The 287,751-nt window shown below is 37.4% G+C and overlaps 22 protein-coding genes, 4 long non-coding RNA genes, 4 other non-coding genes and 3 pseudogenes across 40 annotated transcripts in view; 14 read left to right on the forward strand and 19 right to left on the reverse strand.

Moving 5' to 3' along the window:
• The first annotated feature begins 16,991 nt into the window (after nt 1-16,991).
• Nucleotides 16,992-26,036, forward strand: LOC126589533 (gibberellin 2-beta-dioxygenase 8-like). 2 transcript variants are annotated; one of them, XM_050254851.1, is made up of 4 exons: nt 16,992-17,163; nt 18,329-18,803; nt 24,685-25,006; nt 25,568-26,036. In XM_050254851.1, the coding sequence occupies exons 2-4, from the start codon at nt 18,346-18,348 to the stop codon at nt 25,799-25,801; spliced, it is 1,014 nt and encodes a 337-aa protein (XP_050110808.1). In that variant the 5' UTR covers nt 16,992-17,163; nt 18,329-18,345; the 3' UTR covers nt 25,802-26,036. The 2 variants fall into 2 exon arrangements, with proteins under 2 accessions (XP_050110808.1, XP_050110809.1); XM_050254852.1 differs by having other exon boundaries at nt 17,029-17,163; nt 18,285-18,803.
• Nucleotides 26,037-27,143: 1,107 nt separating this feature from the next.
• On the reverse strand, nt 27,144-29,046 carry LOC126589534 (uncharacterized). The gene is made up of 4 exons (XR_007611853.1): nt 28,311-29,046; nt 27,979-28,202; nt 27,728-27,911; nt 27,144-27,640 (listed from the first exon to the last, which is right to left on the reverse strand). It is a non-coding gene; the product is annotated as an uncharacterized LOC126589534 (long non-coding RNA).
• A 24,149-nt stretch (nt 29,047-53,195) lies between these two features.
• LOC126589001 (uncharacterized) lies at nt 53,196-55,706 on the forward strand. 2 transcript variants are annotated; one of them, XM_050254174.1, is made up of 2 exons: nt 53,196-53,329; nt 55,365-55,706. In XM_050254174.1, the coding sequence occupies exon 2, from the start codon at nt 55,407-55,409 to the stop codon at nt 55,611-55,613; it is 207 nt and encodes a 68-aa protein (XP_050110131.1). In that variant the 5' UTR covers nt 53,196-53,329; nt 55,365-55,406; the 3' UTR covers nt 55,614-55,706. The 2 variants fall into 2 exon arrangements, with proteins under 2 accessions (XP_050110131.1, XP_050110132.1); XM_050254175.1 differs by having other exon boundaries at nt 53,284-53,329; nt 55,254-55,706.
• Nucleotides 55,707-55,847: 141 nt separating this feature from the next.
• Nucleotides 55,848-57,477, forward strand: LOC126589000 (protein NDR1-like). The gene has a single exon (XM_050254173.1). It carries the CDS (start codon nt 56,691-56,693, stop codon nt 57,333-57,335), a length of 645 nt encoding a protein of 214 aa, XP_050110130.1. The 5' UTR covers nt 55,848-56,690; the 3' UTR covers nt 57,336-57,477.
• Nucleotides 57,478-59,422: 1,945 nt separating this feature from the next.
• On the reverse strand, nt 59,423-79,163 carry LOC126590396 (putative multidrug resistance protein; annotated as a pseudogene).
• Nucleotides 79,164-79,743: 580 nt separating this feature from the next.
• Nucleotides 79,744-85,180, reverse strand: LOC126588999 (polyubiquitin). Of its 3 annotated transcripts, none has more exons than XM_050254169.1 (3): nt 85,030-85,179; nt 83,059-83,790; nt 79,744-80,031 (listed from the first exon to the last, which is right to left on the reverse strand). In XM_050254169.1, the coding sequence occupies exons 2-3, from the start codon at nt 83,788-83,790 to the stop codon at nt 79,831-79,833; spliced, it is 933 nt and encodes a 310-aa protein (XP_050110126.1). In that variant the 5' UTR covers nt 85,030-85,179; the 3' UTR covers nt 79,744-79,830. The 3 variants fall into 3 exon arrangements, with proteins under 3 accessions (XP_050110126.1, XP_050110127.1, XP_050110128.1); XM_050254170.1 differs by having other exon boundaries at nt 79,744-79,872; nt 82,903-83,790; XM_050254171.1 differs by lacking the exon at nt 79,744-80,031 and adding an exon at nt 80,059-80,453 and having other exon boundaries at nt 83,315-83,790; nt 85,030-85,180.
• LOC126591649 (small nucleolar RNA SNORD14) lies at nt 81,244-81,368 on the reverse strand. The gene has a single exon (XR_007612464.1). It is a non-coding gene; the product is annotated as a small nucleolar RNA SNORD14 (small nucleolar RNA).
• LOC126591650 (small nucleolar RNA SNORD14) lies at nt 84,113-84,237 on the reverse strand. Its single transcript, XR_007612465.1, has one exon. It is a non-coding gene; the product is annotated as a small nucleolar RNA SNORD14 (small nucleolar RNA).
• On the reverse strand, nt 84,588-84,712 carry LOC126591648 (small nucleolar RNA SNORD14). Its single transcript, XR_007612463.1, has one exon. It is a non-coding gene; the product is annotated as a small nucleolar RNA SNORD14 (small nucleolar RNA).
• A 7,043-nt stretch (nt 85,181-92,223) lies between the features above and the next one.
• LOC126588481 (uncharacterized) lies at nt 92,224-92,975 on the reverse strand. Its single transcript, XR_007611484.1, has 2 exons — nt 92,756-92,975; nt 92,224-92,509 (listed from the first exon to the last, which is right to left on the reverse strand). It is a non-coding gene; the product is annotated as an uncharacterized LOC126588481 (long non-coding RNA).
• Nucleotides 92,976-93,566: 591 nt separating this feature from the next.
• LOC126588482 (uncharacterized) lies at nt 93,567-97,663 on the reverse strand. Its single transcript, XR_007611485.1, has 4 exons — nt 97,392-97,663; nt 96,005-96,181; nt 95,417-95,472; nt 93,567-93,959 (listed from the first exon to the last, which is right to left on the reverse strand). It is a non-coding gene; the product is annotated as an uncharacterized LOC126588482 (long non-coding RNA).
• Nucleotides 97,664-99,863: 2,200 nt separating this feature from the next.
• On the forward strand, nt 99,864-103,509 carry LOC126590397 (uncharacterized). Its single transcript, XM_050255861.1, is given in 6 exon segments — nt 99,864-99,974; nt 99,977-100,012; nt 100,089-100,314; nt 101,504-101,727; nt 102,111-102,399; nt 103,490-103,509. Coding segments are annotated over 6 exon segments (906 nt in total).
• Nucleotides 103,510-107,663: 4,154 nt separating this feature from the next.
• Nucleotides 107,664-110,536, forward strand: LOC126590815 (protein ACCELERATED CELL DEATH 6-like). Its single transcript, XM_050256324.1, has 3 exons — nt 107,664-108,322; nt 108,481-109,013; nt 109,112-110,536. The coding sequence occupies exons 1-3, from the start codon at nt 107,728-107,730 to the stop codon at nt 109,706-109,708; spliced, it is 1,725 nt and encodes a 574-aa protein (XP_050112281.1). The 5' UTR covers nt 107,664-107,727; the 3' UTR covers nt 109,709-110,536.
• An 8,452-nt stretch (nt 110,537-118,988) lies between these two features.
• On the reverse strand, nt 118,989-120,110 carry LOC126591565 (umecyanin-like; annotated as a pseudogene).
• A 15,714-nt stretch (nt 120,111-135,824) lies between these two features.
• LOC126589493 (polycomb group protein FIE1) lies at nt 135,825-139,828 on the forward strand. The gene is made up of 13 exons (XM_050254799.1): nt 135,825-136,075; nt 136,533-136,598; nt 136,744-136,866; nt 137,043-137,123; nt 137,207-137,299; nt 137,459-137,534; nt 137,696-137,775; nt 137,850-137,921; nt 138,350-138,409; nt 138,807-138,903; nt 139,067-139,130; nt 139,227-139,286; nt 139,427-139,828. The coding sequence occupies exons 1-13, from the start codon at nt 135,896-135,898 to the stop codon at nt 139,488-139,490; spliced, it is 1,116 nt and encodes a 371-aa protein (XP_050110756.1). The 5' UTR covers nt 135,825-135,895; the 3' UTR covers nt 139,491-139,828.
• A 359-nt stretch (nt 139,829-140,187) lies between these two features.
• Nucleotides 140,188-150,253, reverse strand: LOC126589492 (uncharacterized). The gene is made up of 20 exons (XM_050254797.1): nt 149,735-150,253; nt 149,558-149,646; nt 149,121-149,227; nt 148,967-149,021; nt 148,208-148,296; nt 147,348-147,414; nt 147,196-147,258; nt 146,903-147,073; nt 146,663-146,756; nt 146,479-146,558; nt 146,294-146,369; nt 146,025-146,068; nt 145,672-145,739; nt 145,169-145,254; nt 144,885-145,042; nt 143,441-144,776; nt 143,007-143,293; nt 141,215-141,421; nt 140,979-141,135; nt 140,188-140,713 (listed from the first exon to the last, which is right to left on the reverse strand). Exons 1-20 carry the CDS (start codon nt 149,844-149,846, stop codon nt 140,412-140,414), a joined length of 3,648 nt encoding a protein of 1,215 aa, XP_050110754.1. The 5' UTR covers nt 149,847-150,253; the 3' UTR covers nt 140,188-140,411.
• Nucleotides 150,254-158,516: 8,263 nt separating this feature from the next.
• Nucleotides 158,517-166,150, forward strand: LOC126589732 (autophagy-related protein 18f-like). The gene is made up of 8 exons (XM_050255116.1): nt 158,517-159,426; nt 162,118-162,582; nt 162,669-163,100; nt 163,345-163,572; nt 163,677-164,495; nt 164,605-164,771; nt 164,927-165,295; nt 165,905-166,150. The coding sequence occupies exons 1-7, from the start codon at nt 159,148-159,150 to the stop codon at nt 165,291-165,293; spliced, it is 2,757 nt and encodes a 918-aa protein (XP_050111073.1). The 5' UTR covers nt 158,517-159,147; the 3' UTR covers nt 165,294-165,295; nt 165,905-166,150.
• A 3,172-nt stretch (nt 166,151-169,322) lies between these two features.
• Nucleotides 169,323-172,355, reverse strand: LOC126590398 (uncharacterized). Its single transcript, XM_050255862.1, has 3 exons — nt 171,846-172,355; nt 170,612-171,688; nt 169,323-169,930 (listed from the first exon to the last, which is right to left on the reverse strand). The coding sequence occupies exons 2-3, from the start codon at nt 171,684-171,686 to the stop codon at nt 169,323-169,325; spliced, it is 1,683 nt and encodes a 560-aa protein (XP_050111819.1). The 5' UTR covers nt 171,687-171,688; nt 171,846-172,355.
• Nucleotides 172,356-180,188: 7,833 nt separating this feature from the next.
• On the forward strand, nt 180,189-180,789 carry LOC126590666 (fruit protein pKIWI501-like). Its single transcript, XM_050256146.1, has one exon. It carries the CDS (start codon nt 180,255-180,257, stop codon nt 180,753-180,755), a length of 501 nt encoding a protein of 166 aa, XP_050112103.1. The 5' UTR covers nt 180,189-180,254; the 3' UTR covers nt 180,756-180,789.
• An 8,350-nt stretch (nt 180,790-189,139) lies between these two features.
• Nucleotides 189,140-192,910, reverse strand: LOC126588727 (disease resistance protein At4g27190-like). Its single transcript, XM_050253832.1, has 3 exons — nt 191,864-192,910; nt 189,580-191,729; nt 189,140-189,389 (listed from the first exon to the last, which is right to left on the reverse strand). Exons 1-2 carry the CDS (start codon nt 192,652-192,654, stop codon nt 189,584-189,586), a joined length of 2,937 nt encoding a protein of 978 aa, XP_050109789.1. The 5' UTR covers nt 192,655-192,910; the 3' UTR covers nt 189,140-189,389; nt 189,580-189,583.
• Nucleotides 192,911-198,859: 5,949 nt separating this feature from the next.
• On the forward strand, nt 198,860-203,393 carry LOC126590894 (probable galacturonosyltransferase 12). Its single transcript, XM_050256409.1, has 6 exons — nt 198,860-199,210; nt 201,208-201,260; nt 201,350-201,505; nt 201,675-202,265; nt 202,371-202,673; nt 202,786-203,393. Exons 1-6 carry the CDS (start codon nt 199,000-199,002, stop codon nt 203,068-203,070), a joined length of 1,599 nt encoding a protein of 532 aa, XP_050112366.1. The 5' UTR covers nt 198,860-198,999; the 3' UTR covers nt 203,071-203,393.
• Nucleotides 203,005-204,770, reverse strand: LOC126590895 (uncharacterized). 2 transcript variants are annotated; one of them, XM_050256411.1, is made up of 2 exons: nt 203,710-204,770; nt 203,005-203,294 (listed from the first exon to the last, which is right to left on the reverse strand). In XM_050256411.1, exons 1-2 carry the CDS (start codon nt 204,696-204,698, stop codon nt 203,219-203,221), a joined length of 1,065 nt encoding a protein of 354 aa, XP_050112368.1. In that variant the 5' UTR covers nt 204,699-204,770; the 3' UTR covers nt 203,005-203,218. The 2 variants fall into 2 exon arrangements, with proteins under 2 accessions (XP_050112368.1, XP_050112369.1); XM_050256412.1 differs by lacking the exon at nt 203,005-203,294 and having other exon boundaries at nt 203,596-204,768.
• Nucleotides 204,771-205,661: 891 nt separating this feature from the next.
• LOC126590864 (uncharacterized) lies at nt 205,662-208,175 on the reverse strand. 2 transcript variants are annotated; one of them, XM_050256379.1, is made up of 3 exons: nt 207,918-208,175; nt 205,877-206,160; nt 205,662-205,748 (listed from the first exon to the last, which is right to left on the reverse strand). In XM_050256379.1, exons 1-3 carry the CDS (start codon nt 207,937-207,939, stop codon nt 205,683-205,685), a joined length of 372 nt encoding a protein of 123 aa, XP_050112336.1. In that variant the 5' UTR covers nt 207,940-208,175; the 3' UTR covers nt 205,662-205,682. The 2 variants fall into 2 exon arrangements, with proteins under 2 accessions (XP_050112336.1, XP_050112335.1); XM_050256378.1 differs by having other exon boundaries at nt 205,877-206,064; nt 207,822-208,175.
• LOC126590865 (uncharacterized) lies at nt 206,832-207,752 on the reverse strand. Its single transcript, XR_007612178.1, has 2 exons — nt 207,634-207,752; nt 206,832-207,505 (listed from the first exon to the last, which is right to left on the reverse strand). It is a non-coding gene; the product is annotated as an uncharacterized LOC126590865 (long non-coding RNA).
• A 1,130-nt stretch (nt 208,176-209,305) lies between the features above and the next one.
• LOC126590757 (transcription factor ILR3-like) lies at nt 209,306-212,183 on the reverse strand. The gene is made up of 5 exons (XM_050256260.1): nt 211,931-212,183; nt 210,716-210,778; nt 210,172-210,249; nt 209,912-210,074; nt 209,306-209,805 (listed from the first exon to the last, which is right to left on the reverse strand). The coding sequence occupies exons 1-5, from the start codon at nt 212,047-212,049 to the stop codon at nt 209,539-209,541; spliced, it is 690 nt and encodes a 229-aa protein (XP_050112217.1). The 5' UTR covers nt 212,050-212,183; the 3' UTR covers nt 209,306-209,538.
• A 22,988-nt stretch (nt 212,184-235,171) lies between these two features.
• On the forward strand, nt 235,172-236,248 carry LOC126588813 (photosynthetic NDH subunit of lumenal location 3, chloroplastic-like). The gene is made up of 3 exons (XM_050253942.1): nt 235,172-235,545; nt 235,629-235,915; nt 235,994-236,248. The coding sequence occupies exons 1-3, from the start codon at nt 235,269-235,271 to the stop codon at nt 236,090-236,092; spliced, it is 663 nt and encodes a 220-aa protein (XP_050109899.1). The 5' UTR covers nt 235,172-235,268; the 3' UTR covers nt 236,093-236,248.
• Nucleotides 236,249-236,343: 95 nt separating this feature from the next.
• LOC126588802 (kinesin-like protein KIN-14N) lies at nt 236,344-241,700 on the reverse strand. Its single transcript, XM_050253926.1, has 16 exons — nt 240,936-241,700; nt 240,630-240,774; nt 240,443-240,552; nt 240,240-240,359; nt 239,949-240,131; nt 239,391-239,600; nt 239,228-239,302; nt 238,950-239,096; nt 238,742-238,880; nt 238,543-238,652; nt 237,886-238,047; nt 237,548-237,762; nt 237,222-237,303; nt 236,996-237,100; nt 236,809-236,913; nt 236,344-236,718 (listed from the first exon to the last, which is right to left on the reverse strand). The coding sequence occupies exons 1-16, from the start codon at nt 241,125-241,127 to the stop codon at nt 236,539-236,541; spliced, it is 2,280 nt and encodes a 759-aa protein (XP_050109883.1). The 5' UTR covers nt 241,128-241,700; the 3' UTR covers nt 236,344-236,538.
• Nucleotides 241,701-253,406: 11,706 nt separating this feature from the next.
• On the reverse strand, nt 253,407-253,479 carry TRNAA-AGC (transfer RNA alanine (anticodon AGC)). Its single transcript has one exon. It is a non-coding gene; the product is annotated as a tRNA-Ala (tRNA).
• Nucleotides 253,480-253,646: 167 nt separating this feature from the next.
• LOC126588814 (21.7 kDa class VI heat shock protein-like) lies at nt 253,647-256,299 on the reverse strand. The gene is made up of 2 exons (XM_050253943.1): nt 255,789-256,299; nt 253,647-254,085 (listed from the first exon to the last, which is right to left on the reverse strand). The coding sequence occupies exons 1-2, from the start codon at nt 256,111-256,113 to the stop codon at nt 253,790-253,792; spliced, it is 621 nt and encodes a 206-aa protein (XP_050109900.1). The 5' UTR covers nt 256,114-256,299; the 3' UTR covers nt 253,647-253,789.
• Nucleotides 256,300-261,576: 5,277 nt separating this feature from the next.
• On the forward strand, nt 261,577-269,197 carry LOC126588801 (formin-like protein 5). 4 transcript variants are annotated; one of them, XM_050253923.1, is made up of 9 exons: nt 261,577-261,795; nt 261,956-262,373; nt 262,937-263,657; nt 263,747-263,815; nt 263,911-264,448; nt 264,539-264,741; nt 266,081-266,316; nt 267,450-268,353; nt 268,500-269,197. In XM_050253923.1, exons 2-8 carry the CDS (start codon nt 262,224-262,226, stop codon nt 268,332-268,334), a joined length of 2,802 nt encoding a protein of 933 aa, XP_050109880.1. In that variant the 5' UTR covers nt 261,577-261,795; nt 261,956-262,223; the 3' UTR covers nt 268,335-268,353; nt 268,500-269,197. The 4 variants fall into 4 exon arrangements, with proteins under 4 accessions (XP_050109880.1, XP_050109881.1, XP_050109882.1 ...); XM_050253924.1 differs by having other exon boundaries at nt 261,992-262,373; XM_050253925.1 differs by having other exon boundaries at nt 262,014-262,373.
• Nucleotides 269,198-276,530: 7,333 nt separating this feature from the next.
• LOC126588817 (probable U3 small nucleolar RNA-associated protein 11) lies at nt 276,531-286,893 on the forward strand. Its single transcript, XM_050253948.1, has 7 exons — nt 276,531-276,677; nt 276,987-277,043; nt 277,147-277,237; nt 277,363-277,454; nt 277,538-277,631; nt 277,721-277,800; nt 286,809-286,893. The coding sequence occupies exons 2-7, from the start codon at nt 276,988-276,990 to the stop codon at nt 286,891-286,893; spliced, it is 498 nt and encodes a 165-aa protein (XP_050109905.1). The 5' UTR covers nt 276,531-276,677; nt 276,987.
• LOC126588812 (probable U3 small nucleolar RNA-associated protein 11) overlaps nt 276,537-287,751 on the forward strand; it is a 14,575-nt pseudogene continuing 3,360 nt past the window's right edge.
• The window catches only part of LOC126588810 (probable U3 small nucleolar RNA-associated protein 11), a 10,201-nt gene continuing 10,002 nt past the window's right edge, over nt 287,553-287,751 (forward strand). For both annotated transcript variants that reach the window (XM_050253937.1, XM_050253939.1), the window contains exon 1: nt 287,553-287,708. The gene's annotated coding sequence lies outside the window, so the exon portion shown is untranslated. The remainder of the gene's footprint in view (nt 287,709-287,751) is intronic.

Below are 287,751 nucleotides of genomic sequence, written 5' to 3' on the forward strand. Positions count from 1 at the left end.
ACAGCAACTCCAAAATTGGATGGCTACGAGAAACCGGATCTGAATGTCAGCCTCCACCATCGGGAAATTGGTCGGTCGTTTCAAGTTTAATTGATTCTAAATAGTTTTTGGATTGAATATTTCCTAAGTTATAGTATACAAGTATTTATAGGAAAGATTACCATAATTGATTCCTATAATTGGTACATATCTAGGTAATCATTCCACCATATTTGCTCAAAGCAACGCTGATTAGATGCTAATCCAAGGAAATATCTTGGATAATTGTTAACTTTCTCAACACTCCCCTTAAAGTTGGAGAGTGAATGTCATAAACGTCTAACTTGCCTAACAAAGAACAAAAGCGTTGCCTAATAACGCCTTAATAAAAAAAGTCTGCTAAATGCGATGTGGATGGAACGAAACCGGTAACAATCTTTCCTTCTATAATCTTATCTCAAACAAAATGGAAATCAATCTCATTGTGTCTTGTCCATTCATAAAACACGGGATTGGCAGTAATATGGAAGGCCGTTTGGTTATCACAAAAAGGGTGGCTAGCCCTTGATTTTAATCCGTAAATCATGACACAAACTTGGCAGCGATGCTATTTCACAACACGTTGCTGCCATAGACTGATACTCTGCTTCGGCTAATGATAGAGACACTGTTTTCTGGCATTTTCTCTTCCATGAGACAAGCTAGTTTTCTATAAACACACAATAACTTGTGGTGGATCGTCGAGTAGGACAACTTGGACTGAGATTAGTGCCCTTTGGCATGAGATATATGAATGTGAATTTTAAATTGAAACCAAATTTAAATATATCCATGCTAACTTGAATTGTACCCATGCCATGTTGAAATGTACCAATATTGACTGAAAACATACCGATGCCAAATTGATATATACCAATACTAATATGAAATGTACTCATGCCAACTTGAAATGTTCCAACATATCAACTAGAAATGTACTAAGCCAAATTAATAGGTACCGATGCTGATTTGAAATGTACTCATGCTAACTTGAAAAGTACCAACATATCGGCTAGAAACGTACCAATACTAAATTGAAACATACATAATACCATCTATCACTAAAATCTATTTTCCAAATGTACCATGGTACGAATACTTACATTCGTAAGAAATATGACTAACAAAGGAGGACAGAAGAGTATTGATTGACTGAGCAAAGAAATGACACAAGTATATATCACGTTAGAAGTTGAAATAGATCAATTTGATATGTTTTTATAATTTTTAAACAAACTTCTACTAGATTGTAGGAAATTTGGATAATTATATATATTTTTTAATTGGTACATCAGATAAAACTCCACATGTGTAAGTTTATCTTACATTGCCGGTCCCAAACCCGGATAAAGAAGGAGAGGGAAGGCGTTAGGTAATCAACAGCCGGCACTCATATCTTACGTTGAATCCTTATGATAATGAATCTTGAATGAAATTGTGCTAAAGTTAGGTCGTCACCCGTAAGTGGCACGCTATATGGCTCGAGCACAGTGATAAGTGAGCAAGGGTCGCTATATCTCCATTGACGCCTGAATGTAGTGTTAAATGAGCAAGGGGGCCATAAAAACTTCTTTTTGAACGACTCCACTCAAAGTTGTTTGGAAGCATATACTCCTATCAATTTTACACATGACACGCAAAAGAAGTACTTTGACCTTATTAGACGGGGGAGGGTAAAGAAGCTAGGACATGAGGGTAGAGTTTAAGAGAGTAGAATGTGTTTAGGAACGTGAAATATAGGAACCTTAACGGGAAAATCCATGGAAGTAGTGGAAGTTATGGTGAGGAGAATGATAAGCATTATGTGCCTACAAGAAACTAAGTGGGTTGGTTTTAAGGCAAAGGATCTCGAAAACTCAGGTTTTAAACATTGGTATTCAGGCACAAATAGAATGAGAAATGGTGTTGGCATCATCATGGACAAGACCTTGACACAAGATGTTGTAAATGTCAAGAGGGTAGGAGATAGAATTATGGAAATCAAGATTGTAATAGGACAAGAACTCATCAATGTGATTAGTGCGTACGCACCTCAAGTAGGGTTGGATACGAGTTTGAAGGAGAAATTTTAGGAAGACCTTGGAGACTAGGTGCAAGGAATAGCTCAGACGGAGAAGGTATTTATAGGAGGAGATTTAAATAGACATGTAGGCAAGGAGACATACAACTATAGAGGTTTTCATGGTGGCCATGGTTTTGGGGAGAGAAACGAGGATGGGGAAGCTATCTTGGATTTTGCAATGTCATACGATCTCTTCTTAGCCAACACCTTCTTTAAGAAGAGAGAAGAATATGTGATCACCTAGAAGAGTGGGTCGTCAAAAACACAAATAGATTTTCTTCTAATGAGGAAGAGGGATCGTATAACTTGTAAGGATTGCAAAGGTAGAGAGCTTGGCTAATCAACATCGTTGGTTGGTGATTGATATACCTATCAAAAGAGAGAGAAAACAAAACAAGACCGTGAAGTGCCCAAGGACTAGATGGTGGAATCTAAAAGGAGAAAAACAAGCCATCTTTAAAGAGAAAGTAATCACCCGATTCGTTTGGGATAGAGAGAGGGAAGCTAGCCAAATGTGGGATTCCATGGCTAGTTGTATTCGAAAAGAAGCAAAAGGGGTATTAAGAGAGTCCAAGGGCTTTGCTCCACACCAAAAGGAATCTTGGTGGTGGAAGGAGGAGGTACAGACAAAGGTTTAGGCTAAAAAGGAATATTGTAAAACCTTATACAAGGATAAGACCGATGAAACCGGTGAAAGGTATATAATAGCGAAGAAGGAGGCGAAGAAAGCTGTGAGAGAAGTTAAGCTAGCGGCTTTTGACAATATGTATAAGTGACTAGATACCAAAAAGGGAGAGTTGGATATCTATAAACTAGCTAGAGAAAGGGAAAATAAGACAAGGGACCTAAATCAAGTGAGGTGCATTAAGGATGAGAATGGAAAGGTTCTTGTTACAGAGAACACGGTAAATGACAGATGGATAAGTTATTTTCATTATCTTTTCAATGAAGGACATGAAAGGAGTACTTCTTTAGGGGAGTTGAGTAACTCAGAAGAGTGTAGAAACTACTCATTTTACCGCCGAATTAGGTGAAGGGAAATTTATGAGATTTCATGTGGGATTTCTAGTGACTAGCATGCATATACAATTCAAGATTTATATACGAAAGCAACGGAATCATGTTATCAAATAATATCAGAGCTCTAGTCATGCAAATCCCCTTCAAGATGCATAGGTTTATGTAAGATGCATAAAAAACAAATTCATATAAAAGAACAAAGTTTAGGAGTAGTTTTATACCTCTTGATCTAGATTTTAGACCAAGGATGGACCACCTCCAAGACCTTTGCTCCTTGAACTCCTTGAGCCTAGCCTCCTTCCTTGCCTCCTCCACTTTGTTTAGAATGAGTGCTCCTAGGTTCTCTTCAAGTTTCCAAAATTGAAAACCTCTAAAGATCCTCACCCACTAGTGTAGTGAGAAGGATGAAGGAATAACCAAAAAGGGTGAGAAAATGATTAGCTAAATCACCCTTATGGTGGCCGGCCTTGTGTGAGTTTTGAGAGAGAGAGATGGTTTCTTCTTTTTGAGAAAAACAACACACAAAACCCTAATGAACTTTTTCACTATAAAGTTCCTTTTATAACACAAAGAAACCTAGCCAACAACTTGACTTCCTATCTTTCCTTTTCACTCTATATGGCCGGCCCCCTTAGTGTTGTTTGGGCTTTTGGGCTTTTATTTATTTCAAGTCATCCAATGCTTGAATAAAAGCCCAATGGGTTTAGGCCCAATGGGCCCAATTAAACCCGAACGTTTCTTTAAGCCCAAAACGATCTTATATCGCTTTTATGATTTCTTTAGACTTTCTAATTAATCACAACACTTAATTAATCCAATTAATTATTTCCATCATCCATTAGTTACTCACTACAAGAGTGTATTGGTGAACAATCGTTTTAGGTTCTAATTAGCAAGGCAGTGAGGTGATTGGCACCAATCCAATTGATTATATTTAATCCAATCACTTAGTGAATTAAAACTTACTTTTAATTCACCTTCTTCTTTGATGACTACATTTAATCATCTAGAAGAACTCACAAGCCATGAGTGACATCTAACCATATATCATGGCTACCCAAGCTAATGTAGAAGTTGTTCGGAGAATCTATTCAGTTGGAATTACAATGCAATTCGATCATTCTCTAAAACAATACTCTCAATCACATCACCAGGGTATGGATATAATATGTCAAACCCCTAATGTGATTATTCCATGTTATATGATTTAATTGAGTCGTATAGGAACGCTTTCCTTTATTACGCTCGATACTTCGGCCGAAGATATCATATCTTAGAGTATTCATCCTCTCATAACGAGGATTAGAGATTCCTTGTTGAACATTCACTTGCCTTCATGACTAAGTGGCTTAACCCCGACTATGCCGTGGACACCCTCGGATGGAGTGACTTTGACATAATCAAAGATCAAATACTTAACCACAAGACAACGATGATGCCTCAGGTCAAATGACTACTTACACTATTCCAACCATTAGAGTTACTTGCTTGACATGTGAGTAAACCTCCATGTAAGTACTCTCGTTCGATTGTGTTCAGTGAATTCATTCCCTTAATGAGCACCTACATACTTGTCTTAGTGTCACTACACGAATGGGATAAGACTTTCCATCATTCTAATTGAAGGGGACATAGTATGTACCGGTATATGCATTGTCAGTATCCCTCCGACAATCTTATGACCAGGAACATTTTTGGACATGATGGTTATGTGAAGAAGGTCTCTGTAGTCTAACATCATTAGATTACTTCTTCCATCAATCCATTGTCCATGAATTCACTATTTATGACATATATCGTTTATATAGATAGTCCTAATTAGTATCTTTGCCATTTGATATATAAGAATCATCCATACATCCATTCATTGTCCTGAAAGGTTTCTTCAAAAGATTGACTTTCAGGGCATATCTCCAACAATCTCCCACTTGCACTAAAGTCAATCACTAGTATATCTTATATATGCTAGTTGAGTGAGCTTATGCTCGTAGGTTAACTTGGTTATGCATTAATCCTTTTAATTTATAAAAGGGATTTACTTATCAAATGTTTCTAAAACATTTGATGATGTCTCTTTCTTGTGTTCGAATACTTTGATGAGACCTTGATTCCATGGCTTGAGCTATCGCCCCATTATGTCGTAGTATCCTACTAACGACCTTATGGTTTGGATTCAATCATTGGTTCTAAAAGAACCCCTTCCATTCAAAACACATTTTGAAGCAGTTTCTAAAACAATATATCGACATATATTTCGTTTGTATACTTTATACAAACTTTGCTCCAAACTTGAGACCATTGTAGTACAATACTAACAATATATTCATATGATTAGTACTTCATCCATTATGAAGTTCCATTTGTTAAAATAGGTTATTTTCACTTTGGTTAATAACCTAAGTGAATGCACGCTTCCAGAGTCCCACTCTGATGTTCCTTTCTTAAAGGCAATAATACTCTATCAGTTGCTTTGGTTCTGATCCTGGGATATAGTAATATCTTAAAGTGACAACCCATGTGGTTTTTCACCTTTGGATATCATCTCACAAGTCCATACATGTGTCCCTTTTGTGATTTTATGACACATATCGTTATAAGGGTTATGAAAGTGATTTTCTATCATATAAGAAAATACTTTCTCAAATCTTCAACATTTGAGATTTAATTTCCCTATTAAACATTCTTGAGATAGCCTTGCTATATCAATAAGTCAAATTTCAAGTCTATATTTTAAAATTGACCGTGTCATGTTTTGTCAATTTTCAAGTAACATCTATGTTCTATCAAGTCTATCAAATAGACTTTATTCATATCTTGTTGCCCAAATTATGACATCACTCCCACTGGCCTTGTTGTAACTTAGCATTCATTCAAAAACTTAACGATTATATTTTCTTGATTTGAATGCATATTGCTCCCACTAACTTGTCTTGGATCTATTGACAATCATTGGGATCCATTAGCTTATTGATGATGTCTCAACAATTTTGAGACTATCAAGAACGCTAGCTAACACAAGTTATTTAAACGAACATACACAAAAGAATTCCTTCTAAAGTAACTCCATTTGAAATGTGTGACTTGCTTTATCAAGCTCATTCATTTAAATTATATGGTGTCATACACCATATTACAAGTTTTAGTCATACTAAGACCTTTAATGTAGTCATATAAGAATTATCTAAGTCTTTAGTGGAAGCATGGCTCCAACTAAGGATATAGAAACTCAACCATTCCTTCTAGGTGGTTGATATAATTCTTTATCAAAACTACATAGAGCGTTATAGTTACATAAGATGTTGAATTTGGATTGTCTTGTTGTTAAACTATATGTTGTGACTCATTTTGAAACTATTCCCTTTTGTTTCATCAAATTTGTCCATGGGCTTTGTTATTAGCTTGTTCTCATAAAAGAGAATGATGGACAACTCCCAACATATAACCATTTTATGTTAGGTTGACGAAACCAACATTCAAAGACTATTCTTTAAAATGTCACACAACATAGAATTTTAACGTTTTAAGGAGCTTGAGTCTTTTAACAATTAAAATTACAAACTCTTAATAATAGTCAAGTGCTATTATTCTTTAGACAATTATAAACCAATCATATTCAAGTTTATATCCATTTTCACACCTCCCACTATTTCTCATGACTTTAATGAGAAATCACTTCATACATTCAAAATGTATAAACGTGGAGTATACGGGTAGAAGGCATTGTGTAGTAGCTTTAAAACCTTTCAATCTTGTTTGTTTCAATCTTCACTAAGTTAATGTCTCGTTATTAAGTGACTAAAGTCTTTAAACATTTTATAGATTTAGACACTTTTTTCTTGGTTTAATCACTAACACAATTGACATTTTAAAAACAATTTAAAGAATGCCTAATTAGTTGTTCAAAACTACTAATTGAATCAAGAGTGATCTTGATTATTGTGGTTTAAGTGATAACCATATAAGAAACGTTTTTCTTATTACTTATATCATTATAATGTGATCTTCCTTTTCTTCAAGAAAGGAATCTCTAGACCTTTGTCAATTCATATAGAACTCATAGGTAGACAATTGGAACCAAATCTAAAGATTCATTGTATCATTCTATGTCTTACATGTGAGATCTATCCATAATTGATAAGTCTAAAGTTTGGTTATCACATTACAATAAGTGATATAAATCTTGTATCTCAACTAGGATACAACAAGACAATATTCAATTCATAACACTACTTTAAGGAAATAATATATTAAAAGGCATTCATCACATTACATTAATATGATAATTCAAACATTCATAATGTTTAACACAAAAAGTATTAGCTCTATACATTTAGAGACTAATTCAAATACGTTTATACATTTAGGCACTTATAGTGGTCTTCCATCATATGAAGCCACATAATAAGTTCTTAACAAAATAAGAAAGTTTGAAGACCATCTTTAAATGCCTAACAAACTTCCTAAGTAGTAAGCAAAAAACATAGTGGCCGAACCCTTCTCCACATTTTTCCTTGCTTGTTCCTCTTCTACTTGGCTCCTCCACCTATATACAATTATACAAGCGATTAGCCCTTTATATCAAATATAAATATTTAGAAGATCTAACAATTAGAATTGAAGATAAGAACATAAACCATACCTTGTGGCTTGTCCTTAAGAGTTGCAAGGTATAACCTGCAATTCCTCTTCCAATGCCTCTCCTTTCCACAGTGGTGGCGAGTCCCCTTGGGCTCCATTGCCTTCTTTTTCTTCACTCATCCTTTCGGCTTAGGAGTGGGTGACTTCTTCTCCTTCCCTTTGCCTTTGCCTTGCGGCTTGGCCTTGGAAAAGGATGGCTTGTTGTAGGCTACTGCAGCAGTCCCTACAACGTTCTCTTTCTTCATAGTCTTCTCGATAGTTACTAACATGTTTAGTAACTCAGAGAGAGTACTATCCATCTTATTCATATTGTAGTTCATTACGAACTGCGAGAATGAATCAGAAAGAGAAGCCAATATGAAGTCCTGGGCCAATTCCCCGTCAAGTGGAGTACCTAGGTTCTCCAATTGTTCAATGAGTCCTATCATCTTCAGTACATGTTGATGCACTGGAGCCCCCTTGACCATCTTGGTCTTCACAAATTCACTAACAGTGCTAAAGCGACGGTTGCGCGTCCCTTCACCATATAACTCCGTAAGATGGAGTATGATGGAAGATGCACTGTCCATGCCCTCGTGCTGTCTTTGTAGCTCCTCATTCATGGAAGCCAACAGTTAGCACTTGGCTTGTGTATCATCCTCAATGTGCTTGTCAAGGGGCCGAGAGGTATGTGAGGTGGGGCCTTGTCTAGCACGTAAACAATCTTCTCCAATGTTAGGAGAATCTTGACATTACGATACCATGATGGGAAATTGTGCCTCTCTAGGCAATGTTTGTCGAGTATTTTCGCGAGTGTGCTTCCAACCATATCTAAATACATAAACAATAAAATAATTAGTTTGATTGTTGATTAAGTCAAACGATTCGGGTCTTTAAACCGAATGACACCACCCACCATTTTTGGCAAATTCCATATCCCTCAAGATGGAATCCGGGAGATTTCAAAGAAAGCTCCTAGCGGGTTACGGGAGGCTCACTATTACCAAGCCCACCTCACGATGAAACGATGTCGGCTAGCAAAAATAATAATGAGAGGGTACAAGTACCCATTCACAACAACCTCTTGTGATTACCCATCTTTTTGGCCTCTAGAGAAAAATGCCTCACGATGATACGATGTTGGCACCTTTTCTCTTAGTTAAGTTTTGACCCACCATGCCGGTTTAGATAGGGGTTCAAGTATGACCTCACGATGATACGATGTTGGCCACACTCGTTGCTTACCTTCACCTCATCAAATGTTTTAAATAAACTCCTCCTAAGTATAAGCATGCACTTTGCACTCCCCCATGATAGGGTGAAGGCCGTGTACAAGTCATAAACGATTGGAGCCTACCATGGTGGAAGGCCACGAAAAAGTGTTCAAAGCACTCTTACGCTTTCAACTTAATATTGTATGTTGGTTGAGGGATTTTAAGGTCTCATAAATTTTTATTTATTTAATCATATTCAAATAAATTGTCCTATTATAACTATTAGTCCAAAGTTAATGAAATTAGTAGCGTATGATATCCCCACTATTTGTTTTCATAAAACAAATCAATATCAAAACATTTTTCAAAATATTGGAGATATATATAACTACTAATTGTATTCATTATAGTTTAGTAGCGTATGATACTCCCACTATTTGTTTTAAGAAAAACAAATCAATATCAAAAACGAATTTTTCAAATATTGGAAGTAACTACTACTACTACGGTTTTTGTATTCCTTTGAAATTGGACTTTATAGTTATCTTAGGCTCTTGGATGACCATGGACTTATTGGGTTATTGCAACAACAAGCCAACATTGTTGAATAAGAACTCGGGGAGGTTGTGTCAATTTAATTACGTGTTTTTCAATCCAATTAAAACATTTTCATTGAGCCATTAGAAATGAAAGACAATCATTCATTGCTAATTAGGGCGTTGGACCCATTTAATCTTTAATCTCATGTCAAAACCCTCTTTTAGTTATGTCTCCTTACCAATAGTTAAAGAAACTCTAGTCTAGCACTAGAGGGAATCAACTAACTAAAGGAGATTAAGAAGTAATAAGAATTACAAACCGATTTGCACAAATTCCTACAAATTACACATACTAAGAGGGAGAGATAGATTAATGTCCTAGGTGACAAGGTCCAATTGAAACAGTAATTAAAACACATTCCCAAGGTTCAAACAATTTGAGTTTAGCGCCTTATCTCATAGCTCAATTATCGTTTAAGGCATAAGTCCATAGTCATCCATTTTTCTAACTACTTAATCACATTAAATAATCATATGGAATGCAACATAAACAATTAGATTTAATGCATATGGGCATAATAATATTATGAGTTTAAACAACCAATAAAATTAAAATCAAATATTTTAACTTTTTATATGGATGGGGCCTATTATGCAAATATGAAAAGTTAGGGGTCAAACCGTAAATACTTAAAAGTAAATATCAACTTTTCAAAGATTACAAAATAACCCCACAAGTGGATAAATCCACTAGGGAGGCCGGCCACTTAATGGGGATGGGAGGTTTCTTACACAACATGCATTAATTCAACATTATGAAGAAAAAATTAAATTTTGCTTGTTACTTGGTTTTGCTTTAAGGACTTTAAGAAAAGGGTGATGGAAATTCACCTAGTCAAGTCTAGGGTTGAATTAAATTTTTTGGGAAGGCTATGAATGGTATGTGCATCATCCAAAACCTCAAAACAATGTATGAACACAAAACAAAACCATTTTCACCAAAACCAAAACCATGAACACCAAGAACAAAACCATGAACACAATTTCAAGATTTGTACATTCTTGATGATTTTTCAAACCCAAAAACAAAAGTGACAAGAACTCTTCTTTCTAGCTTTAAAAGGATGTGATAGTGGTTTACAATAAAACACAAACACAACCCAAAACCACCCCCAAAACCGTGCCCTCCCATTTGGAATAAAAACCCCAAATTTTAGTTCTAAACTCAATCTTCATTCATGCATCCAAAACACTTTTGCATGCATATCTTTTCAACTATATTTACATTTTTCAACCATTGAAAAACAAAAGATAAACATACTTTGAATGAAGCAATAATATGTCATACATAAAATTAAAACCCATATGCATAAAATCCAAAAGGACATATCTAACATAAACCTTTAGCTCTGATACCACTTGAAGGGAAATTTATGAGATTTCATGTGGGATTTCTAGTGACTAGCATGCATATACAATTCAAGATTTATATACGAAAGCAACGGAAACATGTTATCAAATAATATCAGAGCTCTAATCATGCAAATCCCCTTCAAGATGCATAGGTTTATGTAAGATGCATCAAAAATAAATTCATATAAAAGAACAAAGTTTAGGAGTAGTTTTATATCTCTTGATCTAGATCTTAGACCAAGGATGGACCACCTCCAAGACCTTTGCTCCTTGAACTCCTTGAGCCTAGCCTCCTTCCTTGCCTCCTCCACTTTGTTTAGAATGAGTGCTCCTAGGTTCTCTTCAAGTTTCCAAAATTGAAAACCTCTAAAGATCCTCACCCACTAGTGTAGTGAGAAGGATGAAGGAATAACCAAAAAGGGTGAGAAAATGATTAGCTAAATCACCCTTATGGTGGCCGGCCTTGTGTGAGTTTTGAGAGAGAGAGATGGTTTCTTCTTTTTGAGAAAAACAACACACAAAACCCTAATGAACTTTTTCACTATAAAGTTCCTTTTATAACACAAAGAAACCTAGCCAACAACTTGACTTCCTATCTCTCATTTTCACTCTATATGGCCGGCCCCTTTAGTGTTGTTTGGGCTTTTGGGCTTTTATTTATTTCAAGTCATCCAATGCTTGAATAAAAGCCCAATGGGTTTAGGCCCAATGGGCCCAATTAAACCCGAACGTTTCTTTAAGCCCAAAACGATCTTATATCGCTTTTATGATTTCTTTAGACTTTCTAATTAATCACAACACTTAATTAATCCAATTAATTATTTCCATCATCCATTAGTTACTCACTACAAGAGTGTATTGGTGAACAATCGTTTTAGGTTCTAATTAGCAAGGCAGTGAGGTGATTGGCACCAATCCAATTGATCATATTTAATCCAATCACTTAGTGAATTAAAACTTACTTTTAATTCACCTTCTTCTTTGATGGCTACATTTAATCATCTAGAAGAACTCACAAGCCATGAGTGACATCTAACCATATATCATGGCTACCCAAGCTAATGTAGAAGTTGTTCGGAGAACCTATTCAGTTGGAATTACAATGCAATTCGATCCTTCTCTAAAACAATACTCTCAATCACATCACTAGGGTATGGATATAATATGTCAAACCCCTAATGTGATTATTCCATGTTATATGATTCAATTGAGTCGTATAGGAACGCTTTCCTTTATTACGCTCGATACTTCGGCCGAAGATTCCCGAATCATATCTTAGAGTATTCATCCTCTCATAACGAGGATTAGAGATTCCTTGTTGAACATTCACTTACCTTCATGACTAAGTGGCTTAACCCCGACTATGCCGTGGATACCCTCGAATGGAGTGACTTTGACATAATCAAAGATCAAGTACTTAACCACAAGACAACGATGATGCCTTAGGTCAAAGGACTACTTACACTATTCCAACCATTAGAGTTACTTGCTTGACATGTGAGTAGACTTCCATGCAAGTACTCTCGTTCGATTGTGTTCAGTGAACTCATTCCCTTAATGAGCACCTACATACTTGTCTTAGTGTCACTACACGAATGGGATGAGACTTTCCATCCTTCTAATTGAAGGGGACATAGTATGTACCGGTCTATGTATTGTCAGTATCCCTCCAACAATCTTATGACCAGGAACCTTTTTGGACATGATGGTTATGTGAAGAAGGTCTCTATAGTCTAACATCATTAGATTACTTCTTCCATCAATCCATTGTCCATGGATTCACTATTTATGACATATATCGTTTATAGAGATAGTCCTAATTACTATCTTTGCCATTTGATGTATAAGAATCATCCATACATCCATTCATTGTCCTGAAAGGTTTCTTCAAAAGATTGACTTTCAGGGCATATCTCCAACATTAGGAAGAATAAGTGGTTGTAGCATTGAAAAAGATGAAGCATAGAAAAGTAGTGGACCCAAATGATATACTGATCGAAGTGTGGAAAGTCTTGTGAGAGACAAGAATAACATGGCTCACAAACTTTTTCAATAGGATTTTGAAAATGAAGAAGATGCCAAATGAGTGGCGAAATAGCACATAGGTGCTTATCTACAAGAATTAGGGCGACGTACAAAATTGCATGAACTATAGGGGTGCGTTTGTTGCACTAGACTATCTCAGACTGGACTAGCTTCAGATGCTAAGTTGGACTGGCTTAGACTAGACTAAGCTGGATTGACTTAGTGAAGCGTTTGGTGCAGTGTCGGACTAAAAAAAGGATAATAACAAATTCTAATATTATATTTTTTCATTCATATTTTATTAATATTTTCTATTATTTAATACATATTTAGTAATATTTTATTACAACCACTGTTTATTTCTTTTTTCATTCTGGAAACCTCCTATCTCCATTCCTAATTTTTTTTCCTCTGATCTTCCTTTTTCTTCCTAATTTTGCTTCGACCCTCTCCCTCTCTTCATCCTTTTCTTTTCCTTTCCACTCTCTCCTCCCTCAAAACAGCGTCATTCATCACCCCCCTTTTGTTCTTTTTTTTTCCCTTTCCTTTTCTTTGCTATTGTGATTCCTCTAAATTATTTATGGGACCACAAATTCTGATTTCCCAACTTCAAATCCCACGGAAAATTGAAATCGTATAGAGGCTCATTTCTGCAACGCCATGGATTTCACAACCACTCTGTTTCTCGCCCCTCCTCTGATTTTCTGGGAAAAATGAAGAATTTTTCAATTGAGTTTGTTGTTGTTATCGAATTGATTTTTTTTTTCTTCAAATTTTGGTGGTTGGATGTTGAGAATTAGGCGATGAGTGTGGTGGGTTTCAAATTTGGGTATAGGTGGCTAAAGTTGCAGAGAAGCAGACGACTTGTAGCGTGAGGACGATGCAGCGTGCAAACTTTGTACGCAGCTTTAGAGATGGGATTAGCAATCCTATATGTTTCGGGCCGCGTAACTAAGAACTGGTAGTGAAGGACTTAGTCGGCACGAGTCACACTTAGTCCCATTAAACTTAATCCTTGTTCCAACCAAACACGGATTAGAAATCCCAACTAAGCCAATCCAGTTCAGTGAAGCTTAGTGAGGGCAAACAAATACCCTCTAGGGGTATTAAGTTAATGAGTCATACAATAAAGCTCTAGGATAGAATAATTGAGCACAGACTGATGCAAGAGACACGGGTCTCAGACTACCAATTCGGGTTCATGCCAGAGCGCTTAACCATGGAAGCAATCTATCTCTTACAAAGATCGATGGAAAGATATAAAGATAGGAAAAAGGATTTGCACATGGTCTTTATAGATTTGGAAAAGGCGTATGATAGGGTCCCAAGAGACATTCTTTGGAGGATTTTAGAGAAGAAATGAGTATGAGTAGCATATATCCAAGCTATAAAGGATATGTATGATGGAACAAAAACTGTCATAAGAACTCACGAATGACAAACCGAAAGCTTCCCTATAACTGTAGGGTTACATCAAGGCTCATCTTTAAGTCCTTACCTTTTTGCATTGGTAATTGATGAGTTAACGAGACATATTCAAAATGATATTCCTTGGTGTATGCTTTTCGCAGACGATATAGTGTTGATAGATGAAACTCGGGAAGGAATAAATGCGAAGCTTAACCTTTGGAGAGAAGTGTTGGAATCTAAAGGTCTTCGCCTAAGTCGGTCAAAGATAGAGTATATGAAGTGCAAGTTCAGTGCAAACAGAGGCTCAAATGAGTTAGGGGTGAGAATTGGAGATCAGGAAGTGCCAAAGAACGACTAATTTCGTTACATAGGATCTATCTTGCAAAAGAACAAAGAGTTGGATGAAAACCTCAACCATAGAATACAAGCTGGATCGAAGAGTGCATTCGGTGTGTTGTGTGACCGTCGTAAGCTCAAGGGAAAATTTTATAGGACGGCAATGCTTTATGGCATGGAATGTTGGGTGGTGAAGTATTAACACGTACATAAAATGGGTGTAGCGGAGATGAGAATGCTTCGTTGGAGGTGTGGGCACACGAGAAAATATAAAATTAGGAATGAGGATATCTGAAGTAAAGTAGGAGTAGCCGAAATTAAAGGAAAGATGAGAGAAAATCAGTTACGATGGTTTGGACATGTGAAACGAAGGCCTACTGACGCATTTAAATCTAAACGCCCAAAATTCTTCAAAGGGAGACTTTGGATGCGGTCCCTAGTTATGAATAGTCTTTGACTGAAACCTTGTTGGTTTTCAATTTTTGATCCAAGTCCCTGAAATTAATTGATAATTTATTTCTATGTACGTTACTATATTTTTTAAATTAAAAATTAAAATTTATAGTTGTTTATAGTAATGAGATTTTAAATAAAAAACCATAATTTGTGGGATTAAAAATATTAAAATATAAATATACTATTGTGTGTGTGTGTGTAAACATGGGTACATTCATAAAAAATAACCAAAACATTATTGTATCAAAACATGGGTACATTCTTCAAAATGGGTACATTTAGCAAAAATAAAAATGGGTACAAATAAATAAAAAAATATGGGTACAATACAAATAAAACTTTAAAAAATATGGGCACAAAAAGAAATTAATATATGGGTACAAATTAAAACTGAAAGGAAAATTGGTACAAATTAAAAAAGGGTTGCAAATTAAAAATGGGTACAAACTAAAAATAAAAATATATGATAAAAAATTTAGCCACAAATATAAATATACTAATTGTAATATTTTTAATATTAAATTAATATATTTAGAAATAAAAAATATTTTATTATTGAAATAATTAATGATATTATTAATACAAAGGACCTTGATCAAAAATTGAAAAGTAATAAGGTTTTAATCAATAGAGTAGTAAAAATAAGGATGAAAACCTAATTACTCCTTCTTCAAATTATCTCATATCTCGAAACACTGTAGAAAAAACTGTTGCAGTATCGGACTCTTCTGCAACTGTTAATTAGAAACTGTTAAAAGGAAAAAAAGACAAACTGAAGTTGATATAAGGTGGGGGCCCTGACTAAGATGTTTGGATAAAAAGGCATGTTTGGATTCAATCAAGCTTTTCTAGTTCAGCTCCGATGTTAAATCACAACTACATTTGAGATATATAGAAAAGTATGGCTTGATAAATTAATGTGTTAGATTAAATTTGTAAATTATGTAATGTGTTACAATAAAAAATAAACACGTTAATTAAAATTTAAGTGATAATTCAACTCAACAACCGCATTTTATCATTTATAGAATATGATTTAAATAGATGATTTATTTAGCATTACCCTATTATAATATCAAAAGACGGATTTGTGGCATCTATTTTTTGTCAAGGAGATGGCTAAGAGATTGGCAAACCTTAATTATTTGGCCCCATTGTGACAGGTAGACTTGGATGGTTGGATTGCATTTGGATCTCGAATTTGTAGATTGTAAAATAAATTATTATTTGTCATTAGTAACTAACACTTAGCGTAAGTATTTTTTTATTTGTAAGTGAAAGTTTTGAATTTCGACTATTATAAATATTGAGTTCGATATGTAATTATAAAAATAACTTACATGTGATTTAGAACAAATTCTCAGCCTCCTATATACAGTTGTATAAAAAAAGTACTGAATGATCATTTTAATTTTATAATTTCCACTAGAAATTCCAGTTAACTAATTAAGAATGAGCCCTACCATTGTATGTGAGACCTACCTTCATATTTTTTATCAAGCAAAATAATTCTTAGACTAAGGGAGAGAAGGGTTTGAACTCAAACGAAATGAGTTAAAAATGAAAATCTTATCAACCAAGACAATGCACCACTTAACATATACACATGATATATATATATATATATATATATATATATATATATATATATATATATATATATATATTAGTGTTAGCTTTATGTGTCAAAACAAATAAAATTCTGAAAATTTGTTTTATAGAAAGAAAATAAAAACTCTGTAAAGTCACCAGATTCAAGGCTTAATTGCACTTTCAAAACATGATCATATTATCTATACATTTTGTATGTTAACATATTCAAACGCGTCTTATCCATTTCAGCCATAGATTCCTAATCAACACACTACTACTAATCACTCCACCTAAGCTGTTGTCAATTCTATTCCAAACTTCATGGCGTAGATCACTATATATTTCTCTTCGTAATGTCCTGGAATCCTAGAATTTTCTTTCATATTTAGTCAATTTCGAAGTATTACTTTTCAAGAATGATTTAATTTGGAGCTCTGAGGAGAACATCAGAAGGTTACAGGTAATCGGGTGCACTTATTGATCATAACGGTTCATTTAGTTATTGCACAAAAAGAATGATAAAAACAGGAAAAGTCCGCACACCTGTTTTCACTTTCTATGCATTCCTGTTTATCTTGGTCTCTTCAACCCTAGTCTTAGGGTTTCATCATCCATCTTCCTAAAATCGTCTGCAAGAGAAATGGAAACATGAAGATCATAGTTATGTGTAGCTAGTTGAATCTAATTTAGGTATTCTTTCAATGATCATTGTTGTAAAAACCACTCTAGTATGAAACCAATAAATCCCTCAATTAAATTGCTATCATTTTAATAAATAAGAATAAGCACGTTTATTAATGATTAAGTAATAAACCAATCATTAATATTCATGTCTTTTAGTTTTCAAAATTTTGTCTATAAATTTAGCCTCCCTAACCTTACCTCACATATTAATTTGTTATTCCTAAAAGTAGATGTCTTAGTGATTACAAATTTATCTTAATGGTTTTAAAGTATGTGTGTGTGTGTATACATATATATCGCCATGTGTGTGTATATCATATATATAGCCAACAAATGGCAATATGCAGGAGACTAGTGTTTAACAGTTTTTCGGGTATTTGATGAACGCACAAATGGTTATAGGCATAATTTGATATGAAAATTGGTGTGCTTATACACATAATTTGTCTGACCAATTTTGTTTCTATCTAGCTTGATAATCCTTGAAAGAACTAAATAAATTTTAACGTTTCCGATCATTAAATTGCATTGTGGAGTAACCTTATAACTGCAGCATTTGTTAAAAATAAAAAATAAATAAAAAAAATCCTTTATTCTTTTGGAAATTCAACTGTATAATGTTACGCTTTCCTATGTGATGGTATATATACTTGACGCTATATATTGTGAACACAAAGGTAATATAGGATTGTAAAAGTTGTGGATGGTGCTGCTTTTCTACGATACAAGCGATATCAGAAGACATAAGAAAGAGTGTGTGCTCTTAATATATAACTGAGCTATAAATCATTTGCTTGTGTTTCATATTAAATGTTAAGTTTGTGCATATGGCTTAATTTCATAATGTTTCTAATTTCGTGGGATATATTCAATTAATTACATCCTTCATATTCTTAGGGTTCAAATATTGCAAATTCTGAGGGTTTAAAAGCATGTTTCAGATTCCAAGGCAGTACTAATGGATTTCGAACCTCCATTCCAACAAACCTGGAAGGCAATACTCTTACAGAATTCCAGCCATGAAGCATTATTAAAAAGTCATGATTATGACAAGCTTTCTCTTGCTGAGGAATGTGAGCTGCCTCTGATAGATCTTAGCCATCTAAATTTGGGTCACCTAGAGAGAGACAAGTGTATGAATGATATCGCTCAAGCTGCAAACCAATGGGGTTTCTTCCAAGTTGTGAATCATGGAGTTTCACAAAAAGTTATAAAGAGCATGCAATATGAGCAAAAGAGGCTATTTCACATGCCCTTTGCAGAAAAGGTTGAAAAGAATTTCTTGAATTTATCCAGCAACTGTTACCGCTGGGGAAATCCACAAGCTACTTGTTTGAGGCAGTTCTTATGGTCAGAAGCATTTCATATATCACTCAACGAAATTCCAACAATGAATGATCTTCACAAGAGTCTCAAGTACGTACTTTTCCTATTTCACCTTTAAAATTTTCTTTTCACCTTAATACATTCTGAAAAGAAAAAGGAACAAAAATATATGATAATATATTTGTTAATTAATTAGCTAGGCTTATGACTACAAGAAACACAATAGCAGTGTAGATGCTTACTTAAATTTCCGAGAATGAAGATGACGTGGATAATGTAAGAATGGTACTTTGTTTAAGTATAGAATAAGCATATACCCTTGATAATGATATCTTGTTAAAATTAAGAAAGCAACTCATGCTTTTAAAATTGTCGACTAATATGCATTTAGTTACAAGAAGTTTCATACAAAGATTAACGTGTTGTAACTAAATAGTCACTTTCTAGTAGTCATCATACACTTTGAAGCTTGAACTATAAATCTTAAGTTTACTTCTGTGATTAAGGATTTTTATTAGGTCCCATGAGATTGTCACTTAAAAGGAGTCATTTGCAAATGCCTTTTACATATCTTTGCAATAATCATATAGTGCATTTCTTATCTCTCATATCCAATTAATGTTTTGTAGTACATTCTTTCTCGTTTGCCTCAAATCCCTTGAAATAAAAAATCACTCCCTTAAAATTAGTTTAAACGATTTAATATATATCATGTACGTATACATAAACGCTTTATAAAAACCAAGTAGACGATGTATATATTTAGATTCATATGCTTTTAGTAGGTATATTTATATTCATTTTTACAATGCTACATGTCGTAACAATTAACATGGGAAGTTTTGGATTAACCTATTGGAAAATATAGGACAGATGATCTTGGTTTTTATCAAGTAACAACCATACCGATTGAATTAAATTTTAATACGACATTATCGCAATGTTTTATTTATTGATATATTATAATATATGTGAAAGACATAATTGATATACCGTGAATGTAGAATATGAAATTAATAAATTGCTTATAACATGAGTCATTTGCTTAACATACCAGTGGAACTATTACACATAAAAACTCTTAGTCTTGAAGGACCTAAAAGCATACGCATTGCCAATTGGACCATATATTTTCATTAGTTAGTAAAATTAGTTATTTTTAGCAATATTATTGAACTCTAAACTAAACTTCTTGCGTGAGTATTTTTCTAAGATTTCATAATATCTACATTTGCAAGACACCAGTGACCAAGGAAAATTAGAAAAATCCCAACCCCTACTGCAGCATATCTACTGTTATGTTTGTGGTCTTTGTGGTGGATTTGTATCGTGGTGCTTGCACTATAGTATGGAGGTGCTTCTATTTGTGGTAATCTTGGGAGTTTAATTTTATGTATTTTTGTGTGAATTATCTTCAGATCAATGTATTGGTGTCATGCCCTGATCCTGACGTACGTCCAGGATCGACACTTAACGTCACCAAGTACCTGTATATCTAACATACCCCGCCTTTGGGATATGGACAAAGCACAACTCAAGATTCAAATTGCGTAGTAATTTTTTGTTTACTCTATGGTTGCATCTAACCTTTTTGTTAGACTGCCTACGTACCCTTCAATGGGATCAAGCCATTTGTAGTTCACCATTTGTTAAACTCTAAACTTTTTGTAAAACACTTCCTAGCAAAAAACGTAGAGTACCACACTACACATCAACCATAAGCCAAACAAGAGTTGTCATCTTGCCATTCAAACACACATACGCTTTCCAACACCATTCCACAATCACGTCAATTAATAACTCATACAATACACCAAAATGCAAGGCTAGAGCGATACAGTTCGGCTGAAGCCTACATCTATGAAGCTTTCTCAATTTATATCGAATCCAACGAATCAACGAAGTCAAGGATGTGATTTTGAACCACTCAACGAAATCCAACAACATCAAGTTTTAGACCACTCAACGAAACCAAAATACTAAGTGGGATTTCGGACCACTCAATGGAATTGCGGAGTAGAAGGGATTCCGGACTTCTCAACGGAATCCGAGTGGATACAATTCCTGACCACTTAACGGAATTGCGGAGTACAATGGATATTAGACCACTCAACGAAATTGCGGAGTACAATGGATATCAGACCACTCAACGAAATTCCAAAGCAGGATACGATTTTGGACCACTCAACGGAATCCAGACGGAGTAGGGAACCGGACCACTAAATGGAACCCAGTTTCGGACCACTCAATGGAATCGAGCAAAAGTCCAAGAAACATAAAAATTGCTCGAAGAGACAAGACATGAATCAAGTTACTCAATTCACGAAGGCTCAACGAAATGAAACAAGCACAAGTACTAAATTTAGAACGAATCAAAGAAGTAAGAAATGAAACGATATTGAAGCAATGAATCCCCATGACAATAGGTTAATGGTCCACTGATAGCCTTCACATTTAACAAACAATCCAACATGCATTTCAAATAACATTTCACAAATATTCCCAATGCGCAAGTCAAATCACATTTCATAATAATAGATCGATGGCTAATTATTAAAAATCACATTTTAATAGAAATCACATTTATAAAACCAAGTCATATCCACAAAGGATACTAAAATACAAAATCAGGGTAATAACCATATCACATATAGTAAAGTCACTCATCGAGATAGGTCCGCAAAGCCTCACTAAGTCTCTAGTAATACTAATTTTAGAACTTAAGGACGGTTACAAACATCTAGATCAAAGTCAACCCCAGTAATTCAATTCATCAAGATCTAAATGTTGGATTTCCGATCTGTCAGTTCCTAATGTCTTGAAATATTACGTACTATAATGTACTAAAGTTTTGTGTTGATCCAACGGTCGGATCGTCGATTTATATAATGATCAAGTGGTGTACCATAATGAAACTAGGAAATGCAATTTAACTTTAAAACATCGTCAGCCCACTGGCCACGCACTGCCGCATGTGCCAGTTTTCGACGAATGGAAACTCAATTTTCCAACAAACTCCAAAAATTATCAAATTTCACAGATTTGTAGAACACAACAAGGGGAAGAACTTTTTATACTTGGGCCGAAGTCCAATTCACCTAGAAAATAACTTAAATTGACCTCGATTCGTCAGAACCCTAGAAATGGGTGTTCTTGATTCGACTCCAAAACAAGCTTCGACGCCTCAACCAACTTATGAGCATTGTTCCTGAGGTTGAAATGAGTTGATTGATGGTCGTAATTGACTGTAATACTTTCAGGAATGGTGAATCACCGCCATAGACCTCTTGACGCCACCGACGCTATTCTTCGAGAAAATGAAGTCAATCCTTGTCGAGTTTGGGTGAAAATGGAAAAGGGATTGATTGGATTCGAAGTGACGATCAATATGGCACTGGTACGATCATCAACGATGGCCATAATAGGGAGATATGGTTAGGTTGAGTCGGCAGGTCGAAGGGGGTCTGGGTTTGGCTAGTTCCCCCTCCCCTCATTTCCCTCATTTCTCTCCTTTCTGATTTGCTAGTTTCTCCCCTTCTGTCCCTCCTTTCTCTTATCTTTTTCCCAACTTAGCAGTACATGTGGCACCTAGATTGCTGCTCTAGCAAATTTGGAGCCTTCTAGATTAGTGGTTAATTACTATTTTACCTCTGCATTTAACAACTAATATCTCCTTCGTTAAAACTCTGTTTCACGAACGGTTTTCGCCTACACACTTGTGAACTCGAGCTCTATCCAAATATGTAAATAAAAATGACAAAACATATAGGAATTAAATACATCCTTGAAAAGTCCGTTTAGTTCATTAAGGGCGTTTTCATCCTTTTACTTATCGAAAAAAAAAACTATATGCTGTAATTATAAACGCATCAAAACTAAGAATACGAAATATGTAATTTTAAATAGTGAAATCCAGGGAAGGGATTTCACAATTGGTCATTGGAGAATATATAGACTCATATGATATCATGTGAGAGGGCTAGAAAAAAAGAAGAATAGTATTTAGAAAATTACTAACCAAAATACCATAATATATATCCAAAGTAATTAAAAGTTAAAGTTAGCATCTCATCAACAATCTTATCTATTTAAAATAATCATAACTATTCTAGACGAGTTTTCATATTTTGAAACTATTCCATGATGTCATCTATACTATTGAAAGAATTAGTAAACTCATTAAGGATAATAAAAATTTACAAATCCTAGTACTCAAAGTAAGAGATAGAGCAGAGTAGAGTAGAAACATATAAAAGTTTATAGAAAATAATAGAGTTTTACCAACCTTATTGTTTGCTTATTCAATAGATTTAGAATTTGGAATGGTAAAATACATATGAAATTTCAAAAGAAGAGGGGGAATCGTTAGCAATGCAACATGAAAGAGATTAGATTGTGAAGGAAGAATTTTTTTTTTAAATTAAAACTGAATGATGGGTTTTAATTTATAGGTTATGAGTCCTGCTCTCTTAAGGTCCTCATTTGAGGACTTGTGAGGACTAAATGCGTAATAGCAACAAGATTATATTAGTTTAGATTCAATAGCTAAAAATATTTGGCAACTTAAAACAAAACAAAAAATTGATTTTTCCTTTGGTTCATAGATTTTAAGTTGGTTTTGGTTTATTAAGTTGTTAAATATTTCAAGCCTTTAAATTTAAACTAATATAATCTTGTGACTAATATGCATTTAGGCCTCACAAGTCTTCAAAATGAGAACTTTAGGAGAGCAGTACTGATAAAATATACTTAATTCTGCGATAGAAGGACAATGTGTTGGAATGAAAAAAGAGAGAACGCTTGAATTTGTTTGAAGCATTGCCTAATAAAAGGGTTTGCAAAGCAATAGAACTAGGTGTATACTAATCTTATTTTTTTTCAAATTCATGTTAGGTCTGGATCATCTTGGTCCCTTTATACCTCCGCCAGTGAAGAAACATATCATTAACTGGGAATGAGGACTTTTTGTTAGCTATATAGCCTATACGTGGATGGATAAAGTACGTTTTTTTTAGAATCCATCTGCATTATATGGATAGGGATTGTAGGGTAAAGAGCACCTGAATATGTCGCATTTCGTACTTGAAGGGAGACATGTTGTCATTTGTCAATCGAGCAGGGGGACGTCTAACCCTACTACGTTCTTGCAGGCAGGCACCATCCATTGCCTGGCCTGCCACATGCATGGATCAGTCGTTATCACGTGATTACCACATATGCATAACATGCATGAATGTCTTTGGCCCGACAGGCTTTGGGTAGATTTCAATAGAGGTCATTCACAAATTCGAATATTCATACTTTACTTAGCTTGAGAAATACAATATTTGTGGTAATTTTAATCGGGTATGCAAGCGAAGTAAAGTACGAATGTTTGTACTTTATGTTGCTTGCATAACCTATTTGCCATTCACAAATATTATAAACCCGTGTTTTTGTTACTGTGGTAATTTCATCCAAAAATATTTTAAATATGTGTTTGTTTTATTGATTGACATCATGGATTTTGTCAGTGTGATAGAGCTAGCGTCACCTGCTAAAAAAAATTCATATGTTTCTCAACCGTAACTATATCACATGAGCTAACAAAATCACGTGAAAATGCTGTGCTCCTACCCCAAGTATTTTGTCGCCACAATATGCTTATGATCATAGACTAGTAAATTATTTATGGTCCGTTTGATAATCATTTTAATTTTTATTTGAAAACATGTTTGGTAACTATTTTTAGTTTTTTTTAAGAGAAAATTGAAAATCAAAACCAAACTATATAAATTTTGAAAGCTCAAAAAAATATCTCTCAGTTTTTTGTTTCTGTTCATTGGAATAAAAATTGAAAACATTAACCAAAAGTTTTTGGTTTTTAGTTGTCAAAAAAGCAAAAAATGTAGATGAAATGGTTATCAAATGACCTTAGTTTATTATTTCCCCCCAATTTTTATTCCATGTTTGGTTAATTACCGTCTTATAGGTCAACAATTGAAGCATTCGTGAAGATGGTATCTGGTTTGGCTAAAAGCTTAGCTGAAATTCTGGCACAGCCTTTGGGTGTCAAATCGATTTACTTTGAAGAGAATTGCCCACCAAGAAGTAGTTATCTTAGACTGAATAGATACGCTCCACGTCCGTTTCCTTCGCAAGTGTTTGGCCTCGTCTCGCACACTGATACCGATTTCCTAACTATAGTTCACCAGGACCAAGTAGGAGGTCTGGAAATATTTAAAGATGGAAGATGGATGGCAGTTAAACCTAATCCTGAAGCTCTCATTGTCAACATTGGGGACTTGTTTGAGGTAATATTCATATATCTTTAAGTTATATTGTTCAAATTATACTTTGTATAACTTAAGAGGGGTAAACGTTTCAGTTTTAGTAGGGTTTTTACAAGGATGATTGTTGAAGGATATTAAAAACTAAATGATGTGGTTGTTGATAATTGAATTATTATTTAAATGTTGATTTTAACATGTTTATGTTTTATTGTTGGCACATCATTTAGTTTGCAAATTTAATTTAAAATTTTAGTTTCTCTAGCATTACCCTTACTTTTATTATTAAAAAAAAGAATATATAAGTGTATAATCGGATTTTAGATATTGGGATTAGGGTTTGACTCAAATTTTTTTTTTAAAGTTAAATAGGAACTTTGATATATATTAAAATTCAACATATCAAGATCTTGCTTTGCGCAAATTAGAATGTTTTTCGAATATATATATGGGTATTTCTCATACATATTGGGGAAATAGTATCATAAATAGGTACTACATATGTTCCAATTCCAGCTTCAAAAAATATCTCTTGGAAAACATATACCCTAATATATGTGTATTCGTATGTGTCATATAACGCAGGCCTTGAGCAATGGCATATACAAGAGCATCAAACACCGAGTGGTTACCGGACAAGAAGTTGAGAGGTTTTCTGTGGCATATTTCTACTGCCCCTCCTACGATGTAGTGGTCCGAAGCTGCGGTGATGAACCATCAACTTATAGGCAGTTCACTTTGAGGGAGTATAAACTCCAAACTCAAATTGATGTTCAGGAAACTGGTGAGAAAGTAGGGCTCCCAAGATTTCTCCTTTGAAAAACATATCTCAAAGCTGATGGTGATTAAAATTATATATATATATATATATATATATATATATATTATCTTTCTACTTGATATATGTAAAAGAGGACAATAATCATAAAATGACAAAGTATGGTATGTGATGTGAACCATTTTTTTCTTTCTTTTATCTTTTATATATAAAGCCAACAGCCCCTTTTGGGGATAGCTTCACCAAATATAACATAAAAAGGCCTATTAAATATTATTTTTTCTATTTTTAAACATGTTCAAAACATTTTAAAAAGCGCATAGCGCCGGTGATAAAAAGGCCTTTCGCGAGCGTACAATAATGTAATTCAATCAGTTGTTTGTTAAATATTATTTTCTCTATTTTTAATGTAAATTCAATAGAATGTAGATGGAAATTGAAAGACCGATTTTATTATGTGGATTCAGCTGCTTTGATTGGTTTATGAGAGGTTTCTTCTAGCATTGTCTAATATTATTCATTTAGTCCAAATATTTGACTTTCTTTTTATCATAAAAAAATAAAAATATTGAATCAATTCACGCATATAAATACATTTAAAATGTGTAAGTCGAGCGTAACACACAGTGATTCAAAAAATACTTTTGCACGCGCGTAAGCACGTGCATGAAGGCTAGTTCATTAAGAAATGTCAGCTGTCTTCCTGTTGAATTTGAAGATCTTCTCATCCTTCTCTAACAAAATGAAACTAATTAACTCAATGAATTTTCCTAGAGATAATCTTTTTTTTATTTTTATTTTATTATCATTCAAAGATCATTTCTAAGAAAATTCATTTGAGTTGAAGACTGTTTAGTCATCCATATGAATCAAAGAAATTAGTTCATTATGACGATGATACTTGTTACCGTAAATATCAATTTATTCGACACATATGAATGACCATTACAAAAAAAAAAACACATTAATTACCAGACGAAGAAAGTCGTCGGCTAAAATGAAAAATTCGTCGCCATAAATCTTAATCGACGGACATTTGTTGAAAAAGAGTAATCGGGTAAAACTCGTCGTGCGATGACTTAAACAACGGATGAACAAATTCGTCGATTAAGTGGTGGTTTAACCGACGAAATGCGCTGTTGGGCGATAGTGTGTTTAACCAACGAAATATATATACCTCGTCCACTAGAACATAATTTAATAATGGGGTGAGCTTATCCCGACGGAAGGGTCGTCAAGTAAAAGAAGGTTTTGAGCGATAACAGCTCCATTGGCCAAAAGTCTATAAAACTTGGAATAAATTTAAAAGAATAAAAAAAATTAATAAATACAAAAATAGAAAGAAAAAAATATATATATGAAATTATAATATTTAAAAAAATATTGTAAAAATGAAAAATATTATTTACAGCAAAAAAACAATTGTTCGTACAATTATAATATAGAAAAATTAAAAAAAGGAAATAGCAAACTAGTGTGCTAGGGGGTCCCGTGATTGCTGAGGCGGCTCTTAGGACGGCTCCTGATACTGCTGCTAGGGGGCTTCTGGTATGGCTGCACAAGCTCGGGTATCCCAGAAGTTGACTAAGACTGGGATATGGCAAGGAAGTATACAAGCACACTAATTCCTTTTGGCGCACCAGCTCCATATCCATATGCTGAAGTCTGGAATCAGTCTCGATCGATGGAGTAGAGCTGGATGAAGAAGAAGACCCGACTTCCCAAACCCGACATACTCCTAGGTTGCAAACTTTCTTGCCCTTCCTTCGTCCAACCTCGTCCATCAGCATCTGGAGAGACACCTCCGGCTCAAGTGTCAGCTCCTCTATAGGCATGTCTAGATGCTACTAGGAAAGGTTGGAAAGTTACTTGTCCTTCTTCTGTACCATATAAACAAGGGATATCAATATTAAGTTAAACCATAATTATTGTAATGAAAATTATAATTGAAAAATAAGAGTAAATACTTATATAAACTCCGTCTGTGACCTCGTTGCTATAATTCACATGCGTCTCCACCCAAACCACAACTTCTGGGAACTTCTCCCTAGTTTCCCGTCATTCCTCGACCCGGTAAGATAGGGGTCGAGAACTAGAGTGGTGATCTTACAACTTCTTGTCCTGATTTCCTTTATTTGTCGTCGATTTTTTCTGTTTATTACAAAAATATAGTTTAACTTAAGTAAAAAACAATATAAATTAAATTAAATTTGATTACCTGATACTTTTCACTCTCAAAATGAGTACACAGCCACTCCCACATGGCACCTTCTCCACAATCTCCTTGGGTAGTTTTGCCAGCGCTGCCTAAGGCGTTAGACAAGTCTTGTAGTACTTGTGCAGCTCATACTTGGATTCCTTGTACCAGCCGCTTCACTCATGTTTGATGTAATCGACACAACCTTTATCCTGCTTGTTCCAGTCGAAGTTGGATTGCAATTTCTAAAAAAAAAGTAAAATAAAATAAAATAAAAGAAAGGTAGTTTAAAACCACATAAAATAAATTAAAGAAAAAATAATATTAAATTAAGCAAGTAATAGTACACTTACCAAAACCTGGAGGTTTATCTCCTTACAAACCTCACCCCTAGGCTTAATCCATGATTCGGCGTCCATGGGGCATTTGTTGCAGATGAGGGGCACTGCAGTCATGAGTCAACAAACTGTTAACATTGGCACTCGCTCGACGGTGGTTAGGGATGTATACAATCCGAATCCTTTATTGCGTGGTCCGGGTGATTCGGTTCGTCTTCAAGCCCTAACAAATGCCTCGAGCCTTTTACTCCTCAGTACGTAGGGAGGTGTCCTTCCTCCTCCACTCCCTCCACGGGCATCGATTTGGTCTCTACCCTATCCTGGGAAGGGTGGAAAGTGACCAAGGCGGATGGTGGGGGCGGTTAGTGGCGACGACTGCTGTGGAGTTGCCTAGCAGTTTAGGCTACCTGGGCAATGTCACAGACGAAAGCACGTCGGCGGCTGACTCGGTAGTAGTGGCACTGGCGATTGACCGCTCACTCTGAGCAGAGGTGGAAGCAGAACAGCGACCATTGGTGACCATCAGTTCTGATGCATTGGATTCTCACTCTCATTTGGTACTTCATTGTCCTCTTTAAACTTGTGTTACTCAAATTCCCTTTTGGTGATTGGATTTGTAATTTGAAATATGTGAGGGATTGTTGGAATTTTAATTAGGTATTTCAAAATACAACTCCTCATTGATCATGTTAATAACTTAGTATCATTCTTAATGATTTCTTTTAATCTGAGTTTCAATTTTGTTTGCAAACCAAAACTGACGCGTTAAAAGGGTTATAATGTTAGGGCTTTAACTAAATTTTGTCTTTAAAGATGCCACTGATTAACTCATTATTGGGCAATTATATAGTAACATTTTCCTCATTCAAATTGTAATTATATGTCTAATATTTAATTACCCATTATCCTATATAAAATCCCCTTTACGTTGTGGCAAATATATAGACCATTTTTTTTATTTCTTATATTTGTTTTCATCTATTTCTCTTTCTTTAAAATTCTCTCATTTCCTGTCTATGGATTCCTCATTCTTTCAAATGTTGATATGTATTCAATTATTTTGTACCAATTGAGGAATCGAGTTCTTCACTCGACCCAAGTATTGCCAGTGTATGCTTACAAGAATTACATGTTGTTTTAACCTGGAGGGTACGGCGCCATAAGGGGTGAAATCTACTCTTAAGTGAAAATTATCAGTTAATGAGAGGAAATATTCATCGATACTTGATTAGAATAAGATTTTAGATATTGCAATCTAACATGTAATTATATGTAATTATATGTCTAATATTTAATATTTACAGGGACCAGTGTAAATTTTGAAAAGCTTTGAGTGAATATTTCCTCTCATTAACTGATAATTTTCCTTCTACAAACTACAAGTATAAATAGTTGTAAGACTATACAATCAACTCTTACAAACTAGCTAATTGATTTGCTATATTAAATGATAGGAAACAAAATACTTGCCCTATAATACTAATTGATAAGAGTATTTTCACATAATCTTTGACTTTCTCAACACTCCTCCTCAAGTTGGTGAGTGAATATTGTGAACACCCAACTTGCCGAGCAAAGAATGAAATATTTCCTTTCCAAGAGCCTTGGTGAACAAGTCGGCTAGTTGAGATATAGATGGAACAAATCCTGTTATAACCTTTCCTTCCATAATCTTATCACAAACAAAAATGGCAATCAATCTCAATATGTATTGTAGGTTCTTGAACTACTAGATTTGCTGTTATTTGAAGAACGGCTTGATTATCGCGAAACAAGATGGTTGGTCCTTTGTCTCGAATTTGTAAATCATGAAAAAGACTTTGTAACCATGTGATTTCACAACAAGCTGCTGCAATTGATCTATATTCAGCTTCGACAGAGGATCAGGATATCATTTTCTGACATTTGCTTTTCCATGAAATGAGACAATTTCCAAGGAAAACACAATAGCTAGTTGTTGAGCATCGTGTAGTAAGACAATCCGCCCAATCTGAATCATAATATGCCTTTAATTTTAATGAATTTTGAGATGGAAACATCATACCTTGCCCCGGTGTACCTTTCAAATACTACAAAATACATAAGGCTGCTTCGTAGTGAGGCTTTCAGGGAGAATGCATGAATCTACTTAATAAATGAATGAAATACATAATAATATCCGGTCATGTAATGGTAAGATAAATCAAATGGCCAACCAATCGTCGATACTTGGCTAGATCATCTAGTGCATCAACATCATCTAGAAGCAATTTAAGATTTTGCTCCATTGGAAAACTTACATGTTGTGAACACAAAAACCTCGCATCATTCAAAATGTCCAGTAGATATTTTCATTGCAAAATGAAAATACTGTGCTTTGATTGTGCCACTTCGATTCCCAAAACAATATTTTAAATTACCAAAATCTTTGATACGAAACTTGGTATTTAAAAAATCTTTGAGATCATTAATGGCTACCAAATCATTTCCTGTTATTAAAATGTCATCGACATAAATAAGAAGCACAATAAATGATTTTCCTTTTCGCTTAGTAAAAAGCGAGTAGTCTGCTTTGGACTGAACATACCTGGCGGACTGGATAGATTGTGAAAACTTGAAGAACCATTGTTGGGAAGCTTATTTCAATCCATAAAGTGACTTGTTGAGGCGACAAACTAGATCCTCCCCCTGTCGCCAAAGACCAGGCGGTGGTAGCATATACATTTCCTCCATGATACCACCATAAAGGAAAACGTTATGGACATCAAGCTGATGAAGAGACCATGAGTAAGCAACAAAAAGAGCAAGCAGCAGAAAGTAACAAGTTTGGCCATTGGGGAAAAAGTGTCATGGTAGTCAATACCTTCCAATTGACTGTAACCCTTAGCCACCAAATGAGCTTTGCAGCGCTCAATACTAACATCAAATTTTTGTTGTATCTTATAGACCCATTTACAATTAATAGGCACCTTGTCGAGAGCTAATGAAGACAGGGTCCAAGTGTCGTTGGCTTCAAGAGCTTGAATCTCCTCATGCATGGCTTGTCGCCATTGAGGATGTTTAATAGCTTCTCCATAACTGATAGGTTCCAAAGCGGAAGATAATTGTGCAATGAAAGATTGATATTGAGTTGAGAATCCTTTAGAAGATAAGTGATTGGAAAGGGGATACCTTGTACTAGGGTCGAAGGGCGAAGAAGTAGTTGGGGGTAACGTATTATTGGACCAAATGTAGTCTTGCAGTTTCGCTGGCAGCATTCTAATGCGACTAGAATGGCGCAAAGGTGCTGGAGAAAAATCAGCAGCATTGTTTTGATCATTTGTAGTAGTAAGATCAGCTGTAGTGCACTGATCAATGAAGGCAACAGGGCATTAATCAGGAGGGTCAGTGGAAAGGTCAGCAGGTGCAGCAGGCAGGGTTGACATTTGGAATGGTGTTGGGCTATTAAAGGTGCTAGGTGGAGCAATTATAGACATTGGCGCTGAATTAGGAAAATGATTTGGTTAGGTTGGTGTTTGAGCTAATGGAGGGGGTGTCTGGTTAAGGTTAGGTTTAGTGATAGGGAAAAATATGCTCATGAAACGTGACATCTGGACTTGTAAAAACTTGTTTGGAATTAAGATCATATAATTTATATGCTTATTATCCGAAAAGATAACCAATGAAAACACATTTTCTAGCCCAAACATTAAATTTGTGAGTAGGGTGAAGATTAGTAGCATAAGCTAAACACCCAAAAGTACGTAGATGTTTATATGAAGGACGATGTCCAAATAATTTCTCATGAGGCTAGGCCTGACAATAGTGGGGTAGGAATGCGATTTATAAGGTAAATAGCTATAAGAATACATTCATCCTAAAAGTGCAAAGGTATATAAGATTGAAAATGTAAAGCCCGTGCAGTTTGAAGAATATGTCGATACTTACGTTCCACAACCCCATTTTGTTGAGGAGTGAAAACACAAGAATGTTGAAAACTAATACCCTTATCGCTAAAAAAAGCATGCATGGAAACAAACTCACTCCCATTATCACTTCGAATTGTTTTAATTTGGTGGTGGAATTGTGTTTCAACATAGGCAATAAAAGACTTAAGTAATGTTTGGGTATCTAATTTATGATGCATAAGATAGACCTAAGTACAACGTGTAAAATCATCAACAATAGTAAGGAAATAACGATCACCAGAAATAGATGGAATTTTATGTGGCCCCTAAATGTCACAATGTATAAGTTCAAAAACATGCTTTGTATTAATACGACTTAATCCAAAGGATAATCGAGTTTGTTTTGCCAAAGGGAAAACATCACAAGGTTTATTTGATGAATGAGAAATTTATGGAAAACTCTTAGCTAACAATTGTGGTTGCAAAGATGAAGGGTGGCCAAGTCGGCGGTGCCAAGTAACTGAGAAGACCTTGGGTTGTGAGGTAGTTGGAGATGACGTGCGTCCTTTAGAATCCATCGTATAATAGAGCCCATTACGTTGTCGCCCCCAACCAATCATCTTCCTCGTCTCCAGATCCTATAAAATACAAAAATCAGGATAAAAGGTTATTGAACATCGTAGTGATCGGGTTATCCAACTAATGGAAATTAAATTGATAAAAAACGAAGCTATCACGAGAACATTGTAAAGTGGTATTTTGGATCCAAAATGATAAGTTCCAATAAAATTGAAAGGAACTTGAGTCTCATTAGGCAATGCCACTGGCGGCAAAGGCAGATTTGTGATGGTATGAGTCAACATGAGACAAGATACGTGGTCAATGACACCACTATCTATCACCCATTAAGGAGAACTTGTAAGAGACCCACCTGCAACATTGGCCTTAGCATCAACTCCTAATTTTTGACTCATCAGGGATAAAAGTTGTTGAAACCGACCTGTCGTGAGATTAGGCTTTCTGCCATTATTCTTTTCACGTCCTCCAAAACCTCCAGAACCATTTGATTCCCATGAAGGCGATGCTCCGATGGATAGCCGAGAAGTTTCCAGCATGTTTCGATGGTGTGGTGGTCACGATCAAATACAAACAGTACATTGGTTTCTTCTTAGAGGATTGGCTTTTCCTGCTATTGTTACCGTGTCCAGTTTGGACAACCTTGGTCGCGGGTTCGATGAGACTTAGCCCAGCAACAAGGCCAACCCTGAGGGGGTGCAAAGTGTGCAACCGCACAAGCTCCCCATTTTTTAAGGCCTTCAAATTCTAAAAACCAGCATATACTTGATAACAATGCTTTCTAGGCAGAGATGTCAAGCACCAATACTTTCATTTACTAGCGCACAAGTTCGAATCCTCACATGCTCATACTTATTAATTTTGATTTTTTTCTTCCAAATATGCTAGGTTTTCTTTCGAGGTATCATTTTGGGCCTTTTTAAGCTAGACTATCTGTTTCTTTTATTTTTATTTTTTATTTCTTTCATTGTTTATTAAAAAAAAACATTTCTTTGATTATATAACATAACTTTTGCTAATAAACCTGTAATTAGGAATATCATAATAAATTAAAATTCTTAAAAGTCTAAAAATATAATCTTTAAAAGCTCATTTTCTTATATGACATCATTTAATAAAATACATGTAATAATGAGAATCATTTATTCTTTTGGTCACCATTTAAAAGTTATCTAATTATAATTTTCATCCATTTGAAGACTTTAGTCATCCATACATGAAAAGAAAATTATAATATAACTTTACTCATACCTACTGTTAATTCCAACAAGATCCTCTCCAGATCCTTTTGGTGAGGATCATGGGGATCCGTAAATCGTGTTCGTTCATCGTACATCATGCAATCAGTTTTTGTCTGGTACCTGTTTGTATTTAATTTTAAATAAAAATATTTAAAATGATTCCTGACCGCACGATTTACGATGAATGGATATGATTTACGAATCTCCAGGATCCTTACAAAGAGGATCCTGATTCCCATTAGATTATTTGGTTTAATTGTTTAAGACACGAATCTCGAAATTTCAACTAATCTAATGGCAATCAACCGAGGGGGTGGTGAGCATAATCCTTGCTTTAGGGCGTGAGTAAAAATGCAATAAAAAATAACACTTCATTATAAGATGTTATCAATATAACCTGTGATTCATTTAACACAAATTTTTCATGAGATGAACTCTAGATGATAATAAAGAGCATTAATGGTTATCATTATGGTATTTGTACGGTGTTATGATAACTACATGACGATCACTCCATGCTTTTTGTATTTAAAAAGTAAGGAGTTTTGAACAAAAAAAATTATAGGAATGCAGATAGGTGAATACCACCACACTATGCTTCATGTTTTTTTTTTTTTTTTTTTTGCTTTTTGCTTTATATCAATTTATACATAATATAAAATATAAAAGAAAATTTAGCAATAAAAAATTTAAACCATGTAAGGCCCCTGTTTGAGTCTCGCATAGGGCCTCCAAAATTTCAGGACCGATCCTGCCCAGCAGCCATACCTCGTTGTTTCTCCTCCTACATGAGCATGGAATAAACAAACCTTATGGAAGAGGCATTAGCAATATTTGGCCACGAAACGCTAAATATGAATTGTGTAATTCCATCAAAATCTGCAACACCTTGGTTCTCTCAGCCTGCTCATGATTGGACTTGGTGGCGCCACAAGAACAATGCTCAAACGTTTGGTAGGAATCCATCTAATCCCACAAACTCTTAAGCTTGGTAAAACACACGTTGATGGGCTGTTGGTTTTGTAAAAGGCGTGCAAGGTCACACTGAATTTCAAAGAGACAATACACGTTTTGTTTTGAGAAAAACGCTCTCAGAGATCATCCCAAACCACCTTGGCTATCTTCATGTACACCACACTGGTGGCGAGGTCTCCGCAAAGCGCATTGTGAATCCACATAAAGATCATGTCGTTGCACCGTTGCCAAATAGCAGATCCTTTGGGCTTCTTCTCTGCGGATGGTTGTTCAACACTTCCATCAACAAACCCGAATTTTTTCTTCACACTGAGTGCAATAGACATAAAGCGGCACCAAGTGATCGGAATGATGAATGTAGAAAGGGCTAGCGGGATCACTAGAGGCTTGAACATCGTTAGTTTTTGTTCAACACTGGAAATGTCTTCAGACGTAGAATCCTTCCCATAGCCTTAAAAAAAATGAGAAGGAAACAAACTAAGAACCCAGGAGGGGCTTTGATGCCATGTAAATTTTGGAAAGCTTTGAGTGAATATTTCCTCATTAACTGATGATTTTCTTAATTTCTACAAACTACAAATATAAATAGTTGTAAGACTATACAATCAACTCCTATAGACTAGCTAATTGATTTGCTATATTACATGATAGGAAAGTAATCAATACAAAATACTTGCCCTATAATACTAATTAATACGAGTATCTTCATATAATCTTTGACTTTCTTGACAACCAGGTTTGTAATGGATTTGACGCACCAAAATAAGCTTCTAACTGTGGAGGCTCGATAGGAACAGAGAAGACAGTCTCTTCTGAACAGCTTCTGCGCATAAGATATTCAAACCCTATCTCTCATTGTAGAATCAAGCTTGTGGAAACGAAGAAAGCTGACATTTGCTTTCTTGGCATAAAGGAGCAAAAGAGAGCACCGGTTCAAAGTGAATTTGGTTATATTTTCGCGGGGAATACCATCCCCTAGAAATTCATGGGGCTTGACAACATTTGGCACATGAGTCGTGACTCTTTAATTATTCGAATTTCGTGGACTTTGCTTTACTTGCAAGGCAAGACGATTTACCTTGCGGGCAAATCAAATAATTAAATGGCTAGCCGATAGTGCAGATTTTTGCAGAGATTATTTAGTCCGTATTATGACTGTGAACACGGAAAATTTCCTGAAACGAAAGTGACAAGAACAACGTGCACAAACAAAATATTTGTATTTGATGATTTTGGGTTACAATCTCTCTCTATTTTGATCCTCTGATTCGATCTCCGTAAGGTATTGATTTGCGGATGTTTCGTTGATCCAAGAGCCGTCGAGGCTTGATCTTGGATGAACTGTTGGAAGTTTCTTCAAGGGGCGTGGGCTTGATCTTTGAAGGTGGATTTGAGTGGATCTTCAAGGAGCCGTTGGGGCTTAATCTTGAGGATGAGTGTTTCTTCAAGGGCTGTTGAGGCTTGATCTTGAATAACGGTGATGAACAGATCTTCAAGGGTTTTTGGGCTTGATCGTGAAGAATAGTGATGAACAGATCTTCAAGGGCTTTTGGGCTTGATCTTGAAGATGGATGATTATTGATCCAAGGGCCGTCGGGGCTTGATCTTGGAAGAACGATGAACGAAGAACGCTTTCTTCAAGGGCCGTCGAGGCTTGATCTTGGGATGAACAGTTGTGTGGATTTATTGATGTTGTTGATCCAAAAGGCCGTTGGGGCTTGATCTTAGGATGAACAGTTGTGTGGATTTGTTGATGTTGTTGATCCAAAGGGCCGTTAGGGCTTGATCTTAGGATGAACAGTTATGTGGATTTGGTGATGTTGTTGATTCAAAAGGGTCGTCGGGGCTTGATCTTAGGATGAACAGTTGTGTGGATTTGTTGATGTTATTGATCCAAAGGGCCGTTGGGGCTTAATCTTAGGATGAACAGTTATGTGGATTTGGTGATGTTGTTGATCCAAAAGGGCCGTCGGGGCTTGATCTTAGGATGAACAGTTGTGTGGATTTGTTGAACACTTTCTTCAAGGGCCGTCGATGCTTGATCTTGAATTGGTGGAAGTTCTTCAAGGGTCGTTGGGGCTTGATCTTGAAGGAGAAATTTCTTCAAGGGCCGTTAGGGCTTGATTTTGAAGGTGGATGATTTGACGAAGAACAAAGAGGACTTTCTTGATCCTTCGGGATTTGCTTGAATTTGGGAGGTTGGATGCTTGAAAGCTTTTGAGTTTCAAAGCTTCAAGGATTTTGGATGTGTGGGGAGTATTCTCTTCCATTTTGGGAGTAGAGAAATGTATTTGTGAATTGGTTCCTTGATTCTTTAATGGAGGAGCCTATTTATAGGCTTTGGGAACGAATCACCACCATCCATTTGTTTTGGTGGATGTTGTACGTGAATTTTGGTGGATGTTGTAGGTGAAACTTGGTGGATGTTTGTAGGTGAAACTTGGTGGATGTTGTAGGTGAACTTAGTGTATGATGTAGGTGAAGTGAATGAAGGTTGTAATTTTAATACAATGGTCAACATTTATTTCACCAAAATTTCAATGTTTACAAATGTAATCTTAATGCAATGGCTAACATTTATGCCACCGAAATTTCAATGTCTACAAATGCCCCCACTTCAAGGCGCGTTGTATACATGTGCTTGTTACATGTAGGAGATGCGTTTTGAAGTCCCTTAATGTAGTTGTCAATCCAAGGGCCATCGAGGCTCGATCTTGAATTGGACTGGAGATTTCTTCAAGGGCCGTTGAGGCTTGTTCTTGGACTTTGTTTGAAATTTCTTCAAGGGCCGTCGAGCCTTGATCTTGAAGGTTGAAATTGGACCACAAGGAGCTTTATGTGGTAGATGATCTTTGGCTTTGGTAGTGGATGAATCGGCACGTATTTGTTTTTGCGCTTTGTTGACTTTCCACAGCTTTGATCTTGAACTGGGTTGGAGGATTTTTTGGATTCCTCCAATTGTTGATTTTCCACAGCTTATTCTTGAACTGGATTTGATTCAAATATGTTGGACGCTTGATCTTGAATCGGACTTGTGATTTCCTCAAGGGCCGTCGAGGCTTGATCTTGAATTTGGCTGAAAACTTCTTCAAGGGCCGTTGATGCTTGATTCTTGAAGGTTGACTCGAACACATGTCAAGCAGGCACGAGGTGAAGGTGACGACTTGTTGCTTTGTTCAATCTTTCTAATTCACACCTGAGCAGTTTGGTCAACGGTATGATCTCCAAGATTGATGGGCTCTTATTCCAGTTGGTGACTTGATCTTTAAGGATTTGATTCAAGGGTGGTGAAACGGCACATGCAGCCCACAACGCCTAGCAAGTCGACCCAAGAATTTGAGGGTCAAAACGAGTCCTCCACCCAGAGTGATTGCGAACCTGATAATATGAGATACTTTTGATTTTGAAGAAGTAGCGGATGAATTGTCACGTGCTTTGTTGTGCTTGTCTCCACATGCTTCAATGTATCATTTTCCCTTGTCTTATCTATTCTTATGGTAGAATGTAGCATCTTCTCGAGTTCTTCAGCTCAGAATCCTTCTGCTGAGCTGACTGTGCAGGCTGCATTCTTCTCTGCTTGTTTCTTCAGGCAGATGTGGCAGCTTCTTGAGTTCCTCAGCTCGGACTCCTTCTGCTGAGCTGACTGTGAAGACTGCATTCTTCTCTGCTTGTTTCTTCTGCATGTTGTCTCCACATGCTGCAAGGTATCATTTTCACTTGCCTTATCTGTTCTCCAGGCAAATGTGGCATCCGAGTTTGAGTGGAGGTTTCGGCATATTGTTTTCTTTATCCTTGTCTTTGTAGGTAAGAACAAGGACAAAGGAAAGGACAGGGAGAACGCATGATATGAGATACTCTTGCTTTCTACCCTGGTGATATAAGATACTTTTGCTTTGGTGTCATTTGTTTGTAGAGGTACCCCAAGGAATAAGAAACACTGAGTGACTCGAGAGGCTTTGTTGGGAAGGCATTCTCGGAGATGAAGAAAGGTTCTCGGAGATGAAGAAAGGTTATGTATGTCTGCCTTGCTATGGAGGGTGAAGGTGGACAGTTATAGGAAATTCTTTAGTACCTGTAGAGGTACTATTCTTTTACTCGTGTCGGCAACCAATGCGTGATTGATCAGTATGGCTTCACGTGCTTTCTTCTTTATCAGAAATCTTCGACAAATTGTCCATAATTTTCGTCAAGCTGAGTGTGCATGTGACATGTGTTGACGAGGCTGAAAAAGACTAGCGCCTCTTCGATATCTGGGATCGGCGCTTCGACAAATTGCCAGTGATTTCCGCAAAGCTGAGTTTGCGCATGACGGGTGCTGACGAGGCTGAAAAAGACTGGCTCCTCTTCGATATCTGGGATTGGCGCTTTAACAAATTACCCGTGATTTCCGCAAAGCTGAGTTTGAGCATGACGGGTGCTAACGCGTCTGGAAAAGCAAGATGCTTCTCCGATTTCTGAGCTTGCCTATTTGATTTTTGAATTGGCCTATTCGAATTCTGAGCTCGCCTCTTCGATCTTTGAAATCCCGTCGAGTGTTGATCTTTATAGAGGCACGCAGTTCGTTTCAAAGCACACTTGAATTTTCGCTTGTAGAAACTCCCTTCTTGCACTTCTAAGATCTTGATTTGTCCGACCTCTTCTTTCTTTAACACCCTTGAAAATGTCTGGACCCTCCGACCATCGTTTTGATTTGAACCTTGATGAAGAGGTAGTCCTGTCTTCTCCAGATAACATATGGCGCCCATCCTTCATGTCCCCTACTGGTCCTCTTACCGTTGGGGATTCGGTGGTGAAGAATGATATGACCGCTGCGGTGGTGGCCCGAAACCTTGTCACTCCCAGAGATAACAGACTACTTTCCAAACGGTCTGATGAGTTGGCTGTTAAGGATTCTCTGGCTTTCAGTGTGCAGTGTGCAGGTTCTGTGTCTAATATGGCCCAACGCCTATTTGCTCGAACCCGTCAAGTTGAATCATTGGCGGCTGAAGTGATGAGTCTCAAACAGGAGATTAGAGGGCTCAAGCAGGAGAATAAACAGTTGCATAAGCTCGCACATAGCTATGCGACAAACATGAAGAGGAAGATTAACCAGATGCAGGAATCTGATGGTCAGATTTTACTTGATCATCAGAGGTTTGTGGGTTTGTTCCAGCAGCATTTGCCTTCGTCTTCTGGGGCTGTACCGCGTAATGAAGCTCCAAATGATCAACCTTTGGCTCCTCTTCTTCCTGAAGTTCCGCCGAGTGGTATGGCTTCAAACAGTCAACCTCCGGCGCCTCTCATTTCTGGAGCTCTGCCGAGTGGTGAGGCGGTACCTGATCGTCCTTGAAGATCCCCTCTTGTAAATTTGATTTGATTTTTTTTTAAGTATGTATAATGCAAATTTATGTAAAATTTCCAGAAAAAATAAATAAAAACGGACTTTATTTCTCTCAATGCATTTGTTTTGTTTTGTTTTTTTTTTTTTTGTAAATACATAATAACATATGTATTTATTTATTTATTCTTTTGTAATAAAATAGACTTTCTTTAATAAAACTTTTATATATTTTTTTTTATTTTGATATGACTGAACTCGAAATTGAATGTTCGAGCCGCCTACGTACCCTTCCAAAGAAGAGATCAAGCCATAACGTAGTTCAAATGAGTGATGAATTTAACAGTAATTTTGATGATGATTTTGCCGTACACAGTTTATGCTCTTGCGGGCCAGGAGCTTTGGTGTTGCCTTTTATGCTCGTGCAGACCAGGAGCGTTGATGTCACCTTTTATGCTCGTGCGGGTCAGGAGCGTTGATGTTGCCTTTTATGCTCGTGCAGACCAGGAGCTTTGTGTCATGCAGTTTAGACTCGTGCGGGCAAGGAGCTTTGGTTCGTGCAGTTTAGGCTCGTGCGAACAAGGAACATTGGTTCGTGCAGTTTAGGCTTGTGCGAACAAGGAGCATTGGTGTTGCCTTTTATGCTCGTGCAGACCAGGAGCTTTGTGCCATGCAGTTTAGACTCGTGCGGGCGAGGAGAATTGGTGTTATGTTTTATGCTCGTGCAGACCAGGAGCGTTGATGTCGCCTTTTATGCTCGTGCGGGTCAGGAGCGTTGATGTTGCCTTTTATGCTCGTGCAGACCAGGAGCTTTGTGCCATGCAGTTTAGACTCGTGCGGGTAAGGAGCTTTGGTTCGTGCAGTTTAGGCTCGTGCGAACAAGGAGCATTGGTTCGTGCAGTTTAGGCTCGTGCGAACAAGGAGCATTGGTGTTGCCTTTTATGCTCGTGCAGACCAGGAGCTTTGTGCCATGCAGTTTAGATTCGTGCGGGCGAGGAGAATTTGTGAATTTTGTCAAGCAATTTTGGAGAGGCGTTCCTCACAATCTTCATAGCAAGGAGCCTTGACCGAGTGATTGAAGAAGTCTTTGGGAAAGAAATCGCGCATCGTGATGGGGATGGACGATCTATGTGTCGAAATTTCATCATCTTCAACACGTTCACGTTGCTTTGAAGGTTGACAAGAGCTGCTTTGCCCCCTTTCCGATTGGCGGACTTGTGGAGGAGACGTATGCTTCTTGTGCAATTTCTTAGGAATGACTTGAGTCCATCCTTCAACTTTGCTTGTCTTGGAGGATGCCCCCTGAGGTTGAGGTAAAAATTTTGAGTCGGAAGAGCCAGAAGTGATGGTGGTATAGTTTGACTTCACCACATCGTCAAGATCTAGCTCGATGATTCCTTTCTGAGCCAGCTTCATGATGAGATTTTTCAGCACGAAGCACTTTTTTGTCGGATGACTGATGAAGCGGTGGAATTTACAGTACCTTGGACTGTCGGTGCGATTCATCTCTTCTGGCCGTCTGCACTCAGGCAAGCCGATCACCTTCTTTTCCAGCAAGTCTTCTAACATGGCAACCACATCAGAGTCGGGGAATTGATAAGTTTTCTCCTCAAGCTCCTTCAAAGTGCGTCTACGCATCTCTTGATCACGAAAAGCTTCAGCTTGAATCGCCTTGCCTCGTGTAGGGATTTTGACGGGAGATGTGTTGACTGTCATTGCTTCCTTGGTGGATTTCCATGTAGCCTTCTCCACCTTTGTCTCAAGAATTTTGTCGTTCTTGTAGTCGGCGATCGGTTCCTTCTTCCCATGATGGGCGATGCTCAACTCCATGTCATGGGCGCGGGTGGCCAATTCCTCGAAGGTCCGTGGTTTAATGCCTTGAAGGATGTATTGCAAACCCCATTGCATGCCTTGGATACACATCTCGATTGAAGAGGTTTTCGATAGCCTGTCTTTACAGTCGAGGCTTAGAGTGCGTCATCTGTTGATGTAGTCAATGACTGGCTCGTCCTTCCACTGCTTTGTGCTCGTTAGCTCTAGCATGCTCACAGAGCGGCGGGTGCTATAGAAGCGGTTGAGGAATTCCCGCTCTAGTTGCTCCCAGCTGTTGATGGACTCAGGCTCTAGGTCCGTGTACCACTCAAAGGTGTTTCCTTTCAGCGAGCGCACAAACTGCTTGGCAAGGTAGTCCCATTCGATCCCTGCGTTGTTGCAAGTTTCAACAAAGTGGGCGACGTGTTGTTTCGGGTTTCCTTTTCCATTAAATTGCATGAACTTTGGCGGTTGATAACCCATCGGCATCCTTAAGGCGTCGATCTTCTTTGAATACGGCTTCGAGTACAACCCGGAGGTATTTGAGCTCCCTTCGTACTGTGCCTTGACGGTGTTGGCAATCATCTCTTGCAACTGCTGGATAGAAAGAGATCCCATGAGTGCCGCTTCTTGGTCTGGCTCCGGCTTCACATCGATTCTCTCCGCCGTAGGCTCATCTTCTGGGTTAGGGTTCTCGCCGTCCTGTGGCTCCAGTCGACTGACGAGTGCAGCGATTTGCAAGTTTTTTTCTTCCACAGTTCGGGTTAGCCTTGCGATTGCTTCATTCATTTGAGCCAGTTGTTCTTCGATGGAGGTAACGCCGATGGTCATGACTTGTGCAACCAATAGACGTGACTTTCCTTTAGACATCTAAGATGCCGACGAAGAACGTCGTTGGTTGTTTTGGGATGTCATCTTGTGTACCTCAGCAGCATGCTTCGGTGCCCCCAACGAGGTCAGGTTGATGACAGACTCACACCTTTGATGCTCCCTTTGCTTTTTTAGCGGCACCAACTTTGAAGTGGCATGTTGAGGAGCGGTTGTGGCGCCAATGGATTGTCCATTTGCGGAAGAAGTGCTTAAGATCCTTCCCTCAGTGATTGCGAGAATGACTTGTCCCTTGCTTGATGCCATTGACTTTGAGGTGTGTTTGGATTCCTTGAACGGAGAAAGAGATGAGAGGTAGAGATGGTCCCACTGGGCGTGCCAATTTGTGAACACGAAAAATTTCCTGAAACGAAAGCGACAAGAACAACGTGCACAAACAAAATATTTGTATTTGATGATTTTGGGTTACAATCTCTCTCTATTTTGATCCTCTGATTTGATCTCCGTAAGGTATTGATTTGCGGATGTTTCGTTGATCCAAGGGCCGTCGAGGTTTGATCTTGGATGAACTGTTGAAAGTTTCTTCAAGGGGCCGTGGGCTTGATCTTTGAAGGTGGATTTGAGCGGATCTTCAATGAGCCGTTGGGGCTTAATCTTGAGGATGAGTGTTTCTTCAAGGGCTGTTGAGGCTTGATCTTGAATAACGGTGATGAACAGATCTTCAAGGGTTTTTGGGCTTGATCTTGAAGAACAGTGATGAATAGATCTTCAAGGGCTTTTGGGCTTGATCTTGAAGATGGATGATTATTGATCCAAGGGCCGTCGGGGCTTGATCTTGGGATGAACAGTTGTGTGGATTTATTGATGTTGTTGATCCAAAGGGCTGTTGGGGCTTGATCTTAGGATGAACAGTTGTGTGGATTTGTTGATGTTGTTGATCCAAAGGGTCGTTGGGGCTTGATCTTAGGATGAACAGTTATGTGGATTTGGTGATGTTGTTGATCCAAAAGGGTCGTCGGGGCTTGATCTTAGGATGAACAGTTGTGTGGATTTGTTGATGTTATTGATCCAAATAGTCGTTGGGGCTTGATCTTAGGATGAACAATTGTGTGGATTTGTTGATGTTGTTGATCCAAAGGGCCGTTGGGGCTTGATTTTAGGATGAACAGTTATGTGGATTTGGTGATGTTGTTGATCCAAAAGGGTCGTCGGGGCTTGATCTTAGGATGAACAGTTGTGTGGATTTGTTGAACACTTTCTTCAAGGGTCGTCGAGGCTTGATCTTGAATTGGTGGAAGTTCTTCAAGGGCCGTTGGGGCTTGATCTTGAAGGAGAAATTTCTTCAAGGGCCGTTAGGGCTTGATCTTGAAGGTTGATGATTTGACGAAGAACAAAGAGGACTTTCTTGATCCTTCGGGATTTGCTTGAATTTGGGAGGTTGGATGCTTGAAAGCTTTTGAGTTTCAAAGCTTCAAGGATTTTGGATGTGTGGGGAGTATTCTCTTCCATTTTGGGAGTAGAGAAATGTATTTGTGAATTGGTTCCTTGATTCTTTGATGGAGGAGCCTATTTATAGGCTTTGGGAACGAATCACCACCATCTATTTGTTTTGGTGGATGTTGTAGGTGAATTTTGGTGGATGTTGTAGGTGAAACTTGGTGGATGTTTGTAGGTGAAACTTGGTGGATGTTGTAGGTGAACTTAGTGTATGATGTAGGTGAAGTGAATGAAGGTTGTAATTTTAATACAATGGTCAACATTTATTTCACCAAAATTTCAATGTTTACAAATGTAATTTTAATGCAATGGCTAACATTTATGCCACCGAAATTTCAATGTCTACAATGACATTCCTTGACTTGGATGCCAAGAAAAAACTCTCCAAATATTTTATCACCTCTTTCTTTTTTGTTGGATTTCTTTCACGCCAAACAATCACAGAATACAAAAACAAACGACCTAAACAAGAACAGTAGAAAGACATTCTCACTACCTATCTCTCTCAATGACGGTCAATTTTACTTTCAAGTATGATGTCTCGCTTACTGGGATGTCTATTGTTGTTTTCAACGGGTTTAGCGTTTAGGGTTTTGAAGTATTCTTAGAAATCTTTCCTCTATTGGAAAATTTGGAACTTTGGCATCCAAAGGGAAGGTTCCAATCCTGATTTCCAAAATTAGGCAGATGATTGTTTTTTACTGAAAGTAACTTTCATTGGATGGTGTTGTACTGATGGAAAATAGAAAAACAGAACCATTATTTTTTGCATCAGACTTGTTGAAGATGTCATTTTTTCCTATTTTTCGTAAATTTACAGTTCCTAAATTCTGAATTTGGGTGGGAAACCATTTGAGCATGCATTTATTTTTTTGTTACAGAATTAACGTTTGTCTTTGATTTATAGTTGGTAGTAGTACATTTGTTTAGGGGTAAGCATCATATGATCATAATTTCAAAATATAAAATATAATACCAGTTGAGGCAAGTTACTTAATATAAGAACATACTTTTCGGATGTTATTTAGAGTTATGAAATTATGTGATCACATTTACCATACTTTGAGGGGCTTCCAAGTACCAACTCCCAGGAAATTTTGGATAAGTAAGGAAGAAATAGTCAACTAAAGTGATTAGAAATGCACTTCATGAACATTACAACTCATGTATATGAGATTGGTAAATGATGCATTCCATGCAATCATTTGCAAAATTCCTCTTATGTGTTTTTGTAGCGCTCAAGTGAAGAGCAAATTCTAAGTAGGAGTTTTATGTTTCCCTTAAGATGCATAACTTTAGTTGGACACATCTGTTGGAAAATTTCAAATATATCAGAAATATTGTTTGGAATGATTGTGTATTAGTGAGCAGTTATGAGTGAAAAAGTATATCCATCATCGAATGGGTGTATATGATTCTTAAGGGTTGCAATTAAATTATGAAATGATGCATCTTTTTACTCATATAACTGATTGGGCATAGAATTGGAGGGTTACAACTATTGATGAAACATCATCTAGAGTTCTATAAATACAACACGAATTCAACAATCATATTATCAACTACTTCTTTCTTTCTTGTCTCTAAATTTCAGATTATTTCTTAAGTTGTGCAAATCTTAAGAAATAATATCAAGTGAGTTTGAGTTCATAGTATCCTGGAGACAATTTGTGTTACAACTCTTTTTGTACTAAGAAAGAGCGACAAATTAGTCTTAAAGAAAGCGAATTCAATTCGTGCTTTGGCTCAAGGTTCTCATTTTCTTCTTCGTTACTACCATCATTAAATTCATATTATTTTTCTAACAATTTTAAGGGTTTTTTTTTTTGGTCAGTGGAGGCATTAGCAACTACTGTTCAATTAATTCATGTCATGAATCAAGATTTGGTTCGTCTTGATCACTTTAATGGTCAATTTTTCCAGCAATGGCAACAAAAGGTTTTGTTCTTCCTGACTACCTTGAAGTTGGCCTACATTATTCAAGATGATCTTCCAATAATTCCAGAAAAAGTTGTGGATGAGTCGACTGCTTTGAAGGATCAAAGGAACAAGAGGAAGGAAGATGATTTTTTATGCAAAGGACATATTCTCAATGCTTTGTCAACCGCTCTCTACAATGTGTATCGAAATGCTCCTTCGGCAAAAGAGCTTTGGACGCGATTGGAAAACAAGTACAAAACTGAAGAGGTTAGTGCACGTAAATTTCTTATTGATAATTATGTGCATTTCAAAATGGTAGATAATAAGCCTATCCTTCCCCAAGTTGAGAAACTACAACTCCTTATGGATGATATTGCCATTGGAGGAATAACGGTTGATGAGGAATTCCAAGTTAGTGTAATTATAGGAAAATTACCACCAAAATGGAACGATTATAAAAAGAAACTCAAACACCAAGAGAAGAAATTTACTCTAGAAGAGATAACACGACACCTTCGTATAGAAGAAGAATCTCGTAAGCGAGACGGCGAGTTAACTGAGATAACAAGTGATCTTTCTAGAGCAAATTTGGTTGAAGGAGAGTCAAGTGACAAAAACAAAAAATATATTATTCCTCCTAAGGGAAAGAGTTTTAAAAAGAAAGGGAAGAATACTAGTGATGTCAATAAAGGATGCTTCTTTTGTCAAAAAACTTGGTCATATTATGAAAAATTGTCAACATTACAAGAAACATCTTAAGTCACAAGTAAATATGATCGAAGAAAGTGATGATTTTATAGCCATGGTGACTAAAGTGAATCATATTGACTCTGATACTGGTTGGTGGCTTGATACTGGAGCATGTTGCAAAAGATCGAGAGGTTTTCTCAAATTATGAGAAAATCATAGATGGGCAAAATGTCAAGATGGCAAACAATCAAGCAGCAATTGTGATGGGAATTGGGTCAATTGAACTTAATTTCTGGAAAAATAGTCACTTTGAAGAATGTTCGTCATGTTCCCGAAATGAGGAAAAGTCTAGTTTCTGGTAATTTACTGAACAAGGCTGGCTTTAAACTAGTGTATGATTCAGATAAGTTTATCTTGTCTAAGAATGGGATATTTGTGGGAAAAGGTTATTCATGTAATGGTATGATTAAACTCAATATTAATAAAGTTATGAATTTTATTTATATACTTGAGTCATTTCATTTATGGCATGGTAGATTAAGACATGTAAATTTTCAATCTATCAAATGTATGAGTAATATATGATTAATTCCAAAATGTGATGGCAGTAGTATATCAAAATGTGAAATATGTGCACAACCAAAAATAGTGAGAAAACCATTCAAAAGGTTGAACGAACTTCTGAATTGCTTAGACTTGTCCATTCGGATCTATGTGATCTTAAGAGCTTTATAACTCGTAATGTTAAGAAATACTTTCTTACATTGATTGATCATTATTCAAGGTATACTTATGTATATTTATTGAATAGTAAAGATGAAACATTTGATAAGTTCAAGATTTATAAAGCAGAGGTGGAAAATCAACTTGGCAGAAAGATAAAAGTATTAAGAAGTGATAGAGGAGGTGAATACTTTCCGGAGCAATTCATAAAATTTTGTGAAACTCATGGAATTAGACATGAGGTTTCAGCACCCTACACTCCACAACAAAATGGACTTGCCGAAAGGAAAAATAGAACCTTAAAAGAAATGGTTAACTCATTATTAATAAGTTCAAGACTCCCAAATAATTTATGGGGAGAAGCTTTACTAACTTCGTGTTACATTATTAATAGAATACCACACAAGAAGTTCAACATGACTTCATATGAGTTATGGTTTAACAAGAAACCTAAATCGGATTATTTAAGAATACGGGGATGTCTTGCTTATGTAAGAATACTATATATTAAAAGATCCATATTAGGGCCTAAGACTTATAAATGTGCATTCATAAGATATGCAAAAAATAGTAAAGCTTATAGATTTCTTAATCTTGGAACAAACGTGGTTATAGAATCAAGAGATGTGGAATTCTTTGAGCATATATATGCTAAAGATAAACTGAAACAAAATGAGTTAAACTTTGATGAGCCATTTAGTTTGCATAATGATAGTACTAGTCTGCATGAAAACTCAACCAATAATGAATCTATTTCACAAGATGATAATTCTATTCTCAAAGAGCGAGAGTCATAAACTTCCTTTGATTCAGATTTTTATCTTTATCTTGTTGAAGGTAATAGAGAAAAAATAACAAAGGAAATAAATTTTGTGATGAATACGGAAGGAGATCTATCCTCTTTCCATGAAGCAATGGCTTCATCAGATGCTTTTTTCTGGACAGAAGCAATTGAGAATGAATTAGATTCTATTAAATCTAATGGGACTTGGAAGTTAGTGGATTTATCACAAGGCTCTAATTCAATAGGTTGTAAATGGGTATTTAAAAGAAAATTAAATACAGATGAGTCAATAAATAGATTTAAAGCTAGGTTGGTGGCCAAAGGCTTTAGACAAAAGGAAGGAATTGATTTCTTTGACACATAAGCCCCAGTGGCACGAATTAGTTCAATCCAATTACTAATTTCTCTTGCTTTAGTTCATAACCTAGTAATCCATCAAATGGATGTGAAAACAACCTTTCTGAATGGAGATCTAGACGAAGAAATTTATATGGAACAACCGGAAGGATATGTTAAACCGGGTTAAGAACATAAAGTTTGTAAACTTATTAAATCTTTATATGGCTTAAAGCAAGCACCCAAGCAATGGCATGAAAAATTTGATAGTGTCATTTTGTCGAATGGTTATAGTGTTAATAATGCAGACAAATGCATATATAGTAAATTTGACACCAATGGTGGACTTATCATTTGCTTATATGTAGACAACATGTTAATTTTTGGAACCAACTTAGAGTATGTAATGAAAGCCAAAAAGCTTTTATCCACTAGTTTTAACATGAAGGATATGGAGGAGGCAGATGTGATTTTGGGAATTAAAATCAAAAGAAACAATGCTTCAATAGCTCTAGTACAATCTCACTACCTTGAGAATATACTAAAGAAATTTGATTATTTTAATCAAAAACCAGTTTCAACCCCGTATAACTCTAGTGTTAAACTAGTAAAGAATAATGGCAGATGCATACATCAACTACAATATTCAAGGATTGTAGGTAGTCCTATGTATCTAATGCATTGTACAAGACCCGATATACTATTTGTCATTGGGATGTTGAGTAGATTCACTAGTAATCCAAGAAATAAGCATTGGGAAGGGATTTCTCGAGTATCAAGATACTTGAAATGAACGATTGATTATGGATTACATTATCATGGTATCCTTATGTTTTATAAGGATATAGTGATGCTAACTGGAACACTGATATAAAGTCCAAATCAACAAGTTGGTGGATATTTACTCTTGGTGGATGAGCAATCTCTTGGGGATCCAAGAAGCAAGTATGCATTTCACACTTGACAATGGAGTCTGAATTGATTGCATTGGGAGCAGCCTGTAAAGAAGGTGAATGGATTAGAGATTTGATGATGGAAATTCCTTTATGGAAGAAGCTAACTCCTTCAATTACTATCTATTGTGATAGTCAAGCAACTCTTGCTCATGCAACAAGCAAAACGTATAATGGAAAGTCTAGACATATTGGTCTAAGACACAATTATATAAAACAACTCCTTAGTTGTGGAGTAATAAGTTTGACATATGTTAAATCAATTGAGAATTTGGCGGATCCTTTGACAAAAGGGCTCACACGAGACATGGTTTATAAAACATCAAAAGTGATGGGACTAAGGTCTATTAAATGACAATCACTTCGACAGAAACCCAACCAAAGTCTTGAAATATAGACTTTGGTTCAACGGGTAATAACAAATTGAATGTGTGATTACGTAAGAATGCTAGACAATATTTGTAGTTCCATCTATTTATGTTATATTAAGTTCTAGCAACATAAGGACACTTATCTGGTGGAGGTTGAGTATGGTATTATACTCTTAGTAAATCTATAAGCAGATAGCAAGGATGTAAAGGTAAGGACATCCTAGATAGATTTACCTATATAAGTAAGGAGGTTTGGCTGCTTCCGAAAGAGATTAAATGACATTTCTCTAGGATTACTTATGAAATAGGGTATGCGCACGGCCATAAAGCGCGAATTAAAGAATTTTAGAGAGATCCATGATAAGTATGTTCAATATATCCGGCTTAGTCATATAAGGTCCTTGGTTCAAAGTTGCGAGTACCACAACACCTGACAAAACTTTGATATATTTGGACTAACTAGGGGTTCAAGTCTAAGGACACCTCATAGGCTATGTATTTATTTTGAAGTATCATAGAAGAAGTACATATATTTGAAATTTGGGGAGAATTGTTGGAAAATTTCAAATATATCATAAATATTGTTTGGAATGATTGTGTATTAGTGAGCAGTTATGAGTGAAAAGGTATATCCATCACCGAATGGGTGTACATGATTCTTAAGGGTTGCAATTAAATTATGAAATGATGCATCTTTTTACTCATATAACTAATTGGGCATAGAATTGGAGGGTTACAACTGTTGATGAAACATCATCTAGAGTTCTATAAATACAACATGAATTCAACAATCATATTATCAACTACTTCTTTCTTTCTTGTCTCTAAATTTCAGATTATTGCTTAAGTTGTGCAAATCTTAAGAAATAATATTAAGTGAGTTTGAGTCCATAGTATCCTGGAGACAATTTGTGTTACAACTCTTTTTTCACTAAGAAAGAGCGACAAATTAGTCTTAAAGAAAGCGAATTCAATTCGTGCTTTGGCTCAAGGTTCTCATTTTCTTCTTCGCTACTGCCATCATTAAATTCATATTATTTTTCTAACAACATCTGTTCATTCTTATTGTGTAGTGAAACATTGTGTTTTCTGCCATTTTTATTGGTTGTCTCTTTATGTTGTTTAAATTAGGAAGGAGTGAGAAAAAGAAGGCTGCTACCCACTTTTTCATCCAACTTCTCACAGAGGCTGGCACTGGATTTTACTATGTCAAGAAGAAGCTGAAGAGGGTGCAAGAGGCGCTTGAGTTCCGAAAATATGACCCTCGGGTAAATCGTCATGTTCTATTTAGAGAATAAAAAATAGACGCAAAACGATAAATACTCTTTCTACCTTTTTACACATTCATGTTTAATCCTGTCCGTTGTTTTCTTTTGATTTGTTCGATTGATTGCAATAAATAAAGATGGTGTGTGAGAAACTAGAAAAAGTGCATAAAAATCACATCCCAAAATGAAATGAGCAAGTTTCGAGTGCAATATTATTAATGTACTCGTTAATGTCCACCTTTCTTTTGATCCCTGTAAGCACTTGTTTAAAGGTATACCTAACTCCTAAGAGCTTGCAATAGTTATTGGTATTGATAGTTCCTGTGCCTTATTGTCTATTTTATCTTGATGATAGTTCCTGTGCTCTATTGTCTATTTTATCTTGATGATAGTTCATGCTCTTTGTCTAACTGAAATATATTAAGTTTCAACTTTGATGGCTATTCAATTAGTCTCGTGTTTGCTTTTGAGTTTTTTATTTTTATTTTTTATTTTTATTTTTAATTTTGTTTTATTTTTTATTTATTCTAGTGATCGAGAAAATCTGACAATACATGTGATCAGATATTCAACTAATACCTCCGATTGTACTAAAAAATCAACTCTAGTCACATGAGTTGGACCAAGTTAGTTTGTTGTTTGGTAATCAATGAAGTATAGGGGACTTGTAACTCAAGAAATACGGAGCATTTATCTCTTAAGATCCAATGTTTGTTATGTATTCTTAATTTCATTTGTTTTCCTATAGTTGGAAAACTCCAAACTGAAAGGGTACCTCTTGAATCTATTGAATGTGGTCATTTCTCATTCTCTCATTTCTCTCACTTCTCTCATTGGGCATTTTAACAGTGGAAGTTAAAGGCCTTCTTTCGATTCCATTTTCCCATGCATTTGTGTGGAGTAAAAATAGTGACTTAGTTTCATGTAAAATAAAACATAATAAGGTGTTGCAAATTATTACCTATAATTTCTTCAATTATTTAAACAATCTAGTAATATTCTTTGCCATTTATGAGTGTGACGTTCTATGTTCGATAAATATGACTGACTAGTTTGATAACAAATTATTATTTGTCCACAACATAGCTTAGCGCAATTCCTCATCCTTAGCAATAATATTTTTGTATAACAATAATATTTCGTCATAAAATGAAGTTTCATAAAGTTAAAGATTTTCATGATTATGGAACAAAAATTGCAACAAGCATGCATAGAAACTCCTTGAAGGTATTGAACATGGACGTTCCTACCTCAAATCCAATATGTTCAGAAAAATAGCTATTGTTATCTTTTTACATTTCTTATAAACAGATGCACGCGTCAGTGACTATAACGGTCTAATGATATTCTTGCTTACTTGTAAGTGAGATACCTTAAATTTAAATCTCGTGAGTGAAAAATTTGCAACCCATTTATTCTCCCACTACTTTGTGTAAATATATCGTTGTATAAAAACAGAACGCACTCGCGCAAACAGTAAAGTCCACCTTTTTATTTATTTATCAGACTAAATAATTATCGAAACCAAACAGTTAAGTCCAAACACTAATTAGCTTGAGAATTAAGTGACTGAGAAAGATTCTGATCTCCATTAACTAATCAAGGCAAAACCAGAGTGTAGAAAAGTATGAAACAACTCTTAATCATCGTGCTACTAGTCTGCTACATGATAGTTCTTTTTATCTTTTTCTAATTTTTGTTTGGGGATTTATTTTCTTGACAAAGCCCAAATGTAAGGAACTAAAACGGGTCCAAATAGAAACCGAAGATGAAAAGCCCAAATTCGAAATGGAATACCACACTATACAAAACCAAAGAACACAGCAGAAAAACACTCTCATTTCCTCTCTCCCCATCTCGGTCGATTTTACTTTCAGGTACTCTCTCTCTCTCTCTCTCTCTAGTTGTGTTGATTTCAAATTTTGGGTTTGAATCAATTTTGAAAATGGTGATCAATATTGTTAGAAATCTTTGCCTGTTTGTCTGAAAATTTGAAACGTTGGCATTAAAAGTGAAGGTTTCAATCCTCATTTGCAAAATTTGATTGCTTTTTACTGAAAGTAAATGTAATCATGGGCAAGTTGAATTCTTGTTGTTGTCATTAAGTCTTCGATTCTTGGGAGTTTATAGGAGTTGGGTTTGAAGTGCTTCTTCTATCTGTTCAAGTTGGATCAAACTGCATTTATGGACTTAGCAAACCATACAGGGTTTAAGCTTATAATTGTTCTTGCAGATAGAAGCTAGATGTTCGTTTCTTGTTATATAAATATAAGATTTCCTTTACTGTTTCCACAAAAGCACGAGTTAGGCAAATCGCAACTAGGTTTTGGAATTTGATAATGTAGGGTTTTCTTTTCTTGTTTTTTGAATGAGAATCCCGTTATTTTTTTTTCGGCAGAAACATGAGCTAAGAATGTCGCAAGAAGGTAGGTGGAATTTGAAAATTTAGGTGTTCTTGGTAGGTGTTTTTTTTTTACAAACTACTATCCTTTAAGCTTGTAGAAACTGAAAGAAAAGGGATATAAGTAGAAATATCTATGTCAAGTTCCACTCTGGTTATGCTTATGCTATAAGGATATCGCATTTTGTTCTTATGTTCTGTAAACATCGTAAACACAATAAAGGACTTGGGTAGAGATAGTCTGGCTTATATTAACAAGGCTATGAACGAACTTGCATATGATATTTTGTGTGTTTTTAAGTTTTGGTATGATTTTTAGCTGATACCTACTATCACTGCATGAAAACTAATAGTTAAGCTAGATTCCATGCTTTGTTTTGTGGTCTAAAGCTTCAAAAGAATGTTATTATTAGTGGATGAGGGAGCGACATGACTTCTGTTGGACAACTCCCTGCTGTTTACCTACGTGCATTCATTTTGTCTCATCAATAGATATAAATAGGAGATTTCCCCTCATTAGAGCTTTTGCACCGCCCTCCAAGAGTGATGGATTAACGTTCAATAATCCCAGGGGGTTTTCGACACATCTTTGCTAAAGAGCTCTGTGTTTCTTCATTCAAGTAAGATGCTAACTTGCTCATCTTCTATACACTACATTAGTAGGGTAGGAGTTGATCATTCTGTTGTCAACCCTATCTATTCTTTGTTCCTTAGCGCAAGCGCTAAGTAACCATGGCAAGAAGGCCATAGCAGCCTTTGGGGCAGTCAAATACTTGTTCCACCTGCTCCATCTTTTTCCAGTGGTATAGAAAGTGAAACATTCTTTCAGCAATTCATTTAGTGACTTCGCGGTTGCCTATTACCCTCCATGAACAGTCCATGAGCTCGGGGAAGAGAAGTAGGGCCTTCAGTTAACCAAGAGAGGTCCAGCCCTTCCTCAACCAGTTTCCTGAAGCGTTGGAAAACTGTGGAAGTCTAGGTTGAAAGTTGTTTAACTTTATGAGCTAAAGGATAGTTCAAAAGTTTTTTGGGTATTCTATCCCGTCTTTTGGTCACTTGGAATAAAGATTCTATCCCGTCTTTTGGATCATTGAGCATTGTGTTCGTAAAATCACTTTGACTCTCGAACATAGGCCTGGAAAGTTCATATCCATTAGATTCTTCATTACATTTTCCTTGCATTAATCATTCGAAAACTTATTTTCAGTGTGCTTGATATTGATCATTATTTGCGCCCCTTTAATCTTAATTTCTTGTTTTGGGTTTCTTATTAGCAATGGGGTATAAGGGATTAATTTGGGCTGCTATATGTAATGTTCCGAACTGTTTGATATTTGATGTGTCTATATTTTCTCTGCCCTTTCAATTGCTCGGCGGAATCATTCTTCCATACTTAACAGAAAAAGAACAGGGTACTGCGCTACGGTGTTTTCCTTAGCCTGAACAGCATATTTCTTTCAGAGGGCAGACAAATTTAGTTTAGTCTTCTCTTTCTCTCTTTGGATTTGCAGATGGAAGCATAAAGCAGAAGTTGATGCAGAATTTAGCTGTAAATGGCTGGGATTTCGGGATTTAGGAGCCTTGCACCTAAAACAAAGAATGCTATCGTTGCAGGGGGCTTGTCAGCTTTTGTTTTCGGAGTATATTTCTACACCATGAGAGCTGTTGGAGGCACAGATGAACTACAAGTGGCGATAAACAAATTTGAGGAGGAAAAAGTTCAGAAAGAGGCTGAAGCAAACGTGGCATCAAAGGTTTGATCTTTTATTTGTGCAATAATGTAGCCAAGGACAAGGTAACCCTTACTGTGAAAAACAATTTTCAATATTCATCGTGCATTATTTTCATCGTCAGTGCTCGTTTGGATTCTCTCCATAGAAACTAAACTCGATGCTTTTTAAGTCTCCAACAAATTAGACGGTTCATGTGAAACCTTAGAGAAGCTTCACAAAAAATGTTCATCGAGCGACTCACACCTTCCTATTCTTTATAATTAACACATTTTCTTTTTTTAGTTTATAGGAAATTTAGAGAATTGTTTTTAGTTTCAAATAAAATATCAAAAAATACTTGGGTGTTTTGGAGTGAATTAAAAATAGGATTAAAGGACTTCGGAAGAAAGGAAAAAAAAAAAAAAGATTAAAGGAAGGTTCCAAGAATTTTGGTGGAAGTAGCTATTTCCTTTAAATAATGGGAGATTGAGTAAACCGTCCAATAAATGAAGCAAATTGCCAAGTTTTTACCTTCAATGACTCAAGAATTCAAGTCAATGCTCTTTTGTATCAATTTCACTCGGATATTTTATCACACTCAAGAATTTAGATCAATGATTTGTTGTATCAATCTCACTTGTCTCTGTGACGAGTGAGATTGATTCAGAGCATGTACATCGAATATCACAGATGTTATCACACTCTAGATTCAAGTCAATGCTCTGTTGTGTCAATTTCACTCGTCTTTGGGACGAGTGAGATTGACACAAGAGCTTATACATCAGAAGTTGTAGATTCTATCGCTCACGGAAGACGAGTGAGATTGACATAAGAGCTTATACATCACAAGTTGTAGATTCTATCGCACTATTTCCGTGAGATCGACACAAGAGTGTGTATACTCAGGATTCAGGACGCAATAAGTTACAACATAGTGGAGAGTATTCTGAAGGCACCAACCACTCAAAGAAAAGCAAAAGCATCGAAAAACCCAAACAGTGCCAAAGACTTGAATTTATATTAAATAAGAACATCAATAATATCTTTTCCAATCATTTCCTTCACACTTTCTCACCCTAACCCTCTTCACATTTCTCTCTCTAAAAAATAGTGTGGAAATCAAACATGCCGGATCAATCAGGCGGGTGCTGCAGGTGCTGCTTCAGCTTCATATTCACCCTCGGCCTCACAGCCCTCTTCGTGTGGCTGAGCCTGCGCACCTCCAACCCCAAGTGCACCATCCGCTCGTTTTACCTTCCTGCCCTCAACCGGACCCTAAACGACACCAAAAACACCACCGTCTTCGTCACCCTCAGGCTCGGAAACACCAACAAGGACAAGGGCGTTTACTACGACGCCGTCAACCTCACCTTCCGGCTACATCCCAACGCCACCGGCATACCGGTGGCAACTTATGCGGTGCCCCGGTTCTACCAGGGGCACAAGAAGACGGCCACAAAGGAAGTGGCCGTGGGGCCCAAAGAAGGGCTCAACTGGACGGCGGTGTCCAGTGGGGTCTACGCCAATGGGAGTGCGATTTTTAGGGTGGATTTGGCCACTGCTGTGAGGTTCAAGATCATGTTTTGGAGGACCAAGAGGCATAGGCTGAATGTTGGGGCTGATGTGCTGGTCAATGACTCTGGTGGAAAAGTCAACAGGAAGGATATCAAGCTCTCTGCTGCACCAGATCATCACCTGATTGGATTCTTTTCTGGACAGGTGGGGGTTTTGTCCAATTTCTTGGTTTTGTTTTTCCTAATTTTTTTGTGATTTTTTCATATTTTCTTATTTTATAATTCCATATGTTGATTTGCATTTAGTGCTATTCTTTAACTTGGGAAGAAATTGGTGCTAACTTTTTGTGCCTAAAATATTTTCTACTTAAATTGGAATTTCAAATTTTTGGTGGCTATTTATATGGATTGCCTAAATTATTGGATATTCATTCTTGTTATTTGCATTTCAAATTTTTTGGCAGTTGTTTAGATAGACTGCAGACAATGTAATATTGGTCAAATCACAATCCCGCTCGCCTAAAGACCGGAAATTTTACATCATCGCGTTGTTTATTATTCAAACACACTGACTTGACTAATCGGCCTAACCCAAATCCTCGACCGCACTATCAAATTTGTCACTCTTTATATACCATTTATTTTAGATAGCTTTAACGGAAAAGTTATTGGTATTGTTCACTTTAACGAAAAATCATATTTTTACGTTAAAAAGTTAATTATGGTACTATTCATTTTATTCTTTATTTTGTTTTTATCGTTAAAATTCAAAGTTTTCAAATTATTTTCATTAGTTTTTCTTTTATTTTAAATTTTGGAGTTGATGAGTGGTGTGTGTGGGTGGGAAAATTAAACGGGTTGGAAATAATGATGCCAAGACGAAAAATACATCTTTGAAAAACTCCTGGTACAGTTTTGCAAAAGTAGGTAGTCCCACAAAAAAACGTGGTTGGATTTCAATTGGCGTCCAATTCTGATGCTTTCGGAGTCAGATTTCCATCGAGGCTGTAAAGGCTGTGACATGGAGCCATTGGACCACTTTATTACCCTGCAATACTTGAAATGGTACTATCAAGATTAGATTGGCATTAGACCATGAATTTATGTTCTTGTTAGTGGATCTGGCAAAATCATATATGACACTTCTAATATTTTTTATTTTATTTTTTATCACGAGACAACTTTCATTACAATAAAAACTAGTACAAGGTCCAAAAAGAACTGGGGAGAGCAACAACCCAACATACAAAGGGAGGCCCACAAAGTTAGGCCCGAAGGCGACATAAATATACAATAAAAAACCCTAATCTCCAGCCGCAAAGACCACATTGTCCTCGTCGTCATATCCTCAGAGGAAGCCAAACTTTGAACCGAGAAAGTAAACACTAGATCCAAGTTCCCTTCACGAACCCCTGCAAATATATACAAACAAAGTAACATATGGGAAGAGGATGAGGCTAAGGGGTATGTAAGATACCTAACACGGCCTCGATAGAGATCCGGCATGCCGATTGGGAGAGGGGAAATGAGGGATGAAAGTGGATTTGATATCCAATTTCTTATCAGAGCCTGCCGATCCAAGTACATGGTGGGATGGAGATGAAGTATCACAGCTAAGAGGAGGGAGGGAGGGAAATAAAAGATAGAAAAGCAGTAAAAGTAGGCGAAAAAACGCCGGATAAGAGGCAAGAAGCCCCGGAGAGTTGAGACTCAGCTCAAGGAAAACAAAGAATAAACTTAGGGGAGAACCAAGAATTAAAAAGGAAGGGAGAAAATTGGAAAGGATGAAGGAAGATGAGGAGGGAAGCAGGGATGGGGGAGGAGCAGAGGAGAAGAAGGGGGGAAGGAAAATAGGGAAAGTGCAAAGGAAGGAGAATCTGAGAAAACTCAGGAGGAAAAGAAGAAAGGAAGGAAGGGAGGGAGGAAAGGAGGATGCCTCCGACACCCAAGCCAAAGGCTAGGGCCGGGGGTGAAGTTGCTAGGAGGTTTTCACAAAGAGAAAATTAGAGAGAGAAAATGGGGGACTATTTAGAGAGAGTCCAACAAAAGCTGTTGGAGCGAATTTAGTTATGGTCACGTTTAATAATTTAATATGATACAAATACACCTGGAAAATTGTTTTGAGTTAAACGAGTCAATTTTGTGATGGGTTGACACGGTTCCGCACGATAGTCACATTTTTAAAATTTTTATTTTATTTTAATGAGGACGTTGAAGGATTAGGAGAGTCGAACTACCCATAAGGCTTGTCGAACTATAAAAGTAGGTTACTTACTTCCCACTCAGAGCGATTAGAAAGGGCTAGCTTCCCGATAGAACGACCCCCTTGTCCCCCATCTCTATGTTGTATATACTTCCAATTTTTTGGATGCATTTCTTTCGTGGAATATGTAAGGTTTTTATTTTATTTTATACTAAACTTGATATTATTTTGTTTAGTTGATAATAAAGAAAATGGTGAAACGAGACACAATGCTTTAAACTTGCAAATGAGTTTGTATTTACATATTTGAATACGATAAGTTAATGGGTCAGGTTTAAATTTAGTATAATTTCCCGTCACATAGATATACTAATTGCGATAGTATTTCTTATATCAAAGCCTATATATATTAATCTCCATCTGCCATGTTTAACCTTAAAATTTACAACCTACAATCAAATTCCTTCTCATATTTAACAAAAAATGAGGTAACGAATTCAAAGCAAATCTACATAATATCACAATGCAACATCCGTAAATATTATGTCACCATTTCTCTGGTTCACCTAGGAGGTGGGCTACCAGTTTGTAGTTTTATCAGATTGTAGTACGCTCCATTGCTCCCTAACGAAATCAATTCGTTATGTGAACCCTGTTCTGCAACCTTCCCGTTCTGGATCACGGCAATGGAGTTGGCCTTCTGTATTGTAGATAACCGGTGAGCAATGACGATGCATGTTCTGCTAGCCATCATCTTTTCAAGCGCTTCTTGAACTGCCTTTTCCGACACGCTGTCAAGCGCACTGGTAGCTTCGTCCAGTAGAAGGATTGACGGGTCCTTGAGTATTGCCCGAGCTATTGCAATCCTTTGTTTCTGACCTCCTGATAGCTGAACTCCTCTCTCTCCACAATACGTATCAAAACCATTGTCCATTCCACTGCAAAATATATGAAAAGAGAGAAATGTCAGCATATTATGAAACTGCAAAACGACACAATCTTTTTTCGTATGCAAATGTCAGCTGTAATTTCATACCTGATGAATTCATGAGCATTAGCCAGACTTGCAGCCCTCTTTATCTTAGATTATTTTGCATTCTGTTTACCGTATTCGATATTTTCGAGGACAGTTCCAGCGAAAAGAGTAGGCTCCTGACTGACCAATGCAATATGTGACCTCAATATCCTTAATTTATAGTTCTTGACATCCTGCTCATCTATGCATACCGTTCCCTTCATTGGATCGTAAAACCTCTCAATGAGTCCAATGATGGTGGATTTTCCAGAACCGATCCCCCCAACTAACGCCACTGTCTTGCCTGCGTCGATTCTGAGGGTCAATCCCTTAAGGATCATCTAGTCAGGTCTTGTTGGATACAAAAAGAAAACATTTCTGAACTCAGCCTGACCCTTTATCCTCCTCTTGATTTCCAAACCCCATTGGTTATTCGAATCAATCTCACTTTTCCTGTCTAACATTTCAAAAACTGATTGAATGGCACTGTTTCCTTTAGATAGATCAGAAGTCGTGCTTCCGGCATTTGCAATGATATAAGCGGTGAATAGCAGTATCAAACATGCCTGGAAAAGTTCCTTTGAAGTTATCAACTCGTCCACCAGTAGTCTCCCACCATACCAGTATGCTAAGAAAACGAGGGACAAGACTCTTGATTGTCACTTAATTTCAGATTTGTCCTGGAGGAAGTAGACTGATATAAGTGATCCAACACAGTAGGCGTTTATAGGTTGCACTGCCCCGGAATATATTGCACCCAAGCATCCGAGTAAGGCTTGTCCCCATTCTGGTGTATTCATTTTCAGCAGGCACCATTGGGACGGAGGAGTATAATTGGGGCACTTGGTGTCTTCATCGTCAATTTCGTCATCAGGATCGTATTGGACAGAGAATGAGTAGGGTGTTCCCATGGACATAGACATTGTTTTGGGGTTGAAGGCTGGAGAATGAGTAACTGATCTGAAACTAATGGGGCTTGGTGTAACACTCCTCCTACGGTGAGGCTTTTCTTATATTTGAGAACTGAAATCATCAGAAGCCTCGTTTTGGGCCGCCGTGTGCTGCATTTGTACCATCTTGAAGTATTCGCCTCCCTGTTCTCCCTTCTTTTGCATTAGCTGATTGTGTGAGCCTGACTCAACTACTTTCCCGGCTTGAATTACAAAATCAAGTCTGCTGTTCGGATTGTAGACAGGCGGTGGGCAATGATGATTGTTGTCCTCCCTTTTGATGCCTGATCAGTTGCCTCCTGCACTACTCTTTCGGACTGCGCATCCAGTGCACTAGTTGCCTCATCAAGAAGCAGGATTTTAGGATCCCTAAGCAGAGCACGCGCAATGGCAATTCGCTGCTTTTGCCCACCAGACAGTTGGAATCCAGATTGACCAGCCTGGGGAAACCATAAAATTGATGTTATGAGCAGTAATCATGTGACAAGATACTTTCAAAGAAGTTCATATCAGGTCAATTTGTACAGTTAAATTTTTTTTTTTATTACCATAACATTATTGAAATATAATTCAAGGCTTAAGAACTAAGCATGGAAACCAAAATAGATTCCAAGAATGGAAGATAGCATACTTGAGTTTCATATCTGTCTGGTAACTTATCGATGAAGTCATGTGCGTTTGCAGCTTTAGCTGCGATTATTACTTCTTCCATTGATGCCACTTCCTTTCCGAAAAGTATGTTCTCTTTCAAGAAAGTTGCAAACAGAACAGGTTCTTGATTAACTAGACCGACCTGAGATCTCAACCATTTTGCCTGAAGTCTTCAAATTTTGTGTCCATCCAGAAGAATTTCTCCTTCAATAGGGTCATAAAATCTTTCGAGCAATGCAATGGTGGTTGACTTTCCAGAACCACTGCCCCCAACTAGACCTGCACTTTTACCAGCCGAAATCTTAAGACTCAAGCCTTGTCAGACCGTGGTATCAGGTCTCAACGGGTAATTGAAATAAATGTCTTGGAATTCTGTTTCTCCTCTGACATGTGACAAAGCCTTCCGTTTTTTATCTTCAGTGTCAATACTAGGAACACGATCAATCATTTCAAGGATTCGAGTTGTAGCTGCTAATGCCTCGGTGATGGCAGTTAGGTTTGGGAGTGCACTTAAAATACTCCTGCCATAGCAAAGCTAGATTATAAGTTCAAGATCAAAAGTGAACTATTGAAATGAAATGCAGTGTTAAATTAACTCACATGCCTCCCATGAGGACATTGGAACCGGCTACAAAAACATGCCCGCCATCTTCGCCTTTCTGAGTAACCAAATAAGTCCCGACCCAAGCCTGAAAACCCCAACCGATATAGATGATTCCCATGCTTCCCATCAGCAATCCCTTTACCAAACCTACCTTTATTCCAAGTTCAGTAACTGTCTGAAGTGCAGTGCTGAACCTATTTAGTGTTTGGTTCTCTCCAACGTATGAGTACACGGTTCTTACTGAAGAAATTGCTTGTTCAGCAAGTCCCCCAGCTACTCCATAAGCTTCAATCCCTTTCATTACCAACCCGATCAGGATCTTTCCGAATACAAGTCCCGGAGCCATGATCATGACTGAAATCGGCATAGCTGCCAACGTCAGCCTCCATGACAGCTTGAAGGCAAAAATATGGCAGAAAAAGAAAGTTGACATGTAAGTCAAGCAGTCAGGTATCTGCATCAAAGAAAACATCAAACATTTAATTTATCGCCAGCGTCATGCGCATTTTCTTCAATTCAGTGCAGGAAAATGTTGTTTTCGTAGAGCTTTTCATTTTTAGTTGGATTTATGATGAAATTAACTCTTACCTTCTTGCACAAGGAAACTTGGACTGCAGTGGCATCGGAGGAGATGATTGAGATAACTTGGAATGTTGTTGAAGAACTAGCAGTCTGAGTGTCAAAGAAGGAAACTTCTCGTCTAAGAACAGATTTCAGATATTCAATTCCCATTTTAGAAGTCTGTCTCTCCGCTGTTCGTGTCCAACATAAAACTTCTGCAGACATAGTAATCACCACAAAAGGATTAGGTTCAATCTTTCATTCTTTCCTTCAAGCAAGAAAACTCAAGACAGATTATTGGAAAAAGTTGCAGATAACCCGAAAAGTAGTAATTACTAACTAACGTTCAAATTTATGTACCAACAAATGCTGCTAATCCAACTCCAATTGCAACATAGAATAACCTGAGTGCAAACTGGGAAAAAAGAGAAAGAAAAAAAAGAAAAAAAGAATCAAAAGTAGCAAGTGCTGCAAATATTCAACACAGCGAAATGTACTGCAAGAATTGCTGAGAAAATTTACCATGCTTAATTACCTTGTCCACATCTGCATTTGTCACCTGACTCTTGCCATAAGAATTAATAACCTCACTAAGAACATACATCATGAGAGGGTTCAGCAACCCGTCACCGATGCTGCCTAACGTCCCGAAGAACATCAACAACTTATTGGTGCCATCGGCGTATCGAAACATGCTTTTTTTGAGCCCCATTTTTGTTGCAGGATTTGAAACGTTACAACTTTCAAAGCTCTCGAGTTTTATACAGCTTCATCACCTATTTAACCACAGATATAAAGAAGAAAGATTTATAATGCGTAATATAATGTGTAATTTAATTTGGCAGCTTGTTATCTGTTATATTTTTTTTATTTTTTAAACAAGCCGGCAGTCCCATCCTGTACGTTGGTAAGCAATGAATGTTTGTTGGTATAGTTCCAATTAGTTTGTTTGTACCATACTTGATCAATTCCGAAACTACTGAGCACCGGTCAACGTTATACCGTCAAGGACCCAGAAGAGTTTCCTTCCAACCAGGAGGCCAATCACAGCGCGACATGTGTCGACATCAAAAGCCAATCATAGCGCGACACGTGTCAACATCAGAAGCCAATCACAACACGACACGTGTCAATGTCAGAATGAAACTAGAAACTCTCTTCTATAAATAGAGATCATTCTCTCACAATATTTCCTAATGTCATTTGTACTAAATCATTCACTAGTACTCACAAAAGGAGAGCTTGAACCTATGTACTTGTGTAAACCCTTTACAATTAATGAGAACTCCTCTACTCTGTGGACGCAGCCAATCTGGGTGAACCACGTACATCTTGTATTTGCTTCCTTGTCTCTGTCCATTTACATACTTATCCACAATAGTGACCAGAGCAATCTAGCGAAGGTCACAAACTTAACACTTTCTGTTGTACCAAAGTCCTCACTGATTTTGTGCATCAACATTTGGAGCATCTGTGGGAACGACACTTATTCCCACTCTCTTCAGCTTTGCCAAGTTGGTTTCCACCATTTGTACACTCTCATTTGACCAGACATCCTTTTCCAACATGGGGAGCAAAGGAAGCCACAACATACAAAATGACACCCCTCTTGCACCTAGTGCGAAGCAACGAAAGAATGAAGGAAAGAAGGTTGCTCTTCAAGCTAAAGTCGATGAGCTAGAAGCTCAGAACAATAAGATAGCAATGAAGAATAAGGTCCTCCAGGAGTAGTATGAGAAGTTTTTTGAGACGCTCCATGAAACTAGGCGTACGCAAACACGCGAGCTCGTTGCCCCTGTGGACATCAACCATCATCTGGGTGCCCCCTAACATGGAGGGTCACCTCCCTTCGACATGGGTATCCTTGATGAGGAGTGAGCTAATCATTAAAACATTGATCAACATGAGACTTCTCTCAACCCAGATGCTTCGACCCGAAGTAGAAGAAGTGAAGGAAGACACCCCATTGCAGAAGGGTTGGAAGGATCGAAAGCCGTTTATCGTGATTGCCAAGACTTCATAAAGCAAGGTCAAGAGAATCCCCTCCACATATGCTCGAAGATCAATGACCCAAGGGTTTCTAAAAGACTCGGTCCCCTCCCACGACCCAGGCCAGCTGCCAATCTAGGGAAGGAACTACAGGTCCCAGAGGAACATGAAGGTACAAGGGACTTTGAGGTATTCCGACAGACTCGCCCTAGACGTCAGTACGGCGAGTCCAAGAAAAAACCACACGTCCTTGCTCAAACTTTCCTACTTCCAAGAGGCGATGGAGACTTACGAAAGAAAATTCCAGTGGTACATGACTCCACTCAGAACCCCCTTGTCTAACAGCTCCTTGAGGAAATAAACAAGTTGAAGGCCGAACGTCAGGCCGAGATACTTGACTGGAACCAACCCAGGCTTGGCCCTCTCACAAGAAGAATCCTCGACACCCCCTTCAAGCGAAGACAAAACAAAGGCTTGGTTTACAACTCTATATTGGAAGGGATGACCCACTTGAACACCTTAACCTTTTTTAGTCCACCATGGCATATCAGATGCACACCGATGAAAAGCGATGTCTTTTCTTCCCTTCCAACCTCTCTGGCAAAGCTCTAAACTAGTATTGCCGTCTTCCACCTGAGACAGTAGACTCATTTGAGGAATTGAGGAAACTGTTTGTCTCTCAACACATCTTCAAGACCGATCACTTGCATTCTGCAGATGACTTATACATTATTCGCTAGAAACCGGACGAGTCACTACGAGAGTATGTCGGTCACTTCAGCCATGAGTATTCTCGCTGTGCTGAGGTAGATGACAAGACCACCTTCAAGGCCTTCACGGCAGGCTTACGTGATTGTTTCTTCAAGTACATGATCAATGCCAACACTTGGAAGACTTACTCTAAGGTGATGGCATAAGTTTACAACCACGCCTCCACCGAAGCAAGGACATACCAAGGGAACCCCCATATGGTTAACCCCTATCAACAAATGGGAAGTGGAAGTCAAGTTCTACCAAGCGAGGAGATATTGGCCATTCAGACACCCATTGCATCATTTCCTGCCTCATTTAGCCACTCGCTAAGTCACCAAACGTATCTGTCTCTTGGTAAGAGGAAGAATTTTTACTCTCAGCAAGCCTATTACAACAAGAGGGATAAAAGTTTGTATCAAGACTACCATGGATGAACGTACCGTCGACTATTATGACTATGGAGCCAAGCCTCACTCTTTCAAAGTGGAGGACTAGGTACTGAAGGAAATACTATTATAAGAAGGCATACACATTACAAATATTTTAACTCTCAACCGCTTAAGATCTTTTGTCACACAAGCCATTTGGCAAATATTTAAAGAAGAGGGAATTCAGACAACTTCTTCTGAGTCTTTTATGTTCCTAGCACTGGAACACTTGGTCTACGCTGACCTACCCTTATACACCAACTCAAAGCTTCAACATGTGTACTTTGACACAAAGTATGTGATACTAAGTGTTACAACCAACATGGTTCACATATCAAAAGCATGGATCTCTTCATGCATAGCAAAATATTCATAAACATCACTCATATCAATCAACATAAACATTATACATTTCAACACATTCATACATAAACATCATACATTCTAACACATTCATACATAAACATCATACATTCCAACACATCCATACATAAGCCAACTGTGCTTCGAAAGGGTTCAACATACTTTATGTCTTCGACACTTGCTACAATATGCCTCGACATCTTGCCCTTATTCTCACCAACCAGGTGATGAAATGTGAAAAAGGAACTCATATTCATGCCACCAACCAGGTAATGAAATGTACAACCCGTACTCTAATATCATTTGGCAACTTACCACTCATGCCACCAACCAGGTTAAGAAGGAACTCATCTTCATGCCACTAACCAGGTGATAAAATGTACAACCCGTACTCTCATTCATACCACCAACCAGGTGATGAAATGTACAACATGTACTCTAATATCATTTGGCAACTTGCCACTCATGCCACCAACCAGATGAAGAAGGAACTCATCTTCATGCCACCAACCAGGTGATGAAATGTAAAACTAGTACTCTAATACCATTTGGCAACTTGGCACTCATGCCACCAACCAAGTGAAGAAGGAACTCATCTTCATGCCACCAACCAGGTGATGAAATATACAACTCGTACTCTCCTTCATGCCACCAACCATGTGATGAAATGTACAACCCATACTCTAATATTATTTGGCAACTTGCCATTCATGCCACCAACCAGGTGAAGAAGGAACTCATCTTCATGCCACCAACCAGGTGATGAAATGTACAACCCGTACTCTAATATCATTTGGCAACTTGCCATTCATGCCACCAACCAGGTGAAGAAGGAACTTATCCTCGTGCTACCAATCAGGTGATGAAATGTGATGAAGGAACTCACCTTCGTACCACCAACCAAGTGATGAAAGCAACTCACCATTAATTTCACCTACCAGAAGACGAGTGGTACAACTTGTACATGTGAACTCCTAACATTCACAAATAATAAAAAACCCTCAAGCTTGACAACTCAACTAGGGGAGCACTTATGCCCAACAAGAGTTATAGTCACCAACAAAGTCCTATTGCAAGCCAACAACAACTTCAGTGCATGGCATACGAAGATCAAACTATTTAGCCCTCTTGCATCTACTTCAGACATTTCCCCTCTGTAACAATACAAACACTACAACTCGTAGAAAGCTTCATACTCTTGATCAAGACAGTGTGAAGTAAAACCAATTTATGGTGCCGACAAGAGCTTCATCAAAGGAGTTCAACCACAATTTTCAAAAGCTTCACACATTCTTGATCAAAACAATGTGAAACAAAACCAATTTATGGTGCCAACAAGAACTTTATCAATGGAGGGCAACCACAATTCTCAAAAACTTCACACACTCTTGATCAAGACAGTGTGAAGCAAAACCAATTTATGGTGTCAACAAGAGCTTCATCAAATGAGTTCAACCATAATTCTCAAAAGCTTCACACACTCTTGATCAAGACAGTGTGAAGCAAAACCAATTTATGGTGCCAACAAGAACTTCATCAATGGAGGGCAACCATAATTCTCAAAAGCTTCACACACTCTTGATCAAGACAGTGTGAAGCAAAACCAATTTATGGTGCCAACAAGAGCTTCATCAAATGAGTTCAACCACAATTCTCAAAAGCTTTACACATTCTTGATCAAGACAGTGTGAAGCAAAACCAATTTATGGTGCCAACAAAAGCTTCATCAATGGAGGGCAACCACAATTCTCAAAAGCTTCACACACTCTTAATCAAGACAGTGTGAAGCAAAACCAATTTATGGTGCCAACAAGAGCTTCATCAAAGGAGTTCAACCATAATTCTCAAAAGCTTCACACACTCTTGATCAAGACAATGTGAAGCAAAACCAATTTATGGTGCCAACAAGAGCTTCATCAATGGAGGACAACCACAATTCTCAAAAGCTTCACCCACTCTTGATCAAGATAGTGTGAAGCAAAACCAACAATGGTGCCAACAAAAGCTTCATCAAATGAGTTCAACCACAATTCTCAAAAGCTTCACACACTCTTGATTAAGACAGTGTGAAGCAAAACCAATTTATGGTGCCAACAAGAGCTTCATCAAAGGAGTTCAACCACAGTTCTCAAAAGCTTCACACACTCTTGATCAAGACAGTGTGAAGCAAAACCAATTTATGGTGCCAACAAGAGCTTCATCAATGGAGGACAACCACAATTCTCAAAAGCTTCACACACGCTTGATCAAGATAGTGTGAAGCAAAACCAACAATGGTGCCAACAAAAGCTTCATCAAATGAGTTCAACCACAATTCTCAAAAGCTTCACACACTCTTGATTAAGACAGTGTGAAGCAAAACCAATTTATGGTGCCAACAAAAGCTTCATCAATGGAGGGCAACTACAATTCTCAAACCTTCGAAGCAAATTCAAAACTGTTCGAAGCAAATTCAATTTATATGGTTCATTCAAACCTTCGACTACTACAAGGTGTGGCTTGCATCACAATCTCTTGCTCAACAGTGTGGAAGCAAAATTTGTATATGTTGTCTCTCCCACATTTTCAAATTTCTAGTTTCCAAAAAAAAAAAAAAGGGAAATTCAACAAAGCTTCATCAATGGAGGACAACTATAAATTCTCAAAAACTTCACACTATCTTGATCAAGATAGTGTGAAGCAAAATCAATTCGTGGTACCCAATAAAGCTTTACCAACAAAAGCTTCATCAATGGAGGACAACTACAAATTCTCAAAAGCTTCACACTATCTTGATCAAGATAGTGTGAAGCAAAATCAATTCATGGTACCCAACAAAAGTTTCAACTCCAAAGCTTCACCTGCAAAACTTCAACTCCAAAGCTTCACCTATAAAAGCTTCACCCACAAAAGCTTCACCCACCACAAAAGCTTCACCCACAAAAGCTTCCCGCACCACAAAAGCTTCACCCACCATAAAAGTTTTACCCACAAAAGCTTCCTCCACCACAAAAGCTTCACCCATAAAAGCTTCACCAACAAAAGCTTCACCCACCACAAAAGCTTCACCCACAAAAGCTTCACCCATAAAAGCTTCACCAACAAAAGCTTCAGCCACAAAAGTTTCAACACAAAAGCTTCACCTACAAAAGTTTCACACTATCGTGATCAAGATAGTGTGAAGCAAAATCAATTCATGGTACCCAACAAAGTTTCAACCTCAAAGCTTCACCTACAAAGCTCCAACACCAAAGCTTCACCTACAAAACTTTAAAAATATATATGTATATATGTATATATATTTCGGAAATTCAAAAATTCGAAAATTCAAAAATTCGAAAAATTTCAAAAAAAAAAAAATTGCCTAGGCCTCCTCTTCTTTGGGCCTAACAACTTTCATAACAAATATACATGAAGAAAGAGTTTTGGGCTACCACTTAGAAAGGAAATGCCTCATTCGTCAACTCCCTCAACCAGAGACTTGGGGGACTCCTATCATATGCTACTGCACCTTGATACTTGGAAGTCTCATAACCACTCAGTTACTTGGATTTTTCAAGTCTCCAAACGAGAAGTTTTCCTCAATCGGGAAATTAAGGGAGCACTACCTCAACCTACATGCTTCACTCATAAAGCTTCAATATACAAACTTCAACAAAAGGAAAAATTCAAAGAATTTAGTGAAGAAGGTCTTGGTGTATTTAACACAATACGTTAAAATGAAGCAAATCTTGTTTATTGATATCTTCGATAAGTTACAAATATGTACATATACATTAATCAAAATAAACAAACAAGAGGGAGCCTTCACAAAGGTTGCTCAGGAGAAGTCTCAGCAGTCGTTAGAGCCCCATAAAGAGAAGGCATTAGAGGGTGATTATTCGGAGCCTCAGTACTAGGAAGAACCCCATAAGGATGAGGCACCGAAGGTTTATCATTTGGAGCTTCATTACGCGGTACAGCCCCAGAAGACGAAGGCAATAAATGCCTTTGGAACAAACCCACAAACCTTTGATGATCAAGTAAAATCTGACCATCAGTTTCCTGCAGCTGGTCGAGCTTCTTCTTCATGTTTGTAGTATAGTCATGTGCGAGCCTGTGCAGCTGTTTATTCTCATGCTTGAGCCATCTGATCTCATGTTTGAGACTTATCACTTCAGCTGCCAATTATTCAACTTGGCGGGTTCGAGCAAATAGACGTTGGGCCATATTATACACAGAACCTGCACATTGAACACTGAGAGCCAGAGAATCCTTAACAGCCAACTCATCAGACCGTTTGGAAAGTAGTCTGTTATCTTTGGGAGTGAGAAGGTTCCTGGCCACCACCGCAACGGTCATATTATTCTTCATCACAGAGTCCCCAACGGTAAGATGACCACTAGGGGATAAGAAAGATTGGTGCCATATGTTGTCTTGAGAAGGCATGGCTGCCTCTTCACCAAAGTTCAAGTCAAAACGACGGTCGGATGAGCCAGACATTCTCAGAAATGATGAAGGAGAAATGAGGTGCAATAAATCTATGAAGTAAAGGGAAAATTCCTACAAGCAATAACTCTCTAAATGTACTTCTTGCACACAATTGGTGCCTTTATAAAAGAAATGGCAACATGGTCGTTGGTTCAAAAATCAAAGAGGCACCACTCTCCGGATTCCGAAGAGGCACCACTTTCGACACGCAACATCAGCTCCTTGGATACCACAGATAACTTTGCCAAAGATCTCTAACAAAGTTTAGACACATAAATTTTGAAGGTCCAGCTACCCTACTATTACCCACAAGGGTAAAGGAACAGCACTACTGTTTGATAATAAGAAAGTCCCAATTTGTGTCAACCTCCGTGCTCGGTGGCAAGGCAGACTGGCAAAAATGCCCAACCTTTACTCATATTCGAGAAAACACTCCCAACAAGATTGTTTGCTCAAAAATCGAAGAGGAACCACTTTCCGAATCTCAAGAGTCAGACTCCCAACAGGATTGCTTTCTCAAAAATCGAAGAGGCACCGTTCTCTGAATCTCGAGAGTCAGATCCCCGACAGGATTGCTTGTTCGAAAACCAAAGAGGCACCACTCTCCGAACTTTGAGAGCCAGATTTCCTTGGATAAAGCTTGTCTGCAATCTTCACACGCAACATCAGTTTTCCAGATACCACATACCACTTTTTCAAAGTGCTTTGACAAAGTTAAAACATGTGAAGCTTACAGCTCTCACTATATTGCTATGACCAAGAAGGGTAAAGGAATAACACTACTACTTGTTGTTAGAGAGACTCCTATATATATTGACATCCATCCTCCACAGCCAGGCAAACCTGCAAATAAAAAAAAATGCTCAACTTTTCTTCACATCCGAGAGGGCACTCTCAACAGAGTCTCTCAAAATACTCAGCTTCTTTTCCTCCCGATAATACCTCTGCAAACAAGCCACACCAGAGCAAGAGTATCTCATATCATCAGGGTTAAAAGCAAGAGTATCCTATATCATGCTTTTTCCCTGTCTTTTCCTTTGGCCTTGTTCTTACCTGCAAGACAAGGAGAAAGAAACCAATCAGTCAACACTTGGAATCAAGCTTCCAGTCAGGAACTGACTGCCTGAAACCCCTTGCCTAATTACTTACCTGGCATTGCTCTCGAGTACTCATCTTCAACATCTTATACTTCCAGAGAGGATACCACATCTGCCTGAGGAACAAATAGGGCAAGTGAGAAGGATACAAGGAAGCATGTGGAGACAAGCGTAACAGAACACGTGCCGACACATCCACTAATTTGTCAATAGCAAAAGTATCTCATATCATCAGGGTCGAACGTACTCTAGATTTGATGGATTTGTTTTGACCCTCAAATTCTTGAATCAGCCTTATACTCTGAAGGAAACCAGAAAACCCTCCAGCCCAGTTCAAGAATAAGCCTGTGGAAAGTTACTTCTTCAAAAGAAAAAGTATCTCATATCATCTCTTCTCCATTTGCTTCTCATTATCCTTGTTGCTGTTTACGTCACAGGGAGAAAGAGAACAATCAACCGGAAGCCGAAGTCGAACCTCCAATCCAGGTTGCTTGCTTGCTTGGAAGTCTGATTGCTTACCTTGTCTGTTACCTCATTCAGCAAATCTCTTAGCTCGGCGACTTAGGGGACTCCTACTATAGGGTTTGTATCGCACTTGACCAAGCCCGAAACTACAAGTAAGCTTCAAGTGAAATTGATACATTACCTTGTGCATCTTCATCGGTTAAAGATACCACCCATGGATGGAGGAAAAGTACTTCCAGAGAAGATGTCACATTTACATATGAGACAGATAAGGCAAGTGAAAATGATACCACACTTTGGTACTTAGAAGTTTCGTGATTACTCAATAGCTTGTATTTTGCAAGTCCCCAACCGAGGAGCTTCCCTCACTCGGGAACTTAGGGGAGCACTCTTTGTACCATACTTTTTCAATTCCGAAACTACTAAGTACCAGTCAACGTTATACCGTCAAGAACCCAGAAGAGTTTCCCTCCAACCAGGAGGCCAATCACAGTGCGACACTTGTCGACATCAGAAGCCAATCATAGAGCGACACATGTCAATATCAGAAGCCAATCACAACACGACACGTGTCAATGTCAGAATGAAACTAGAAACTCTCTTCTATAAATAGAGATCATTCTCTCACAATATTTCCTAATGTCATTTGTACTAAATCATTCACTAGTACTCACAAAAGGAAAGCTTGAACCTATGTACTTGTGTAAACCCTTCACAATTAATGAGAACTCCTTTACTCTGTGGACGTAGCCAATTTGGGTGAACCACGTACATCTTGTGTTTGCTTCCCTATCTCTATCCATTTACATACTTATCCACACTAGTGACCGGAGCAATCTAACGAAGGTCACAAACTTAACACTTTCTGTTGTACCAAAGTCCTCACTGATTTTATACATTAACATAGTTCATAATCCAAGGCTTAATTTGTCTTCATGCATTCATTCAACATGATAAGAAATATTCCACTTGAGAGTTGCTGAATTTGAAAATTACATATTAGACTTTTGTTCCCTGGAGTTTTAAATTTGACCAACTATGGCCCTATAGTCTACTTATTTTTGAAATTTTGGTTCTGTAGTTTGCTTACTTTACAATTTCGGTCCCAACCGTTAACTCCCTTAGAATCAACAACGAAAGTTGGATGTGACAAGATGTGTGTGTATTGTGTATGAGCATCTTTGACATTTTGGAATGCATCATGGAGAGGCTGAAATGCTTCCGTAAGTCTTCCCGACCTCCGGAAGGGATGGATAACCATAGCTTGCCACCAGTTGTCATCTTTTAAAAAAAAAAAAAAAACTTTGTGAGAACATGCTTGAATTGTCATTCCAGAACCCTAAAGCCCCATGTTATGAGCATGAAAATCTGTGTTTTCTAACGTGGAACAACACACTTGGGATGTTGAAAATGGTCACGCAGGTAGAACATCATATTTCTATCTTCAATTCTATTGGGGTAAGCCATTGGGGATCACAACTGTAAAAGTAAGCAAACTACATGATTAAATTTTCTAAAGTCGAAACCACAAGAACCAAAGTTAAAGATTCTCTAAACTACGAGGAGCAAAAGTTTAATTGGCCAACTTATGTATCTACATCACATCTAGTAACAAACCAATTAACAATAAGTGAGGATTTCGATCGTTGTTTTGTAACATTCTTTTGCCTTTTGCATTGTTTCAAATGGGTATAAAAGTCACACAATTCAATTCGGTTAACAACAATTATATGATTTGTTTTCTTTTTCAATTATTAGATACCAAAGCCTGCAATTTTCAAATTAATTAAGTCCAAATATTAAGATGAGAATTCTCTCCATCATAGAGATCCTCACATTCTATGTGTTTATTGTATATTGTGTGGTAAAAAATCATTAGGTACTGTTTGTATTTAATTTTAAATTTAAAAATTCAAAATGATTTATGACCGCACAATATACGATGAAGGGATAAGATGTAAAATTAAAAGGAATCCTCACAAAGAGAATCTGGATGGAATCCAAATCTCAAATATTAGGTTAAAGACGAGAAATTTTTTATTGTAACATGAACATGAGTGGTACACCACATGTTTTTATATGAGTGGTGAAAAATTGTATTTTTTAAGTTATTAACTTTTTAACATACATATTCAACTATTTCTATAATAATATATGGTGTATTACCCGGTATCCCGTTCACATTGAAAAAAATTCTCTCATTGACGAAGTCCATTCAATTTGTTTTCGACTTTAGATTCTTTTATTAATTGTAAGATTACCCTTTGTAAAAGCAACCCCATTATTATTAAAATAAATAATCTGCGATCTCATTGTTTTTCATTGTTTTGTTTTTTTCTCTGCTGTAATTCTCAAAGGTGGGTCCGACGAATGTTGCCCTTGTATCTACATCTGTGCTCGATAATGAGTCTTTACCATTCCTTTAACATGGCAAATGTCGATAAGGGAATGATTTACAGAACACCGATATGATAGCGTTATATCATAATAAAATATATTGATACAATGTTATATATATATTTATTTAATTAATACGGAATGTTATATGACAGTATACACGTTTATTATTAAAATTGTATTTTTTGGGGTGGAAGAATTTTACACTTAATAAAAGCTAGCATCTTTCCAATTTTAGAGTTTCTCTTTTGTTAAGGGAGCTGCCATTGGTGTCCTAAAAGGTCATCGTGCATTCTTTATGTGCAAAAATGAAAAGGAAACAAATTCAATTGAAGTGCAAGACGGCCTTTTTAGAGTCTCAATCATTATTTTCATGGTACATCTGTCGATGAGATCATTTTCCATCTTAAACCAACATTGTATTCTCCCACTCAAATGTGCCCCGGATAAGGGGCGAACCAACAATGGAGTCTATTTATGGAGATGAGAGAATTCCCAAGGTTTATTGATAATGACCAGATTAAGTCGAATTCAACCTCCAAAAGTTGTTTCAATACTCCCAAACATTAGCTCCATATATAATAAACAAAAATAAAATTCACAAAATACCTAAAATGTACTAAAAATCGTAACTAGCAAACGACAATAAAAACACCAAAAATGCAGCATTGCAACATCTTTACTCAACTCGACATTCTTTTTTAAACGACCTATTATCGCCCTAAATTGGAGACAAAGAATACCTACTCTAAAAAACTCAAATTAATTTGCTTTTTTTGGACTTGTGCTTGTGGAGCTGTTCTCTTCTTTCTATTTCTTTCAATAGTAATGTTAAGTAGACTAACTTTTTAAACCAAATTTACAAACTATGTGATGTCTCACCAACAGGAAATAAGCATGTTAATCAACAAATATGTTAATGTATACTTAGGTAATAATCCAATCACCAACAACACATCATATAGTTTACAAATTTGGTCTAAATAGTTGATCTCCCTAGCATTATCCTTCTTCCAATGGGTATGAGCTAGTATGGTGTCACTATGCCCATCACCTTACAGACTATGTCTCTTTATACGCCCTTGTAGATTTTTCATGACACAATCGCGCAACTATAGCGTTCTATGTAAATAATACTCTGCTTAGTTCCAACTTTTGAAACTCAAAAAACACTTGTTAAATTTTGAGTAAATTGCAGCTATGGTCCCTTAACTTTAACTTAATTGGAGCAATGGTCCCTCAACTAAAAATCCATTACCATTGGTCCTTCAACTCATCAAAACGTGCAGCTATGGTCCCTCAACTAAAAATCCATTACCATTGATCCCTCAACTTTAATTCAACTGGAGAAATGGTCCCTTAACTTTAACCCAATTGTAGCAATGATCCTTTCAACATAACTCGTTTTGACAAAAATTTTGACGTAGTTGACGAAAATGACCATAATTACACACTTCGATGAGTTGAGGGACCCTAATTGTATAAATGGTCATTCCAACATAACTTATTTTGACAAAATTTTGACAAAATTGTTGAAAATGACTATAGCTACACATTTTGATAAGTTGAGGGACCAATGGTAATGAATTTTTAGTTGAGGGACCATTGCTACAATTTACTCTTAAATTTTAGATCTTGAGCAAGTGTTTGGCAGGACTATTCTAAAATCTGGACTCAAAGTTAACTTAAAAGTTAGCCTGTTTAATAAATACATCAAAAGTGAATTTTTAAAATTTATGAACTCAAAGCCCACTATTTTTGCTGTCCTCTCAACTTGGAGCTATTTCTCTTCCAATCTCTCTTTTCCGATCCCCTCCGTTTAGATTTCTCTTTTAATCTCTCTTTCCTCCAATCTTGCAGGGTGAGGTTTTTTTCTTCTCTTTTAAATTGTTAAGATTATAATAAAATTTAAATCTCACACCAAGCAATTTTTTTAATTTAAAAAAAAAAAAAATCCTTGAGAAATGATGAACACTTTTGGATAGAATACCAAACATGCCTTTAAGTTTTCGTCTACTAAACTTGGTTATTTTTAATGAAATGTACAAGCAAACACCAAGGTCCAAGTAGAACAGCAGATGCCTGAAAGTATGTTAGCAAACAACTTGTGCAGATCCCAAATGAATCCATCTGCAGTCATGTAGGAAAAGTGAAGAGGTATCGACATCTTCAGTCCCGAACATCCAAACACAAGATCAAAGAGCAATACAAGGGCACGTAAATAGAAATTTCAACGCAAACGGAAACGGAAACCCAGCAGATGCATATCAAAGTACTTTAATTCATTAACTACATAGTATTAGGGTGACCCATCTATTGGTCAAAGTTGGAGTACGAAATCCAAAACCAAAGTTTAACCGTTCCCTGATCAGTGAAGGATGAGATCACAAGCATCACTCAGAATTCAGAAACCATCACGGAGGCGAAGGACAAGGTGAAGGGTAGACTCCTTTTGGATGTTGTAATCCGCAAGAGTCCTTCCGTCCTCCAGCTGCTTACCGGCAAAGATGAGTCTCTGCTGGTCCGGAGGAATGCCCTCCTTGTCCTGGATCTTTGCTTTCACATTATCAATGGTATCACAACTCTCTACCTCCAACGTTATCGTCTTCCCAGTCAATGTCTTCACAAAGATCTGCATTCCACCACGCAGAAGAATTACCAGGTGCAGGATGGACTCCTTTTGAATGTTGTAATCAGCAAGTGTCCTCCCATCCTCAAGCTGCTTACCTGCAAAGATCAACCGCTGCTGGTCTGGGGGAATTCCCTCAGAACTTTCAACTTCCAGAGTGATGGTCTTCCCGGTCAAGGTCTTCACGAAGATTTGCATACCACCACGCAGTTGGAGCACCAAGTGGAGAGTCGACTTCTTGTCCTGGATCTTTGCCTTCACATTATCAATGGTATCCGAGCTTTCAACTTCCAAGGTGATGGTCTTTCCGGTTAGCATCTTGGCAAAGATTTGCATGCCACCACGGAGACGAAGCACCAGGTGAAGAGTGGAGTCCTTCTGGATGTTGTAGTCAGCGAGTGTGCGGCCGTCTTCAAGCTGCTTGCCAGTAAAGATGAGCCTCCGCTAGTCTGGGGGAATGCCTTCCTTGTCTTGAATCTTGGCGTGATGGTCTTGCCTGTGAGGGTTTTCACAAAGATCTGCATCTGTTCACATAAAACATCCCTAGGGCAAGATTCTCGAATCACATTAGCTTTAGCTTCTTAATATAAATTATTTAAGACAGATTGAAGATTCTAAAGAGCTTTGTTCAACTTTGATACTAGTATACTAACAATTTCATCCGCTACTAAACAACTGAGTGAAAACACAGAGAAATAAAAGCAATCAAAAACACAATTTAATTCATAAAAAATAACAATAAAATCTCAAATCACAACAGATAATAATCAAAATCTTGACAAAATTGATCTAATTCCATCCAACATCGGTCGATAATCCGTAGTATTTCTTGGAATTCATACAAACAAATTTGGATTGCGGCAAATAATCAAATAAAAACATAAATAATTAAATCAAAGGATTCCGTACAGATATATGGATTCTCGGCACATTAAACAATTATTTCAAGCAGATTTCGGTTAACAGCATCCCTAAATCAGAACTTTCATCCCCAAATAGTATATCAACGGCAAAAAGAAAGGCGAAAAGGAATTCAAGATAACAGAATACGAACCTTGGATGCGAAGCGAAAAAGAATTCAAATCCCCCGTGCTGTCTCTAATGTTCTGAGTACTTAAAAGAGCCTAGCCAGCAACCATAATAACTACAAACGCAAGTTCCTAGCCCACTATAGCAGAGTAAATGATGATTACTAAATGGCAGCACAATTCCTAATTAAAACATCACTTTCAAGAAATCAAGTTATTAGGAAGTATTAAATCGAATTTAAACCAGCCACCAAGCTACATTGATGGCACTGCATCATGAACGGTGGAGGGTTTGAGGACGGGGGCAGTCGTGTTTGTATAAAGCGATTACCGATTTAATTAGGAAATAAAAATTTTATTTGAACCCATACATCATTTTTCTACATTAAACTTATTTTTTACACGCATATTACTTTTAATATTAAACTATCAATATCTCTTTAAGCCTAATTTTATTACCTAAACTACTCTCAAAAACTAATTTAATATAAGTGCTCTTCATTGTAGCCCAAGTTTTTCCTTTCAATATTGCAATTATGATTATTACTATTAATCACGGGAGAAGATCCTTGTGGAATTTACCACCGTTGCTGCAACTGCAACTGTTGACAATTCTTTATTTGCTAATTTTTCTTAATCTCATATAGATTATTTAAAAAAATGATTTTTTTTAATCTTATATATGTTTTTACTAGTAATAATGCTTTGAGATTTAAAAAATTTTAAACCTCATACCCAGCAATTTTTTAATTTAAAAAGAAAAAAAAAAAGGTTTCTTGAAAAATAATGAACGCTTTTGGATAGATACCAAACAGGCTTTTCTGTTTTCGTCTAGTAAACTAGGTTATTTTTAATGAAATGTACAGGCAAACACCAAGGTCCAAGTAGAACAACATATACTTGAAAGAATATTTGCAAACAACTTCTACAGATCCCAAATGAATCCACCTGCAGTCAGCGTAGGAAAAGTGAGGAGGTATCGACATCTTCAGTCCCGAACATCCAAACACAAAATCAAAGAGCAATACAAGGGCACGTAAAATAGAAATTTCAAATGCAAACGGAAACGGAAACCCAGCAGATGCATATGAAAGTACTTCTATTCAGTACGAAAATCCAAAACCAAAATTAAACTCTTCCCTGTTCAGTGCAGGATGAGATCACAAGCATCATTCAGAATTCAGAAACCCCCCACGGAGGCGAAGGACAAGGTGAAGGGTAGACTCCTTTTGGATGTTGTAATCCGCAAGAGTCCTTCCTTCCTCCAGCTGCTTACTGGCAAAGACGATGAGTCTCTGCTGGTCCGGAGGAATGCCCTCCTTGTCCTGGATCTTTGCTTTCACATTATCAATGGTATCGGAACTCTCTACCTCCAACGTTATCATCTTCCCAGTCAATTGCAAGTAAACAAATTACTTATATTACACTCACAAAATATTACAACTTAACAACAACTCTCAAGGACACAACTTAGAAGCTATGACACTCTTTCTATAGACAGACCACTCACACTCTTCACAAGACCACCCTCAATTCTAAGTTATTTTCTTGCTTCTCTTCTTGGCTACTTGGTTGTATTACAACACTCATGGCCATGATCATGCACACACCCTTCCACCGACTTAAGAAACAACCTTCCAGTCCTTTCGTTCTACAAAGGACTACTTAGCTTAGATAATTCTATATTTCATGTTTCTTCACGGACCACCTTCCATGCATATTTGAACTAGAAAAATCTAATTTAATTGTATCACAATTTTCAACTTCCAGAGTGATGGTCTTCCCGGTCAAGGTCTTCACGAAGATTTGCATACCACCACGCAGTCGAAGCACCAAGTGTAGAGTCGATTCCTTTTGAATGTTATAATCGGCAAGCGTGAGACCATCCCCAAGCTCAAGCTGCTTACAAGCGAAGATGAGCCTCTGCTGGTCTGGGGAAATACCCTCCTTGTCCTGGATCTTTGCCTTCACATTATCAATGGTATCCGAGCTTTCAACTTCCAAGGTGATGGTCTTTCCTGTAAGCATCCTGACAAAGATTTGCATGCCACCACGGAGACGAAGCACCAGGTGGAGAGTGGACTCCTTCTGGATGTTGTAGTCAGCGAGTGTGCGGCCGTCTTCAAGCTGCTTGCCAGCAAAGATGAGCCTCTGCTGGTCTGGGGGAATGCCTTCCTTGTCTTGAATCTTGGCTTTGACATTATCAATTGTGTCAGAGCTTTCAACCTCGAGCGTGATGGTCTTGCCTGTGAGGGTTTTCACAAAGATCTGCATCTGTTCACATAAAACATCCCTAGGGAATGCTTCAGAAGTTGAAGATTCTCAAATCACATCAGCTTTAGCTTCTTAATATAAATTATTTAAGACGGATTGAAGATTCTAAAGAGCTTTGTTCAACTTTGATACTAGTATACTAACAATTTGATCCACTACTAAACAACTGAGTGAAAACACAGAGACATAAAAGCAATCAAAAATACAAACCAAAACCAAAAATACCATCCGAGATATTTCTACATCTAAATCAACACAAAATCCAGGTGGTTGTAGAGTCAGAACAGATTAGCCTTAAATTTTAACAAAATCTCAGACATCCAAGGAAGGATAAAGCAGCACTAGCTCTCAAGCCCGGCGAAAGGCGAAAGCTCTTAGGCGGCCACTGCGAATTTTCTTGAGAAACAAGCCTTGGATTTCGCCATCATCGATAATATATATATGAAAAAACACAATTTAATTCAAGATAACAGAATACGAACCTTGGAAGCGAAATCGAGAGAGAAGTTTGAAGAGGTTGAAGGAATTGGCGTGCGTCTGATTTTTCTCTGAATTCTGAACGATGGAGAGGTTGAGGACCGGGGCAGTCGTGTTTTTATAGAGCGATTACCGACTGAGATTCCCAGAGTGTTTCAAGGGATTAATAATTTCAGGGTATTCAGCTAGAAATTTAAAAGATTTTATAAAAGTTTAAGTGTGTTTAATTGAGAATTATCAATACTTTTTAAAAGTCTCAAGAAATTAGGGAATCCTTTGAGGACTAATCGAATGGAACACCGCCACGTGTTGGGATAATTCTTGCACGCCAAGATTAGTCAAATAGTATCCCTTTACTTGGCAAAAGTAATTAACAAACAAAATAATTTACGTGAAAAGCAATAAAAATATTTTTTTTTTTACTTTTTCCTACTTTTGTTTTTATTTTGTTGTAAATATGGTGGATGTCCACTCAAAGGAATCAAGTAATCGTTGTCAATGAAACTGTTTTCAGTGCTTGACAGCCATTGGTCACCATGACTATCCAACTAGTTGGTATTTGCCTATAAAGTGGATTGTTGAAGATGAGAGCAAATGTGCACACAAAAACTCAAGCCACACGGCTGAGAAGAGAGAAAAGATAGAGAGGGAGAAGAGAGAAAAGATAGAGAGGAAGAGAGAGAAGCCACAAGGCTCACGACAGAGAGAAGAAAGAGAAATGAGATAATACAAAGAGTTATCTTTGTAATCTTATTATTTCATATTATAAATAAAAGCACCGATGCTGCCCCGAGGACAGACATACTCCAATCATATTGACTGTAGAAGAACTTCGTGGATTTTGTGCCTTGTTTATTTATTCCACTACACACCGTCGATTTTACAACATATTTTTTATTTTTGTAATTAGCTGTTAGCAAGGAGGAGAATTAGTGAAGATTAAATCCGTATCAAAATGCATAAACATAAGTACTTTCCGACACTACGAAAAGCGCCATCTCCGAGAATTTAATCTCTCTTTAAATTTTAGTCGGATAGATTTTTTAGTAATACACAACGTTTTCGTCTACTAAACTACGTTATTTTTAATGAAATGTACAAAGCAAACACCAAGGTCCAAGTAGAACAACAGACACTTGAAAGAATATTAGCAAACAGCTTCTGCAGATCCCAAATGAATCCATCTGCAGTCACGTAGGAAAAGTGAAGAGGTATCGACATCTTCAGTCCCGAACATCCAAACACAAGATCGAAGAGCAATACAAAGGCACGTAAAATAGAAATTTCAAATGCAAACGGAAACGGAAACCCAGCAGATGCATATAAAACTACTTTTATTCATTAACTACATAGTATTAGGGTGACCCATCCATTGGTCAAAGTTGGAGTACCAAAATCCAAAACCAAAATTAAACTCTTCCCTGTTCAGTGCAGGATCAGATCACAAGCATCATCAGAATTCAGAAACCACCTCGGAGGCGAAGGACAAGGTGAAGGGTAGACTCCTTTTGGATGTTGTAATCCGCAAGAGTCCTTCCGTCCTCCAGCTGCTTACCGGCAAAGATGAGTCTCTGCTGGTCCGGAGGAATGCCCTCCTTGTCCTGGATCTTTGCTTTCACATTATCAATGGTATCAGAACTCTCTACCTCCAACGTTATCGTCTTCCCAGTCAATGTCTTCACAAAGATCTGCATCCCACCACGCAGACGAAGTACCAGGTGCAGGGTGGACTCCTTTTGAATGTTGTAATCAGCAAGTGTCCTTCCATCCTCAAGCTGCTTACCTGCAAAGATCAACCGCTGCTGGTCTGGGGGAATGCCCTCCTTATCCTGGATTTTGGCCTTCACATTATCAATTGTATCAGAACTTTCAACTTCCAGAGTTATGGTCTTCCCGGTCAAGGTCTTCACGAAGATTTGCATACCACCACGCAGTCGGAGCACCAAGTGGAGAGTCGATTCCTTTTGAATGTTATAATCGGCAAGCGTGCGACCATCCTCAAGCTGCTTACCAGCGAAGATGAGCCTCTGCTGGTCTGGGGGAATACCCTCCTTGTCCTGGATCTTTGCCTTCACATTATCAATGGTATCTGAGCTTTCAACTTCCAAGGTGATGGTCTTTCCGGTAAGCGTCTTGACAAAGATTTGCATACCACCACGAAGACGAAGCACCAGGTGAAGAGTGGACTCCTTCTGGATGTTGTAGTCAGCGAGTGTGCGGCCATCTTCAAGCTGCTTGCCAGCAAAGATGAGCCTCTGCTGGTCTGGGGGAATGCCTTCCTTATCTTGAATCTTGGCTTTGACATTATCAATTGTGTCAGAGCTTTCAACCTCGAGGGTGATGGTCTTGCCTGTGAGGGTTTTCACAAAGATCTGCATCTGTTCACATAAAACATCCCTATCGATCAGTGTTCATTCTTGAAGCAAAACTGAATGTCCAAATATAACTGATTTAGTCACACAAATATTTAATCCAAAAAATAAAAATAATCATACAGATGTTGAAGATCCAAAAGAGTTCCTTTCAAATTTTGATGAATACCAGTACGCGAGCATCAAAAACTAAAGAATAAGCAAAACAATAGTAAATTGCAGAACACAAAATCAGAACTCAAAATTCCACACGGTATATTTTAATATCTAAATCAACAAAAATCGTCATACTAATAGACTCAAAACAGTTTAGCATTAAATTTTAAACAATCTCAGACATCCAAGGAAGAGTCAAGCAGCATTAGATCTCAAGCCTGGCGAAAGGCGAAAGCTCTTAGGCGGCCACCGCGAATGTTATTGAGTAACAAGCCTTAGATGTTGTCATCACAGATACAATATATGATTAACACAATTTGCTTCATCATAAATATCTCAAATGACATCCAGAAAATCCTAGGGAATGTTTCAGAAGTTGAAGATTCTCGAATCACATCAGCTTTAACTTCTTAATATAAATTATTTAAGACAGACTGAAGATTCTAAAGACTTTTGTTCAACTTTGATACTAGTATACTAACAATTTCATCCACTACTAAACAACTGAGTGAAAACACATAGACATAATAGCAATAAAAAACACAAACCAAAACAAAAAAATACCATCCGATACATTTCTACATCTAAATCAACACAAAATCCAGGTGGTAGTAGAGTCAGAACAGATTAGCCTTCAATTTTAACAAAATCTCAGACATCCAAGGAAGGATAAAGCAGCACTAGCTCTCAAGCCCGGCGAAAGGCGAAAGCTCTTAAGCGGCCACTGCGAATGTTCTTGAGAAACAAGCCTTAGATTTCGTCATCATCGATAATATATATGAAAAAACACAATTTAATTCATAAAAAATCGAAATAAAATCTCAAATCACAATAGAATAATCAAAACCTTAGGAAATCTTGACAAAATTGACCTAATTCCATCCAACATCGGTCGATAATCCGTAGTATTTCTTGGAATTCATACAAACAAATTTGGATTGCCGCAAATAATCAAATAAAAATAAAAATAATTAAATAATTAAATCAAAGGATTCCCTACAGACTTATGGATTCTCGGCAAATTAAACAATAATTTCAAGCATATTTCGGTTAATAGCGAAAAGGAATTCAAGATAACAGAATACGAACCTTGGAAGAGAATCGAGAGAGAAGTTTGAAGAGGTTGAAGGAATTGGCGTGCGTCTGATTTTTCTCTGAATTCGCAACGATGGAAAGTTTGAGGAATGGGGCAGTCGTGGTTTTATAGAGCGATTACCGACTTAATTAGGGAATCCTTCGAGGACTAATCCAATGGAACACCGCCACGTGTTGGGATTATTCTTGCACGCCAAGATTAGTCAAATAGTATGGAAAGAGATTCTCTCCTTCACCAAATCTTAGGGATCCGGACCTTTGAAATTTGATCCAGCAGTTACAATTATTATAACATTTAGAGGACCATCTGTTTGTAGCCATTAGATCAAATTTCAAGGAGACGGATCTTCGGATTTCTAGGATTTGGTGGGAGAGACCCGGAAGGGATCTCTTTTTCCCTTTACTTGGCAAAAGTAATTAACAAACAAAATATATTTACATAAAATGCAATTAAAATAAATATATTTTTACTTTTTTTCTAATTTTGCATTTGAGAATTTTATTTTGGGAATTTTAACGAAAAACACCCGGTACTGTTCACTTTAACGAAAAACCACATTTTTACACTAAAAAGTTAATCCTGGTACTATTCACTTTACCCTTTATTTTGTCTTTATCATTAAAACTCAAAGTTTTCAAGCCCTTTTCATTAGTTTTCCTTTTTATTTTTAGTAATTAGTTGTTAATGAGGAGGAGAATTAGTGGAGATTAAATCTGTAACAAGGTGCATAGACATAATTACTTTCTCACACTATGTAAGGTGCCATCTCCGAGAATTTAATCTTTCTTTAAATTTTAGTCGGATAATTTTTTCAATAATACACAACGTTTAACAATATGATAATTTTACTAAATTTATGTCAACTAAATGCAAAGAGATTCAACCCTTCAACATCGGTAAAATCCCTATCAATAATAGGCTGGAAGAGTAGGACAAGGCCTTTACTCTATTCCTTTCTATTTCATAAGTGCATAGAGTGGATCACACTGCTCTAACCAACTTAACTAAATCTATATTTGCTTCCAATAATACATTTGTTTTAAGAAAAGATACATTTATAGGTCAAACATGTATTGATTTACAATTTATTTGGAAATTGCCATGATAACGTACCTAGAATCCATGATAACATTGAACATTTTAATGATTTTTCTATTGCGCACACCATGCTTCTCTCCCTGCACACCTTGTTTGTAGCCTTTTGATAGATAAGCTAACGGAGAAATCAAAGGACAATAATAAACAAGAGTGTGCAGGAGGAGAAAAGGGACGTGCGGAACATTTATCTAATGAGATCGAATCATTAAGGCAGTGTTGGAACCAAGAAGTATGGACATTGAATATTGTATAATAAACTCAAGCACATGCAGCACGGGCAGCATGGAGATGGTTATGGAGTTGTTAGTATTATAAGTCCTCTCAGTTTTTTATCTCTTGTTCTGTCAGCTTTCTATCTCCACATCATGTGTGGTCTTCGACAAAGACAAGCACGGGCAGCATGGAGATGGTTATAGAGCTATTAGTATTATAAGTCCTCTCAGTTTTTTATCTTTGCGTGGTCCCAAGAGTTTTGTATAGGGATGGTTGGTTGTAACCGGTTCTTTACTACTCATATATATGAGTTAGTTGTTAACTCTTAAAACATACGAAATACATATATTTTTGAACATAAAATCTACATGGTATCAGAGCGGGTCCTTCTTTAACCTGTCTCTAGCCATTTCTTTCCGCTGCTTCTCTCTTTCAACCTTGAGCCATGGCTGAAGAAGATTCAGTAAATGTTGAGGATAAAACCTCCCGTAATTCTTGTTCAAATTTTTCAGACACTGAGGTTAACACCAATCAGCGTTTGTGTTCAGCCTTGCTGAATGAGTTCAACTACCTACCTTGGTCTCGTGCAGTTTCACTTGCTCTAGGAGGAAAAGGAAAAATTGGTTTTGTAAATGGAAGCATCGAAGCTCCTGATATCACCTCACCAACCTATGAGGCTTGGCTCTGCAAAGATCAATTCGTCATGTCCTTACTTCTCAATACTATGGAGAAGCATGTTGCAGAAATTTTTAGCTACTCAGAGTCCTCACAAGATTTGTGGAACTCGGTGAAGGACATGTATGGAAATCAAAACAATTATGCAAGGGTGTTCCAACTGAAGAAAGACATTGCATGCATTCAACAAAATGGGAAGTCCTTTGTACAACACCTTGGTAGGCTCAAAACCATGTGGAATGAACTGGATATGTATCTTCCACACACCACAGATGCAAATACGCTACTAAAGAGAGGGGAGGAAGATAAGATATACCAACTCTTGGGAAGCTTAAGTTCTGAGTACGAGGATCTCAGAAGCCATATACTTATGAGTCAAGAACTGCCAACATTCAAAAGTGTGTGTGGTATTGTCCAACGTGAAGAAGCTAGGAAGAAAGCCATGAATGGTGAGTCTAGCTCAAGGCCAACTGAAGCTCTAGCCTATGTTGCAAACCACAAAATATACAAAGGTAAGAATTCCCATCTCAAGTGTACCTACTGTAATGGTGTTGGTCACGTGGAAGAAAAGTGTTGGATCCTTCATCCCGAGTTAAAGCCCAAATTTACCAAAGATGGGAAGATGATTCCATCAAAACCTTCACAAACAAGCCATTTCAAGAGTCATCATGCAGCAAACGTCACCTCTGGGGTCTCTTTTGGATCCATGGACTTCACTACAAGTCCTGTGACTCTTATAAAAGAATTTGTTGCGTACTTGCAAACCAAGGATCATGGGAGTACTGCATCAAACTTACAAAAGGAGGATGGAGGACACGCTGCCATGCTGGGGCAGTTTGCAGGATTTCTTGCCAATAACAAATCTGCAGAACAAGGAGAGGTTTCAGGTATTCTCAATGCTTTCTCCACTGCATTACAAACAAGCACTGAATATGATTGTTGGATAATTGACTCAGGTGCCACTGATCACATGACAAACAAACTTTCAAATCTGCATAATTTTCAAGCATTCAAAAACCCCTCACTAGTGTCAGTTGCAAATGGAAAAAATGTGTCAGTTTTGGGTAAGAGAATAGCTAGTATACTCACAAACAATAATGAGTCATTAGCCCTATATGTTCCCTCATTTCCTTTTCAATTACTTTCAGTAGGAAAGATAACAAGCTCCCTAAACTGCCATGCCATTTTCTCACCAAACAACGTTGTTTTTCAGGATGTCATCACCAAGAAAGTGATTGGTGAAGGGTTCTTCCTTAATGGTCTCTACTACCTGTGCAAAAACTCAGTCATGCCTAAAGCTTTTCAAGCTGGAACCAAGTATTTTGAACATCAACAACTTTGGCACCAAAGACTTGCTCACCCATCTGAACTTGTTTTGTCAAAATTGTTTCCCGGTTTTTGTCAATCACCCCTTGAGTGTGAAACATGTCATTTTTCAAAGTCAGTCAGACTACCTTTTGTCACTTCTGTTTTTAAGACATGTAAACCATTCGAGTTAGTACACACGGATGTTTGGGGACCTACAATTGAATCAATGGATGGTTACAAATATTTTGTCATATTTGTTGATGATTTCACTCGTACTACCTTTCTATACCTTATGAAATCAAAAAGTGAGGTTTTCTGCATATTTAAAGATTTCCATAAACTTGTACAAACTCAATACAACTCAAACATTAAGGTGCTTAGGTCAGATAATGGCACTGAGTTTCTGTCCAATAACATGATTCAATACTTGAGTTCACAATGGATTGTTCACCAAACCAGTTGTGTAGGGACACCCCAACAAAATGGGGTCTCAGAAAGGAATAATAGAGATCTGCTTGAAAAAACTCGATCTCTAATGCTGCATATGAATGTTCCCAAAAGATATTGGTCACATGCTGTTCTCACTGCTACCTATATAATTAATAGACTTCCAAGTAAAGTATTGGGGTTCAAAACTCCACATGAAACTCTAAACAATAGGGTAGTCAACTTGGCGCATCTTAAAACGTTTGGTTGCAGCTGCTTTGTCCATGTGCAAGCACCTAATCGTGATAAATTGGAAGCTAGAGCAGTGAAGTGCATTTTTGTTGGGTACTCACCAACTCAGAAGGGATACAAATGTGTTGATCCTATCACAAAGAAATGTATTGTGTCAAGTGATGTTCGTTTTGATGAAACAATGCCCTACTATAAAAGCAATGAGACTCATATTAATGAGAATGAGACCTTGAGTGATTTGCTTCCCTTACCAAGAGTCACTGACCATGATACACTAGCAGAGGATCATATCTCAAATGGTCAAATCATTGAAGGAGTTCAAGATGACTTGATTCAGAGTGTGGGCCAACTACACTCTCAATCCATCAGTGAGCATACATGTGAAGTTCAGACAGGCCCAAGCCCCTCTCTACCAACAACACCACTTCTAGAAGCTAGGAGATATCCCATTCGAACAAGACAGCCACCAGCTAAGATGATGGACTATGTTACTTATGCCTCACGGCATCCTCACACTAAAACTCTCAATTACAACTGTTTCTCAAAGTCTCACATTGCATTTCTCACTGAAGTTGCAAATAATGTTGAACCTAGCACCTTTCAGGAGGCAAACCAATCATCTAAGTGGAGGAAGGCAATGTCAGAGGAATTACAAGCCTTGAGTGACAACAAAACCTGGAGTCTTGTTCATTTACCACCTGGAAAAAAGGCTGTTGGCAGCAGGTGGATCTTCAAGGTAAAATTCAAAGCTGACGGCTCAATTGAAAGGCACAAAGCCAGACTCGTTGCACGTGGATTCACTCAAACTTTTGGAGTGGATTACAAAGAAACCTTTGCACCAGTAGCCAAGATGAACACTGTCAGAGTTCTCTTGTCTGTGGCAGTTAATTCTGGTTGGTCCTTGTATCAAATGGATGTAAAAAATGCATTTCTCCATGGAGAATTACAAGAGGAAGTGTACATGCAACCTCCACCAGGTTATATTCAAGCCCAAAATGGTATGGTCTGCAAACTTCACAAGGCTATTTACGGTTTAAAGCAATCTCCAAGAGCTTGGTACGCCAAGCTCAGCTCCGTGTTGGAAAGGGCTGGTTTTCTTAGAAGCAATGCAGATTCCTCTCTATTTGTTCAAACAGGAATGAGAGGAAGATTGATGATTCTTATCTATGTGGATGATCTCATAATCACAGGTGAAAGTGAAACTGAGATTGCAGCCTTAAAGCAATCTCTACAAGAGACCTTTGCCATCAAAGACCTTGGGAGGCTTAAGTATTTTCTTGGCATAGAAATGGCTACCTCATCCAAAGGACTATTCCTAAATCAAAGAAAATATGTAACTGATATTCTCAAGGAGACAAATCTTCTTGATTGCAAACCTGCAACCTCTCCAATTGACAGCAAGCTCAAGCTTACTATGGATGGGGAAGCTCTTCATCATGTGAGTTATTATCAAAGACTGGTTGGTAAGTTAATTTACCTCACCATTACTCGTCCTGATATCACCTACGTAGTGGGCATAGTTAGTCAATTTATGCATTCTCCCACCGTTGATCATCTCAACATTGTCAAACGGATCCTTCGTTATCTTAAAGGGTCCATTGGACGAGGAATTCTCATGCAAAATAACCAATCCACAAGCATAAGTGGTTACACTGATGCTGATTGGGCAGGCAATGCCATTGATAGAAGGTCCACAACAGGCTATTGCACGTTTGTTGGAGGCAATATTGTAACTTGGAAAAGCAAGAAGCAACAGGTCATTGCTCGGTCTAGTGCAGAAGCTGAGTATCGTGCAATGGCAGCCACTGCATGTGAGCTTATTTGGCTCAAAAGTCTTCTATTTGATCTAGGGTTTCATTGTTCCAACTCCATACCACTTATGTGTGACAATCAAGCAGCCATGCACATTGCTGCTAATCTTGTCTTTCATGAAAGAACGAAGCATATAGAGGTGGATTGTCATTTTGTTCGATCTCAGGTTCAATCTCAGGTCATTCACACTGTGTTCACTCACAGTTATGATCAATTGGCTGACTTATTCACCAAAGCACTACCATCTGCTCAGTTTCATCGTCTTCTGGGCAAGCTTGGCTCAATAAATCCCCTTGATCCAGCTTGAGGGGGGTGTTGGAACCAAGAAGTATGGACATTGAATATTGTATAATAAACTCAAGCACATGCAGCACGGGCAGCATGGAGATGGTTATGGAGTTGTTAGTATTATAAGTCCTCTCAGTTTTTTATCTCTTGTTCTGTCAGCTTTCTATCTCCACATCATGTGTGGTCTTCGACAAAGACAAGCACGGGCAGCATGGAGATGGTTATGGAGCTGTTAGTATTATAAGTTCTCTCAGTTTTTTATCTTTGCGTGGTCCCAAGAGTTTTGTATAGGGATGGTTGGTTGTAACCGGTTCTTTACTATTCATATATATGAGTTAGTTGTTAACTCTTAAAACATACGAAATACATATATTTTTGAACATAAAATCTACAGGCAGAGAGATAGAGAGAAAGAACAAGATTTGGCCAAACGAAAGATAAATTGAGAGTGGAAAGGTGAGGAGCTGTTGGAAGGCAGATCAAATAAAATAGCAATAAGATCAAGAAGAAAACGCCCAGAGTTCGCCTCTTTCTCCTAAACCGAGCTCTGTTCAATATACGCTGTGAATGTGATCAAGAGGAAACATGCTAGGAAGTGCATTCAGATATTCAATGAGATTGTTGATGTGAAAACAGCAAGAGGAGGGTGAGCTTTTAGACAATGCAACAAAGGAGATGGAAATTTGGTACAACGGACTGGAAACCTCAAACCACTACAGGCAAGAAGCATTGATAGTACAGGCAAGAAGCATCGATGTGTAAAAGAAGAGTCTGTTTTCCGTAGAGTTCACGGGATCATAGAGAAACAAGTGAACTTGAATTCCTAGTAGTCGGTGCTAGAATGATGTATACTGTTATCATTGTGGGAAAGATTCTTGAAGAACAGCCTATGGCTCATGTAAAACTATCCTGTGAAACCAATGAACGAAATGTCAGATGCGAAGAATTCTTATTCGCCTGTAAGTCCTATCGAGTAGACAACATCTCACAGAGTGAATGCCCCCCAAAAAATGCTTGTCGGTAATGCAAACTGCAATGGGAAGACAGCAATCAAACACAAGGTAGAATTACAAGGGTAAGACAATAATGTTAAAACACTCAACACATCCAGGATATGCAACAAAAGAAATACATAAACCACTGTTACTCTACGAGTTCATACGGGATAATGTTAAAACGCTCAACATATCCAGGATATGCAACAAAAGAAATACATAAACAACTGTTACTCCTCGAGTACATAGCAGGGAAACTAAAATATCCAAAGTAAAAGAAACTTTTAAAACTGGAGAATAAGAGTCCCACCAGAAATGTTTTCAAACTGAAAAGAAACCCACCAGAGCAAGCATCATGCTTCTCGCTTTATTTCCATCCCCTCTTGATGAATGTAGAATCAGTTACCTGTTTAAGAAAAGTTCATAAGTAATAGATATCAAAAACTGCTTGGTTAATGCCAAGCCCAAGTTATCAAAATGGTTGCACTACAAGTAAATAGTTGGTTCAATTTAAGATAGGATTCTACTGGGTAAATATCGCAACTCAAAATACTTTTCGATGAACACCCACTAATTTAAAGCAGAAGAGACACAAAAATCAATGAATAACTATTCCAAAAACATATATATTGAAAGCAGTTAGAGTACTTACAAGGGAGAAGGCTTTTCTTGTATGGAAAGACAATAAAAAAAATCGCGTTCAACGAACTCAGCAAAATAAATTCGCTTCCAGGTAGTCTTGTCGGTGTTAAGAATGTAACAATAAATTGTAGTCATGAAAACAATTTCATTTTTCTAGCAGCTACAGAGTTGAGCAACTCATAATCATCTGCGAATGGAGTATAATCCCAGCACTTCAACTCCCAAACAGACTCATTTTCATCCTTTTAAATCCTTACCTTCATATACAGACGATCATTGCAGTTTACAACAACGAATGATAAGCAACCATCAAGATCAATTAGGAAGGACCAGTCAGTTGTATCATCTGGAAGTTCGATAGTTTTAAAATTCCCCTCCATATCCACTGAAAGAACGTCTTCAATGGTTTCGCGGTCTTCCTCTCCAGCCATAAACCAGTAAACTTTTCCATTGCAAAATATGTGATGTGGACCAAGAGGACTTTGCTGAACACGACATATGCCTTTGCAGGCTCCAGTGCTTGATGAAAAGATCTCACACTCAGGGTTGAGTTCTTCGCCGTTGTCGTCGGAGTTGGAGGAGAAAAAGCGAAATACTTTGTACTCACTGGCTCCTGGGCCAAAGGCAACCCCCATGCTTAGTTCCGCTTCTGATGGGCTACCTATTGGAAGTGCCCTAGTTTCTTGAGTAGCAGGATTGCAGATATAGATTTTCAGGTCTTCCTCTGATGCTTGAATCCTTCTCGAGTGAATATACCAGGGATAGTTGGTGAAACATGTCAACCCATTATAGGAACAAATCATTCTAAGAGATGACAGATTTTCAGAATGAGGAAGAGTTATTACTTCGGTGATTACCCCATTACCATGAATCAAATGCAAAGTTTTCACAGCATCCGTACAAGAATAAACTATATAGAGCACATCTTCTGCTGACCGGCTAAAATGCAATTCAGCGAATTGTGGACTGCGAATCAGTCCACATCAGTGTCTAGAAACAAACTTGGAACTTAAGAGGCACTGAACAGGAAGCCTTGACAGAATATCCCCAAACAATTCTTCCAGACATTCCACATGAGACCAAGCACTGCGATTTCTCGGCAGAACATTTGAGGTACGTTGTGCAACAGCTCTATCCATTTCAGTCTGCTCTCAGGGCTTTTGTTTCAAGAGTAACAAACTATACCACCTGGACAGTTTTCCAAATGAGCCCGCCTGCAGCATGAATAGGTCAATCTTTTGTTTCATATACTTCAGCTAAGTTATTTATTTGTCCAAACTTCTATTTCAAAAGCAATTGCAAAATCTGGACCAAAAAATAAACACACCATACATGGAGAGCATCTCAGAATTTTGATAGTAGTATCTCTTAACAAAAATTGTTAACAAACATTTGTCTGTTTACAGTAATATCAGTATTTACAAATGACAAAAATAATACCATATTTCATCTTGGGAAACCCGTTCCAATTCTCACTTACAAATTCACAGCAAAGGTCGTACCCAGTGCACAAGGCTCCCGCTTTACGCAGGGTCTGGGAGAGGTGAATGTCGGCTAGCCTCACCCCCATTTATGGAGATGCTGCTCCCAAGTCTCGAACCCGAGACCTACCGCTCATGAGCGAAGGCACTTGCCATCGCACCAAGTGCAACCTCTTCACTTACAAATTCACAGTAACAAATAATTATTTTAAACTATCAAATTGAGCAAGCCATAGTGCAGTGTAGAACTGCATCTTGCAAGTTATTCTCCTGGTTGTATATATCATTCTCAGAGTCAACAATTTTATCATATAATGTTTACCCAAACTTGGAATTCAGGAAATGACCATTGATTTGAAAAATGTAAAGCTAGGAAAAGTTGAAATAATTATCAAAACATCTACAAAAAATTAAAGAAAATAAGTGGAAAAACTTCTGAAACCATAACCAGCTGCTTCTGAAATCACTCTACAATGATTGCACAATCTCATTAAGCTATGGGATTGTTGTATCCAGATAATTGCAAGAATTGACAGACAAAAAAGGTCAAAAGAAAACAAAGTGACCGAGAACTCTATCACGAACGAAAAAAGGAAGGGTAAAAAACTAATACAAATGGACATAAACATCAAACGCTGAAATTTTCTTTACCAATGCGCCAAGAACATTCATGTGGTCAACCAGATCCAATTATAATCATACAACAATTCAGATATCTAGAAAATTTTAAAGTGATTAGATAAAGAATATGATTAATGAAACTGACAAGTTTATAATTCCGAGAGCTGGACAGTGTTTACGAAGAGATAGTTACATCAGAAACAAACATATGATACAAGCTCAAATCCCTCTTAAATTGGTGCAAGAAAAGGTATGACCTCATGCTGAAGTTTGGAAGATCACAGCACTCATAGGTAAAGGGGATCAACAACGAAATCAAAGTTCCCTCATTCCATACCAAAATCGAGTCTGATTGTAGCTTGCAATTATGCATTCTAATAAAAATGTGAAGGAATGGAAATAATTTTTCAGACGACACAATTTTGCAATTACATTATGAAATTTCTTGGAATTTTTCCCTCTTTCAGAATAAATCTTTTGTTCACTAGTAAGTAATAATCTTGCTTGCTGGATGAAGTGAAAATAATTAAAACAACGTAAAAGTAGTGATAGATCTAGAAAGAACTCACCGATAACAATAACCCTTCAGGCCACGTTTTGCAAAGAGACGGGAAAATTTGTTTTCCTGAGCAAGGGAGAAAGAAACAGATAACTTATAAAGCACACAACCAACAAAGTTTCTCACTACCTGGCAATCGAAGCTTTCATGCATTGCAACAAGTGGTAGGTGAAACGAGATTAGCTGATTAGGTAGCGAGAATCCTGAGAAAATAAAGGGTACCGATACATTTCCATATTACTCATTCATCCCACTCCCGTAATGAGCCAATCTTTCGGATTCTTTTCTTAACCTTGTTGTGCTACTTACACAGTAAACAACTTGTTACCCTTTGTGATAATAGTGACTAATATATCCAACAAATTACTCTAAATACGATGAATGCTATAACATTGTGCAGAAACAATTTTGTAATAGTTATTCATTCAAGTATTATGTATAAGAAATGCAATGCTTGTTTATACTGTGTAACTCATACTCATATCTTAGCATGGTTTTACCAATGCCAAGGTCGAGATAATTTCTGCCACGATATGAAATGCTTGTAAGCTATGTTCATTGCTAAATTAATTTTTTATTGACAAAGTTCTAACGTTACCATTCACTTCTGGTTGGACATGGGCTTATGCTGATGTTTTCACTTGAATTTCAACTTTTCTGTCGTCTTCATATTTAGTATTCTCACAAATCGCAGAGAGAAATTTTCTGTCATGATCATTGCCTTCATAAGCCATTGCAAGTCACATTCTTTAACTTTCTTTTATTTCCTTCATTTCTACAGAAATAAAACAAATTCAACAAACAAAATTATTCCACCATTGGCCTCACCTAACAAAAGACCACACACCACAAGGCCGAACATATCATTGAAAGGAATGTCCATATGCAATGACCTATAGAACAGATGAAATAAACATGGAGAGGTTGCCACCATTGAAAAATCTCTCTGTGAAAAATTTGGGGTAACAAAAAATTTCTCTACATCCTTGTAAAGAACAAAAGAAAAATGACCATTCATGTTAGTAACAGGCATATCTTTTGTAATGATGTACCGAAATTAAGTAATTAAACATGGATCAATTCTTATTCGCCTGCTATAAAAGACAGTGATCAGTTTTTCACAAACCCAAGAAACAAAATTGATGAAATAAATGATACTGTTCATGCATGGTTGCTTACAACAAATCAGCTGCTCATGATAAATATACGATTCACTTGGCATGAGCCAATTGAAGTCATAGTAGGAGAGGCATCAAATCATGACTATAAAGTAACGACGGGGTTTCTGCTAGTAGTAAGATTGACATCCATAGCTTATAACTCATAAACTCATCGACTCGTTACAGAAATCAACAGTAAGACTCATTCAAACGCAATTACATGTTACATCGCTACCGCATAGCCTTCCACAGTAAAGTGAATCCCATGGTTAGACTGGATGATAGATTATACAAAAGATAAGGACTTTGAATGTACATTTTCTTCAAAAAGGGAAGCTTGAATCGAATCCTTTAATTTTCATCCAACCTAACAAAAATCCATTTCTTTACTCTAAATTACTTTCTGTTTCATTTTCTGTATGTCTTATCAATTTAGGAACCAAATAACTAGCCTCTTAACTCAACCAAAACCGAAATCCTCTTATCCTGCAGAATTTAGGAAACAGACCCAACTGAAATAAGAAAAATGGGTATAATCCATCATATGAATTAAACACTGCCATTAAATTTAATAATGGTAAAAAAACTACTAAACTTTGTGGGTTCCCATTGTTCATATATTTGTTCTCTTTCCAATTTTCTGCATTGGATGATCATACAAGACCAATATACATTACAAAAAATACGAAATTCAAAAATATAAATCTAAATTGAGAAACAATATAATACTTAGACCTTCCCCGTTTCACAAAAGAGCAGAATTTTGCAGTAACTGAAGAAACGGCAGGTAAAAAAGGTAAAAATTAAATTGAATTTTGAATTTACCTGTGCAAAGAAAAGGTGAAAATTGTATCCCCTGGCCTGTGCAAAATTGCCATGGAGGGCACCACAGAGAATTTTGATAGGCATAGAACTGAAGCATTGAATTTACAGAAAAAAAGTGGAGAAGGAGACATATGTATGTATGTATGTATGTAAGTATGTTGTAATGTCAGTAGTTTGGAGGTAGCAGACAAATAGCAGTTTCTGCAGCTGCAGCTGCAGGAGGCTGAGGCTGCTGCTGCTGCCGCCGCCGCCGCCGCTGTCCATAAAAAATTGAAAACACCATTGGGTTGGGTTGGGTTGGGTTGGGTTCTCCCTCGGTCTGAACCCGGTCCTTTAGTTATTGTATCGGGTCAACCTGATTTTGGGTTAGTTTTAATTAGGACCACGCTTTGACCTATGTGTGAATTTTGTTCAGTAAAACACGATGATTAAAATAGATTTTAAGTAAAAAGTGATCCTTTTCCGTCCCGGTGCATTTAGTACGTGGGATGGAACGGACGTGTTCCTTTTCCTTAGGTATTGTTTGGTATGCAGACAGGACGGGACGGGACGAAACGGAATGTGACGGGACGAGATGGGACAGGATGGGATGGAATGGAGAGTGAGTAAAGATGCACTCGGATGAAAATAAGGAGGAAGAAGAAGGAGATAGAGAGGTTATAATTTTGTGTTCCACGGATGTGGAATGAGTCGTTCCAGGGGGTGAGGTGGAATAAAAATTCACCCAAAACTCATCATGTGGAACAGCGCGTTCCACCCGTTTTAGGCGCACCAAACGTAAGACGGAACGCCTCGTCCTACTCCGTTCCGTCTCATCCCACGTACCAAACGATACCTAAAATTATGTGGAACGCGTGTCCCACGGAACGAAAATGGGTTAAATTTTGATTATCCCTCCCCCCTGAAATAGGTTTTTCCATCCCGTGGAACACAAAAATCATAAAATTTAAGACAAAAATACCCCTTAACTTTTTCAATATTTACACCTAAATCATACAACAAACCCTATTCTTCCTCTTCATCTTCGCTGGCGCAAGTTCTACATCTTCCTCTTCTCTGCCTCAAGTTCTATCATCTTCCTCTTCTCTGCTGCTGAAGTTCTTCATCCATGCATCTCCCCTTCGCAACCTTCCTCCTCATCCTGTTCCGTGTGCCTCTACGTGAACTTCTATGCATCTCCGTTCCAAGTTCAATCTGTATTTAGAGGTATCTCTCTATCTGGATTCATTTTTTTCAGTGTTCAAGTTTCAATTTTTATGTGCTGAAATCTACAAATCTGATGTCTTTGGGTTCTATTGGATTGGATTATGTTTTGGATTTTCCTCTGTTGGATTTTTTTCAGTGTTCAAGTTTCGATTTTTATGTGCTGAAATCTACAAATCTGATGTCTTTGGGTTATGTTGGATTGGATTCTGTTGGATCGATCATGAGTAGCTGAATAAGTGTGTATATAAATGCTTAAGGAGGAAATAGAAGGAAAAATAAAAATTTAGATTGTGAAATTGTTAAGTTGGGGTTGGAAGCGTGTCATGCAGTACAATTATGAAACTTTTTAAGAACAAGTGAATAATACAAATTAATTACCTGGGCTCCCGTAAGAATGGCTAGGTCCTGCAAATTTGCCTTCCTGTTTTCTCCAAATCCAGGGACTTTAATAATTGCACAAACCTTCAAACCCACCAACAGAATCATATCAGGACAATGAAATAAAAGTCAGTTAACACTTTTTAACAGTGGAAACAGTTAGTATACAACAAAAATATAAACATCACCTTAATTCCAGCACGAAGCTTGTTTATAATAAGTGTTGCTAGAGAAGAGAATTAGGCCAACACAACAATGGAAGCGTGTCATGCAGTGCAATAAGCAACAACAATTCCAAATCTTTTTCATTCGTGTGGGTCACCAAACTATGTTTTTTATTTGCAATTTACTTATTTGCAATTTACTCTTTGTGGTTCACAATATATCATCCCAGGTTTTAGTTTGGACACTTTTATCATTATCAATTCCTATTAGGGTTCTTTCGATGTTTCTGAAAAATATAGTATCATATTTTGATTCATTCAATAATTGAATCCTACGTATCTTTTTTTTTCATGTGAAGGTTTGGACGAATATGAGACTCAATTCTTTCTTCTTTTGAACGTTTGGATTATAATGGCACAAGTCTTTAGTATGAATTGCCAATTGTTGAGGTATAGACAACAACAAAGGAGACAACAGGAAAGAGGTAGTTTAGAGCAAAGAACATTTGTTAGACTTCATATTAGGAGAGAGGAAATAAATCGTATTACGCAATTGAGTGATACTAACTGTTTGTGGGAGCTGCAAATGGATAGGAATGCATTTGCAGTTTTATGTGATTTACTACAAACTTGTGGTGGGTTGGTAGATGATGGTCATGTTACAATAGAGGAGCAAGTTGCTACTTTTGTTAACATATTAGCTCACCACAATAAAAACAGGTCAATGCAAGTTAGATTCATTAGGTCTGGTGAAACTATTAGTCGGTATATTCGCAGAGTATTGCGTGCGTTACTCAATTTGCAAGAAGTGTTGTTTGCAAAACCACCCATATCCCAGAGGATTGCACATAATCGAGATGGAAATGCTTTAAGGTAAGTATCATAGTAAAATCATTAATAACATAATTATTTGTAGTTGGTAATTAATATAGGTTTTTCTTTTGTCTAGGGTTGCTTAGGAGTGCTAGATGGAACATACATAGGGGTCACTGTGCCTGAGGTCGATAGACCAAGATATAGAACAACGAACGGTCATATAGCAACTAATGTGTTAGGCGTATGCACACATGACCTCAAATTCGTATATGTGTTATCCGGTTGCGAGAGATCAGCTACTGATTCGAGAGTTCTTGGTGATGTTGTTACTAGAGCTAATGGCCTCAAGGTCCTAACTGGTAAGATAGACAAGACTCAATATTCTTCCTTACCTTTGTTGGCAACAACTAAAATTTATTATAAACTAATGTAGGTACATACTATTTGGTTGATTCCGGATATACGAATGGTGAGGGTTTTCTGGCACCGTATAGAGGCACTAGATACCATTTGCAAGAGTGGGAAGGCAATGCACGTGCACCTATGAATCATGAAGAATATTTTAATATGAAACACTCATGTGCTAGGAATGTCATTGAGAGATGTTTTTGGCCTCCTCAAAAGACGTTGTGCTATCTTGCGAAGTCATTCCTACTATCCAATCAAGATTCAGGGACGAATGATTACTGCATGTAGTTTACTTCATAATTTTATTAGAATGTACATGGTGGTTAATCCTGAGGAAATGCAAGGCTTGCATTTGATGAATTGCCTATAGGGGAAGATTTACTAGAAGTATTAGCCTACATTGAAACTGTTGAGTCAAGCCAAACATGGATTCAATGGAGGGATGATCTTGCAAGAGAAATATATGATGAGTGGAGAGGAAGGAGGGCTTGAAAATGGGTTGACATAGTAGTTGTTGTAATTGTCTTTTATTGTTTGATGACATTTACTGAGATGTTTGTTGTAATTGGTTTTCATTGTTTGAAGACTATTGAGATGTTTATTAAGTGGATTTGTAATGTGGTAATTGAGAGTTATCTGGATGTTATGATTGATAAAGCCCGATGTTGTTATATGGTAGGAATTAGAAATACTGTTTAAAATTTTAAATTTGCTTAATTGCTTAGAAGTTAATCTGACCCTAGTACCTTATCTTTCTACAGCCAGGCTAGAAACAAACCACAAGAATGGATAATTTAGAATATACTTCTGCTTACTAAATATATTGTTGCTAACCAAAAACCTCACTTGGATAATATTGTTTTATTTCAGTCCTCATGATATGTGTGTTATCATCAGTTTACTGTTTAATATGCATTTTCTATGATCTTTAAAATTTTTGTTTGTAAGTGTATCCCTTGGTGTTGCCATGTAGCCTTGAGTACATGGATAATAAATTGATAATTGATTACCTTTTCCACTAGGAAGTAATTTAGCTTTGTAAAAAGCTGTAGGCAGATATTAACGTAATTGCATCATGTTTGCTCCACTAACAATATGTTTCTTTGTTTTTCATATGCAATATTATGGCTTATTTGATAGATTATATGGCCACCTCACGTAATTGGAATGATAATGAGGAGGATGTGCTGCTTACCATCCTCGAGGAGATGGTAGTTGATGGTGTTAGGTGTGAGACCGGCAGTTTTAAGGCTGGTACATTTGTAATGGTTGCCACCAAGATGAGGGAGATGATTCCGGGCATTAATATAGAGCCAAAGCATATACAAAACAAGCTGAAGCGTCTGAAAGAAAAGTATTCCTCTGTATATGACATGATGAATACCTCTGGATTTGGTTGGAATGACGAAAAAAAAATGTGTTGTTGTGGATAGTGACGATGTACTACAGATGTGGGTGAAGGTACATTTTGTTTCTTATTCTTTTTCAATTAGTTGCTTTAATAAGATTTTTCTTCATTTGTAGTTAAATACCAAATTATTATTAACTCATAGGCCTCTTCCCAATATATATAGCTGTCTCACCCTTCCTAATATATATAGTTGTCTCAAAAAACACAATCTTGCACAATTGCACGTGCACAATCTTGCACAGGTTCTACTAAGTTCAATTTTATTTTAAAATATTCAATTTCAATATTTGATTTCTTTGAAGTCATAACTTTGATTTCTTTGGGTTCTTATTGTAGAAACATCATAATGCATCTTTCAAACCAAATAAGCCATTTCCATTGTATCCACGCTTGTGTACAGTGTTTGGGAGAGACCGAGCCACGGGTAGTATGGCTGAATCAGCAACAGATGCAATGGAAAACATGGGAGTGGAAAATGAGGATTGCAATGAGACCTTCGAGATGCCTCCGACTTCACCTACCCCATCTCCTTTTGTTGGTACATCCAGTGCATCTCAACCTATTAGGAAGAGGAAAAGGAATAAGGATGATGCTGATGCAAATATTGTAGCTGTTATTCGTGAAGGTTAGGATAAAGCAGTTACTGAAATGAAGTATTTAGGGGAAAGTTTTACTTTAAGAGAAGCTAAAGCCAAGTTACCTTCTCAGCTGAAGGTCATGGGTATCCCATATGATTAGGTGCTGAAAATTTGAATGAAGTTAGTGAAAGATACTGGTATATTTAGTTTTTGGTGTACCCTGGATGACTCTGACAAGCCAGATTTCATTAAAATGTTTATGGATGGCATCTGAGCCTTAGGGGGTTTAGTATGATATGACCTATATCAAGGTATGAATCTCTGGCTCATTTCATTTCTGTTCATATTTATTTAATTTTTTGAATCATTACATTTATGTGGGGATTTCAGCTCTAATGTATTAGAAATTTTCTGTTTTGGATATGAATTTTCAATGGGCTATTTGAGTGGATTAATAAATTCATAACGTATTAAGTTATGGGTAAATTGGGGTTAATTCACTTAATTGTGAGATCTGCTAGTTAATGGTGTGAAGTACTAGTTACTACAGTTGTATTTGTTTGTAGTGATTTGGGTCCAATAAAGTTGACATTTAAACTTAAATCTTGAATGGGAGGTGTCAAACTGTTTTTATAGTGCCGGTTCTATATCGCTTTAATGATGTTGGGCATAGTAGTGGTCAAGTGCTCTTCACAACCTTGAATCATGGGATGTGTTCATTGCAGTTGCCTGAAGTTGGAATGATTTATAGTTTTGTTTGTAGTTTGAGATTTGTATATCTCAATGGCTGAAAATTGAATTAGAATGTGAGAAAGATCGAAAATGACTTGTAGAGAGGCGATGAATTCATTGTGCATCGTTTCCTGATCAACAATGAATTTGTTAATGTTCTCTATTTAGGGTAGATAGTGTTGCCTGTTAAGCATCCATGATTCTAGCCTTGTCTTCGTGTGTCCTATATAGTCGATGCATGTATGGTGATCATGTGGTTCAATGTCTTATTTCTGAGATATATTGCTTTTCTTTCATTTGTGACCTGATTAAGTAACTCGGGGATGCATATTTCTCTGTGCATCTCTGCTTCCTAGAGCCTTAGCATTAAGTTGTTCTGTTTTAATGCATGTTTGCTTATGGCAGGAAAGCTGGAGAAGGCCTAAGGATATTGATTCACGTGTCAGGTGAAAGTTCAAGGGATGTGCATTGATACCCAACATTGGCTATGCGTTAGAATTTTGGGAGAAATTTTATTCAAGATGCTACTTTTGTTTTCGATTTGGTACTATTGAATTTTATTCAGAATTTTACTAATCTAGTCATCTTAGACGACATGAAGTTCTACCAATTTGTTTGATTTTGCCATTTTACTGTAGTTCCTCGAGTAAATTTTCAGTTTTAATTACTCATTTTCACTTTTACTATCTAGTGTCGCTTTTGAAACAGCATATTCTGCCAAACAAAATGAATCCAATCGAATTATCTATGTTTTCCATTGCTGTATCCATGATTTATGCTATAATTTGGAACATGTTTAAGTTGGTTGTTCACCTCTCTTGGGACTGCATTTCTAGGAAGCAATTATGCGCATGCTTGCTTCTACTAGAACTGTAGAAATGCTTATCTCAATATAAGGTTAGTTCATGGGAGAAAAACAAATAATGAATAAGTATATATGTGTTCAAATATGAAAAACTTAAAAAAATTAAAAAATAAATAAAAAATTAAAAAAATAACTATCTCGTCCTGTAACACACATAAATGTTGTACCAAACAACAGATGGAACATGGATAATTTAGTCATTTACCTTTTGGTTCTGTTCCGTCCATGCGCTTACCAAACGCAGAACGAAACAACAATCTCATTCCGTCCTACGCATACCAAACATAACACGGAACATCTATTCCGCCCCGTCTCGTTCTATCCCGTCTCATCCCGTCCCGTTCCGTTCCGTCTCGTCTGCGTACCAAACAGTACCTTATCACAGTTGTGAAAATTTGGTGAGCCCTTGTATAACGGCGTAAGTTCAAATCCCATTGATGCTAATCTAATATCTAATCTAACAAAATCTATCGTTTAACCAAAAAAAAAAAGTTTTTAAGTATAAATACAACGATAAAAAAAATTTCAACCCAAACAAAAAAATTGAGCACGTCAACACACTAACCATATAGCTGACCAAATCCTAGCAAAAGAACAAAGTTGATGTCAAATAGTAAATTTCAAGGACTACATTGATTGATTTTGAAATTGAGAAACAAAAATGAGATTTTTGAACAATTTCAGAAACTATTTGTACTGAAAGGACTAGGTCATATCAGTCTTCTTTTGGGTTGAAAGCCCACTAGCTTGAGAATCACTACTTGGTTGAGGATCATGGCTTTTTAACTCGAGGTAATCCATTCTCGACCAAATTGTTAATTTAGATCCAAACAATTATTTCATCTTTCACTTTATTCATTCCAAATGCTAGAAAGACGGCTAAAAAAAATGTAAAAATCAACTCCCTTGATGTTATAACTTATATGCACGAAGTGAAGTGCACGCTTTGAATTCATAGGCTTTTGGTTACTCAATAATACACAAATCGTGGAGAATGAAAAGAAGCAGTCAAATAGAAATAGGAGCAGAACCAGAGTCAAAAAGGAGAAAAAATAACATTTAAAAGGGGAAAGATCTGCTTATTCCATAGAATCCGGCAGTCAAATAGAAATAGGAGAAGAACTAGAGTCAAAAAGGAGAAAAAATAACATTTAAAAGGGGAAAGATCTGCTTATTCCATTGAGCTTGTTCAACAATGTGCACTCTGGATCCGCGTGAAACGCTAAGGTAGCTTGCTTACTTAGTACTTGCGCTAAGGGCTAGGGTTGCTCTTTTGGTAACTCTAACTGTAGATTTTTTACCTTGACTCTTTCGGTATCGGTATGCCTTCGATGATTACTACTTTAATGAAGAATCCGGATTCTCTTTGTGAGGATTTCGGGAATCCGTGAATCATATATGTTCATCGTACATCATACAGTTAGAAATCATTTTAAATATTTTTATTTAAAATTAAATACAAACCGTACCTGATAAAAACTAACCGTACAATATACAATGAATAAACATAATTTAAGGATTCCTAAAGGATCCGGAAAGGATCTGTTGGTATTCAGGTTGGTTCGGTATTACTGTGATTTAAAAAAAAGCTGCTTCTGTTGTATTGTGAGAATAAACAGCTGTAAAATAAGGCAACAGAGTGTTTGATAAACATCTTTGTAAAAGTGTTTTTGAAAAAAAAAACAGTATTATAATGTTTGATAAACTTTTATGTAAAACAGATGTGAAAAAAAATCGGTTTTTCAAAGTTGGGTTTTGCAGCTTTGTGTTTTTGGTTTTTTTTCATCCAAAACTATGAAAAAAAGCTGAAACTGAATGTTTACCAAACACAAAAAAACCCCCAATTTTTTTTAATATTTATTTTTTTTTAAATTATCTCAGTACCAAATCAGATCTAAAAAAAAAAAAATGAGAAGCAGGCTTGGAAGTCGCAAGCTGACTACTGATGTGATAGAAGCAGAACAAACAGAGAGACTTTAAAACAAGAGCAACGTAGAAAAAGGAACATGAAAGACTCAAAATCATATTCACACATAAAATATAATGCTCATGTGTCTAATCGTATTACCCAATCACCGTCACGCTTTCAGAATACAAAAAGATTTCTTGATCACATAAACTATAAGAAACCCATTATTTTAATAGATCCATTTATCCTCAGTCGGATTATTATTATTTGATATTGTTGAATTTTGGATGTGTATTTCATATCAAAACAATTACAAGATGAAACATTATATAGGAAAAGAAAGTAGACATAAGCCTAACTTGCCTAACTTGCCTAATTTCCTAACTTGCCTAACTTGCCTAATTTACACAAGGAATGTTGACTAGCCTAACTTCAATAGTCATCCAACATGTTTATTTCATGCATGCATTTTAACAAAAGATAAGACTTGCATGCATTCCAACACTCCCCCTCAAGCTGGATCGAGGGGATTCCTTGAGCCAAGCTTGGACAGAATGCGCATGAACTGAACCGTAGGAAGAGGTTTAGTAAAAATAACGCTTTGCTTCTTGCTGCGCCATGTTACCAAATTCCCACTTGAAATGGCTTCGTGCCGCAAACAAACAGTAATGGCTTCGTGCCACAAACAAACAAACTTGAAATGGCTTCGTGCCGCAAACAAACAGTAATGGCTTCGTGCCGCAAACAAAGAATAATGGCTTCGTGCCACAAACTTGAACAACGTTAGGTAGAGCTAAAGCATCCATCGAGCTCTCAGCTTCATAATGTTCTCCAGCCATCTTGGCTTAGAGTAAATGTTCTCCAGCCATCTTGGCTTAGAGTAAAAGTTCTCCAGCCATCTTGGCTTAGAGTAAATGTTCTCCAGCCATATTGGCTTAGAGTAAAAGAAACTTAGCAGAAACGATCAACAGAGCATCCATCGAGCACTCAACTTCATAATGTTCTCCAGCCATCTTGGCTTAGAGTAAAAGAAACTTAGCGGAAACGATCAACAGAGCCAGGAATTTCGAGTTCCTGCTCTGATACCATGTTGAATTTTGATGTGTATTTCATGAAGAAACAATTACAAATGAAACATATATATAGGGAAAGAAAGTAGACATAAGCCTAACTTGCCTAACTTGCCTAATTTCCTAACTTGCCTAACTTGCCTAATTTACACAAGGAATGTTGACTAGCCTAACTTCAATAGTCATCCAACATGTTTATTTCATGCATGCATTTTAACAAAAGATAAGACTTGCATGCATTCCAACAGATATATACATTGCTGTTAATATAAATGTCGAGAAAAAAAAATATAAAACTTACAACTAAATTAAGACATGAATTTAGCCAGGTTAACTAAAACAATGTGTTCTCTTTTTCGCACACCTGTTCAAATCCTCATTCTCGTACTTATGAAGAATTTAGTTAGAATATAGCTTGTATCCAAAGAAATAAACAAAAATTACAATTACATCAAATAGTGATTATGATGAAGAAAATTGAGATTTCACCATAAAACCAATTTGCAAGGTTTATCCTTCCATCAATGTAAAATTCATTCTTAATGTATAATTGATGTTTTCCTTTCTTTGATGACTCCCACAAACACGTTGGCAATTCTGACTATTAACGTCACAAAGTTAATGCAGCTCATGACTTTGAAAGTTTGATTTTCCAAATGGATTGTGATGGTCAGATCGAGCAAGGCTTCTGCTGTAGTTCATATATATCGTCAACAAAGTTGAACCAATCAACTTTAGACCATAGTTACGTGATACATATTTACCACTACTAGCTTAAGCTAATTCCTGATAAACTTTCATGGATCCAAGGCTCTACAAATCTGCAAAATCCGGGGATGTTTACATCCTCAAGCGACTTCTTAACGATAATCGGAGCCTACTGTATCAACTTACACCCCGAGGAAACACAGCCCTCCATGTCGCAGTTCAGTTCGGACATAAAAATGTTGTCACTGAAATTTATAACAGATGCAGGTCCCTTCTCACACAGCCAAATTCGGATGGAGATACTCCTTTACATGTGGCTGCAAGGGTTGGTTCCTTCTCTATAGTGTATTATCTGGTTCGCGAAATTCAATTCATGTCACAGGAAGATTTCGTGAACACGAACATTGGCGTGTTTGAGACGCTGAGAATTGGAAACAAGGGGAACAACACGGTCTTACACGAAGCTGCAAGGAATGGTCATGCAAAAGTTGTTGAGTTCTTGCTCAAAGTTGATCCCAAATTGGCCTGTTTTGAGAATGACAATGGCGAGTCTCCATTGTACCTGGCTGCAAGAGGGGACGTGTTAGAGATCGTGGATCAAATTTTAAGATCAACGCCATCATCAGCTCATGGCGGACCAGAAGGCGAAACAGCTTTGCATGCTGCCGTAATTGAGAAGCATTTTGGTACGTCATACTTTGGCTCCCTTTATGTTTTAGCTTCGCTTTGCAATTAACGGTTTAATTATTCATCATCAAACAGTCAGTACTAGCATAATTCCTCTTTTATTTTAGTTGCTCAAGTTCAGTATTTTCTTATAAAAACTTAAATTTCGTTATTGTAGATATCGTGGAAGTACTCCTAAGGTTCAAACAGCAACTTGTCAAAGAAACTGACCACCAAGGCAGGACTCCTCTCCACTATGCAGCATCCCTTGGAGATCACAAAACAGTTCGACGATTACTAGAAATCGATACTTCTACTGCGTATGTTCTGGATAAAGAGGGCCAGTCACCAATTCATGTTGCAGCAAGGGAAGGGCGTGGCAGTGTCATTAGTGAAATTACTCAACATTGCCCTGATTCGGGTGAACTTGTTGACCCTTTTGGGCGAAACATTCTTCATATTGCCATCCAAGGTGGGCAAGTAAATGTTGTCAGGTATATACTGGAAACACCCGATCTGGAGGGGCTCATAAATCAGCCGGATGTTGATGGAAACACGCCTTTGCATCTCGCAACCATAGAGAGAAAAACATGGATTTTGTACTACTTGATGTGGGATGGAAGAGTAAATCAAAGATCTAAGAACAAATATGGCCAAACAGCATCTGATGTTGATAGATCAATCAAAGAATGCAGTCTTAGATTTCCCATGGTAAGTACCAAAAACATAGCTAATCTCCTTTATTTATGATTGATCTAAATGCTTAACTACAACAGTTCATCTGCCGTAAACTGCTAATGTACGTGCAGAATATAATCTGTACGCCGCATGCTTGGTTAGGCAACATCAAATTTTACCAAAGAGCAGAACGGGCAGAAGCCAGTGCAGTGCAAACTTACAGGGAAATGGGCCAGACCCTTTTGGTGGTTGCAACACTTATCACAACTGTAACATTTACAGCTGCATTCACAATGCCCGGAGGCTATAACAATGATGTCGGTCCACACCAAGGAGTGGCTCTTCTGCAGTCAAATGAAAATTTCAAGTGGTTCATAATCTCAGACACCATTGCAATGACTTGCTCAATAAATGCAGCTTGCCTTTTATTTGGGGGAGCTGTTAACGGCAATGAGTCGGTGTATATTTACTATTTAACAGGTGCTGCTGCTCTTACATATATTGCTCTGCAATCTACTGCAATAGCATTCACAACTGGGATTATGGCTGTCCTGCCCCATCAGCAATTTGCCCAAACCTTGGGACTGGTAGTTGGAATCACTTTTCATGTTAGTACCTTCATGTTTCTTTCACATTTGGTGAAAATATTTTCCAACCTCGAAGCCTGTAGATTATTGTTTTCGCATCTCTACAGGAAGCTCAAGTGCAAAATAAGGAACAAACATTGAAAAAAACTACAGTACTAAGTACTTGCATTCATTTGGGTGCCCATTGTCAACGTATGTCTTTTTTGTATTGATAAATAAGCGTTTAGTGTTGTATCAATTGTCGCGTGATCTCTTAACATGGTCAATCCGGTCTACCATAATAGAATCTGATCGTATCCAAATCCAAAACTTCTTCTTCCAACGAATGTTGATAGCAGCAGCAGTGTAGCAAAAAATACATACGACTGGTCCCCTCATACCGAAAACAAAATGTTTTCACTGCTGCATTATGTTTGCCAAAAAGGACTCCTACCAAATTACCGACCGAAATTCCAAAACCATGTCATGAAAGACATGAAAGCCCTTACTCTATGAACCAAGCAAAGATAATCATAGAAGTAATGCCAAGGATTAATATATGTAGCAGCAAGACATACCAAAAGTAAGAGAACTCTGACCTGGTGCTGGTAGTGATTTTACATCCCTAAAGTGGAACATATCAACCATGTCGAGAATTTTGGGTCAATAATTTAGGGATAAAGCTACCGAACTTGTAAGTTGCTCCAATTCGTCCCTCCTGCCTTTGATTTCATTGATTTCCTCAAGCGATTGGTAGTTTAGTTTTGAGATAGTACATCACAAAACTCGGGTTTAAATTCATATCCATTGGTTTAGAGATTGGGTTGGGTACAAATGTACTTTTTGGATCGATAATGTAAGGTTTGGAGTTGAGATAGAGTGAAAACATTCGATTTTGATCGGTTCGGCAGATGTCCCCCGAATGCCCATTGTTTCAGTAGGTTTCTGCCGAACGTTAATGCTGGGGTGGGAAAGATATTTATTGATCTAGTTTTTGTGATCCATTATTTACAATATTTACTTTCCGGTTTTAGTTTGGGTGATTAATTTCCTCTGATAAATCGGAATGTTATCTCCTAGTTGATTTCCTCTTACGGTTTCATTTCTTCTTTTTATGAATACTTCGATATATTCTTCTTTTTATGAATACATCAAAATATTTTTACATAAGGGGGTATGAGAGTTCGGCTAAGTCACACAATAAACAACAATTTGGTATCAAATTTGCATTCACGAGAATCAAACCTAAAACCTCTCATCAGGGCCGGTCCAGGGATTTTTGAGGCCTGGGGCGACGTCAAAAAAGGTGCCCTAACTTCATGTAAGAAAATTATTTATTTTCACACATAAGACGTTGAAAAAATTATACTTAGAAAAACACTTCAAACTCAATAATTTAGAAACACAGAAAGACTAATTTATTTTGTATTGAGAGAGGGAAACAAAATAACTTCGGGCTTACAAGTAGATAGATGACGAGTTTTGTTTTCCATCTGAACTTTGAATGTGTTTTTGAATAAATCATGAGATGTTTTTTTTTTTCTTATTTACTAACCTTGTCAATATGGGACTAAAAAATAATGATGTTTTCGAGTCTTCAATTGATATGTATTATTAATGAATGGACACTAAATTAAACATTTTGATGACACGTTATATAATTTGCAAATTTGGTCTACGTATTATTCTTTGTTGAAGATTAGACTTAAATTAAAACGAATATTTAAAAATAACAACCCACATAGCTACTAAATAGCAACTAAAAATAAATTAACAACCAAACAAAAAATTGTAAAAATTGAAAAAAATAAACATGCACATAGCATTTCGAACTTAGGACCTCTTGTTAATTTTAAACAACAAAAATCATTGTTTCTAATTAAACTTCTTGATCCTTTAACCAAATTTTATAAATTTATACTCTTATAAAAAGAAATTTGTAAAAAATCGAAAGTAAATAAGCACACATGGTGTTTTGAACCCAAGACCTCTCATTATTTTCAAATGACAAACCACCACTTCTAGTTAAATTTCTATGTCTTTGAACTAAATTTTATAAATTTATACTCTTATAAAAACATATATACATATATCACCCTAATAATTTTGGTGCCCCTAATTTTTTTGGACCCTGAACGGTCGTCCTGCCTGCACTGGGCCTGGGCCGGCACTGCCTCTCACTTTCAAGCGAAGATGAATATCATCTGAGTGTGTAGCTTTCTTCTTAAAAATATGTAGGCTAGTTTTCCCACAAGACACACAAACCAAACTCTCTTCCATCTCTTTGTACCGGATAGGGTTTAGGAGATCAGCTTCCAAGAGGCCAAGCCGGACCTAATTTCATTGACAATCTTCCTGACCCTTTACACGGTGACCCTGACCGGTTACTCGTTGAAATCCTTTGTCGTGTTCCTTGCAGAAAATTGATTGTTCAATGCAAGTGTGTTTCCAAGTGTTAAATTTCAAGTAGACAAGCCATAGGCCCACTCCAACAACACCAATACTGTCCCCACTTGGCCACCTGCTCAATCCGTCAGGTGTGGGGGGGTTTTAATACAAAAGGTCTCGGTGTAAGTTAAAGTGGGGTCATTCTATTTAAAGGGTTTGTTCTCAAGCCTTATGGCCGATGTGGGACAGAAGAATTCTAATACTCCATCGCATGTGAGACCCCATTTTATAGATCACACGTGAAGTTCCACACATCGGCAACCACATGGAGCTAAGCCGAGGCTCACCCATGGCCACCTACTCAATCCATCAGGTGTGGGGGGGTTTTAATACGAAAGGTCTCGGTGTAAGTTAGAGTGTGGTAATTCTATTTAAAGTGTTTGTTCTCAAGCCTTCTGGCCGATGTGAGACAGAAGAATTCTAACACTCCCTCACACGTGAGACCCCATTTTATGGGTTACACGTGAAGTTCCACACATTGGCAACCACGTGGAGCCAAGCCAAGGCTCACCCATTCGTGCGGGGCCAATGGGAACCCACTCATTCACGTGGCATCTCTTGGCCTACGTGGAGGCAAGTCGAGGCTCACCCGTTCGCGCGGGGTCAAAAGGGACCCACCCGTTCAAGTGGCAGTACAGGCCTGTCCTCTGGCTCTGATACCATGTTAAATTTCAAATCAATGGGCCAAGGGCCCACTCCAATAACACCGATACTGTCTCCACTTGGCCACCTGCTCAATTCGTCATGTGTGAGGTTTTAATACAAAAGACATCGGTGTAAGTTAGAGTGGGTTAATTCTATTTAAAGGGCTTGTTCTCAAGCCTTCTGGCCGATGCGGGACAGAGGAATTCTAACACCAAGTGTTCACTCCGAGTCATCGACGAACCTCATTTCATTGGCCGCTTTTTATCCATCCAACATAGTTGCCAAAATCCCATACCAAGAACTATGGTTATATATGTACCCTTATTATGGAGACGAAGTGTTTATGATGTCCAAGAATCCGGTGTTCAAAGAGCTAAGTGAGAAGAAGGAGAACAAAAACAAGAACAAGAACAAAAAGAAACATTGATCCGAGCAATTTGTCTCTAAGGTACATCCCTTTTATTCGATTCATGGTAGAAAAACTGTTGGTGGTAGGTGTGGTAACAAAATTCCGTTGTCTTTAGATTTGATGAAATTGTACCTGCAAAACAAAGAGACACCGTAGGTTAACGACCAAAGCCACTCATCCGGAGGTTGTACCATCCCAGAATACAAGGGAATATTAAAGTTTTGAGGTATGTTTGAGTTCGGAAGTAGTGAGTGCCTAACGCCGTGGCTCTCTAAGGCTTCATTTGGTATTTTTTTTAAATTAAAAACTGCTTCACTTTAAAATTAAGCAATAAAAAGTGTTTGGTAAAACTAAAATATCTTGCTTATTTTAAAAACAATGGTCTCCAGACATCATGTTGCTTTTAAAAGCTGCTTCATAAAAAGTGGAGTTGAGCCATTAATCCATTAATGAATAATTTTAATCATGTAATACCTTCATTAGTTTTTTAAGATGACATTATTTATTCTTTAACACGCATTTTATCCATTTGAGAGCAGAGTGACCGCAACTACTAACCACTACCTACCACTACAACCACTAATCTTACACCACCATCATTGGCATCATCGATGCCACCGTAGTCGTCACCACCGCAACTACCATAGCAACCACCACTGCCACAACCACAACTGTGACCACTGCCACCATAACAATCTCCACTACCATCATTGCTGCCAACCGCCACCACCGCAACCACAAACGCTACCACTACAACCATAACCACAAATGTTGATGTCACCACCCCTACCACCACTATTGGCACCCACTAAACTCCTACCATTGCTGCTGCTATCACAACAGTCGCCCCCACCACCTCCATCACGTCTGCCATATGTACCATCTACAACTGCAACCACCAACCTTATACTATTGAAGACATCACCACTATCAACGTTTCAACCGCCACCGCCAACAACACCTCTACCACTACCGCCACAAATGCAACCACTGCCACAACCACAACTATTCGTAGTCACCCCCCACTACCATGTCTATTTTTGTCATTTTATGTACAATAATATTACTAATCTTAGAATTTACCAAACGGTTTTGCACTTGTTTTCATACTCACAACACTTTTAAATTATAATTTAACAAAGGTTCTGTTTTAATTTACAATTGATTATTTTTAAATTAGCACAATAATCGCAAACAGCCCTTAAGATGACATTGATGTGGGCATGAGCACATACGCATATAATCATAATCCTCTTGCCACAGGTGTTATCCAAGAGCTGTCAATTGAATGGGTATGGATCTTCCCAAGTTCTATCGAGTCTCCAAAAGATCAGGCATGGTAAATTTGGTCAGTGCTTCATCCATCATTTCCTGCTCTCTTTAAGTTTACTTCCGGTATTTAGCCTTTCATTCCTATCGATCCATCGGTTTTCTGCTTCTATACTTTCGGGGTAACAATCTACTTCACATGAATCAATGACTCAAACCACTTGAATTCCGTTTTCGTGTTTTTCTTATTTCTCCCAAGAATAATTGTAGCACTCTTTTGGTTGCATCTTGCATGCATGTGTAACAGCTTCACGACAAGACCTATCTTTATTGCACGATCATGAAATAGTAATTTATAAATTCTTATACCAAGAGCTAAGAACTGACTTTAATTATCGAAGACGAAATTAATAGATCTAGTTGATTACATCAGTTCAATTTGAAACAAAAATTCATTTGACAAATAAAATGTGTACGATCCAAGTATTAAAATGTACATTAATTTTGATTTCTAGTTCACAGTCACACACTACATGTTGGAAATTTGAGTAGTTTGAGTAGAAATTTCCTTGTCCCACATTGGCCATTCCCAAAAGATTTTATCACTTTATAAGGTTTTGTCCTTTAAAGAAAGTGATTGGAGTAATAGGCCTGGAGACTAAAATTGGGCTCACCCTTGGGGTTGGGCTTTGGGGTGTAATAATTAATTGGTAATTAATATATAATTAATATATATTTAATTGTCAAAAGATGGGCCTTGGGGCTCTTGGGCTCTAATAATTAAATTATTTAATTAATTATTTTTCGGATTTACTTAATTATTTTTTAATTAAATTCGAATTTAATTAATTAATTATTTTTTATGAAAAGACTCATCCTTTCAGATGAAGTCTGAGAGTTCTTTCTGAACACAAAGCAAATCACCCTTCTGAAGAGATGTCTCCCAACAGTCACACATCATTCTCATACCTGTTGCAAACAGGCATCTATCTGCTATATATGCATACATCTGCATAGCATTTAGAACACAAAAATAATCAACTTCATCTTCTACATTCATAAACCTTCTTACTGAGAGAACCACACTAAATTCGCCAGAAGTTAAATTTTCCGGTGCTGGAATTTTAACTTGATCGTTGAATCCTGATGAAGCAGACGTCCGTAGAACTACAAGCATAGAGTAGGGACAAAATTTCTGTTTCAAGGACATTGCGGTACGCAAGCCTCGATCTTCAAGTTGTCTGTTTTATAATTCATATTCTAGTTTATATTCTATTAGTTTCTATAGCATTTATTATTTATTAGCATATATAAATTATCACAGATTGTTGACATATATCCAACAATCTTGAAACAGAAAATATGGATCAACAATCTATGAATGTGAATGGCGCTGTGCCAAAATACTCAGAAAAGCCTGAGAAGTTCAAAGGGTTGGACTTCAAGAGATGGCAACAGAAGATGTTGTTCTTCCTGACAACAATGAATCTCGCTCATTTTGTTAAAGAAGAAGCTCCAAAGTCTAATGAGAATCCAATGACGAGAGAGACTGTCATGGCAATTGAAGCTTGGAATCATTCCGAGTTTTGTTGCCGAAACTATATCCTGAATAGTTTGGATGGAACCATTGACAAGTTCAAGGCACGTTTAGTAGCCAAAGGTTATCGCCAAAAAGAAGGGTTGGATTATTTCGACATCTATTCTCCAGTTTCTCGCATAACGTCAATTAGGACGTTAATAGCGATTGCGGCTGTATACAACTTTGATATCCATCAAATGGATGTAAAAACAGCATTTTTAAAAGGAGAACTAGATGAAGAAATATACATGGAACAACCTGAAGGGTTTGTGCTTAAAGGACAAGAAAGCAAAGTGTGCAAATTAGTTAAGTAATTATATGGACTTAAACAAGCACCAAAACAATGGCACGAGAAGTTTGATCATACTTTGTTGACACATGGGTTCAAAATAAATGAATCTGATAAATGTGTCTACATTAAGGGTAATGATAAAACTTGTGTTATTGTTTGCTTGTATGTGGATGATATGCTCATAATGGGAAGCAATAAAGATGTAATAAACAAAACAAAGAAAATGTTGAATTCAAGTTTTGACATGAAAGACTTAGGTCAAGCCGATTTCATTTTAGGAATTCAAATTAAGAGAAATAGTGAAGGATATGTCCTTACACAATCCCATTATGCAGAAAAAATATTACGAAGGTTTGGTCAATTTGACTGCAAACCTGCTGCGACTCCTTTTGATGCTGGATGCAAGTTGGAGAAAAATAAAGGCGATGCCAAATCTCAACTTGAATATTCTCAAGTAATTGGAAGTCTAATGTACTTGATGAATTCAACTAGACCCGACTTAGCTTATGCAGTAAGTAGGCTTAGTAGATATACAAGTAATCCGACACAAGAGCATTGGGATGCTTTAGTAAGAGTGTTAAGGTATTTGAAAAATACACTTGACTACGGATTACACTACACAAAATATCCACCTGTTGTAGAAGGCTTCAATGATGCCAATTGGATTTCTGACACTACAGAATCCAAGTCGACAAGTGGATATGTTTTTACCTTTGGAGGTGCAGCAATATCTTGGAAATCCTCTAAACAGAAATGTATAGCTCGGTCCACCATGGAGTCCGAGTTTATAGCTTTAGACTGGCTGGCGAAGAAGCCGAGTGGCTCAAACATTTTCTGGAGGATATTCCAATGTGGCCAAAGCCGGTAACGGCTATATGTATATATTGTGATAGTATGGCCGCTCAATCAATGGCCAAAAGTCATGTATACAATGGGAAGTCACGTCACATCAAACGTCGACACAATACTCTTAAGAAGATGCTCTCCAATGGAATAATATCCATTGATTATGTGAAGTCCAAGGAAAATATAGTTGATCCTTTGGAAAAAGGCCTACCAAGAGAGCAAATATTATTTACATCGAGGGGAATGGGTCTTAAGCCAATTCAATGAATCGAACTGGGCGGAAACCTAACCTAGCTGATTGGAGATCCCATGGTCTAGGTTCAATAGGCAAACTGGTTGAGTTTGATTCAAAAGTTGAACACACAACTTACCCATTCTTATGATAAAATGTGTGTTGTCCGTTGACGTTTGAGGGGTTATGTTTTATACATTTAAGGACATTAATATCTTGTTATCAAGAGGAATATGGTAGACTATTCTTCATTAATGTCACCTATATAGGAGTAAATGGGGCCACATTTATGAGAATTGATATGGCTAAATTCTCTAAAGCTCCTACGAAATCCGGGATCTGTTCAGGGCTAAAATGAACACAACCGTATGAATTGACGTGTGGCAGCCATGATATGTGTGTAGCATATTGTCTCGGTTTACTACTGCGGTGAACAGTTCAAGATCTTCCACATCCACTGCGTCACCAAGTAAACCCGATATGTTTTCACTAGGGTAAGTTCAAGTCCAAAAGACATTTCACCCGATGCATATCATGACTATTCTCTCTCAGTTTTAGGCAGCCTAGTCATGCAGCCTAGTCACACATTTGCATTTACATTTGCATTCAAATGTGGGGTCATTGTTGGAGTTTGAATGAAATTTCAACTCAAATGTGGGGTATTGTTGGAAATTTGAGTAGTTTGAGTAGAAATTTCCTTGTCCCACATTGGCTATTCCCAAAAGATTTTATCACTTTATAAGGTTTTGTCCTTTAAAGAAAGTGATTGGAGTAATAGGCCTGGAGACTAAAATTGGGTTCACCCTTGGGGTTGGGCTTTGGGGTGTAATAATTAATTGGTAATTAATATATAATTAATTATAATTAATATATAATTAATATATATTTAATTGTCAAAAGATGGGCCTTGGGGCTCTTGGGCTCTAATAATTAAATTATTTAATTAATTATTTTTCGGATTTACTTAATTATTTTTAATTAAATTCGAATTTAATTAATTTTTTATTTTTTATGAAAAGACTCATCCTTTCAGATGAAGTCTGAGAGTTCTTTCTGAACACAGAGCAAAGCACCCTTCTGAAGAGATGTCTCCCAACAGTCACACCCCATTCTCATACCTGTTACAAACATGCATCTATCTGCTATATATACATACATCTGCATAGCATTTAGAACACAGAAATAATCAACTTCATCTTCTACATTCATAAACCTTCTTACTGAGAGAACCACACTAAATTTGACAGAAGTTAAATTTTCCGATGCTGGAATTTTAACTTGATCGTTGAATCCTGGTGAAGCAGACGTCCGTAGAACTACAAGCACAGAGTAGGGACGAAATTTCTGTTTCAAGGACATTGCGGTACGCAAGCCTCGATCTTCAAGTTGTATGTTTTATAATTCATATTCTAGTTTATATTCTGTTAGTTTCTATAGCATTTATTATTTATTAGCATATATAAATTATCACAGATTGTTGACATATATCCAACACTACGTACATGGTATTTATTTTTTTGTCAATAAACGAATCCTCATAAAGATACTGGCATGACATTGTAGAGTATCAATAAATGGCAGCTCAGCATTGGTTAGTTAGTGAGGCTGTCATGTCATACTAAAGTTGTTAGGTTGTTAAAAAAGGTTATAGTCTCTTAGAAGTGTAAGAATGAAGTTTTAAACTAGATATATGTGTATAAAAGCTTTGTAATTGTGAGGATCCAATTCATTTAGTCTGAAATACAATTCATACAGTTTACTCTTTCTCTCTTTCTATCTGTTGTTTCTCTCTCAATTTCTTTATTTTTCTCCATGCCTTATTGCTCTTTGATTCTTTCTCAATGTAGTTAATAGACATGTGCTAGGATCTTATGACGAAGCACAAGGAGAAACAAACTAGAAAACCAGCCCGGAGATCTGAGACACAAAATTGAGAGACTGCTGGAGGGGCTTTTTATCCGCACTTGGACTTGGACTTGGACTGGCTAGTGAAATGGTACTGGTGGTTGAAGAGGGAGCGATGTCAAAAGTCATCTTTTGCCCTTTGCTGCAGTGCCCGGCAAAAGTTGACGTTACATAATATGTGTCGGTTCCAAGAAATTTTATAGCGGTTGCATTCTCAAATACATGCAAGGGATCTGCGGTGTTACAAGTGCCCAAATCTTCCTTGGTTACGAATGCCAAGTCTTGTTCTCCTGCTGCAAACTTAAACACTGCAAAGCCAACACAACCATGTAGAAATCAGCACCTACCATAGAGTATAGATCAAAATCAAGCATTGGATTGTCTTTGCATTCAATGCGAATTCATCCTATAAATACAAATGCTAATGAAAGTTACAGGATGAAAATTAGGATACAGAAGAGAAAAAAGGGGAGTGGCTTTTCTACAATTTTTTCTTTTATGCTGAGAGAAATGATATTCTTATCTAAACTATGAGAAGGAGATTTCAAATTTGAGTGCATAAGGAAGAGCTCACTGCTTGAGGCAATATAGCTACATGCTTGTCTACACATAGTGACATCTCTACACTACTGTCGATAATATTTTCTTATGCATATGATCCATGAAATTCCAATACAAATTTTCGAACTACAATGAAAAGACAGAACGTCAAGTAAGAAAAATTTCACAGTAGTTGATTACCAAGAATGTCACCAACAACCAAGCTATGGTTAGAAGCCCATGCAGCATAAGTGGCAGCGCCATCCGGAGGGATAGTCCAGCCTAAGTCGTCTCCTACTACATATTATGCAGCTTCTGCGCTGCATAACGTCGCTTCTGTTGCTGCCACTGCGATGACGATTAGAAACATCACATTCATATCCATGCTTATACTCATTTTTCAACTCCCCTCTCTTAAATAATTGTGTTCTTCTTGTAAAGAAGGAGATTGATACAATATTGGGGGTCCTGAAATGTCTCAATTTATAGAACTAAATGTTTTTAGCATTGTGTACAAGATCCGGCAATTGTAAGCTTAATTTGTCTATATTAGTACTGGCGCAGATTATCATAGATACGTTGACATCGTCAAAACTAATTGATTATTTGCAGGCGCAGATTATCATATAGATACGTTGACATCGTCAACAGATTTTTTTTTTTGGACCATTGGATTTCCAATGGTCAAAAAAATTTTCAAACCTCTCCCAACGGCTAGATGACGTGGCACAATATCAACCGTTGGATTCCAGATCAACGGTTCACATTATTCGCCTTTAAAAATTAAAAAAAAAGGAAAAAATTCAGATATGTTACTGTGTGCCACGTGGCACAATCTAGAGGGTTGGATTTCAATTTTTTTTAATCCAACGGTAAAAATTAATTAAGTTAATAAAAAATGTAAAAAAATTTAAAAAAATGATTTTACTTTTCTATAAATACTTTCTCATTATCTTCTACCTTACACCACAATTTCATATTTTCTCAAATACTTTCAACCACATTCCAATCTTTCTCTCAAAGTTTCTATGTACTTTTGTTTCCAACAAAATGGTTAATGATGCAGGTACGAATTGGACGTTTATTGAAGATGTTACGTTGTGTTCTAGTTGGGTTGAAGTTACTCATGATCCGATTACGGGTAATGAGACGTAATTGTGAGAAATGTGGAGCAATATTCATACCCTTTTTCTTGAGAAAATTGGTGGGAAAAGAATGGAACAATCGTTCTCCAGTCATTGGAGAATATTCAGCCAATCATTTACTTATTGGAGAAATGTCTTGGCACAAGCTAGCAGTAATATTCAAAATGGGGAAAATTTCGCGGATCAGGTAACAATATATTATTTATTTGTTTGTACTTTACCCAAATTTACATTAGCTACTTTGATTATAATTATTTCTTCTCCCGCATTGTGTAGAAACTTCAAGCACAAGCTTGGTATAATGCCAAAAACAAAAACAAATCATTCACTCGGTGGGAATGTTGAAATATTGTCAAAGATTGTCCTAAAGTCAGAGTTGTGTCTGTCGGTCAATAAGTTGTCATGAACAGCACCCATCTACACTCTATGCCTGATCATGACTCGTATGTTCATAAAAGTGACACAGAACAAGTGCCGGAAGCGACCCTTGAACAAGGGTCGGGGTCAACCCGTTATCCAATTAGCTTCAAGGTAAGAAGGCTTCAAAAAGAAAAGGGAGTGCTTCCAAAAATGATTATGAAAAATATATGGAAGAACTTGCTCGCCAATGTGAATTGACTTTGGCGCGGAAATGGCTAAATTTAAGGCTGATAAGGCTAGAGATGAGGCAAAAGCTGCAGCTGCTGAGAGATTATTTCAAGCTCATGAGAGAGAAAGAGAGCTACTTAGGCAAGAAAGGGAAGAGCTTAAAGAAAAAAGAAGGGCTCAACAAGATCGTGACATTATGAAGGAGCCTGTAAAGGCGATGTCTCCGAATTCTAAATATTTTTGGAATTCGGAGAAAGCGGACCTGGTGTGAAAGAGGCGTGCAAGAGAAGTGAGAGCAAGAGGAGTCCTAGCACCACAAATTGGTTAGGTGATGATTTTCCATTCACGAGGGACTATGGAATTTGTTTCTAATCGGAGCCCATAATTTTCCAATCACTTTGGGTTGTAATTTCTTATTTATTGAATAGAGTACTTTACGTAATGTCCAATTTATTGAATTTAGTACTTTATTTAAACTAAGAGTATATTTATTTAATTTGGTACTTTATTTAAACTAAGAGAATTTTTATTCAAATGACATAAACACACCAAATAAAATTACAAACACACCAAATAAAAAAAACCCCACTAAATGAACTTAAAAAACACACCAAATAAAATTACATAAAGACACCAAATAAAAAAAATACACTAAATGAACTTAAGTTTATTGAGCTTGTTTCAATTCCCACTGGTGATATATCAAGTCAATTTGCCGGGCTTTGTGAATGTATGAGGATTGAACTGAAGTATATAATTGAATAAGCCTTTCATTGTAACGTTTATCCCTTTCTAATGACTCGTGTTGCACAGGTTCTAAAGTGGCGTCATGAGCACAATATATTTGTGTTCTGGAATTGTTCATCGTGTCTGGCTCATATTCATCAACGACATCATAATCATACTCATCTTCCACAATCATGTTGTGAAGAATGATACACATCATCATGATGGATCGAAGCGACTCCAAATCAAACAATCTAGCAGCATCCTTGACAATCGCCCAATGAGCTTGGAGGATACCAGCTCTCCACATTCTTTCTACACCCATCTTGATAGCTTGTGAAGTGTTTTTCCTTTTCACTTTGCAGACGTGGCACTGTTTTGACAAACGATGTCCACCTTGGGTAAATGTCGTCTGCTAGGTAGTATGGTCCGTGGTACTTATGTCTGTTGACCTAATACGTGACTCTTGGTGCTTTTTCTTGCAAGACATCGTTGAACACTGGGGATTAGGCAAGGACATTGAGGTCATTTTGAGCTCCCGGAACACCGAAAAAAGCATGCCAAATCCATTTATCAAATGATGCCACCGCCTCCAAAATGATATTTTTTGCTCATTTCCTGTCCCTATAAGCTCTTTGTCATGCACTTGGACAGTTTTTCCAGGTCCAGTGCATATAGTCGATGCTTCCAATCATACCAGGAAAACCTTGCATCTCTTCAAAAATCTTTGCAAGTCCATTGTTGTAGGTCTCCGGAGGTACTCTGTGGTGTAGATAGATTCAACTGCGAAGCAAAACCCCATCAGGGACTCAAGAATAGTTGATTTCCCCATTCTTGCTATCTCATCCACTTGATCTGCAGATACTCCATATGCAAGCATTCGCAAGGTAGCAGTAATTTTTTGCTCAGGAAAGAGACCCATAACACCAAAAACATCATTCTTTTGCACAAAGTAAGAATCATGGATGCAAACAGCAATCATGATTTTGTTGAACAAATGTCGTTCCATTCTAAAACGACATCTAAAGTACGTATCAGGGAATGCACTGTTACAAACAAAATAATCGTCCAAGAGATCTTACCTCGTCGTTGCCTACTTCTATCAATGTTTGCGGAACGGTTAGGCCTGGAGATCTTAGCCACATCTTGGATGACTCGACGGGAATGTGAGGCTCTTTGGCTTCTTACTTCATCATCTCTCCTTTTACGCCCCTCATCCTCATCCTCTTCCATCTTATTTTCGCCCCCCTGAAGATTGAACATTTCTTCCCTTTGCTTAAACAATTCTTTCTCTTGCTCATCAATTTCCCACAACATCCTTAAAGAAGACATTGTAAGAAGAAAACAAAAACTATGAATAAGGATAGAGATTTTGATTTTGGTGTGTGATTTCTTATGATGGATGGTGGGAAATATGGAGAGAGAGAAAAAAGATTAGGTTGTAGATAATGTCACGTGGCACGCCGTCATTCATTAAAAATCTGATCGAAATCTATCCTCAAAGATTGTAAACAGATTGTGACACGTGGCGCGACGGCATTGGATAAAAATCTTATCAAAATCTATCACCAAAAATTGTGTTTTCGGATAATGACATGTGGCGCAACGAGAACGATTAAAAATCTTATCCGAAATTACAAATAAAATTATTTTGTATTATTTTATAAAATAAAAATACTAATAAATTATTGCCTATTGCCATGGCTATTCAGTTAGGGGTGGAGATGCAAAAGGCAGTTACTGTTTATTAAAAGCAGTTACTATTCACTGGAGGGGATTCAATAGGCAGTTGCCCTAGGGGGCCTTCCTACACTGGAAGTGCTCTAAATCATACTAAGTGGCTTTAATTGCAGTATTAAGCCAAACATAGAGAAGGATTTTTATCATTTTTTTGGGTAATTCTCACTTTACTACCCCAACATTGAGAAATTTAAACTTTCGTACTTAAAGTTGAATTTTGTGACACTTTTTTGAAGAAGAAACAAATTTTTATTGAAAAGAAACAATAAAAATACAAAAGCGGACAAGAAGTTTGCAAAGGCACAAACAAAACAAGATAAAAAGCATCATCACCCAGACATTAAGAAACTCTAAAAACAACACATAACTAACTAATAGCCACATTGCCAAATTTTTGAAGAAAAAAAAAGAAGACAAATCTCTAAATTCTGTAGTAACTGAAGCCCACATAGATGACCATAACCAAACATTATCCCACATATCCTCCTCTCTACTGTCTTCGTTGTCCTAAAAAATCTTCTTAAATATTTCCATCCAAATGACCCAAAAATAGCTGAAACTATACATCCCCGACCTTGATTTTCTTCCCTTTTCCTGATAATTTATGTTCCTCTACCATAAGAGAATAACAATGCTTGGGTAAAACCCAACTGATACCGAACTCCTTAAACAACTTCAACCAGATATTTAAAGCCACCGAACAATGAAGAAATAGATGGTCAACAAACTCTAAACTTTTCTTGCATAAAATGCACCAATCAGGTTGTAGACATGAGCTAGGTCGCCATTTTTGGAGCATGTCACAAGTGTTAATTTTCCCATGAGCCACTAACCAGGTAAAGACTTTCACTTTATTAGGAACTTTAGATTTCCAAACCAGGCCATAAGCTTGAAATACCCTATCAACATAGCTTTTAAGAAGATAATCGCAGCAATATTAAACAGAGAAGCTTCTTGAAGAATCAAGTATTCAATTTCTTGCATCAACCCTTGATGGGTGTATGCAAACCTGATCTAAACTTGTCAAGAAAGATAACAATTCGTCTAATTCCACATCATGTAAATTCCTTCAAAACCCAAAGTCCCAATTCAAAGAATGTTCAACAATACTAGCAACACTAGAAATACTCTTGTTATGAAATTTGGATAACTTGAACAACCTAGGAAATGAGACTTGTAAAGATCTTTCGTCCAGCCAAATGTTTTCCAAAAATCTAATTCGATCTCCTTTACCAAGAACAAAACGTCAACACTCCAGAAAAGAACTATACCCTTTGGAAATATCCTTCCAAGGACTTCTACTTGTTCCAAACTGAACTATCTTGGAATCTCAACCATTGTCACTAAGACCATAATTGCTTCTAATCACTTTATGCTAGATGGAATCACTTTCGACGAAAACGTCATAACCATTTAGCTAACAAAGCTTTGTTTATTACCAATATATTGCCAATACCTAAACCTCATTCCTCTTTCGGTTTTGAAATTGTCTCCCAATTAATGAGTTGATCTTTCTTATCTTCACCAACACCAGCCCATAAGAATTTCCGTATTAAGCTTTCCAGATTCCTGACTACTCCTTTAGGAATCTTGAACAAAGATAGAAAATAAATTGGTAAACTTCCTAACACTGATTGAATTAAAGTTAATCTTCCCCTCTTGAAAGAAAGGCACATTTCTTGCTCTGCAATCTCTTTTCGACTTTTTCCACAATCGGGTTCCAGAAGGAGATAGCTCTGGGATTACCTCCTAAAGGAAGACCCAAATACTTGACAGGCCAAGAGCATACTTTGCATCCCCACAAACCAGCCAATATCTCTAATTTTTCTTCCTCTGCATTAATACCCATTAAAGAGCATTTACCCTTATTCAACTTCAATCCATAGATAGAACAAAAACAATCAATTGCTGATAAAAGATTAGTCTAACCTTGCTCACTGCCAAATAGAAAGAAAAAAAAGTGTCATCGACAAATTGCAAGTAACTTCCACACCCTCATTACCAACACACAACCCCTCAATCAAGCCATCCTCGATGGTTCTTCCCAGTAATGTACTGAGGATGTCTACTACAATATTAAACAATAAAGGCGAAAGAGAATCGCCTTGTCCAAGTCCTCTTGACTCTCCAAACTTTCCCCTTGGTCGGCCATTTATTATGATGGAAAAGTTGGTAGATTCCAAGCAGCCCAATATCCATTTTCTCCACCTATCACCAAACCCTTTTATTTCCAACACATTAACTAAGAAATCCCAATCAATGTGATCATAAGCTTTTTCAAAATCAATTTTGAACACAAGACCTTCCTTCTTTTTCACCCTTGTTTCCTTAACCACTTCGTTGGCCACTAGAATTGTACCAAGAATCTGCCTTCCTTTCATAAAAGCTCATTCAGCCTGTGAGATTGTGCCACTAATTACCTCCTTTAGTCTAGAGGCCAACACTTTTGACAAAATCTTGTATAAACTCGTTGTCAAGCTTATAGGCCTATAATCGGCAACACTAATTGAATTTTCTTTCTTTGGTATGAGACAGATGTATGTTTCATTTATGACTGCGTTGATGATTCCGCTACTATGAAATTCATTGAAAACCCTCACAGTATCTGATTTTACCACCTCCCAATGTTGTTGAAATAATTCCACAGTAAAACCATCAAGACTTGGTGATTTATCGCCCCCACAATCAAACGTTGCCTTTTTTATTTCCTCTTCTTCAAAAGCCATATCTAGCCATATTGCTTCCCCTTCCCTGATTGGACTCCAGTCAATGCCTTCTAAACCCCACCTCACCTTCAAATTTCTGGAATAAAGTTTTTCAAAGAATTGAATCAATTCTTGTTCGATGACTTCAATATCTTCCACAATTTCTCCCCCTTCCAGCTCCAAATTATCAATAAAATTCTTTTTCCTTCTCCCGTTTGCAATTTTGTGAAAGAAATTAGTGTTATTGTCTCATTTTTTAGCCCATTCAACTTTGGCTCTAATTCTCCAATGACTTTCCTCTTCAGGTAACAACTCATCAAATATTGCCCGTACCATCTCTTTCCAATTTCAAAAAGAGATCAAGACCCTTCCTCATCTCCGTTGCATCAAGCTCCAATAGTTTAGCCTCCATTTGCTTCTTTTCTTAGCCAACATTGCCAAAAACTTCCTTGCTCTACTCCTTTACTTTAGATTTCAACTCTTTAAGCTTCCTCATGAACTTGAACCCATCCCTAAAAGACGGATGGTCAAACCAAGAATTCTTGAATCTGAAAGGTGTAGGTCCCCACTTTACAAAACTTGTATCCAATTCAACTGGGCAATGATCTGAAGTTAACCGGGTAGTAGCTCTCTACGAGAGTTAGGAAAGCACGCTTCCCACTCATTTGTGAATAGAAACCTATCAAGCCTTTGACATGCCACATTTGCACTTTCTCTCATATTTGACATGTAAATTCTGCATTAAATAAATTAGGATCTCTAAGGTTTATTTCCAAAATAAAATTATTAAACACCCTCATACTTCTTATAAATCTACCGTTGTTGGATTTTTCTGACACAAACCATTCCACATTAAAGTCTCTTGTATGACAGCATCTAGGTCCAAATAAGCCAAACAATCCAGCCAGTTCTTTCCAGAAATTGTTTATTTCCCTCGCTTTGTTGGGGCCGTAAACCCCCGAAAGCCACCAATCTAAGCCATCGGAAGCCTTTATTTTGATTGAAATAGAAAACTAACCTACCATAGATTCCAAAACTGAGATACAATTGGAATTCCACAAAACAAGAATTCCCCCAGACCTTCCTAAAAGAAGGCAATGACAGCCATTCTATGCAACGAAACCTCCAGATGCTTCCAACAAGTCTTCTGCAAATTTTAGTTTTTTTTTTTCTTGTAGAACGACAATGTTTTGTCAGCCCCGCTATTTATAATCTGCTCTTTAACCACTCTTCTTTTATTTCTCCTCCCTAGCCCTCTGACATTCCAAGAAAATATCTTCATTTTAGAGGATTAACCCCCAAATCACTTCTAACTTTTTTCTTCTGGTATGTGATTAAGGTAGACCCACTTCCAGATTCCTTTTTCTTGTTAACAATTTTGCCTGTAATTTATTTTTATTTTTATTTTTGTAACAAGTTCATTTTCAAAGGAATTAGTGGTACATTTAGTTTCGACAAAAACTTCCTCATATGCTCCGAATTTTGCTTATAATCACCAATATCTGGTTTAGAACCTGACACGGAAGGCTTGAAAGTCACACTTAAATACTTTGGTCCCTTCTTGGCATCTGCTCCTAACACCTGAAAGCCCCGATCCCAATGTCCAAGAAACATTGGGATGGCCACGTGTTGACCGACACCCGAGGGTGACACAAGCCATTTAATGAATGCATATGTTGAGAACATGTGAAACATGCATGTAAATTTCGTGTGAACTACGCAATGTAATATTCCCACATAAACTTTATAAAATAATATAATAGTATTCAACTGCCAACAATGATAATGAAAGTGATGATGCATGACATGTTTAGAGCATACATCTTATTCAAAATACAAGCGGAAGGTGCGATTACAATGATGTCAAAGAAGAAAGGATGGCACGATGTCACTGGTAAGGGAATGCCTCGTAGCTCGGATCGTAAGCCTCATTCCTATGTCCTGAGGGGGCACAAAACAAATATGAGTGGACCAAGTTGATATATAAGTAGTACAAACATAGTTATTGAATAACGTACTAACTCCCAAATTTTATGAAAACTAATAGCATAATATGTGATAGGTTTTCCGAAAACCCTAGCATGCCATAAAACTTTCATAAAACATATATCGTATATAGTGTGCTAAATTGTGGTATCAGTATCGCTCAAAGGCATATAGAACACTTCATTTGCCCGAAGGCCTTCATTCAAAACACTTCACATATGAGTCAATCGTAGGCTCCTACAGCACCTACCCGAAGGCATATATAGTATCAATCGCTTGAAGGCTCCTACAACACCCACATATATAGTATTAATTGCCCGTAGGCTTCTACAGCACCCACCTGAAGACATATATAATATCAATTGCCCGTAGGCTCCTACAGCACCCACCCGAAGGCATATATGGTAACAATCGCTAGTAGGCTTCTACAGCACCCACCCGAAGGCATATATAGTAACCACTAGATAAGCCCAAAATCATTGAATATAATATTTCCAACATAAGTACATATATCTCAAAGCATCTTCATAGTATATAGTCGTCCATCATATATACTACAAAGAGTGTAAAAACATGTTCATAAATAGTATATAGTCATCCATCATATATACAACAAAGAACATAAATTTGATAAAGTATGGTATTCCAAAATATTCTCAGTAAAGCATGACAAATCATAAAGTGTAAATCTAATTTACTCATAAAACGTAACCATTAAATCATGCTTTTCATGTATGCATTTCTACTATTAAAACATGCATTTTAGAAGGGGTCCACTCATAAATACTCCTCCTCGATGAACCGTGCGAAATAGGAATGACGAAATCGTTGCTGATAGTCGCACCTAAGCACATAAAGAGTCCAATTAATAAAACTCTATCATAATGATTGAATTTCAGGAAACGGACGTCATAAATGGGTTCAGGACGTTTAAAAACATTAAAGGGGACATCGGGTACCCCCATGCGCCGCCGCAAGGTGGCGGCTCTGGCGGCCATGAGCCGCCGTGGGTGGCTGGAAAGTTGCCTGGAAAAGTTATCGGCAGGGCGTGTGCTCCACGCATCGCCATCGGCAACCTCTGACGTGTGCCCACGCGCAGGCCCACGTGCGGCTGGGTTCGTGGGTTCTCTAGGTTGGGCCGGATTAGGCCGAGGCAATTAGGCCTGGGCTCCATGACTGGGCCAGGTTCTATGGCCAAAAGGCTTGGGCTGGGTTTGGAATGGATTTGGAGTTTGGGCTTTGGGGTTTTGGGTTGAGTCCAATGGGTCACAGATATGGGTTTCAAGGTTTCAGGGTTTTGGGTTTGGGGTTTAACAAGCTAAAGGCCCGTGGTTACACGGCCCAAGGACCTTAGTTCAAAAAGGCTTTGGGCTTGAAAGCTTGGCCCGATGCTCTGGGCTAAAGGACCCGGTTAGGGCTTTGGGTCAGGTATGGCCCATTTTCACCGAATAGGGAGACCGAAGCTTCCCGAGCCTCGATCGACGCCAATTCACAACCCTAGGGTACAATCTAACTACCAAAATGAAGATAGAGACTAGAGAGAGTTTCATACCTTCGTGGTCTCTCCTTGTGGCTGGAAAGTTGGTTTGAAGCCGTCAGACTTGCGAAGATAGTGGGGTGGCCTTTGGGTGTCTCAGTGCTCCACAGAGGAAAATGGAGATATATAGAGAGATAGATAGAAGGTTCACTCAATGGTGGTGGTGGGGTCGTGGTCCTTTGGGTGTGCAGGTGAGTGTATGTGTCGCTGGGAAGGAGAAAGGGGATAAGAGTTTAAGAGAGAGAGTTGAGAGAGAGAATGTCTCGGGGAAATAAGAGAAAGGGAGATAGGAGACTGCCACGTGGCAGGCAGAAAGAGGATGGGAATTTGGAGGAAATCCAAAAAGGGAAACCTGATTGGGTAAGTGATAAGGACAAAATGGTCATTTCATACTTCTGTAAATACTACAAAATACACAATTCGGGATGGGGTTTTACAACACCAACATTTTTCCCTTCTTAGAAATCCCCCTAGAACCCCTTTTATCTGAGACAATCATCCTCTCAGTCTTCTCTTCAGGAATAAGCTTACCATCTACACAAGGATTGCATAAGGCAGAAATATCGGCAATCTCATTAAGAGAAGCATCCTCTTCGTTAAAAAGACTCATCACAGAACCTTCCAACCAATCATCCCTTTTAACAATATTTTCAGCATCACAAGAAAAATACGATTCCTCATCTTCTTCTGACTTCATAGACTCAGAATGTTCAATATGAGCCCGAACCCGGTCAAAATCCTCATTCTTATTCTCAACCTCCAAAGGAAGATTTTGTAACATCTCATCCCCAAAATCAAACTCCTCTTTTGTGACATTCAAATCATTTGAAACCTTAATGGGATCAACTAGACCCATCTCTCATTTTTCTCATGTAGAAGCTTTTTTTTTCATATAAAACGTGCAAATCTTCAGCCAGCTCCTTAACATCTTAAAACAATGATGAAGCACCACGTTGAGAAACATTATAATCTATTTGCTTTTTTAATCTTATCTTTTGCAGAGACCCAAATTAAGAAGGACTCACAAAATTGAATCTCTCTGCAGACAATTTTGATGGCCCAAATCTCTTAAAAAAATCGGATAAAGAAGTCCAATTAGAGTATGCTTCTTTAATAAAAGCAGGCCCATTGTCACTCTGACGAGAAGGCATAGAAGTTGGCAAGAAAATACCTTATTGATGAATAAAGGAGTGCAAAGGCCCAACGGGAAAAGGCCCAACTAACTCTTTGTGAGATTCAGCCCTCTCTCTCCCAATCCCACCAGAAGTTTCATTAATATCAACCTCATTAAAAAGAGATCCACTTACCACCAAAGACTTATCACTTTCCAAAGACTTTAAAAACCCATTTTTTGTAGAAGACTTAAGACTGACCTTTTCTGTATGCTTGGAATTCTCCCCAATTAATCATTCTCAAGAAATTTCCCCATCCACCAAAGGCTCATTCTCCAATAGCACCCATTCCTTTCTTCGAGAATCTATAATAATTTGATGATCAAGCTCCCTATTTTGAGAATAGTCAGATATCCGTATATTCCATGCTGACTTTTGAACTGTCTCTTTGGCTGGACTTGCCGGAGAAATGTGTCCAATCACCCTCTGCAAATTTCGATCATCATTCTCAGGCCTTCGGAAATACTTAGAATTCAAAGATTCTCCACGCTTGAAAACCAGAGGTTTAGGTCTTCTTGTTGGCGAGAGTTGTCTGATTTTAACTCTAAAAGTGGGATTTCCATCAACAACATTAACAAACTCTAGTATGAGACCAGTAAAATTATGTTGAATTTTTAACCTTGCTTCAAACAGATAAACCAAATTTTGCAGTTCTACGATCAACTTCCATCATACCACCGCAAGTTTCACCAATCTTTTGAAACCAAAAGTTATTTCCGAGATGAGGCAGTAATCCCTCAACAACAATCCAGCCACCATAACTCATTGCATTTCGATCATCCGCTTTGAGGCCTTGCCACCATCCAAACAACAACACATATGGATACTCACTCATAGTAAAAAAAAACCCAATTCTGCGATCTTCATTGCTTCATCTGAATTCTGGTAAACAAATAAAGCTTTATGGCATTGAAAATGAGATAAACGAATCTCCATTCCAAGCAAATTCAGAAGTGTTTTCTCCACCTATTTCCAAGGCTGATGCACCAGTTGTCTCTCGCAAACAAACACGCACCCCCATTTAAATCTTCCAGAGGATTGCTTCTCTTATTCTAGTTGTTCTCTACCCATAATTTCTCTGTCTCGTTCAAATTAAGATAAATTCAGTTGAAAGTTTTCCCCTTAGAGTTGCATCTTTAAATGAAATCTGAGGGACAACTCTCGACTTACTTCTTTGTGGTTCCCTTGACACCTCCAACAAATTCATATTCACCTAAGAAGAACTACAACAAAATTTCTCCACTTTCTTTCCCCTGCACTTAATTTCAGATAAAAATTCAACCAACCTCTTCCAGCCGAAAAAATTAATCCTTTTGGGAACAATAATGTTCCTTACAAAACCATCCGGCTCATTTTTGGAAATACTTAAGAAGTCCCCATTTTTGTTGTTGAAACTTTCCACCCAAAACTGTAACTGTGCCTTCTGTACTATCTAAAAAACCTATGACCCTTTGATTCTAACGCTGCCTTCAACTGGATTATGAGCCAAGAAACACAACTCAAGTCAAAAGAAATCTGGTAACCCTTGAGTCTGGTCCTCTCTGTTAGTCTCACCTTTTCTCCAAAGGATTCATCTTTCACTTGTAGAATAAAAACCTTTTGTTCAACGTTGAAATCTTAAGATAAGTATCTATATCTCTTTCTCCCACCGAAAAATCTTGCTTTGGTTCACTCTTTCTCACCCTTCTATGTCTCATCTCTAACTTTCTCTCTCTCAACATTATTATTCTAAAAGGATCTTGCTTTGTTTTTGTGACATTTTCATACTTCCATTAATTTTTCCGTCAGGAGTTCAATTAACTTAACTGCTGATGTGACTCATTGATTGAATGATGATTGTGCATCTACATGGCATTATGGCTGCAAATTGACAATTTAAAAAAAAAATAAACAACATAAAAAATTAAAAAATTAAAAATATTTTTCGCACAGGCTTGGCTGCCATTCCAGCCCTGCCCACCTTATCTTTATACAATTGCTTGAGCAGGGCAACTCCCTCAATACCATATTCCACCAACTTTCTTAAGTCGGCCCTACACAAGGAATCACCAACAAGTCCGGGCTTTCGGCCGACAAACCACCGTCCATAGAATCCTTTGTCCCCGACTTAACCTATTCAGTTTTTCCTCCCCCGAACCTTTTTTCAGGGTTTTCACCAACACCACTGCCCAAACCCTCAAAACCTTCCTCTAAAACCTTACAAACCCGCCATGGCAAAAGTTGCACTTGCCAGCGCTGAGCCACCGCAGCCAGAAAAAGATGCAATTGCAGTAGCGTGCATTCTTGGAGGTTTTGTTGGTACATGATATTACAGAGACGGGTTTCAAGCCCATGAGCCTATAACCATATGTTGTGATAATCAAGTAGCATGTGAGGTAGCCAATAATCCACTACAATATAAGCGGATTAAACATGTTGAAGTGGATCGACATTTTATCAAGGAGAAGCTGGATGTTCAGTTAGTAGACATTCATATCGTGGGGTAGAACATAAGCATATGTTTTAATACATGTCCGCCAAAGTGTTTTTTGACTCACTTGACAAGTTGGGCTTAGGAGGGATCTATGCACCAACTTGCAGGTAAGTGTTGGCATGAGTCAATGTACCATAAGGATTTGATGTATGTTGGCGCAAGGATTTAATGTATGTTGGCGCCAGTCAATGTATCATAGGGACTCAATATATGCTAGCTTGAGTCAATGTACCTAAAATAAAGATTCAATGTTCTCATAATATGGATTCAATGTATCAGACATTCTTGTACTTATATATATATATAATTGCTTGAGCTGGGCAACTCCCCCAATACCTATTTCTACCAACATTCTCAAGTTAGCCCCACGCCAGGAATCACTAACAAGTTCGAGCTTCTGGCCAACAAACCACTGTCCATAGAACCCCTTGTTCCTGACTCAACCTATTCGGCTTCTCCTCCCTCGAATCCTTTTTCAGGGCTTTCACCAACACCACCACCCAAACCTTTAAAACTTGGCAATCATCCACAACAAAAGTTGTAGTTGCCAGGGCAGAGCCGCCACCGCTGGGAAAAGTCGTTGCAACATCGTGCATTCTTGGAGGTTTATTGGGACATGGTATGACGGAGATAGGTTTCAAGCCCAATGAGCCTATGCTTTTATGTTGTGATAATCAAGCAGCAAGAGAGATAGCCAATAATCTGGTACAATATGATCGGAATAAACATGTTGAAGTGGATCTTCATTTTATGAAGGAGAGGTTGGATATTCAGTTAGCAAACATTCCATACATAAGGACAGAACAACAACATATGTTTTAATACATGTGTTGTCCACAAAAGTGTTTCATGACTCACTTGACAAGTTAGGCTTAGGAGACATCTACAGACCAGCTTGAGGGTGAGTGTTGGCATAAGTTAATGTATGTTGGCGCGAGTCAATGTACAATAGGGACTGATGTATGCTAACTTGAGTCAATGTTCCTAGAATAGAGATTCAATGTTCTCATAAATAGTAAAGGGACATTGTGTTGCAGTGCTTGAATCCAAATGCAAAAATCATGAGTTACACGAGGTGTGAAGCATATGAGGCGTGTAAGTGATAAAAAAAATTGAACCAGAAAACAAACACTGCAACAAAGCGTCTAAATTCGATAAAACCAAAATCAGAAAACAGGCATTGCAATGCAATGTCTGAATCCATATTGACCTATTCCAAAATATATAAAAAATATGAGAAGGGGTGTCATTTAAAGTGGGTGTCAGCTATAATGATAGATTTTGTAATTTTTGTTTATCTTAAATTCATTTAAGTATCCCAATACATAATTGACATATTTACAATTAATATAAATATTATTGATATATTATTAATATTGTAACTTTTTATTGATTCTTTACCAAATCACCCTTTAAATCTACATAAAATGTTTTTTTCTTTCTAAACAAATAGTATTATTTACAGGTGATGGAGTGGCTAAACCTCACAATGTGCTAACAATAATGTGGATTCGAACTTAAGATCTCTCATTTACTAAATGACACATAAAATAACTATTAATTTATTCAATTTGACGGTACTTGGAAATTCAGAAATTACTTTACACTATGTTTGGATGAAGAAATTTAAGATTACCAAAGAATTTTAAAATGATAATAATTGAAATAACGAGATTTTATTTTCTAGAATTTGTGAATTTTCTTGTTTGGTTAACCTAAAAGAACAATAGAATTAAATATGAAATTTGTTATTTTTAAATTCTCAATCATAGAAATTGAGAAATGACACATATTTACATGGAATTTAAACTTGGGAATTGGAGGTCCCAAATTCCAAGTTTTTTTCTATGCAAAAATTCTAAATTTCTATGTTTATGAAGGCAAGCAAATGAATTGGTGCATGTCAATTTGTAAATTCTGACTTTTATCCAAATTTCAAATTTATTTTCCTCGTCCAAACATAGTATTAAATCACTTTTCTTTTTATAATTATTAACTTTTTGGTAAATAATTAAAGCTAGAACTATTACACGATGTAGTCTTTGTCCTGTTTAAACAGAAATTCCGTTGTTTGGGAAGAGGTTAGGTCTCTCGGTATCCTGCGCCGCAGACATGGCGGCAAAGTTCGCTTTAGGGTCGGAACCGGTGGTGGGTTCGCTCGCACCCTCAAAGAAGAAAGAGTACAGAGTCACCAACAGGCTCCAAGAGGGCAAGCGGCCCCTATACGCCATCGTTTTCAACTTCATCGACTCTCGCTACTTCAACGTCTTCGCCACAGTCGGTGGCAATCGGGTTCGTTACTCTTCCGTTCTAATTCCGGGATTGTTAGTTGGATTTTCCTGCGTTTTCTCTGCAACCAAACATGGGTTTTATACTTTTATGGCTGAAAATTTAGTAAATTTTTGAGTTTCTTGTAATTTGGTTTACTGGGTTTTGTTAGATTGAGTGGATTAGTAATTTATTTGTACATGATCGTTAAGTTAGTGTTCTGGGAATCCGAGTAAAACAAAACAAGGCATCATCTTTAACGTTAACAGCATTGGATTACAATGCGGCTGGGTAGTGGTGAGTTATGGTTGTTCTGAGCTGGTAGTGTGTAGTTCTCCGTTTTCAAATAAACAACGTGAATTTGTTCCCCAAAGTGTTCATTTGCGTAAAAAAAATTATCCGAGAGAGACAAAATGCAAGGTTCTCTTTCCACTATTTGTTTTGAAGTGTTGTGATTGTTATATTGTTCTTTTTGTTTCAGGTGACTGTATACCAATGCCTAGAAGGGGGTGTGATCGCTGTGTTGCAGTCCTACATTGATGAAGATGTAAGTAAAGACAGCCATCATTCCATCATTGATCAAATGGATTAGTGTTCTTTTCTCCGTCATTTATCAAACAGTTAAGCATCCATTTGTTAATGTTTAGAACTTTTTGCGGATATGTGATTTTCATGTGCTTTGTATAGATCAGAAGGATGAGTCTTTTTACACTGTGAGCTGGGCATGCAATAGTGATGGATCCCCATTGCTTGTGGCTGGAGGAATTAATGGTATAATGCGTGTCATCGATTGTGGCAGTGAGAAGATAGACAAGGTATCTTAGTACTCCTGTACATTATAATGGTGCTTTTAACTATACTTAGCATACAATTAGGATGAAAGTGTACATCTGAAATCTTTGAAATTTTAAAAGTGCTTGAGTGGCCATGAAAATAGAGGATTTTCTTTCTTTGCATCTTTTTTCTCCCTAAAGTACTCATCTATGTGCAGAGTTTTGTTGGCCATGGGGACTCAATAAATGAGATCAGGACGCAACCGTTGAAGTCATCACTTGTGGTGTCAGCAAGCAAAGTGAACACGATAACCTTTTCCTTTTATTTTCTTTTAAGATGTTGTTTGTTGTTTATTTTATTAGTAATCTTAGAAATTTCCAGGATGAGTCAGTTCGGCTATGGAATGTTCAGACTGGAATATGCATTTTGATATTTGCTGGAGCAGGGGGTCACCGCAATGAAGTCCTAAGTGTGGTAAGCATATCAGACGGGGAGTTATATCCCGCCACCTTTCCATGAAATCTTTTAAAATATAAATTTATTGTTTTCTTTTTTCTTTTTGTTGTGAAGTTTTGACAAATGAAAACGACGGAGAGCTAATCATGTTTACCGTGTTCTTCATGGTTTTGATAGGACTTTCATCCTTCTGACATATATCGTATTGCGAGTTGTGGCATGGACAACACTGTTAAGATCTGGTCAATGAAAGGTAGGACTTCATGGTTTTGCTCCATATGACAATTTACATAATTTGATTTGGTAAACCATAGTTATGTAACTATATGGCATGGATCACAATGGTTAGTTCTAATTTCTTATGAAAACGAGTGTTATTTCTAATTTATTTTCTTATACATTGCTTTGTTTTAGAGTTCTGGACATATGTAGAGAAATCTTTCACATGGACAGATCTTCCGTCAAAATTTCCTACAAAATATGTGCAATTTCCTGTAAGTACCTGTTCTTTGTGTTACAGATTAGCATTTTCATTCTCCTGTTATCTGAGATTACTTTAACCTTTCAGGTATTCATAGCTTCCATTCATACAAACTATGTTGACTGTAATAGGTGGCTTGGTGATTTTCTCCTCTCAAAGGTGAATAACAATTTCATCCCTATTTTCATTCTTTTCCGTATAAAATCTGAAGGTTATTTGGGAATGGAAAATGTAAACATTGTATAGGATGCAAAATCTTTATATGTCAAATCGTTTGTTTCGTTTACTAATTGGCAAAAACTTAAATCAGCACAATCAGCTGGTTCGAATGAGTTAATGAGAAACACATCAATTCTGGAAAAGTTGATTTATCTGTTTGTGGCATCAACCTCTGCATAGCTTATTGGATCACCTAAAAGCAAGATTTAGTTTAATAGCTGTTTAGAATAACATGCATGGAGTGATAAATTGTGTCTATATATTAATATTAACAAATAAATTTCAAATATGAGTAGCTTGAATTGCTTTTAGATGCCTGTTGTAGCTGAATTCCTTAGATTCTCTAATGATTACATTAATATTTCCAGAGTGTTGACAATGAAATTGTGCTGTGGGAACCGAAAATGAAGGAACAGTCTCCTGGGGAGGTTAGAACTTCTTGCTCCTCTTGTTTTTAAATGTTAAGGGCCAATTGGTAACATTTTTGTTTTCTGTGTTTTCCTTTTAATTAAAGAAATGGAGGAAATGTATAGAAGACAGAGAGGAGGTCAGAAAGGTGAGGAAGAAATGAGGTGGAATATATAAAACTAACACTAAACACTAAAGCATTCTAAAACGAAATAGTCTTTTCTTCACCTCTATCATCTGGCTACTCACTTTCCTTTATTTTTCTAATTAAAAACAAAAAAGTTACCAAGAAATCCCCACTTTTCTTAGTCTTTTTTGTCTGTTCCATGAATTATTGCTGATTTTAGTTGACTCTGTAGAATTCCAGTTATTTACTTTATGGTGGCCGAAAATGTTATTTGGCTGCTTTCTGGTTAGGGTACTGTTGACATCCTTCAAAAATATCCGGTTCCGGAGTGTGATATTTGGTTCATCAAGTTTTCCTGTGATTTCCACTACAATGCAGCTGCTATAGGTACTGCAAACTGCACAAGGAATTTCTTAAACAGTTGTAATTGTACCGGTTGATATAATTCTTCATTCTTTCAAAATCTAAGGGACCATGTAACTTTAGATGTTCCAACTGTTGCACAACTATATGTCGACTTCTTAGCGCTCTATTGTTTTCCGTCTTGCAGGGAATAGAGAGGGAAAGATTTTCATTTGGGAACTACAATCCAGCCCTCCTGTTCTTATTGCAAAGTTAGTTCGGGTTTCTGTTTACCAAAACTACATGCTGAAGAAAGTTGTAACTTTGAAATGTAAACCACTAATGATAACCCTGCACCGTATTTTCAGGTTGTTACATCCTCAATCAAAATCTCCGATTAGGCAAACTGCTACGTCTTTTGATGGAAGGTAATTCATGCATAGTTTATTTCTCATTGTTTTAACTTTGTACTATCTTTTATTTGACATTATTCTTTATATGATCTTGTAATTGCCATATCCCGCGATAATGAGAAAGTGTTTCCTCGTTGCATTATTCTATATTGCAGCACCATTCTAAGCTGCTGTGAGGACGGAACTATTTGGCGTTGGGATGCTATGGAAAGTTGTTAAAGCTCATCCAAGTTGGTTTGTTGCCACTACTCCAGAAAAATGCTTATCGCAGTTCGATTGGGATTAGCTTTGGTTGATTGTGGTAATGCATTTGGTGGCATTCATGATAGAGCAACGCTAGTGATATGTAATATGTGACCGAAATTTAGAGCACGAACAAGCATACTTTGACGAACCTTTACTCTAGCATAGTTGTTGTGTAACTTATGCGAGGTAAGACAAATGTTTACAAGGTGTTTGTAACTCGAGTGGCTAAGAATATTTAATGCTGAAGACAAGTTCGAGTCATTGCCAAACAATATGGCTTTTATCAATGGAAAAACACATATCGGACCAAATTAACTTGAAAGTTTTAACGAAAAGTCTATGGTATTATTCACTTTAACAAAAAATTATATTTTTACACTACAAAGTCAAACTTGATACTGTTAATTTTACCATTTATTTTGTCCATATCGTTAAAACTCAAAATTTTCAAGCCCCTTTCATTAGTTTTCCTTAACTTAAATCCACCACAATTTCACGCTGGATTTTGAGTCGCGTTAAAAATTGTCACCCCTACTTAGGCTTGTAAGAAGCTTATAGACAAGGGAATCACCCTTAGCTGTCCCAGTTATTTTATCAACCGCTTGTTAATCTGATGTACGCTTGTAGAACATGAAATCGAGTACCAATATCATCGGTTTGCCAACTACGATAGCTAACAAGACGGGTATATTTCTTTAGAAATTTAAATCGATACATATGTAGGGACCTTAGATACAAAACTGCTATACCAGACTTAGAATACATGCATAATCTCTGCAGCAACTGTTTCCCCTTTATATACAGATAAAGAATGGGTAAACTAGACAGATTGGGATCATTTTCATCCCAAGGTATTACAGGGGAGGGGGCAAAAGAATAGCAAACAATGACCTACTATATCTGCGACCGTAATTGCGTCAATAAACTCTGCATACTCTGAAGTTTCTCATTGAGTTGTTTAACAGTTGCAAGATGCTGTGCGGCTTGTTCTGAACTATCTAGGTCGGCAAGAAGAGCAGTGCACTTGGCCTGGGATTCTGTAAATGCCACCTCGAGTGAAGCCACTGTCGATTCCAAGGTGGCGGTTGTACTTGGGGTTTCATTAACCAAGTTTGATTGAGAGAGCCCAGTACTGGAAAAGCTGCCACCCCTGGTGAGCCTTCCAGGGGAGAATATATTGTCAATGCCCTCTGTTCCTGAAAGTCATATTCAGATCCAAACTACATAAGGCCCAAAAATAATAAATAGATAATCTTCCAGTGGTATCCCAATAACATATACCAGATAAATCTTGTTGGCTAAATTCTTTTTAAAAACGTACAAATGAATTGAGTAAAACATCGGTGTCAATTGATTAACTTTTTTAGCATTGTAAGGACTTGGAAGAAAATAACAGCTCAACTCTGATCAGAATTAATGGAGAGATGCATTCATAGGCTGACAAAATGTTTAGTAACGTACTGAGGTTGCTCAGTTGTTCCATTGCAGCCTCGCCAATGGAACCCTCCAGCTTGAGTAGCCTCAGAATTCCAGCAGTGACTCGACCCATTGATTCAACTTCCGACTTGCACAGAAAAGTAAGATGTTGCAACTCATCCTTCGTTACAACTGCCTCAATCTATGGAGACAAAAGTGTCATAATGCAGAACAGTTTTTAGAAGATAAAATACAGTTGTTAACTTGAAAAAATGCATTACCGGTTGCTTAACAGAGAATTTCACATTTTCCACAGCCCATACCACCATTTCATGATCGACTGGGTCCTCTGGTATCACCATGCGAATTTCAAGATCTATACCTCCAGATGTCTGTGTAGTTTCCTTGATCCCATTCGCAGGTAAGATAGTAGCATTGTTAGACTTCTGAGCATGGGGCTTTAGCATCTGCAAGCCTTGCACACCAACCTGGAACCATATTTAAATGCATGAGATGATGAATTCGATATCTGTGATTAAAATGAAGGTGCATAAATGACGAAATTGAAATGAATCACACAGTTGCACATATTTGCATTCGATAATATTCTAATAGAAGCAAACTATATCTATTGTGTCAGAACATTTGATCTTGAATGCAGCACAGGCACAACCAACCAAGTTCTACCAAAGTATATGCTTAGTATCATAAGCTCACTAGAATTTTGAAAATTTAAAATTTGAAAAAAAAAAGGGGGAAAACAAACAAAAGAACAAAATCCTTGCATGAATGTACTTTGCTCATTTTGCCTAAATCTCAAACTAATCCTTGCTAGACATTGACTCGGTTGTACTTAACATAAAGCCTTACCAATTGTTAGGTCTCTATTACTATTAGATATCTGCAATTTGAATCCCAACCGTGAGATAGTTCTGAGTGCATGAGCAAGACAACTAGTTCTGAGTGCATGAGCAAGACAACTTCTCACCCTACTACAAGGACCCACTTATGGTAAACCCCAGAATAATCATACTTCACTACTACTTAACCACAGCAACAGCAACAACAACAACAACAACAACAAGAAAGCCTTATCCCACTAAGTGGTGTCGCCTGTATGAATCCTAGAATGCCACTTCGCTCGATTTGCGCCAAGTCTTTCGTTATCTCCAAGTATCCATGTCTTTTTTTAAAGTCTCTTCCCTAGGTCTTCCTCTGCCCCTTTTGGCCTGAGCCTCAATCTCATAATTTCAATTTCTAACCAGAACATCTATAAGTCTTCATTTCACATGTCCAAACCACCTTAACCGATTTTCTCTCAACTTATCTTCAATTGCAGCCACTCCTACTCTACCTCGGATATCCTCGTTCTTAACTCCGTCTTTTCTCGTGTGCTCACACATCCAACAAAGCATTCTCATCTCCACTGCACTCATTTTTTGCACGTGTTGATGCTTGACCACCTAACATTTTGTGCCATAAAGCATTGCTAGCCTTATTGACGTCCTATAAAATTTTCTCTTAAGCTTTAGTGGCATACAACGATCGCACAAAACACACAGTGCACTTTTCCACTTCATCCATCCAGCTTGTATTCTATGGTTGAAATCTTCATTCAAATCTCCGTTCATTTGCAAGATAGGATGGAGATCTCAACCATAGAATACAAGCTGGATGGATGAAGTGGAAGAGTGCATCGGGTGTGTTCTGTGACTGTCTCATGAGTGTTACTGTTGTTATGACCATAGAGATCAAGTATAATAGAGTGAACCAACACCATAACAGGGACATCATCTCAGCAATACATGCAACTTACAAATTTTAAAATACCTAAGATATCACCTAGGAAGACCATAATTTACTTGTTTCCCCCAAGAAAAGACCAAAAAATAAAATGACAAAATGCTTCAATGATGCTGGCTTATTCATGTAAAGCTGACCCTTTTCAAAAAATGTCACCTTTAATAATCAATATGCATGTATGCTTCATCCAACATGCCTTTAGCAGGCTCAAGTAGCACATTAAAACCTTAAAAAGGGAGAGCCGCAATGGAAAGAGAGAGAAATCCTTACTGTAACCAATTCCACAGGATATTTTTTGGTCCTGTATGACTTTCCATTGCCACTCAGCCTATGCTTTGGACTACTTTTTGCTTTTACATGCAGACTATGGAACGTTGTGTGCCAACACCTCTCTTCTCTTTGCACATCCTCATGATTATCAAACCACCATCTTTCTGCAATCTCCCGTTCACCTTCAAGAGCAAATAACCAATTTTTGAACTCTATGGACACGTCGACATCATCTGGCTTTCCCAAGTGCAAGACCCCACTTTCTTTCCCGTCTCGTGAACTTCCATCTGGAAAAAGATGGAATATTAGAGCGATTTGTATAACAGTGAATAAAATCAGTACTGATAGCAAATGACAAGGGAAAAAAGAACAGGATAAACAGACTTTGCGTGTATATAACTAAACAAAATTACCAAAATCATATTGTCCCATACCCTCTTTCAGATCAATAATGAGATGCGACGGTTTGAAAAGTTTCGACAGTGGTCCAGCTTGCAATTTTTCTAACTCCTTAGAGAGCCCCTTTCCAGGACCACCATCAGGGCCAAGTACTCCAAAGCGATGCAGCAAGGATTCAGCATAGTTCATTCCCCCACCTAGGCGTATGCCAGAGATACACGCACACACATTCAGACTATGACACTCTGCATCACGTTCATTTAAAGGAATTACGTGTACCATACTTATGTCCAGAAATGGATCCACAAAAGCTTTGCCATTTGATTGATGTTTTGTTTGGTTATGTATCCAAAATACAGGTCTTAGCTGAGGGTACCCATTTCCACTCGTTGAAAGACCATTTTCAATGTAAGTTAAACCTGAGCCGTTCTCACGTCCCAAGTTTCCCTCAGTGTCTACACAGTCCACCTCAACACTATCCCAATGAATAGTGGATGAAACAGCAATTGCACCACCAAGAGTTCTGTGAGTAACTTTTATGAAGAGATCATCACCAATAAACTGAACCAGAGGCATTCCTTCAATATTCATGGAAGATGACTCCAGAAATTTAATCTGGAGATTTTTGACTGCCAAGCTTACCGCTGTATCATTGGGAACCTTGTCAATCAGCTTTAATTCAACAGAATGATCCCTCTTCTTCTTTTTTCCAGTATTTTTTCCAACAAGAACAATCTTTTCACTAACTCTGCCAAAGTACGAATAAAGATCCAAAACAAAAAATAACTGTTCAACAGATGTGTTGGAGAGATAGTTTTGACAAGCTACCCCCACCCTGACAATACCACCGGGAGGAGGAACATTTGTTAATGGGCTCCCATCAGCAGTTACCATAGCTACTTCAACACAAGCATCTTTCAGCTCAACACATCTCCACATGCCTGAATTCCAATCAATAGAACTCTGAAAGCCAGCTGACTTGGTGCACTTTTCTAATGACAAACTAATGTGTGATGCTCTAGCACTCCATTTCTTCTGGCTGGCATCAATTGGTTGACCTTCCCAAAGACAAAAGCAAGCAGGGTCCTTCTCCAGATTCAGTAACCTTAGTTTTAGTGATGGTGACTCTGAAATTAACAAGTTCTTGATATGAAGCCTTGCTCCAGAAAAGGCACTCTGGTAGATATTGTCCTTGTTGTTAGCAGTGTCACACAACTTATCTATGTCCAAAGGAACAGTCACATCTAACTCCTTGAGGGTGAAAATCAAGGAATTTACTGAGGAATCTGGTACAACAGCACCAGGATTGACCACAATTCCATCAGCCAGGAAGGAAGCGATCCTCAAACAGGATCCTTCTTGGAGATCAATCTAGAATTTAAACCAAAAACAAACGGGAAAAAAATGAAAAATGATACTTAAAGATTCAGAAAGGAAAACATATAAAAGATGGAACAAATAAAAGAAGTCAACACATACCATTAAGGGTTGACAATTAATTACTGTTTGTGAAGCAAAAGATGGAGGGACTGGGGATGGCTTGATCTGAAGAGAGTGGAGGCACAAAAAAGGGACACCTTTAATGAATTGCCACTCCTGATCTCCCAAAGGATATATGGGAGGGCAAAAATTCTTACCTGTCCAAACAATAATACAAAACTGATAAGAGAATAATTTCAAACTACAGATACCCAACATCCAGCACACGGCCACTGGGTTAAATTTTGTTTTCTCTAGTCTACATAAATAAATTTATCCCGTACCGAAGTCAGGAACATGCAGAGGTTCTTCAGAAACTGCATGCATTGATGGTTGAACCAAAGTGCATGGAGGCCGTGAATAGGTATCCCTACATTCCAGCCACCAACATAAATTATAACTTAGCCATAGGACTGAATATATATCGAATTGAAAGGGGAAGGCATTTCTCCCACATGGAGCTATGTACAAAATCATACTTATCTTTAATAACTACATCCATAATTCATCGTGGCTTCGACAAAAAATAGAAATGCAATAGGTCTAGTCACAAAATCACTGCAGATACAATGCAGGTATGAACAAACAATCTATGGTTAACACATAATCCTTGTCAATTGTAGAGTTATATGTGAACTTCTACATAAGAAATCAGGAATAGAAATGCACAAATGCAGAAACAACACCCTAAAGCTAGTCAAAGACCAACTGAGCTCCAGGAGAATGATGGGAAAACGTGCTTACCACCACCAAAAGTCTTGCAATATCCTAAATTAACAATATTTACCTTAAAAACAGTCCACCAATCATAACCCTCGACAAGTTGTTGTCAATTTCTCCATCTGAAACACTGGCCTGGAAAAGTGGATCCCCATATAAGATTCTGGACTCCTAATTGAGTCAAATAGAAATAAATTGCACAGATTTCAAATGCCAAATATTTTTAATTTTGATTGTGACAAATTTGGGAAGTATAATATATTTTTCTTACAGGACCCTCCTTGGATCATAAGCACTCTAAACTGAATCTCATTTCAGTAACATGTAAACCCAAGAGTCAAATACGTATTAGTTTGATCGAAGACTGAGATGATGATAAAGAAAAGTTTAATCACATATGTAAGAGTCATGGGACAGTACCCGTGAGAAGAAGAGTGATTGCATTAAAAGTTCGAGCTTGAACTCTGCAAGTAAATCCAACACTTCTAAGAATGCTTCAATTTAAAAAACAAAAATAACAAAAGAAATCATTTGAATGAATGTAACATGCAACCTTGTAGATACCAACAAATTGGGTTCCCTGGCCCATTTTTCTTTGTCAATAAATTGGGTTGCATAAAATACATCCTGTCTTTTCAATGTACACAAGTATTAAGTCGCTATAACATTTGTAAAGGAAAATCACAAACCAGCATCTTTAATGCAGAGAAATATGTGGTCCACAACAATTGAGACTATAGAACGTCCTGCTGCTTCTGTGGATCGCTGCAAAAAATTCCATGAGAGATGTAGAGAGAGAGAGAGAGAACAGCAAGAGAATCATAAAATGTTAGCCAAAAAATAGATTGAGAATGAAGTAAAGCCAACAGCATACCTGCTGAGTATTTGAATCAACATCTCCTCTATTCAGACAGACATACAATCCTGTCATAAAGCGGAGAAGAGCACGTAGTCCTGTGCCACATGATTACATATTAGCACCAAGCTATATGTATACAATGTCTTATTATAATTATAGAACCAGTGAAACAGGTGATCAAATATAATTCACTTGTTACCTGGTTCACTTATAGCAGGACAAATGGCCTCTGTGATATGTAACTGAACCTCAAGTCCAAGTGGACTGTTTAATTCGGTCCTTTGCACTGTGATCTGGTCATAGTCACAAAGTGAAGAAAGATTCCATGAAAAAAAAAGCACAGAAACACAGAAAACACTGGACACTCTCTAGATTCACACTGATATGGAGTAAAAATAAATCCATCAATAATTAACTAAAAAGTTTAGAACTGCATTACATAAGCTTGTCCTGAAATTCCTTCTATAAAGCGCTCCCCACCAAAGAAAACTCGCTTTGCACCATCATCGTCTCTCTGGTTTCTTCCATCTTCAGTACGTGCTATGTCAGCATCCATGAACATATCAGGGTGGGGAAGGAGATCAATAGACAAAGATTCCCACTCAAGTTTCTGGTAAGAAAGAATTCGACATCATTTAATACTAATTCAAAATTGAGAAGTCTAACACTGCTAGACAGAGAACAATATGGAACACACAATAGTGATCTGATGCACAAAGATTAGCATATTACTTTGAACAAATATATGAAATTTTTGTCGCTGGAGAATTCCCGTGCCTCCTTAAGATTTACAACCTGTAACAGGACATTTAGTTCAAATAAGCCGGTGAAGTTACAGACCTGGTAAAAAAATGTTTGTATGACCAGAGCAACTAACACATTACCTGCCAATTTTCATTGGTAGTATACAGCAAAAGGTTGTGTATAGTTATAGAGGCCAGAGGTGATGCCCTGTGGGACAAATAAAAAAATGAGAGAAGAATGAGCATATGCACTAACCTATACGACTTCATATTTCAAATGTCAAAGAAATCCTAGAGTCTGTCTGTCCCATACTGTTTTTGCCAAAAAGCCTGAACTTGTCCGTCCTGCACTTTTTTATCTAAATATTCTAAACTATCGTCCTGAATCCTTAAGATATAAACCCACCCCCCCCCCACCCCCAAAAAATAAAAAAACCTCCAGCAAGCAAAACCTTCGACTTCCTGCTACTTTTGGACATCAATATCTACTACCTTTCTGTTATTTTCCTAAAGTATACTTCCTCCTCTTACAGACCCAGAACTTAAACATTTAAATTCTCACAAACCATGATTACCATATGAGTGATCACAACAGGCTAATTCCTACTCTGTCCTCCTATGTCAACAAAAAGATCATTTTAGCAAATATTACAGGCCCATATGATAAGTTAGAACTATGTCATTTCAAGCGGTAAAAGATCTACTTGTTGATTGGTATAAACTCAATTCCTTGTTTGGAGCCCAAAAGTTCTTAATCATAAACTAAATTCCCACAAAAGGGATCCATAAATAGGAACATCATGATTGCACATGGTAAATATGACTTCACATATTGAAGAATTTCCGCCAGATATATCTATATTTAACTTCAATCTAAGGTTATAAAACCTACAATAGTTATCAAGTATTCTTCAAAGGCCAGTTCATTGCGGATAAGAGCATTTCTGGCCATATTCGTGTACGAAAAGATATAACTAGAGAACTGGGCCTTTGGAAATTACCAACTAGCGCCTCCTTGGCTTCGACCACCCCCACGAGTCTCAAGTAGAAGATTAACTGTGAGAATCTCCAAAGTCATTCCATCAGCAATCTGATAGTTTTTTAAAAGATCAATAACGTAACTTCCAGAATAAATGTTCAAATCTCTATGCATGCTCAAGAAAACCAAAGAAGACACTTGTCAGTAAGGAAGCTTGCATAAAACTTTACAGGTCTGGATTCTCAACTGATTTGAGCTACTAATGATATCATTGAAAAAGTCAGTATGAGGTGAACTTTTTTTTTTAAGAAACAAAATTTATTGAACAATTAAAATTGTGCAAAAATACAAGAGCAGAGGACCAGAAATTCTAGTTCACAGAACAACAAAGAACGTAAAATAGATGAAATGTTGGAATGAAAGTTTACAAAAAGCATGAGAGCAAGGGAGGAATTGAATGAATGAAAGGTCGGAACCTAACCAAACACATACAATCTGCCATACTTCGGTGATAATTAGGTAGACACACTAAATAAGACTGGAGCTTTATATTGTAACTTGACAAATTTCATCTTGTTAACAAGCTATAATCGCCATTCCGCACCAAGAATTCAAGATACAATATAAAGCTCTAGTGCATTGGGCAACAATCTCTCCCTTTACCAGTCTTAGCTAATTTTTTTTATTCTGTCTGAGATTCCAAGTTCCATTAGTCAGAAAGAATGACAAGATTATTTGCATTCTGTATAGAAAACACATAACTGTACTGACTGAACCTCACCTTATCAGCAAATCCATAACCGCTACCCTTTGCTGAGCTAGAGGATGATGGGGAACTGCATGCAAGAATTTATTTGCTCAGTAAATCCATGACTGCACTACAAAACTTGTTTCAATCTGTAAAATAAAGCAATATATGCAGTTGGGCTTTTTACCTTCTTGGACTCCTCTCATCCAAATCTGACTTCTCCTCCAAAACCAAATCAAGCCTATCAATTTGTACAACAATCGGCTCTAATTGCACATTACTCACAGATGGGAGCTATCAAATCACACAAAGAAGAGTCATTTACTTAACTCATATCTGAAAAATGAATTGAGAAAAATGCATATAAAGAAAACCATCTGGAATATACATCTACCCTAACCTCTCACCAGAGCATCACATCTTGTGCAACGATACACTCAACTAAATTTGAGATTACTGTAACAATTAAGAGACCATGCACGAAAAGGAAACACATTTTAACTTCTCATTTCCTTTTCTAATCCATTTAACTTCCGATTTCCGATTCGACACAACATCAATCAAAACCAATTGAATTATATCGAATACACACGATTAAAGAATGCAGAATTAACAGTCACCAACCACTATCTCCAATTTTCCAACTTTGGCCGTGGCTACATTCAGTGCCGGTGGCAATCCCATGCTCGCGTGCAAAGCATCGCCATTGATATCTGCCAAATCCAAAAACAAATCAATGAAACTCTAACTACAACGAATCGACCAAATCAAAACTAAAGCAAATAAATCCCTGAAATTTACCCAAATTAGAAAGCTGAACTGTCCGTCCCTGCAACTTGAACTGGTCTCTGGAGAAGGATTTCAACCAGTACTTGAGAGTGTACTCCAGCGCCCGAGCCAATATCGACTCCATCGCTGAAGAAAACTTGCAGAACCTGAACTTCTAGAACCCCGTCGAGAATTCAGAGAACTCGTCGATGGAAGCTTCTCGCCGAAGCTCCGCGGATCTGCGCCGATGCGAAATGCGGAAAACCCTAATCGAGTTCGGATCGGGGGTTGCGAGTGGCGGGTGGAACATGCATTTGGTGTCACAAAACCGAGTGGGAATTTGTTTCCCTTTCCGCTTTTGCTTTTTCTCTTGCTCTTGCTGCAGGAGGGAATCTCATAAGAGAGGCGGTGATGGGGAGGCACGTGAGAAAGGGAGGGGAACGTACGATTGACACGTGAGGGAGAGGGTGGATTGGGGTGCATTGGATCTGGGGTTTTCTGGGGTGTCAGAAATTCGGAATCGGGGGACCGAGGAAGAGTGGTGGATGTCGGCATGGCTTCGTGTTTGGGGAAAGTGATTCCTAAAGCGGTAATTGGAGTGCGATTTTTCTTTTACCAATTTTTATCATGTAACGCATTGCAATTTGTAAATACAAAATGCTATGACCATTTTCATTTTTGGACCTTCCGTTGATGCTCATTATCATTTTGCAATGTTATACGATAGATTTTTATAATTTTTTTTTAGTACTTTTTATTTTATTTTTTTAGTACTTTGAGTGTATCGATATTTTTATATTAAAAAAATAGAGAGTTAAGCTAAATTACATAATAAGCAGCCTAATTTGGTATCAAATTCGACATCTACGAGATTCGAACCTAATTTGGTAACAATTTATTTTCTTAATTGACGTTTTGAGAATTATATTCACAAAAAATAAAGTTAATTAAATTTAAAATTGATTAAAATTGTTTAATCATTTAGTACTACGTCTAGTGTTGTTCATCTTCACTTATAAGTGAAAATTCTTAGGTTTGATTCACACCAAAGGCGAATTTAAATTACATTATTACCAGCCCATTATGAAATTTAGCCCACACCTCCACCCCCACTTTTAATGTAGATAATATTTTTGTTAAAAAAATTTAAAAAATAAAAAAAAGCTATAAGTAATTCTCGTTTCATATTTTATTCCAAGCTCAACTACATATTAAACAATTAGAAAAAGTGTTTTTTTTTAATAATAAAAAGAAAAAAGAGGGGTGATAAACCAATATTATAAGTCTTATTTAATGGAGAGATGATGCGTATAATGATTATGCATCTCTAATCTTACAGTTGATAATACAAAGGTGGGTTTCCGTATACAATTAAGGCATCTTTATGAATGAATTTATTAGTTTAAGAAGTGTCAAAGAAGATGTATGAAAGTAAAGCTTGTATAATTAAGTTTAGAAATATAGTTAGAATTGAGATTTTGTATATATTTAGAGATAGATATACATAGAGAGGGATGGTCGTTACATGACATTTTGGAGGATGAGAAAAAAAGCTAGAATGTCCTCCACCTCTAGGGACTCTTCGAATGTCTAGTACGGTCCATACGGGACTTTTTAGTATTCACTAAGTGTTTGGTGAGATAGGCATTTTATATGTCTAGATAGCACTCAGATAAGACGCGTCAACAACCCTCGGTTGGATGTGTCAACATCATGCAGCAAGGGGGTCTTGAAAACACTCGGCAAATGTCAACATTTGTCAGCATGCAGTGCTACATGGCTCAACATAGGATGACAAACACATTAAATGTTTGATGAAATATCTAATTGAAAAATAAATATATTATTTTACACTAGGATCCGCCGAAATTATAATTCTAAATCTGCCACTATCTATATTGAACCGACCACAATATGTGAAATTGAATATATGCCTTGTTTGTGCCAAGACTCAGTTGGTTCTTTGCTTTCTCCGTTGCTTTGCGAACTCAAATGATTAATTAATAATAATCTCTGCAATTTTGCTTGACAACAATGCTAAGTGAACTGGTATTAGCTGGACTCTTACTAATATTTAGCCCAAAAATTGTGGGATTTGATTGAGATGGCTTTTGGTATTAGTTCCTAAAAATTAAAAATGATTTGGTATTTTAGTGGCAAGGCAAATTTTTTGGCATCAGCATTGTGACTCTTAATTTTCGAACAAAAAAAAAGGCAATGTAACTCTTAAAAACATCTTTAATAAGAGACAAGACAATTAACTAGTACTAAAGTAATTATTTTCACTTATAAGTGAGAAGTTTCAGATTCAACTCATATAAATGATGATGGGCCGTTGGCATATTATTTTGTATCCATTTCGATATCTAGTTAGTAACTGACCCATTGTGTGGTCTACCTTAGCTGTCCACCCCTCCCCTGGATATAAAATGTAGTTGTATAAGAAAACAGGGGACAAGGCCAAATTTTACAACAAACTGTATATAACTCTCAATGTATATATCAATTTTCAAAGGCAAAACAGCTAAAACAATTTCATTTGTTATCATCTTATCATTGTTATCTTTGATGAAGGAGAATTACTTACATAGAACGGGTTTACCGTCACTTGACGTTCTTTGTCCAGTAATGCATTGTCATATGCAAGTTTTTTTTTCACATGACAATGCGTTATTAAATCTGGATGTCATGTGACAGAAAATCCGTTTCATTTAAGTTTCTTTTGATGAGGACCCGATACATGTAACTTATTTGTTGGGTCACAATATATTTAGGTTATCTTTTAGATAGACAAATGCCTGATAAAGATAACTGTAACTCAAGGCCTACTCAAGATTTTTATATGATACAATATGTGAGTACACACACACATATATATATATATATATATATATGTTGCCAATTAATCTCTTTCTTGTGTCCCACTCAACAAGCTGTATTAATCCCATAAAAAAATTTAAATCATGCTTTCACCTTTGTTCTTCTTTTCTCCCCTAATGACGTCCAACTAAATGACCATCAGTATCACTTTTGATGTAGATGGGCCACAGGTCGCGGTCGCGGGCTCCCTCAATTTGGTCCTGAAGCGTCGGAGCCGGTCTCATTCATCCGAGTTTTTCGGGTTGAATCTTGAGTTTGGGAAATTCACGTCCACGTTCTAAAAATCGGTTATATTCAATTTGGTCCTGAAATGTCAGAGTTGGTCCTATTCATCAAAATTTGAGGAAATCGGCGTTCCCGTTCTAACAATCGTAATTCCTAAACCAGTGTCCTCAAGTCAAATTCTGACCGACTTCGTGGCCTTGGGGTCCGAGGTCTACTGGACCCAAATCCTGGGTGCTATGTTTTGAATGAACAATAATGTGATTGAAGCAGTTAGATTAATTATCCCAATAGAGTCTTTACACTTTAATATTTACGTCACTTAGTACTGTGAGCTTATGTGATATATTTCTTTGAATTTGTAAGCGAGATACCTTAAGTTTAAATATTTCTTATCAATCTCGTGAATGATAAATTTAATATCAATATATTGTGTGACTTAACAAAAGTCATATGAACAGTGTTTGGTTACTCAATAATATGTATGGACTCATACTCAAAACTTTTTTCGTTCGAATCATAGAGTATTGTGTTTATGATCAGAACCGTTCATATTATTATGAATAACGTTGTAAAGATCATATATACAAAAAAATGAATTAAAAGTAAGGTTGTTTAGTCAATCTATTGTAGCGAATATATAGAAGGTTTGTATTTGTTTTTAGACAATTAGATGAATAAACTACCTTAGTTTTAATTGATTTTTTGCAGATGTGGTCTTTATGGAGTTATTAATATGGACGGTACCGATTAAGTGTTTAAGGCTTTTTAGGATTGTAAAAGCTTACCGAAATTTAGTACAATTAGGAATATATATAGGGGAGAGGGCTAACCATGGTGTTAGGGTTTTTCCTTACACATGGCAGAATCTTATTGGCCAAGGTTTATGGAGAAATATTATGAAGATATTAAATAAGAAATAATATCTTGAAAAAATAGAGTAAATATCCCTCATTAATTTAAATAGGGATTACTTACTTGAATGAAATCAATATTCAATTCGGAATGTATTAAAGGTAAGATCTCTTTGGTAATTAATCCTTATCTTTAATGTTTTGACTTTTCCTTGCTAATGACAGAGGAGCTATGGGTAGTCATATTCAGATGTATAGACCTTCATGAGTGTGAGGAGTATCTAAGGAGCATGCTCATTCAATGAGGGTTATCTTGTCTTTCTTAAGCAAAAGTCAACGTGTCGCCTCTAGAATTTTGGGAATTATTTTAGGCTCCACAACAAACACCAAGTTTTATGCATTGGTAACGAATCGTTTGAGTAAAAACTCCTAATTATCTTTTGAGTAGTCAAGTATTGTCATATAACAAGCCGGATCCTCATCGGATCATTTTAAATATTTTTATTTAAAATTAAACACAAAAATTACCTCATAAAAATTGATCACACGATGTACGATGGACAGACACTATTCACAAATCTCCAGAATTCTCACAAAAATATCCGGAGAGGATCTTGTTGGGTCATGTAACTCCTCTTCACATCAATATCGTTTCAAAAATAAATAATGAAATAAAAAAAAAAACTAACGAAAAGTTCAATAAAATTTTTATTTTAATAAAAAATAATAAATAAAGATATAATGAATATTATTAAGCAAAAATAAAAACATGATTTTTCATAAAAAATAAAAAATACCTTTTACGTTAAAATTTCCAATAAAAAAAGCCAGTAGTTTTCATTGATAATTTGGATGACAACCAAACGTCACCGTACTGTCTTTTCTTAACTTTTTCGCAGTCTGAGACACTCTCTGATTTGGAATTGAAATTAAATGAATACATACCATCAGCAAAACTGCCTAGCTGTGTATATTAATATTATAAATTAAATTTATCCCCTCCCCTGTTTATTTATTGCAGATTACATCATCATCATCTTGTCCTTGAGTCACTAGTTTCCACCACCACCACATGCAGGTTTTATTAGGGCATATGATTGTCTTCTACCAATTGACATCAGCATCATGCAGATCAACACATTTACACGCCATTCATGCAAAAGGTGATTTCACCATTTCACACAATTTTTTTAAAGAGAAATGTTCGGGGATTCTCTCAGACTTTGTCATCTCATATTTTACGTATAATATGTATAATATTAGAATGAAAATTAATGTTAAATTGTGAGGTGATATAGAATATAGAGAGTCTTACTTTGAGAGAGTCTTCTTAATATTTTTTTATTTTTATTATTAATCTAGAGAAGTGCTAAGGAGACTTATCAAAGTGGACTCTTTGCTATCTCATAATTTCACGTTAATTCTTATACCAACATTATAAAATATTGTGCCAAAAACATAATGTAGTATAGAGTCTGTGGAGAATCCATAAAGAGTCCCATCTTGAGAAATCAAAGAAAGCACAACTATTTGGTAATCATATGGCCCATATATTTTCCCTTCAAATTATATATGGTCATGATTTGTATGATTGCATGGGAAGCCTTGAGGAAGCCAAATTAAGCTTCTCTTGATATTGCAAGTTGGGAAAAATGCAGTCAAATTGCAGGGCAACTTCCTACTTGTTGGCTTTGCAACTTGCAAAGTTTGATTAGCAGGCAAAAAGTTCAATGAAAATAATTGGATGTAACTTCTGCTAGGCAAGTTGGCCAAAGATCAAATTTATATGTTTCCTTCTGTGCACATTTTATTTATTTTTGTCGCTTAATTTACTTTGAGTTATAATTTTTTTAAAGAATAAAATAACTTACAACGAGAATCCTTACGTATCTGATTTTCGAACTTATCAAGAAAATTAATCTATGAACTATTGCTTGAGAAAAATTTTCAAACCAAATACAAGATATTGACTATAGATATGTTGCCAAATTAGCAAAACCATCGGTAGTCATATTTTTTCTTCTTCCAAACAATAGAGAATTCATTAAACTCAAATGGAAACGTTTACATCAGACGTCAAAGTATTAAACAATTGCTTTGACTCAAAACCAATCCCATCTATATATGAAGGCCACCTTTCCTGAAACAAAAGAACCCACTAGATGTGCTGCCCTATTAAAACATGCGGAGCAAAAATAACTTCTACTGATCTCAAATGCTTTTGTAAACACTCACTTCTTTAAAAATAAGATTAATAGTGTAAAATTACTTTGATTGTTTTTTATCCAAAATATAGAGATGTAAGTATGCAGAAAAAAAAATATTAGGGGGGGGGTTAATTGGTAAAAGATGTGAAAAGAATATTGTTGGGGGAGAGAGAGAGAGAGAGAGAGAGAGAGTTTGAACTGGTATATTATGCTTGACCTCCAAGTAAAAGAATTGATCCACGCCTATTTTATGCTTGACCTCCAAGAAAATGAAATACAAACGGGTCATTCCCTTCCTAAAATGTCTTGCTCGCTTATTAATGTCTCCTCCGTTGGATCACGTCAACTTCCAATTGAGGATACGTTCCTTCTACGTTTACCGGAACATAAAAATTAAAAGTATTAATTAGTTAACATATTAGTTTATGGTAGGGGTTAAAAGTATTAATTAGTTAACATATTAGTTTATGATAGGGGAAAAAATGAGGAAACTAATGAAAATGATTTAAAAACTTTGAGTTTTAATGATAAAGACAAAATAAAGTGTAAAGTAAATAGTACCATGATTGACCTTTTAATGTAAAAATGTGGTTTTTCGTTAAAGTGAAAGTACCGAGAGCTTTTTGTTAAAGTTCCCATAAAAATAATGTGAGATGTCAATATGTTATTTCAGTAGTTTTCTCCCCCTAGAACTTCATTAGTTCACGTAAGAGAGAATATACAAAGAACAATACTTCGCTACGTACTCACAGGATGAGTATGAGTTTCTACTTAAAATTGTACCTTGCCGATTCATAAAACTACGTGTTTATAATCAAAATTGTTCAACTACTTCGCTACACTTATTCATGTTTTTCGTGATATTTAAAAAAATGTAGAATAAATAAATTGGCTCACAATTTCCATGGAGTCCAGACTCCAAAGGCTGCTAACAAAACATATACATATTCTTCATGATACATTTCCTTTGTTCCCTGAACACAAGAAAAGAAGGGAACGAAAGTTAAAAAATAAATACCGAATTGTTTGCAGATTAATAAGTATTTTAATGATGTCTTTATTATGATTGAGTGTGTCACACGCGCATGCATGGAATTTTTACTTATTTAACATGGAAACCACGATCACAATGTGATAGCATCTAATCTAACATTTAATTTAACAAAATTTATTGTTTGAACCTTTACACGATGATGTGAGTTTAAACTTCGTTAATGATTAATCTAACATTTAATCTAATAAAATATATCGTTAGACAATATGAGCAACTCAAGTTTCAACTCCATGATAAAGATGAGGTCAATCAATGTCCCCTTGGAGTATGCAAGGCACCTTCTCTGCAAACAAGGTGATCAATATCTTAAAAATAAATAAATGCTTAAGGAATCTTTTAACAAAAGGATTTCCATTTTTAAAAACAAATGAGAACACTCTTTTGACTTTTGGATTTGACTTTAATGAAATTGTGTGGCTTATGATTTAATCTTAACCACACAATTTCATTAAAGTCAATCCAACAGTTAAGAGGATGTCCCCAATTTTTTTAGAAAAATGGGGATCCCTCTTGTTAAAGGGTCTGAAATGCTTAATGTGTAGGACTAATCTTTCAATGGGATTTGAAGAGGCTAAAGATATTTCAGCCACCTCTGGCCATAATCAAATGGCACATGTCCTTCTAAAGTTTTCAATTAGAACATTACTCGTGTTTTTACCTGCTTCGTGCCTCGAACTCAAGGCTTTTTTTTTTCATTGAATAATGTATTTATATCGGTTTTTTTTCTTCCCTAAAACATCAATATTTCAACTTAAAGGAATTTGGGTTAAGCCATAGACACAATGCTATGTATGTGATTCAAAACCTTACACACGAGGGAAATTACCAACACGTAGACACAATGCTAGTTCAATGTACTTTTATTGGTTGAAAAAAAAAATAAATCCAACTAATGGGGAAGTTTAACAAAGTGATTTAAACCAGTAATATTTAAAATAACAGATTTATACGTTCATCCCTTTCATATACTCCAATAACATCTAGATACACTTAAAGCCACGAGTATTGTAGCCACACCGCTAACTAACATAGTTTCAAGCAAATGAACATTATATGTCATCACAATTCCACAATTAACTCACAAAACTGAAAAGAAATCCTACAAAAAAACGCAAAACAAAAATGAGCAGTCTCATTCTCTTGAAACTAAGTGACCATTTAAGTTCGAAAATAGGTGAAAACCGTTTGACCAGAGTTATAAGGTTCGTTTGGAAGTGCTTGTAAAATGACTTAAAACGTTTTTGTTAAAATTAATTTTGGGTTCCAAAAGCACTATAAATGTTTTTTTTTTTTCTTAAGAAGCATCATATATGTACTTTTTGCAAGAAATACTTAAAGTGTTTTTCCAGAATTTACTCGAATTTTTATTAAGAATTGATTTAAAATACATCTTCACCAAAACAATTCCAATCATTTTAAAAAGCTTTCAAACGGGAGAGAGGGGGGGGGGGGGGGGGGGGGTTTAACTTGTAGAGGAGGTTGAAGTTGTTTTGGTTCAACTAATCTAAAACCCAACTTTGAAATGCCTTGCATGGATAGAGTCGTAAACGAATAGTCTCTTATTTTTATTATTTTATTTCCGAAAAAATGTAAAACAAAATAAAAAAAATACACACAAAAAAACATTGCCATTATCCAATCTCTTTCTCTCTCAACACCTTTCTCTCTCCTCAGACCTCCCCTGGTTTTCTGGCGATTTCTCGGCGGATTTCCCCTCAAAAACCCTAAAAATCCCTCCTTTAATCCTCTGTACAAATTCTTTCCATTCCAATTCCACCCATTCTTTTCTTCTTCTTTTTTTATCAAATTTCAAATTAAAAAAAGCCCATAAATTTTTTTTATTTTTTCATTGTAGGAGTATAAAGAACCCCTCATTCTTCAGCAAAATTGTACATTTTTCCCAGTTTATTTTTTTTCAAATTTCAGCTTCTGGGTATTGAAGATAAAGTCCGTTCGGGTTTCTTTGTTTGTATTTGAAAGCTGTTACATAAGAGTTTCTTTGTCTTTTTATTGAGGAGACGACGTGGAATCAGAGGCGAAGGCCCTGTGTCTGGGTGTTTCCAATTTGGTTTGATTTGGGGTTTTATAATTTTGGGTTTTTGTGAAAATTTGGATGCTTTTTGGTGTAAGGAGGAGATGGAGACACTTGGGACCTAAAGCTTGTGAATTTGGGGCTGTTTCTTATTTGGGTTTTGCCTTATAAGTTCGAAGGGAAACAGCTCTGGGGTTATGATTAAGGCAGTTTTCGAAGAATCATCGGTTTTCGTGATTTGGGTATTGACTAGTTTGATCTCTCTGGTTCTGGGGATGAGGAATGATGGCGGTCAGAAGCAGCAGCAGGGTGGTGTTCCTCGCCCCGCTCGGTCCAACAGCTTCATTCCCAACTCTTTTCGGGCCATTTCGAGCTACTTGAAGATCGTTTCGTCCGGTGCTTCTACCGTTGCGAGGTCCGCAGCTTCGGTGGCTTCCTCGATTGTGGAGAGGGATGATGATACCAACCATGATCAGGTATGAGTTGCTGAATCTTTGGTTTCTTAATTTGAAATTGTAGCACTCCGGTTGAAAATTAGTTCAGAAGTGTAGAATTCAGTTCATTTGTTGTGTATATGTACAAGTATCTGTTCATATGATGGTGTAATCTACTTTAGATGTTGCTACCTTTTATGGATAGATAAATTAAACTTGTTATGAAAATCTGGGAATAAAGTCTGGATTTAGTGTAAATTGGTTATTTTATTTTTATGAATACAAACTTTGAAATGCAGATTGAACTTGAAAAAATATGTGCAGTACTTAAGTTGCCAAAATTGTTAGCTGTGAATACTTAGTTTCAATATGTTGCATCTGAAGTTTTGAACCCGAAGGAGAATGCAAAATAGGTCTGTGAATGATGAAAATTGTTTATGGAGGTGATGATTATTTCCTCAAATAATCGAAGGGATGAAAATTGTTTAAGAAAGCTTGATTTGGAAGCTGATTGAATTAGGACGGTATTAGTGTTTATACTAGTTGTGGAGCAGTTGCAATTCATTAGGAGGGTGATTGTGGTGGTCGAGGTTGTTATGCATGCATTGCAAGATTTGATTCTTGTTGACGCAATTTTTTTAAGGGTTTATCGTTTTCATGTCGGGATACTGGATAACCTAGTAGATTATTTTGTAAACGTATCGCAAGATTTGATTCTTGTTGACGCAATATTTTTAATGAATATTGTCGTTTTGGTGTCGGCATACTGGATAATCTAGTAGATTATTTTTGTAAAAAAAAGATCCACGCGTATTCAAGATAGTGGCAGTTTGGGTTCATAGGTAGTTCAGATGCGGTGTTCGCAACAAGCTAATGTGATTTGTCGCTTGTTTAATGTCGGATAGCATTTGTGTGTTAGTTGGTTCAGTTGCGTAATGAGGCTCTAGACGTGTATGTTTTGATATACATGAGCCTTATGGGAGGTATGGTGGGTACCTTTTGTCGGATTTGTGCTACATATTCCACGTGTTTGATTTCAAATGACATTAATTTTCTATTTGTTTAAGCTCTTTTCTTTGCAATTAATTATATTAATTTGGAAATATTTGGTTAAATTTTGAGTTTTGATTGCATCACTTCAATTAGATCATGTTTTTTGTGACAAAAGTTTGTGAATCAGGTCAGATGTAAAGGAAACTTTGTTGAGTAAGTCTGTTACAAGTGCACATCCTAATTTCCAGATTCAATAGAAAAACATTTAGTGAAGCATTTTTGTTTATTCATTGTTAGATTATTAGGATTAGTAGGTTTCCATATCACGTTTGACTTGATGCTACAGGAACTATACATTCCGGTTAACAACTTGAGTTTATCCTTCAAATTATTATATAAAGGAGTTGCTACAAAATTACTTCAGGCATGGTAAACGCTTTGGTTGAATGTTATCCGTTGGCATATCCAGAATACAGTCATAACTAATCTGTTCAATATATGGAGTGTGGGTTTGTGCGACTTAAGTGGTGTTACATTATAGTTGTCTTGGAGTTTTTTAAAAGATATTTTGCAACTAGCAATAATGTTTAGTGATTGGTGTAGTGAATTCGTGATAAGGATGGTTAATTTTATTTTATTGTAAACTAGATTTCATAATTCAGTTGACGTAGTGGCAAATTATTTCAGTAGAAATGGAAATGCATCTGAAGTGATCATTCTTTTAAAGTAAAATTGATCAGGAAAACGTCATTTTAAGGTAGTGATAATTGCAGCCAAACAGAGCCTCTATTTATCCTTTTGAAGTAAATGATTTGTTTACAAAAATTAAGCCTTCTGATGAGTATAGATTTTATGATTTTTTTTTTGGGAACATTATGATGAAGATGACATGCATATTTTTTACAAGGTGTAATAGTGATTCACTGATGGAGGAGTTTTGAACATTATACTTACATCTACTGTATTGAATCCAGAAAACATTATACTAACGGATTTTTGCTCGTTATGTTTGTGCAATGCTACTCTGGAAACAACAAAGCATTTGCATAATGAAAATATTTGATGCAAATTGCAGTGCCTTTTTGAGCATTTGACACCCAATTAAATAGTTATTTCACATCAAACATGCCTGTGCACTAGAACTTGGAAGGAGCAATTGAGGTGCATTTGTTGTTAAAGAAGTTTCGTGATTCTATCGTCTATATAACAATTTAGAAAGTTTAATGTTTGTATAAAATACATGAACAAAACATGAATCTCTGAATGGAGGTATGTAATTGATTGGAAATTTTAGCTTTTTGTTTATATGTTAGAAGTGGTAAAATGATATTTTGTTGGCACTTTAACCATTACATGTTTCCCATTCAACAGGGATACACATGATCCTATTTTTTATTCTTGAATTCGATGTTACTCCATCAAGGTCTTTCTTTCTCTTTCAACATTTTTTCCGCCAAGGGTTATTTAAAAAGAAAATTATACAAGGCCTAAGAGTTGGTGTTAATTGTGCACTTTCAGGTTGATGACTCTTTATCTTGTTTTCTATAAATTTTCTCCGTTTGTTTTAAACTTGGTTTTGTTACATTTTTCCTGTATTTGATTTTTTCATTGAAAATTAGGATACTACATTCTTTCTTATGTTGATATGGGCATGACTTTAAGATGTACTTTTCCCTTCTGGAGTCTTCAAAGTAGTAGAGAATGGAGTTGACTTTTCATATATCTTTTGAATAAATAAAGGTGAACTGGGCTGGCTTTGACAAGTTAGAAGGTGAGGGGAATGACACTCGTCAAGTTCTCCTTCTGGGTTACCGTTCTGGATTCCAGGTTTGGGATGTTGAAGAAGCAGATAATGTCCGGGACCTGGTTTCCAGATATGATGGTCCTGCCTCATTCATGCAAATGCTACCTAAACCAATAGCATCAAAGAGATCAGAAGACAAATTTGAAGAAAGCCGTCCATTGCTGGTAGTTTGTGCCGATGGGTCCATTTCTGTTGGTAATATCATACAGGATGGCACCGCCACTCCTCACAATGGTGTTACTGCATATAGCCATGACACAGCGAACAGCAGTTTTGTGCCTACTGTTGTTCGGTTTTATTCTTTGAAATCTCAATCTTATGTTCATGTTCTAAAGTTCAGATCAGTTGTTTATTCAGTAAAGTGCAGTTCTCGAGTTGTTGCTATTTCTCTAGCAGCTCAGGTAGATACCTGTTTATGCAAAGTTTCTCCATTATTTCTTATCTTCTGCTTAACCAGTATTTGAGTATCTAGTCTCATGTATTGCAGATTCACTGTTTTGATTCCATGTCATTGGAGAGAGAATATACTATTCTTACCAATCCGATAGTTACGGGATTCCCTGGTTCTGGAGGTATAGGTTGTGGACCTCTTGCATTAGGCAATAGATGGCTGGCTTATAGTGGAAGTCCTGTTGCTGTATCCAATTCCGGGCGTGTCAGTCCACAGCATCTGGAACCTTCTGCAAGTTTTTCTGGTTTTCCTTCAAATGGAAGCCTGGTTGCTCACTATGCAAAAGAGTCAAGCAAGCAACTAGCTGCTGGGATTGTAACCCTGGGAGACATGGGATATAAGAAGCTGTCCCGGTACTGCTCTGAGCTTATACCTGATAGTAATACTTCTCTTCAATCAGCGAATCCTGTCTGGAAAGTCAATGGTACTGTCAATGGCCAGTCCACAGACACTGATAATGTTGGAATGGTATGGTACATATTGTTGACCTCAATTCTGTTTTCACTTGTAGTTGTAAGTTCACTTTTTCCTTTTTAGACTTTGACTGGAGTTCATATATTTAGTGAGTCACCTTTCTAACTTTGCATGAGTAAATGCATGCGCATGCTTTGTTATATTGTATTTTTTTACCAAATCAAGTTTGTTATAAGGGTAAGTGATACTGTTGAGTTATTTGGGTCCCCTGTGCTTATCATGTTCTTTGGTTTGTCAGGTAATTGTCAGAGATATTGTCAGTAAGGCTGTTATTGCCCAGTTTAGGGCGCACACGAGTCCTATTTCTGCATTACGCTTTGATCCTAGTGGCACCCTTTTAGTGACTGCATCAACTCAGGGGCATAAAATCAATGTTTTTAAGTTAATGCCTGGAATCTCTTCTTTAACTGATGGTGGTGCATCATATGTACATCTTTACAGGCTGCAACGTGGATTAACAAATGCAGTAGGAGCCATTCTCTTGTTTCAGAATTCCTTGTTGGGTATGCCATTTGTTTCAACAATCACGTGTTTGATATTAATTTCCTCTTTTTCATTTTTCAATTCCAGATCATACAGGACATCAGTTTTAGTGCTGACAGCAACTGGATCATGGTTAGTTCCTCTAGGGGGACAAGCCATCTGTTTGCTATAAATCCTTGGGGAGGATTAGTAAATCTCCCAACTACTGATGCTGGTTTTACCACCAAAAGTACAGGATTGGGTGTTACAACTAGATCGTCAGTTCGTTGGCCAGGTTTGCAAACACCTAATCAGCGAAGCCTTTGCTCAGCTGGTCCCCCAGTTACACTTTCTGTTGTTAGTAGAATAAGAAATGGAAATAATAGTTGGAGAGGCACTGTAAGTGGTGCTGCAGCAGCTGCAACAGGCAAGATGACTACCCTTTCTGGGGCAGTTGCTTCTTCATTCCACAATTGCAAAGGCAATGCTCATTATGTGGATCGCAACTCTTCGAAGGCTAAGTACCACCTCTTGGTTTTTTCTCCTTCTGGTTCCATGATACAATACGCATTGCGAATATCAAATGATCTAGATTCGACAGCTGTGGCTGGATTGAACACTGCTTATGAGTCAGGCCTGGAGGATGATGCAAGATTAGTAGTTGAAGCTATCCAGAAATGGAATATATGTCAAAAGCAAAACCGAAGGGAGCGTGAGGATACTTCTGACATATATGGTGAGAATGGAAATTTCGACAACAATAAGATATGTCGCGAAGGGAAGAAGAAGGGAAACACCATTTACCCTGAAGCTTGCAGTACTGTTACAAAAGCAAAGATCAGCCCTGAGGAAAAACATCAGTTGTATATTTCAGAATCTGAACTGCAGATGCATGAAGCTCAAAGTCCAGTGTGGGCAAAACCTGAGGTATTTTGAGAGTTGGAAAATGCAAAATTGTGGTTATGCTTTCTTTTCATATAAATTCTGTGTTTGTGATGTTCGACATGCTCTTTGCTTTTGTAAAATTGTTTGCCAGCTATACTTTCAGTCGATAGTAGTGGAAGGTGTCAAAATGGATGATGAAACTGCTTCAGTAGGGGAAATTGAGATCGAGAGAATTCCAACTCGCATGATTGAAGCAAGATCAAAGGATTTGGTCCCAGTTTTTGAATATCTTCAAACTCCCATATTTCAACAAACAAGGTGAGCTGAGGGTCTATGCATCCATTTATTATCAGCGCCTGGTCATGTCATTGTTGCTTATATTCACATGCTCTCTGCATATATTATGTATGCTTCATCATGTACAACATAGTGCTAATAATACTCTGTATGAATTACCGTCTTTTCTTAAGCAGGGTTGCTTCTGTAGATAGCAATTTTAGCGGGCAACTTTCACATCAGAGATCTCGTGTATCTGAAAATAGCGGGCTTTCGTGCAGAAACAGTTCAAGCTCTCTTGACACCATGACTGAAAGTGGTGCTGGAGTGGCGCAACTTGCTAATGGGATTGAAGAAACTGGACGGGGTGGTTCTCAGACGCCCATAGAAAGAAAGGGCTTTGTAAATAACAATTACAGCCCGAAGACAGAGACTCAGCTTGAGACTGTAAATAATAGAGAGAGCAGCTTAAACTCGGAGGCCCAACTTAAGTTTGTAAATAATGACATAGAAGGCCTGGGATTGGGGAATCTGTTTGGAGGCGAAGGCGATGAGTTTGGTTAGAGGTATGTTCCTCTTACCGTTGTAGATTTGTTTGGTGAATATATTAGTAAGATTACTGAGTTCGGGATAGTGATTTAGCTTGGGTGATCTTCTGCAAATGTCTTCATTGACTGAAGTGAGAATGATATAGTCAGTGAGGTGTCGTGATTTGAAAATAACGACCTGGTACAAGCATGATATTCTAGGCATGACATTCATTCTCTCCCACTTGGTTTTCAGTTTTTTTTTTTTTTTTCTCCTTAAATTTCAAATCTTCTACGAAAATGGTTTACATATATTCTCAGTGCGTCACAAATTCTCCTACTCAAAGGAAAAAACTATCCATCACGGTTTGTCATATCCTTAAACACACTGCACACTTCGTACATAAAGGCGAGCGAGGCACTTGCCTACTTATGTACGCAGGCATTTACCGTGGCAATGCTGAGCTGTTGAATTACTGTTGGCTTTTGTAAAAATGAATTGTTTAACAAGCAAATTATATGCAGAGAAGCATGATTTTCACTCCTTCCCTCGCAACTTCTCACTTTTCTCCTTGGTCTATGGGTTTTTCATCGGTACCTTTCTGTGTGCTATTTTTCAGTCTGTCTTTGTTTCTTTTATGTTTTCAGGTGTGCAGATTTTCTTTACTTCTACTGGGAGATTAACACTGTTTATATAATGGGGGGTGGCCTGTAGAGAAGCATGAGCAACAGGGGCTTTTTACCGATGCTGAATTGTGGATACTCTGTTGCGGTTTCATCTTATGTTGACGTTGTAAATAAGTGACGGTATGGATATATATTTCCATAATCAGTCATAATATGTAAATAACAGCGTTAAGTTGGTATGTTCATTTCAATCTCGCCTTTTATTCAGCTAGTTTTACACTTTCCTACGGCTATTATTCTTGCTTGTTCTTGTGTTTTGCACTTGCAGGGCCCAATTTGTTAACTTAGGACAATAGATTGGAACTCAATGCCTAACCAATCCCTTCCAATCCAATCCTATCCCTGACGTCAAATTCCATCCAGCTCACCAAACGAGTCCTTGGGGTATGGGCATTGGTCTGGCCAGCTAAGGCTTGTTAGGTTTTCAAAGAGGCCAGGACCAACTCTGTATCCTCAAATGGTTTGGAAGGTTGTCAAGTCCTTGATAGGGGATCACTTAAAGTAAAAGCTTTGAAGAATGCTTAATACAACCTTTGTTAGCTTCCAAGATTTCTTTAAGGAAAACCCTTGTGGTGTTGGCCGCCCCTTGGAAATTCTCTCGCCTGAACAAGAGAATGTGCCCTGCTCATGCGGAGTTGGGGGTGTGCAAAAGGTGTAGTGGTACATGCCCTGAATTTCAGAGGGCTCCTAAAATTTTTCATCCTCCTATATATGACATGAGTATAAATATATTGTAAAAAGATTGTTAAAAGAAATTGGAGATAATTCAATTATTAAGAGTGAAAGCTTGATTTCAATTAAATTTGAATATTGATTGTTGAATTTTGTATTAATATATCGTTAAAAAATTGTTGAAATCTGTATGAATATATTGCTAAAAAAATTATAATTTTTTAAACAAGGAAAGCCTTTTTATTAAATTCGCACAAGATTTTTAAAATGTCAGAGACGGTGGTGATTTAGGATTGGGAGCTTGAGTTTTTGTAAACGAAATAAAACAACTTGTGATCGAGACAGTATTATTTTCAAGTGCTACGCCTGCCTAGGTGGTTGGTCGAGGTAAATGACCACTGCCGCTATGGCAAGCGAATAGGTTGCCTCCCTTAGGCCGGTTGTGGCACTTGATCCGATCCCTCTCTCGACTCACAAGCAAAACCACCCTTCCCTTTTAGCCTCGGCCAAGCAACAAGGACTCGATCATACTATCCTTGTAACGAATCGGTGAATCAAGCTATCCTTACCTCTCAACCAAACAACCCACCTTGAGTCCTCTTCTGCAGCGGCTACCTTGATGCCTACACTCAGTTTTTTTTGTTTTGTTTTGTTTTTTTTTCACGGAAGGAAATACAACAACAAAGCCTTTTCTCATTAAGTGGGGTCGGCTATATGAATTCTAGAACGCCATTGCGCTTGATTCTGTGTTATGTCCTCCGTTAGATCCAAGTACTCTTAAGTATTTTCTTAGAATCTATTCCAAAGTTTTCCTAGGTCTTCCTCTACCTCTTCGACCCTGGACCTTTGTCTCGTAGTCGCATCTTCTAACCGGAGCATCAGTAGGCCTTCTTTGCACATGTCCAAACCACCGTAACTGATTTTCTCTCATCTTTCTTTCAATTTCGGCTACTCCTACTTTACCTCGGATACCCTCATTTCTAATCTTATCATTTCTTGTGTGCCCACACATCCAACGAAGCATCCTCATCTCCGCTACACCCATTTTATGTATGTGTTGATGGTTCACTGCCCAACATTTTGTGCCATACATCATCGCCGGCCTATAAAATTTTCCCTTGAGCTTCAGTGGCATACGACAGTCACATAACATGCCGGATACACTCTTTCACTTCATCTATCCAGCTTGTATTCTATGGTTGAGGTCTCCATCTAATTCTTCGTTCTTTGCAAGATATATTCTAGGTAGCAAAATCGATTGCTCTTTGGTACTTCCTGATCTTCGATCCTCACCCCTAACTTATTTTGATCTCCATTTGCACTGAACTTGCACTCCATATATTCTGTCTTTGATCGGCTTAGACGAAGACCTTTAGATTCCAACACTTCTCTCCAAGGGTTAAGCTTTGCATTTACCTTTTTTTGAGTTTCATCTATTAACACTATATCGTCTGCGAAAAGCATACACCAAGGAATATCATCTTGAATATGTCCCGTTAACTCATCCATTACCAATGTAAAAAGGTAAGGACTTAAGGATGAGCCTTGATGTAACCCAACAGTTATGGAGAAGTTTTCGGTTTATCCTTAATGAGTTCTTACGGCAGTCTTTGCTCCATCATACATATCCTTTATAGCTTGGATATATGCTACTCGTACGCCTTTTTTCTCTAAAATCCTTAAAAGAATGTCTCTTGGGACCCTATCATACGCTTTTTCCACTTAAGGAAATAATCCATGAAAATCTTCCGATATCCGTGCTGTAGCTGAGAAGCAACGCAAGTACGAAGAAGAAGAATAAAAAGCCATGCAGAAACAACAGGTGAAGGCGGGCGTACAACGACATGGATATTCTTGCCATGATTGGAAAGCAAAACAAAAGATTGGTAACGACACTTGTAAGAACTTAAGAAGAAGAAAAACAAAAGACATTTAGAAACAACTCTACATGTACATATTGTTCTACATGTTTACGAATTAGATAGTACAAAGTAACATGTTTCTGTAAATCTGCATCGTTATCAATTTAGAAAGTTGATGCTTCTTAATTAAGCGTGAGCAAAATTTATCATATCTGTTGAGCTTTTGAAATCTACATTCTTCACTTTTTCTGTCCATCTTTAGCTTCTGGGAAACTCATTGCCTTACTTTGCAGGATTTCGATCTCCCTGAGCAATCTCGTCGCTTCTCCAGCGGCCTTACACTGCTTACCGCAATTACGAAAACACCCACAAAATTTCTTCTTGTTATTGTTCATCACAACCACTCTTGCTTGCAACAAACCTACTTTATGCTCAAGCAGTTCTACTTCTCCAAACCACACTTCTCGTTCTGCAACAAGTACCTTTCCATCTTTCTCCATTTCTGATATGACCATCTCTTGCCGGAAATTGTTCCTAAGATCCTTAAGATGTTTCATCTCCTTCTCTAACTCGTCAAGGTTCTTTCGGAATCTGGCAGTGCCTATGCCGGCAGAACATAGACAGCCGCATAATGTCGAGACAATTTCCCCCACAAAAGCACCCAAAACATCACCCACAATTTCCATGGCAGATGCTTAATAAAGTTCAGTTGACAAGAACATGAGAAAATGATGCTTTGGATTTAAGAAATCTCAGCCAAAATTATATAAATACACAGTGGCGGAGCCAGGAATTTAAGATAATGGGGTCAAAAAATAACTTTCAAAAATCGATCATACTTTCATTCATAATTGTCCACGACGTGTTCTCATATTTTGGAAACATCGTATTACAACATCATTACTAATAGAATCATATACATCTTTCTCAATGTACACAACCAAACTATCATTCAACCATTGATCACCCATCCTATTACGATGTGGATTCTTCACAATTTTCATCACCGAAAAAGCTCTTTCAACTGAAGCAGTCGCAACAGGTAAAATCAATGCTAATTTCACTAGCAAGTACACCAGGGGATACTGTCTATCCCTCTTTGTCTCCACCAACTTTTGTGCAAGGTTATTAATTCCTTTCAAAGTAGAAAATTCATTATGCAAACGCATATCAAATATATAATTCTTCAGTTCATCTTCAAGAAGTGTGAGCTCCATATCAGAAAAATCCTTTGGATAAAATTTAGCAAGTCGAACTAACTTTTCAATGTCAAAAGCTGAGAATGAGTCATCTGGGCTTAAGCATGCAACACAAAGAAGCAACTCTGTACTTGTCTCATTAAAACGATTGTTCAACTCTTGAAGTTGCTTATCAATAACATCAATAAAGAGATCAACATGGTAGTGATGAAGGTTTGTCAATTTTTCAACTCTACGTCGTGACCTCCCTCGAGCTACAAAGATGTCATTCATATCAGGAATATCAATATCATGCTTGCCACAAAAAGAAGAAACTTTATCGAGCCAAGCATCCCATCCATTATCCCTCATCGCTTGTAGTTGTTGCTTACATGCTTTGACTAAAGCCATAGCACTCACTATATCGAGATCTTTCTTTTGCAATGCATGTGACAACACATTTGTGATTCCCAATATTTCTTTCATCAAAAAGAGACTAGAGACAAAATCAAAAGATTGCAAAAGATTCAACAAAATATCCGCTTCACCTCTTTGATCAAGACTTACACCATCATCTACAATCATCTCAAGCACCTCAATTACAGAAGAAAACATATTAACCAAGCTTACCAAGGTACCATAGTGTGAGCCCCAACGTGTATCACTTGCACGTTTAAGACTAGTTTCTTGGTTCAAGCCTTGCCCACTTAGAAGCTCATAATCTTGAATAGCTTCCATAACTTTGGTTTGTTGTCTTTCTCTAACCATGTCTCGACGTTTACATGATGCTCCGACAATAGTAACGACATTATTAACCAAGCAGAAAAAAGAGCCAATTTGAATATGATTTTTCGCCACGGCTACAAGAGCAAGTTGAAGTTGATGTGCAAAGCAATGAATATAAAATGCACTTTCATTTTCTTTCAAAATAAGTGTCTTAAGGCCATTAAACTCACCTTGCATATTGCTAGCCCCATCATAACCTTGTCCACGCAATCTAGATATGCTTAATCCGTTTATAGAGAAGAATTGATCAATTGCCTCTTTAAGTGAAATAGCAGTGGTATTAGGAACATGCTTTATGCCCACAAATCTTTCAACTACTTGTCCGTTGGTATTCACATAGCGAAGTACAACTACCATTTGCTCCTTGACTGATATATCACGCGATTCATCAACCAAAACAGAAAAGAAAGCATCATCACCAATATCAAACATGATAGTATTAGTGGTTTCACATGCTGCTGCATACACAAGATCTTTTTGAATATCAGGTGATGTTAACTTGAGATTTTCAGGAGCATTTTTAAACACCACATCTTTAATACCCTCATTATGATCTGCGAGAAACTTCAAAAGCTCAAGAAAATTACTCTTATTGCTTGAATCTTCACTTTCATCATGACCGCGAAAAGCAAGACCTTGTCGCAATAAAAAGCGAATGCAATCAAGTGATGCATTCAAACGAGTGCGATAATCAATACGTGCTTGATCCGACTGCTTGTGAACAATTGTTTGAATATGTTGATTCTGATTCATTAAAGCTTCACAATGAAGTAAAGCTTGGTTGTGAGCACTATTAGGGCCTCCAACATGAACTCGAAGTCGACATTTTTTCTTCCAATTATGAAAACCCTTACTAGTAAAATTGTCATTACCTGCTTGGTCTGGAATCTCTAGCTTGAAGAGATAACAACTTCGACAAAAAACAACATTTTTGGATATGCTATACTCCAACCAAGTAGGAAAGTCATCGAACCATTTCGGATTGAAACAGCGTTGTACTCCTGCAAATGAAGTATATGGAAATTGATGGGTTCGAGGTTGAACCAATTCCCTTTGTAAATAAGCTCTTCGAACTTGATCTCTAATATTTGGATCATATTCTGATATCCGGAGTCGAAGCCCAGGATCTCCTGGAAGATTTGCCAGTATACTTTCTATGTTATTTTCATTTGAACTTTCAGGAATATCCGTTGTAGAGGGTGAGATGTTATCTTCGGTTGATTTTCTCTTAAAATACCTCTCCATAACTGTTTTAAATAAAACCAAAAAGACTTTCAACAACATAATATAACTAACTTCGGGATTTCCGAAATATTTTGTGTATTTCGGGATTTCCCGAAACCGAACCTGCATTAAAAATTTAAAATCAGAGACTGGTGAATCGATCAAAATTGAAACCCTAACCTTGATTTATCGGAGTCTGATTGTGAGAGGATGGGTGGGTCTTTGACTTCGAGAGGAGAGACAGAAAGAGTCTGATGGGAGAGAGTGAGATGGGAGAGAGTCTCTTCTTCTCGGAACCTCGATCATTTCCATCCGAGAGACACTTTGTCCAAGGAGTGAGTCTTTAGACACATTTCTGCAACTTTCCTTATTTTAATGTTATATAATAATCAAAGTTTGCAATTTGCTTGATTGTAATTTAGACAACACACAAAAGTCATGTGCTTTTCTGCACACTTTGATTATTTTAGTAATATATAATTGATATTGCAGTTTGCTTTTCTGCACATTTTGATTATTTTAGTAATATATAATTGATATTGCAGTTTGCTTTTCTGCACATTCGCTGGAGCTGCTGCAAAGCTGTTGTTGCAGTGCTATTAAAGGGGTCAAATTTTTATTTAAAGGGACAAATTACAGATCCATTGGGGTCAAGGGAGCCCAATGCCCCCGCATTGGCTCCGCTACTGTAAATACATATCCAAAGTCGCCATATCTTCACCTAAACCACGGGAATAGAAATTCGTGCAGAAGAAACAAACCGCTCTAATCAACTTGACTAAGCCACTTGCCGTTTTCCATTTGAAGTTTGACTATTCATGCAATTTGTTTTGTCATTTTTGGAGCAAGGACTTTACCATATGGCACTTGTTCATGCTGCATGAGATTTCTTTTTCTTGGATGTTCAAGTTCATTATTACTAGAGAAGGATTCACCTTTGAACCGGAATCTCTGTAAAGTATGAGTGGACCAGTCTTTTTTCAATTTGACTAGAAGGTACTTGAAGTTGAAGTTTCTTACCTTCTTGTGTTGTATGTGATAAATTTTGTAGGCCCAACTTAGTCTGTCAATAGCATTACTTTAATTGTGCTAACTTAATCATAAATTACTAGGTGTTAAAGTTTATTACAAAAGAACTCGACTATACTATGGGTGGAATACCCCAGTATAGACTATGAAGGTGATCTTAGGTCTGGACCGGTTTAGTTCAGTTTGGTTAATAAGATCAATTATTTATTCTTTAAAAACTTAACCGCAAAATTTGGTCAAATTCGGTAAATTTCTTTAGTTCAAAGGTTTTTGACATTTAGATGGAAAAACCTTTTTTTATTTTTTTGGAATAAAGAAGGTATGCCACCACGTGTTGATAACTAAGTAATCTCCATCTACAATAGGGCCGGTCCTGAGTTTTTGGGTGCCCAGTGCGAAAGCTCAAAGTGTGCCCTTTTTTAATACGGAAACATATGTTAAAAAAAAAAAATTAACGAGGGCTGGAACCCAGTCGAAGCTGGGGGGCTAGGCCCTTATGCCCAAATTATATTACTTAAGAAAATATACAACCGGGAGGGGGGGATATAGTACCTACACCCCGACAATAAAAAATACAATCATATACAACCATTCCTAGCAAAGCTCCTTAAAATTTCAACCTTTAAGAAATTGTCTTCTGGCATTTTTTGAAGCAAAATCATCAATTATATTATCATACTCCAAGTCTTCAATCTCATCATTTTCAATGCATAAGATTGCTAATCCATTTAGCCTATCTTGAGTCATAGTGGTCCGCAAGTAAGATTTTAATAATTTCAATTTTGAAAAACTTCTTTCTGCAGATACCACAATCACATGTACAACCAACAGTACACGATAAGCAATCAAGACATTAGGACACATGTCAGTTTCTTGTACAAAGTTTGCTATTTCCATGGATGTCCAAGGGTTATTAGAGAGAAATGCTTCTTCAGGTAACCTTATTTGCAACACCTGTAATTCGGAACATAAGTCGGCTCCATCTACATCCATGGTATTTCCATGTTTCAAATGTGTCTTTTAGCTATTGATCATCCAATGAAATTAACTTCGGTGCATCAAACAAGAAGCCAAAAATAGATTCAAAAGCATTTAACTGTTCAAACCTGTGTTTCAGTTGAGAAAGAGCAATATCTAATATAATAAGAAAACAATCTGTTCTAAATGATTCTTCAGCAAACTGTTGTTCCCTCTCATTACCATCAACTTCATCATGATGTCTTTTTCTAGGTCTATGACATTTAGTTTGAAAAACAAGGTCAATTTTGCAATTTCTTTAGCATCACGCATGACAGAAGCATAACCAGTTTCTCTGTAGTTTTCAAAAAAGGTAACAAGTGCTTCCTATGCCTTTACAGCAACATCAAGACACATGTCTTCAGATTGTAATTTTTTGCTCACCATGTTAATCTTCAACAAAATGTCATACCAAATAACCAAACTTAATACAAATCAAAACTGGAAAGTTCTTCTGATGCTAAGCATTCTGCATCCCTACTCAATTGGGGATTCTCAGAAATTTCCACCAACGTAAACAAAACACTTCTAACTTAGGCTACTTGGGATTTAATTGCTTTAACACTTTCAATGTGACTTTCCCATCGAGTAATTGACAATGACTTCAAAGTTAAACCATCAATATGTTCAAACAAAATATTTCAACGCTTTGTAGAGTTGGAAAACACCGTATATATGTATTGACATGCTCCAAAATTTTTTTTTGCTTTAAGACATGAACTTGCCATATCACAAACTATTAAATTAAGACAATGAGAACCACATGGCATGTAAAAGGCTTTGGGATTTATGTCTAGCAATCTTTTCTGGACACCTTGGTGCTTCTCTCTCATGTTAGATCTATTATTATAACCTTATCCCCTCACATTATCAATATCAAGATTAAGAGACTTTAGGACATTTTGCAACTCATTATAAAGTCCTTGTCCTGATGTATCTTCCATACTTAAAAACTCCATGAAATACTCCCTTATATTTATTGACCTACTTGACAAGTCAACACATCTCAAAATTAAAGTCATTTGTTCCAGATGACTTGCATCAGGAGTACAATCAAGAATGACAGAAAAAAATTTGGCTTATTTTACTTTTTTAATGATTGCTGTTTTGACTTTTGAAGCTAAAGTAGCTATCAACTCATTTTGGATTTTATGGCTCAAATAGTGGTGATGAATCTCTTTATTCTCAATGAGTCGAAAATGCTTTTGCATTATTGGATCAAACTCCACAATCATTTCAAGTAAACCTAAGAAGTTGCCATTAGAGTCTTCATAAGGTCTTTCATTTGTTCCACGAAATGCTAAATTACGTATGGCAAGACATTTCACAACAGCAATAATTCTAAGTATCACTTGTTTCCAATGATTTGCTCTTTCTTGATTCGCATTTGAAATTCTTTATCAATTGTCTGATTTGTTGTCAATCTACTTTTCAACTCAACCCAAGTTCTCGAATTAGTGAGATGCTCTTTACTCTTTTCATGTTGGTCAAGCTTCACACCAAGATGTCTCCAATCACTAATTCCATCTTTTGCTAACTCACTTTTTGAGGCAATTGTTTTAAACAATTTATAACAAAAGCAAAATACTTTATCCAACTCTTTTGAGTACATGAGCCATTTCCTATCATAAATTTCACTCGTTGGTAATTTTCAATCATAGTAGTGTGAGGAAAATTTTCTAGAGAGTTTGTCCTTAGGATAAGTGAGATTAGTTTCTCGATTTGGCCCATTTTCTACAAGTAAGTATCTCATTTCTGCATTAAGACCATCCAAAACTCTTGGATCATAAATGTTTAAATGGAAAATAGATTCAGGAGATTCAATATTTTCCTCTACACCAATATGATCATCATCAACATTTAAATCCACATCACCACCATTTTCATGGTCTTGAGACTCATCACCAACATTTTCTTCTAAATCATTACCATTTTCATGATCATGAGACTCCTCAACAACATTTTGTGGCTCTTCACCAACATCATTTTCTCGCAAATTTTCAATTGACTCATTCTTTGTAGAGAAAAATTTATTAAGAGATCCTCTTAAATTTTCGGCAATTTCGTTATCCTTTGCCTTGTTTTTTCCTTTTCATATTACCAGAGAGTTGTTTCCTAAAAGACATGGCTTCGATAATTTGTTTGTAAAAATTACCTACACATGATATAACAAAAATTTCCTATCAAAATTATCATTCCAACATATTATGTATTATAAAAACACTAACACATAGTCTAACATATTATAAAAATTGAACCTAAAAATTGGGTTTGAAATGAAATCAAATAATTCAATTAGTCAAGAATTCAATTCATCAACAACAACAATTCTGTACATCAATTATCAATTTATCATATAATTCTATGTCACTTGCATTGCAAAATTTTATATTAAATTATAAATTGATAATTCAAATTTAAAAAATTAGTTTACCTCCAAATTCAAAAGTGTTGGTGGTGAGTGAATGCACTTGCAGCCAATGCCAATGGTGAATGACCTAGCACTGAGCTGAGGAGTGTGGAGGATTGCCTTGCGACCCTGCCTGTCTAGCTGCGTGCAGGAACTTGCATTTGCAGTTGAGAGTTGACTTGAGTTGCTAACTCAAGAGGAAACACCAAAACAATAAAGCTTGCAACAACCAATGAATTGTGAGAAAGAAAAATGAGAGTCAGGGGACGGTAGGAGGGAAGTGGGGGAAGTAGGGAACAAAAGGGGGGGGGGGGGGTGGGGAATCGGGAAAGGGTTGTAAGTATTAGGGATTAGGGTTAATTGGGACCGAGTGGTCCCTGTTATGTTTTGTTGTCTTTTTTTTTTTGTTTTGTTTTTTGTTTTATAATCAGCAGCTGGGCCTTTTTGTGCTCTTGCCCTCAAGCCCCTATTTGGGCTGTGAACATTTTATTTTTTATTTATTTTTTATATTTAGTTATTTGGGGTTTTTTTTTATTATTTTGGTGCCCCCTTCATTTTGGGGCCCTGGACAGCTGCCCATGTGGCAATGGGCCTGGGCCGGGCCTGCTCTACATGCAGACTTGATACCACAGGAGGTGATATCATACTTTAGTTTTTTTTTTCTTTGATGTTTCAAGTTGAATTATTCAGCGAGCAACTCTGACCCAGCAACTAGATTAGTACACGAGTCAACATGGACTTTTCTTTTCTGTTTTTGACAAAAAAATGGACCTTGAAGTTGAAATTTCTTAATTTTAGTGTTCGGGCATGAAATCTCGCGGGGAGGGGTCCCTGACTCGAGCACACAGCTCCTCGAGGAGTTGACACTTTGGTTGATTGTCGGGCTCCGGCTTGCCGAAATGCTGCAAAAGAAGGACAAAATTAGTTATGAAATGTGCATTTGTGGGGCCTTAGGTGTTGGCCTTGAGGCTCGCAATCAAAACTAAGTGCTAAGACATGCCACTGCCATCTTTGTATGGCAGATGTAGAACAAGTGTATTTAAGCCGATTACTTGCGCCCTTAGTTATTCTGATTTCTTGTTATCAAAGGATTATCGTAGATGAGTTAAATTTACTTTAAGTTATTTTCTATGCCTTGAGATCAAGGACTTTTAGTTCATTATCTTGCATGTTTAAAGAGTGGAGGTCCAGATTTGATCAAGTCATCAACTTTAATTCACTTTTAATCTTCTTATGACAATAAAACTACTAAGTGAACCTGATCTAAGAACTGATGGAACTATGAATCATTGAAAGACTAGAAATGACTTGAATATATAATGGGGAATACATTATAACACCAGATCTATTAATTGAAAGACGAAACGAAGAGAGGCGGGTAAGATTTCACCTTGTTGGGCAAGGTTGAACGTCTTGTGGTTTCTTCTTTGTTGTAGTTACAAAGGGTTGGGTACTAAAAGAGGGATGAATGGTAAATGAATTTACACAAGAGAATCAATACTACAACATTTAGAGAAGGTACCAGAGCTTTTACATAGACAAAAGATGTCTTTCTAAAGGAAGTATAAAGCTAAAAGGTTGCAGAATTTGGACAAAACACAGCTTTCTAGATATTTGCTTGACTGGGAGGCAAGTTGTATATTTGTTTGTTTGATTGGTTGAGTGTCCTTGTTTCTGGGCCCTCTTCCTCCTTTTATAGGCGAATTAACCCGAATGTACTCTTTTTTGCTTTTACCCGAAAGTAACTGAAGGGTAGTGAGTCATCAACATTTTTACATGTTCTGCCATTCAGAAAGTGCTTTTAGGCCGAGAGTAGGTGGATTTCCATCGGTTGTCCCTTCTCTTATAAGTACCTAGCCTTTACATTAAATGGGGAGCCGTTATATTGTCTCGAGATGGGTATCTGGGCTTGACTTTGGGCTTCTGGCAAAATCTCCTTTATTGTGCTCTTTTGGGTTTTCATTCCCTTAAGTCCAAAGTTAAATATTAACCCAAACATTTAGCATCCCTTGCAAAAAAAAATCTAAAAGAAGTTCATGCTGCTGCCGCATTATTAGTGTTTTTCTCGTCATGTAATATGTTATGTGATGAAAAAGATAATGAAGAATATACAAAGCAGTTATATGCTAAAATCTCTCCACCACAACATAAAGGACCAATATTAAAAAGGGACATACTACGTGCTCCCTGCTTCCCGGATTAAGTTATGAACTCGAGTGCCTTTCACAGTCTCGTTATGGATATGTTGGAGTTGCAACATAAAACCTACAAGGTTACTCTTCCATCTCCGCCCCTCCCTGTTTCTTCATTTTTATCACCTTTACTTTTTTTTTTAAATTATGACAAATAAAGCTTTACGACTTGTTTGATAATCATTTTGTCTTAGTATTTAGTTTTTAATTTTTATTTTGAGACAAAATGATAGTGAGTTTAATGTAATATTACTAATGGATACAAACTTTAACTAGGACATTATGGATAAAATCCAATAGGTTCAGTCCAAAGAAACTTCAACAAAACATAAAACGCCAACTAGGCCAATCTAGTTGCCCAAGAATAAGCAAAGGAAATCATCTAAGTCTTGAAAGCATCCATACCCAAACGTAGTAGATTGAGATGACACTCAAAAGCTAAATGAACTCTATTCCCAGTGAAAGAGTCAAATAGTTCGGGTTTTGGAACTTCATAAATTATGTGCAAAAAAATTGCAATATAACGAACATGAGGGCACTATTTGACAACAAGTAGAGCCAACTTCAAAGAGGAACTGACAAGGAACCAACTAATATCCAAACCAACATAAATTTTGATGGTGAATACCATAAGCAAAATCACCAGAAACAACGAAATAGACCCAAGAAGAGCTGATAAGACACAAACACAAAAATAAAATAGTCACTAGGATATACTCACAAAAATCCTCACCAAGGAGGTACTTATAAAAATACTAAAACTAAAAAACAAAATCGAGGCATTCATGAGAAGAGGAAGGATGAGGGCTAATAAAACGGGAGAAAGGCTGCCACGTGCTTCAAGTCGAAGCAAGGGGCCGGCGACTACGAATGTAGGATTTTGGTATGGAAAGGAAACAACGGCTGTTAGGGTTTTTTGATGAGTAGTTCAACCACATTATTGAGGTTTCATTTTTGTTTTTGTGTTTAAGATAAAAGGGAAATACGTAGGAGAAATGAGGGGTATAAAAAGTGGAAGAAGAATGATAGAGAGATGTGTTTATTACTTAAGGCCTCCGTATTTAGACCTCGTATAAATACTCGGGGGACTTAAATATAATTATGTAATAAAGGAAAGGGCAAATATGTAATAAGTGGGGAACCCTTATTCTATAAAAGGACTCCTCACCCTCACAATTAGGAGAGCCTCATTCTCACCTTCAGAGGCCAACTCTTAGGCCAATTCCTAGGCCCTCTCACCCCCTCTCAATGCTATCACTCTCAGAGCTCTCTCTCCTTAAAATAAATACAATCAGTGTGGACGTAGCCCAAACCTTGGGGTGAACCACGATACATCTTGTGTTATTTACATTTCTGCATATTCACGGTCGGATTTACGTTGTTCCAAGACCTCCGGTTTTGTGCATCAACAGACACAAAAAGCTATGTCGGTTATCTTTCATTTTTTCATCTCACCACCGTGAGACCTCACTACACTCCACCTTGAATCTGCAAAATCTGCAAAAAAAAAAACCCAACAACCCATAGCTTTTCCAGAAAACTTTCGCAGACCTCCAACCATCTCTTTCTCCTCTCTCAGTTAGTCACACACGGAAACCAAAAAAAAAAAAAAAAACTTTCCCATCTCTGTAACCAAACACAAATCGATGCTTTAAACCCGTGACCAAACAGTCTTCCTCATATCCAACAAGTCTACGTAGACCTTCATAGCCGGTCATGGCGACCTTGTTGGCTCCGCCATCATATTCCAGATACAAGCCATTGATTTCACTTCACCAATCTTATCCTCAGCCATGCCGAGCTTGATCTCACTCGCCAAGATGAAGTCGGGTCATTCACCAGCCTTGCTGCCGACAAACCCACTAGCAATTAAGCACCCTTCATTCTTCCCATCTTTCCAAGTACTTTTTTTTTGTTCAGTACTTTTCATTTGCTCTAGCAATGGCCAATGTTAAGGTTGCACCAGCAGCAGCATTGCAAGAGAATGAGCCAAAGACAATCGAGGTGATCAAGACCAAGGAGGCAACCGTGGAAGAACCCGTGGCTGCAGCACCAGTTTCAACAGAGTTTGAGGCTACAACCACCGAAGAGCCAAAGGAAACAACACCACCAGTAGAAGCAGAAATCGAGAAACCAGCTGCTCCCGAAGCCGAGGCTTCAGTTCCGGTTGAAGTTGAGACTAAGGAGGAGGTAGCAGAAGAACCAAAGGCGGCCGAGGCAGCTGAGGTGGATGAGCCAACAGTAGAAACGGAGACAACAGAAGCAAAAGAGCCTAAAGAGGTCGTAACAGCAAAGCTTGTTGCCGTGGAAGAGAAGACCAAAGAAGAGACCATTGAAATTGAGGCACCAACAGCTGCTCCAGTTGAGGAAGAGAAAACAGTTGAAGCAGCAACAGCAGAGGAAGCTACCACAGAAGTTCCAGTCGCGAAGACTGAAGAGTAGAGGATGATATAGAAGTTTAAGGAGTCGTTTTTCTAGGTTTACTGGAAAGATCGTCGACAAGGCGGACAACCATACTAGTGACTGTCAGATCTCCACATCGCTGCTGCCACACACTCTCCATCCTTTGAGTTGTTCTTTCTCTCGGATTAGACACCCTCCTGGAAAAGTCTTGGGTCTTCAGCTTTCTTGCTGAAAAAATGAAGAAGCATGGATGGCAACGTCTTCCAATCCAAAAACGAAAGGAGAAAAGAAAAAGCAAAAGCAGAGATAGAGACAGAGAGAGAGACAGAGAGATGCTCAGTGCAAAGAGAAAAGAAAAAGCAAAAGGATGCCTGGAAATGCAGTGGGAAACAAAAGCGAAAGCAAAGCAGAAAAAATCGAGAAAAAGCAGAAGAGAGGCTTTCCTTTGCGAGAGCACATGGGGACACTGCAAAAGCAAGGAATAAACACCCACACTGCAAAAGCAAGGAATAAACACCCCACTAGAATGATGTGATTTACTTTTCTTGTTTTTGAATGGTGTAATTTATTTTTCTTATCTTTCGGAGACATCTGTATAAACCCCATCAGAGGGTAATAATAAAAAATAAAATATAAAAAATATAAAAAAAAGGGCAAGCCCAAAATAATGGGCTGGAATGTTGTGTGGAGGGCCAAGGCCCATATGCCCAAAAGAGCCAGGCCCTATGGCTCCAAAATTATTCGGCAACCTACCACTATTACCACCAACCAGGTGATTAAAAGTACGCCCAAGTACTCCAAAATTATTCGGCAGCCTGCCGTTATTATCACCAACTAGATGATCATAAGTACGTCCAGTACTCAAAAATTATACATGAGCATCACTCATGTCAATCATATGTCAATCATACATAAACATTCATGACCATCATTCATGTCAACATTCATGTTAACATTCATGAGCATCACTCATGTCAACATCCATGAGCATCACTCATGTCAATCAACATAAACATTCATGAGCATCACTCATGTCAATCTAGCTTTGAAAGCTTCATTTACAGAGCTCTAGCTTCGAAAGCTTCATTTACAAAAGCTCTAGCTTCAAAAGCTTCATTTACAGAGCTCCAGCTTCAAAAGCTTCATTTACAAAAGCTCCAGCTTCAAAAGCTTCATTTACAAAAGCTCCAGCTTCAAAAGCTTCACTTGCAAAGCTTCACTTACAAAGCTTCAGTGCAGGGTATACAAATACCGCCTCCGAACAACCACCACTTCGGCCCATACATGGATTCAATTTGAAGTCTCCAGCCAATAGACTCTATTGATCGAAGACTTAGGGGACTACACTATATACCATATATTGAGCCTCATAAAAAATACTTGGGGGACTTAGCCTATTATTTATATATTGAGGAACAGACCCTTATTTTATAAAAGGGACTCCCTCACTATCATTAGAGAGCATCGCCGCCTGCTGAGCAACCGCCTCACCGTGAGCATCACTCTTAACCCATTATTCATGTACTGAGGAGCGAGCCCTTATTTTATAAAAGGGACTCCCTCACCATCATTAGAGAGCATCGCTGCCTGCTGAGCAACCACCTCGCCGCAAGCATCAACTCTAGCCTATCATTCATGTATTGAGGAGCGATCCCTTATTCTATAAAAGGGACTCCCTCACTTTCAACGCCACAAGCCAAGCCAACCAAGGCAACATAAGGCACAAGCAGAGTAGCCTCGCAACATGTGCTACTTCTAGTTAAGCATCATTTCAGATTGGGCACCGCCTCATATAGAGTATCAGTTCTAGACGACATCTAGTTACTTCGGCCCACACATGGACTGAATTTCAAGCCTCCAGCCAAAAGACTCTCTTGACTGAAGACTTGGGGGACTACTGTTTGTATCATACTTAGGGCCTCCGTATTTAGATCTCGTATAAATACTCGGGGGACTTAAAATGTAAGTATGTAATGAAGGAAGGGGCAAATATTTAAAAAGGGGAGGAGCCCTTATTCTATAAAAGGTTCTTCTCACCCTCACAATCCAAAAGCCTCCTCACATCCCCTAAGCTATAAGCTCTCTCATGCTCTCACCCTCACAATCAAGCTCTTACAGAGAAATACAATCAGTGTGGACGTAGCCCAAACATTGGGGTGAACCACGATACATCTTGTGTTATTTACTTTCTTGCAGATTCACGGTCGGATTTACGTTGTTCCAAGACCCCTCCGGTTTTGTGCATCAACATAATGCATAGATAAAAAAATCGTCATATGCTGGTGGGATCTCACTATTTAAGACGCCGACAACTTTGGCTGGTTGGGTTGTTCCGTAATGCGGACAAATTGAAAGTGAATATAACATAACATAGTCAGCAAAAAGAAAACAAAACATTTTTTGGTTTTAAGTTTTCTTTTTGTATCTTTTTCCTTGTACATTTCTTTTACATCTTGTTGATGCACAAAACCGGAGGTATTGGAACAACGTAAATCCAACCGTGAATTTGCAGAAATGTAAATAACACAAGACGTATCGTGGTTCACCCCAAGGTTTGGGCTACGTCCACACTGATTGTATTTATTTGAGGGAGAGAGAGCTCTGAGAGTGAAAGCGTTGAGAGGGGGTGAGAGGGCCTAGGAATTGGCCTAAGAGTTGGCCTCTGAGGGTGAGAATGAGGCTCTCCTAATTATGAGGGTGAGGAGTCCTTTTATAGAATAAGGGCTCCTCACTTATTACATATTTGCCCCTTCCTTTATTACATAATTACATTTAAGTCCCCCGAGTATTTATATTAGGTCTAAATACGGAGGCTCTAAGTATGGTATAAACAGTAGTCTCCCAAGTCTTCAGTCAAGAGAGTCTTTTGGCTGGAGACTTGAAATTCAGTCCATGTGTGGGCCGAAGTAACTAGATGTTGTCTTGAACTGATGCTCGTGGCGAGGCGGTTGCTCAACAGGCGGGGATGTTCTCTAATGATGGTGAAGAAGTCCCTTTTATAGAATAAGGGCTCGCTCCTCAATACATAAGTGATGGGTTAGGAGTGATGCTCGCGGCGAGGCGGTTGCTCAGCTGGCGGCGTTGCTCTCTAATGAAGGTGAGGGAGTCCCTTTTATAGAATAAGGGCTTGCTCCTCAGTACATAAGTGATGGGCTAGGAGTGATGCTCGCGGCGAGGCGGTTGCTCAGCTGGCGGCGTTGCTCTTTAATGAAGGTGAGGGAGTCCCTTTTATAAAATAAGGGCTCGCTCCTCAGTACATGAATAATGGGTGATCTCTAATGAAAGTGAGGGAGTCATTTTTATAGAATAAGGGTTCGCTCCTCAATACATAAATAATGGGCTAAGTCCCCCAAGTATTTTTCATGAGGCCCAGTTGAGGCCCAATATATGGTACATAATGTAGTCCCCCAAGTCTTTGGTCAATAGAGTCTGTTGGCTGGAGACTTTAAATTGAATCCATGTATGGGCCGAAGTGGCGGTTGTTCGGATGTGGTATTTGTATACCCTGCACTGAAGCTTTGTAGGTGAAGCTTTGCAAGTGAAGCTTTGAAGTTGGAGCTTTGTAAATGAAGCTTTTGAAGTTAGAGTTTTTGCAAGTGAAGCTTTGAAGCTAGAGTTTTTGTAAATGAAGCTTTTGAAGCTAGAGCTCTGTAAATGAAGCTTTTGAAGCTAGAGCTTTGTAAATGAAGCTTTTGAAGCTGATTGACATGAGTGATGCTCATGAATGTTTATGTTGATTGACATGAGTGATGCTCATGGATGTTGTCATGGATGTTGTCATGAGTGATGCTCATGAATATGTTAACATGAGTGATGCTCATAAATGTTGACATGAATGATGGTCATGAATGTTTATGTATGATTGTCATGAGTGATGCTCATGAATGTTTATGTATGAATGACATGAGTAATGCTCATGTATAATTTGGAGTACTAGGCGTACTTTTGATCACCTGGTTGGTAGCATGAAGGAGAGTACGGGTTGTACATTTCATCACCTGGTTGGTGGCATGAATGGCTAGTTGCCAAATTAGAGTACGGGTTGTACATTTCATCACCTGGTTGGTGGCATGAATGGCTAGTTGCCAAATGATATTAGAGTACGGGTTGTACATTTAATCACCTGGTTGGTGGTAATAGCGGCGGGTTGCCGAATAATTTTTGGAGTACTGAGTGTACTTTTGGTCATCTGGTTGATGGTAATAGCGGCGGGTTACCGAATAATTGTGGAGTACTGGACGTACTTTTGATGACCTGGTTGGTGCTATTTTGGGCTTATGGGCCTTCGCTTTCCACACAATATTCTAGCCCATTTATTTTGGGCTTTGCCCTTTATTTTATTTTATTTTTTTATTTTTTAGTATTATTACCCTCTGATAGGGTTTATACAGATGTCTCTGAAAGCTAAGAAAAATAAATCACATCATACAAAAACAAGAAAAGTAAATTACATCATTCTGGTGGGATGTTTATTCCTTGCTTTTGCAGTATGAGTGTTTATTCCTTGCTTTTGCTTTTCTCTTTTCCACCGCTCATTTCTTTTGCTTTGGTGGCAGCTTGCACCTCCCTCTTTTGCTTTTGTGGTTCTTTTGTCCACCACGCCTTTCTTTTGCTTTGGTGACAGCTTGCATCTCCCTCTTTTGCTTTTTTCGTTCTTTTGTTCACCGCACCTTTCTCTTTTACTTTGGTTTACAGGTGGTCTCAGCAAGCTACATGATGTCTTGTTGGGTGTTTTCATCTCAAAGAATGTGCCGGTAATTGTGAGGACCCCGACCATGCAGACTGCAGAAATAAGGTTTTCGATTGTCCTAATGGTTGCCCAGTATTTCTGATTCCAACTCATCCCGCAGTTCCTTGGCTTGAACTTCCAACGTCTACCTTTCACCGAACACTTGGTGTGCAACCATTTTAATCTCATTCTCTATTGTAACAATTATGCCTAGCTTCCCATCACTCACCATGGCATCGACCCCATTAACTATTTTGCTAAAAGACAGCCAAAACTGAAGGCTCTTGCTTCCAAACTTGCAACTGACTTAGGAATAGAACCTGAAAGCGGATTGGAGACCATCATGCTCCTCACGCACCTGCTTACGCCGAAGGTCATTTGATAGCCTTTAGAGAAGTTCCGAGCTCTGATTAGCTTCTTGTTGCAGAGAGTAGCAGCAAAATCGGGGGCAAATTAGCACCGGCCGCGCCACTTGGTCAGGATCTCGGGCATTCTGGTGTCGTTTGAAGCTCCTGGAATCAGGCCAGATTCCGGTGTCGAGAACTCCGATGATAACATCATTGGATGCTTGTTTATGCTGATGGAGAAAACGACGCACGTAATCAAACACAATTTGAGAATCTGCAGCCGATCTGGAGCGGCACAAGTAGACATTATCAGTGAGCTGAGTGATCTTGTCGGATGTTCGATTTGCAACATAAACACCAGTGCTGGTATGAGAACCGACGCCGAAGACGACGTTTTTCTTGGCGTGGAACGCTAAGTGCACCACGAAAATGATTGTCGGAACCACCAGAACGGTGTCGTACCAGATAGCATGGCACTCTGGCAAGCTGACGATGGAAAAACTCTGATCTTGACCGTCGATTATAGCTGGGAGGCTCGGGATCAACGAGTTGACCGACGTGTTGAAGTGTTCCTGAAGGTCCGTCGCCATTACTGTGGGGACATATTGAATTCAGGGACAAAACCTTGAAATGGACGACTCAAATTCGAATTGGTGAGCTCGCATTTTGAGATGAAACGACAATCGAAATTTTAGAGGGAGAGAGTTCGTTGTTTTTAGTCGTTGCAGGGAAGAAAGCACTTGGATTTTGGTGGTTATGTCTATGATTATGAGAGAGACGGAGGACGAATGATGGATGAGCTTCTGTTTTTTTGCGGAAGGAATCGTCCATGATGGTGAGTTCTGGGTCCAAAGCTACATTCATGACGTGGCCCACGTACAGCCTACCATTAATCGGTAACTACCATTCTTTCGAAACCCGCGAACTAAGTCAGGTCATGAGTAACAGAGACGGAGAGAGAGGAGAGAGATGGGACTGGGATTTTGGTTTGGTGTTTCTGCAGATTCACGGTGGAGGTGAAAAATTGAGAAAGAACCGACATAGTTTTTTTGTGTCGATTCCCACAGACGGCGCCAAATGTTGATGCACAAAACCGGAGGTCTTGGAACAATGTAAATCCGACCATGAATCCGCAGAAATGTAAATAACACAAGATGTATCGTGGTTCACCCCAAGGTTTGGGCTACGTCTACACTGATTGTATTTATTTGAGGGAGAGAGAGCTCTGAGAGTGAGAGCGCTGAGAGGGGGTGAGAGGGCCTAGGAATTGGCCTAAGAGTTGGCATCTGAGGGTGAGAATGAGGCTTTCCTAATTGTGAGGGTGATGAGTCATTTTATAGAATAAGGGCTCTTCACTTATTACATATTTGCCCCTTCCTTTATTACATAATTACATTTAAGTCCCCCGAGTATTTATACGAGGTCTAAATATGAAGGCCCTAAGTATGGTATAAACAGTGTCGATTCCCACAGAAGGCGCCAAATGTTGATGCACAAAACCGGAGGGGTCTTGGAACAACGTAAATCCGACCATGAATCTGCAAGAAAGTAAATAACACAAGATGTATTGTGGTTCACCCCAATGTTTGGGCTACGTCCACATTGATTGTATTTCTCTGTAAGAGCTTGATTGTGAGGGTGAGAGCATGAGAGAGCTAAGAACTTAGGGGATGTGAGGAGGCTTTTGGATTGTGAGGGTGAGGAGACCCTTTTATAGAATAAGGGCTCTTCCCCTTTTTACATATTTTCCCCTTCCTTCATTACATAATTACATTTAAGTCCCCTGAGTATTTATACGAGATCTAAATACGGAGACCTTAAGTATGGTACAAACACATTACATTGCAAGCAACTAACAGACTACTGCTACAAACAAGGAGATGAAACCGATGAACTGTTTCTGGAACTTATTCTTGGACTTGCTCACCACTTTGTATGCGTCCTCACATCTTCATGCCAACAAACAAGAACATTTTCGATTACGTTGAGAGAATCCAACAGAAAATACATTTACTATACAGCAACTTGTGCACATGAATATCATTGCTATTATAAAAGAAAATGGATGGTTGGATTCATAGATGAAAACTACGTACACTCGAAAATGAAAAAAAAAAACTACAAGAGTTGATGCTATGAGACAAAATTGCAATATAATAAACATGAGGACACCGTCTGACAACGAACAGTGTTCCGAAGAGGAATTAACAAGGAACCAACTAGTGGCCAAACCAACATGAATTTTGTGCTCAACACCATTAGCGAAACCACTAGAAACAACAAAGTAAACCATGAGGAGCTGATAACATGTGACAAAAAATTAAAATAATCACTAGAATATACTCACAAATATCCTCACTAAGGAGGCACATATAAATGAAAAATACTAAAGATGAAAACAAAATTGCCCAATCCATGAGAAGGGGAATGAGGAGGACTAGGAAAACGAGAGAAAGGCTACCATTGGCCTCAAGTCGAAACAAGGGACTAGCAACCATGGAGTTTTTTGATATAGGGTTTTGGTATGGAAGGGAAAGATCGTCTTAGGTTTTTTTTAATGAGTAGTTCAACCACATTATTTAGTTTTTAGTTTTCCTTGTTGTGTTTAAGATAAAAGGGAAAACATAGGAGAAATGAGGGAAATAAACTTTGAAGGAAGAATGGTCAGAGAAATTAGAAGAAATGTATAAGAAAAGAGATAAAAAGAAAACTTAAAACCAAAATTATTTTAATTTATTTTTGCTAACTATGTTAATTTATATATATATTCACTTTCAAGATTTTGTTTTCATCACTTCTTGTTTGTTTGTTTCCTTCATTTCTTCCATTACCCTTTTCCATTCTTCATTTTCCTCATACACTCATATCTTAAGCACAAAAAGTGAAGAAAAAAAAATGATTACCAAATGTGCCATTGACCAACTAATTAGCTAAGCCAACTTCTCTAGTATCATGCTGATAATAACCTTTAAATTCCTTAAGGGGTTGTTTGTTGTACTGAATAGGCTTGGCTTTCGTCTTATTTAAGGCTCACATTTTAAATGGCTTAGAATAAGACCTGCTAGCAAAGGTGTAAAGCTAGTTAATCTAGTTCTTAATTAACTTCATATGTGGTTTAGGTTGAAACTGGAGTTAAATAGCCTAATCTTAGTCTTAGTTTGGTCAATTAAACACCACCTAAAATGTCTTAATCTATGCGTGAGACAAGAGTAAAGCTACATATGTGAATTAAGCTAGTTGGTAGAATAGTGCTTGCTCCTTTTGCAATAAAGTTAAAATTCTCGATTCTCATATATTTAAAGTAATTTAAAATATTTTCTTGTCAACAAAACAAAAATGTAACATAATTTTTTTTCCTTTAATAAAAACGCACACTTTATTTATCATCTCAAAAAGTACAAACTATGGAGTCCACACCAGTATTACAGAACAAGTTTACCAGCCAAGGTCGGCGTCTTAAATAGTGAAATCCTACAAGCAGACAACGGTGTTGTTGTCTATGTATTACATTGCAAGCAATAACAGACTGCAGCTACAAACAAGGAGATGAAACCCGTGAACTGTTTCTGGGACTTATGCATCCTCCCATCTTCATGCCTACAAACAAGAACATTTTCGATTACATAAAGAATCCAACAGAAAATACATTTACTATACAGCAATTTGTGCACATGAATATCATTGCTATTATAAAAGAAAATGGATGGTTGGATTCATAGATGAAAACTACGTAAACTCGTAAATGAAAAAACCTACAAGAGATGAGGCTATGAGACAATTTCTTTACCTATTTAATCCTCCATCGGCGGCACTGCGGTGTCTGCGTACGCTTGGAATCGTTGCTGAAGACTGATCTTATCTTCACGATTTTGCCATTTAAGACCTGTCCACCAGTTTAAATCTCCTCTGATCTCTTTAATAGTCAATGCATCACGGGCTGTGAAGGGAAGCTTCACCACCCTGGGGCAGTTGCTCACCACAATCCTCTCTAGAGCTGACAGTTCCGCTCCCCTTGAACAGATAGTACTTAAGCTTTCCATATCCCTGACTTCTATGGTTTTCAACTTTGGAATCTTTTCATAGAAATCTTTTGCGATAACCTGCTTCATCCTCCTGCAGTGACTCACCTTGATTTCTTCGAGGTTTGAAACCAGTCGAAGTAAAGAAAAAGATATGAGGTTCTTTAGAAGTCGACATCCCTCCACCTTGATGGTCTTTAAATTTCCAAGGGATCTTCTGGGGACTATATTGTCCAACAAGGTTGCTAAGTTATCCAGATGACTCAGAGTTAAGTGCTCCAAATTTGGCAATGTGCTCCGAAGAGTTGTTTCGCCGACTAACAATGTAGTTATGCAGTCACAATTTGATATGGTGAGCGACTTCAAATTTGGCAGGCCACACACACTCTTGTTAGTAATTATATCAGATAAACTACTTATACCTCCACATGTGAACAGGTCCAGGGCACTTGCTGTGTACAATAGCCCCTCTAAGCCTCGTTGCAGGAGGTCAACCCCTCGAAGGATGACTCTTTTCTCATGCTGAGTCGGTAGATAGATTGAATTTGGACCAATCTGTATGGTGTACTTCTTCAACCTTCCAAACCATGGACCGGCAGAGTCTAAGGCAACGCAATCAACTGTGTTTAGCCTTATGTGAACAACAGAAAGTCGCCGCAAGGATAATAACTCATCAAATGCTGCTCCTCTTCCTGCATTACGCTTCACATCCCACTTATAACCACTGAAAGACATGTCTAAGACTTCAAGACTAATTAATCCCAACATGCTTCCATATGCGATGACTTCTAAAAAGCGAGTGTGTGACAAATTGAGATCTCTCAGGTGAATCAGCTTTCCCATGTCTTTCGGAAGCTTTTTTATTCGAGTTCCATAGAGATCGAGCACTTGAAGTTTATAAAGAGCTCCGAGTGGGGGTAGGATTTTTAGAGCATGACAGTCTCTTAAGAGAAGAGTATGTAGCTCCCTTAGCTGAAGAATAGAAGAAGGCAGGGAAGTTATTAGAGTGCAACTTAAATTCAAGAATCTTAGCACTCTATGTTCTAGAAAGAAACCATCAGGGATTCTATTTAAAGGATTACAATGCAGGAACAACACAATTAGGTCGGATCCCCCAAGCAATTGAGCTGGCAAACTCTTGATGGAATTGCTCATAAACGAAGCTCTTCTGACCGATTTTTTCAGCTTTAGCATTCCTTGCACTGGGCTGCTGAAAAACCCGGTTTCTTTCTCATTAGATGATATCCAAATGGCAACCTCCCTCAATATACTGTGCATCTTTACGGTGCCAATGCCTTCACCCTGTTCTAACATGCAACAATCCTTCAAATATTCAAGTTTAGCATGCCCATCATTAATGGACTCCTCTAAAGTTTGACGTTCCCCAATAATTCCATCAGATAACCACAACAATATTAGTTCCCTTATCTGAATTGAGAAATTTTCTGGGAACAGCGAACAAGATAAGAAGCACGACTTATAAATCTTACTTGGCAGTGCATTGTAGCTCAATTGCAACCGCAGATACACCTTGTCCAAGCTCCCGAAGTGTGGTTCGGAAAGCTTCAGTTGGCAGAGTGCATTCCTCCATAGCTGTATCATTGTTTTGTCTCTCATGGACTTCCCCATAGTCTCGATAGCCAGAGGCAAACCACCACATTCCCTAGCAATTTCTTTAGCTAGAGGATTTATGTCTTCTAACTCCACCACATTTCCTGCATTCTGAGCAAATAAAGTCCAGGACTCTTCGTCGGTCAGAAGTTCCATCTTTAGTGCTTTATCGGTCATCATTTCCCTACACACGTCAAGATTTCGCGTTGTCAAAACGATCTTACAATTTGCTTGCCCATCGCCTTGTGGTATCCCCACGCTGTGCAAATCAATTTTCTCCCAAACGTCATCCAGAATGAACAGGAACCTGTAGTATATAAACATGATTTAGCTTTGCCATCATGAATTAGGAAACCAAATTCTGTAACTAACATTAACAGGAACATAATCTTAAAGTGAATATATAATCAAGACCAGAAATGAAGTTAACATTAACCTTACCTCTTTCCGGACTTCAATACTTGCTGCAGTTTGCTAGCTCTACGCTCGGTGCTCTCTTCTGCATACAGTGCTAAATTCAACCTCTCAGCAATTCGTGATTGAACCTTTTTCATATCCAGGTCATTTGACACAGGGACCCAAATGACCATATCAAATAACTCCCTGCCACAAGATTCAAGCTGATTATTCAAGGTTTTCACTAGCGTAGTCTTTCCAGAACCGCCCATTCCATAAACAGAAATCCTTGTGATCTCTTTAACTGCCAAAAGTTCCATAAGCTGCTTTAGGATCTCTGGTGCTTTCTGACCAACAAGAGATGGCGCCAGAATATGCTCAACCGCTATATCACTTGGCTTCCTATCTTCCATTGGTGGAAGATTGCAGGACTCCTCAGTAAGTTTTCTCACCTCATCACGCTTCTTTGCTGCAGCTTTGCTAAGTTGGTACTTGCGGCGCATGTTAGAGTCAAGCATACACCCCAGGCCACAGGGAGCATCAACGGGATCTGCCTCCAAAAGTAGCCTGGATTCATGTTCAATCCCTTCCACCTCACGTTCGATCTTCTCCACCCTTTCAAGCCAATCCATAACTTGCCAAGGGGGGTGCTTCCCTTCTAATCTTGATAAATTGACCTCTTCTATTTTTCCGTACTTGCAGCGAGAGAGCTTCTGCCGCTCATACTTCAAAGTCTGGATGTTTTTCTGGAACTTTCTCAGGGTGGAAAGCAGGGAAAACGTGAAGTTGCCGACACGCCTACCAACTTCAATGATAGCACCCACGATTTCCTGCATGGTTTCACAATACTAGTACTTGGTTTTGTTTTTTCCCTTTGGTTTTTCGGGGTTCCAAAGGGACGAAAGGACAATAGAGGGCGAGTAGATACACTATTGGAGTTTTGGGAGTAAATACTGTATTGGAGTTATGGGAGCTCAGTAGTTGGTTTGAGATTAGGATATAATCGTTGTCAAGCATATGGTTTTATAGCAGTGTTTCTTTGGCCGTAGTGTATTAGAGTCTCAGAAACCTAGAATAAGCAACACAAAGAGAAATGAAAATCATCGAGGGACGATAGGAAGCAAGGGAAAGAGAAGGACACACGAACAAGAAAAATACTTGTTTTCTATGACATCTGATATAAAGTTCAAACTGAGGAAAGTGTGATTAAACTTCCTGCTCGGCTTTATTCACTTCCTTAGTTTACAACAATGTGAAGCATGTCTTTGTTTTACCCGGCTCCCCAATATTCAAACAAGGACAATGTCGAGTATGTATGCCAGGTTCCTAAGGCAACAGACAAATATGTTCTCCATCTCCTAGTGGAAATCATGAAATTTGTCCATATTACTTCCCGTCCATACTGTGGGAGATATGGAATGGTGTCCCGAGACTACGACAGAATCATCGGCAGTGCATATAAATCGTAAAACTAAGTAACCATAAGCCAAAATTTTCCAGGTTTCTTGGATGACTGAGCCATCATATTTCTGGTTGTTGAAATGATTGTAGCTACACAGCACCAAAGAGACACTAGTGTAAGGACATGCATCTTGGACCTGTCTCATGCAAAACAAGGATTAGATGTAGTTCCCCAAACAACAAGAGCAGCTTAAATATCATACATAGAAGAAAACAAACCCTCACATATAGTTCAATGAGTGCATAGTTGCTCAGTGGTGGTGAAAATCGCCACCATAACTAATTTCTATTAGATCAGTTTAAATTCCAAACTTGTGTAGCAGATAGATTAAATCATACTCATCTAATGACTACATATTGGTGAGCAAAAATGCACTCCAGAACAATTGGTCCTGATTAAGTTTCTTCTTCGAAATGGGGTTTTAAGTGTTTTGACTATGAAAGGAATTCTTAGGGGTTTATTAATAACCATAGGTTCAAGTTCAACCCTAATATAAACTCCGAAGTCCACAACTCATTTATCAGCAAACTACTTTTACCACTTAGTTGAAACCTGAATTATGTCCTAAGTGTTAAGAATGAGTCCTGCATTGAGGGGAGGAAGGACCTTGCATGGGCTTATAAGAGGTTGAGCTATTCCTCATATTGCCAATTGGTTTTATGGTGGAACCTCAACTTTCTTCATGGTATCAGAGCATGTTGTCCCACGTGTGCAGTTAAACTGCCACACATGCTCCACGTCACCCCATTGTGTTGTCAACATGTTAGGCTTGAAAATTCGCCACACATGAGGGGGCGTGTTAAGAATGAGTCTCACATTGATGGAAGGAAGGACCTTATATGGGCTTATAAGAGGTTGGGTTACTCTCTATATTGCCAATTGGTTTTATGATGGAACCTCAACTTTCTTCACTAAGAAGTTACCCTCCCATTTTTTGTTGGAGGAGGATTCTCTCCCATTTTTTTATAGAGATAATAAGATAAAAAGCAATATGTGAGAGTAGGGGAGTGAAGGGGATAGGAATAAAAGGGGAGAGAAACTTACTCCTTTTTTGTTAGACTTACTGCTGCAACTACCAAGGACACCCAACTACAAATAAATACACCCAACAAACAAGATTTTTGTTATTATTTTTAAGGTTTGAGATTTTCTAGTATGCACCAAATATATAGTTGTACACCTCCGCATCCTTAACTGTTGGATAATTTTTTTATGAGTGGAACATTTGATAATCATTTCATTTTTAATCTTTATTTTTTTTATTACAAACAATAATTTAACTTATAGGATGAGGGGAGGGTTTGAACCGGGATGCAAGGAAAACCCTAACCTCCATACCAATCCACCACTTGCTTCAGTTTCATTTTTTAGTTCACTTTGTGGTCATTTGTTGGAAAATGTAAACTGAAAATCTTTGCCAAATGAGTTTTCATTTCTTTTTCTACAAGTAAAAAGCGAAAACAAAATGGGTATCAAACAGACCATAAATCTTACTGCACATTAAACCATACATTAATCCGATACATACCATACACGATAGAATAAAAATAGAATTCATTATGACCCCTATAGAATGTTAAAAATTTGCAAATTAGAACAATACAAAGCGAAAGAAGATAATACATCTGAACCGGGTCAGTCAACAATGACTTGAAACCGGGATAGTCATAGTCATACCAGAGAACATGTGCAGAAATGTAAAGTAACATCCCAATGCCGTACATAGAATCCCAATGTCGGGACTTGTCCTTTGCAATCAAACACGCCAGCAGCTAGCAGTTTGGATCATGGATGGACCCATTTTGTTCTGAGGAATGTACCTAGGGGTGTAAATAGGGAGATAATATTATTCGTGCTCAAGTTCGAAACCTCATGCTTAAGATCGGCTTCGATGATAATTCAAGCTCGAGCTCGGCTTGACTCATTTGTAAACTAAACATGAGCTTTTGATTGGCTTTTCTCTACTCATTCTTTAAACAAGCTCGAGCTTATGTTTAGTTCGACTTAATTTTCATAAACACTTAATAAATAAATTAGTAACAAAGTGTTGGTATTAATATTGCAAGTGTATGTGCACAAAATAATAAGATAACTACTTAAAAGTGATTGCATATCTAAGAGCTCTTGATTGGCTTTTCTCAGCTCATTCTTTAAATAAGTTCAAGCTTAAGTTTAGTTAACTGCTGATATTAGTATTACAAGGATATGTGCACAAATAATAAGTTGAATTGCATATCCAACAAAAGTATATACGAGTTAGTAGCTTGTAACTTACTTGTTTAAAAGCATTCATTTTTGCATTTGAGGTTCCATGTTCGAATCCCCCTTCCCGTAGTTTAAATGTATTTAGTGTAGATTATCTTATCGTTTGTTAAAACAAATCACATAAAAAGATACGAGTTGTTCATGAGTTTTGTGAGCTGAACGTACCAACATACCAAAGCTTAAGCTGTTGAAGATGTGCCCTAAAGGTTAATCAAGAGATAAGATTTTATAGGCATTTCACATATTAAATTAATTAGTTTGATCTAAGAGCAAAGGTTATTGTCATCTCATTAAATGTTATACGCTTAAATAATAAGTTTAAGGAATATGTAATAGAGAGGATAGATTCACGAGACCTTTCTTTCTCATACACATATTCTAAATGTTCCTATTTATAGGATTGTCAATTAGGCATTGATAATCTAGTTAGATCACTACATACTACATCTTCTCTCTTCAGAGAGCGAGTGATCTCGAGTCATTGGTGTAAAAGATAATAAGGCAAGTATGTAGGTGTTTAATATAGAGTGATTTCACTGAACACGATCAAACATAAGTTCTTGTACTCATGTGATATGAGGACTCACTAGTTAGGATAATGCAAAATTGTCCTTTGACTTGAGACACCACAGTTGTCTTGTTGATATATCTTTGGTCATTTGATGATGCGTCATAAGCCCGGGGTTTGCTTAGGGCATTGTTGGGATACTGATTTGTCCACAAAGGCATGTGAGTGTACAACAAGAGATCTCTAACCTTCAACCATTCAACAAGAATATTCTATGATATGATTCAAGAGTCTCTGACCATAGCACATGAATATGATTTAGGAAGTATATTCCAAATCAGATTCATGAGAATCATAAATAAGAAAATCACATTGAATAGTAGATATAAATAAACTATCAACCGAACAATGTGATCAAGAATATTGATTTAGAGAATGACCGTATTGCATTGTAATTTCAACTGAATAGGTTCTCAGCTTCTTATGCTTATTTGGGATAGTCATGACATACTGCTAGGCGTCATTCATGACTTGTGGAAGTCCTGAAGATTAGAAATCACTAATCTTCATTAAAGGGAGAATAGAAAGAAAGATAATTTTCAATTCACAATCGATTAGTAAGAGTTCTAATCGCTAACTACCTCGCTAATTAGAACCTAATAAACTATACAATGTGTAAGGTAGAGATTGAAGAGTACAATAGAATTAAGTAAGTACAATTAAATGATTTAACTGTTTATTGCTAGGATTAATTAATAAGTTAATTAATCAAACGAATAAGTTCGTATTAGACCTTGAGTTAGTTTAGGCATTGAACCGTCAAGCTTATTAACTTAAGTTGTATGACAAACTGAAACTTAAAAGGCATAAAGGCCCAATGACCGAATATAGAAAGAGGGGGTTAGGTTTCTCATTTAGTCACTCAAGTTTGAGGGACTATAGAAGGGGAGTTATAACCTTAACCTCACTACAGAGTTTTGTTAGGCATAATTGTGAAACATTTCTCTCTCATTCTCTCTACAAGGCCGGCTTCGAGGAGAAGATTCACTAGCATCAATCTTCCTTCTAGGTTACTTATCTCCTCTTCTCATCTCTCCTTAGTATGGAGAAATTAGAGGTTTCCTCACTTGGAAAGTTCGGAGATTCTATTCATCATGAATCCATGGAGAAGGAAGTAAAGGAATGAAAGCTCTCTCTTGGACAATTAGCATTTACGTATGCAAAGAGAAATCTACAAACGTATAATGGATTTTCAACTCTTTCTTGTAAATTTGAGTTGAGTCATTGTTTACCACACTACTAGTCTTTGAATTTTACGGTTAAAATTTGTTTTGAGTGCATATGAACATGTTTCCGCCTTTTAATTGTTAATAACTCTATTTATGTTGTTCAAATGATCTTAATTTTGTCAAATGTTCCCCTTCAAAAGCTCAACTCATTTTTTCTAACAACCGTAATATTTTGTTCAAGCTCAACTCGTTCAACTTAAGAACTGAGCTTGAACGAGCTAAACATGAGTCGAGCTCAAATTGTTCGAGCAAATTTACAACCCTATTATGTTACTGACTACATTGTTGATTGCTTTGCATGCATAGGTAGTGTCAACCTCTATTCCAGAAGTAGGCAGAAAGATATTCACAAGTATTAGAATTATTAGATAATTTGTTTCGTTTTCTCCCATAGTGGCATTTGTATTTGCTTTTATCATCCCTTTGCTTTTTTCATGGGACCAATATACATTAATTTGCTATCATATTTGGCTTATCATGAATATCTCCCGGAAGTTTTGATATATTTTTGATGATTTATATGTGGATATTTAACGACGAAATAAATAATTTTTTTTTATTGACGAATATGGATATAACCATTAACATATAGGGAATCTGTTACTCGGTGGATATAGTTATAAATAATCCTCGATGGTTAATTTGTAGTTATGGATATGATTAGTTTTCTTGGTTATGAGGATGAATATAGTATTTCCGTCTCTAAACCAAATCATTACCATCCCTAATGACTAGAGATTACATCCAAAGTCTCCCTAAACAAAATTACCTTGCCCAAAAGTGTGCATACTATGTGAAAGGAAAAGATAAAAATAAATACCATCTATGAGTTTTGCAATAAAAGGTCCTATTTCCCTTTTCTGTTTTCAATATGTCGGGTGCAACTACAAATACTCTTAACCAAGACTGTTGCAGTTGGTAGTCAAAGGTTCCAACAATGACAAATAGGAAAACTAGGAATGAGGCAATTACAAATTTTTACAAATTACAATTGCTTGAAAATAAATATATATGAGAATCAAATGTTCCTGCAATTTCACTCCAACAACCAAAGCCCATAGAGAGAGAGGAAGAGTCATTTTCCATGTAGAAGCCCAGTTCTGTCAAACACTCTCTTTCTCACAGTCCAAGCTCTTTGAAACAAGAACCTCATGTGGAGGCAAAGCCAAGCAAACACCAAACCAAACACAGAATACGTTAATATATTGTATTACACAAACACACACACACACACACACACACATATATATATATATATTTTTTATTTTGTTATCTTTTATAATTATAATTATAATTTTGTTCTCTCTCATCTCCCTCAACTTCCCTCCTTCAAAACAAAGCCGAACCCCCAAAACCAGAAAAGCAAACACGACCAGTCCCATGTCTCTGTCTCTTTAACAACCCTCTCCTCATATGTTTCTCAACATGTATAATAATACTATAGCCCAAAAACTAAGCAAGGTTAGGTAACAGATAGCTACCTTAACACCCCCTTCCCCCATCAAAACCCTTCCTTTTACACGACATTGCTTCTTGCAATTCTACTCTGTCCTTGTTTGCCTGATCAGACTGGAATTTGCCATTTCTCACCCCAAAATTACAACATTTTGGGTGTGTATGTATTAGTTTTGTCGGTGTCCTGAGCAAAACAACAAAAATGCAGCTTCACATATCACCCAGCCTGAGGCATGTCACAGTGTTTCCGGGGAAAGGAGTGAGGGAGTTCATCAAGGTGAAAGTCGGGTCGAGGCGGCTTTCATACCGGATGCTCTTCTACTCCATTCTGTTCTTCACTTTTCTTCTCAGGTTTGTGTTTGTGATGACTGCTGTGGATACCATTGACGGAGAAAGCAAGTGCTCTTCAATAGGTATGTGCATGTCCATTCAAACCTAATATTATTCTAGCAACTTTGGTTTCAGGGTTTCCGATTATCAACCTAAATAATTTCGATTATCAACCTAAATAATTTATTAGCGAATTCGTGTTTAAATGTGCAATTCATGTTTAAAATTTAGCAACATAACATGTCGAAATTAAATACAATCTTGTAGATAAGAAAATACTTCCTATACAAAAGGTAAAGAACAAAGTACATAGATAAGATATACATGGGAGACTTATCTTAGGGTGTTCAAAATATTAGTTATTATCTAGGTTTCATATACAAGGATGTCTTTTTCTGTCTTGAAAAAATCAATTGCAGGCAAATAATAATACAATAATAAACTTTGGTGATCGACAATTGGCTTGTTTAATTTATTAAGCCTTTGGCAACAAACAATGACCTGCTAGGAAAAAATTATTCGGATGACAAATCACTATATCAACAAGCGGAACTTATAACATTTACCTTTTTATTTTCTTTTAGAGATACTTGGAGTATTAGTTTTTTAATTTTAGTTTAATTGGAGCTTCGGTTTCTAAAATAAAAGTTATGAGTATTGGTTTTTATACTGGTTAAAGCATAAATCAATAGTCTTTTAAGTAACTGCGTTACAATTTTTGTAAAAAAAACAAAGGATTAACGTAGAAAATAAGGGATAAAAATTCTAACAAAATTATCCAAAAAAAAATCATTACTTAAAGATGTGACAAGTGTTAAGCTCCATTAGTCTAAAGTTTCAAGAACAATGCTACAATTTTCTCTTTCCTTTGGTCATGTGCTACCCAATCTACTGAACTATGCCCAATTAATTAAAAGTAGGGAGTTTTACTTATAGAAACAAAAATACAAAATACATTTCATAGATCTCCACTAGTTTTGAATTATTTCCAGGAGATAAAATCCCAAACCTCAACAAATCCATCCGAAAAATTAAAATTCCATGACATCAATTATCACATAGATATTGCTCCTCTCAAAAAAAAAAAAAGAAAAAAAACAGACAGTAGTGTTTCTCGAAAATATAGTCCTATAATTTGTATATACGAGCAATTGTACCTTAAAAGTATCTCTAATTATTTTAAATGGGACTGTTATATGCAAAGGCTCAAGGCTCCATTCAGAATGTGATAAATGTGCTGCTTTCAACCGTTGTCTCTGCAGCATAATAATCTATCCCAACACTAATTTTCATTTTTTTAGGATTCTCTCCCCTCTTTTTTTCCCTCCCCTTCCCTCCTCTTCTATTTGAACGATCACGATTAAGCCACGTCAAAATAGAGAATGTGAAAGGAGAGGATGAAAAGAGGAGGGAGAGGAGGGGAGAGAATCCTAGTCCTAAATTTCGAGCCATCAAATGAATAGCAGAAGACAACAACACGCACTCCCTTTTATTTTATTTTATTTTGTTTATAATTAGGTATATCCTTAGTAATTTTCTAATTAAGTTTGTTGAACAACTGAAAATTTCGTATGATCTTGATAGTCAAGTATAAATGTGGATTGACAGACATGAATCTCATTTTCTTTATATACAAAAATTAATATAATCTCTTATTATATTTATTTATTTTTAAATAAATGTTTAAAGCTAACTTGGTTGATCGACGTAGGCTTGCTCCTCTTATTTTAATTTTTCTCCTCTTATTTAATTTTTCTTAAAATTAACAAATTCTTATTTGTTTTGAAGTGTCTTTTCTCTGTATTTTATTACAATAATAATGATTTGAAGCCATCACTGTACGCTTGATCTTTTAAAAATGTTAATTTTCTTCATCATTTCACTTTTTTTTTAATATTATTAACTAGTTAGTGTTTGAACGTTCATATACAATTTTTTTTTAATTAAACACATTAATCCAATAAAAGATCTCTCATTTATAAGTAAAGAACAATACCAATATACTGTAGTTTTAAATGGTAATTAAACACATTATTATTTATATTTATTTTGTAAGTCATAATTTTTGTTTTAATGATAGGTTGCTTGGGGAAAAGACTAGGACCAAAGATTTTGGGAAGAACAGAATCAATGGTAATTTCGTAATCCCAACTTCTGGTTGAAGAGATATTGTATTACTTGATTTTATTTTTGTCTGTAACAATGTAATTAATTTCTGAAAGGTCCCAGAAGTAATATACCAAATATTAGAAGAACCCATCGGCAAGCATGAATTACAAGGAAGATCTGATATTCCTCAAACCTTAGACGAATTTATGGTTGAAATAAAGAACGGAAAATCAGACGCAATGACCTTCGCTGTCAAGCTCCGAGAAATGGTACTTCTTTTCCCAATGTTTTAGTTTTCTGAAAAGTAATCAATAACACATTTATGTAATCGGCAATAAAAATCCGATAACTCTAGGGTCGCCAAATTCCGACCAAATGATGTCTCATGTACTTGGTGCAAGAGTATCTTGGGTTAATAAGACAGTGCAAAATTTTCAGGTCACACTTCTTGAGCAAAGAACCCGAAATGCCAAAATCCAAGAGTACTTGTACCGGCATGTAGCGTCAAGCAGCATACCTAAACAGCTTCACTGCCTAGCCCTGAGGTTGGCCAACGAGCACGCCTCCAATGCAGCTGCTCGCCTGCAGCTCCCTTCTGCTGAGCTCGTCCCTGCCCTCGTTGACAACTCCTACTACCACTTTGTCCTTGCTTCCGACAATGTGCTTGCCACCTCCGTTGTAGCCACGTCCCTTGTCCGCAACTCATTGCGCCCTCACAAAGTTGTCCTCCACATTATCACAGACAGGAAGACATATTACCCAATGCAAGCGTGGTTTTCTCTGCATCCGTTGTCACCTGCCATAATTGAGGTCAAGGCGTTGCACCATTTCGATTGGTTTACAAAGGGGAAGGTGCCGGTTTTGGAAGCAATGGAGAAAGACCAAAGGGTGAGGTCGCAGTTTAGAGGCGGGTCATCGGCCATTGTGGCGAATAATACTGAGAAGCCTAATGTTATTGCAGCAAAGCTGCAAGCACTTAGTCCCAAGTACAACTCGCTGATGAATCATATCAGAATACATCTACCCGAGGTACCATGTTAACTACGGTTTAGTAGTGTTTACGACAGCTTATAATGCTTCTATAAGCTTATTTTGCCTACAATTTATGCTAATCTACACTAAATTTCGAAGCAGTTGTTTCCTGGTCTTGATAAGATAGTGTTCTTGGACGATGACATAGTAGTTCAAACTGATCTTTCACCGCTATGGGATATCGAAATGAACGGAAAGGTCAATGGAGCAGTTGAGACATGCAACGGAGAAGATAACTTTGTGATGTCAAAGCGGTATAGGAGTTATCTGAACTTCTCTCATCCTTTGATATCGAAGAATTTCGATCCCAATGCATGTGCCTGGGCTTATGGCATGAACATCTTCGACCTAGATGCTTGGAGAAAAACCAACATAAGCTTTACGTACCACCATTGGCTTGAACAGGTGAGCGAAGTTTCAACTTTATAGCTTTCAAATTTTTGCGAGAAGAATTAATCGAGGTAATGCGTTACTATCTTCTAAATCATCCTATCTTATGATTGGTATCTTTATGCAGAACTTGAAATCAGACCTGAGCCTTTGGCAGCTAGGAACGTTGCCCCCCGGCCTAATAGCATTCCACGGTCATGTCCAAGTTATTGATCCGTTCTGGCACATGTTGGGACTGGGATATCAGGAAAACACAAGTTATGCTGATGTAAAGAGTGCCGGTGTCATCCATTACAACGGGAGAGCAAAGCCCTGGCTAGAAATTGCATTTCCAAAACTTCGGCCATTTTGGGCAAAATATGTCGATTTCTCAGATAAATTCATCAAGAGCTGTCATATCATGGCAACCTAAGTTGGGTTTTCAGAGGAATATGTCGAAAATGTTGATGATAAAGAGTGTATTGTATATGAGGCAAAGGAAAATGAGAGAGAGTTCTTCCCCGATTCACGGCGTTCAATACTTCTTGATGCAAGATGAAAAAACAGCACCGGGCTTCTGATCAGCAGGACTCTCTTCCCTCAGTGCACATTCCTTCACCTATCACTCTGTATTCCTCTTTCCTTTTTCCCCTTACGCTGTAATTACAACTTCCGGTCATAAAGTTTTGTCTAACGACAAGATGTTAGATGTACAACATGCAATAAAGTGCAAGACAACGTACTTCTAAGACTCAATGAGAAGTGCAACCTGACAAATGATAGGATACGTGAGACAACGAGAGGGAATTGGACAGTCCATAAGACACTAATGATATGTCGGATTTCTTGACAACATCGAGAGATCAGATCCTTATAACTACATCGAACTATGAATTGCTTAACTACGTAAGCAACAAAAAAGGTGCCGCGAGCTCAGCACATGTAACAGACGCACAAGTGAGTAAGATTGCAATTGCAATTGCATTTATTCAGACAATTCAACAAACACCTTCTACACCTTCAAAACTTATCAATCGGAGATTATACAAAACAGTCACTGGAGAAAACTTACTTCTTTCCGGTCACATTCGACACCAAATCCCTGAAAAACTTCACTGATTTCGTCACGGGTGAATTAATGGCCATCAGATTATACAAAACGTTCTCAACTTCACCGATTGAAGGCCGCGATTTAAACGTCGAAACCATCTTCAATTCCCCTCCTTCCTCAACAAAAACAGCCCATTTCTCACCACTCACAACCCCATCTCTCACGCACCTGAAAACCACTCCACTCCTGCTGCTCAAAAGCCCCTTCACCTCCAAACCCATGAACGAAAAAATCACCTCAAACGAATCCACGAACCCGCCGAGCTCGCCCAACTCCGCCTCCTCCTCGAACGCCCACCTGGGGTTGAAAATCACCACCGGCCTCGGGAACAGCAAATCAGTAACCGTTTTTATAACCGCCAGTTGGGTTCCCTCTGGCGCCAAAAACACCACCACGTCAGCAGAATTCAAATTATCGGTATTACCATTGGCGATGGAGGAAATGTCCGAATGCTCAACCGGGCTCCATGGGGAAGCCCCGAAGGCTTTCACTGCGGATTCTGCGAAGACAGCGTTTGACCATATAATCAAGACGTTGACCTTGGAGGATCTTCGTTTGATGGGAAGGTCTTGGAAGAGCTGGATGGCGAGGTTGGAGAGGGATTCCGGGGAGTCGTCGGCGACGGGGATTTCGAGTCGGAATCGGGGTTGTTTGGGCTTCTTGAGCTTGGTGGTGAGGCGGAGGTTGTTGAGGGGCTTGGAGAGGGTGGCGGAGAGGCAGGTTTTGGCCTGTTGGATGGCGGCTTCTTTGGAAGTTGGTGGGGTGGGGGAGGAGGATAAGGAGGAGCAGAGTGGGGATAGGGGGGTAATTTTGGGTTTGTGGTGGAGGGTTGAGGGGAAGGAGATGTGAGAGTTTTGGTGGTGTTTGGGAAATGGGAATGGGTGGGTTGGTGGTGGGGGGTTTGGGGTTTTGATGGTTTGCGTGTGGATTTTGAGAAGGTTGGTAGCCATTTGCGTTTTGACAGAGTAGGGGAAGAAAGCTCAAAGAGAAATAGGTACTTCGCCAGAAGCACTTCAAGATAAGGTTGTAAAAGCACTTCCACCTTTTGTTTCTTTAAACTTTTTTGTGCGATGGTTTGTTAGGTCATCTCTAACCGAGGGCTGGGCAGAGGCTCGTTTGAGCCCTCTGATCCTCCAAAATTCCCCAAGATATTAATATTTTAATGAACAGTACATGGTCATATTTGCCTCCGTCTCCAACCGAGGGCCAGAGGGCCAAAGGGCTCGTTTTAGCCCTATCACAAAAAACCGTCTCCAACCGAGGGCCAAAGGGCCATAGGGCCAAATATAATTTATTATTTAAATTTAAAAACTACAACAACTTAAATTTAAAAACAACAAGTTATATTTAAACTCTACAAATTAAATTTAAAAACCACAAATTAAATTTAAAAACAACATTAACTTAAATTTAAAAATTACAACGACTTAAATTTAATATCTATAATCAATATCATCTTCATCATCCGCCATTGTAGGAGTATAGTCAGAGGTAAACAATTGCCGCCGAGACATAATTTCTTTTTTTTTCCTATCAAAATAGGCCTTACTCATTGGAGTGTAATTCGAAGTGTTCCTTTCCATATTCTTATCATCCATCTCTTCTTGTATTTGTTTGGCTCGTTCTTCATGTCTACACTTCCTTTCTTCCGCCTCAAGGGCATTTTGCTCCGCCAGTAATCAAAATGAGGCCGCCACTTCATGTTGAGCGGCGTAATCAGAATTTGCCTTGCCCTTTTCCCTCAACCTTCGGGCCTTGTTTCGTCCCATAGCCCTAGGTAAAGAACTTTCGGACGGAGTCGGATTTTCTACCCTTGTTTGTTGAATGGTAGGAGATCCATCTTCATTCATATCTACAGATGGGGATGCAGCTTCCAAAGAATCCACTCTATGTTGAGGTGGATCTTCAAATAACACCCACCCTTTATAAATTTCCTAACAACCGTGAAACTGAAAGGGTTTTGAGCTGCCCTCCATATACAATTCCTCCGCTTGGCGTACCTAAAAAATATAATTAAAAAAATTTTAGGAAATTAATTCACGAAATTAAATGTAATATAATGACATATAATTACAAAAATTAAATGTAATATAATTAAACATTTAAAATAAACTGTAAAAACACTAACTTCGTCATAGTAATTGGCGCCGCTTTCATGTCTACTTGCTGCTGCTAATAGTGCTTGATGCCATTTATTCAAACTTGGATGAAGATGTTTCTTCCATCTTGAAGAACAACTTTCGTGGTTTCGGGTATTCGGTGGAATGGTGCCTTCGTAGAACTCTAAGTATTTTTTGGACACACGAGTCCAAACACCTTTACTTGTTTGAGAAATCCCCCTCACACTATCTTCTGAGATCCATCTATAAGCCTTGCAAAGAGCTTCATCTTCTTTTCGAGTCCAAGCCCTACCTTTCATTGCAGATGAGGCCGTTTTTTTTGAAAAAAAATGAAGGAAATATTGAAGGAAATATTGCAAATGAAGTGAAGAAATATTATAGATGAAGGAAATATTGAAAAATTGAAACAAATATTATAGATGAAGGAAATATTGGAAAATATATTGAAGGAAATATTGAAGGAAATATTGAGAAATATATTGAAGGAAATATTGAAAAATATTGAAGAAGGAAATATTGCAAATGAAGTGAAGAATTGAAAGAACTTCACCATATTTATAGAAGAAAAGAAATGTTTAAAATAAAATAAAATAAAATAAAAAATAAAAAAAAACCCAACGGCTAGCTGCAACGGCTAACTGACTCAGCTAGCCGTTATATTCAAAAAAATTTCAAACTATTAAAAAAAAAAGAATCTCTTTAATGCTGTCGGTTATAAGGCCATCTCTAACCGAGGGCTGGCCAGAGGGCTCGTTTGAGCCCTCTGGCCCTCCAAGATTCCCAAGATATTAATATTTTAATGAACAGTACAGGGCCATATTTGCCTCCATCTCCAACCGAGGGCCAGAGGGCCAAAGGGCTCGTTTTAGCCCTGTCACAAAAAACCGTCTCCAACCGAGGGCCAAAGGGCCATAGGGCCAAACATAATTTATTATTTAAATTTAAAAACTACAACAACTTAAATTTAAAAACAACAACTTATATTTAAACACTACAAATTAAATTTAAAAACTACAAATTAAATTTAAAAACAACATTAACTTAAATTTAAAAATTACAATGACTTAAATTTAATATCCATAATCAATATCATCTTCATCATCCGCCATTGTAGGAGTATAGTCAGAGGTAAACAATTGCCGCCGAGACATAATTTCTTTTTTTTTCCTATCAAAATAGGCCTTACTCATTGGAGTGTAATTCGAAGTGTTCCTTTCCATATTCTTATCATCCATCTCTTCTTGTATTTGTTTGGCTCGTTCTTCATGTCTACACTTCCTTTCTTCCGCCTCAAGGGCATTTTGCTCCGCCAGTAATCGAAATGAGGCCGCCACTTCATGTTGAGCGGCGTAATCAGCATTTGCCTTGCCCTTTTCCCTCAACCTTCGGGCTTTGTTTCATCCCATAGCCCTAGGTAAAGAACTTTCGGACGGAGTCGGATTTTCTACCCTTGTTTGTTGAATGGTAGGAGATCCATCTTCATTCATATCTACAGATGGGGATGCAGCTTCCAAAGGATCCACTCTATGTTGAGGTGGATCTTCAAATAACACCCACCCTTTACAAATTTCCCAACAACCGTGAAACTGAAAGGGTTTTGAGCTGCCCTCCATATACAATTCCTCCGCTTGGCGTACCTAGAAAATATAATTAAAAAAAATTTAGGAAACTAATTCACGAAATTAAATGTAATATAATGACATATAATTACAAAAATTAAATGTAATATAATTAAACATTTAAAATAAACTGAAAAAACACTAACTTCGTCATAGTAATTGGCGCCGCTTTCATGTCTACTTGCTGCTGCTAATAGTGCTTGATGCCATTTATTCAAACTTGGATGAAGATGTTTCTTCCATCTTGAAGAACAACTTTCGTGGTTTCGGGTATTCCTTGGAATGGTGCCTTCGTAGAACTCTAAGTATTTTTTGGACACACGAGTCCAAACACCTTCACTTGTTTGAGAAATCCCCCTCACACTATCTTCTGAGATCCATCTATAAGCCTTGCAAAAAGCTTCATCTTCTTTTCGGGTCCAAGCCCTACCTTTCATTGCAGATGAGGCCATTTTTTTTGAAAAAAAATGAAGGAAATATTGAAGGAAATATTGCAAATGAAGTGAAGAAATATTATAGATGAATGAAATATTGAAAAATTGAAACAAATATTATAGATGAAGGAAATATTGGAAAATATATTGAAGGAAATATTGAGAAATATATTGAAGGAAATATTGAAAAATATTGAAGAAGGAAATATTGCAAATGAAGTGAAGAATTGAAAGAACTTCACCATATTTATAGAAGAAAAGAAATGTTTAAAATTAAAAAAAAATAAATAAAAAAAAAAAAAACCAAACGGCTAGCTGACTCAGCTAGCCGTTATATTCAAAAAAATTTCAAACTATTATTGTCGGTTATAACCGACACTAATAGTAAAACTATTAAAAAAAAAGAATCTCTTTAATGATGTCGGTTATAACCGACATCAATAGGAAAACATTAAAAAAAAAATAGCCAGCCCGGGGCTGGCTGGCTGGCCGAAAGCAGCCAACCCTCCAGCCCTTCAGCCCTCTCCGATCCCGTGGGGCCCTCCCAGATTCCAGAGCCCTCTGGCCTAGCCCTCGGTTGGAGACAGTTTTAGGGCTATTTTCGGCCCTTTGGCCCTCTGGACCCTTCGGTTAGAGATGGCCTAACCGACAGCAATAGGAAAACATTAAAAAAAAAAAAAGCCAGCCCTTTAGCCCTCCAGCCCTCCAGCCCTCTCCAATCCCGTGGGGCCCTCCCAGATTCCAGAGCCCTCTGGCCTAGCCCTCGGTTGGAGACGGTTTTAGAGCTATTTTCGGCCCTCTGGCCCTCTGGACCCTTCGGTTAGAGATGACCTTAGTTCACCTTTCTAGTTTCTACCGCAGCTGTAATATGATTTCCAAATCCTAGTTTTCTCGGAGAACTTCGATGTAATTGGATGCCAAATCAACAGTATTTCAGATCAATTATGCATTGTTATGTTAAAGGTACATGATAACATGTAATCGACTTGTGATGCTACCATCGTCGCACCACCGGTGAAAGTAGCCCTTTATTTGGAGACGAGCAATCTAACTCTTATCTACGTATGAGATCTGCTAGTGGGCATAGGACTACAAAAATTGGGATGGAGTTGTCCGGAGAGAAGCCTATCTTTCGAGAGCAACTTGCATGAAATAGATTCACTACCACGTACTATCACGTGGTGCCTCAATTTCTGTATTATTGGATCAAAACGCCACAATAGCAATGAATCCGTTCCACGTAGGTCCTCATCCAATCCCCGAGTCGATGCATAACATCATGAGCATCCTAATTTAAACTCTGCTTGGTGCTGGAAAATTATATAAAGTAAACCCATTTTGCAGATCCGCATAACTATAATACCTAAAAATTGGTAACGAGAAGTTGCCAGAATAACTTATTAGTTCATACGATTTACACGTAAATATTAGCAGCATATTAATACATAAAAAGTAGCCAGGTTTGGTTTGCAATTGCAGTTGCAAATACAGTCAAGTCACCCACCAAAGTCGGTTAGTAGACAGTTAAACAAAAATACACGACCAATGACATGATAATACACTAGTTTGGGACAATGTTATCCCAAATCACCCCAACCAATTTTAGATGTTACTAACTTAAGCAACCGGTGGGCGGAGTACATGATCCTGCGAAGTATCCACCGCGGCAGGTGGCATGAACTGCCACATGGCGACCCCAGGGTAGCCAATGAAAGGCACCATCTTGTTTCCACGAGCTTGGCCTTGAGCAGCAAATGCAGCAGGAATTGCAGGAGGGGGAGGTAAAAAGCCGGGCTGAATATTCATGGATTTAAGTTGCTGTTCCAACTTCTCTTTCTCCGATTTCAGCCTCTGCTTCTCATCGCGAAGTTCATTCTTCTCTGCCTGCACAAGGGAAAAAAAAAGGTTTTGCACATTGTCACATCAGCAGTTTTTTTTTTAATTTTATGTAAGTCGGTAAGTCCTATCAACTGCTAACACAAAGGCTTACCTTCAATTCCTTGATCTTCTCCTGGAGGCCTGAATTTGTGTCCTTCAACTTTTGGGCTTCACCACGTAATTGATTCACCATTCGTACAGCATCAACCAAAATAGCAGCCTTGTCCGTCTTGGGGGGCCTTCCAGGCTCCAAAATAGAGCCCAATTCCACAAACCTATTTTCAGTACGTGTCAAGCGATAAGACAAGCCTGCCCCAAAAGAGAGGGGACAGAAGGGGAGACAAATAAACAGCGGAGAAGAAAAGAGAGTACTTGTCATTTAGCCTATCCCTTCGCAACTTCTCCCTGCATGCCTTGGAGCTTGTTCCACTGCATGATTCAGTTCTGACCCTGCAAGGAGAAAAATGCAACAGACAGAGGAAGACGGCTGGAATAAGATGAATTTGAAATGAACTTACTAGCTTTGATCAACTCACTTGTAATACTAAAATGTAACTTCTAGGCAGTGATTTCCAAGACATGATAATTTGTCAAGATGTGACATGAGGTGTTTTAACACGAAATTGAAAGAAATTAATCATCAGCGATTGAAAAACTGTTCATAGATGATCCAGACAACACTAAGAAATAAGCATGCTTATTAGTGATTGAAGAGCTGATTACAAAATTTCATATAGAATCCTCGACTAAGGCTGCAGTAACACAGATTTATAATCTCTTCCAAGCAGCACAGGCATTCAAAAAAAGGGTCAAATGTGAGAAGGTATAAAGCACAGAACAGAGTCAATGAGAACAATTTTTTTTGAAGTGGTTACACATTCTGATTTCTTTGATGAGAAAAAGTCAAAGTGTGTACCTCTTTTTCGAGCCAGATTCCTTAAGTCCCTCTGCATCCCCCAATGACCCATCAAGTTCAACACTACAGAATAGATAAAGTCGCCACAGAATAATAAATGAGCAACCATAAACACAACCCAATCTAAAAATGAATGAACATTACGCAATAGAAAAAAAGATCATGATACAAACATCCAAAACATTTCTGAACTCTATCACCTCCAACCGACCAAAAAATACATACAATTAAACCAAACCTTTCTGAGCTCATCAACGTAATAGATGCTCAAATAATGAATCCACAATGTAAACCAAGCCCATGAAGCCTTCTGTAAACAGTCGTTCAAAAAATGGTCCAGCAGTACATGTAAAGGTCATTGCTTAACTGTAACTGTAAAACCTTTATACGGAAATGCAAGAATATACGCATACATGTGTACCACTTTTCAACAGGAACCCTCACTGCAAGAAGAACTGAATGTTACCCCTAAAGTGCAAATCCCCACCACTGAAGTCATCCTCGTCTCTCAGTAGAAAATACCCGAAGACCCCCACAACTCCAACCAACACTAGTACTCAGCAAATGTAATACACTAAAGCTACAATTCATAGAAAAAGATTTCAACCGACATGTTATCTCTCTCACAGTAACTTCCAAGAAAACTTCAAGTTAGTGGACAAGTACTGTTCGTCCCACAAATGTCTCGCTCAAATCCTATAGCACAAGCAGTTGGTCCGTCAAAGCTAGAGATCCCTAAATTGTTGGAGAAGTCACTTCTTTGTTCTTACAAAAGCTGCTTTTTCTTTCTATTCAGCCAAACACCTTAAATTCGATATTTTTTTTTCCCACCAACATAGAACACAGTACAATCTCAAGTCATTCAATCAGTAACCAGCTTGAATCTAAGCCTCTCTCTACACACACTTCCCAGTCCTAACCAGACCCAATTAACCAAACACTCAAAACCACAAGCAAACCAAACAACAGATTGGGAATAAGACAAAACAAAAGTATCTTGAAATTAGCAATTTCCAGCCACTCAGTCCCAACCCATTGACCAAAAAGCACGCAATTTCAGAGATTATCCAGAAACCCAAAAAATAAAAGCAGAATTGAAAACCCAAAAAATAAAAACCCTAATTCGTCTCGGTCAGATTAATTGCACAAAGCAGGAATTAATCAATAATTAGTAAGAAAAGAAAAAAAAAAAAAAAACAGAAAAAATGAAAGTACCTGGCACTGGATGAACCGGCGATGGGCTGAACTGGCCAAGCGAAGTTCCCATCCAGGACAGGGGTATCGTCAATGAGCCCGTAATCGAAGAGCCAATTGGTGTTTTCCGGGGAGGCCATGTTTGGAGGCCGCCGGAAAAAAAATGTTGGTTTTCCGGCTGGGGACTAGTCTATCCTCGAAACGAAAACCGGGGGCGGAGAAGAATCTGTGTGCTGATGATGATGTGGGGATTGATGGCACAGCACAGGTAGAGTGGGTTGCGTGCTGGGTGTGTTTCGTCATTGTCATTGACCCAACATCTCACTCACGCTTCGTGCTGGGTTGCTGGGTTTGGGCCTCCATAATAATGTCGTGGGCTTGGGCTTATTTCACCATGCTTTTATTTATTTTGTGTAAAACGAAGCTAAGTTTGAAACCCTAGCTAGGGCTGCAAAGTCCTCCATGCACATAAAGATGAGTGAATTCCTTTAGAAGCTAGAGCAAAGAATTCCTATTAAGATTGAGCAAAGTTCTGTTCAAATCCCTTGTTGGAATTTAGTTTGGAATTTAGGTTGTTATCTTGCGGGCCAAGGATTAGTTACTTGCCCATTAAGTATTTGAGTTTGTTTAGGATTTGGTTTAGGGTTTTAGTCTAGGGTTTGCTTTGGTCTTTCTCTATATAAAGACCTCTTTGTTTTGTTTCTGATTAATTCATTCAATAAAAGCTATGTTTTTCGGTATATTGTTCAATATGGTATCAAGAGCGGGTTAGCTGGACCTATCTCGGTGCCGTTTGTCTGAGTGATTCATGAACTCGTGAGTCTACCCCCAGCACCGGATCACCTTGCACCACTGGACGCTTCCGACTGCAACCTGCTACACCGACTGGAATTTATCTGACTGCAACCTGCTGCACCGACTTGAATTTGCATCTGCTCAGATCGCTGCAATCATCACAGCCAACTGGACCACCGCCACACCGCACCCACCATTTGCCGCACTGCTTCAATTTGCATCTTTACATCTGCATCAGTTTGCATCAGTCGCATCTGCACCTTTGATCTGCATTTGCACCAGGTATCGTGCTCCTTGTTCCTCAGTATTGTCATGGCATCTGCAAAGGATGATTTCTTACAAGCTATTGGTGTGAAATTGAATGGAAATAATTATGTGTATTGGGCATATGTGATGAAGAATTTTTTGATTGGAAAAGGTTTGTGGGGCTATGTTTCTGGAATGATTTCTATTCCAAATAACCCTAAAGATGAGAAACATGTTGAATTGGTTGCTGCATGGGAGATGAATAATTCAAAGATTATTACGTGGATTAATAATTCTGTTGATTTGGCTATTGGAATGCAACTGGCTAAGTTCTCAACGTCTAAGGAAGTTTGGGATCACTTGGCAAAGTTGTATACCAAGGCCAATTTTGCTAAGAGGTATCAATTGGAAATGGAGATTCGTACAATCCAGCAAGGTGATAAGAGTATTCAAGTGTTTTACAATGAACTGACTAATCTTTGGGATCAACTTGCATTAACTGAGCCTGAAGAACTCGGCATTGTCAAGCTCTATTGTAAATATAGAGAAGAACAACGTCTTGTTCAGTTTCTAATGCCTCTTCGGGATGAGTTTGAGACACTCCGTAGCTCCATCCTTCATCGAACTCCTCTTCCATCTGTTGATTCTGTTCTTAATGAGTTACAAGCAGAAGAAGTTCGTGTGCAGTCGCATAGGCTCTCTTCATCGTCGTCAAATACTTCAGCATTTGCTGCGGCAAGGTCTCGTAGGGTTGCTATGGATGAGTGTTCTTATTGTAAAGGGAAAGGGCATTGGAAATCCCAATGTCCTAAGTTGTCTCAGCAACATGAACTTCCACAGAAAGGAGGAGCAGCTGCTGTTTTGCATATTGGAACTGATTCAAAATCTGAATCTAGGAAGGATGATTGGACATGGTAGTTTGAAGTTGGCATCGGCATTGACATGGTAGTTTGAAATTGGCATCAGCATTAACATGGTTGTGTTTTGAAGTTGGCATCGGCATTAGCATGGTTGTGTTTTTCGCATTGGCATTAGCACTAGAATTTGGAGTCTTGTATCCACATCTACCTTGCAAACTCATGACTGTGTTTCGCCATGAGTTTGACGGGGGGTGTTGGAATTTAGTTTGGAATTTAGGTTGTTATCTTGCAGGCCAAGGATTAGCTACTTGCCCATTAAGTATTTGAGTTTGTTTAGGATTTGGTTTAGGGTTTTAGTCTAGGGTTTGCTTTGGTCTTTCTCTATATAAAGACCTCTTTGTTTTGTTTCTGATTAATTAATTCAATAAAAGCTATGTTTTTCGGTATATTGTTCAATATCTCTCCTCGTAGACAAGTTCAAATCCCTCATCGTAGACAAATTTGAATCCCCCGTTGAAGTTCAGTTGAATTTAGTAATGAATATTACTAGTATCAAGAAAAGTATACTCTATTATGGCTCGAATATGGTATGAACTTCCAATTGATATATTAAACAAGGTAGTTGAACATCTCTCACATCTTGATCTTTGTCACATTTCTGCGGTGTGCAGGAGTTGGCGGGCTGTTCCGGAATGGGTTCAACTGAGTGCAAACAGGCAATCATCACCATGCCTACATAGTGTGTCACCTTGGTGCAAGAAGGTAGATGGTAAAATCGTGAAGGCGTTAGAGCTATTTGATCTGTCATATAAACGAACTTATATATTGGAAGCACGCATCTGATAGGAGAAGAAGGGGGAGGGCTCATTGCCAATGCTCGACTTCATTCTTCAAAACACGGTTACTTTTCTCAAAAGTCGAAAATTCGTCCAATAGCAGGAGGACAACATTCTTTTACTTTAATCCCTTCTGCAATCAGGTTCTGGAAATACCTCCGTTAGATTTGTACACGGATGAAAAGGTTTACAACCACTCCAACTTCTCCTGATTGTTTCATCGTTGTCCTAGGGGAAAACATAAGATATCATCAAGGATATCGCTTTATAAGCACATATAACTCGACAGAGAAGAGTTGGAGTTGTATACGTGGAAATTATGATTTTGATCAAACTGAATCTAGTAGCATATGTGGATGGAATTTTATATTATGTCTATGGTGTGGCGATACTTTTTTTTTCATTTACCTTGGGTGCCTTCGATGTTTCACTTCAAGCCTAGAAACATTTAACATTGTATAACCTACGTGCCAAGACATCATTTTCTCTATAATCCAGTGGAACATATTATTTGGCTGAGTCTGATGGGGAGCTCTTATTGGCGTTTTATTGTGTCGAAAATTATCATCCGATTAGGTTTTGGTATGTTTTCCAGTTTGATTCATCTCCAAAATTTTTGGAGTTGAGTGAGTTGAAAGTTTGGGAAATTGAGTAGTGTTTATATTATGCTGGCCTAACCTATTCAAAACATCGAAAGCAATTGTGAATCCAGCAGTGGGGGAGGCTACTGAATTTGCAAACGTGATAGTTTATCGTAGCTTGGAGGATCGGTACGAGTCTTATACTACAAAGGGGAAGGCAGGTGGGCATTTCATCAAAAGTACTAGAGAGAAGGCTTGGTTTCAATTCAACCCCTTAGATATATGGTCAGGCTCAATTGTCTATCTAAATTTTATTCACCTATATATTATGTCGTATTACGGACATTATTTTCTTCTAATGAGGAAAGGGGATCGTATAACTTGTAAGGATTGCAAAGTTATACCGGGAGAGAGCTTGGCTAATCAACATCGCTTGTTGGTGATGGATGTACATATCAAAAGAGAGAAAAAAGAACAAGACTTGGAAGTGCCCAAGGACTAGATGGTGGAATCTAAAAGGAGAAAAACAAGCCATTTTCAAAGAGAAAGTAATCACCTAGTGTGGGTGGGATAGAGAGGGGGAAGCTAGCCAAAGGTGGGATTCCATGGCTAGTTGTATCCAAAAAGTAGCAAAAGAGGTATTAGGAGAGTCCAAGGGTTTTGCCCCATACCAAAAGGAATCTTGGTGGTCGAATGAGGAGGTACAAACAAAAGTGAAGGCTAAGAAGGAATGTTGTAAAGCCTTATACAAGGACATGACCGATGAAAATGGTGAAAGGTATAGAAGAGCGAAGCAAGAGGAGAAGAAAGCTATGAGAGAAGCTAAGTTAGCGGCTTATGACGACATGTATAAGTGACTAGATACCAATGAAGGAGAGTTGGATATCTATAAACTAGCTAGAGCAAGGGAAAAGAAGACAAGAGACCTAAACCAAGTGAGGTGCATCAACGATGAGGATGGAAAGGTTCTTGCTACAAAGAATGCGGTCAAAGACAGATGGAGAGGTTATTTTCATAATCTTTTCAATGAAGGACATGAAAGGAGTACTTCTTTAGGGGAGTTGAGTAACTCAGAAGAGTGTAGAAACTACTCATTTTATCGTCGAATCAGGAAGGAATAAGTGGTTGTAGCTTTGAAAAAGATTAAGCATAGAAAAGCAGTGGGCCCAGACGATATACCGATCGAAGTGTGGAAAGTCTTGGGAGAGACAGGTATAGCATGGCTCACTGACCTTTTCAATAGGATTTTGAAAACGAAGAAGATGCCAACTGAGTGGCGAAAGAGCACTTTGGTGCCTATCTACAAGAATAAGGGCGACGTACAAAATTGCATGAACTATAGGGGTATTAAGCTAATGAGCCATACAATGAAGCTCTGAGAGAGAGAGTCATTGAGCATAGATTGAGGCAAGAGACACGGGTTTCGGACAACCAATTCGGGTTCATACCAGGGCGCTCAACCATGGAGGCAATCTATCTCTTACGAAGATTGATGGAAAGATATAGAGATGGGAAAAAGGATTTACACATGGTCTTTATAGATTTGGAAAAAACGTATGATAGGGTCCCAAAAGACATTCTTTGGAGGATTTTAGAGAAGAAAGGAGTACGAGTAGCATATATCCAAGCTATAAAGGATATGTATGAAGGAGCAAAGACTGCCGTAAGAACTCATGAAGGACAAACCGAAAGCTTCCCCATAACTGTAGGATTACATCAAGGCTCATCCTTAAGTCCTTACCTTTTTGCGTTGGTAATGGATGAGTTAACATGACATATTCAAGATGATATTCCTTGGTGTATGCTTTTCGCAAATGATATAGTGTTGATAGATGAAACTCAGGAATGGGTAAATGCGAAGCTTAACCTTTGGAGAAAAGTGTTGGAATCTAAAGGTCTTCGCCTAAGCCGATCAAAGACAGAATATATGGAGTGCAAGTTCAATGCAAATGAAGGCCAAAATGAGTTAGGGGTGAGGATCGGAGATCAGGAAATACCAAAGAGCGATCGTTTTCGGTACTTAGGATCTATCTTGCAAAAGAACGGAGAATTATATGGAGATCTCAACCATAGAATACAAGTTGGATGGATGAAGTGGAAGAGTGCATCCGGCGTGTTGTGTGACCGCCGTATGCCACTGAAGCTCAAGGAAAAATTTTATAGGACGACAATAAGGTCGGCGATGTTGTATGGCACAAAATGTTGGGCGGTGAAGCATCAACACGTACACAAAATGGGTGTAGCGGAGATGATGATGCTTCGTTAGATGTGTGGGCACACGAGAAAAGATAAGATTAGGAATGAAGATATCCGAGGTAAAGTAGGAGTAGCCGAAATTGTAGGAAAATTGAGAGAAAATCGGTTACGGTGGTTTGGACATGTGCAAAGAAGGCTTACTGACGCTCCGGTTAGAAGATGCGACTACGGGACAGAGGTTCAGGGCCGGAGGGGTAGAGGAAGACCTAGGAAAACTTTGGAAGAGACTCTAAGAAAAGACTTAGAGTATTTGGATCTAACGGAGGACATGACACAGGACCGAGCACAATGACGTTCTAAGATTCATATAGCCGACCCCACTCAGTGAAGAAGGCTTTGGTGTATTTAACACAATACGTTGAAATGAAGCAAAGCTTATTTATTGATATCTTCGATAAGTTACAAATATGTACATATACATGAGTCAAAATAAACAAACAAGAGGGAGCCTTCACAAAGGTTGCTTAGGAGAAGTCTCAGCAGTCGGTAGAGCCCCAGAAAGAGAAGGCACCGAAGGGGGATCATTCGGAGCCTCAGTACTGGACAGAACCCTAGAAGGATGAGGCATCGAAGGTTGATCATTTGGAGCTTCATTACGCGGTACAGCCCCAGAAGACGAATGCAATAAATACCTTTGGAACAAACCCACAAACCGCTGATGATCAAGTAAAACCTGACCATCAGATTCCTTCATCTGGTCAAGCTTCCTCTTCATGTTTGTAGCATAGTCATGTGCGAGCCGGTGCAACTGTTTATTCTCATGCTTGAGCCCTTTAATCTCCTGTTTGAGACTCATCACTTCAGCCGCCAATGATTCAACTTGGCGGGTTCGAGCAAATAGGCGCTGGGCCATATTAGACACAGAACCTGCACACTGAACACTTAGAGCCAGAGAATCCTTAACAGCCAACTCATCAGACCGTTTAGAAAATAGTCTGTTATCTTTGGGAGTGAGAAGGTTCATGGCCGCCACCGCACTTCTACTGGTGAAGATTCAAGTGTGCTTTGGAACTTAATGTCAGCCTCTATAAAAATCTGCACTCGACGGAGCTTCAGAAATCGAAAAGGCGCCTGCCCAGAAATTGAAGAGGCATTTGCTTTCTCAAAAGCTGGGCTGCTCAGAAACCACGAGAGTCGATCTTAGAAATCGAAGAGGCATTTACTTTCTTAAAAGCTGGGCTGCTCAAAGACCACGAATGCCGATCTCAGAAATCGAAGAGGCGCTTGCTTTCTCAAAAGCTGGGTTGCTCAAAGACCACGAGGGCTGATCTCAGAAATCAAAGAGGCACCTGCTTTTTTCAGCCTTGTCAGCACCTGTCACATGCACACTCAGCTTTGCTAAAATTACGGGCATTCTGTTGAAGATTTCTGGTGAAGTAGAAAGCACGTGAATCTTACTGTTCAATCATCCACTTTCCACACGCACCATCAGCTCATGGGTACCACAGATAACTTTGCCAAAGATCTCTGACAAAATTTAGACATGTGAAGCTTGCAGCTCCCACTACATCGCTATGACCAAGAAGGGTAAAAGAATAGCAAAGAAACAGCACTAACAAAGTTTAGACACATAAATTTTGAAGGTCTAGCTACCATATTATTACCTATAAGGGTAAAGGAACAGCACCGCTGCTGGATAATTGGAAAGTCCTTGTGTGTCAACCTCTGTGCTCTGTGGCAAGGTAGACTAGCAAACATGCCCAACCTTTACTTACATTCGAGAAAACACTCCCAACAATATTGCTTGCTCCAAAATCGAAGAGACACCGTCCTTCGAATCTCGAGAGCCAGACTCCTAACATGATTACTTTCTAAAAAATCGAAGAGACACCGCTCTCCGAATCTCAAGAGCTAGACTCCCAGCAGGATTGCTCTCTCAAAAATCGAAGAGGCACTGTTTTCCGAATCTCAAGAGCCAGATCCCCCTACAGGATTGCTTGTACGAAAACCGAAGAGGCACCGCTTTCTCAACTTCAATAGCCAAATCTCCTTGGATAAAGCTTGTTTGTAATCTTCACATGCAACATCAGCTTTCCAGATACCACAGACCACTTTTTCAAAGTGCTCTGACACACGTGAAGCTGGCAGCTCCCACTACCGTGCTATGACCAAGCAGGGTAAAGGAATATCATTATTACTTGTTGTTAGGGAAACTCCTATATATGTCGACCTCCATCCTCAACGGACAGGCAGACCTGTAAAAATGCTCAACCCTTCCTCATATCTGAGAGGGCATTCCCAACGAAGCCTTTCGAAATACTCAGCTTTCTTTCCCCTCGATAATACCTCTGCAAACAAGCTACACCAGAGCAAAAATATCTCATATCATCAGGGTTAAAAGCAAGAGTATCCTATATCATGCTTTTTCCCTGTCTTTTCCTTTGGCCTTGTTCTTACCTGCAAGACAAGGAGAAAGAGAGCAATCAGTCAGCACTTGGAATCAAGCTTCCAGTCAGGAACTGACTGCCTGTAACCCCTTACCTGATTACTTACCTAGCATTGCTCTCGAGTACCCATCTTCAACATCTTATGCTTCCAGAAAAGATACCACATCTGCCTGAGGAACAGATAGGGAAAGTGAGAAGGATACAAGGAATCATGTGGAGACAAGCGTAACAGAACACGTGCCGATACATCCACTACTTTGTCAACAGCAAAAGTATCACATATCAGCAGGGTCGAACGTACTCTAGATTTAATGGAGATATTTTGACCCTCAAATTCTTCAGTCGGCCTTATACTCTAGAGGAAACCAGAAAATCCTCCAGCCCAGTTCAAGAATAAGCATGTGGAAAGTTACTTCTTCAAAAGCAAAAGTATCTCATATCATCTATTCTCTTTTTCTTCTCTTTATCCTTCATGCTGCCTGCAAGATAGGGAGAATGAGAACAATCAGCCAGAACTCGAAATCAAACTTCTGATCTGGGACTGATTGCTTAGAGCTCTGATTGCTTACCTTGTTTGTCACCTCTTTCAGCAGATCCCCTAGCTCGGCGACTTGGGGGACTCCTACTACATGGTTTGTATCGCGCTTGACCAAGCCTGAAACTACAAGTAAGCTTCAAGTGAAATTGATACATTACCTTGTGCATCTCCACCAGTTAAAGATACCACCCCTGGATGGAGGAAGCGTACTTCCAGAGAAGATGCCACATCTACCTATGAGACAGTTAAGGCAAGTGAAGACGAGAGCTTACACCTATGTCATTTGTACTAAATCATTCACTTGTACTCACTAAAGGAGAGCTTGAACCTATGTACTTGCGTAAACCCTTAACAATTAATGAGAACTCCTCTACTCCGTGGACGTAGCCAATCTGGGTGAACCACGTACATCTTGTGTTTGCTTTCCTGTCTCTATCCATTTACATACTTATCCACACTAATGACCAGAGCAATCTAGCGAATATCACAAACTTAATACTTTCTGTTGTACCAAAGTCCTCACTGATTTTGTGCATCAACAATCCTTAAGTCCTTACCTTTTTGCGTTGGTAATGGATGAGTTAACAGGACATATTCAAGATTATATTCCTTGGTGTATGCTTTTCGCACACGATATAGTGTTGATAGATGAAACTTATGAGGGGTAAATGCGAAGCTTAACTTTTGGAGAGAAGTGTTGGAATCTAAAGGTTTTCGCCTAAGTCGATCAAAGACAGAATATATGGAGTGCAAGTTCATTGCAAATGGAGGCCAAAATGAGTTAGGGGTGAGGATCGGAGATCAGGAAATACCAAAGAGCGACCGTTTTCGCTACCTAGGATCTATCTTGCAAAAGAACGGAGAATTAGATGGAGATCTCAACCATAGAATACAAGCTGGATGGATGAAGTGGAAGAGTGCTTCCGGCGTGTTGTGTGACTGTCGTAGGCCACTAAAGCTCAAGGGAAAATTTTATAGAACGGTAATAAGGCCGGCGATGCTATATGGCATAGAATGTTGGGCGGTGAAGCATCAACACGTACACAAAATGGGTTTGGACATGTACAAAGAAGGCCTACTGACGCTCCGATTCGAAGATGTGACTACGGGATAGAGGTTCAGGGCCGAAGAGGTAGAGGTAGACCTAGGAAAACTTTGGAAGAGACCCTAAGAAAAGACTTAGAGTACTTGGATCTAACGGAGGATATGACACAAAACCACGCGCAATGACGTTCTAGGATTCATATAGCCGACCCCATTTAGTGGGAAAAGGCTTTGTTGTTGTTGTTGCACGGACATTATTTTAACCTCTTCTTCTTCTCTTTTCGAGAACTTTTAGGAGTTTATAATTCTTCTTCTTCTTCTTCTTCTTCTTCTTCTTCTTTTCGAGAACTTTTCAGAGTTTATAACTTTGAATGATACACAATTTTGAAACATTTGATTGAGGTTTGGGCATATATTCTTCTTCTTCTTCTTCTTCTTCTTCTTCTTTTCGAGAACTTTTAGGAGTTTATAACATTGAATGATACACAATTTTGAAACATTTGATTGAGGTTTGGGTATATATTAGAATTTGACTTCATTTAGGTAATGTTACTTGTCTGTAATATATTTGACTGGCATGTACATGTGTTTGAAAGCTCAAATTGGCGTGTCTATCTCATACTTCGCGTTCGCATAAAAGAACACAAAGAGAGCATGCGAGCAGACCAGCGATAGCCAGCAAATCTCATACAGCCATAGACGCCTCTCTCACTTTTCTTTACTTCAAAATTTCAAGTGTCAACTGGACTTGCCAATGAAGAAAATGATATTGTCTTTGTTTTAGATGGAGAAGATTTGGAATGAATGATTTCTCTTCGTATGTTTGTGAGTGGTTTGTGACTTGTGCACTTTTGAATGATCTTTAAGATCATTATGGTGGTTGCTTGAGATTCGTACCTTGGATTTTAATTTGATTTGGGATGGTCTTGACTATTAGTTGAATTATATGTTTGTTTTGTGCTTAATTGTTTGAATGACAATGAATATTTGTCTTACAAGGTTTATATTTCATATATATATATATATATATATATATATTATAATAACTTTAGGTACATGAGGCTATCGTCTCATGCCTCGAGGTTATTATCTAGGCAAGACTATCAATGAAATGTCTGGAGAAAAAACGGATAAAAACTCGCAAACAATGAATAATTACAGATCTGTAGATTCCTGGGGCATGGCTCATGGTCAGGACATGGATGCTAATTATTAAGGTTTCTTGAAATTTTTTAAGAAGTCGCCACACTACAAATACAAAGTATCCCCTCTCTCTCTCTCTCTCTCTTCCCCCACAATTAACACCACCTTGTAGTCCTTGCATTTTGCTCATTGGCATATTAATATATTATGTAATCCGCTAGTTCAACAGTTTTCTGTTTGGAAATTATGAACTTGGACTTCGTATTAGTCTTTCACCACACCATATTTGGGGTAGTGACAAACAATGTTAATTGTAGAAGGAGTTTATGTTGCTTTTTTTTTTTTTTTTTTTGTAAATTGAGATGAAATGGTAAATCATTTAGAAATTTTGGGTTTCCCCACTTGAAACTCATTTTCTCTCACCTTTAACCCGTGATGCTTATCTTTCTAGTTTTAAAAGTTAAAACCCATTAACTAGAATCCAACTAATTAAGCAAATTTCCTTAACAAGAGTTGATGTTTACTCCTGCGCTCCAAGTGCATATACGCAAGAGTTATACCCTTGTAAATGCAAGAGATAATATTAATTTACTCTTGCAGTCAAAGTCTTATGCTCGAATTCCTATTGTTCAATATTGTTATATTTAATGATATTTAGGCTCCTTGTAGCTAGTAGTGATTAAATCCTTTCAAAGCCTCAGAGTAACAAAGTGCACAATTAAACTTTGTTGTTCACTTTATAATAAGACCTAGAACCTAGAAATGATATTTGAGGAGAATGTGATACTATCAAGCATTCTTCAGCCCACCCAGGATATAATATAAAAGTAGTTAAACCAGTAAGCGAGAGATAGTAGATGAATTTTTCTTATATTACAATAAATAATTTTTTATTTCCTTCTTATTTAATCCATGAAAGAGACATACAAGAAGATATAGAACAAGTACATTTAGCAAGAAAAAGTGCATGAGCAAGATAACGGACTCGACTCGCCGGGGACATTTAGGCACGTTACGCCCGCGGTGGGATTATTTGAGTATTTGGTATTACATCTATCTAAGGACGCTTGGCCGAACCCTACGTCTGTGCATGTGATATCTTCTTGCACCTCTGTGCAAAAGCCATTACCTTTGTTAACCACCTTGGCCTCCATTGTTGTTGCTACATAAATGACAATTGAAAATCGTAAGAATAATTGGCCTCCATTGTTGTTGCATCAATTCATCCACATTAACTCACAAAAAACTAAAAGGAATAGCTATAGGCCAGTTTCATATTTTCTATTCAATTTATCCTCTACAAAATTGGTCATTCCTTTCCATCACTACTATATTATAGTTTACCTTGTGGAATTTTAAGTTTGTTTGAATGTATTTTTCATGTATTGATTGAAAGAACAAGAGGGGGTATATAATAAGGTAGAAGGTTACAAGCAACCTTCCCTTGATAGATCCTACTAACCCAATAAACCCTAAAGTTGTCATCCCTTAAATTGAGGGACTATAGCAAACAACTAACACACAAATATCAACAAGTCAACTAGCTGTCAATCTTCCTCAAATTAAGAGATTAGGCTTAATACTAAATCCCATGGAAAGAGGAAGACTGAGGACTGTCAGCATGGGTACCAAACATCTCATGTTGCAGACCATATCATCCAATACTCCCCCTCAAGCTGGATTGAGGAGATTGATCGAGCCAAACTTGTCAAGGTGACGTTGAAAAGAAGCTGAAGGGAAAGCTTTGGTGAACACATCTGCCAATTGATCATGGCTACGAGTATAGATGGTTTGAATAACTTGGGATTGAACTTGTGCCTTAATGTAGTGACAGTCCACCTCAATGTGTTTGGTCCTTTCATGGAACACCGGATTAGTAGCGATATGCATGGCTGCTTAATTGTCACACATTAGTGACATTTGAGTAAAGCTAAAGAATCCCAAGTCTGAAAGTAACCCTTTGAGCCAAATTAATTCACATGATGTCGATGCCACTGCACGATACTTAGCCTCTGCGCTAGAACGTGCAATAACTTTTTGTTTTTTGCTTTTCCATGTGATGAGGTTTCCTCTGACAAACGTACAATATCCAGTGGTGGACTTCCTATCAATTGCATTCCCAACCCAGTCTGCATCAGTGTAACCACATATTTGAGTAAAGTGGTTGTTCTTCATAAGAATACCTCTACCAACAGAGCCTTTTAGGTAGAGTAGGATTCTTTGACAATAAGAAGATGTTTCATAGATGGTGCATCCGTGAATTGACTAACTAGGCTCATAGCATAGGTAATATCTGGTCTGGTTATGGTAAGTTATATAAGTTTTCCAACCAACCTTTGGTAGTGACTCACATCAATGAGAGGCTCTCCATCTGCATCAAGCTTTAGTTTGTTGTCAAGATGAGTGACAGCAGGCTTGCAATCAAGTAATTCAGCCTCAGTGAGAAGGTCCACAACATACTTGCGCTAGTTTAGAAACAAACCCTTTTGAGACGTTGCCATTTCAATGCCAAGGAAATAATTTAATTTCCCTAGGTCTTTAATGGCAAAGGTGTGATTGAGAGATTTCTTGAAAGTTTCTATTTCAACTTCATTTTCACTTGTGATGATGATATCGTCGACATAGATGAGAACCACCAATATACCAGATGCTCCTTTACGAGTGAACAAGGATGAGTCTGCATTACTTCGAGCAAAGCTAGCTGCTTCAAACACTGAACTCAACTTGGCAAACCATGCACGTGGAGATTGTTTCAACCCATAGATTGCTTTATGCAATCGACAAACCATACCATTTTTGCTTTGAGAATAACCTGGTGGAAGTTGCATGTATACTTCCTCTTGTAATTCCCCATGGAGGAATGCATTTTTTACGTCCATTTGATACAATGGCCAACCGCAATTCACAGCTATTGAAAGTAAAACCCTAACAGAGTTCATTTTGGCTATTGGAGCAAATGTCTCCTTGTAGTCTACTCCAAATGTTTAAGTAAAACCACGAGCAACCAATTTGGCCTTGTGAGGTTCAATTAATCCATCTGCCTTGAACTTTATTTTGTAGATCCATCTACTCCCAACAGCTTTCTTCCCTGGTGGTAACTTCACAATGCTCCATGTTTGATTGTCCTCCAAGGCATGAAGTTCATCCTTTATAACATTTCTCCACTCAGGAATTAGTTGAGCTTCTTGAAAGGTACATGGTTTAATGTGATTGGAAATTTTAGCCATAAATGTAGCATAATTGGAAGAGACATGATTATAGTTCAGTACCTCAGTGATGGGGTGTTTAAAAGCAAATGTGACCTAGTCTCAAAGCCTTGCTGGAGGTTGTCGAGCACACACAGGATTACGCCTTGTAGGAGGTAAATTGGAAAACTCCTCGTGAATTTCATCTTGAATAAGCTCAGTGTCTCCCTTCAGATTGTTAGATTGAGTAGAGTCATCCACAATCTCTTCTGGTCCATGGTTGCCAGTGGCGTCAGGATCCAAGTGCACTGAGTGATCAATGCATGCAGGCAAAGGAAATAAATCAATCATTAGCTCCCCCTCTCTGGAGTAAGCCACCTTCTTAGAGAAATATAGAATAGTTTCCTCAAATTTTACATCCTTAGACACAAACATCTTGTTAGTGATAGGATTAAAACATTTGTAACCTTTTTGAGTGGATGAATACCCCATGAAGACACACTTTGCAACCCTAACATCCAGTTTATCACGGTGCAATGCTTGAATATGAACAAAGCAACTGCAGCCAAATACCTTCAAATGTGAAAGAGTTATAAGCCTTCCCTTAAGAGTTTCGTAAGGAGAATTAAACTCTAAAACACGACTATGTAATCGATTGATTAAATAAGTTGCAGTAAGAATGGCTTGTGACCAAAAAAATTTTGGTACATTCATAAGCAACATCAATGCATGAGTCTTCTTAAGTAAATTCATGTTCTTCCTTTCTGAGATCCCATTTTGTTGTGGAGTTCCCACACAACTTGTTTGGTGGATAATACCATGAGAACTCAAGTATTGATTCATATTATTGGATAAGAACTCAGTGCCATTATCGGTTCTTAGATTCTTAATTGTTGACTGAAATTGAGTTATGACAAGTTGATGAAAGTCTTTGAACATAGTGACCTCATTTTTAGATTTCAAGAGATATTGCCATGTTGTTCTAGTAAAATCATCCACAAAGATAACAAAATATTTATATCCATCAAAAGATTCAATAGTTAGACCCCAAATATTGGAGTGTACAAGTTCAAAAGGTTTGCTAGCCCTAGACATTGAGGAACAAAAAATGAGTCTAGTAAACTTCAAGAACTGACATGTATCACACATTGTAGATGATTGATACATTTTGGGAAAAAGTTTAAGCAAAACGGCCTCGGATGGATGGGCTAACCTTTGATGCCAAATTTGTTGGTCATTGGGAGAGATTGAATCAACATGCAAGGCTTTGACAAGATGAGGTTTCTTGCATAGATAGTAAAGACCATTTAGAAAAAAACTTTCACCAATCGTCTTCTTGGTGAGAGAATCCTGAAACACAACACTGTTTGGTGAGAAGGTGACAAGACAATTTAGAGTTCTAGTGATCTTTCCTATGGACAAAAGTTGAAAAGGAAAGGTAGGAACAAACAGTGCTGTAGACTCAAGATTGTTTGAAAGATTTTTTTTTCCACTCCTAAAACCATGGCATTTTTTCCATTTGCAACTGACACATAAAAGGGTTTTGACAAGATTTGAAAACTGTGTAAGTTGGAGGCTTTGTTTGTCATGTGGTCAGTGGTTCCTGAGTCTATAATCTAACAATCATGTTCAATACCAGTGTGTAAGGTAGTTGAGAAAGCACTAAAAATACATGGGGCATTGCTTCTTAATATGTTCTCATTTTCAGCAAGGAAGCATGCGAACTATCCTTGTAGTGCAGTGGGATTTTCAGTTGTACCCCTTGAGCTTTCTGCAACTTTTCTATGTCCCTTGGTTTGCATGTATATTGCAAAGTCATTTATGAGTGAGACATGATTTGAAAAGAAGTCATGTATGCTCTCAGGGAACGAGGTATAGCTGTGATTTGCTGCATGCTGAGGTTTGTATGAGCCAGTGTGGAGCTACCTTGAAGGAATCATTTTATGATCCTTGTTGAACTTAGGTTTCAGTTCGGGGTGCAGAATCCATCACCTTTCTTCCACGTGACATATAACATCACAGTAACTGCATTTCAAGTGCGGATTTTTACCCTTGTAAGGCCTGATGTCTGAGGGTTTATGTTAGACTCTTGACTCAGAAATCTTGGAATTCTTCTCCAAGTTCATCACCTTTCTTCGAGCTTCCTCATGTTGAACAGTGGCACACACCGCTTTGAAGGAAGGAAGTTCGACATTCATCAAGATGTGACTTCTGAGATCCTCATAGTTAGAGTTCAAACTCGCAAGCAACTGATATATCTTGTCTTTTTCAACCCTTTTCAGAAGAACAGCAGCATCAATGGTGTGAGGTAGATAAACATCTAACTCATTCCATATAGTCTTGAGACTTCCTAAGTGATTACAAAGTTTTTTTCATCTTGTTGAAGATTGGCAATGCCCCTCTTCAGCTGAAACACACGTGCATAATTATTTTGATTCCCGTTCATGTCCTTCACATAATTCCACAGATCGTGCGAGGGCTCAGAATAGCTGAAGATTTCAGCAATATGTTTCTTCATTGGGGTGCTCTAACTCCTTAATTGATGAACCCTAACTTTCCTCTTCCACCAAGAGCAAGAAACATTGCTCTAGACCACGGGAGATAGTTGAATTCATTCAACAAAACATAGCATATACGCTGATTCGTATTTATCTCAGTATCTGGAACAAAAAAATGAGAACTTTGTGAGTTTTTTCCTCCACGGTTTATTGAGCTTTCTTCAGCCATAACTATAGCTTGAAGATGAACAACAGCGGAAAAAAAAAATCGGCAGAGACAGGTCAAGAATGACACTGCTCTGATACCATGTAGAATTTTAAGTTTGTTTGAATGTATTTTTCATGTATTGATTGAAAGAACAAGATGGGGTATATAATAAGGTAGAAGGTTACAAGCAACCTTCCCTTAACAGATCCTACTAACTCGATAAACCTTAAAGTTGTCATCTCTTAAATTGAGGGACTGCAGCAAACAACTAACACACAAATATCAACAAGTCAACTAGTTGTCAATCTTCCTCAAATTAAGGGATTAGGCTTAATACTAAGCCCTAGTTTGGTACTGAGGTGATTCTAAAAAAAAAAAGTGGCTATCAAAAAAAGCTGGGAGCTTTTTTTATGTTTGGTAAACATTCTGCTTCAGCTTTTTTTCACAGTTTTTGGTGAAAAAAAAAGCCAAAAACACAAAGCTGCAAAACCCAGCTTTGAAAAACCAGCTTTTTTCATATCTGTTTTACATAAAAGTTTATCAAACACTATAATACTGCTTTTTTTTTTCAAAAGCACTTTTACAAAAAAATTTACCAAACACTCTGCTGCTTATTCTCATAGCACAGCAAAATGAGTTTTTTTTTCAAAGCACAGCAATATCAAACCAGCCTTAAATCCCATGGAAACAAGAAGATTGAGAACCGTCACCATGGGTACCAGACATCTCATGTCGCAGACCATATCTTCCAATATACCCCTATATATTATCATACTTTCTACTCCATTAACTACAAGTCCAATGACTGCTAATTTTTACGTGTTTGGTCTACTCAATTTTTACAAGTTTGGGCTTTCATCAACAGTTGAGCATCCAAATTTTAATTTAAGGACCGAAAATTAAATAGAAAAAATTTAAGGATTAAATGAAGAAAAAAGTATTCATACATGAGATTTTTAATAATTCCTTCAAATAAAAATCAAGCCCATAAACTTGTGGAGTTTGACAATTTGTATTCTTCTGTAAAAATTCTGAACAATACAAAACTCTGAGTTCGATTCCCTCCTCTCCCAATTCACTTGTATCAAAATTTGGGTTTTAGAAATAGCAAAGGAGCAGCCACTTGCAATCAGAGGAAGAATGATACGAAATAAATTAATTAGTCAATGAGTTTTCATGGATTTTTAATCATCCATGATAGTGCATTCATGGAGTTTTGTTACAGTCTCCATGCATAGTGTTTTAATTCGCAAGATGTAATAAAACTTGTTTCGTTTTCTTGTACACACAACTCCAATCTATGTCATTCCTTTGAACGAAAAAAAAATTGTGGATTATGTGAGCTGTTGGGTTCTCACACTCAACTATTTGATTGCAGGGGTTATCATACTTTTGATCTTTTGTTTAGGAGAAAGATGATTTAGTTATTTATTTACCTTTTCTTTTGAGAAGGGATGATGTTGTGGGCTTACCTGAGGTGATGACAAGTTTATTGGACCCGTACAATGAGGAGAAATGATACATGAACATTGGTTTTCAACTTTTGGATACCCTTTTATTTTTTTTGGCGATTGAATTGAACAAATTAAATAAAAATATAACTAGCTAGAATTCGAAAGGTATGCAAAAGGTGAAAAGTGATTAGTCAAGGAAAATAGTCAAATTTTATTTGTAATGTTAATCTTGCACACAACTGCCAAATGTAAAGGAAAAAGAGTTCGGGTTTTAGCAAAGGAATTATGATAAAAACCACATATTTTAATTCCATAATCCATTTGAAAATATTTTTCTTCTTTTGCAGAGAGTTGGACATCAATCACGCCAAGAATTTGTGGAACTATATATGGGGTTTTGCTTGCAAATAGTTGAAAAACGATCACGCGCTAGCTTTTGGGAGTACAGACTACAGTGTAAATAAATAAACAAGTATCATGATTTCAGTGACTTATGCAGTGTAGCAGATGTGAATTCTATGACCAATTTGCGAAAACTTCCAACGTATGTTCATGAAAAACATTGCACAATTTGCATTTCTTAATAATATACAAAGTATGACGTAAATGTTATTTCTAAACTTTCTAAGCAATTTTGTTACTTATTTTAATTAGGACCCTTATTTTATATTACCGTTTTCAATGATTATTTTGAACAACAATATACAAACCACGATATCTATCTTAAAGGATTCTTATTTCACTTTCTTCACACAAAATTACCAAAATTTTAGATGTAAATATTGTGTGAATGAAACAAAAACAATTATTGCAGACACAAAAGCTAATCCAAAACTTAATTGCTAAAAAAGATGTAATGTTAATCTTGCACACAATTTTTCGCTAAAGTGATGGCTACACACAAAAATAAAACAAAAAAATGACACCATAATAATCAGCAAGCAAAAAAATGTGGAATGGTTAGTGTGCAATTCATAAATTTCGTTTTTTTGTACAATGGGTGGGTGCAAAAAGGCTAAGTTAGATTATTGAAAATAATAAGAAATTATTGTGATGGACACACACCCACAATTTATAAAATAATCACTTAAGAAATATAAAAATATCTAAAACAACACATCTTTGGGACGCGTAGCGCCTGTGATGTAAAAATGAATTAATGACTTGAAACCACCCACTAACGTGGGAGGTTTTGTTTTTGTTTTTGTTTTTTCTATAATTTTAAATATTAAATTCATTCAAAATAAAAATATGGTTAAATACTTCATATTCTTTTGGTTCAATTGTAATTTATGAAATTCTTAAAAGACAATTTATGGTATTTTGAATGTTTCACCATTTTAGGGTGCTCACTTTATATATATATAAGATAAGGGGGGGAAGGCAGTGACATTTTCATAAATAAGTTGAACTTTCGTGACACTTACTGTTTATACACGATTACACGATTAGATCAACTTCAACTAGTTTATTCATGATTTGGTGGCTTATGTGTAAATAGTTTATTTGTGGACTACGAGTCGATGCCAATTTATTTTTCTGCTCTAAGTGTAAATATTTCTTTGTAAAAATAAAAAATAAAAAACTTGCGTTTGGGCCTGGGCTTCATGAGCAATTAGTTTATTTTCACTAAAAAAAACCCTAATTACAATGAGCCCCTAGGGCAACAACCTATGGCTACATATATGATAAATCCAAGCATTCCTTTCGTAGGCGTTTACGGCCTCCAAGTACAAAAAGTCTTTTCATAGTGGTTGAATGTCTCTCATATGTTGATTTTCTTCGCTTATGACTAAATGGTGTGATCTATCAACGGATATTTTACACATAGTAGCTGAACGTCTCTCGTATGTTGATTTTGTTCGCTTTGGTGCGGTATGCAAAAGTTGGCAAGCTGTTAAGGATGGGGTTCAACAACGCACAGTTCACCCACCCTTAACTTCTTACTACTGCTGTAGCCAAAATAATGGTGAAACCTTGACCGTAGCTCGCCTCTTTGGTTTGTCGGCTAAGGAAAGGTTCTCGATTACAAACGTGATACATTCGAGCCTTCCGGATAAGTTTACGCATCTTTGTGCTTGGAAATATGGCTGGTTGTTACTTGCAAAGTTCGAGCCGAAAGCTACAACATTCCTTTTCTATAGTCCTTTTCGCAACGAGCTTATAGAGCTTACCTCCATTAGCTTTCCACATGAGAAGAGGTACTTTGGAAGCGACCTTCACTACGGCTCCAACCTGTCTTGATTGTGTTATTTTCGTGGCGAAAACTAATAAACCCAAGAGCAAAAATTTTAGAATAAGCACCTGTAACCTCAAAAGATTGAAGATGGAGTGTTTATAAATTCGAACATTCAAGATCAACCAAAGTTAGGGACGTGGCCTATGTGGATGGAATTTTTTGTTTTCTTTGTAAGGGTTATTCGGCGCCTGGTTATTGGTCGATGAACATGGACTCTTCTGCCTCCCGAAGAGTACGTTCTAAAAACAGTTCACAATATTTCCTGGTTGAGTTTGCTGGAAAGCTACCTTTGGCAGTAGATAATGAAGCTGGTGGCTATTTTGGATCTTGGAATATTTACCGGTTTGATTGGTCTCGAAAAGATTGGACTAGGGTTGAAAACTTGGGAAACAAGATACTGTTTTTGTTTCGCGCATCATGTACTGTAAGTCAAGTTGTGGGGGTAGCTAGTGATTTCAACGGTATGATATTTTGTTGGAGTATGATTCTCCACCCTCCTATTCCCATCCCCTCCTCTCAGACATTATTTTTTGTTTTATTATCTCTATAAAAAAATCAATATAAAATGTTGATGTGGCTTAACCGTGACCGTTCAAATAAAAGGGGATGGAAGGGTGAAAGATTATGAGGATAGAGAATCCTACTCCTATTTTGTTGTGGCTACTATAGTCCCTTCTACGAGTTGAACAACCATATTGTTGAAGGTCAATGGTACAGTTGAAGGTCAATGGTACCGTTACTAGTAAATGTGTCCCATTGTTTCCAAGAGGATCCTAGCTTTATCCTCTTTGTGAGGATTCTGGGATTCTGCAATCATATCTGTTCATTTTACATCGTATGATAAAAAATCATTGTAATTTTTTTTTTAAATTGAATATAAACAGTACCTAACAAAAACTGACCGCATGATGTACGATGAACGGATGTGATTGGAGGATTCGGCGAGGATCCTCTCTCACGTTGTTTGTGCTCCACCTTTTGCATTCAAGTTTGAATTTTCCTTCCCATAAATAAGATAAATTTGAAGTAATTGTCCTATCAGTTTTCTCGCTTGAATGGTTGTTCCATGTCTTGCCCTTAATTTTATGTATGTTATCAAGTGATTGAATAGTACTCATTTGATTTTTTTCTTCTGGGGACATCAAAACATATAAAATATTCACTAATCAATTTTTCTGCAAATATATATGGGCACATTACATCGGTATTGTACTTAAAGTTGAGTAAAACAGTATCGTTTAGCTGAAAGAATTTAAGCACATAATAAGTGGATAACCCTAAACCCTTGTAAGTATTTGTCAAATTATAATGCATTGAACCTTATTCACAAGATTAGGGTACAAGAAAATATATCCAAAATATTGGATGATATCTTTGAAAGAAAATTTCGAAAATGTAGGTCACTTGGCCATCATAGTCTATTTGCCGGCTCGATTAACTTTGAATCTTCTCCATAGAGTATATTTGCATATTATTTTCAAGAAAAGAAAAAAAACAATAAATATTCGCCTTATGTAGCTCTTCATTTAGTGGTCTCCTCCTAATTTTTGAAAATGTAGTGCTATTCATACATCATTTTTAATTATTATCTATTGATTTCTTCAATTCAGTCAATCCAACAATAAAAAATTAAAAGAGGTATATGAAAAGTGAAAATAGGTGTTTGGATGGCGACATCCTTTTTGAAAACAATCCAAGTTAAAGTTTCTCTTTTTCATTTGATCAAAGCTAAAATGTGTGTGCAAATGGAAAGGGAAGATGAAGTAATAAAAGTGAAATGATTTTCACGAATCATCTTTTCTCTCTATACACTTCTCTCTACTTTTTGGCAGTTAAATCAAATAAAGCTAAAAAAATTAAGGAACTTTAACGAAAAGCTTTCGGTATTATTCACTTTAACGAAAAACCATATTTTTACACTAAAAAGTCAATTATGGTACTATTCATTTTACCCTTTATTTTGTCTTTATCGTTAAAACTCAAAGTTTTCAAGCTATTTTCATTAGTTTTCCTAAAAATTAATGTGAAGAAAAAGAAAAATGGTTGGTGAAAATCATTTCTCTGACAAAATCCGCGTCCCATAATTAAAAAAATTCAAGGACTTGTGCCATAATGGAAGTCAACGGAACCAAATCCTCTCCGAATCCAAATAAACTGAGGCTCCTGAGCAAAGGATCTGAGCCGTTGAAATTTGATCTCACGGTTACAAACAGAGGGGGCCCTCTAAAAGTTATAATAATTGTAGTCGTTGGATCAAATTTCAACGAGCCCAGATCCTTTGATCTTTAGGCTCATTTTATTTGAGCCCGGAGGGGATCCGCTTCCGAAGTCAACCACCCTTGTGGTCGGAATAGGATCCCATCCGGATCCTATTTGTGGAGATTCAAATAATCAATCAATTATGTCCATTCATCGTACATCGTTCGGTTAGAAATTATTTTAAATTTTTTTATTTAAAATTAAATATAAACAGTATCTAACAAAAATTAATTGTACGATAAACGATCGTGATTGATTGATCCTCCGGATCCCCACAAAGAGAATCCAGAGAGGATCCTCATCCCTTGTGGTCATTCTCACCTGAGTTCGATACTCTCCTGCCCCTTTTCCCCTTCCTCCCCCCCCTCAGAACTCACTAAGTATGACAAAAATATATATATATTTCAAAAATAACGAAAAACATAAAGTAACCAATGGTCTACTAATATGGTCATGTTGCCACTTAATATTACAATTTAGTAGCATTCTTATTTATATGTAAGTAAGACGTCTTACGTTCGATTCTCACCAAAAATGAATTTGAACCACATTACTACTAACTCACTGTAAATCTTATCACACTTCCCTATCCCTTAATGTAGATGATATCGTAATGCCAATAATTTGTTTGTGTAATCTTCTGGTACGGGCCCATGTGGGCTTAAGCATATATTGGGCTGTGTATAATTACCAAACTATCCCTTCTTCTGAGGATATCCTTCTGGTGGTCCGTAGCAAACGTGCAATTTGCACAAGGATATAGCTCAAGTTCTTGCCAACCCACTCTCTGTTTGCTCAAGACTGCCATTTTCTCAGCCAATTCTTGTGCAATGTCTCACCTGGCAAACTTTAATGGAGTCTCCGAAACACTGCCGGTCATTCCAAGGTTTCCGACCGTACAAACAACCCAAAAGAAAGCGAGCATTATTTGCTTTATGAGCAAGAAAAGTGATGGTTTGCAGGAACAGCCACTACAAACTACAAGAAGACTTGCATTAGGCCTTGCCTCTATTGCACTTGTTGGCAACTCCTGCAACGGTGTCTCTCTTGCTGAGGGCAACGGGTTCTGGCTCGACGGCCCTCTGCCTGTGCCTTCTGCTGAAAACAGTAAATCAAATTTGGTACAGAGCATTTTAGTGTTACAACATTTGCTGTATTGTCATTCACTCCAACCATGTGTTTTGATGCAGAAATTGCAAATGAGAAGACGGGAACGCGGTCTTTTCTGAAAAGGGGAATCTACATGGCAAATATTGGAACGAAAGGGAGGAAGTTCAGGCTTAAGAAATATGCTTTTGATCTTCTGGCAATGGCGGATTTGATTGCAAAAGATACATTAAACTATGTTCGAAGGTATCTGCGGTTAAAATCCACTTTCATGTACTTTGATTTCGATCGAGTAATCTCTGCAGCTCCAGTGGATGAGAAACAGCCCCTTACTGATCTTGCTAACAGATTATTTGACACGGTCGAAAAGGTAACGTTAAAATGAACACTTAATTCAGATTGTTTGCCGCTGGAGAAATGTTTAAATTCTTTTCCAATATGTCAACAGCTTGATGGTGCCGTGAAGCAGCGCGACCTGCTTCAGACAGAAACATACTATAAAGACACAACAGTTATTCTCCAAGAGGTCATGGATCGAATGGCGTGAATTCTTAAAATCTGTTCATCTGATAGAGCAAATTAGTCCAACTGAATTTATTTGTACTGATGTGTAAGTTCATACTCTGTCAAACTGAATCTGCAAATGTAAAAGCATAGAACTTGTACATGATGGTTGAGTTATGAGTTTTCGAGATTATGACTATGAACACGGACTCTGTTTTCCGCTTCTAGTCAGTTTTACGTCATCGACATACAACAAGCAATCAAGCATTACTACAGAACACTCAGAAGGAAAAATTACTGAGAAATGAAGCTCAATCAAATCACTAGTTGAATAGAGAATTTTCCGAGTGTACCGATACACGCCCTATTTCTTCACTATACAGATAAGCCTACGTTAGAACCACTCTCAAATTTCGCTTCATGATACTACTGGAACATAATACAAACCACTGGTTACTTTAAATCAAAAAAGAAATCTTCGATCAAAGATCAACCATAGCTTATACGTGAATCTGGAGGCCGCATGTTGGTCTGACGTCGTGGAACCCCAATATCACAAGCATTTACCCGTGAAGCAAAGCGAAGCGAACAGAGTGATTCACCTGCCGAGGAGGGATCGGGAGAAATGTTTACGAACATCAATGTCTTTGAGTCTCCTCCGAGACATGGCTGGTCGAAATTTCACAAGAGTTTTAGAATTTTACCTTTCAAGAAGATATGATGGGACGTTTTAAAAATAAACTTAAACAAGTAAACAACCTGAAGAAGATATGTAAGCTTTGAGTTCCTAAACGGTACGTGGTCCTCCTTCTTTGCCAAGGCAAATATTACGTCGCTTAAACATGAGAGACTTTTGTTGATGGCCTGATTTCAGGGGAAAAATGATTTCTGTAAACGAAAAATAAGAAACATATAAACAAAATAGACTAAGGTTTTCATAAAATACCTGAGTTTCTTTCAGTCGGTCCCCCGTTGACCCACTCTTGGAAAGTCGTTCACTCCCAGCAAGATCAATAAGATTCAGGACACCTTGTACTTGTTGTTCAGTGCTCTTAAGATGAGATGGTAAGTTCAGAAAAGTAAGCACAATAACAAAAATATAAAAAGATGAAGCCAAAAAATTATTTTTTGCATACAGAAGAGTATCTGCAGAGAAAATGGATGTTGCTTACCTCATTAACGCCAGATATTCGTAGTGTGAAAACAAAATGGCTTCTTGAAGATTGCTCGTTCATTTGAGTTTTGCCTACAGACCTGAAAGGAACAAAGTAGAAGATAAGTAAGCGCCTTTCTTCAATAGCAATTTTCATCCTTTAAACAAAATCAGCAATTCCATTTTTCATCGAGTTAGAGTTAGATCCCCACTGTTAAGCATTAGTACTGCTGGGGAAAGTTAAAAAGATACAGAAACATGCATTGGAAGACTAGTTATATGTTGTATTTAGACAACCAAATTTCTCCGACAAAAAAACAGGAGTCGATAGTTAGATATAGAAACCTGCTATGTGCAGCCCGTTCTAAGAGATATGAGACCTCTTTAGCAGTGCGCACATCCACAATGGTAAGATCAGAGACATGAGTGTTCCCATTTGCATCGTGTTTGATTGTATATTGCTTTCCACCAATACCATTTTCTCGCAACATATCTGAAGATGATCGATTGGGTGCTAACAGATCACGAATAGTTTCATTATATATTTCCAACATCGACACCTACACATATTTGTCAAACAAAAAAGAAAATTACATCTGAAATGAATATATTCATTTGATGCATTCACAGAACTAAACTAATTGTGTGTGTGTGATAGAGAGAGAGAGAGAGATTCCCCTCACCTGCATCTCATATTTCCAACCTTGTGGTTGAAGAGATTGTCTGGTTTTAAAAATTTGTTCTAATGAACGAGGAATCAATCCTTTTTGGTCTGGATCTCCTGGCTGCCCCATCATTGTATAGGTTTTCCCTGATCCTGTCTGACCATAGGCAAAAATGCAAACCTGAAACAAGAAGCCACTACCATCAGGCTAAGAGTGCACAATTCAAACGATGAAGGGATATATAAAAAACCAATAAAGTGAATGCAAAAGAATATGCATGTTACAAAATTCCTAACCAAATACAATATACACTCCTAATTCCTAAAGATGCAAAAGCACATACATGCAAGCTTATGCACCAGATACCTTCATATATTGCACTGCCAATACATCAGGTTATCAATTTGTAAAAAAGGAAACAAAAATGTGATAACATTCTAACAAATATACAGGATGCATCTATCTTCACATATTGAATGAAATTTTTTTTAACGATCATAGATGAAGCATATAGATTACATGCATACAAAGTTAAATGTTGCTACGAATTTAAAGCTTTTCTACCGAAACTAATAAGACAAAGTTGGAAAGGAATTGAGAAAACTAAACGATAAAGGCATTGCTTTGTATGAAATGAAAATGGTAGCTTAAACAAGATAACAAACTTTTAATCACCTTATAACCATCAAGAGCACTTTGTACAAGCTGTGAAATGTCTTCAAACACATCTTCTTGTGATATTTCAGGCATAAAAACTTTGTCAAATGTGAAAGAATGTTTTTGCCCTGATGACAAATACAGGCAATATGTGAGTTTGAATAACAGAGAATAGGACATCCTAAAAGAGAAAGCTATCTACCATTGCTTAACATACCAGGTTGCACTAAATCAATGCCCCGTCCAAGAGCATCCATTGATGTTGGATAAGAGATGACCTTCCCTTCAGTGCTTAAGTCTTCATCCGCCAACAAAGGTCGCACTCGACAGAATACACGGATGTTCCCTTTTAGTTCCTATAGAATGAGAGAATTTATAAGCTGAAAGCAAAGGTAAAGATAAAAAAGTTGAGGCAAAAGATTTACCAAGATAGTGTTGTGCAACTTTTTACGCAACATTTCTCCTTCAATAAGTTTGAATTCTGCATCTGCCAGGCGAGTCTGTAACTCACTAATAAGTTTCTTTTGCCCTTCATATTCAGTTCTTGTTTCCATTGTAGATAAGTCGGACATCTAGAAGAAAACATATCCATACTTAGCAAGTTCAATCAACATGATGAATAAGTGGTTCAACATTGCATTCCACAACAACAATGTTGATAACCCGTATTATTCTGAATCACAAAAGAACCAGATATTATCACCTGTACTTTCTCCTCTGCAATCATTAGTTGGTCCTTCAATGTCCTTATCTGGTCACTCTGAGACAGACATCTTACCTGAAGAATACCCCACCACTATAGTATGTTAACAAACGCCATCAGAAACAAAACGCACAGAACTACCAGAAAGAATTATATAAATGACCTCCAGTACGGTGTATTTTGATCTGAGGTCATCAAGCTCAAAACTAGATTTCTCGGTGGATTCTTTGTACGTTGTATATTCAGCTGTTAGGGTCTGCACTTGGAGTTTATGTCGATCCCGATCACCTCTCACTTGTTGCAACTCCATCCTAAGGGATGCAACTTCATTTACCAAAGCATCCCTCTGCTTTATAGCATCATCTTGAGTTTGCTGTATGTCATCCATCAAATGAAAGTTTGAAACAGTTCATTTTCAGAAACAAAAATTTGAAAGAAAACACGGGAAGGGGAAACCCAAACTTTAAATTTCATACTATTTGACCCACTTCCTACCCATCTAAAATGCACTGTAGACACAGAAGTCAGAACTACAGATCAAGGTATGAACATTTTCAAGAATATTTGATCATAATGCGAATCATACAACATACAACTAACACCACCCTATATAGAATTTTCAATAGATGCCTACTTAGGAGAACACGGAAGTCAGATTTGTAGATGTATAATAAGAGAAATTCCTTATGCAAATAGAAACAATTCAAGATAAGAAACTCACTCTGGACACTGAAAGCTGACCCCTTAACATGCTCAGGTTCTCCACCATACTAACTTTTTCCTTCTCTACGCGCTTAAAGTCTTCCTCAACTGTAGAGAGGTCGTTGTGCAGTTTACTGTTGTACTGCTGCAAGCTTGCAATGTATTCTTGCAATCGTTTGTACATATCATTCAGTGAAGTTATCTGCAGAGCTCCCAAAAGAACAATTTTCAGATTAAAGCATTTGTAAGGAAACTCCATACCAGTCAACATGGAAGCAAAAGAAGGAAGGGAATGCATATTCTACTTTACCTTCTGAGTAGCACTTGAAAGCTCTCTTTGAACTCTCGCGTGCTCATCCGAGAGGGAATTTTGTGATCGCTCAATTTCACGTCTAGCCTCTCTTTCCCTAGAGAGAGATTCCATTGCAGCCTGATAGACATATTTCAAACATTGAATAATCTACAGAAATTAATCAAACTCATCCACAATGAACATCAAACCCACCTACTTACCATCTTATCCAACTCTTCTTTCGTAAATTTCTCTTGTAAAGAAGCATAGTTTTTCCTGAGCTCCACAATAATTGAATTCAATTCTTCTTCCTTGTTTTCCAGTAAGATCCCTACAATCAAACAAACATAATTACTCTAGTAAACAACTTCATTGAGAATTCAAACACACAAAAGATGTTATTCATACCCATTTCATCGCGTTGCAGCTTTGACACTTGTACATCATTCTCTAACTTCTCGTGCTCTAATAAGTAGCTTTCCTCAAGCTCTTGGAACCACTTTATGCAAAGTTTCAGCCTTTTAACATACTCACTCAGTGTCTCACATTTTTCCTATATAATCAATTAACATAAAATTCCATAACGTTGAGAAATACCCAAAACCCATCTCAGGTAAACTAATCCAAATAAAATTCAAAAAATCATACATTCAAATTTCAGAGAGCAAACAAAATTAATAATAATAAATAAAATTAAGAAGTGAAAGCTCAGACCTTGAGACTGAATCTGTCCTTCCTTTTGGGTCTCTCATTCAATAATGCGTCAACATCCTCTCTGGTAAACTCAATACCACCGCTCTCAGAACCGGCATTACTCGCCGGAGCGCTGCTCGGACCCATGTCTTGGCCCCCGTTCACCACCGAGAACGCGTGCCGGACCCTCCAATTTTGCGCAGTGCCCACCATTTTCGCCACTTTTCAGAAACCCACTTCAATACTTCATCTCACCAACCCAACACTTGCAAGAAAAAAAGCAACCATCTTCAAGAACAACCCAGAAAAGAACGGTGAAAACATAAGCAACCCAAAAGTGAAAAGTGATCCAAACGTTTCGTGAGTGTGAAATTGGGTGCCCTAGCTCTCTTTCTGCTGAAACCCAGAAGGAAAAATCCACCAAGTAAACAAATTGAAGCGCGGATTCCAAGAACCCATATATGAAAAACAAATGGGATGGGGTTGTATTGTATCTTGTGGGAAATGAAGACTACTAAATCTCTCTCTTGAAAACAATTTGAATAAGCAGAGAGAGAGTTCAGAAAGTGAAGCTGTGTGGGGCCATGGATTGCATTCAAAGCTAACAGTGAAATCTCAGCCGTTGCTTCAACGAGCAGGAAGATGGATGATCATTGATCTACAAGCAAGAAACCCAGAGACAGCAAAATTTATGTGCAATCTTTATGCGTTTGTTGTTTCTCAGGGAAAACAAATCTTTACATTTTTTTTTATTAAATTTAAAAAAAAAAAACAGTACAATTTCTATTTTTGTAGTGATTATTTCATTTATTCATTGGCTGTTGCTTGTTGGAATGGGTAAGGTTTGGTTTCACTGCCGTTGGTCGTTGGTATTTGAATGTTTTTGAATTGTGGTACCAGGCGCCCAATTTGATTTTTTGGTTTCATGTACTTTTTTTTTTTAAGAAAAATTAATGAAAATGATTGAAAACTTTGAGTTTTAACGATAAGGACAAAATAAATGGTAAAGTGAATAGTATCAATATTGACTTTTTAGTGTTAAAATATGGTTTTTCGTTAAAGTGAACAGTACCATGAGCTTTTCGTTAAAGTTCCGTTTTTTTATGGGTCATTTGGGTCATTTTCGTTAAAGTTCCGTCTTTTTATGGGTCATTTTGGTTCAGATCTCTAATTAATCTAATTGTTAGAATGAAACTTTATTTGTTTAAATAGTTTGATCAAAGTCCCTAGCATCATTTAAGGATTTAACTCATGCATTTATGCATTCAATATTCCACAAATTATGAAATTTAAACAAATCCAAATAATATTATTACAAATATAACAATTACTTAAAAATCAAATTTGTTCTTCACATAGTTCTAGCAAAAAAAAAAAAACATGTACCCACATAGTTATTAATATAGTGCATGTAATAACTATTGATATATTTTAAAATATAAAATAAACACATATAATTAGTATGGGTATGTTCATAAAAAATATTGGTACAAATTAAATGTAAAATAAGGGTACATATTAAAATTCAAAACTATGGGTACAAATTAAATTGAAAATATGGGTACATATTAAAATTCAAAATGATGGGTACAAGTTAGAACTAAAAAGAATATTGGTATAAATTAAAAAAAATGGATACAAATTATAAATAGAAATATATGAAAAAAAAATACTAAAAATATTATATTTGAAAATGATTAATAATTTTTCAATTTTAAATTGACATATAATGACTTGTAAAATAATTTAATATTCAAATAATGACATCAAGAAAAGTCAACGGACCTTGATCAAAAATGAAAAAGGAATAAGGTTTCAATTAATGAGAAGGACAAATGAGGGGTGGTAACCTAACACCTATGAATTGGTGGTGTAGAGCATGAAGGAGAATAAGAAATAACAAAAAAAAAAATATATATATATATAATTAGAGAGATAATTATAAAGAAATTTAATTCTTATGGTAAATCTTATCATTAAAGAGAGAATTATTAATAATAAAATAATTCTAAATTCAAGGAATCAGACTTATTTTAATAAACTAGACTATTCCTAATATTAGCTTTAAAAAAAAACTAATGAAAATAACTTGAAAATTTTGAGTTTTAACGATAAGGACAAAATAAAAGATAAAGTGAATAGTGATAGGTTTGACTTTTTAGTGTAAAAATGTGGTTTTTCGTTAAAGTGAATAATACCGCGAACTTTTCATTAAAACTTCCTAAAAAAATGGGACCTATATCAAGTTTTCTCCTTGTTAAATTTGTTGACCAAAGGACGAAAAGTGACATGTATAGTGTGTACATTAGTATTCTAAAAGACCCTATCTAGGGTAGTTTATGTTCCATTTAGGCAATAGGTGGTTAGTCACCACTACAATTAATCCTATGTGTTTCAAAAATGAGAAAGGACACCTAAATCTGTCTAGCCACCCACCTAGACCACCTAGGTCACCACTCTTACTTAGATGAAAATTAGATAACTTCTGTTTTGCATTTTATTTATTCAATAAATTGTCGGATATTTGAATGAACACTCATAATATTATTTATCGGATATTTTAAAAGTACTTCCAAACAAGCTCTGATTAGCTTGATTAAGTATGCTTTTTCTATTGTAGATTGTATTGAGTCGTTTGAGGTGTTACTTGACTTTATTTTGGACGTTCTATTGAAAGACTGTATTTTGTAAGTCACTAAAGTACTCCTAGTGGTGAGGATGTATGTGAGTATGTTAGGTTAAAGATTCAAAACCGTCCAATTCAACCAAAAAAATAAATAAATAAATTGGAGGTCAAGTTTCGAGTCAGCCTCCCTCACTGGGCACATTTTTATCCTCTTTATTATAACTCTCGCGCATTGTAAAAATTATCTCAACAAAAAATATTAGTAACTTGGACTAACTTATATTTCTGCATCATGGTTTGGTAGGGAATTGAGCTATAGGTACAGTTAGGAGACCTACATATAATGATTATGTAGTATGTATCCTTCATCAAATTTAAAACACAAACAATCATTAATAATTAACCCAATAATTCAACTTTAGATGATAATTCTTAGATTAAAGAAACATTTGGTGCAACTAATTTCTTAATTTCTTATAGTAATTGTCATATTGTTGGCAACCATATATAAATATATATATATATGTATACATATGTGTGTGTGTGTGTGTGTGTGTATTAATATGTGATGATCTCTTTTGATGTAGCTGAAGCAACCAAAGGCCAGCTCTGGCTCCCCGACTTTCCACCCAGATAAAACCTTAAGAATTTGGAAAACCGTATATATCCTTTTCCCTTGCGTCAAATGAAGGTCAAGTATTTCACTTTTATAATTTTTCCCGGAACAGCTTTTCTACCAGTTTTCTTTTGTAACAAACAAAGGGAGACAAGTTCCCATCATGCATGGTGGTGTGGTGCAATTAGCTGTGTTGGTAATATTGCATTTTCGTTTCTTGGTGCTCAGCTGCATTCTCGTCGGTCACTTTCTGATGATAATTATATGGTCCTTTTCTGGAAGCTTCTTTAATAGCCATCGTTTCATTTTGTCGTCATTATGGCGTATCAATTCAATAATATAATATCATGTGTTTACTGTCATTATGATGTTTGGCCAATAAATATAATATCATGTGTTTTATGGATATATTGCTACTGTAATGACTCGGGTCCAATAATACATTGCATTATTTAGTTGAGATATCATGATGCTAGTAAACTCATTCTATATAATCAAGTTACGCTCATAAATTAGCAGATTTTCTTCAATAATACGGGAAATGAATGGTCAAGTTTGAATTGTGAAAACAATATTTTTACTTATTTGTCAATCTAATGAATATAAAATCAGACTACCTAGTACTTGAAGACTTATCCCGTAAACTAGATCTCTCTCTAAAGATAATATGCCAAACGTGCATGCTATGCTAATGTTTTATATAATGATTAATTAAAAGAAAAAGATATTATATTTCAAGGTGATATATGCGCTATCATGATTCATGATGACTTTTCTTGCTTAGAAGCTGCTGATTAAATATGGATTAGTGACTTTACCAAATGGAATAAATAGCTAATTGTGTTCTTTCTGTCAATTTTGATGTTCATAGCTTGCCTTTTTAATTAATTAAGTAAAATGTAATCACTAAACACACTAAGGCATCATAATGTCATGCCGGTGCACCGTGCACATCAGTCAGATCTTAAAATATATACACATATAGACTTTGGAGATTATGAGATTTATTTAAGTGTTAGGTTCAATATATCGATCGATCTTAATTAGTCAAGAACGAACCCATTGGTCAAAATTCAAATTATGTTCAATTGATCAAATTTAAGATTTTTTTTCCCCTTGTATCTGAGGTTCTATACGTTCTTTCTCTTTTCTTCTCATTTTCAAGAGGGAAAAAAAGCCTCAAAAATCTTATAAATTTATTTAAGAGCTTATTTGTTCCATTCATTTCTCAATAACAACTAATAATTATCTAGGTATGGTTTGCCTTGTTTCAAAAGAATGCATTTTGTGCTGAAAAAGAATATATTGCATGTTAAATTACTTACTCTAAATAAAGGGAAATCATGAATAAAGAAGAGAATGAATAAATATGGTATGCAACTTAATAATTAGTAAGCATTCACGCGATCTAACTTGCTTTGTCAATGGTCAATTGCGTGCACGTGGCCAAATAGTAAAGAATTAAATTTATATGATTGATTATTTACTAATTAGTAAACGTTAATGAACAATGGTGATATATCTTAATTCTTAAACATAAAGTACCCTATTTCCTGTGTCTTAATTAGTATAATTCAAGTAAAAAAAATTGACCAAGGGAGCAACAACCTACTTCAACATAACGTAACAAAGATTAACAATAAAATGTCGTTATAATTGCTGGGGACCAAATTTGCATGTGTAGTTTGCCACTATTAGCAATATATATATGTGTGTGTGTGTACCAAAAATAAACGCATCTAATTAGATTAAGTTAGATTTAATTAAGCCGTCTGGTTTGTATTATCAACTATGCATATTTTTCTTTTTGTCACAAAGAAGAAGATATAGTGTATATAATTCCTCAATCATTTATATAAAACACACCCTTGAAATTTGAATTAGTTTTTGAAATAAGACATATAGCTTTAATTTCATATTACAACATAAAGTATTGAACATTTGAAATTGTATCAGCTTACATTTTCCGCATAATTGATAGTTCTATTTTTTGTAAGTTGATGACATGGTGAGTGTGAAATTCGTATATGGGTTGACATGTAAGTCATATTTGCACTACTGACCAAAAACTCATTAATTTAAAAACTTATAGTGCAATGTGAGAAAATTAAGACTTTGTAATTCATCTTAAAACCATCTCACACCTGAAAAGTGTAAATTGTAGTTAACCAAATTTTTATCTATTTTCTTATAGACCTAATATTTATCTCTTATTGTTGTTGGCAAGTGTTTATTCTTTTGTGAATGCCAAGTCGAACCCTAATCCAATTATCCAAGGATTAAATAAAATAAATAAATAATTTCTAAATGCTTGGGCGGCTGCAAACTCCAATGAACTGATCAACCATACAAAACTTGTTTACAAATCATGGTCTTCAAGCTTGTGCGTTGTACGGTGTACCATGATTTTTGGATTACTTTGGAGTGTCCGCCTGCACGAGATGAACAAATCATACATTTTTCAATCAAAGATTCAAGAGAACTGCTAGGTTAGATTTCTTAAAATAGGAATCTCTATCACTGTTCGAAAAATTTCTGCCTAACGCCGCCTAGACTCCTCTTAGACGCTAAGCAGTGGTCACCGTCCCAATGAATGCTCAGACGTTTGAAAATTAAGAAATGACGCCTAGACCTGCTGAGGCACCTGCATAGCCCGCCCAGACCCACCTAGGCACCGGCCTAAGTTGTGACTCACTTAGAAGAAAATATATAACTTTCATTTTGCATTTTTTTCTTCAATAAATTGTAAGAGACTTGTTGAATACTTAAATAAACACACATTATATGCTTGTTCCCTATGTTTTCATTATGTTCCAATACTTCATAATAAATATGTCATTCTATTTTGTAGTTTTTAATGAAATTACATATATTTTAAGTATAAACAGACACTTATTTACACTAAATATAGTATATTTACTTAAATCCGTTTAGCCGCTAAGCCTCAACTTGCCGCCCGACTAACCCGTAGCGTCTTTTAGCACAATGTTTTATTATATTGGCACAAAAATTAACGTTAAATTATGAGACGTGACAGAGAATTTATGGAATTCTCAGTTTAAGAGAGTCCTTTTTAGCATTTCTCAATATTCAAAAGACACTTATAGCAATAGCATTTTTAAATTCAAAAATAAAAAACTTGTCAGTGTATTTTAATATTGTATGCACAAAGTCAATTGAATACTACATATAAACCACCCATTTCTAACAACAAATATGTTACGAAACAAAAAGGGGATTGCTTAGTATAATACATATATGTTGAATTAATCAAAATGTTTGAGTGGTGACATATCTTGTTGCTTGAGTCTTCTTATTTTGTCAACTTGGTATTAGTTGAACCAAAAACGTAAGCTTCAACGAGAGGCATCTTATGTTTGATCGCCCACATATGGCATCATAGACAATCGTATGAAATACAAAGAACTTTTTATGTGTGACTTTTGACCTAACTGATAAACCATAGAATTTGTCCGCTTTAAGATTATTATTTGATTGCCGCTGGTATTGGTACTCCTAATTTTGGGAACTAGATCTTCTTCAGAGCAGTTTTTTCAAACCTCCGAACCAAATATTTAAACCATTCACATAAAATTGTACGGCTCAAAGTGAATCCCTCACCCTTTCGCTCTCTCCCTCATCTCAGAAAGGCTTCACGACTATCTTTCAAGTTTTTTTATTTGCTTTCCCAATATATTGAGAACTGGATTTTGCTCAGAAGAAACAAGAGAGATAGGTAGAGGCTTGAAGCTTCATAGAAGTGCAAATCTGATGGGTGGTGAGAGAAGGAGATAGCGACGTAAGGAGAGAGAAGCTGTTGTAGGAGCTTGGCATGTTTCTTTTGCTCTGGAGAGGATCTGTGTCCCTAATTTGTTCTCACATCCACATTTTTTTTATCACTTGTTTTATTAGTATAATATTATAAAGCAACTAACTAGTTAGATATTGATAAGGTCTTCCATCTGACTCACTCAACTTAGAGTATGTTTCACCCAGTCTAATTACAATCGAGTTTTTTATCATTCACAACTATGGTCCAAATCCATCTCCTTGATTTGTAAATTCAATCCAATAGAAAGTTGGCCTGGTTTGGGTTTTCATGATTTGTTAGTTTTAGATGTGTTTGCTATGTGGATTTGTATTAGGTTGATTGGGCTTTTGTGGACTAAATAATGTAACAATGAAATAATTCCGCAACTCAAACACTAATCATCAATTGTCTAATACAATGGCGAAACAATCATGTGTTTGGCATGGGACATAACAATAGTTGATGGTTATTTATGTGTTAAACTTAACAGTCACGTACTCTCACATTACATGATAAAAGATGACGATTATTTATGTGTTAGACCTAACAACAATGTCCTCTAACATTACATAATTAGTTGATATTTATCTACTTGTTAGACCTAACAACTACGACGGTACTTAATTAAAGTTGACGGTTATTCATGTGTGAGACCTAACAATCTTGTACTCTCACATTATTAAGGGAACAAATGTAATACAGTTAGTAATATAGTTAGGTAGTTAGTATTTGGTTAAAGTAGTTAGGATTTCTTTATAAACAGTATGTGTAATCTTCATTTTTAATCAATCAATACAAAAGCATATTCTCTCTCTAAACTCACTTTCTCTCTAGATTCTCTCTTGTTTCTCTCTACTTCTTCCTCTTCCTCTGTATCAATTCCATCTTCTGCAATGTAGTTAATATGGTATAGCCACCAGGCTCACGCCATGGATTCTGGTGGTTTTTCTTCGTAGTAGTTTACATTTTCTTTTTCTTCCTAGTTTAGTTTCTCTTCAAATTTCCATTAGATTCTTGGGTTGATTTTTCTGCGATTGTTGGGATCGTGATTGCGATTGTTGGGTTGATCTTCGGTGCTCCGTTCTGTTCGCCGTTCGCGATGACGTCGTTGAGCTGCGAGAGAACCTCCGCAGTCATGGTCGCTCTCCTTCAAACTCTCCGATTCGATATCTTTGTGTCGCTTCTTGAAGAACTCTTCCTGCAACACCCTCAGATTCTGATATGCAACGCACATCCTTGGTGCCGTTTTTCTTCATTCGTTGAAGCATAAAGACTGCATATTCTTTTGGGTTTCTCGATCTGGGTTTCTTCATCTGCGTTGGTTGATTCAAGATTGGAGTTTCGATTCATGGTTGCTGTTTATCAGGTCATTCTTGAACTTTTATGCATCGGTGGTGTTTGAAGAATTGCTGCAGTGAGTTTTTGTTCTTCCGCTGACATTGTTGAAGATTTATGGTGCTTCTCTATGATTTGGGTAATGATTTCGACTATCTATCATCAAGCTTGTTCTTTTTATGGTTTCTGAAATGCACATCACCTGTTTGTTTTAATGCGTCAGAAGTATATTTTCGAGGTATATTGTCGTTACAAACTGAAACTTCATTGTTATCTACCAAATCTCAACAATTCCTTTCGAGGGGCATGAATAGCCAAACACAGGCAGTAATCACTCTTTGTGGGTTTTGGTCGGTGACGGCAAGGAAAGCAGATGGAATGTCGCCGACCTTACCACCGCCGAGCGCCGTCTCTGGGTGGTTATGCCGTTCAAAACCTTATGCTCTCTGCAATCCATACATGGCTACGATAGGTTGACTCTGATATGATCCTTTCGCCGGAAGCAATGGCTGCTGTGATCTTTGTTAGCGAGAGAATTCAATGGTGAGATTTTTCTGGATTTTCAGAATTTGTTGCCGTTGAGGATTGAAATTGATGGGTTTTGCTCAGAATTATTATGTGAGGGATCTGCAGACTTTGAACACAAGGCCAATGGCATCTTTCTGCAATCTTGATTGCACATTATCTGTTTGACGAAATGTCAAAGAGTGCTTTTGTTGTTATCTGTTTGACGAAATGTCAAAGAGTGCTTTTGTTGATTTCTTGGCTTTACTATTGTCTACATATCCAAAAGGCAGCGATTTATCATCAATTGGACTAGTCTCACGTCCTGAAGCTGAAGAAGATAGTATGATGGGCTCAGGTATCGGATTGTAGGAAAATGATGCATCTTCCCTCGTCATTTGTTCGTCCGAAGGCTTCATTCGATCAGAATCCATCACATGGGCTCTCAACAGAACAGCAAATGCTCAGGTACAAGTGTTATTTCATACGAAATTTTGTTCTTGCCGGGTTTCAAGAGCAAGATAGGTCTCGGTCCTAAGTGGTACTACATCCGTTGTGTTAGATGTAATGGTCGATGATTTCTGGTGTTTCTCTGGGCGTTTTTGGATCAAGAACTGAAGATTCAGGTTTCATCTTTCTCTATGCACTCCAACTGTTTGTTTGATTGTCTCAGTGAGGAATTCTTGGTGTTGTTTGCATATCAGCTCTATGTGCTTCTCTGGTGTTATTTGATCCATGGTCTGTTCGGTGGTGGAGCTGTCAATGCCCTGCAAAAGTGTATGATTCATTGATTTTGTGAAGTAGTTGATTGATTTCTTTGAGGCACGAAGCCATTATTCTTTGTTTGCGGCACGAAGCCATTTCAAGTTTGTTTCTTTGGGCACGAAGCCATTTCAAGATAGTTAGTTGTTTGGGCACGAAGCCATTTCAAGTTTGTTTGTTTGCGGCACGAAGCCATTTCAAGATTGATTTTTTTTTGGCACGAAGCCATTTTTCTGTATAGATTAGTTGATTGAAGTTTGTGGGCACAAGGCCATGTTTTCTGAAAAGATTAGTTCATTAGAGTTGTAACTGTTGAAAGGCTTGGTTTGCAGGGGATTGTACAATTATGTTGTGGTGAGGCAGTGAATATATTTGGGAAACAGAGTATCATATTTGGTGTGGACAATCACTTATGTTTGCAAAGGGTTCGGCTATTGGACAAGATGTCGTGAACAAGGTTCAAGCATTTGATGAAAAGCATCGGTTGATAGCAAGTGCATTAGAGAAGGCCATTTCCTTTTACAAGAAAGTAGGGCTTACAGAGAAATTGACAGTAGGCATTTTCGTGGTTAATGAGAAAGTGAAGTCTGTTGATATTAAACAATGGCAGCAATATTTTCAATAGAGAAAATTGAATGATACAGGGTTTGTTGTCCAAATAAGTAGGTATGTAGCAACGTGGCTAAATGGTGCTTTTGGTAAGGGGCCAAAGGCAGGACAGGTTGCAGGACAGATTGCAGTTGGTCTTCCAATCTCAAACTGGGTTTCCCCAGTTGAGATTGAGGGGGAGTATTAAGGGAACAAATGTAATACAGTTAGTAATATAGTTAGGTAGTTAGTATTTGGTTAAAGTAGTTAGGATTTCTTTATAAACAGTATGTGTAATCTTCATTTTTAATCAATCAATACAAAAGCATATTTCTCTCTCTAAACTCACTTTCTCTCTAGATTCTCTCTTGTTTCTCTCTACTTCTTCCTCTTCCTCTGCATCAATTCCATCTTCTGCAATGTAGTTAATACACATTGCATAATAAAAGTTGAACGTTGAACATGTGTTCGGTTTAACAGTCACATACTCTTACGTTACGTTATGAGTCGATAATATACTATGTATTTTACCCTAATCTTAGTATTAATTTATTAGTTATTTTGGTAGAACTTTGATACTTTGTTTTTTGTATTTTCAATGTAGGATATTCAACTTCCTCTGGAGCAAAACGTGACCAAACGGATGAATTTTTTAGTGGTTTCAATTGGAGGATGTATGTGAGTGTTTCAAGATGATTGTTTCAAAATTTCAGATTTTTCTATCAAACCGTTTGACCGTGGCAATGAAATAAAGGCCGAGCGTGCAGCTTTCCCAGATTAACGTTTTTGGACGTTTTGAGTATTTTGAAGATCAAGATGGCATATGTTGAAGAAGATTCCTTATGAGGATTTGTTAGGGATGTCTCAAGCTTTAAAAAGAGTCATTTTTGGGATCAAATCGAAGTTGATTTGGTCAGTCAAAAGTCTAATTTTTTTAGAAGTCCGAATTTCAGTTCAAATAGAAACCTTTTATTTGCTAGTTTATTATTTTATTATGTTTCCTAGTTGTATTCTAAGACGTTTTCTAGGTAGAGTTTTATTTTGTAGCAGTTGAAATAAGGCTATTTAGCTATTAGGAGAGGTCGTACTATTTTGGAGATTTTCAAAGTTTTTACCTATAAGGTGTTTTCTATTCTTGTTTTTAATAATATTTTATTTTATGATTGTTCGTAACTAATTTCCGTTTGTTAGGGCGATGCCTTGAGCCTTAGCATAAATATGTAGTCTTTATTTAATTGCTTATGATATTATGCATGCATGCTTTGAATTATTAATTACTGTGTTTAAACTGTCTTTGTGTCTTAATGATTCGTGACCATTAGGATGTTTAGATAAGTAATCGGATGCAATTTCTGTTGGCATGTCACCTTGAAATTGAGGAATGCTTCTTGTGGTTAATAATTGTAAGTTCACCAAGGCGAATGCCACTTCTTGAGGGTTACATGATTTTTCAAGGGTTTTCACAAAGTATAATAAGTCACGCATGTTTATATTTGATTTGAATGTCACAGACGGATTGCATGCTTGATATACGTTCTAGCTTGAATGTCATAAGTAGAATATGCATAAAGAAAACCTAACCTTCAAAGTTGCATGTGTAATCTATAAGTAATTGATAAAACTACATAGGATTGTTAAGGTGACGACGGAGCCTGTCCTTTTATCATTATGTTCTAAAATTGTTTTCTTTCAAATTGGTTTCTTTAATTGTTTTTATTAAAATTCGCTTTTGTTATTTTAAAATTCAAAATCAATCTTTTCAAACTTTGTTTGAAATAATTAGTTTAAATACAAATTATTCAATCAATCCATATAGAGAACGACATTGCTTGAGCTGTTATACTATGATAACTTTGTACTCTTACAACTTACAAGTATTTTTAAGTGTTTTTATTCCTACTTTTGCATGTGATAAAAATCCTATCAAATGTATATTTGAATTAAGCAAAAATTTTGTCGATTTGATCAACATCATATAGTATCTTGTTCCTTTTTCTTCAGGCTAAAACAGGAAGGAAACAACCTCACATTTTTTTTGGTACAAAGAAAGAAAATAGGATTTTCATCAAAAAAAAATAAAAAATAAAAACCAAATTAGAATCACATACCTTTGCATGCTAATTTATTGTCGTCTAACTGAAACTCCCGTCTGTGACTCGCTAACCTTAGCGTCGTTTAGTATTTGTGAGCTAATTCATACGACAACAAGCTCATAGCCGTCTCAATAAACATGAAAAAAGGCAAATATAGTGGAGATGCGGGGTATCGATCCCCGTACCTCTCGCATGCTAAGCGAGCGCTCTACCATCTGAGCTACATCCCCATCGGCTGTTATTTCTGCTTTTTTAATAATTATAACCTAACTAATTACGCTTATGAGAGTTGCGGGGTTCACTCTTCACTGCCACGTGACATTCCGATATAATAATTCTATATTACATGAAGAAAAACATATAAATATTACTGTATTATTAGACCGAGACATTAAGATAGCGGTAAACTTGTTTTTTGTAAATTATTATCTACGATAGATGTAGAAAAAAGTTCTGTTTACATCATCATATCACACGTATCTATATTATAGGCATGTCAAAATTTAACAAGTCACCAATATTATGTTTAGGTTTTAAAACTCACATTGGATCTTTATCTTTTGCATTGGCATTAGAATCCAAGGGTTTGTTGATCTTGTGAACTTTGAGTTCCAAAAGTAGGTCATTAGCGAGAGAAGCCTCTATCCTTCTGGAATCAGCATCTTGTGGGAGCTCAAGCCTCCGAACATAACCATGTTCCCACCAATTCCCACTTCTCCAATCCTTCGTGCTCTTCAAGGAGTTGGACTCTCCTCTTTGCTGCTGCTTCCACTGCCCACTTATTTCCACCACTTTTCCATTTTCAGCAGACACTTGAACATTATTTTTCCCTTCCTCTGTTTCACCAAACCATTATACCAGTGATTTCGCATTTGAGAAATGAATCCAAAACATCGGATCTAGGGTAAAATACGCTTAATCATTTTAGCTACAAGTTATGTGGATCAAAGTTTTCGTTTCACTGCTCTCGTGAATTTAGTTTATAGTTAAAACCTTTTTGGACTCTAGGCCTTGTCCCTCACTCTTCATTTATATGGAAAGGGATCATCTTCAGATCCCTTCCTCCTAATCCATCAAGTTCGGGGATCCGAGCTGTTGAAATTTGATTTAACGGCTAAAGTTATTATAACTTTTAAAGTAGGCCCTTGTAGCTGTTGAATCAAATTTCAATAGCTTGGATCCCCGGACTTGGTGGATTAGGAGGAAGGGATCCGGAGAGGATCCCTTTCCCATTTATATAACCGTAATGAGTCTGATAAGGCTATTGGCCTAGTAAGTTAGGCTGTGAAAGGGGAAATATAACTAATTAGGGTTTTTTCATTTTGACATGATATTCAGGGTTGTCTCTGAGATTGCAAAAGTCATATGCGAAATTTATAAAAGGCCCCGTCTTAAGATTAGGTTTCCAAAAAAAAGTAGGATAATGTATTTATACTAGAAAACAATAGCTTAAATCAACATAAATTTTAGAACTCACTGATTGTAAGTTTATAAATGTCATTAATTAATAAGTAAAAAGAGCTAGAAACATAACATTCACTAAATAATCATAAGTAGTTCAACCTTAAACAACCAAACAAGAACAAGCTTAAAAAACTATAACTTTGAAGTTTCACTTGAATATACAACATTATTATAAAAAAAAATTGGAAAAAAAAAATCTTTTTTTAGGGTGTTGTTTTAGAAAGAAAAAAAAATTACTGTTATAAGGAGTGCATAACGAGATTTTAAAGTGCTAATAAAAGTAATTTTTTTTAAAATATAGCATTTACATATAAATATTAGATGACAAAAAATTTTGGGGGCCTTTTGCAATTGCACGTTTCGTTCTCTCCCCCTTGATGATATTTTAAACTGATTATAATTCATCGAGTAGGAGATTTATACTTGAGTGCAAAGAGATGAGTAATGTGCCTTAATCAACTGACTTAATGCACGTATATTGATAATAGGTCTAAGATTTTATGCGTTTGATCCCATACGATGTACCAAACCCCCTCCCCCTTTTAGAAACCAAAAACCCCACATTAATCCTTAAAACTCACTAGCATATGGGCATACACAAAGTGTGTGAGAAAATTTTTTATTTTTGTTTTTGAAATAGAAGGAGAGAGGAAGAGAGTGATAGAGATTGTGGGAGTGGGAAATTTTTATTTTTATTATTTTTTATTTTTTATAATTAGAGATATATTAAGATTATATGTAGGTGAGACTTAAAAAAAAAGCAAAATTTAGTTGTGTGAAATTACATTTCTGCCTCATATTTCTTATTCACGTTCTGTTTTAATTAAAGGGTTAAACTGGTAATTTCATAGGATTTTGGTTAACAATGAGTGTTTTTTTAATTAGTAGAGATAAGCAACCTCTTTGAAAATAAAGTCTTCTCCCTTTGTCTTAAAAGGTTTATTCATGAATTAAGGAGTAATCCCAATACTTGCAGATGCAGTCTTCTTAGTGCATTAAATCTAAATCATAATTAGGAAATTAAGAAGTCTAATTTCTGAAAAATAAATATTTCATAAGTAGTTGAAAATTTTACCTGGTAGTTCTACTTTTAGGACATAGTCTTGATCTGTTTGAAACCAATCAGTACAGGTTTGGCCAGAGCTTCTGAGACCAGACAGCAAGATATCCGACTCAAACTCCCACAGTGGGAAGGCATCAGAAGGATCAAAAAATTTCCCAAACAGCAAAGGACTGAAAAAAGATGCACCACCAAAGACCTTCTGCACTGTTGGATTTGTGCTGCCTTGAGCCATGAATCTTCTGAACACATCTTCCCTCAATAAAACACACCATTTCTGCGGAGTTTGATCGTCTCTTACGACTTCAAGCTGCTTCCTACTAGTAGTAGTAGTAGTCATTGGAGAAGATTGGAGGAGCTAGAGAGATCACTTTTGAGTGTATGGTGGAGAGAGGTTAGAGGGTTGCTTGGTGTTTATACTGGAAGGAGAAGCACTTTGGAGAAAAGTAGAGCACAAATTCCCTGCCGAGAATATTTTGGAGGGCTGGAAAGCTATTTGGAATATTTTCTTTTTCTAGATTTTTTCTCAATGGTGTGAAGAAATCACTTATGGCAGCCCCAAGGCTAAGCACGTAACATGTTCTTCTTTTGTTTCAACCATGGATGTTTTCTCATTTGTCTCTAACGACACAAGGTTGGTTTTTGTTCTTTGGTACACAAAACAAGAAGTTATGAAGACTATTTTGTAACCATAGATGAGTGCCGATGGAGTAATCACTACATCAAAATTGGTTTTTTTTTTTTTTTTTTTTTGTCACATCGTGTGCCTTAAACTGAATTTAAGACGCACAAGAAATTTGTGCTAAAAATATTATTAACAACAAGGATAATTTACACACCATAGACTACACACGATAAAAGGACCAATTTCTTGTAGCATGAATATGTGTTAGAATACGAGTGTCCAATTTAAAATAAATTGACAATAAGTGCAAAGATTTTAGATCTTCTCACATGAAATATTCTCTAACACACGACATTTCATGTCTAGAATTTCCCAAGGATATGTAAGACATGTTTAGTTTATAATGAGTGACGTGGAAGCACATGTGGTTGTTACATTTTACACGCGTATAAGATGCTGCCATTATTATATTAGAGACTAAACCCTAAACTGTAAACACCTAAACTCGCTTTTGCTACATCAAATACACCCATTGTGCTGTTCTCCATGCAGACTACCTTTCTTTTCCAGCTAAACTAAAGAGTATTAAAGTGCCAATAAGGGAGTTTACCTTTGCTTTTTATATACAAATATCCCGATCTGGTACTCATAAAGGTTGTGGGAAAGGAATATTTGTCACACATTTACATCTGTTGGGTGTCTTTCTCTCTCTGTCATGTAAATGTAAATGTAAATGTTTGCACTTCCTCCCATAAAGAAAAAAAAAAAAAAAGCTTATGTGGAGAGCTGCTTTTTCCAAAAGAAGGATTAGTATCTGCATGATTGATGCTGAATTTCTAAGTCCACTGGGAAATTCTGGGGCAACTTTGGATAGTGGTACACAGCCACAAAGGGTGGTGCAGTTTATCATGAAAGGTGAGGACTAATATCTGCTGCAAATGCTAGAATAATTGACCCTGTATTGTGATTCATCATCTTCATCCCCCACTGACTGAAGTACGATGGGAGCAGCTAGGATAAGGCAATTATTTCTGGTGCTCGATAAGGCAATTATACTCTCTGCTCGGAACATAAAATTCAGCGAGTGGAGCAGAGTAATCTATTTGTAAATTCTTTTTCTTCTTGTTATTTCTCGATAGGTGGATGGATATAGTAGCGCTTTTATTAAAGTTGAAGATAAAAATAGATATTGACTTACTGCCTAATTGTGAGAGCTCATAACTCTTGCGAGATAGGATCCTAGTTGACTGGCTTGATACAACAATTTATTTATTTTATTTTACTCAATACCATTTCCTAATTGGAAATGGCATCCTCTCAAACAGATAATGGTGATTCTTTTGTCATTTGTGTTTTGACACTAAGATAAGTATGTAAGTACATGGTTAGATACTGCACATAATCAATCGAGTTCTTGCATAGAGTTTTATCAACATGTCAAGCAAGTAACTCTCTAGTTGTAATAATGCAAATTTATCCTTAAACCTAAGTTATCATTGTTTGTCATGCGGATAGGTCTGTGATTTTGTGATTCTGCATTACACCTCCGAGTAAGTCGAATACTCACAATGTTTTAAAAATCCTTCAGCAGGAATTTTAAGTAATTTTCGATAACAAGTATTGAAAGACTTAGGTTTGGATCATTAATGTAAATGGATAACCACATTTGGGGTTTTATTACGCTGTTGATGAGATTAAGAGTATTGGTTGCATGTCGTCCAATATCCCAATGTGGGTAGGGTGTTGGGTTTTTACCCATGTGTCTTGGATCCCGAAGTCCCTGATCCCTAAAATTATAGTAATAGTTTTGAACTTTTCCTCTTCTCCCTATTAATAGTAAGATTTATAAAATAAAAAAATAAAAAAAGAGAGTAAGAGTATTGGTTATTCGAAAATTATTGAATTGCATTGTAGTTCCTGTTGAATTGGTTTTATTACAGTTGTCCTAAATTGGTTTGGGGGCGACAATATGCGGCTAGACGTTGCTCGTAGTCAATGAGATATTCTGAAATGATAACTTATCATTATCATTTAAGGTAAACTAAAATAAGTTTTAAATTCGTTAAAATAAACAAAGAGTCGAATTAATCTCATTACCTTGTCAATTAGAAACTAAATGATCGTATACCCAATACGAAAGCTAAAAGAAATATGTTCTAGTGATACAAAAAAAAGTAAATTACTAAGATTTGAATAAATTAATTAATTAAATTTATTATTCAAATGAGACTATAAAAGTTTAGAAAATAAACCAAGTTTAAATTGGGCCTATGTAGGACATGTTAGTTAAACCACTTTGGGTTAAATGAGTGACAAAGGCCCAAACAAGGGCCCCTAAACCCTTGGGTTAAACCATACTTTCTTAGCACTTGGGAGGTGTCAAGAGTTAAATGGTCTCTTCCTTGAGGTCCTCTCGAAGAATCCCGGTGGATTAAACAGAACCCTTCTCTTGAAGATTCGCTTAGGTACCGTTTGGTACACAGACGGGATGGAACGGGATGAAACGAGACTGGACGGGACAGAACAAAGATTTCGTGTCATGTTTGGTATTAGCAAGATGGAACAAAACGGAACGGGATTAAATGACTAACTTACCATTTTTATTTGACTCTCCCTCTCTCTCCCGTTTCTCTGCTTTCTCTTCTTCCATACGTTTCATGTTCTTCGCATGCCTAGATTGATCCCAGTAAAAATCAATCTTAGTAAAGCCAACCCATACTTTCTCTTCATTTCATTTTCTTTCTCTTCAATTCAAACCCATAATTCTCTTTTTTTTAATTTCTTTCTCTTCAAACCAGACACAGAAAAATCCCAAATTATTATTTTAGGGAAAAACTAATGAAATCTCGAAAGTTCGTATTCAAACAACCACTTTTACTATAAAACTTACAAAATTAAACTAAAAAAGGTGAAATTGAACAAAATGCCACGTTCTTAGCCTCCACCGGATGCTCTTCATCGATGTGGCAGCAAAGCCCAACAACATCAAAATCCTCGGCGCAGAAAGGGCACAAAAACTCAGCCTTTAACTCATCGTCTCCGTCAGTCTCTTTGTGCGAAAATAGATCTGCACGACACAAACCGCAATCATCAGCACCAAAAACCACCCATAAAAAATCAAGAAAATCATCAACAAACAATGAACACCGCTAGAGGCAGTTTGGAAAAACTCACCGGATCACGATTGGTACCGCCTTGACGAGGAGGTCGAGAAGAGACTGCTCCACAAATTATCAGAGTCCATTTTCTATGCAGTACAAAATCAAATCATGGCGACTAAGTTTCAATTTACAGAGGCTTCGTCGGAGCGTCGGAGAAGAAGGTGGAGCGCGGAGGTGACGGCGCCAGAGAAGAAGGTTAAGCACGGAGGTGACGGCGCCAGAGAAGAAGGTTGAGCGCGGAGGTGACGGCGCCGGAGAAGAAGGTAGAGCGCGAAGGGATTGAACCGGCAGCCATGGTTTGGGTTCATATGGGTTTGTTGGGATCGAATTCGAAGAGAGGGAGGCTACGGGAGAGAGAGGAAGGGTAGACAATGGAATTAATGAAAAAGATGAAGGGTATTGTTGTCCAAAAAATTATAAATTTGTGTTCCATGGGATGGAACAACCCATTCCAGGGGAGGTATGTGGAACCAAAATTTAACCCATTTTCGTTCCGTGGGACAGGCGTTCCACACAATTTAAGCGCACCAAACGTGGGACAGAACGCGTCCGTCCCACTCTGTTCCGTCTCGTCCCACGTACTAAACGCACCCTTAAAAGACTATTACATATCAATTTTGTTTTGAGTATATGTGAGGATTAAATGCGGATTAATTACAAAATTATATTAGTTTAGATCTAAAAACTTAAAATATTATCATGCTTTCGACCGCTGTAAGGAATCAGCATACAAACATAGTTATGGTTTAAACCAACCATTGCATGTCGATTTCGATGAGAAAATTTTAAATTGCAACTGTATCTCGTTCAACTTTAGTGTCTTCGACACTAGAAGGTGTAATTTTTTTTTATAATGTTTACATTAAAAAAAATCATTGGGGTGAGAGAATAAATTGGTTGTGAACTCGTCATTTTCGAAATTTGCACCTAAAACCTCTTACATATAAGTGAAGATGAATGTCAGTAGACCATAATAATAAGTGGCACATCAAAAAATAAATTGGTTAAACGTATCATTTCAACTTCAATTCAAAGGGTTATCTCGTGGTATAGGATTATATGCATCATATACGTGCTAATATCTTGCACAATTACATAAACGTGTCAAACTGTATCATTCTGGTTGGACGAGTTGTCCCAAAACATGAGTTGTATATTAATCATGTTAAACAAGTCGACAAGATTTTGACGAACCAAACATGTTTATTTCGTAATGTTTTCAAATAGAGTTATCATGTCTTGTCAAGAATTAACACTCTTAAATTGCAGGTCTCACTTAGAAAAGTACGTTAATATTTTTTATCAATCATTTATAAAAATATTAAAATGAGAAAAATGATAACAGAAATGTTATACTCTAAATTTATAACGTTATCAAATGCTTCAACATTACCACTGATGAAAAAGGAAAAACTCAATTTTCAATATCTTCTACATGAAATAAAATTAGTGGATAACACAAGGTGTTTGTTTGCCCTCACTAAGTAGGATTGGACTGGATTGAACTAGCTGTTAGTCTAATACTGTGTTTGTTCTATGCTGAGACTAATATTAATGAGACTAAAGGAGACTAGTATGGACAAAACCCTTCACTAAGAGGTCTTAGCGAGACCCTCCCAATAACCATGAGACTAGCTAAGACTATCCTCTCTCGTCCTCGTCATGCTCAACCATCACTCCCGATAAACTTCTCGTCATCTCCGGTCACCTAGATCATAATAAAATATTAATAATTTATATATTAAATAATATAATAATAGAATTTGTTATTATACAGCTTCTTAGTCCAACACTGCACCAAACGCTTCACTAAGTTAGTCCAGCTTAGTCTAGTCTAAACAAATCCAACTTAATCCTTGAAACTAGTCTAATCCGAAATAGTTCGGCGCAACAAACGTTGATAATATTCCAATTTGGACACGCACACACTTACTGTGGTACAAGAGGGGGGAAAAAACTAAAAAAATTAAAAATTAAAGGAAAAAGGAAAAGGAAAGAGACGGGAAACGAATTTAAACCTTTGTCGACATGTTCTGGTCAATACCGCCAATGTCTTTTTTACGAATTTAACAGCTGACAAAAACATTCCTTAAGCTCCTCTGGGTAGATCTGGTCAGCATCGAACACACATATATAAGGTTTTCACACGAGGAGCCTTTTTTGCATTCCCATTTGACATTTGGAACCCATTTGGAAATTTATTCAATTTCAGGGCTTTTTCTTCAAGGAAATTAAGGTGAATATTGAATTTTTCAGCTCCACATGAGCTATTTCTGGTCTGTTTCTTTCTGGGTTTTGAATTTTTTGTGATTTGGTTCAATATTTTGGCTGCTTTGGAGAAGAAAAATTCTGGGTTTCCTTAATTTTGGTATTGAATATCTTCCTATTGTATTCAGAGTTCAAATTCTCACGAGAAAATATTTGGTGGGTAGGTGAAGATTTTCTTGAGGGTAGGTGAAGATTTGCTTGTATTTGCTCGAAATTGGGATATTATAGATGTTTTCTTGAGGGTAATCGAATTGGGTTGGTGCCAAATCGTGAAAGTTTGAAGCTTTTGTGTGGGTTTTGCGCGATGAAGGTGTTCTAGGGTTTTGGTTATGAGTGGTTTTGGGATTGATGAAATGAGAAGGATATTGAACGTTGAGAACGACGATCCGACAAAAAATGGGTCTTATGAAGACAAGTCGTTTTATTGTTTTTGTTATTCTGCTATGTGCTTCAGCATCAATGAGCTCAGAGGAGAGCAGAACCACAGAGGAAGTTTTTCTCAGTCAACTAGTTGATCCAGCAACTGGAAAGATTGATGGGGACATGGTAACACATTATATAACTCTTTTTGTTTCAGCTTGATAACTTATCATATTTGTGAGTTGTAGATTAATTCAATACATGATAAATTTGGTCATGTTATAACGTTGTTCGTTTTTAAATTTATATAGACGCATCTTATATAAAGATCACAAAAGTAGGGGAGCATCATATCATATTTGTGGATGGAAAAGTAGATTCAAAAGTTGGTTAAAAAGTCTAAGCTTTAGAGTTCGTGGAAGTCCGTGTGGAGCTTATGAAATGTTTAAGGGACGAAGCTGTTTTTTACTGAAATTTATCTTGATTATGTTAATTTAATGAGAATGTTTGGGGGTAACTTATTTCGATTCCAGAAGTAGTATTTGGCTTAAGCAGTGCCTTGGTAATTTTAACAAATTATATATTGCAGATACAAGGCCTTAACAGAAGACAACTTATATGAAAAATAATACTTTGATGTGTTTAAGCTTCACTTTCACCAGCCTTCACCAGTGAAGTTTGTATTCTTCACTAATATTCTCATTTTTGCAAAAGTTGAACTAAAACATATGAAATTATGTGGCCTGCAGGCACAGCTGTTATGGATTAGTTGCAGGGTAGATTTGATCCATTTGACGGAAGCTATTGAACATCTTGACTTGTGGTTAGCAGAGGAAGCATCTAGTGGCACAGATGAAATTAATTCAAAAACACGGTTATTGGGAAAAGAAAAGTTTCAAAAGCTTATTAATGTCCTGCATCCTGAGGTGAAACATACTCTTTCAGATTGTTTAAGAAAACATAATCTCTTGTTCAGTGTGTCTGGAGAAGAGGGTGCCTCTAAGATTTGGTATGCTAAGTATATTGAGTCCCTATTTCCCAGACCTTATGTTCCAAGAAGAAATTTGGCTAGTGATTTGCCTCAGAGCATTCTTGATGTACCTTCTCCAGCCTCTGCACCAAGATATTCTCAACGTAGTCCAGCACCATCTCCTGGTGTAGCACCTTCCACTTCTCAAAGTCCTAGTCCTAGGCCTGCACGCCATTCTCCACAAGGATCATTTTTTCCTTCAGATCCCATAAATTCGAGTCTTCAATCTTCAGGGCCAGCTTCCAGTTCAAATATACAGGAACATAAAGGACGAGATGAACATAAAACAATTGTTACTGCTGTTGTTATAACTGCATCAGTAACATTTATTGTTGCAGCATTGCTCTTTTTATGCTGTACTAAAATCTGTAGGAATGGGAAAAAGGGTAGACAAAATGATGAGAGGCCCCTCCTTAGCCTGAGTTTAACTGATTCTGCTGGTATAATTCTCGGATATCTTGTTTATATTATCTTCAGTTGTTTGGAGCCCTTCCATTTCGACATTTCTTTGAAATTTTTTATGTTTCAGGTTCTTCATACAAGTCTTATGCTATGGGAAATTCAATGAAAGAAGAGAAGCTTGACCATCAATCATTAGGTAATAACTCAAAGTCATCTCTGGAAGGCCTAATCTTTAATAGCATTATCACATCGAGTCTCATGTTCTCAATGCTTCACTAAATGAAATTGCAGAATTAGGATCCCCTGGAGGTGCTTCCAAGTTTGACGCGTCCAACAATATCAATGGACTAGTACCACCTCCTCCTGGAATGTCTCCTCTGAAGCCCCTTCCTGGCAGAGCAAAACTTCTCCCACCTGAACCACCTTCTTCTTTTAGGCCTCCTCCCAGCAGGGCTAGTCCTCCTCCACCACCTGTACCTGCTGCTTTAAAAGCCGCAGGAAGTGCAGGCCCTCCCCCACCACCTCCTCCAGCACCACCTGGTCCTCGCCCCCCACCACCTTCTGGTCCTCATCCCCCACCACCTCCTGGCCCTCGCCCCCCACCACCTCCAAAGAGTGGCGTTCCTCCTCCTCGGCCACCTCCAGCAATGGCTATTGGTTCAAAGGTAGCTCGACCTCCACCTCTTGCACCAAAACGCCCACCGGATGCTGGATCGGAGGCTGATGGTGATGCTCCGAAAACCAAGCTGAAGCCCTTTTTTTGGGATAAGGTTCTAGCAAACCCGGATCACTCAATGGTTTGGCATCAGATTAAATCAGGATCGTTCCAGTAAGTCTCAGTTTTCTTACCTTTTCTTCTTTGTGATCCATGAATCATTAGGTATTATAAGCCTCTGAAAACAATGTGGTTCTTATACAGGTTCGATGAAAATATGATTGAAACTCTCTTTGGGTATAACGCCGCTGATAAAAACAAAAATGAACTTAATAAAGAGTCTTCATCCCAAAATCCTACGCCTCAGCTCATTCAACTTATTAATCCCAAAAAGGCACAAAATCTATCAATTCTTTTGCGGGCATTGAATGTGACCATAGAAGAAGTCTGTGATGCAATTCGTGAAGGTAACTTCTCTCCTTCCTTCTTTCCATGGCATCAAATAATATGCAAGTATTGTCCTTTCCTCATTTTACAGTGTGTCGAAATGAAATCTACTAGAAGGGATGCATGAATTTCCTATCGGGAAGCCTGCAAGTTAGTAATTTTATGAAGTTTGACTTGGGTCAGTTCAAGTGGCAGATGCAATTAGGGCTAATGTTACTCTGCAAATTCTTGGCGAAACATTTTCTTTGAGGAGTTACTTGTCCACTTATCTGTACAGCATTTAGTTGAAACAAAATTGACCTAGTGCTTGTGGAGTAAGAAAACTTCTGAAGATTAAGGGAAGGAAGTGAAGGCCGAAGGTCTTGTGGGACAAAGTTTGTTAATAGGATTTGACGTGTTTTGATTTACTTGATATACCTTTCTTCCTCATTCACGCAGCTTGGACGGCAGCAATCTTTGATGTAGTTGTGATTTGTTGTTTTTCTGTCATATTATCTTTAAAATTTTATGGTGGACTTAGCAGCCGGTAGACTAGAGATTCTGTATCTTGATGCGTAGATAGTTTGTTCACTCTGCTTATGATTTATGCTTTTTATAACCATTTCCCCCTGAACTGTTCCCTGATAATCAAATTGGACACTGAAATGCATCAATATGCCTCCCAAACTCAGGGATTATGCATCAATGTACCCCACGGCATCTGATCCATTAGTTTTTCACTTAAAAATTGTCATGCAGCAAGCACATAATGTAATTTCAGGGGTAGAAGTAGAATAGTAATTATTATTTTTTTGGTTGAAAGTAGTAGAATGGTATATTAGACCCTAAATTGAAGATTTACAAAGAACATATCTGTCTCTTTTTCGCCCCTCCTCTCTATCTCCCTTTTTCTCTCCTCTTGCTCTTCCCCCTCTAATATATAGTCAATGTACTCTAACATGCTAAACAAACGTTACAAAAAACCTAATTGAACTAATTAACCGTGTAATCAAACACTGTAGACTAAGAATAACATAAACTACCAAACATGCTTATCTACTGTAGGACTTCAAAGCATTGTTTTTGAAACCCATAAGTGAAAACTGCCCTCAATATTTGGTCATCCGCTTTGCATGTGATCGATTTGAACAGGAATTGAAGGATCAGAAGTTGGAGCCACCTTTATGCATGGTACAAGACTTTGAGGGTCACATTGATGCAATTGAAAGTTGGGGGGCCACTTTGTTTATGGGAGCATCTTCTCAAAATTCTTGAGGGAACATCTTGTCTGACTAATAGAATAACATATAAATAATTCTTAATAAAGACCGTTTCTACAGTGAGCCATTAACATACGTATAACTTTCTTAATTGGATCAGGAAATGAGCTTCCCTCAGAATTCTTAGAAACCTTGTTGAAGATGGCACCAACACAAGAAGAAGAACTAAAGCTTAGACTGTTCAATGGTCCACTTTCTCAACTTGGGCCTGCTGAGCGGTTCCTGAAAGCCTTGATTGACATCCCATTTGCTTTTAAGCGATTGGAAGCATTACTTTTTATGTGCACTCTTCAGGAGGAGGCTACTCACCTTAAAGAGTCTTTCGAGACCTTAGAGGTACTGTGTTTCTGAATTCCATCATTTATATGATTTTGCGTGTCATAGCTCATCTACGCATGCTTTTACTTTTCTTAGATTAACTTATACTTGTTCAGAGAGTGCTAAAAAGAATTAATATAGCTACCTAAATTATGTTTATACAACTTAACAAACAATTAAACGTAGAACACAGTGCAGATCTATGTTAAGCTAGCATCGTATGTTCTCCTACCCTACACAAAGACAGTCTTTTGGGCTATGCGAATTATCAGTTGATAATGGAGAATGCACACCCTTTGTTTGAAAACCTAAACCGATAAAGAGCCAAATGCCAATCGCAAAAGAAAAATATACAGTTGAAATAGCATGAATAAGTCTGATGTAACAGGAGAAAAATGAATGCCATGATTGCAAAGTACAGATGGGATTGGTTGCCACTATGCACATGTGTTGAGAACTTTATGTAGTGGCAGACCTGTGGTTGCTTTTATTTCTGGTGGGGTTTGGACCCCGACTCTTGCTTTACTTCATCTACAAGCTCTAATGATAAATGTCCCATGACTGCTATTTCTCCTTTGATGAGACTGCTGAAGAGATTGGAAAATGTTCGCAGATATTTTGTACGGTCTGCTTATGGTTGAAGTTCACATCACTTCTGCGATGACGAGTTTATTCAGATTTCATTTTTATATTGCTAATGATATTCGCATGTAGAAGCAAAGGACAGTATCATATTAAAACTATCTGTTAGATAGCTTTCTTGAGGCAAAACGATATCGTGTCTATTAGATAGCTTAGGCTTAGTCATATCAGCAAAGCTGAAGGCTCAAATGCCGCAGACCATACTGTCCTTGGGACTTCAGATATGGTATCTATCTGCATCTCGGGGACTCCGGGAGATATGGTATCTATCTGCATCTGGGGGAGACTCCTGGAGATAATCTGGCATGAGGGTGTATACGAATGTACTTTTACAGCATATATAAAAAATGTCTATCAGTTTATATTAAAATGGGGTGCAGTTTCTTGTTGTTGTAACCTATCATTTTTTTGTATGTGCATGACATTGTCTGCGAGCGTTTTTTGGTCCATATCTTGAAACGTTGGTATGAAAAATATCTAAATCATATGGCACCTCATTTCTACGGCAGGTTGCATGTAAGGAACTGAGAAGCAGCCGGCTTTTCCTCAAGCTTTTAGAAGCTGTTCTTAAAACTGGAAATCGCATGAATGACGGAACATTTCGTGGTAGAGCACAAGCATTCAAACTTGACACACTCTTGAAATTGTCAGATGTTAAAGGAATAGATGGCAAGACAACGCTTTTGCACTTTGTTGTTCAGGAAATAATCCGCTCTGAGGGTGTCAGAGCTGCTCGTACAGCAAAAGAGAGCAGGAGTTTCTCTAGCGTCAAAACAGATGATCTCCTTGAGGACACTTCCAACGAAACAGAAGAACAAGAACACTATCGCAGTCTTGGACTTGAGAAAGTTTCAGGTTTAAGCAATGAACTTGAGAATGTTAGAAAAGCATCTGTTTTGGATGCTGAAAGCTTAACAGGAACTGTTGCCAAACTTGGTCATTCGCTGATAAAGAACCGGGACTTCCTGAACACGGACATGAAAGATTCAGGGGAAGATAGTGAGTTCCATGAAACACTGAAGAGTTTTGTGCAGAATGCTGAGGTTGATATCACGGGTCTCCTCGAGGAAGAAAAGAGAATCATGGCTCTGGTGAAGAGCACCGGTGACTACTTTCATGGGAATGCAGGGAAGGATGAAGGCTTACGACTGTTTATTATTGTCCGAGATTTTCTAATAATGCTAGATAAGGTTTGTAGAGAGGTAAGATTGGCACCAAAAAAGTCGACAAAAGTTCAGAAAAAAGAGACACCTTCCTCAGATCCCCGCCAGCCTTCAACAATGCCATCTGCCTCCGATCTTCGGCAGCCTCCTTCTCCTGATCTTCATAAGCGGCTTTTCCCGGCAATCCAAGATCGACGAATGGATAATTCTAGTTCAGATGATGAAAGTTAATTGATTTTATTTGGAGAAGGTATGTTCTAAACCTAGTTGAAGAAAGATAATCTCTCTTATATTGTATAGAGGTTCAATCCATGTGTGCGCGCATGTGCAATTTAATTAGTAAAAAAGCGAGTTAAGGATACCAAATAAGAAATTCTTGTCTTTGCATCTTCTCAGGTGACCATCACTGTACAATCTCGACAACAAATGCTTTCGTGGTTCTTCTCAAGATGTTATCCATATCCACTGATCACAGAAGGATAAGTGAAAGGGAGTTAGAGTTGAGCCTGCGGACTATGCCCTTCTCTTCGCAGTGGAATTTCACTGGATTGAACCTACGGTCGCTTTGGAAGGTACCTCCGGTGATGTTTGACACCTACTCATGGCTGACTGTGTACATCAATGACTGCTCACTGATCAGGCGGACGACAGGACTAGAGTCGCAGAACACCAATACTATACAGAACTGTGGCTGGTCATCATTCAAAAGGCGAACAATTTCTTGAGCGATTGTAACTACTGGACCTAACATCGCGATAGTACAGCAACCTTCGTTGTAAATTGGTGTCCTGTTGAGAATGAACTCGTGACAAAACAACGTTATTGCCTTCAGAATGCCCAACGTCCGCAGCAGCGATTTAAACTAAGTGATTTTTCCTATTTTTTGTTCTTCCACCTATCATTATTTGTATTTTTTTTTTTTTTGTTCATAATTTTGACCTTTTGGGAGTGAAAGGTGTAGCAAGGTAGTTTTGTTACGTATAGAATTGTTCAATTTACTCTTGGGAATGAAGTTTACTGTCGAGAGAATGCTTGTAAGGAACGATCTCTTGGTAAGTCCCTAAATTCATTAAAAATTGCTAATTTCATCCCTACTATTATATCCAAAGTTATTTTATCAAAATTTTCGTCAACCTAAGTCACTTAGCAAACTCTAGAGTGTGATAATGTCATTTTAATTTACCCTCCGATGTTAATTTACACTATTTCTTATGAAAAATTACAAATTTACCCTTCAAAGTTAATTATATACACTATTTCTTTATGAAAAACTACCAATCTACCCTTTAATGTGTATCATATGCAAGTAACATGACTTAAATTGACGAAAAATTGAATATAGTAGTTTAGAATATAATATTAAGGATTAAATTGGTAGTTCACCCTATTATATAATCACGTGACCAACTTGACGACGTGAAGAGTGATGAGGAGAGCCATGACTCCTCAATTTCTTTGATGCATGTGCCATTTTTTTCAATTAAAAATAAAAAATGACAAGAATACCCTAAATTATAAAGCAGCAGTACTTATTATAATGTCATTTAGTATTATAGTTTAGTAGTATATATCTCCACTTGTAAGTGAGAGATCTTAGGTTCGATTCTTGCTAAAGACGAATTGCTAACCTATTATGAGACTAAGCCCACCATTTCTTCCTTACTATAGAAAATATTGTTGGTTAAAAAAAATAGGAGGCGACGTATCCTGATATGAATCTTTAAGGTATACAATTATAAGTGCATCAAGATACAAGTTTGAAAGATGCACATTTCTTTAATATGCCTTCCTAGTATAATTGGCATCACCATGATTACTCGGTACTAATAATTATGTGTTATAAATAGGCAAAAGTTAGAGAGATAACATTTGCTAGGGACAAAAGCGAGGCTGTTGCAATATATTACACTAACACAAAATGATTGCAGATAAGAGAGAAATAGGAGGATACTGAAAATGTTCTAACTTTTCTTTCTTTCTCACTCTATATATTTTTGAACACTCGTAATGCTCTATATATAGAGCAAATACTTTGAAACCAAACAAATTATACTATTAAGCTTGTGAAAAGTTTACTGTATGCATGTGGGCATACATACTCACTACACTCCCCCTTGGATGCCCACATATTAACATCAGTTGCCTCGTTAAAACCTTACTTGGAAAAAACCCAGTGGGAAAAAAAACCATAGCGAAGGAAAAAGAGTACAACTTTATCCGGATTGTTGATATGGTGTTAAGCATGCTTATGTTGCCTCGTTAAAACCTTGATAAAAAAACCCAGTGGGGAAAATCCTAATCGAAGGAAAAAGAGTACAACATGCATGTATCATGGATGCTTCCCCTAAATTGTATCTCCCCCTGATTCCTCATTCTTCAAATTTGTAAGCTGACGTAATCGGATTCTCTGCACCGTAATCCGATTCTCTGCACTAACTTCTAAAATGTGCACTTTGGTATAGATTTGGTGAACATGTCTGCTAAATTTTCATTGGAACAGATTTGTTTGACTTCAATAACTTTAGCCTTCTGAAGCTTATGTGCACTAAAAAATCTTAGAGATATGTGTTTAGTCTTATCACCCTTGATAAATCATTCCTTCATCTTGGCGACACAGGCTGCATTATCTTCATGGATGACAGTTGGAGCGTCTGTCTTTGAAGGTAGACCACATGAATTCTGGATGTGATGGATCATTGATCTTAACTAAGAACATTCACGACTTGCTTCATGTAAAACAATTATTTCTGAGTGATTGGAAGATGTAGCAACTAACGTTTGCTTCGTTGATCGCCATGAAATTGCAGTATCCCCATTAGTGAATACATATCCATTTTGTGAGCATGCTTTATGCGGATCGGAAAGAAAATCAGCATCTGCGTATCCAACAAGGATCTGGTCATTTGTGGGCTTGTCTGAGTAGAAGAGACCCATATCTGTTGTCCCATGAATGTATCGTAGAACATCTTTGACTCCCTTCCAATGACGAATTGTTGGAGCAGAGCTATACTTGGCTAACAAGTTAACTAAAAAAGCTATATCTGGTCTAATACATTGTGCTAAATACAATAAAGCACCTATTGCGCTCAAATATGGTACTTCTGAACCAAGGACCAGTTCATCATCTTTTTTTGAACGGAATGGATCTTTCTTAATGTCCAAAGAATGAACGACCATTGGGGTGCTAAGTGGATAAGTCTTGTCCATGCCAAATTGTTTCAGTAATTTTTCAATGTAAGCTGATTGATGGACCAAAATTCCATTAGCACAATGCTCGATCTGCAGGCCGAGACAATATTTTGTTTTCCCAAGTTCTTTCATTTCAAATTCGTTTTTTCAGATATTCAACAATTTTATTGAGCTCTTCAGGGGTTCCAACTAGGTACATATCATCGACAAATACTGTCATTATAGCAAATCCAGTATTTGATTTCTTAATGAACACACAAGGGCAGATGACATTTTTGATATATCCTTCTTTGATCAAATACTCATTGAGACGATTATACCACATTCGTCCATATTGTTTTAGCCCATATAGTTAATTTGATTGAGAACATACCACGTGGTTTGTTAGTTGCTTCAGGCAACTTAAATCTTTCTGGGACTTTCATATATATGTCAATATCTAATTCTCCATATAGATACGCGGTGATCACATCCATAAGTCGCATGTCAAGTTTTTTTTTGAAATCATCAAACTTATTAAGTAACGGAACGTAATTGCATCCACTACAGAAGATTATGTCTCTTCATAATAAATTTCAGGTCTTTGTGAAAAACCTTGTGCAACGAGTCGTGCTTTATATCTTGCAATCTCGTTTTTTCTCGTTGCGTTTCCTTGTGAATACCCATTTGTAACCTATGGGGTTCACACCAGGCGGGTTTGGACTACTGGTCCAAAAACACTTTGTCTTTCCAAGGAATTTAATTTTGCATGGATTGCATCTTTCCACTTAGGCCAACCATGTCTCTGCTTACATTCATCAACAGAGCGGGGCTCAATGTCATCGCTTAATATAATTTCAGTGGCTATTGCAAATGCAAACATATCGTCGATGATTATTTTATTTCGATCCCACAATTCATTAGTACATTCATAATTTATGGATATTTCTTTACTTTCATGTACTTCTGTCTCTTCAGGGACATGTGTCTCATCAAAGACATTTTCTTTTTTTAGAAGTATAGAATCATGAATTGTGGATTTATCATTCATTTTCTTTTCCCGAATGATTTCATTTGGGTTCAACTGTGCCCTCATCTTTCTCTTTTGAGGGGCTGAATTTTTTGAACGTGGAGGTCTACCACGCTTCAGGTATGCACTGAATGAATCATTTGCTGCCACTTTATTTTATCCAACAGGTACATCAATTCTTGCAGGTGCATTTGCAGCTGGTATATGTGACTTTGTCACTTTCGAAGCATCATTAAATGTATATGGCATTTGATTAGCAATACCTTGAAGATGAACGATCATTTTCATTTCATTTTCACATTAAGTGTTTCATGGATCAAAATGAGATAAGGTGGGAACAACACATGTCAGCTCTTGCCGTTCTTCTGAAACGATCTTTTCTCCCTCTAACGACGGGAATCATGTCTTATCAAAATGACAATCAGCAAAACGAGTTGTAAACATATCACCATCAAAGGTTCCAAATATCTAATGATAGATGGTGAATCAAAACCCACATAAATTCCCAGTCTGCGTTGAAGTCCCATTTTAGTTCGTTGTGGCGGTGCAATAGGCACATAAACAGCATAACTAAAAACTCGTAAATGTGAAATGTTTGGTTGATGTCCAAACACGAGTTGTATTGATGAGTATTGGTGGTTGGCTATGAGTCTCAGTCGAACCAATAATGCTACATGTAAGATGGCATGTCCTCATGCAGAGACTGGTAATTTCATTTTCATGAGCAGAGTGCGGGTTATTAATTGAAGCCGCTTGATAAATGCCTCTGCTAAACCATTTTAAGTATGGACATGAGGAACTGGATGTTCAATATCAATGCCCAGTGCCATGCAGTAATCATTAAAGGTTTGAGGCGTAAATTCACCAGCGTTATCAAGTCAAATTAACTTAATGGGATGATCTGGGAACTGTGCTCACAACTTAATTATCTGAACAAAAAGTCTCGCAAAAGCTACATTTCGAGTAGACAATAGGCAAACATGTGACCATCGGGTAGATGCATCAATAAAACCATAAAATATCGAAATGGTCCACAAGGGATTGAATAGGTCCATAAATATCCTTTTGAATTCTTTGCAAAAGTGATGGGGATTCATCATCAACATTTAGTTGTGATGGTCTAATTACCAACTTCCCTTAGGAACAAGCCTTGCAAGGGTTATCATTTGAGACATCAATATGTCTGCTCAATAATGGATGTCCATTAGAGTTGGTAATGATTATGCGTATCATGGTAGATCCTTGATGACCCAGACAGTCATGCCAAAATATGTAAACCTTTAAATCAATGAACTTTTGGTTCATGACAGTATATGCCTCAATTGTCTTTATGTATGTATAATACAATCCACTTGATAAACTACGCAACTACTCCAATATACGCTTCTGGGTATCATTGGAGGTAATGCATAAATATTCCACATTTTCTACACTTTTCGTTTCAATGTGGTATCCATTTAGATGTATGTCTTTAAAGCTCAATAAATTTCGAGTAGACCAAGTGGCGTACAACGCATTTTGTATGGACAATATTGTTCCATTTGGTAACATAATCTAGGCTTTTCCTGAGCCTTTAATTGCATCTGATTGTCCTGATATTGTTGTTACCTTTACTTTTGCAAGTACCAAGTTCGAGAAATACTTTCGATTTCGAAGTATTGAATGCGTGGTTGCACTGTCTACAAGACAAAAGTCTTCGCCATTGCTCTTGTTTTGAGAATAACCATAATTTTTATCCATGTTCTCTGAGTAAAGAAATTACAGTTAAAAGCAGTTAATTCATATTGGAATACTACTTTTATTGAATTGAAAATGCGAGCATTAAACCACAAGTACAAATAACAAGAGTACATTAAACATAAATAATTCAATTGAACCCATAAACTTCATTCATTCTTTCAATAATAAAGTCTGAAATATCCAGGTGGGTTGTCTTCAACTGTCCTGATAAATTGGACACTGGATCATGTGTTTTCATCGGTTGAGCCTGGTCGAGGAAATTGGTCTCGACACCCTTCTCCTTGAGGGAGACTTGATACAGATCCACCAGATGCTTTGGGGTGCGACAAGTACGCATCCAATGTCCATTGCCACCACACTTATGGCAAACTTCTTCAGGATTTCTAGGAGTGTTCATATAAGCTTTTCCTTTCTGGCGATTTGCATTTTTAAAGCTCGGGCTTAGATTATGCCTTGGAACCTGGTTGTGAAACTAGACACCATGGTTCTTGCCTTTCCCATTCCATCGGCCTCGCTTATGGCCATTTCCTCGTTTGTAATTATTTCCACAAGAGGATGTGGTATTTCCTTCAAGGGAAGTAGCATTCACTTCTGGGAATGATGCTGATCCAGTAGGTCAGGACTGATGATTCTTCATCAGAAGCTCATTGTTTTGCTTAGCTACAAGGAGTACAGATATTAGCTGGTTGTTGTACTCAGTAAAGCCTCTTTCTCTATACTACTGCTGCAAGAGCACGTTGGAGGCATGAAAGGTGCTAAAAGTCTTTTCCAGCATATCTTCCTCAGTGATTGTTTCTCCACAGAGCTTCAACTGGGAGCTAACTTTGAACATCGCATAATTGTATTCAGCCACCGTCTTGAAATCCTGGATCCTTAGGTGAGTTTACTCATAACGGGCCCATGGAAGAATCACCGTCTTCTGGTGATTATATCTATTTTTCAGTGCCTTCCAAAGGGTTAATGGATCTTCAACCGTGAGGTACTCGCTCTTCAGTCCCTCATCCAGGTGGCAACGGATAAAGATCATGGCCTTCGCCCGATCTTGAGATGATGCACTGTTATCCTCTTTGAAGGTTTTCCCAAGATTTTCCTGCCTCCAGATGGATCATGGCATTCATTACCCAAGTAAGGTAGTTTTTTTTCAGTAATATCCAAGGTAACAAAATCAAGCTTTGCCAAGTTCGCCATTTTCTTTTCTGAAGGAAAAATGAGGTGTGTAAGAACGTGCAATAATGAAAAGGGCGATTGTTAGAACTTCTAGTTCTTACAAATTTTGATCTTTAGACCAAAATGATAAGTACTCGACACTTCAAGCTCGAGATTTACATGATTAATGAGAAGGGCAACTGTACCACACAATTCTCATCGAAACAAGTATAGGATGAGCGATTATTCCGCACCACTTTAAACAGCAGGAAAATTTAAATATACAGAGCAGGGTGGACGATTATACCGCACCACCTAAAATTGCAATAAAATTAACTATGCAGAGCTGAGTGGGTGATTATTTCTCACCATCTAAAATTGCGATAAAATTTAAATATGCAGAGCAGGGTGGGTGATTATTCCACACCACCTAAAATTGCAATAAAATTAAATAGCAGGCAAATTTAAATATGCAGGATAGGGTGGGCGATTATACCGCTCCACTTAAAATTTGCAGTAAAATTAGATATGCAGTCCAAGATAGGCGATGATACCGCACCATCTTGGATTGCATAAATAAACACTGGGTTAGTAGTCAAGAGTTACACCAAATAAGAAATCAAAGATATAAGTTATTGTTAGGTTGAGAACTAGAAGTACACATGGTGAAAACAGTTCTTCGCGAGGGTATATCCAACAATTGAGGCAGATGAGGAAGAAGAATAGTAAAAACCTTAGAGGAAACATTTTTTTTTCTTTCGATGAAGGGAAATGAGAAATGATTATAGAGTCGTGCTGATAACGTATTATAAATAGGCAAAAGTTAGAGAGATAACCTTTGTTAGGGACAGGAGCGAGGTTGTTGCAATATATTACACTAACACAAAATAATTGCAGATAGGAGAGAAATAGGAGGATACTGAAAATATTTGAACTTTTCTTTCTTTCTCACTCTATATATTTTTGAACACTCGTAATGCTCTATTTATTGAGCAAATACTTTGAAAGCAAACAAATTATACTATTAAGCTTGTGAAAATTTTACTGTATGCATATGGGCATACATACCCTCTATTTACAACATTATAATATTTTTCAAATAAAAAGTAAAAAATAATGTGCAGACATGAATTCCGTCGAATTAGCTTAAAATGTATTTTTCTTTCATATTGTAAATTAATTTAATTTATTATCGCCCTCAGCCTAAAAAGTAGAAAGAAAAGTCGTGTGGAAACCCAATTTTACAAATTACATATGAACACACACCCAGCAGCCGTAGGCCGCCGCACACACAACCACTGCTCACTCCTCCTTAGTTGTAATCAACAATTCTTATACCCTAATAATTTTCTAGGGTTTTAGTCTGCGTGTTCCAAAGGCCAGTTCTCCATCTAGGGTTTTGCCTGCGCTTTAATTCAACCATCTGAAGAGTAAGGAGGGATTCAGAATTCCATTCGGCTGCTCAGGAATCCCAATTCTTCATCGTCAAGGTTTGTTTCGCTTTAATCTTTGTTATTGTTATTCATCTTTCAAATTGCTCAACTTTAACAACCTAGTTGCTGCTTAGATTTTTAGGGTTTTAATTCAATTCAATTCAATTGTTGTAAGCGACGGGTAAAGATTTAAGCTCTTGGAACTTACCCAAGAATTAATTTCCCTAATTGTTCGACATTGTGGTTTATCAAATTTGTTTGAGATGGTTATGAATATTTGTTGTATCTGTAATTCCACAGCTTAAAAAATTCAGCTTTAGTGCTACCTTCGCATTTAACTTGTGGTGGTTGCTTTGAATTTTTCAGCATGTCGTCTTTAAGGAACGCCGTTAGCCGACGGGCTCACAAGGAGCGAGCTCAACCGTGAGTGACCACATTCCTTTTGCTGTTGGACTTTCGGATGGTGTTTTTTTGCATCAGATGATGGGATTAATGTTTTTGTGTTTTGGGTCCAACTATTTGATAGGGAATCGAGGAAAAAATTTGGGCTTCTTGAAAAGCATAAGGACTATGTTGAGCGTGCGAAAGCATATCACAAAAAGGAGGAGACTTTACGGGTAGTTTTATGATGGCTTTGTTGTTTTTCTCCTTGGATTACGTCATCTGTCAATAGTCTGGTAATTTAACTTCCTGATATGGTATACATCTTAGGCTATGTCTCATCTGTCTTTTCACTCAACAGATACTGAAGCAGAAAGCGTTCTACATAAACCCAGATGAGTTCAACTTTAAGATGATCAGGACACGAACTGTTAATGGAGTCCATAAATTAGAGTAACATAAAACTCTCGTTTGCTCTTCTATATCATGTTTCTTTTTCACATTTGCTGCTCACGTGATATGGATTTTTACTACAGGAGTCAGGCAAACAAGTACACTCCAGAAGAGCTCATGCTTATGAAGACCCAAGATATTGGATACATATTTCAGAAAGTGCAGAGTGAGAAAAAGGTTATAAATATATATCATGAAGCTATGGTCTACCGGTTGGTTTTATGAATTTAACATGTTGGTTCTAATTATGGTGTTAATTAATGCAGAAATTTGAAAAGTTAACTGCGACGCTGCACTCTCTTGATAATCGACCTTCAAGTAGACACGTTTACTTTGCCGAAGACAGGTTTGAGCTTCGCTTCTTGGTTCGCTTTTCTATACCTTTCACCATTTTCATCAGTCCTATCCTTGTATAAGGTTTTACAACATTCCTTCTTAGCCTTCACCTTTGTTTGTACCTCCTCATTCCACCACCAAGATTCCTTTTGGTGTGGGGCAAAGCCCTTGGACTCTTCCAATACCTCTTTTGCTACTTTTCGGATACAACTAGCCATGGAATCCCACATTTGGCTAGCTTCCCCCTCTTTATCCCACACACACTGGGTGATTACTTTCTCTTTGAAAATGACTTGTTTTTCTTCTTTTAGATTCCACCATCTAGTCATTGGGCACTTCCAAGTCTTGTTCTTTTGTCTCACTCTTTTGATATGTACATCCATCACCAACAAACGATGTTGATTAGCCACGCTCTCTCCTGGTATAACTTTGCAATCCTTACAAGTTATACGATCCCCTTTCCTCATTAGAAGAAAATCTATTTGTGTTTTTGACGACCCACTCTTGTAGGTGATCACATGTTCTTCTCTCTTCTTAAAGAAGGTGTTGGCTAAGAAGATATCATATGCCATTGCAAAATCCAAGATAGCTTCCCCATCCTCGTTTCTCTCCCCAAAACCATGGCCACTATGAAAACCTCCATAGTTGCCTGTCTCCCTGCCCACGTGTCTATTTAAATCTCCTCCTATAAATAACTTCTCCGTCTGAGCAATTCCTTGCACCAAGTCTCCAAGGTCTTCCCAAAATTTCTCCTTCGAACTCGTATCCAACCCTACTTGAGGTGCGTACGCACTAATCACATTGATAAGTTCTTGTCCTATTACAATCTTGATTGCCATGATTCTATCTCCTACCCTCTTGACATCTACAACATCTTGTGTCAAGGTCTTATCCACGATGATGCCAACACCGTTTCTCGTTCTATTTGTGCCCGAATACCAAAGTTTAAACCCTGAGTTTTCTAGATCCTTTGCCTTACTACCAACCCACTTAGTTTCTTGTAGGCACATAATATTTATCCTTCTCCTCACCATAACTTCCACTACTTCCATAGATTTTCCCGTTAAGGTTCCTATATTCCACGTTCCTAAACGCATTTTGCTCTCTTGAACTCTACCCTTCTGTCCTAGCTTCTTCACCTTCCCCCGTCTAATAGGATCAAAGTACTTCTTTTGTGTGCCCCGTGTAAAGTTGATAGGAGCATATGCTCCCAAACAACTTTGAGTGGAGTCGTTCGAAAAGAAGTTTCTATGGCCCCCTTGCTCATTTAACACTGCATCCGGGTGCCGATGGAGATATAGCGACCCTTGCTCACTTATCACTGTGCTCGGGCCACACAGCGCGCCACTTACGGGTGACGCCCTAGATTTAGCGCGATTTTGTTCTGGATTCATTTTCATAAGGATTCGACATGATCATGGAGTGCCGTAAGAACCCATGAAGGACAAACTGAAAGCTTTCCCATAACTGTAGGATTACATCAAGGCTCATCCTTAAGTCCTTACCTTTTTGCGTTGGTAATGGATGAGTTAACAGGACATATTCAAGATGATATTCCTTGGTGTATGCTTTTCGCAGACGATATAGTGTTGATAGATGAAACTCAGGAAGGGGTAAATGCAAAGTTTAACCTTTGGAGAGAAGTGTTGGAATCTAAAGGTCTTCGCCTAAGCCGATCAAAGACAGAATATATGGAGTGCAAGTTCAGTGCAAATGGAGGCCAAAACGAGTTAGGGGTGAGGATCGGAGATCAAGAAATACCAAAGAGCGACCGTTTTCGTTACCTAGGATCTATCTTGCAAAAGAACGGAAAATTAGATGGAGATCTCAACCATAGAATACAAGCTGGATGGATGAAGTGGAAGAGTGCATCCGGCGTGTTGTGTGACCGCCGTATGCCACTGAAGCTCAAGGGAAAATTTTATAGGATGGCAATAAGGCCGGCGATGCTGTATGGCACAGAACGTTGGGCGGTGAAGCATCAACACGTACACAAAATGGGTGTAGCGGAGATGAGGATGCTTCGTTGGATGTGTGGGCACACGAGAAAGGATAAGATTAGGAATGAGGATATCCGGAGTAAAGTAGAAGTAGCCGAAATTGAAGGAAAGATGAGAGAAAATCGGTTACGATGGTTTGGACATGTGCAAAGAAAGCCTACTGATGCTCCGATTAGAAGATGCGACTATGGGACAGAGGTTCAGGGCCGAAGGGGTAGAGGAAGACCTAGGAAAACTTTGGAAGAGACTCTAAGAAAAGACTTAGAGTACTTGGATCTAACGAAGGACATGACACAGGACCGAGCACAATGGCGTTCTAAGATTCATATAGCCGATCCCACTCAGTGACTTGGATTTTTCAAGTCTCCAACCGAGAAGTTTTCCTCACTCAGGAAATTAAGGGAACACTACCTCAATCTACATGTTCCACTCACAAAGCTTCATCAAAAGAAAATTCAAAGAACTTAGCGAAGAAGGCTTTGATGTATTTAACACAATACGTTGAAATGAAGGAAAGCTTATTTATTGATATCCCCGATAAGCTACAAATATGTACATATACATGAGTCAAAATAAATAAACAAGAGGGAGCCTTCACAAAGGTTGCTTAGGATAAGTCTCAGCAGTCGGTAGAGCCCCAGAAAGAAAAGGCACTAGAGGGGGATCATTTGGAGCCTCAGTACTGGACAAAACCCTAGAAGGAGGAGGCATCAGAGGTTGATCATTTGGAGCTTCATTACGTGGTACAGCCCAAGAAGACGAAGGCAATAAATGCCTTTGGAACAAACCCACAAATCTTTGATGATCAAGTAAAACCTGACCATCAGATTCTTTCATCTGGTCAAGCTTCCTCTTCATGTTTGTAGCATAGTCATGTGCGAGCCGGTACAATTGTTTATTCTCATGCTTGAGCCCTCTAATCTCCTGTTTGAGACTCATCACTTCAGCCGCCAATGATTCAACTTGGCGGGTTCGAGCAAATAGGCGTTGGGCCATATTAGACACAGAACCTGCACACTGAACACTGAGAGCCAGAGACTCTTTAACAGCTAACTCATCAGACCGTTTGGAAAGTAGTCTGTTATCTTTGGGAGTGAGAAGGTTCCTGGCCACCACCGCAGCGGTCATATCATTCTTCATCATGGAATCCCCAACGGTAAGATGACCAGTAAGGGAGACGAAGGATGGGCGCCATATGTTGTCTGGAGAAGGCGGGGCTGCCTCTTCAACAAGGTTCAAGTCAAAATGACGGTCGGAGGGGCCAGACATTTTCAAAGGTGTTGAAGAGAGAAGAGGTCGGACAAATCAAGATCTTAGAAGTGCAAGAATGGAGCTTCTACTGGTGGAGATTCAAGTGTGCTTTGGAACTTAATGCCAGCCCCTGTAAAAATTTGCATTCGACGGAGCTACAGAAATAGAAGAGGCCCCTGCTCAGAAATCGAAGAGGCGTTTGCTTTCTCAAAAGCTGGGCTGCTCAGAGACCACGAGGGTCGATCTCAGAAATCGAAGAGGCGTTTGCTTTCTCAAAAGCTGGGCTGCTCAGAGACCACGAGGGCCAATCTTAGAAATCAAAGAGGCACCTACTTTTCCAGCCTTGTCAGCACCTGTCACACGTACACTCAGCTTTGCGGAAATTATGGGCATTTTGTCGAAGACTTCTGGTGAAGTAGAAAGCACATGAGTCTTACTGTTCAATCACCCACTTCCCACACGCAACAGTAGCTCATGGGTACAACAGATAACTTTGCCAAAGTTCTCTGCCAAAGTTGAACACGTGAAGCTTGCAGCTCCTACTACATCGCTCTGACCAAGAAGGGTAAAAGAATAGCAAAGAAACAACACTAACAAAGTTTAGACACATAAATTTTGAAGGTCTAGCTACCATATTATTACCCACAAGGGTAAAGGAACAGTACCACTGCTGGATAATTGGAAAGTCCTTGTGTGTCAACCTCTGTGCTTCGTGGCAAGGTAGACTAGCAAACATGCCCAACCTTTACTCACATTCGAGAAAACACTCCCAACAAGATTGCTTGCTCCAAAATCGAAGAGGCACCGTCCTCCGAATCTCGAGAGCCAGACTCCCAACATGACTACTTTCTCAAAAATCGAAGAGAGGGTAAAGGAACAGTATCATTGCTGGATAATTGGAAAGTCTCTGTATGTCAACCTCTGTGCTTCGTGGCAAGGTAGACTAGCAAACATGCCCAACCTTTACTCACATTCGAGAAAACACTCCCAACAAGATTGCTTGCTCCAAAATCGAAGAGGCACCGCCCTCCGAATCTCGAGAGCCAGACTCCCAACATGACTACTTTCTCAAAAATCGAAGAGAAGGTAAAGGAACAGTATCATTGTTGGATAATTGGAAAGTCTCTGTATGTCAACCTCTGTGCTTCGTGGCAAGGTAGACTAGCAAACATGCCCAACCTTTACTCACATTCGAGAAAACACTCCCAACAAGATTGCTTGCTCCAAAATCGAAGAGGCACCGCCCTCCGAATCTCGAGAGCCAGACTCCCAACATGATTACTTTCTCAAAAATCGAAGAGACACCGCTTTCCGAATCTTGAGAGCCAGGCATGATTGCTTTCTCAAAAATCGAAGAGGCATCGTTCTCCGAATCTCGAGAGCCAGATCCCCGATAGGATTGCTTGTTCGAAAACCAAAGAGGCAACACTTTCCCAACTTCAAGAGTTGGATCTCCTTGGATAAAGTTGTCTGTAATCTTCACACGCAACATCAGCTTTCCAGATACCACAGACCACTTTTTCAAAGTGCTCTGATAGAGTTAAAACATGTAAAGCTGGCAGCTCCCACTACCGTGCTATGACCAAGCATGGTAAAGCAATAACATTACTACTTGTTGTTAAGGAGACTCCTATATATGTCGACCTCCATCCCCAACGGACAGACAAACCTGCAAAAATGCTCAACCCTTCCTCATATCTGAGAGGGCACTCCCAACAAAGCCTTTCGAAATATTCAGCTTTCTTTCCCCCCGATAATACCTCTGCAAACAAGCTATTCTAGAGCAAGAATATCTCATATCATCAGGGTTAAAAGCAAGAGTATCCCATATCATGCTTTTTCCCTGTCTTTTCCTTTGGCCTTGTTCTTACCTGCAAGACAAGGAGAAAGAGAGCAATCAGTCAGCACTTGGAATCAAGCTTCCAGCCAGGAACTGACTGCCTGGAACCCCTTACCTGATTACTTACCTGGCATTGCTCTCGAGTACTCATCTTCAACATCTTATCCTCCCAGGGAAGATACCGCATCTGCCTGAGGAACAGATAGGGCAAGTGAAAAGGATACAAGGAAGCATGTGGAGACAAGCGTAACAGCACACGTGCCGATACATCCATTACTCTGTCAAAGCAAAAGTATCCCATATCAGCATGGTCGAACGTATTCTAGATGTGATGGACTTGTTTTAACCCTCAAATTCTTCAGTCGGCCTTATACTCTGGAGGAAACCAAAAAACCCTCCAGCTCAGTTCAAGAATAAGCCTGTGGAAAGTTACTTCTTTAAAAGAAAAAGTATCCCATATCATCTCTTCTCATTTTTCTTCTCTTTATCCTTCATGCTGCCTGCAAGATAGGGAGAATGTGAACAATCAGCCGGAGCTCTGATTGCTTACCTTGTCTGTCACCTCTTTCAGCAGATCCCCTAGCTCGGCGACTTGGGGGACTCCTACTACATGGTTTGTATCGCGCTTGACCAAGCCTGAAACTACAAGTAAGCTTTAAGTGAAATTGATACATTACCTTGTGCATCTCCACTAGTTAAAGATACCACCCTTGGATGGAGAAAGAGTACTTCCAGAGAAGATGCCACATCTACCTATGAGACAGATAAGGCAAATCAAGACGATACCACACTCCGATACTTAGAAGTTTCGGGATTACGAGATCATTCTCCCACAATATTTCCTAATGTCATTTGTACTAAATCATTCACTTGTACTCACTAAAGGAGAGCTTGAACATATGTACTTGTGTAAACCCTTCACAATTAATGAGAACTCCTTTATTCCGTGGACGTAGCCAATCTGGGTGAACCACGTACATCTTGTGTTTGCTTTCTTATCTCTATCCATTTATATACTTATCCACACTAATGACCGGAGCAATCTAGCGAAGATCACAAAAAGCGACCGTTTTCGCTACCTAGGATCTATCGTGCAAGAGAACGGAGAATTAGATAGAGATCTCAACCATAGAATACAAGCTGGATGGATGAAGTGTAAGAGTGCATCCGGCGTGTTGTGTGACTGTCGTATGCCACTGAAGCTCAAGGGAAAATTTTATAGGACGACAATAAGGCCAGCGATGTTGTATGGCACAGAATGTTGGGCGGTGAAGCATCAACACGTACACAAAATGGGTGTGGCGGAGATAAGGATGCTTCGTGGGATGTGTGGGCACACGAGAAAGGATAAGATTGAGAATGAGGATATCCGAGGTAAAGTAGGAGTAGCCGAAATTGAAGGAAAGTTGAGAGAAAATCGGTTCCGATGATTTGGACATGTGCAAAGAAGGCCTACTGACGCTCCGGTTCGAAGATGTGACTACGGGATAGAGGTTCAGGGCCGAAGGGGTAGAGGAAGTCCTAGGAAAACTTTGGAAGAGACTCTAAGAAAAGACTTAGAGTACTTGGATCAAACGGAGGACATGACACAAAACCGAGCGCAATGGCGTTCTAAGATTCATATAGCCGACCCCACTTAGTGGGAAAAGACTTTGTTGTTGTTGTTGTTGTTGTAATTTTTCGTTGCTGCTGTCATGGAAGAAAATGCCGATAATATCGGCGAAATATCGCCGATATTATCGGTTTTTCGGGTGATGGATATTCTAAGTGGTATCCGAATGGTTTTCGGCCAAATATCGCGATATTATCGATAATATCGCGATATTTTGGAAATATCGGCGAAATTTTTTTGAGTTTGGTGCAATCGGACTCCGAGGCGACGTCGGAGAAGAACGCCGGAGACGGTGTGCCTATTCCCGGGCCGATTTTGTCCCAAAAACCTTGCAAAAACACGAATTTTAACATCAATTTCACATATAAACTTCAGATTTCACGCATGCATAAACGATTCAACATATGTGAAGTCGGTTTAGGGTTTAGGGTTTCAATGGAATCTCACCTGACGAAGACGAAGACGAACCAGATGACTGAACGTGATCCTTGCTCAGCGGCGCACCGCCAGAGACGACTGAGCCAACTCCGACTTCGCCAGAGCCACGATCAACGGCGAAGGGAGAAGAGAGATCGAGAGATCTCTGTGTGTGTGTGTGTGTTTGGGATAAGAGAGATCGGAGAAGGGAGAAGAGAGATCGGAGAATGGAGAAGAGAGATCTCCGATCTCTGTGTGTGTGTGTTTGGGAGAAGAGAGATCTCCGATCTCTGTAGATGGAGGGTGTGTGCGTGTGTGTGTGTGTGGAATGAGGGAGAAGTGTGTGTGTGTGTTATCCGAGAGAAAGAAAAAAATACATTGAGGGTGTGTGTGTGTGTGTGTTTGTGGCACACGGTTTGACACATGGTTTTGTATAAAACCATGGTTTTGTGTGTGTGTGTATGGTTATGTGTGTGTGTGTTATCCGAGAGAGTTTTGGCACATGGTTTTGTATAAAACCATGGTTTTGTGTGTGTGTGTGTGTTATCCGAGAGAAAAAGAAAAAAACTTTGAGGATGTGTGTGTGTGGCACACGGTTTTGTATGAAAGAATTGGAAGTGACTTTGCTCAGAAGAACCAAATATTCTGTCAGAGAAGAACCAAAAAATCTGCTTACTTTATCTTCTTCTCCACGTGAAGACCAAATTCTGTCAGAGAAGAACCAAAAATGCAATGTATAAAGTGTAAAATATTGTACTAATTCATTATATATAAATGATTATGGTGTGTTTAGACTTCTTTCATTAATTACTACATATTTTCTACACTCACAATGTTTGTCAGCTCGCTATATAATCAACTTGATAATGTTAAATCAATCATGCAATGCATTTCCTTCCAATTTTTTGTGATAAACTAATAGATAATTGACTAAATAAACATCATGCAAAGTTTCAATAAAAATTTCCAAGTTTTTCTTACAATTTCCGTGGTTTCCATGTAATTTTTATCGATATCGATATTATCCCGATATTTCCATCGATATTTCCGTGTTTTCGGACTACCGATATTTCCGATATTACCGATATTTTCTTCCTTGGCTGCTGTTATTTGTAATCAGACTAGATATGGTGAAAGACAATTTTCACCATATTTCGGTTCTTTGTTGTCCCTTATTATCGACAGAGGTCTGTTTCCATTGTTCTAATTGATTTTGTTATGTATATTTTTCATGTTCATTGAATTGGTTTTTTCATTAGTAGGCATAAGTATCTAGAGTGATTTTAACCCCTTTTTTCCAAGCAAATACACAACATAAAACATACAAACACAAACACATCTACTGTACATGAACTCGAAGTTTCACATCCACCCTTACAGACACTGAAAAGGAATACTGTAACAAATGGGAAGATGCATACAAAAAACTTGATCAATAAATGAAAAGTGTGTTTCTCCTGATCCCATTTTGGACTTGTATGAAATGTTTTTGATCCTGTTCACTTGAGTATATTTACAAAAACTATTAAGGCCCTGAGAAAGGGGACATAGAAATACAGTGATACAAGGACTATAAGCGTGCTATTATAAATCTGCGAACTGCTTTCTGTCTGGCCCATGTAGTTATAATAGAGTAGATCCTCATGGCTTCAACTGGGGACACTAGGCTAATTTCTTAGTGTTATTAATTTTTTCCTGGGAAGACATTATTCTTCAATTCTTTCACATGGGGATAAGACCTATAATGTTATAGAATTCACTTGAGACCACTCCGGGTGAAAGAGTTCGGAGGGAAATTAGTTTCTTAATTTCACATCATTTGTGTTCCCATTTGCCAAATATGTTTTATCTTGTTTTGCACATTTTAAAAAATATATTGTTAATTATTTTTTTGCCAGAAAGGAGGCTAGAGAAATTCAATCACGTTCAAGAAGTGGAAAAATGCCGGTTTCTGAGGACATTCCTGATCATATAAAAAGGTAGAAACAAAATTTTCGGTGATAGAGGACATATTGAGGAGTTAGGTTTATTCTGGAAGTTTTGGTCTTTTGATTTTCATCAATTTTGCATCAATTATGCATTTCTATGCATCGATTATGGTGATAAGATGTTGGCATTATTGATATCTATGAATAATTGTGCAGTGATCCCTTTGCACTTTGCGTGGTTGCATTCTCAAAGCAATAAGATTACTTTGTGATACCAGGCCATCAATCGTGAAGTGAATAGGACTAGAATGTTTTGTAATAGAGAAAAGGTTCTAAGCAAACCTAGTCTCTTAATGTTTAGTCTAAAGGCTGCAACTTGGCTTTTATACAGTTATGTGATTGTGATTTGTGATTATGTCAACTGACCTAAAAGAGCATAAACAAATCTTAATGGTTACAAGTATATGGCAAAAAAAATAAAAAAATTGTCTCGCAAAAGTTGTTCTGTACATTAAGTTATTAACCGGTTTGATAAACAGCTCTTTGCTGCTATGCCAACTAAAGCCCAACTAAAGCCCTCAGCCTAAAAAGTAGAAAGAAAAGTCGTGTGGAAACCCAATTTTACAAATTACATCTGAACACACACCCAGCAACCGTAGGCCGCCGCACACACAACCACTGCTCACTCCTCCTCAGTTGTAATCAACAATTCTTATACCCTAATAATTTTCTAGGGTTTTAGTCTGCGTGTTCCGAAGGCCAGTTCTCCATCTAGGGTTTTGCCTGCGCTTTAATTCCACCATCTGAAGAGTAAGGAGGGATTCGGAATTTCATTCGACTGCTCAGGAATCCCAATTCTTCATCGTCAAGGTTTGTTTCGCTTTAATCTTTGTTATTGTTATTCATCTTTCAA

This window comes from Malus sylvestris, chromosome 11, assembly GCF_916048215.2.
Source record: "Malus sylvestris chromosome 11, drMalSylv7.2, whole genome shotgun sequence".
Lineage (NCBI taxonomy): Eukaryota > Viridiplantae > Streptophyta > Magnoliopsida > Rosales > Rosaceae > Malus > Malus sylvestris.

Bases quoted from the DNA above. Each gene is read 5' to 3' on its own strand.
- LOC126589533 (XM_050254851.1), top strand. From the start codon at position 18,346: ATGGATTTCGAACCTCCATTCCAACAAACCTGGAAGGCAATACTCTTA. The intron at 18,804-24,684 runs GTACGTACTTTT...ACCGTCTTATAG, and splicing joins GATCTTCACAAGAGTCTCAA to GTCAACAATTGAAGCATTCG. The intron at 25,007-25,567 runs GTAATATTCATA...CATATAACGCAG, and splicing joins ACATTGGGGACTTGTTTGAG to GCCTTGAGCAATGGCATATA.
- LOC126589001 (XM_050254174.1), top strand. From the start codon at position 55,407: ATGGCTGGGATTTCGGGATTTAGGAGCCTTGCACCTAAAACAAAGAAT.
- LOC126589000 (XM_050254173.1), top strand. From the start codon at position 56,691: ATGCCGGATCAATCAGGCGGGTGCTGCAGGTGCTGCTTCAGCTTCATA.
- LOC126588999 (XM_050254169.1), bottom strand. From the start codon at position 83,790: ATGCAGATCTTTGTGAAAACCCTCACAGGCAAGACCATCACCCTCGAG. The intron at 80,032-83,058 runs GTAGAGAGTTCT...ATAACGTTGGAG, and splicing joins GGAAGACGATAACGTTGGAG to GTAGAGAGTTCCGATACCAT.
- LOC126590815 (XM_050256324.1), top strand. From the start codon at position 107,728: ATGGATCCAAGGCTCTACAAATCTGCAAAATCCGGGGATGTTTACATC. The intron at 108,323-108,480 runs GTACGTCATACT...TCGTTATTGTAG, and splicing joins CGTAATTGAGAAGCATTTTG to ATATCGTGGAAGTACTCCTA. The intron at 109,014-109,111 runs GTAAGTACCAAA...ATGTACGTGCAG, and splicing joins GCAGTCTTAGATTTCCCATG to AATATAATCTGTACGCCGCA.
- LOC126589493 (XM_050254799.1), top strand. From the start codon at position 135,896: ATGGCGGCAAAGTTCGCTTTAGGGTCGGAACCGGTGGTGGGTTCGCTC. The intron at 136,867-137,042 runs GTATCTTAGTAC...ATCTATGTGCAG, and splicing joins GCAGTGAGAAGATAGACAAG to AGTTTTGTTGGCCATGGGGA. The intron at 139,287-139,426 runs GTAATTCATGCA...TCTATATTGCAG, and splicing joins GCTACGTCTTTTGATGGAAG to CACCATTCTAAGCTGCTGTG.
- LOC126589492 (XM_050254797.1), bottom strand. From the start codon at position 149,846: ATGGAGTCGATATTGGCTCGGGCGCTGGAGTACACTCTCAAGTACTGG. The intron at 149,228-149,557 runs GTTGGTGACTGT...GTGATTTGATAG, and splicing joins TTGGAAAATTGGAGATAGTG to CTCCCATCTGTGAGTAATGT. The intron at 146,757-146,902 runs GTAATGCAGTTC...GACTATGACCAG, and splicing joins GAATTTCAGGACAAGCTTAT to ATCACAGTGCAAAGGACCGA.
- LOC126589732 (XM_050255116.1), top strand. From the start codon at position 159,148: ATGATTAAGGCAGTTTTCGAAGAATCATCGGTTTTCGTGATTTGGGTA. The intron at 159,427-162,117 runs GTATGAGTTGCT...GAATAAATAAAG, and splicing joins ATGATACCAACCATGATCAG to GTGAACTGGGCTGGCTTTGA. The intron at 163,101-163,344 runs GTATGGTACATA...TTGGTTTGTCAG, and splicing joins ACACTGATAATGTTGGAATG to GTAATTGTCAGAGATATTGT.
- LOC126590398 (XM_050255862.1), bottom strand. From the start codon at position 171,686: ATGGAGAGGTATTTTAAGAGAAAATCAACCGAAGATAACATCTCACCC. The intron at 169,931-170,611 runs GTGAGTTTAATG...ACATCTTTGTAG, and splicing joins TGGGGCTAGCAATATGCAAG to CTCGAGGGAGGTCACGACGT.
- LOC126590666 (XM_050256146.1), top strand. From the start codon at position 180,255: ATGGCCAATGTTAAGGTTGCACCAGCAGCAGCATTGCAAGAGAATGAG.
- LOC126588727 (XM_050253832.1), bottom strand. From the start codon at position 192,654: ATGCAGGAAATCGTGGGTGCTATCATTGAAGTTGGTAGGCGTGTCGGC. The intron at 191,730-191,863 runs GTAAGGTTAATG...TATATACTACAG, and splicing joins GTATTGAAGTCCGGAAAGAG to GTTCCTGTTCATTCTGGATG.
- LOC126590894 (XM_050256409.1), top strand. From the start codon at position 199,000: ATGCAGCTTCACATATCACCCAGCCTGAGGCATGTCACAGTGTTTCCG. The intron at 199,211-201,207 runs GTATGTGCATGT...TTTTAATGATAG, and splicing joins AAGCAAGTGCTCTTCAATAG to GTTGCTTGGGGAAAAGACTA. The intron at 202,266-202,370 runs GTACCATGTTAA...ATTTCGAAGCAG, and splicing joins TCAGAATACATCTACCCGAG to TTGTTTCCTGGTCTTGATAA.
- LOC126590895 (XM_050256411.1), bottom strand. From the start codon at position 204,698: ATGGCTACCAACCTTCTCAAAATCCACACGCAAACCATCAAAACCCCA. The intron at 203,295-203,709 runs GTAAGTTTTCTC...TTGTAATTACAG, and splicing joins TCGAATGTGACCGGAAAGAA to CGTAAGGGGAAAAAGGAAAG.
- LOC126590864 (XM_050256379.1), bottom strand. From the start codon at position 207,939: ATGGCCTCATCTGCAATGAAAG. The intron at 206,161-207,917 runs GTAGGGCTTGGA...CTGCAATGAAAG, and splicing joins GGCCTCATCTGCAATGAAAG to GTAGGGCTTGGACTCGAAAA. The intron at 205,749-205,876 runs GTTAGTGTTTTT...TATATTTTTTAG, and splicing joins GCGCCAATTACTATGACGAA to GTACGCCAAGCGGAGGAATT.
- LOC126590757 (XM_050256260.1), bottom strand. From the start codon at position 212,049: ATGGCCTCCCCGGAAAACACCAATTGGCTCTTCGATTACGGGCTCATT. The intron at 210,075-210,171 runs GTACTCTCTTTT...TACTGAAAATAG, and splicing joins AGGGATAGGCTAAATGACAA to GTTTGTGGAATTGGGCTCTA. The intron at 209,806-209,911 runs GTAAGCCTTTGT...TCCCTTGTGCAG, and splicing joins AGAAGATCAAGGAATTGAAG to GCAGAGAAGAATGAACTTCG.
- LOC126588813 (XM_050253942.1), top strand. From the start codon at position 235,269: ATGTCTCACCTGGCAAACTTTAATGGAGTCTCCGAAACACTGCCGGTC. The intron at 235,546-235,628 runs GTAAATCAAATT...GTTTTGATGCAG, and splicing joins TGTGCCTTCTGCTGAAAACA to AAATTGCAAATGAGAAGACG. The intron at 235,916-235,993 runs GTAACGTTAAAA...ATATGTCAACAG, and splicing joins TATTTGACACGGTCGAAAAG to CTTGATGGTGCCGTGAAGCA.
- LOC126588802 (XM_050253926.1), bottom strand. From the start codon at position 241,127: ATGGTGGGCACTGCGCAAAATTGGAGGGTCCGGCACGCGTTCTCGGTG. The intron at 240,360-240,442 runs GTAAGTAGGTGG...TATGTCTATCAG, and splicing joins AAGAAGAGTTGGATAAGATG to GCTGCAATGGAATCTCTCTC. The intron at 237,304-237,547 runs GTTTCTATATCT...TGTTCCTTTCAG, and splicing joins GAACGGGCTGCACATAGCAG to GTCTGTAGGCAAAACTCAAA.
- LOC126588814 (XM_050253943.1), bottom strand. From the start codon at position 256,113: ATGACTACTACTACTACTAGTAGGAAGCAGCTTGAAGTCGTAAGAGAC. The intron at 254,086-255,788 runs GTAAAATTTTCA...TTGGTGAAACAG, and splicing joins CCTAAAAGTAGAACTACCAG to AGGAAGGGAAAAATAATGTT.
- LOC126588801 (XM_050253922.1), top strand. From the start codon at position 262,224: ATGGGTCTTATGAAGACAAGTCGTTTTATTGTTTTTGTTATTCTGCTA. The intron at 263,658-263,746 runs GTATAATTCTCG...TTTATGTTTCAG, and splicing joins GAGTTTAACTGATTCTGCTG to GTTCTTCATACAAGTCTTAT. The intron at 263,816-263,910 runs GTAATAACTCAA...ATGAAATTGCAG, and splicing joins GCTTGACCATCAATCATTAG to AATTAGGATCCCCTGGAGGT.
- LOC126588817 (XM_050253948.1), top strand. From the start codon at position 276,988: ATGTCGTCTTTAAGGAACGCCGTTAGCCGACGGGCTCACAAGGAGCGA. The intron at 277,632-277,720 runs GTTATAAATATA...TAATTAATGCAG, and splicing joins AAGTGCAGAGTGAGAAAAAG to AAATTTGAAAAGTTAACTGC. The intron at 277,801-286,808 runs GTTTGAGCTTCG...TTTTTTTGCCAG, and splicing joins GTTTACTTTGCCGAAGACAG to AAAGGAGGCTAGAGAAATTC.